This window comes from Chroicocephalus ridibundus, chromosome 9 (genome assembly GCF_963924245.1).
Source record: "Chroicocephalus ridibundus chromosome 9, bChrRid1.1, whole genome shotgun sequence".
In the NCBI taxonomy this organism is placed as follows: domain Eukaryota; kingdom Metazoa; phylum Chordata; class Aves; order Charadriiformes; family Laridae; genus Chroicocephalus; species Chroicocephalus ridibundus.
The window spans coordinates 41732270-42017574 of NC_086292.1; the positions used below are offsets into that span (position 1 = coordinate 41732270).

The 285305-nt window shown below is 49.0% G+C and overlaps 1 protein-coding gene across 3 annotated transcripts; it reads left to right on the forward strand.

Moving 5' to 3' along the window:
* The first annotated feature begins 8777 nt into the window (after window positions 1-8777).
* NTRK3 (neurotrophic receptor tyrosine kinase 3) lies at window positions 8778-227612 on the forward strand. 3 transcript variants are annotated; one of them, XM_063346504.1, is made up of 18 exons: window positions 8778-9822; window positions 43946-44020; window positions 45388-45459; window positions 64985-65053; window positions 72439-72596; window positions 75071-75213; window positions 75823-75964; window positions 78181-78477; window positions 81981-82004; window positions 82876-82946; window positions 84722-84824; window positions 129812-130000; window positions 184927-185057; window positions 189113-189285; window positions 194885-195128; window positions 206844-206918; window positions 224077-224235; window positions 227162-227612. In XM_063346504.1, exons 1-18 carry the CDS (start codon window positions 9575-9577, stop codon window positions 227345-227347), a joined length of 2559 nt encoding a protein of 852 aa, XP_063202574.1. In that variant the 5' UTR covers window positions 8778-9574; the 3' UTR covers window positions 227348-227612. The 3 variants fall into 3 exon arrangements, with proteins under 3 accessions (XP_063202574.1, XP_063202575.1, XP_063202576.1); XM_063346505.1 differs by lacking the exon at window positions 206844-206918 and having other exon boundaries at window positions 8780-9822; window positions 227162-227611; XM_063346506.1 differs by lacking the exons at window positions 184927-185057; window positions 189113-189285; window positions 194885-195128; ... (1 more) ...; window positions 224077-224235; window positions 227162-227612 and adding an exon at window positions 156172-158871 and having other exon boundaries at window positions 8794-9822.
* Window positions 227613-285305: the final 57693 nt, after the last annotated feature.

Consider the following 285305-nt stretch of genomic DNA (forward strand, 5'->3'; position numbering starts at 1 on the left):
CTGTCTCCATCCCTCCCCAGCGCCCTCCCAGAGCACCCCCAGCTCCCCGGGAGGAGCAGGGCTGGCAGGGCTCTGGTTATCGCTGCTGCGCTGTCAGCCGTTGATGCGTTTGGCTATCACAAACCACAGCCTTGCCTGGCGGGGGGAGCAGAAGCTGAGCCTGGTGAGGGGGGGAATGGGAAGATGGGCTCTGGGGACCCCATCCCGCTGAGAAGGTGGGTTGTGTTTCACATTAGCTGATGCTCCTGTGTGGTTTCCAGCACTAGCCCAAATGCAGAGGCTTGTGGCAAGCCAGCTCGGATATGCAGCAGGCATAAATCACGTCAGCCAGATCTTTCTCTGTAAGGGTGGGGAGAGCTTCTTTTCAGACTGGTGGGATGACAGGGGGAATTGCTCAACGCTGAGAGTTTCTCAGCAAAGGGCTAAAAGATGTGGGGGACTGACCCCTTTTAGCAGAACAAAGATTTAACTGCACTGCGAGATCTTGGGCTTTGGCTTTTACTGTTTTATTTGGGCTCCTTATTAAAAGTGGCAGAGCAGGGATGATACGGGCGCCGATGTGGAGAACAATATGGCACTGCTGCCTGGAGATCTTCAGCGCTTGCTGGTGTCCTCCTCTGCCTTCCTACTCTGGTGGTGTCCCCCAGATGAACATGGGGACCTGGGAGCTTGACCCACTGGCAACTGACACCAACCGAAATGACCTGAGAGATCATTTCCCATTGTAGGATGTTTTCTTGGACTGTAGGTCTGGAGTTGGTGGAGGTTTGCAAGTTATTTGGCATCTTGAGCTCTGGACAGGCAAGTGTGAGGTTGGTAGGGCTGCTTTTGGGAAGGCAGTGGTCTTTAGCAAGGGACATGGCTGGAGAAGGAGCCAGGCAGGAGTAGGCAAGCAAAACTGCTGCATGTTCAAGGAGAAGAAAACCTCCCAGCTGTTGTATGTGCAGGCATCTAGACCTTTTGTTTACCTGATGGGGTGGATTTGTGGATCATCAACAGCCACGGTTGAATGGAGCTAAGATGCACAATCTCACTTTGGTGATCCTGAGTTGGTGTGTAAGGGCTGAGGTTGAGATGAACACTTCTTGCATCTAACACTGACCCCCCAGCCAGAGGCCACTAGCCAATCCACCAGGAGCTGGAGCAGGCCCCGAGCACCACCGTTGTTGGAAGGAGCAGAAGACCTTGCAGTGGCATTTCACCCAGCACGCATGGGGAGGGCTAGGGGACTGAGGTGTTGGTGATGTGCTCTCTCCACACAGCTCATCCTTGATGGTCTCTCACAGCACTTCCCCAGTTCCCAGCTCCAGAACGTGGGTTTTGTGCCCATCACGCCTGCAGGCATGCTCATGCACATCACCTCCAGCCCCTGCAAATGCCCGCATCCCTCTTCTCCTTCGCTCCCCAAAGGTTACCTCAGCTGACTGCTTCCCAGACACGTCCCTAATGCTGCAACTTTCCTGCCTGATAAATCTCACCCTTCTCTTCCTGATCCTCCATCTTCATCCCTAACCCAGATCTCATCCTCCTGCAGCCCCTTGGCCCTCTGCAGCAGCCCCCCCAACCTTTGCTCACCCCACACGCTTTCCTTGGAATGGCTAAAATAAGCTCTACCTGGAGTGTGTTCAAAGGCTAATGTACATCCTCCCTTAATTATTGATTTGTTTATTGCAGACACTTTGGCAGGACATTTGCCACAGCTCACACACCAGGCTCCTGCCTTCGGTTCCCCTTGCAGCTCATGGGGGCTGAGGGCAGTGTTAGAGGGGTGGGCATCATCCCTCCATCCCCACCAGCCCACCCGTGTCCTCCAGGGTCTCCCAGGTTAACCCCTGTTAGCCCAGCCCTGTGGGACTGGTGAAGGGCTTTCCTGCAGAGCCAAAACCTGAGCTCCCCTCCAAGCCCCCCCTTGCTCCCCAGGTGAGCAGAGCTCGTGGTAGCTGTTTCCTACAGCAAGGCCCCCTCCTGTAAGGTGGTATCAACTCCCAGCGTGTGTCTAGGAAGTCTGGCACAAGGGATCAAAACACAATTACACCATTGAGCCCCAGCTGCTGTCATCCCTGGGCGGGGAGAGATTAGATGCTGCGCATTAGCGGGATTGTTAACGACTCTGCAAAACCCATGTCGAGAAACAAGCGTGGCAGCGCCCGGAGGGGAGGGCTCAGAGGCACAGCCCTGCTACCGGGGCCACTGTCAGCCCATCACCTTATGCTCTGGGAACTCCAGCTTTCAGGTAATGCCGGAGAGGCGTCAAAGTAGGAAAACACAGATGCCACCAGCCACCAAGGGGGAGCATCCCGCTTTTGCTTGCTTTCCTCCAGAGCCGGGTGAGGTGGCTGAGGCAGAGAGCTTCGGGGTCCTGCTTTCTCAGCCCAGGGCTCCAGGCTAAGCCAGGCTTTGTGGATTGTGGTCCCTTTGGGTTTGTCACAGTCGCTTTTCCCTGCATGGAGGGCTGAGAGTGGGACCAGCTGTCTCGCTTCCACCCACCCATCATGGGACGGGGGGATGTCTTAAGTAATACAGGGTTTCATGATTCCCCTGATGGACCAGGACACCATTTCAAGCAGATGTTGCCTCAACTCATCCTTGGGATGAGGGACGTAGCAGAGATTTTTGAAATTATGCCCTTTTGGGGCCGCAGCCATCTCCCCAGTCAGCTGTGGGGGCTGCGAGTCCCTCATTCCCCTGACACTTGGGAAGCTCATTAGATGCACGTGATGCGGAGATGGAGCTGTATGTCCTTTCTATGCCGGAGTCCCAACACCCAGGTTAAAACCTGCCTTCCCTACCCTGCTGTAGGTAATAGCAACTTCACCAGATTTATTTGGGCAAGGAGCACCCTACGAAAAGAATTTGGTAAATAATTTTACGAAGAGTTTGTTGTATTAGTTTCTTTCCTGCTTCACCCCGCTCCAGCACCTCTCCGCAAAGTCAATGGAACTCCCCTGGAAGGAAGATCAGGGAAAGATTTGGAGGCACAACAGGCTGGGGAGCTTTCTCTAAAGCAATTTGATTTCCTCGCAAGGGTGGCGGGGGTTTGCGGAGCATGTTTCTGTGCCCACGTGCAGGGAAGAGCTCGGGGCGAGGAGGAATTGATTCTCCAGTGAGCTGTGATTCAACCTGGAGGCTTGGTAGGGGCCCGAGACTAGCATTGTTAGCTCTCTGATGAGGCGTGTGTCACGGCCGCTGTTCCTTTCGCACAATTTCCTTCCCAGCATCTCAGCGGCAGCCTGAGTTTCCGTGGACCACGCGGCGGCGCGGGAGGGATGCTGCCGCTGGTGCGGGTGCCCGGCGGGAGGATGGGGACACTCCGACGATGGACCGCAATGCAAGAAAACAGGGCTTGGCGTGGATGTAGCTCTTCCTTTTGTTCTTAAAAGCATGATTGAAAATAAGCTGAAAGTTTCGGGCTTTTTTTGGTTCATTTTGATTGTTTTTAAAATCTGAAACAATTTTCCTTACCCCAAGGCCCTGCATTGTGGGATATCCCAGGCTCTCTCTGACCCCCTTGCAGTCCCACATGCCCCACTTATACATCTAAAGACCAAATTAGGAACGTGGACTTTTTGAAAGCACAGGCTCGGTTTGGGGAAAACCATTTGGGAACACGACGGAGACCTCCGCTCCTTTGTCCTGGCAAGGGTTGTGTCCGTGACTGCATGGTCTGACTGCTCACATTGGGAATTTCCTGACTTATGCCCACAGCCGAGTGGCTCTGAGCACGTAAAACGCCCCGAGAGACGTGCAGATGGCAGGGCATCAGAGGAACAATGGCAGGACTGTAATTCCCGTTATCTGCCTGCAGCAGGGCCGTCTGGAGTGTGTCCTGGGACTCCTTTGCAGCCCCCTCCCCAGCTCCTCTCCCAGCAGCCGCCCTCAGGCCCTGTTAGAGCTTCCCCACCGGCGCTTAGAATCGCTCCTCTTTCCTCTCCGTGAGAGACGGACCGGCTCCGCGCAGAGCATTGCTGGCAGATGAAAGCGCTGCCTTGAATTCTTGACTGTGGCTATAATCTGCTCTGCATTATTCTCCTTCCTATTCCTTGGGCTTTCCAAAACCTCTGTTTCAGTCTTTTTTTTTTTTTTTTTTGACCATTGCAGACATGCTCCCTGGACCATCTCTTGGACATTACAGCCATGACCAGACCTTTTCCCTGGCTAGACACATTAATTCAGGAGCTGCCTAGGTGGGAGACGGGTTCAGGTTCTAGCGATGAATGCAAGCACAGCAATATTTGTTATCTTTGTGACAGGGCTGTTTCTCTAGACCTCACTTGAATATGTTTTCTCCTGAAATTTTTGTTCCTGTTTATGGTTCCTGGTTAGGTGCTTTTCCCTAAACTTTCTTAACAGCCTCGGAGAGTTTATGAGCAGGGCATTGGCTGGAGTGGCTTCACCCTGCCCTAGTCCCCACACGCCCACAGCATCAGTGAGGACAACACAAGGTTGGAGCCTCCTACCACCGGCTGCCCTCCAGCCACCTCTCCTGGCTGAGACCTTCACCTTTCATCACACGGCTGTTGCTGCCCAAATGTGATGGCCCCGTGTGCCTCCCCCTGCGCCTCTCCCTGCAGGTTCCAGGGGCCAGGCTGACCCGTGTGCAGGATGAGACCTTCCCTGCCGTACAGGGGCTCCTGCCAAGCGCTTGAGAAGTGATACGGACATCAGATCAAAAGCTGCTTCCAAGCTCTTCCCAAGGTGGTGGGAACAAGGAGCTCTGCTTCAGGCAGCAATGCTTTTGATGCTCGTGTGCCTGCACGGCTCAGGAGAGAAGCAAACACCTCTTGGCTCTGCAGGGGCTGATGTTCTCCTCCTGCAGCCCGTGCCAGTGATGCCGCGGGGGATGCTTGTCCCCCCAAACCAGCCCTGACCCCCTCCCTGAGAACTGACAGCACCTCCCGGGCATTTACCCGGCAAACTGGACCCTCTCCAAAAATGACACTTCTAAAATTCCGGGGGGGGTTTCTGCGAAGGGGGGGCGTGAAGCTGCAGCCAAATTCCCACCGCGGGGGATGAAACCCTTCTCCCTGCCTCTCCCATCGGAGCTCGCACCCCGTGCGGCTGCCCGGCATCGCTGCGTGCTGACAAACAGCAGCTCTGCCCGCCCCGGCGCTGGCTGCGTTTCAGAGGTGTGCAAAGTGGTCCTGCTGCAGGCAGACTCGCGGATCCTTCTGGACGAGAGGGGGGCTAGAAAAATGTCAGCTCATCATTTTCAGCGAGCGGCGAGTGCTGTTCTGGTAATAGGGAGCGGGGCGGTGCATGCCGGATCGATACGGAGATCAGAGGCAGGAGTGGACGTCGGAGCTTATGATGACTGAGCAGATATTGGACCACGGATCTCTTTCTGATCATGGCCCGAAGGGCCGTGGTGTTTGCCCAGGAGGCAAGTGGTGTGTTGGGGAGCCTTTACCTGGGAAGCAAAGTGGCAGGAGGAAAGATTGTCCCCAAGGGCAGCCAGCCCGAGAGCACGATGCTAAAGGCAACCATGTAGCATGGAAAGAGCAGAAGTGCAAACAAAGCAGATGCCTCCACCGCTACCAGTAGCCCCCAGGTACCTCCCAGCCCCACTTCTTCTTCTGGGCTGGGTGTTTTGGTAGCAACTCGTGTCCCCATGCAGAGGGCAGCTGGGATGGGAGAGATGGGGATCTCTCTGCAGAGGAACTGGGGTTTAGTCTCATCCGAGTGCATCCCATGGAATTTCTGGAGGCTCTCAAAGGCCAGAGGGAACCCAGCCCCTGAGCCCCTGTGGGGCAGAGCTCTTGCAGGAGGCACTGATTTCATCCTTTGTGGAGATGCTTCTTGAAAGAGCAATTTGCCAGCATCCTTCAGAGCAATAACGGCAAGGCCTCTGCTCGAGATACCATCTCTGCACTCTGACAGCCCCATCACTCATGCCCTGCTCCTGCCTCCCTCTTCCACGGGGACAGGAGTGAGGGATAGGGGCAGGGATGGAAGCAGGGATGGAGGCAGGGATGGAAGCAGGCATAGAGGCAGGGATGGCGCGTTCCCACCACTGGCAGCTCCCAAATACTCCTGTCCCCTTTTGGGTCTGGGTGTGCAAGAGGTAGTGCTGCCCTTGCTGAGCATCACCTTCCACCTGCCCATGGACCAGTGAGGGGTGGTGGGTTCAAGGGGAGGAGGCAGGACCAGGGGCCGCCCGGCTCTGGTGCTGGGTGAAGGCTGGTGGCCTGTCAGCTCTCTGTGGCAGGGACTTTGCGGTTGCTGCAGTGTCTTCTGCCAGCAAACTCGCCAATCCGCCCCCGGCAGCCTGCAATGGGGAGGATGAACAGCCCCCCAGTTTCTTTCTTTTCCTGCCTACCTTCCGCCTGCCCTCTGGGCACCCAGCTGGATGTTCCCGCTCCTCCCATTCCCCTGCCTTGCCCGGCCACGTTTCCTCTGCGAGCGGCGGCTTTATCTATTAGCGGCAGAGGAAGCCGTGGCTTGGCACAAAACCTCCTCATCAGCTGCCGACGCGGGGCCCGCCTGGCACCGGCTGGCAGAGCGGGATGTGCGGGTCGTGGGGGCGGATGGGCTCCTGCGTCCTCCCACCTGGGACAGACGACCTGGGACCTCTCCAACTTTCTGTGGGTTAAACCCCAGCTTTGCAAGGAGAGTGCAAAGCACTCAACTGCCTTGAGTTGCAGAGGAGAACCCAAAAAGCTTCTCCCGGTGGATTTGTGCCTTGTTAGTGGTTGTGCGCTGCTCCAGGCCAGGGGGTGACCCCACACCTTGGGGGATGGGGGGACACAGGGCAGACTGCCACCCAGGTGGGCAAAGAGGGTGCAGGGTGCTCGTGCACGCAGCTAAGCAGTGCCACCATGGCACCTCCAGGTGACAGTGGCTTCCCCCAGGTCCCGGCGCTGATCTGCCCAGAGGAGAGCCTCGCCATGCTGTGGGCCTGCAGTGGGTCCCCAAGGTGGGTGCGTGCCCCCTGAATGTGTCCCCACCCTGTGACCGGCCCTGTGGTGACATGCCAGGGTAGGCTGATGGCCTCACACTGGTTTCAAATGCGATGGTGTGATTGATGTCGAGTGTCACAAGGAGCCTGTGACCTTGCACCAGCTCCAGTATAAAGGAAGCCCTGGCTTTGCCCTGGGCACTGGTTTTGTGGATAGTGTGACATTCCTGTCCCCTGTGCTGCTGAGGGATGAACCCGTGTGTTGGCTGGGCATCGCGGGGTGCCTGCTGTTCCCCACAAGCTGGAGCACATGACATGGTGCCCTCTTTCGGTGTCTCCTCCGGTCTGGTCACGGTGCTGAGACACAAGAATGGCATGTCTCTGACATGGGTGGGGAAACTGAGGCACGGAGCAAAAATTGCCCGTGTGTTTTCCCCTCTGGCGCTTTTCCAGTTACAGTTTCTCTACATAAGAGCTGCTTCTCATGGGGTTGGGGAGCCACCAGCACCCCCCTATGCTCCTCTCCCTTGCAGTGCCAGGCATCTCAGTGACCTCTCTGCATCCAGGTGTTTCACTTCAGTAATTTGCAAGCAGGTGGGGCTCAGGGAGAAACCAGCCCTCCCACCTCAGTATTTATTCACTACATGAGCACACCCACCTTTCCCAGAGAGCCCTGCCAAAGCTGCCTGGCACCCCAGAAGCTCCCGTGGGAGCAGGACTGATGCCCTGGTATGTGCAGCCCCTTGCACATCGCTGCTGCTCCCAGGGTGCGCGATGCAGCTGTGCAGCGATGGGTGAGGAATTACCCAGGGGTGAACCCTGCCCATTCCCTGCTGGGATGGGCTCCCCATGAGCACGGATGTGGGCAGCCTGCTCCTCACTGAGGTGTATGGGTGCAAGAATTGCGCTTGCAAATCCTCCCTGCAGCTGCTTTTTCTTTTTTTTTTTCCCTTTTTTTTTTTTTTTTTACTCCGTAATCCTGTTGCCTCTCCTGGACTTGGATGATTTGGGGTGCATAGTAGATCCTGGAGGTGTTGGTTCAGCCCGTGCCTCTGTCTCTCCTCCCTGTGCAAAGCCCTGTGCCTGGCAGAAGCAGACCCTTGAAATATTTGGAGTCCTACACCTGTAATTCCTCCTTACACCCGTGCTCCTTCCTGCAGCACTGTCCCTTTATCACTGTGTCTCTGTGCAAAGGAGCAGAGACACGAAACTATTGGGGGGAGGAAAAAAAAAAAAAGGGCATGCAGGAGAGCGCTGTAGAAAAGCAGAGCAAATTAAGCAGAGCTCTGATCTGCTTGGGTTTGTGCTTGCCAAAAATGCACCATGCATCTTAATTCGCTCTGCTGTTCAGCTCGCACTCACTGCTCTCCTGATGCCATTTCGGCGCTCTGAGCTCAGCCTTTTCAACACTTCAGTCTTCCTCTTTCAGGGATTTTTTTTTTTTTTTTTTTTTTTTTTTGCATGTCTGATTGCAGAATCTGCTGCAGGAGGGAAGGGGGAAGCCAGGGGAGGGAGGACGGGAGCCCCGAGCCTGGGTGCTCCTGCCTGTGCTTCCCGGCAGCCGCTGAGTCCCCGTTGCATTTTCGAGGGGGGGTGTGTGTGCGTGTGTGTCTTTTCTAGAAAGTCCTTCCTGGGTGCTCTCCAGTTGCTTTTTTTTTTTCCCACCCAGCGGTCTGATCTGCCTCTCGCTAGGATCCTCTAAAGAAAAAAAAAAAAAAAATTAAATTTCTGTAATCCACACTGGCTTTTATTCTCTTCCAGTTCAGTTTAATCTTTCTTTCCTCTCCACCCCTCTGTCCGGATTTGGGGGGGGTGTGGGGTGTGTGAACCCACCCGACAACCAAGCGAAAGGCAGCATCGTCCTCCTCCAAAAGACGAAAGAGTCTGAGAAAGCAGGAGCCGAGCCAGAGCCTCTCTGCTTTTCCCCCCACAACAAATTTAACCCCAGCTGCAACTTTTCTTCCGCTGGCGGGGCTGAGTTGGGGCTCCAGCGGTGCTGGGGTGGTTTTTTTCCCCTCTCTCCCCCCTCCCCTAGACTGCTTTTAGCGGGGGGGGGGGGGGAGGGTGGGGAATCCTTTTTATTGCAAAGCCCGGCTCGCTTTGCAAGCCTTCCTCCTCCTCCTTCTCCTCCTCCTCCTCCTCCCTTGCTTTTTGTGCCCGCCGCAGCAGGGCTGGCCAGGCCGGGGGGAGGGAAGCGATGGGAAAGGGGGGAGGTCGCCCCCTCCTCTCCCTCTGTGTGTTTTTTTTGCAGGTGTGTCAATTTTAATTCTGCCCAGTAGGTGGGACTTGGTGACTTTCGCACCGGGGTTTTTTTTTTGTTATTTATTTATTTCCCGGGGCTGCCTCCCCAGCCTCCCCGTTGCAATCCTCCGGAGCGGCTGGCGGGGAGCGGCGGGCGGCCGGGCCAGCATGCATCCCCGCCCGCTGCCGCTGCCGCTACCCTAGCGGGAATTACAGCCTCTCCGAGCCAGCTGCCAGCATGATTTCATCTGCTGGAGGATTTTTGCATCTGATCGCTTGAGGTTTTGTTGTTTTTTTGGGGTTTTTGCCTTTTTTTTTTTTTTGTGCTTTTTTTTTTTTCCTCCCTCTGTCTTTGTTTCCTTCCCCCTTTCCCCCCCTTCCCCTCCCTTTATCCCCCCCTTTCCTCCTCCTCCTCTTTTTTAGAAGCAGCAATCGGAGATGGATGTCTCTCTTTGCCCTACCAAGTGCACTTTCTGGAGGGTATTTTTGCTCTGGAGCATTTGGGGAGACTATCTGCTTTCGGTGCTGGCTTGCCCTGCTAATTGTCTTTGCAGCAAGACAGACATCAATTGCAAGAAACCGGATGATGGGAACCTCTTCCCTCTCTTGGAAGGGCAGGATTCAGGCAGCAGCAATGGCAACACGAGCATCAATATCACGGACATCTCAAGGAATATCACTTCCATGTAAGTGGGGGGCTCTCCCGGCGCAGGGTGCGGGGCTGGGCTGCCTGTGCAGGGCTCAGGTGCCCTCGGCATTGCTGCGCTGCCTGGCACAGCTCAGCCCTGCTTCCCGGGCAGAGGACGCAGATCCCGCTTTCCCCTTACCCCATCCAAAAAAAAACCCAAACCAAACCCAAACACCAACCCAGCAACAGTTTGGCCAAGGTTTAAGAGGTATAAAGTAAATAGGATTTGATTCCTTAGCAGGAGAGAGAGTAGCAGGCAAAGATGCTAAAGCTGCTGCTTACTTTAACTGTTTGCTTCTGCAAGGGGGGGGAGGGTTGCCGGGGGGGGGGGGGGCGGGGGGCAACGCCACAGCCACATATATATCCAAATTGGGCAAGAAAGGCAAGTTCTGAGCTGCTTGTTCTTTTCCGAGACTTTGGATCCGATTAGAATGTCATTTTTTTTCATCCCCACAACAGAAAATGCTCCCATCCCTGCCCTGGCTGAGTCTGTCTGGGGATCTGCGGTTTCGCCTTTTTAAGGGGAGGGGAGAAATAAAAAATAAATAGGACAGTGAGATGTCCCTTAAGTAGCTTATTTAACTCGCATTGTTATAATTTTGCAACTCGCCGTGGTGCTGCGATAGGATTTGCCTGTTTTCGTCTCGGGGTGGTGGCGGTGGGGAGAAGCATCGGAGCAGGGAGATATTTTTAGTTGAGCACTTTGCGTTTGTTTGCATGCTTGTTTATCTGGAAAATCAACTCGAAGTTGCATTATCCTTGTTTGGAGAGGCAGTTAGCAAAGCCCATGTTAATCTCATCAGCGTGGAGTCGAGAAAGGAATATATTTCCTTCTCCTGAATCCATCACGCTGTGTGTGTGTGCACGGAAAAAAAAAATAAAAAAAAAAATTCCTCATCTCTTCCAATCTCTGCTCTTTATTTTCCAGTACATTTTTGGGTGAGATGAACTCTGAGCCATTTCATTATTCTAATGCTAATTGAAATGTGAGCATTTAGGGAAATGTAGCCCCCAGAGCAAGTTGCCAGTGGGAGTTGAGCAGAGAAGAGGTGGAATCCTTTATTCTGGCAGTTAAATGCAGCAAGGTTTGAAATGAGTAATGGAGGGTTATTGATTTATTTATTTATTTTTTTCCCCACCTCGATGGCACAGTTGCATGGAAGGAGAGGGGCTTTGCTGGGTCTCTTCCCGAGGCTGTTTTATTTGGTCACTGTGCAATTGCAGCAGAGCCATGGAGTAATTGCAGCGCCTCTTTTGCAGCTCTGCTTGTCACCTTCGCTGGGTAAAGATGACGGGAGCCGCTTTCCCCGCTCGCTTACAGGTTCATGCGATGCCTAAGCAGGTTTTCAGCATGTGCCGCTGACCCTGAACCCCCAGCCCTCCCTTCCCCTTGCCAACAAACCGCTGCAAACCCCGCAGGAATGGGAAAAGTAAAGGGGGAAACTAATGCAACACTCCTCTTCCAGTTGCCCCATATTTATCCTGCGTTGCAGTGCTGGAGTGTTTTCTCGGTGATGGTGGGTGATGCTGGGCAAGTCAGAGAAACTCGTGTTGTTTTTTTTTTTTCCCTGTGCTTGCTGTTTGTTGTGGTTTGGTTTTAACCCTTGGAGGGGCGGGGAGCAGCAGGGAAGGCTGCGAAGGGGTTTGGAAGCCGCCAGCGTAAGCGGAGTGTGCGTTGTCAGACGCACACATGCATCTGAACTGCTGCGAGAGGTAGTATTACGTGGGTCCTTTGTGACCAGAAAATGTCTTTACTGCTTTGAAATTGAAAAATGCTGATAAGCAGTCCTTAACAAGGAAGGGATGGTGGTGGTGGGGGGAAGATTCGACTCCAGAAACAGAGATGTTGGGTATTTTTTATTTTTTTGGGAGAGGATCTTCTCTTAAGTTGGGGAAGGAGGAGAAGCTGCCAGTTTTTGCTGGATGTTGTGTGCTCCACACTGAGCAAAGCACGTTCCCCCGGCATCACTGCCGGCTCCACACCTCCCTCCCTGGGCTTGGGGGCCAAGGCGCAGGACTGGGGGGAACCCCAAAATGCTGTGAGGGGCTGAGACTTGAGTAGGAGTGCAAACTTTCCCCAGGGGCCTGCGCTTCCTGGGGAGGCGGCAGCGGTTCACAGAGGTTGCTTATGGGAGCAGGGGGATGTTTTGGATGGCGGGGATGATTCCTGGCAAAGGAGTCACTGCTGGGAGCCAGGGCTGAACCTGTGTTCATGCTCTTGCGTGGGAGGTGTTGGGTCCTGCGCCCTCCTGGTTCCATCTCAGGCCTCTCCTTGCCAGCACCGCCTCCCCCCCCCCCCCCATCTTGGGTGCTGGGGCGAGGGGTGCGTCGAAGCCCAGCCTGGTCATCGCTGAATCACTCCTGGCACGTGGGTCTGATTCAGCTGGGCACCGAACGGCGCTTCCCCTGCTTGCCACTCTCATCAGGGGCTTGGCTTCTTTAGGCAGCGAGTTTGTGGCAGCTTCGCTTGTGGGCAGCGCGTGGGCAAAGGCACCTTTGCCCACTGGGCTGGGGGTGAATAGGTGGGGCTTAGCCCTGTCCCCATGGCCGGGGGATGCGATGCTCCAGCCGTGTCCTCCCTGCAGGCCCTGGGGGAGGTGGTGGTCTCTGCTCCATCCTGCTGCTGGTGAAAAGGTGATGGGCTATGGGGCAGTGAAACCACCCTGCGGCCAAGCGGGGCCTTATTCCCGTCTGAAAGACAAGCTCAGCCTGGGTGGTGCAGACGAAAGGCTGCCAGGGCCCGTTGGGAGGGCTGGGGGAGGAAGGCTGTGTGAGTTGGCTCGGTGGGCTTGTCCATCTTACCCCATCCCGAGCCAGGGCAGAGGCCCTTCTATGCCAGCCCACCCCACCCAGGCAGGTCTCCACAGCATTGTGGGCCAAGCCATCAGGAACTTGGGGTTATTTCACGCCTCAGTGGCTGAAGAGACCCCCCCACGACAGAAGGAGGACAGGAGACACCCAGCCTATACACTGCCCATGGAGGCTGGCAGGGTGGGCTAGCCCTGTGGGTGCCTGCAGTGTGGTAACCCATCATCGAGCCTTCTGTTGCACCCCTCAAATGAATGGCCTTTGCTCCAATTGCTACTGCTTCTGGTTTCCCATCCATCCATCCATCCTCCTCCCTTTCATGGAGAACAGAGCAGCCACAGCCAGGGCTGGGTGGCTCCTGCCCCAGCTGCACTTGGGGGACAGTGGCACACAAACATGCATGCAAATTCAGGTGGTGCCAGGTCAATGGTGAAGCTGGGAAAGGGCAGGAGGCTCTTGCCCTGAGGTGGAGGAGGAGGTTGGGTTGGCTGTTGTCCCTCTGCCCTTCCCCAGCCCGCCCAGAAACATATCCAATTTCAGATCGCATCCCTGGGGATGTGGCTCTGCACACCGAGATCCCCACGAGAGCTGCCAAGGGTCCTGTCTAGCTGAGGGACCGGCTTGGACCCCGGCTGAGATGGCTCCAGTTTGGAGTCATGCTGCTGGACTTCCCCTCCTGATTCGGGGAGAGGATGACCATGGGGCTGGGATATGTTCATGCCACCCCTTTTACTTGTGCAGCTGGGTGGCCTTTGCTGTGTCCCCAGCCAGGTGTGACTTGTGGGGATGCTCAGGCTTCCCCTAACCCAGTCTCACCCCTGTGGTGTGGAGCTCCATCCTTTGCAAGACCTCCCAAAAAAGACCAGATGCACAGGGAGAACTTCAGTCCTGGGGGTCCTGTGGCACAAAACCTCTTCTGCCCCAAGCAGCCAGGGTGTTTGCCACGTTGGGTCACCATCCATGGCACTGTGGGGGTCTGGCTGGCACATGGGGTGGTGGGGTTCACCTGTGCCGCCGCGTGTCAGGGTAACGGCGGGCACTGTGTGCTGGGGGCGGGCCGGGGAGTTACCCTTCTGGCAGCGTGGGCAGCGCTTGCGTGCACCGGCACGGTGCGTGGGGAAGGACGGATGGAGGAGTTTGCCATCTGGGCCTCCCTACTTCTCAGCTGTTGCTATGGCACTGCAGAGATGCTGCCAGGCAGGCGGCGGTGGCCTGCGTTTGTCACCCCTGGGCTCCCTCGAGGTAGCGAGATGTCCCTGGTATATAAAGCCTCGCTCCCTTACCCGACCTCACCAGGGGAGAATGGGGTTTCTTACCATAAAATACCCCAACAGGTGGGTCTGCAGGGTTTATTTGTGCGGCGTGTAACTGTCCTCAACTAGGTGAGATGAATTCAGAGCAACCCAAGAGGAGGCGGGTCGTTGTGGAGGGCCATGGGATGCAGGATTTTGGGCTCTCGTGGGGCCAAGGGGAAGCATCTTTCCCTTGCATGGATAAGAAGAGCCCCATCCTTTCCTGCTGGGCTGTCCCACCGGCCCACGGCAGCATCCGTTCCATCCCGTGGGCCTGGCCGGGGGTGGGAGAGCCACGTCAGAGCCGGGTGCTGTGGGGGGGCAGCGCAGCCCCCACTTGCTGCGCGGGAGCTGGGAGCACGTGGCGTGGGGGAGAGTGAGGGGGTGCAGGGAGCAGCAGCACCCCTTTGCTGCCGGAGCTGGGAGAGGCAAGGCACCGGTGATGCTCATGCATGCCTGCATCCAGGAAGGAGGGAAGAAAGAAAGGGCAAAACATCTTCCTGGAAGGGCTGGGGGGAGCAGAACTTGCTTTGGTGGCCCAAACAGCCAGGAAAGGGGCTCCTGTGATGCTCAAGTTGGTGCTTGCTCTGCTTCAGACAATAGGGCACCAACTTTTCTCCCCTCTGCGAATCAGCCACAGCGTGCCCAGCGCTGCTGCTCTCCGGAGACGAAGGGCTCTGCATTCCCAAAGCCTCCCACCACGCTGTTCCTCCCATCTCCTGATCCTGGAGGCTTTGGCTGCTGCAGAGACCATTCAAAAGTTCCCTAATTCAATCCAGCTTTGTTTCGCAGGGCTCTTGTTTATGCGGAGCGACTATCCTGAAGGATTTTAGGATGGGGAAGGTGGGTGCAGCATGAGGCTGTAAGGACAGAAGAGGGTATGGAGATGTCTGGGAGAAGGAGGTGGGCTGAGGTATTGTCTTGAAGCTCTAGAGGTGCCTTAAGCTGGGAGCACTGGTCCTGACTGTGCCTGTATCATCCCCCTTGCATCAGGGGATCAGGTCCATGGTGGGTGCTGCCCAGTGCCCCAGAGTAGCTAAACTTGCACTAGGGGCACCCAGGGCTCCTGCTGGCTCCATGCTCTCCTCTTAACAGCCTTTCTCCCCGCTTGCTGACCAGCCCTGGAGGGAGGAACTTTACTGGCATGAGTGATGTCTGACACCTCCAGTACTTTTGCAGACCTCCAGACGATGTGTGGGGGCAAAGTGGAAGGATCTGAGGTAGATGCACTATAGAAGGTGGTTTTTGGAGAGTTGCCTGTCAGGGCCAGGTCTCAGCTCTGTTTTCCCAGCAGTGGCTTAGCTAACATGGAGCAGGCACCTGAGGGTTACAGCCCTGGTTTGTCTGGGACACTGGATTCCTCTGGGTTGAGTCACCTGCCTTTTCATGTGATAGTCTGCTGGTGCCTGCCCGCACGACTGCTGCCTGATCCCACTGGGGTCCCCAGGTGTTCCCCAGCCATGTCTGCATTGCCTGGCTCTGCTGATGGCCCGTATCAGGTATTTCTCCGGGGAGGAGACAATTCTGGTGCCTGCCAGGGTGTCCCAGGGTTTTTCTGAGCTGAACAGGGCCTGAGCTGCTGCCTGGACAGGAGGAGCTGGTGACCCATGTGGTTTCAGGGTCTATGCGACATCTCCCCAGCCCTCATCTCCTGCAGGGTTTGGGCAGGTCTAGGTCAGCTCTGCCAGCTGACTTATCTCCCTGGGTTTGGGGAGGTGAGATGGGGATGCTTCAGGTCTAGGACACGGTGGGGAGAAGAAGAGATGGGGTGGGTCATGCTCAGTGATGCTGCCCAGTGGCACACAGGCTTGTCCTGCTCAATGCAGTGCCCATGCTAAATGTTGCCCAAGAATTTATGGCTGGATTTGTTGCATCCCATTCAAGGGGGTCTGCAGTCAAACAGGGAGTGAACCAACCCCTGAGCCTGCCAGGTTTTCAAAAGTGAGTATTAAAAATGCTTGTAACTCTGTGTATTATTTACCAGGCACTGTGCAATAGCAGTAAATTCGAGCTTTGGGTTTCCTGCAGTAGGGTTTTTTTTGTGGTTTGTGTGGGTGCTTTCTAAGCAGGTGGCTTCGACAGCAGCCTGTGGGCTCTAGTCTCCTCCAAATTCTCTTGCTCTCCCCTCTGCACCGAGGGGTGCACAGCAAAACCCCCACCAAGGCGATGCTGTGGGGTGAGTTTCTCGTTCAGAGGCTGTGGTTTGTGTATGGCGCTTGGATACTGCAGGCACCTTGTGCCCCACATGAAGCGATGGGGAGCAGCAGACCCGGTTGCTCCACGCGATGCTCCAGGTCCCTCAGGACCCCGCACAGGGCACCGGGACGGCGGCTGCAACCGCCTAGTCCCCATTTTCATCTCCCAGCATCGTGAGGCTGCTCCGGACAGAGGCCGCTTGTGCATGAGCAGCTCCGTGGATGTGCCATAAGCCCCAGCCCCTGCCCTGTGCCCCCGCCCCAGAGCAGCCGGAGCCCGGCTCAGCCCCGGGTACCCTCTGCCCGCCCCAGCCGCCGTTCATCCATCCTCTCCTCTCCTCGGCTCCCCGCGTTTGAGGGTGGCTGTGCCGCTAGAGGGCAAGCGGCAGCGTGAGACAGCCCGGCTCCGGGCTGCGCGGGCGAGTACGAGGACGGAGCCATAAGCCAGCGCGGGGTGCGGGAGCAGCCGGGGGCTACTGGGGCTGGGGGGGGGGGTGTGGGGTGTCAAGTCGCCGCTTGCTTTCTGTCGCGCTGATGGAGGAGTGCGGGAGAGGAGGCTTTGCGCTGGGGTGCCCGTGCTGCCGTACACCCCTTGGGCTCCCAGCTGGGCATAGTGGTCCCCAGGTGGGCACCCCGCGGTGTCACACGGTCCCCTGGGATCTGGCTGGGTGCTGGGTCACGGCTTTCTCCCCTGTGCCGCTGTGGGAGGATGCAGTCAGTGCGCCGAAATGTACCGGGAGCTCTTACACTAGTGCCGCAAGTGATGCAGCCCCCGCCCATCTGTGAATTGAGGTGATTTGTGGCTTTTTGGGAGGTGTTGACCAAACCAGAGCGGGTGCTGTGGGAAGGTGTTTCTGGGCTGTTTGAAGTGCTGGGAAGAGGTGCCCGATCTTGGTCATGTGCTGCTGTGTGCGATCAGCAAGGAAGCCCCTAACAGCTCTGCCCATTTTACCGATGGGGAAACTGAGGCACAGAGCAGCAGCGCAACTGGCCCACAAGCAGCAGGGTGGGGATGGAGACCCTTCGGTCCAGCACTGAACAGGGTTTAAGCAGAGGCCAGGCATGGAGGGTGGATAAACAAGGCTGTTATATCGGTTCTGTTGTAGTCAACATCCATGGGAAGTGCCCCCGGAGAAATCCTGGATGTAGAGGCAAGAGGGAACAGGCTGAGAGCTGTCTCTGGATGCCTCCAGGGTGCCTTCGATGCTCTTTGCTTCTCTAATTAACCCTTTGCTGCAGGCGTTGGATGGAGGTTGGAGGGCTAAAGAGGCCACATGCTCTTCCCCAAGGGGGAAAGGCTGAGAAGAGCCTGGTGCGAGATGGGAAAGTGCTGCTGATGGTAGGAAGCTGGTTTTGACCCTGCAGCATCCTCTGTGTGCAGCTCCTGAGGGATATTTCATTCTCCCTGGCAGCTGGGCCCAAGACGGGCTGGTTATTTCCCTGCTGGCTGTTGCCATGCACTGCCAGCGTGGTGAAAGGGCTGTGACACCCAGTGGTCCCGCAACGCAACAGTAAATGGGTCCCCAGCATCATGGTAGGGGTGACGATTGGGTGGGATGTGTGTTGGGGTGTCAGTGATGGACATGGGTTAGAGCTATGATATTGCTCAGAGCCCGGGCTTCACTTCATTTGAAGAAAAGGAGATTAAACTCCCTCTGGATTCCCCTTGGAAGGCTGCACTGGTCAGTGCCCAGCTAGCAGGGCTCCTCCACCAGCCCTTCTGCATGTGGCCTTGTTTATCTCCATCATCTATGTACCACCCTGTTTCCAGACCCCATGGGGCTGGGGGTCCTGCCCTGTCCCCCCACCGTGTGAGACCTGTCCCCTTCTTGCCTGGAAGAGGAGCACGAGGAAAACACGTGCTGTATTTTTAGCTTGTTTTCACACGATGTAGCAGTTGAAGAGTCAAAGGAGAAGCCAGAACCGTGTGCGCAGCCAGCTTTCCTCCAGCTGACACCCAACGCTCCGGTGTAGGAAATAATGGAGCCTGTTAGTGACTGTCCCTGTCCTGTACTCCCCGCCAGCCTGTGCCATCTCCCACACCTTTCCCTTCTCCCAGCTTTGCTCTGCCTAAACGGGAAGGAAAACTGCTTTTTTAATGAAAGTCCCAGCAGTGGAGCAGAGAGGCCAGGAAGGATTCCCAAGGGAGTGTGATGGTGTGACAGCACAGATGGGTTGCTTCTCCTTGACCTTGGTGCTCGTGGCAGTACAAATAAATGGCTTTGGGATCCCAGGGCTCGAGGGAAGGATGCAGGGAGATGCTGGGACCAGCTGCCATCCCCCATGCAGCCCCTTCCGTGCAGCCCTCCTATGGCTCTGTGCTGGGGAGAGCAGCGGTGTCTTTGCTGGCTACTCCATACTGTCCCTGGGGGACTGAGAAGTGGGTGGCAGCAGATGTTAGCATGGTGAAGTCCCCACGCTCCTGGGTTGTGCAAGGCTGTCCCTTAACTAGCTGTCCCCGAGCTCTCCCCAGGCAGTTCCCACTAGGAAATATTAACGTGGAAATGCTCAAACAGATGCTGGGAATCTGAGTGCTGCTGAGGACCCTGCATGCTCAGGGTTTTGCCAGGATAAATTAGGAACGTGAGTGCTCAGCTGAGCTGCAGTGATGCCAGGATCTAACTCCTGACCCTGCCAGGATGTGAAGCCACATGGGGGAGAGCCCGGGTGCCTCCAGCTGCTGACCTTCCTCTGCTTCTGGAGCAGCTCTGGCCTCATCCCGCATCCCATGCTCTCCATGGAAAGGCTGTGCAGTGACCTGGGCTGGGAACCAGGAGTCCTGGCTCTGGTCTGTGATCCAGCTGCGCAAATGCTCTTGTCCTGGGCTGCCTGCCCTTGTCCTAGACCACAGCTGCCCTCCTGCCTGCTTCTAACCCAGATAAGCAAGACCAGCTTGGGCATCCCTTGTGTCCATCCCAGCACAGATGGGATTGTCCCTGGGGAAATCCATGACTTGTGTGGCTGGAAAGATATCTCTTGTTCCCCAGACTTTTGCCACCAGGATGTGGCTGGGTGCTCCTGGGATGATGATGTGGGTCCTGGTTTTGGCTGTCTCCTGCTTTGCCTGTGCTCTCCCAGCCAAAATAGATCCCAGGAGAAGTGAGCTGCAAACCATCGAGTCATTTGGTGGGTGCTACTGAGCAGCCTGGGGAGCAAGCAAAGTTCAGTAGGACACAGGGTGAGGGATGCTGTGTATTCCTGGCTCCCCAGTCTGCGGAGAGCATCCTTGTCCTCCTGGGGCTCTTGTGCCAGTTCAGAGAAGCTGTGTCTTACTGGGGTCTCTTTCCTAGCTTGAACCTCACATGGGCTCTGTACATACCTGTACTGTCCCAGGCTGTGCAGTGGGGAGGGCAGAGTAGCACAGAGCTGGGTCGCCATCAGGGCAGCAGCCTGGTGCTCCCTCGGCAAGTCTTGTGCCCCTCGCTTCAGGTCGGGGAAGATGCTGGATGGTGTCCTTGGGAGCAAATCCGAGCTCGGGAGTGCATGCAGGGCTCCGACGTGGCGCAGGGATGCTGGTTGGGCAGGGAGGGAGTCTGCACAACAGGGAGCTCTGTGGGGCCTGGCACCCGAGGGGTTAACGGCAAGGTGCATGGTACAGCTGGAGTGGATCTGGGAGAGGCAGAGCCTAATGAGGCTGAAGAGGTGTCAGGTGGGAGAGCTGAGGTGTGGGCATTGAGGGACGTTAGGGTTGGTGGGTGAGGAAGGCATGCAGTTGCAGTGCTCCTTGCAAGATGCTGCAGCAGCGGTTTTGGGAAGAGGAGCTGAAGCTGGGATGCTCTCAGGTAGGAAGCTGTGTGGGTTGCCTGCCCTGGCTCCGGGCAGGGGGGCAGCTGGGAGGGAGGGGGGAGTCTGTGCCTGTAGCTGGTCCCCAGAGCAGCCCTGGCTGCCTGCTGGGAGTTCGGTTGCGGTGATGTGTGTTGGTGCCTGTCTTTGTGTCCCCCCAGCACTTTGTGGGTTGGTACGCGGGCCCTCGGGAGCACAAGCCCCTGAGAGGCTCCTTGGTTGTATCTGAGATCCCCTCTCGGAGCCAAGAGGCACCGCTTTGGGCAACCCTGCCTGGAAATCCTCCTCTCCCTGCCTTGCCCTGCCTGCGTTCTCCCCTGGCTCTTAATGGCCAAAGTCCCCGACGTCCCCAGTCTGAGCTGTGCCTCCTGTTTTGTTGTGTTGCAGGTAAGCTCTCCCTTCCAGGAGGATGGTGGTGGGATCCCTAGGCTTGTCCCCAGCCCTGGGCAGGCTGCCCAGCACCAGGAGTGCTCCGGGCTGCCCTGGCCCTGGGGGAAGGATCCCTGCCTTCCAAAAGGCATGGGTAACATAGATTTATTTATTCAGAGGCTTAATTAGCATCTTTAAATATTAAATAGTAAACAAACTGCGTCTAGCGGGATCAACATTTACAAACAGGGATTTAATCTTTCTTTCCCCCCCCACCCCCGGGACATGCACTTGTTTTTTAAATGTTTGGGGAGGAGCGGCTGTGTGTTGGCTCTGGTGGATGGGCGAGCGATGCACCCACAGCGCTGTTGGTGAGGGAGGGGGAGAAGACATGGGCGAAGGGGCATGAACGGGCAGGAGGACTGGGGAAAAAGGAGGCGGAGAAGCAGGGCTGTGTGCTCAGAGCATGGGTGTTGGGGCACTGCAGAGCCAAGTGCTGGATTTAGGGTAATTCTCTGCAGGATGTGCCATCGCCCTCCTGCCCAGGCAGGTGGAAGGGGACAGGCGGGAGATGGAGGTTCCTGCCATGGCACAGCTAATTGCAATCAAAAGGTGGTGGTCCCTGCAAGGGGAGGTGGTTTGCAACCGATCTGCATCCTATTATCTCTGCAAATGGAGGCCTGCCTCATAGCGGATTACACTGGGGGTTATTTATTGGCAAAGCACTGTACAGTTTTAATTTTTCCTTTTTGCTTATTCAGGCTTTAGCTCCAGAGGAAAATAGCCTGGGGTGGCTTTGAAATGGATTCTCTCTGCCCCATTAACTTATTCAGTGAGTTTAATGGGCCTTTTTTTCTCTGAGCCTTGAAGCCATCATTAAAAGGCAGAGATTTATAAAAGCAAAGATACTCCTGAGCTTTAGTCAAACTTTGGGTTAGAGGGGTGGGGGCAAATGGTGTTGCTGCTGCCTGTGGTTTGGGTGAGGATGCACGGGGTTTTGTTCAGGGACGTTTTGAGGGCTGGATGGTGCTGTCATGCCTCTCTGGAAGTTTTACGCGGAGAAGAGAACCAGGTCGCTTGGGATGCTGCCCTTGTGCTGGTGTGTGCCTGTGTTTCTCTGCTGGGGAGATGCTCCCGAGGAGCTGTGGGATCAGCCGGGCTGTGCTGGGAGAGAGCCCTCGCCTGCGAGCGATGGGACGTTACCTGGGCTCTTACGCGTTGGGATATTGCTCAGTGTGACTCGTAACCCATCTGCCCTGCAAAGCTGGTGTCTCTCCAGGCTGAAAGAGAGAAACTTCTTCTCTTGCCTTGTGCAGGCTGCTCACAACTTTGTTTTCATCATGTTTGTGCCATGTGTTGGGGCTGGGCAGTGTTTGGTGCTTTTGTGGGTGTCTGTGGTCAATGCTTGGAGCCCTTCCCCTCCATCCCTCTGCTGGCGGCACCTGGTCCTATTGCTCCCCTGTGCTGAGCAACCCAACGCTGCGAGAAATTGGGTGTCCCCGGCAGGGATCGCACTTGTTAAGCATGTGGTCTCCTGTAACTGGTGCAAAATAGGGTGTCTGGGGAGTGTCTGGAGAATGAGGCTCAGATGAAATGTCCGTGTGAATTCCTTCTTGGGCTCTTCCAGGACCAACCTCTCCATTTTTTGTGTTGCAAAACAGACCTAGCGCCTTTTTGGGGCGTAACTGTAGAGGCATGTAACGCATGGGTTGGCATGTCATCTAGGGGTACCCTCCTGTTGTCACGGTTTAATTGTTGGTCCCCAGGTTGTGATATGTTGTGAACATCAGTTCTGCATAGGCAGCCCTTGGCTTGTCCCACCGATGGGGAGCAGCGGCAGGGAAGGGCTGGGAGCGGCAGGGCTTCCCGGCTCGCTCCCGAACACTAAGTGGAGCAGGTCCTGGCACCTCCTGGGGTGGCAGAGGCCAGTGTGGTGCCTGTCACGCTTCCCTGAGTGCCCCGCACAGCGTAGTGTGAGACGATGGGAGGATGTCTCAATGTGGTGGAGTGGCAACCAGAGTCTCAGTGCTGGGGCAACTTCTCCTATATATTTCTTTACTTCTTTTTACTCCATATGCAACCCCTGAGGTTAACCCCTGGCAGCATGAGCAAGGTCAGGTGTCACCTGCATGTCTCCGTGCTCAGCCTGGCACTTGCCAGCTCAGGGATGCTGCTAGTCTGAGCCTGGGCTGGGAGGTTTGTGACAGCTGGGGACCCAAACATGCCGCCACCCCTCGTGTTTGCACCCTGTGCTCGAGGTGTGCATCCCCTGCCAGCCCTGCTGCAGTTTAGGAGTGGGAGGAAAGTGTGGTGGGAGAGGGGAAGGACCTGCTCTCCCAAACCAAAGTGCCCAGGGTTGCATGCATGGGGTTGATCCCAGCCCCCGGCTCCTTCTGTGTGCCAGAAGAGGCAGGAAAATGGGACTGGAGACTGGGTGATGTGACTCGTGTGTGTCTGTGCTGGTGGCCCTGGGGCTGGCTCGCCTGCCCCACTGCAGGATGGAGGGATGGCAGACAGTGACCCCTGCCCGTCGCCAGCCTGGCAGCCCCATCCCGGCGGCGGCGAGGAGCCTTGGCAGCGGGAGAAACGCTGCCTCATTGCCAGCAGATGGGCTGGATCAGACCCTGGCAGGGAGGGGCTGTGGCGCTTGCCAGGAAGAAGGGCCTCCAGCCCAAGGAGATGTCCGAGGATTTGCTATTTGTAGCCTCTCTGAAGGGACTGAGCCCCAAGCCTGGCCTTGGAGTGCTGCCTCGGGGTGGTGGCAGGACAGGGACGTACTGAAATGACCCTGAGAGTGCCGTGGCCAAGCAGAATCCACGTGCAGCCACACTGGGACAGGGAGGGTCCCCGATGCTGGCCTGTCCATGACCTCCAGAGCGAGGGGGTGGCTTGTTGTGAATCCATCTGCTCCCGCGCCCCTCCCTGGGTCACAGCGGTCAGGGGAAGGAGACACTCATTTCCTAATAAACACCCATAAAAAGTACTTCTCCCTGCCCCCTGTAAATCCTTGCCTCCTCGGTGCTACCTGCTGTGTAAATTGCTGCTGACCCCATAAATCACCCCCTGCTTCGCTCCACCTCCCCTGGAACTGGCCCTTCCCTCTAAATCCTCTGTCCCCATCAGTTTTCTGCTGCCAACCCCCTTCCTCTGCCTGCGCTGTAAATCTTGAGCCCCAGTGAGACTGGGGGGGGACGCAGGGAGGGAGGGTGCAGTGGTGGGTGACGGAGGGCAGCTGCTCTGGGGCGGGTTAATCCCTCCCGACAGCTCCCCTGGGATTCGTTTGCCACCAGGAGCTGGTGGAGGACGTTCTGCCCGGCTGCCTGCGGGGAAGGTCATCCTTGTGCTGGAAGCAGGACAGGGCTGGGCTGTCATCTTCAGCCCCTGGGCTGCAGCCAGCTGGGTGCAAACTGGAGGGAGTTGCTGGACTGCAGGCATCTCAGCCCTTGGGAGGGCTCCTGGAGAGGGCTGCTCCCCCAGCACACGTTTCTGAGATGTAAAATATAGCTAGAGCAAAGAGAAAATCTCCATTTATCCTTCGAGTGCTTGGGGTCATGCCATAGCCCCCCCATAGCTTCTCTGTGTCCCTCTCTGAGTTGCCTTCAGCGAGCACTGAAGGAGCTGTGGGAAGCAGAGGTCCCTTGTGGTAATGGAGAACCATCACCTGAGCTTCTGTTGGATGCTGGTGCCTGGTTTCTGAGCCCTGAGCTGCTGGGATGACCATGCTGTGTTTTTCCCCTTATGACTATGCTGGGACAGCATGTAGGAGCTGACGAAGGGGGTCTGGCAGAGACCTGGCCCAAGGGAGGGGTAGGAAGCCAAGCTTGGGGGCATCAGCTCAGTGCTGTGAGCTGTGTTGTCCGTAATCCTGGCCTCATTGCTCAGCCCGGGCATGGTGGGCAGGAGGGGTTTGTGTCTTCATGGGAAAGGCTGTGGTTAGAGCTAATGACTTGGCCTGTGTGGATGACTCGGTTCGATCCAGGGCTGGTATTGCTGCTGCTTTGCAGTGGATGGGGTCTCCCAAGGATGCACACGCACCGGGCACCAGGCCAGAGGCTTGGATGCTGGGTGGTGTTCGGTGTGCAAAATACTAAACCTTGTTATATCCGTGGACTTGGTGAGCAGAAACCAATTATACTCAGAGTTGCCTTCTTCCTCCTCGTGAGCAGGAGCAAGCTTTACCCTGAGATCTGTGACCATCTCTACCCCGCTCCCGCAGAGGTCAGTGGAGCACACAGCAGAAGACACACAGTCAGAGCCAGGATGGGGTCACCAGAGAGCTTTGGGATGGTGCTGTCTGCAAAGCTGCTGCGTGCACATAGGGTTTAGAGATTTCTGCTTTGCTCCCCATGGAGGAAGACGCTGCAGGAGATCTGAACTCCTTGTGATGTGACTTTCTGGGTGTCCCGAATCCCCAGGGTGTGAGTGGGAAGCTGGGGTGCCAGGTACCAGCCTAAGGCAGGGGAGAACAGCCCTTCCTGACGTCTCTCTTCAAGCTTGGAGGAGATCCTCTACGGCCACAGTGGTTTGGGGTTTGTGAGTGCTGGCCCTGACCCGCCACCTCCTCTGCAAAGGCACCGATGGGTGTCGTCTGTGGCTTAAATCCGTGTGGCTGCCTGGAAGGCGTTTGTCAGAAGACTTGCAAGAAAAGTGAGTTGACGCTCCGGGATGGCTGATTTGGGCGTTAATATTAACTGCTCACTCTGCTGGCGGTGCTCGGCGGCGCACCTGGGCTTCACCCAGCTGGGCGTTTCCTTTACACCCTTCTCCTGCTGCCAAACACCCTTTTTTTCTTTTTTTTTGGATTAGTTTTTCTTCTGTATCTTGTGTCGGAGGCCAGTTGTGTATTTGCACTGGGTTTAAGATACCGCTGTGCTCAGACTTTGGGAGGAGGATGGAGGAGGAGATGTGTACGGTGGCAGCACCGGGATGCTAAGGGCAGTGGGGAAGGCAGGGGGCAGCGGAGGAGAGCAGAGGCAGATTTTTTTGAAATCCATATAAATAGCAAAAATAAATTTCCAGCAAACGCTTCCAGTCCTGCAGTATTAAGAAAGTGAAGCACTAGAGGATAAGGAAAGCATGAGCAATAACAGCAGGGATTTAGAAAGAATAAATCTTGCCAGACAAACCTGATTGCTTTTTCTTTTTGATGGAATCGCAAAATTAGTGGCTGAGCAGAACGTGGAAATCCTAATATATTTGGATTTAGCAAAGCATTTGATATAGTGTCTCGCCAAATCTTACTCTTAAAATTAGTTCAGTTTGCCTTGGATATGACGCTGCCAAATGGACTGAAAACTGGCTTAGGGCCCTAAGCAAACAGCGATGGTCTGTGTTTGGGGAGAGGGGGAGCTGCGGGAGCAGAGCTACGAACTGGCTTTTCTTATTTAAAAAAACCACCCCAAAATGACAGAAATCCCCCCAAATAATCATAATAATTAAAAAAACCCCAGGACCATGGTCTCACTTTAAGGCACCTTGTTACAGGAATATTGACAAACTGGAGAGAGTTCGGAGGCAAACAAGGCGGGGGAAAGAAAGCCCTCGGAGGGGTCAGATTACCCTTGGAGGGAGGTGGGGGCTGAGGAAGTCCCAGGGCTTTTCAGAGGCGTTTCGGGGAGGAGCAGGTGGTGGCCCGTGGGGACCAGGATGAATATTTGGGCTGTTGTTGGGACCTGGCAGCGAGCACCTCAGCGCCTTCGCCCTGACGCAGCGGAGAATCGCTAAGCCGCCTGTTTCACGGCCCTTTCCAGATATTATCGAATAAGCAGGGGAAAATATTCACCGTGACTGTCAGAAGGAACATCCCTGACTGGGGGAGCTGGGCACGTTTCCTCGGGGAAAATCTTTGAGTCTTGGAGCAAGCACAAGGAGATGGCCCTGGGCAATTTGGGTCAGTGGATGGGGATTTTCCTGGGTCGTGGGCTTGGGTGGGAAGTCAAGAAGTGGTTGTGTCTGCCTTGAGGTGCTGCCTCCTGCAATATCTCTCTGCATCCCACAGGTATTTATTTATCATCAGGGAAAAGGCTGCGAAACGGGTGGTGGCAGCTGGCGTGCGGATGTGTCCCCAAGGAAGGATGGCTGAGTCCTTCACATCTAGAGGGGTTGTGAAGAGGTGGTGGCACCCTGGTCACCTTGCAGAGGTAGGACAGGATAGCTTGATGCCCCTCACAGGATTTTATATGAGGGGTTGGTCCCTGTCCGTAGAGGTCAGGAAGGATGAGGTCTTCCAGCAAGTTCAGTCACGAAGGTGTCTGTCTGTCTGGCATGCTGAGCTCTTGGAGTCCCTTAGCACTTGTTTGGGGCCTGGAAGAGATGCTGAGTGCGTGGATGCTCTTTGCATAACTGTAATGTTCCCACGTGGTGAGGAAACGCGTGTGTTCGTCAGCAATCTTTTGGATCAGTTGGGTGCTACCACTGCCATCGCCCCCCCGCTGCGAGTGGGATGGCTTGGATGAGCCAGGCCTTTCCGTTTGCCTTTTAAAGCTATTCTGCGCCTTTTGATACAATGCAAGAAACTTTCACTACAGGAAAGGCAGGGGATGATGCTTTGTGGCCTTGTGAGCCAGTGTGGCGGGGCAGGAATGAGTTGGGCTGAACCAGAGTTAGGGAGAAAGCCGTGGGGCAGAGCTGAGAAGGGCTTCTGCAAGATGGGGTGGCCTTGTGTTGGCGTCCTGGTTTCCCTGGGGGAGCACAGGGTTTCTTCACCCCCTCCATGATCCTTCAAGTGCCCCCTCCCTTTGCATCGCTCCCTGCCCAAGGCTGAGCCTGCCGGGGGTCGGCGGGACGGGGCTGAACCAGGCAAGGCTCAGGAAGTATTTTTAGCTGTTCTAATTGTGGCAAATAAATGCCATTCTTACTTATTGGGATTGAGCTACGGCTAAATCACAACTAGTTCTAATGATGATAATTACCGGATTTCAATATTTATAGAAACGGGCGCTTCCTTCGTATCGGCGGCTGCCGCTGCGCTCTCACCTTCACAGATCGAAACCTTGGCTCATTATCCCTGCAGCTATTTATTTACTTGCACATTTTTAACCCACAGATGGCAACGTATGAGAGATCTCAAATGATACGGGCCCGCCGGGGATGTTGTAGTCTTTGGGCAGAAGCTGTGGGATGAATAGGGAAGCATCTCCCAAGGACCTGCCGGTTGGATTCTTGCTTTTTGGGCACCTTTTGAGAGATGTTCTCAGGTCTGCGGGCTTGCCCGTGCCTGCCAGGGCTTAGCCCCCAAAGGGTGGAGGTGGCTGCGCCTATTTTTGGATGTGTTAGCACGGTGGATCGCTGCCTCTGATCGCTGTGTGGGCCGAAACACGCACACGCTGTAACTGGGACGGAGCTTAAAGGTGAGACAACACGAAACGGCTCGAGTCCTGTGACGTTGGACTCGGAGGAGCTTGCGGAAAGCGGTCTGGGAAGGTCCTGCCTACAGCAGCTTCTGGATATCTTGATTTAGCAGCATCCCCCTCTCCAGCCGGGTACTGCAGAAGGATGGAGCTTTTGGAGCATGTGGGTGCAGAGCCATGCATGTGGGTGGCACGTGTGCCCGTCCCCAAGACCTGCGATGGGGATGCAGACCCCCCTGGGCTGTATCAAACCAGCTCCATTGGGTTGATCCCAGCCTGTGGATCCTCACTGGCATCCAGACCTGTGCACCCATCAGGTCTGAGATTCCCTCCTTGTGCAAGGTGTAGAAAAGATTCACTTATTCAATTTGCTATCTCTCCAGTGCCACATAAGCTGTATTGATAAATTAATCCTATATTGTTGTGACTAAACAGCCCTGCAATTTTTTACACTGTGCAGTCTAATCTGTCTTGACAGCTGTATCATTAGTTTATATTCGTTGTAATCTTATTCGCTGTGTTGGCTGTGGGGAGTTCTTATTTGAGGCGCTGTGCTGCGAGGCAGGCGTTGGGCACAGCTGGTGGTTCTCTGCTGGGCATCTCGGGGTGCTGAGGGGTGCAGCCCGGGTGTACCAGGCAGCCACTTGGGTGCCCTCCCCAGGATCCACCCCCAAAACGCTGCTCTCTTGCCTGGTAGCAACACCTGCATCGTAGCGGCATCCCCAGGGTTGACCCAGCCTCACCAAAGCATCCTTGCTGCTGGGGTTTTGATGGGGACCGCCGCGGTTGAGGTTAAAAACAGTGAAAAGATGGATGTTGGGACATTTGCATCTTAAGGCACCCTGAAAGGTGTGCTGTTGATGAGGGATAAGCTGTTTTCTCAGTCTGTGCTTTGTTTTTTTGCGGTATGGGATGGTCCTGCTCTGTAGCTGAGGTTGCCTTTTGGTAAGGGGAGAGGTAAAAGGGACTGCAGAAGTGTGGACTGCACAGCCTTCACCCAGGCCTTTGGGGATGTTGCATGAGGGATGGTGATTGCTCACTGGCATAGCGTTGTGAGATGGAGGTGGCAGTGTCACAGGTGGCTGGAGGCACCCCTGGCTCAAGCTTGGGTTTGCTGTCTCTGGTCTGAGCAGGACCAATTCAGGCATCTCTGCTGCTTTTGTGGAGAGACCCTTCGCTTTGCAGGCAGCTTTGCACGCAGGTTCTTTCAAAAGCAGCTCCCCAAAACGGTGGAGCGAAACGTTGTGGGCTGGCGCAATGAGATTTCTGCCAGCAGGGAGCAAAAGAGACTGTGCGTTCCCTGGGTATGAGAGAAAACGATGGGAGTGGGAAGTGTTTTGGTTGCTACTTTGTGCTTTAGGTCTTGAATTTGTTAAATCTGAATGGGAAAGGACAGTCGCTGGAGCGTGGGCTCCTGTTTGCAGCATCTCTGGCCAAGCCTGGATGGCTCGGTAACAGTTCAAGCCCATCTTTTTGGGAAAGCATACAGGTTCTGGCCAGACTGAACATGTGGATGGCTCCCAAGGTAGATGTGCCCCTTGCAGTTTGATGATGCAAACTGTTATTTAGGCCTTTACTTAGGCTTGTGCACCTGTAAGGACTGGCGGGGTCCAGCAATGTTTTGTGCTGTGCTTAGATCCATACTGGCACCAGTAATGGGTCAGCCCAATGGATCATAGAATCCTAGAACAGTTTGGGTTGGAAGGGACCTTTAAAGGTCAGCTAGTCCAAGCACCTGCAGTGAGCAGGGACATCTTCAACTAGATCAGGTTGCTCAGAGCCCCATCCAACCTGACCTTGAATTTTCCAGGGGTGGGGCAGCTACCACTTCTCTGGGCAACCTGTGCCAGTGTTTCATCACCCTTATTGTAAAAAATGTCTTCCTTATATCTTGTCTAAATCTTCCCTTTTGCCGTTTAAAAGCATTACCCCTTGTCCTATCGCAATATCCATATTGGATATGCCATGGTGTTTCACAGTGCTGTGGTGGTGCTGCCCATGTGCTTCCCCCTTTGCAGGCAGGACAGAGAGCAGAGGGTGGGATGTGCTGTGTGACAGCCCCAGTGGCTTTGTGTAGGGCTGGTGGGGGAGGATGGCAAAGCTTGGTGGCATCAGCATTGAATGTAGGAAAAACCCTGCTCCAGGAGACAGATCCCTGGGGCAACATCTGTAGCCTGTTCACTGCCAAGCATGCAATGATGCTGTGAAAGGAGTTTCACACGTGGTGGTCCGCGATGAGCGGTGATGCAACTGTCCACCACGCAGCTCAGAAGCTCATTGCTGCGGCACCAGGATGCATCAGGGTTAAACCTGCCGTTTGCGAAGTGATCTCACGTTGGGGATGGCTGGGGACAGCCCTTGGTAGCGGTGGAGACCTGTGTTTGCATCCTGCAGCTGGGAGAGCCTCCTGCTGCCATTGCTAGGGGAGCTGCTGTTTGTCATGGGCTGCAGCTGGTGACGAGGTGATGGACACTAGCAGCTTGAATACAGCTACTCAGCATGGCAGGAGGCATCCATACTGTCGGCAGGGCATCACACCCTCCCTCTCTCCCAGCCAGGTGGGGTGATTGAGATGGGAATCCCTAGCACTTAACCTAAATCCAGGGTTAATGACAGAGGTGCTCCCTCTGCCAGCATGGCAGCAGCACCTCCGTGCACACTGAGTTCTGCTGGCCTGCTGTCCTCTCCAATGGAGAAATTGTATTTCCAACCCGGCTGGTCTCAGGTGCCTGGGGACCTCGCTCCAAGCTCTAGGGAGATAGCCTTCAGCTGCAAAGACCCTGCCAGTGTTTTCAGCAAGGAATCAGCTCATGGTGTAGAATCTGAATGGTCTGCAGCCACGGCTCTTGGATGGGAGAGGGTGACTCAGTGGGGGAGATGGGGTCTGTTGGGGCACATAGCAATAGTGCAACATGCTGGTTTCTTTGCTGGATGGGAAAGACTCTTATTCTGCTCTCTAACCTTTTTCACAGCAGTTGACGGTTGTCGTTTGCACCTTGCTTGCTTATTAGCTTCCTATCGGAGGTGGGTGTACAGAGGGGAGGCAGAAGCCTCCCTGGAGGGGTACATCGAACCGATGGCAGGGCCAGTGACAAAGCTCAGCTCTGCTCCTGCTACCCTTGTCTGTGGCTACCTCCTGCTCAGGGTGAAGGTGTCTCTGGGGGATACCGTGTCTTTTTGCTGTTTATAACCCTTTCGTCCCTTAGCCAGTGTGACGATGACTCAATTATTATTTTTTTTTTCTTGGTTTATCCCTGGGTGAATTGCAGGTCCCTGCTCTTGAATCCCAGATGGGTCTGTCTCACCCGTGTGCGCCAAGTGCTGCTTTAAGCTCGGGGTATTCCCTGTGCAGCTCGCGATAACCTCCAGCGCTGCCAGTTCCTAGGCACTGGTGTCAACTGGGAGCCACGGGGAGTTTTGGCTGGCATTGCTACGCTCCACCCATACTGATGAGACTATTTCCATAGCAACTACAGGCATTTTCAAAGGGGAGATATGGGAAAAATGTGAAAAACTGAAAACAACCCAGCTGAAAACAGTCTTGGCCGCAAGCTGTTGGTCAGTGTGTGGGGGCTCCGGGAGACAGTGTATTGCCTCTCACCCAGGAGAGGTTCCCTGGTTTGGTGTATTTGTGTGGGACCTCATGGCCGGGTAGCGTACAGGCAGCCCTGATGCTCTCACCATCCAAAATATGGAAAGCAGAGCTGGTGCTTGCATCGTGCTGCCCAGGAGGGCAGGGATGCCCTTGTGGGGCAGCCATGCTGGGGCTTTGGGATGTTCCCCATCCTGCCTCCGTGGGGCAGGAGCATGTGGGGCTGTGCTGCCTGGAGGCAGCGTGTGCTGTGGCTCTCAGGGGAGACGTGGAGGGTGCTGCAGCTGCCGATGCACAGGATGATTTCCCAAGCTGGTGGCATTACTGTGCTCATTGCTGGCAAGGTGAATCCAGTGGTGCTAGGCGCTGTGTCAGCTCAGGTGGGAGTCAGGGATGCCATTCACCTTTCCCTGCTTTCCCCAGGGGCCCGGAGCCCCAGGGGTGGGAGCTGCAGTTTCTGCTCTTGAGCATCCTGGTGCTGCTTTGGCTCTGAGCTCTGCCCCCCCCTCTGGCTTCAACCTGCTTCCTTCTCTGCCTCCTGCCCTTGCTGGGAGCCAGGGAAACAGCTAGAAGGGCTATAAATTATGCTTCTGGGGCAGAAAGCTTTGGGAATGACAGACACAAGCCTGGCACAGTGACCCTGTATGTGCTGTCCCAGAGGCTGAATCCAAGCCTTGGCATTGCAGCAGGAGAGACTGGGGAGTGGCTTGACCCAGTGCTGTTGGGGGATATCTGTGATCTGATGGTGGCTTGGGGTTGGAGGCTGACAGTGGGGCTCTGGACAGGTCTGCTGGCTGTCCGGAGAGCCCAAAGGTGGCTCAGGGGCTCGTGGGCACCCTGCAAGCTCAGTGCAAGGCTGGTGCGAGGAGGCTGTGGGTGAGGGCATATTGGTGGTTTGATACCAACCTTGTAGGTTGGTGGCACCTGGTCCCAGCCCTCCTGCTGCAGAGGAGGAGGGAGCACTACGGCAGCTCTTTTCCATCCCATTGCAATATGCACAGAAGGGAAAGGAGCTGGCGTGCAGGAGGCCTGTTCCCCCCAGCTGCTGTCCCCAGTAAGCCCCAGCCTGGCACATGGCACGAGGTCTTGGGTCCCAGCTGCTGCAGGCTGCAAGCGAGCCAGCCCGCTCCCCGGACGGCTGCCCAGGGCCGGCAGTAGACAATGTGTGTATTCTTTGTGCAGAACGAGTTCCTCTTCGCTGATAACCCTCTGGGCTCACGTAGTTTGCTCTGAGGTTGGGCTGGTGCTGGGAGCCTCCTGGCTCTCCAGCTGCCCAGAAGCAGAAACAAAGTTTGAGTGATTCTTTGGAAAAAAAAAAAAAAATAAAAAAAAATCAAACAACAAAATCTCCCTGGAAGGACTTTGTCTGGTGATCTGCTTTCTGGGTTTGAAATTGCTCTGTGACCCTAAGCAGTGCCAAAAAGACTGTGTCCTGTTAAATACATCTTCAGCCCAAGTTGTGAAAGAGTAGGTGCCATCAGGAGGTGCAGCCTGGCTTCCTCACTCGCTGCCTCTCTGCAGCTACAGCTGAGCAGGACCTTTGGATTCCTCAAATGCTCCAGTGAGATTTTATACCTGTCAGTTTAATGGCAACCTCCTGGGACTGTTTCAGAAATAGGAGGCTCGTTTTCAGGAGCACCAAGCTATCAGGCTCATCATGTCTGGTACAAGGGGATGTGGCCTTGGGCTGCGGAGACGGGCACGCATGGGTTGCCATGGACCATCTGGGACCGGATGCCATTCCTTCTCACTGCTGTGGCCTTAAACCTCTGTGCAAACACACAAACCCGGTGATGAAGAACATCTTCAAACATTGTGAAGGAGAACGAAGGGTGGGGGGATGTCAGTGCTTGGGTTAAGGAGTTGCCATGTGTTGGCCAAGCTGCAGTAACTCGGGTTGTGTGCTCCTGCCTTGCTCTTGGTGTAAAGCAAAACGTATTTGCTTAACAGCCAGCACAGCCCAACAGCAATGTGCTTGGATAGAGTGAGCTCAAGGGTTTCACCCCACCTTTGGTCCTGGTGAAGGAGGTGCCCATGCGGAGCGAAGGGCAGGGGCTTGGCTGGGGTGGCAAATTCCGGAGCGCTGGCAAGCCCTGGCTGTGAGCGCCACAATCTGTCGAGGTGCTGGGGGGGCAGAGGCTTCTCCATAACTCACTTATGCCTTTATCTGGAGGAATGGCAGACTGAGCTGCGATATGAGATAGAAACTGTCCCCAGATTTGCTGTTTGCATAGCTGGAGCAGCTCAAACACAACAGCCCGGTTAGCTGCGTCTCTGGCTGTCAATGTCTTGTCCCACAACATTTTTTGCAAGGTGCTTTTTTTCACATTCAGATGAACAAAGTAGAGCGCTGGGAGAGGAGCTTTTAAAGTGTCTCTTCCCTCCCTGCTCTCCTTTCTTCCCTTCCGTGCCTCCTCCTGCCTGTGACATGTTTATAGGCGTGCTGGTTAGCTTTTCCTTTTCAGACCCACAAAATATCTGCTATCCAGGGAAGCCTGGAGCTCCGAGTCACCACGTCTTAATGTTTGCATCCCCTGCTCCTGAGTGGTGCTTCTGTTCTTCCACCTTTGCAATACGAGCAAGGCAGCGTGTAGGAAAAGCTTGGGGCGGGGGGGGGAAAGGGGATTTTTTTTTCCTGGCTGGGGAGAAGGGGTATGAGCCCTTCTTGTGAGGGATGGAGGAGCCCCTCCATCGCTGCTGGGAGGGTTGGCAGAGCTGGCTGTGATTTCTTCCCAGTGCAGATACGAGCCGGGGGGAGGCCGTGGCAGTTGGAGGAAAATAAATTCTGTGGAGAGCTTGCCCCAGGTCCTTTGGCTTTCTGGGGAACGGCTGGAGGGGCTGGGGAAGGCAGATCGGAGGGGCTGTGAAGGTAATGGGGACCCTGGCAAGTCTCCTTGCAGGTCAGAGCCTCTCTGCCTGTGGCTGTCCCGAGCGGAGCGGCTGGGAGCCTGGCCCGTGGCCAGCCCAGCTGGGCATTGCTGCCCGCTTGTTTGAGCTTCATAAACATCTGAGGAGCCAAAATGCTGGAGGATCAAAGTTCAGGCTCCTTGGGAGCCGTTTGGGAAAACAAATGCTTCGTGGGAGCGGGGTCTGAGTCCAAGAAAGATTGGCTCTCCCCTCGCTCGGGCAGCGGCTTTCCTGGTGTTCAGGGTGTGTGGGAAAGATGGAAAAGGGATGAGCTGTGCTGTGGGGGTGGTGGAGCTGCGGGGGAGAAGAGGAGGATAAAGTGGGATGGGGGACCGAGGGAGGGCGCTGGATTCGGCCACTATATAGCCATAACCACGCAGAAGGACCCTTTGACACCCGCAGTTTGCAGCTCTGAGCTCTGGGTTTTGTGCCCCTTTTTGGGATCCAGGCGCGGGAGCAGCGGGAAGGATCTGCCCGAAAATTTGCAGCTACGTTGAAACAGGGTTTGGGATAAAGCTGATGTGGATTTAAAAAGCTTCTGAATTTAGACTCCCGTGGAGGCTGTGGTTTTAGAAAGTCTGCTTGTGGGTTTGTGTGGGTGCGTGGCAGCGCGTCTGGATTAAGGACCACAGTCCCCTCCCACCGCGGCGCTTGTGCTGCCTCATCCCCAGCTCTTGCTGGACTCTTGCTCCTGCCTCCTCATTCCCGGCGCCGTATATCACAGTAACAGCCAGCTTGTGGGAGATTTTATTTTCTGCTTTTCCTCCTCCATCCATTTTCCTGTCTTCAAGCACAGCATGAAGTGCAATGCATGCATGTGGCTGGCAGCGTTCCCCTTTGGGTCCTAGCTGAGCTAATACGGTCTATCAGGACATTGTCTTGCCCATCTTCAAAGCCCTGTGCCTTTTTTGGGGGGGCTCCTTTCCATCGCACGCGCTTTGGCACTACTCTCTACCGAGAGTTATTCCTGCCAAGCTGAACTTTAGTGATCCCGTACCTTTAGTACGTCTCCTTGTCTTGCTAATGTGTGCGCGCACCGTGCTCTCCAGGAGAGAAGCACAGCTGCCTTTGGAGCAGAACTTGGCAGCTTTGTCTGCCTGCATGAATTTATATTATATTTATATTTTAATTTCTGAAAAGCCCTGGACCTGTTTGCAGATGGGAGTGTGAGGGAATCTGACCTCCAGTTTGAAGTTGCAGGGAGGGTTTAATAAGGCAGAATATGATTACTGAAGCTGATTTTGACCAGGGTGCTGCTTCCTCTATAAAATGCCGTTTGATCTTTAAAGACCACAAAACGCTGCACATTGCTGGCTCTCGCTGTGTATAAAATCCTGTGGATAAAAGCATCTTTTCCTTTGGCATGGCAGGTGCCTGGGGAGCTTCCTAAAAAGGGGAGCTCTTTGGGTCTCCCACGGCCCGTAAAGCAAAGGGTGCTGCCTCGCCTTGAGGTTCGCGTTTGGTGTAAAACTCCCAGGGGAATTGTTTTTTCTGCCCTTGGATTGCCCAGTGGGCTGCACAGCTGCCTCAGAGATGCAGTGTGATTAGACAATTAGACATGCGCAGGTTCGTGTTAGTGGCCCCGAGCAGGACCCTCTGCTCCACGTACCCCAGATCCACCTTTAACCGTGGGAAGCACCTCTCTGGGCACAGAGGACTGGCCTTGCAGGCTCTGCTGCTGAAAAGTAAAGAAAGAAATGCCCTTTTGGGGAAATACCATCATTTTTGAGTCTGCCACCCAGAGGAAAAGGGGAGCGAGCTATGGCTGATGCTGTAGATGGGGTGTGAGCTCTTGCTCTTGCTGATGCTTCACCCCAAGGTGGTCGCGCTTGTGTATTTATGTCCACATCTGTGGGACTAAAAATGCTCATCCCATCTCGTGCTCTCTGACTTCTGGTGGTGTCCGAGAGACAGTGCAGGGCCCAGGTAGTGATAGGCAATAAATAACAAAGCGGTGTGAGAGAGCCTGCAGCAGCTGGGAGGTGCCAAGGTGGTGGGCAGGGAGCTGGGGCTGAGCCAGTAGCCCAGCCCATACGCAGCGGGGTTCAGGGGCACCGTCCCTCCAACCCTGCTCCCCGTGCAGGAGATGCTGCAGCCCTTTAGAGTTTCCTCCTGAAACTTTTGCACCTTTGCTTGTCTCTGATAAATGAGGTTTCTTCAGCACTGGGATGATTTTGGACACCTAGTTCTTGCCTGGGACCCCAGAGCTGCTTTCTCCCACCACTAGCTGAGTAATAGTGATGGGATGTTGAGGAGGGTATTTGTTATGATGGCAGTTGCACAGCTGCCCACAGCACTTCTTCAGCTCTGCCGCCCCACTTGTGCCTATTTCTTCATTTCTGAAAGCGGGTGACTGGGCATAACTTTTCCTGCACTGAAAAACCTTGGATGTAGTGTGTGATAACGGGAACATACTGCTTTCCGTGTGCTGCAGCAATCTGTCCAGGCTGGGTCCAGGCAGCCCGCTGTCCTCTAGTAATCCTGACACATTGTCCCTGGAAGGGAAGCTCTCTGCTCTGTAAGTCACCAGCCAAAGCGGGTGTGGGATGTGGCGGCTGCCCTGGGGTGAGCTGGAGGCTTGTGGAGATCGTAAAAGGAAAATGAGTGAATCCACAACCAGTGGGCACAATGGGAACCGTGGCACCCTGTGCCTGAGAGGGCCTCGTGTCCCTGGGGACAAAAGCAAAGGGTGAGATCCTGGTCATGTTGGCACTGCTGTCTGTTTTTCCAAATGCAGGCACTTTCCCTCGCTCCTTTAGGTGCAGCTCCTGTGCTCCTGGCATCCTTATGGGTGCCAGGCAGCATCGCTTCCTTGCAGTGCCTGGAAAAACCATGTCTTTCAGCAGAGCTTAAAGCTGTTTCTCAGGGTATCGTCCACCGTAGGGCGTCTTTATGTGGCAATCTTGTTAGTGCCACTGTAGCAGCTCTTCTGCACCTAGCAGTTGCTCCTAGCCAGCCTGGTTTCAGGCAGATGATGTTGGGGTGACCGGGAAGCTTGTCCAGGCTCATCCGAAAGATGTCCTGCAGTGGAGTCCTCTCCTCTGGATGCCTTATGCTCCATGAGTTGCTCGTGTGCAGCAGTTGGGTTCCTCCAGGAAGACCATTGAGATATCACACTGTGGTGGCTGTATCGTTCCAACACCCTCCCCAGACAGCAAGGGATTGGGACTTTTTCCTGTGCCCGGCCTTTCTGGAAGGGCCTGGTTTGGATCGTTGGGTTGGATGTGGCTGGGCCCATGGGATGGGGACTGGGTACGTCCCCCTTGCACCCTCCACAGCACCCACATATCCCTACGTGGTCTCAGCGAGAGGAGCATATCTGCTTTTGCAGAGGGAGCTGTGTCACAGTGGTGTGTTTTATGATCGTTACCTTGACGAATCACAATTACACTGTGGGGTTATGCTCATAATTGTTTCTACAAAGCTGGATTTACTTGCGCCCCCCACCTCCCCCCCTGCCCGGCTTTCTGTTACTGACCTCAAATTATCCTTAACGATGCAAAGTTATCTGCTGCTGGGGTGACTTTTCCATGCGCTTTTGAGAAGGGGAAGCCCACGCTTTAAGTGGGGAAAATATTGCCCTCATAAGTCTTTATTCAGCTTCACTTGCCTTTAATGTTTAGTTACCAATTCACTTTTACAGCTTCCATATTGAGGGAATCAAGTCCTTTGTGCCTCTGGTTATTAAATGTATGCGATAAGTGCCTTATAATACTGTGAAAGATGGCTGGTTCCTTTATGGCTTCCTCAGCCCTGCGTGGGGTGCGAGGGATGGATAAAAGGAGCCGTCGGTCCCCACCGTGGCTGTGCTTTGCCCTGGGGTGTGGGACCTGCCCCCAGTGCCATGGGTTTCCCAGCATCCAGGGCTTCCCATCGACATCTGCAGCACCTCTGCTTGGAGGAGGCAGGTCTTACTGGTCAAGGGTTTTAAGAGACATCTTATTTTCCCTCTATTTTCCCCCCTGCAATCAAATTCATATTTGCATGGTCTGGAGCTGGCATGCCAGCAGATTTGTTTATAATGCTAAACGTATCAGGTAATTGTAAGCTAATTCTTCTGTCTGGATCGCGAGGTATTATATGCCTGGATGACAAATCAATTTTCCTGTTGCCCTACAAGAGAGAGGATTCAAATGCTCTGTTTGCCTTTCCTGTATATATACAAAAATGTGTGTGTCGGGGTGCTGCCCGCTTGCTGGAGCGCAATTTATTTGCTGCCCAGCATCCAAACACCAGTGGTGGCACTTGCGTGGCATGACTCTAACGGAGACATGTCATCTGCTCTGGTGCTGAATGGAGCTGATGGCATCCTGATGAAAAATCATTCCCCTCCGATCTGGGCTAGATATAAATTTGGGTAGCACGTGTGTACACATGCTATGTAATACTTGGCTCTTATCAAGTGCCTTTTTTAGTTATTGACCACAGCGCTTGAAAAGCTTAGAGAGATTAGATAAATATTATCCTTGTTGTATGAGGAGGGTGAAGGAAGGCCAGACACATTAAGTAGCCTCAATGTAAATTGGCATAAGAGGCTGTTTTTCACCTCTGCCTCAGGCATGTGGGACAAAACGCACCTGTCTGTGGTTAAATCCCAGTGGATATTCTCATCTCCCTTGCCACATTGGCCCTGGACTGGGAAGGGAACATGTGGACCTGTGCAGACTTGCTGCAAGATCTCAAGGAGGTGACACTGGCCTGTGTTGTCAAACACCTCCTTGCATGGTGTCTTGGGAATGAAAGGAAATGCCCGTTCCCACTGGGTTGGTGGCTACCGGTCCCCTTCCAGCAAGTGAGTCAAGATCCTGGCACTTCTGGAGACCAGCTGAAACATACACCCTGTGACTTGGTGACCATACAGTCAAGATTGCCGATCTACCTCTGTATGATGTGGGAGCAAAGACATCTGCCCCCTTACTTCACTCGATGATCTGGGGGTGAGACATGATGCCTGTGAGCTCCAGAGCTGACAAACAGGACTCCATGCTTCGTAAGTTCACTGTTAACTGGGACACAACGCCCGTGCTGTGGATTGACCATTGGTCTGACTTCAGTAGTCTACAAGGCTTTCAACAAGTTTTAAAAGCATGGCTGCAGGTACAGCCTCCATGGCTGAGGTACGATGCAGGGTTGTCCTAAAGTTGGCTTGCCCCATGTCTTCCTCTGGAAAGGTAACTGATTTCCTCGGCAAAGAGATGACTTCACGGTGAGAGGTTAATATAATGCTGCATTAAATCATAAGTGGTTTGTTTTTCTGGAAAAGACACAGTGTAGTCCAGCCATTGTAGGTGAAGAGGTGGGTAAAGGAATAGTGGTGGTGGGAGGTGTTGAAAGAGGAGATAACCGCTGAGATTCTTTGGAGGTGATGTTGGCTCCTGCTTTCGTTGAGGACGCTGGCACAAAAGGCAGGAGCATGTTTGTGGGTTTCACTGCTGGCCCAGTGCTGGGGCTGTGGGAGCATAGACCGGGATGAAGATGGCCAAGGGGAGGAGCTGCAGTAGCAAAACCAAAATGTAAAGTGGGATGAATGTGAATGTGGGTGTAAAAGGGACATTTGCTGCCAGCTAGGAAATTATGTCAGTTGGAAATGACCTGGTTGATAGAAGTGCCAGCTGCAGTGCTCGATTATGGGGTTAAAACAAGCCACCAGGCTGACGGGGCTGTGAGAAAGGCCGGTGTGATCTCAGGCTGCAAGTCAAGGTGTTTCCAGTGTAACTGGGGAGTTGCTTGTGCTGTGATACAAGTGAAACCTCCTGGAGACTGTTCTATGTTTTTGGTAGCTCTTATTCAAGAAAAAGAGGCTTAAATAGGCTGATGAATAAAACAGAGAGCACTTTTCTATTCCAGTGTCTATCGCAGTGGTCCTTGCATAGGTCACCAAGCGCGAGTGCCAGTTGTGCTGGGTCTGAAACCAGAAGCAAAATAACCTCTCCACCAGGTCTCTGCCTGAGCGATACATCTGCATCACTTCTGGGACTTGAGTTAGTATCTCTTCAAGGCACTTGAGACAATTTGCCTTGCACTTCACTGCTTGGTACAGACGCGCTGCCTTAGAAGAGCTGGCCTTGTGTAACAAATGATAGTTGGGTGGGTTTGGCTCTTGCTTGTAAAGGAGGGAGGAGGAAATGCCAGGAAAGGAAAAGAGCTGCTTAAGCAAAGACGGTTTTGACACAAGAGAAAATGGATGTAAAATACTTGTGGGTAAAGAAATGAGAAGAGCGGGGGAGTTCAGTACAAGTTGGGAAGGTAAAGCCACAGCTACTCCTAAGGTGGACTTTGACCGGTCTGCAAAAGGCATGATATAAAGGCAACTCTGCCATGCAAGGAGACCTGGACCAGCAGGACCCTCCAAACAGACAAGAAGCATGAGAAAGAAGTGAGTGTTTAAGCAAACACCCCCTTCCCTCCAACTCACCCTCCAAAAAAAGCCCAAAAGTGAGTAATCTCATCTGTGTTAGCGATGCATCTCATATGGTCTTGATTAGAAGTTGGAAATGAGTCTAGGTGGATGATGGTGAGCACTTCAGGGTTTGTGAAGTATGGTATTGCTCTTGAAGCTATTGCGTCTTGCAGAAGAGCGGCTTACCTTAGTAATAACTGAGGAATGCCACAGTTGTATATATTCAGAGATGTTTGCAGGGAGGAGGGAGTAACCCACTGACTGTAATTCATACTTCACAGCCTGATCGCAGAGACCAGGGCAGGGCTGGGAGTTGTCACATCTGTGTTTGGCTGAACCCAGCACCCGTGTTCCTGCCAGGTTAATGAACCGAGGCAAAGGAGAAGGGAAGGTCTCGGTCTTTGGCAGCAATTGGGAGGATATAAGATTTCTAAAGCAAGCAAAACCCTGGAAGGAAAAGAGGGGGATGTAGTTGAGATACTGAAGGATGTGAAGAGGGACTGAAGTTTTAGGGGTGGAATTTCTTTGCTTGGTTGGTTTGCTTTCCTGTGCAGCCGCTGCCAATTTTGCAATCACAGCTTGACTCCTTGAGTTTTCAGAATAAGATGTGTTTCTGTTTTGTTTTTAAAGTGGGTTCAGGTGAATCCATCCAGCACAAAGTTACGCTATTCTTTCCAAAGCAACAGAGAACCAAAGAAAATTATTTTCCTGGTGTATCTTCAGGGTGAACCAAGACTGATTTGCCACTTCTAGGAGCATGGGTGCAACTCCTGCTAAGCTGAAAAATCAGATGCGGAGCTGAAAAATTAGGGGGAGAAAAGGGGAAGAGCCATTTCTGGGAGTCCCTGAGAAGGGAAGCATCTGTGTAGCTTAAAGGACTCAAAGTCCCTTGCTGATCTGTGCACCTAATTCAAGATGATGCTATTTCCCTGTGTTGCACTCTATGTAAAGCAGCTGCTGGGTTGGAGGATTACCCTGTACGTAGCGGGGTGTGTGTATGTATGTATTTATTTCCACTGTTGCTTGTCTTGTCTCTCCCTTTATGGGTGTGGTGTGTCCACCTTAAATAACATACCAAAGCATATCTGGCTCAGGAAGATCATGGGCTTTGTTTGGGAGGCTGGAACACAGGTTGTGGAGTTTTATTTACGGTCTAGTGTAATGTCACTTCTGGGGAACTTGGCCATGATGGGGCCCCCCCCGTATCCCATTGCTGAGTTGACAGAAAGTGATGTCTGTGCGTGTTACTGGAAACAAGATTGGGTCTTTTTCTGCCTCTTCTACAATGCTGCCCACATGGCTTTGAGTGTCAGGTCAAAAATAACCTTGACTTTTTTTAGCAAACACAATCAATAAAACAAGAGCCAATCTGGCCGCCGCCTCCTTCCCAGCTGTGGTTGCTCCATAGCTCCTGGCTCGGGGCTGCTCCATCCCTCCCTGAAGGTCATTGCTTGGATGCTGTAGCTTCAGCATGCCCTGGTGGTAAATTCATATCAATCCCATTCCGGTTTCTTCCCATGTTCGTTCTTTCTCTTGGAGGACCCTCTCATATGGGTTGTAGAAGCTGCAGTTGGGAAATGTCTTCAACTTGTATTTCTAGCCTTGCTCAGTCCTGGAATCTTGTGGCCTAGGACCTCATCTCACAGTCCTTCCCTGTCTCGGAAGGGTTTCAAGCGAGCCGTCGGATCTCTTGACTGACGCCTCCCAGTCTGTGTTTTGTTCTGCAAGTGTTCACAGGGAATACGAAATGGCTGTAATAATGTCCTGTTTCTCATTCTGTCTGGGACACAGGCGATCCAAGCTGACGAGCAGGTCATTGAGGATGAACCGTAACTTACGCTGTCATGCAGCAGCCGGTTGGGAGCTTATGCTGTGTCCTTACGCTAACCCCTCGGGGTATGCAGACAATTATGGAACATGTGGAAAGCAGAGGTGACTCTTGCGGGTCTCTGCTTTTCTTGGATCTGCATGGCGAGAGCAGAGAAATACGTTTAGGTTTAGTCCAGGCTTTGTATTTTTCTTTCTTGAGCTGGATGTTATTTGGGATATAGCTCAAATAGGTCTGTATATTTTTGTCATTCTAATTCATCTGTTCTTATGCAAGTACAAGGCCTAGCGAGTGCTGGAGGAGAAACTCGTGGCCCCTGTGACTGCTCTGGAAGTGGTCAAAGGTCCCTCTTTGGCTTACTCACCCTCTGGACCACCATGTGGGGTCCTGCAACCTTCTCGCCTAGAATCAGGGGGTGGTTCTCAGTGTTGGCTTATCACCCCAACCCTGCATCACTTGGAAATGTTTCCCCTCTCCAGGGCCAAGTCCAAAGCCAACTATTGCATCAAGGCAGATGTGAGCTTGGGTGCACGCGTTCATAAACTTTGAGGTTGGGCTTCTTTCACATATTGTCTAAGGGGGCCAGCCAGATGTTTTTCCCCTCTCTCAGCTCACTTTGAGAGAGGACCGCCTCCACCTGCTCTGCCGCAAAGTCCCTCTTGAAAACGTACATGCTTTCTGGTGGAAGGGTGTCTGGGTTTAATGTGGGAGAAAGCCTGAACTAACCAAGGGCTGCCTGGAGGATGAGGACCGAACTCCTTCCCCACCATGCAGCGTTGCATCTTGTTAGAGGCCCATGGATGCAGCCAGCTGGCCATGCTGCTGCCAGCATCGCTCCTGGCTGCCGATAACAGGGGACCCCGTTCTCTGGGGCTGTCGATCTGTCACCTTCACCCAGCTCTAATATTTACTGAATAACGATCCCGTAGTGACAGATCTATTTCTGGTTTTGTTCTCTATAACATACCTGCCAGAGCGCCCCGGGCGACTGAGGAATTTATAATAAAGGCACAGTTTCCAAACTAAGTTTGATGCGCTGCTCCCAGCAGCACTTCCAGCCAGCAAAGGCTAGGACCCTGTTTGTCCACCCCAGTGAGAGACTGGATAAATATATGACTTTTTTTTTTTTTTTTCTATTTAGGCCCCAAGTTTTTATTGAGAGGTTATATTTGCATTCACTCCTTTTGCTGAGCTGTCTCGATCACGTCTTGGTTTTACTGATGCGCGCTGCAAGGTGCAGAGAGGGGCAATGACTTGGGCGAGGATGTTCAATGGATCAGTTGCACATTCCGCACTTGAAACTGTTGTTAAAACCATGTTATTTGGCTTTCCCAAAGCACTGGGAAGACAGAATAAAAAGCAGCATGAGAAACCTCTTGTTTTGGCTACGGGATGCCTTGCCGTATGTGTCTGAGGATGTGGATGCTGAAGCCTGAGCAGGTCCAATCCCCAGACGTGTTGCAAGAAGGTTTTGGCTGAAAGGAAGGTGGGAAGAGGCGTGGGGCTGGGTGGGCATGATATGCTCTTGCTGTGTGCGGTCCCTGGGCAGAGCGACCATCTGGTTGTGCCACAGCTGAGCCTTTCCTTCTTCTCCACAGACACATAGAGAACTGGAAGAACTTGCAGACGCTGAATGCCGTTGACATGGAGCTGTACACGGGACTCCAGAGGCTGTGAGTATGTCCCGCGTGTCGGGGAGGAGAAGAGCACTGGGCACCCCCTTCCTTCCAGCAAAGAGCTGTGGCTTCCCTCCGTCTGCAGTCCCCACGCTGCCGTGTTCAGAGCCTGTTTAAGCTACTGGTTCTGCCGTATTTTGCCATGAGACTCGGCAAAATGGGGATGAAGTGCTTTTTGGTCCTTGCTGGGTCTGCGAGAAGGAAGATTGCTAGCTCATGACAGCTCTGTCAACACACATCAGCCCTGACCTCTCTTCTCCCACGCTCTTCCGGTTCTGGGTTTGTGCATTGTTCTGACTCATTTCAGCCCCACAATGCAAAATTCCAGCTGTCTCCACTGATCCTTCATTGCCGGGCTGTTGGTCCTCATTTAGTGCAGTTGCCATCACGGTGGTACTGCGTGATAAGGGAATGGCATCTTCCCTGCACAAGCCTCTATGCACCGGGAGACATCAACTATGTGTGTCATGGAGGAGAAACTGAGGTCCATGAGATTGAAGGGACTTGCCAGGTGCTTGGGAAGCCTGGCCAAGTAAGGATACCACCTAATCTTTTAATTCCCTCTCCTGCATCCTCCTGGAGCTGGGAGAGCCCTGAGCGCTGCTTCTGTGAGATGCACAGTGTTGCTCGGGGTTAAGTGGAGACTCCGCTAATGTGTTTCACTGGGAGCTTTACATTAGGTACAGCTTGCCTGTTGGCTGGAGGACAGGTCTCCAGTGCTGAGCACTTGATAACCAAACCCCAGCAAGCTGTACTTTTAACACATGCCCCCTTTGTAAGCAGGCTGGCTGTTGTTCTCATCTCACCTAAGAAAGTGAGAATGGAAGTCAGGCATACTTTTGTCTGCAGCAGATATTGATAAACCCTGGTCATACTGCTGATAACAGCTTCTCTAAGACAGGATGGGAAGAGGATTTCCCCCTTCAATGTCTGTAACTCCCTACACAAAATACTCACCCCTCCTTATCAGAGCTGCATGCAGAAGGGTTTTCTCTTGGGTTTGAGGGAGGGGGAGATGGTGGTGCTGGGGGTTAGGTTTGCTGTGGCAGCAGGCAGTGCCGCTTGTGGAGATGGAGGGAGAGGAGTCCGAGATGCTCCAGGCCACCCCAGCAAGCCTTGGCGGATGTTGGGGGAGAGTTTTGCCCAGCAGCTGCTCTGTGCTGAGCCTGTGCTGTCACCGTATCAGATGAAGCTGAAAAGCCCAATTTCCTCTTTGCTTGTAACTCATAGAGGCTGTCTGGGAAGAGATGTGCCTCCTGGGGTTGGGAATCCAGGGCTCCCAGTGCGCCTCGAGTGCTGAGCGCAGGGGGTTAGAGCAGTTGTCCGCCTTGACTCCATCGCTGCCCTTCTGCATCTCTTTGCAGGACAATCAGGAACTCAGGACTACGAAACATCCAGCCACGCGCCTTTGCCAAGAACCCTCACCTGCGCTACATGTGAGTGCCGGCGGCTCCTGCCGTCTTTTCCCTCTGCTCCCTGTGGAAAGGCAACGCCCAAAGCAGATCCCCAAAGTATCTGTTGGGGAGAGCAGCAGGAGGGAAGGGGGATGGATGATGATGGGGGATGGATGATGATGGGGAAAGGGAGGGAAAGGTGGTAAAGGGGAGGAGAAGGAAAAGTGAAGGTGCAATGAAGTGCAGTGGGTCCTGATGCAGGATGGGGTGAGCTCCTGCTGGGCAGCTGGTGGGTTTCGATGTCTAATAACTGGCCCAGCTTTGATCGCTGCTCTAACGAGCGCTTGCTTCATTAGCAGCCTTGCAGTGGCTGGTACACACTTCCCTTTCCGCAGAGTTTGCGGGCAGCGGCGTGACCCAGCACGCGGCTGGAGCCTGGCCCGCCCCTTAGCTGTTAGCCAAAGGGCACTTTTCTGGCACAAATCCTGGGGTGTGGGGCTGCCAGCTGTGCTCCTAATTATTGACTTCTTAAACCGGCGTTTGCAGCGGGCCTGGGGTAGGGACGTTTTGTGCTGGAGAGGCTGGAGTCCCGTTATCATGGGACATTACACAGTTGTCCAGCTGCTGGGGCATCATTAGCCAGAAGTTATGGCGTCCCAGGGAATTTCTGCATCCTTGAGGCCGAGGGCACTGATTTCTTTTATGGATACATATTTACTTTTCCCAAGGTGATAAAGGAAAGCCTGAATTTCAGGCCATTGTGCAAGGTGCTCCATGGGCTTGAATTATCTCGTCAAAGTGACTGTGTCCGAGATCAACCCCCTCTCATCTCTGGTATAGATATAAAAGGTGAGAGGTCCCTGGCCTTGGGCACGAGCTGATGGGCTGGATGGAGAGTGTGTGTCTCCCTGCTTTTTAGAAACCAGTGCTAGTGGCTTCTTCCATGAAAAACGACAGGAGCACGCATCCGTTTGAGCCTGTGGATGCGTGCGGCCATCGATATGGACATGTTCCTGGAGGAGGGAGATAGATGTGACCTGCAGAGCAGGATAGATTTGTCTTTTGATGTCTGCTTGGAGATGATGTGAACTGAAAAACCCCAAAAGCTTCCTTTATGGAAAACCAGTTACAGTTGCTAAGTGACAGTAAAGTACTTGCTAAATAGGAGATCTGCAGTACCAAAGGGCATGAATAGTTAAGGGCATTATGAACAGGCACAGCGCCTTTTTGAGTTTGAAGAAGTACTTATTTTGTCAACATAAACCCTCCTTAATGCTGACCACTGGGATTTTCCTGATTTCTGCGCTTTGTTATTTTGATTTGTAGTGTTTGTTTTGTTTTGTGTAGTTGTTTGTTCCTGGGAACTGTTGTCTCTGAATACCTCTCCCAATTGATTTGGGGGGGGAGGGGGTCGTTAGTCAATTGTGCAGTTGCTGTTTATGTATCTAGCAGATAAAATGAACAACACTTGATTCCTGGTGAAATTAGTTTGGATGTCGCAGGAGTTTAGAAGGCCACGTGCGCTCGGTTTGAGGCTGAATGTGTCGTTAATGTGTACACATGCGATTGTTGCTGCTTTTTCCAAAAGTGTTTGGTTTTGTCTTTTGAGATTACTTTTGCGATTGGAAAAAAACCCCACATCCATCTTGTGTCAAGAGTTAAGGTTGGTATGTGGTGATGAAATATGTGTTTGTTTACTGCTCGGGCCGTGTAAGATTGATCATGTTCTTAACATCTTTCTTTCCTTGCCTTTTGAAGCTCGAGGCAAGTTAAGTATATTATTTGTTTAGTGTTTGCCGTTGGGTTTTGATGCTGTTCCTGGGACCCGGCAGCGTGGATGTTTGCAAGGTGGATGTCCTCCATGGCAGATGCCGGGCACCTGGGGATGGAGACCTGGTGCTTGCCGGGATGGTGGCTCCTTCCTGCTCCCCAGAGGCTCTCGGGCCATGGTGCTGCTGCTCCCTTGCAGCCAGGCTGCTTTTTCTGGGGCTCTTTCTCCCTGACGTGTGGAGCGAGGTGGCTCCTGAGTCTTTTCGCAGCCTGGCAGGCACCTGGTTCCAGCCAGGATCCCCTCCATGGCCATGGCACCACACAAGCGTGTTGCGGTGTCTCCTTGGCCTCCGCAGCTGCTGCCTCCTGGGGAGCTCAGCTCGCCAAAGGCCTGACATTTTCAGCAGCCGCTGCACGTAGGAGCCAGGGATAAAAGGATTAATGGAAATGTCACTCTGCTGTAAGTCTTGGGCTGCTGTAACCAGGTACAGTAGCTGACAGGAGCGAGGGATACTGTCCCAATCCCCTTTTGGCGGGGCTGGCTGCAGCTGGACGGGTGCAGGGCTGGGGACCATGGGATGGTGTGCTTAAGGCTTGTTGAGTTACTGCTACGTGTTATCACCGCCGCCCTGGTTTTCCTTCTCCTTTGCTGGCTGTTTGGATGGTTGCAGGTGGAGCTGAGTCAATAAGGTGGCAAATGTGACTAATAAATGACAGAGAGGTTTCACAGCCAGAGAGGGCTGGCACAGGGTAGTGGGCACCCTGGGCTGGACCTTTGCGGGGTGCTACAAGCTGGGTCTGAGCAGCAGCAGGCATTTTTCCACATGAAAGCTCATGTACAAATTGTGAGGACTCAAATGCTGGGGTTTTTTGCCCCCACCCCCCCCATCCTGGGTTAAACCCCAGTTTCCTGCTGAAGTAAGTTTTTTCCCCAGTGCGTCTCATCAAGGTTTCCTCTTCTCAGATGGGCCAGATAGATAGCTCTGCCTTCTCCCAGCAACTTCTATTTCTGGCCTGTCCTCTGTGCATGCACTTGTCTTCAGACCCCAGCTGTGCAATCACAAGCAGATCACTTATCCCAGCTCTAATTGCAGGAGATCAGGTTTGTGGGGGTTTGTTGAAAGATAATGGTTCTGGATAAGGTTTGGCTTGGTGTTTGCCCCCCGCTTTCCCAGCATAGAGTCAGGGAGGAAAAGCGAGAAAGCCATGAAGGGGATTTTCAGCATTCAGCTGCCGGAGCGGTAGACCCCAAAATGCTCCCAAGTGCAGCCTGGTGGAGTCATGCTTGTCCTTTAAAGTCTGAAATTAGCTGTACAAGTGGAAGGGGCTTGAGCCCAGCCTAATCAGCGGAGGAGCAGTGGGTGACTGGGAGCCAGAGGTGCGGACCTAGAAATAGCTTTGGATCCCTCTCCTTGAATGAGGAGAGTTAAGGCTCCATGGCTTGTTTGGTTGTTGGTGCTGCGAAAGCCCATCACTGCTACAGAGGCAATTAATCCAAAATGTAACAGTGGGTTTTGCAATGTGGATCTACCATTTCTGCTGGCAGCTCCTTCCAGAACAAGTACTGGCTGGATGTTGAAGGTGGAAGGATGTGGGTCTGATCTAAACTGGATATCAACCAGTGTCCTTCTGTGACCAGACCTCGCTGGAGGTCTGCTCACTGCGAAAAGTTGCACCCGTGTGTTTCTTGTCCCATTCCCATGCAGCTAAAACGGGGATGGTCCTGGAGAACACCACTCGCTGGATGCGAGGTGTTCTAGCCTAGCAGGTCTAGGCTGTGGAAAACTGAGCCCTTGTAGCCAAGATTTGTGGAAGTCCGTGTTAGCAGGTGATGCTGGTGAATGTAGGAAATGTTTGGTGTTGACAGAAAACCTCAGTCTTTGGCTTGAGGCTGTACAAGAAAACTTTAGGATGATACAGTTCCCAGATTCGAGATATATAAACCACCTGAATGCATATTTACTATGTCACTGTCTTTAGCACGGCTTATTAAGGAAAAAGTCTTGCTCTCACTCTCTCTGTCCTTCTCCTAATAACACTGGAATGCTTTGGCCAATTTATTTGAACTGGAAAGAGGATTACAAGTCATGAGGCTATCAAGTTCCTACATGTATCATGAAAACAGGCAGAGGAATACTAAAGAGAGGTGGTTGTATTCTTCCCCACAAGGCACTACAACATTATCACATTCCTCATTAGGCACTGGGAAGTCCACAGGGGAGCTCAGCTTAACAGTGCTCCAGGAATCAGTGCGCAGGAGAGGACAGGACCTGTTTGCTACTGGCCAAAGCGTCCGGCCTTCTCTGGCTGTGGGACAGTCGAGCTGTGCATGTAGGAGAGAAGGCTCCCAGCAGGTTGTGCCTAGAGCTAGATAAATTGATGTTCGCGGTGCCTGAATCCTCATTTACTGGGAAGCAGGTACTTAAGAGACTGTGATTCCTTCTAAATGCTTTCCTGGGCGGCTGCGTACTCAGCCAGCCAGTCAGGAGGCGATGCCTTGTATTTGCAGAGGGTAATTGTGCACACCTTATTTATTGTGTTGTAAAGAAAACAAATTAAGACTGTGTAATTATAGAGACAGGCACACTTTTAAATAAGGCTTAAGTAGTCAGATTTCTATTTAGAAAATTAATAATTGCCATTTCTGTCTGCATTCAGAGGCTCTTCTTAAACTGTCTTCTGAAAGTTTATACATGCTCTAAATTGGCTTGTGGGCTAGCCAAGACGCAGCTCCTGTCAAAGAGCTCACTCTCAGAGCTGCCTGCCAGAGGAAGGATGGGGTTGAGGATCAAGCTTTCTCTTCCAGTCTTCACCCAAGGGTCTTAACGATGGAGACCCTGGAGTGCTTTGTGCTCAGTGTAACTGTTTTTTGAGCATGGTATGGACAGATCACCACCTTCTCCACAGGCATTTTTATCTGTGTGATCCTGTCAGGTGCCTTCTCCCAAAAATGAGGATTGGGTAAGATCTGGAAGGTGGTGGCAGGAATGCACAGGGACCTGCTTTGCCTGGTGAAAGACGGAGCTGGCTGGTCTATGAGCTTGTTTTCACATACAAACCCAAGCTGTGATTAATCCAGAGCCTCCCAGAACCTCCTCTGTAGGTTGTGTTGTTTTCTGAGGACGGGGTTGAATTTGGTGTCCTGGTTGGGTTCATGGCAGTTGTGCAGTGTCAGTTGATACCCTGGTATTGGATGTAGTTTGTAGCTTTAACGTGGGAATTTCCAGAGTTGGTTTTAGGCTTTGATAGGAAAGAAATTGGGCTGCATCCCTTGAAAATTGCGGTGACTGAGGCAGGACAAGGTTGGCGAGTTGCTCTCTGCCCTCTTCAGTGCTGTTTGAGGACAGCGCTTGAAGCCCTCCAGCACTGAGGCCTGCATTCTTTCAAAGGGCTGCTGGCAAGGTTCACTTTAGCTCTGTGTGTCTGGGAGCTTGATTGAGATCTTACACTACATAAAGAAATAAAATATTAGACTCTGAATTATTGCAAGTGTAGCACTGTTCCCTCTCGGTCATGGCTTGAGGGTCATTTTCCCCTGCTTTGTGGTTAATAGTTTATTGTCTTGTTCTAAAAGAGCCATTCTTACATATGAAGCAGGGTTAAACTCTTTTGTTCTCTTTCTGTAACCCGCTCCAGGCCCTGTGACTGCCTGCAACACTCTGCTTGATTCTGGATGTCCTGTTACCCTTCCTCCTCCTCCTTCCTGATTATTTCTCCCTGCTTTGTCCTTTCATCACTGCATTGCTGTCATACCCATCCTGGCTGTCTCCTCCTAACCCAAACTGTCATGTGTTAATTGCTTTTGATTTCCCGTCCATACTCTCAAGTCAGTGCAGCCTAACAGGTCCGTGTGTATCAGCCGGGGCACGGGAAATGACTATATGTAATCTCTTCGCTCACTGGGAGGGTGAAGTAATATGCTTTTACCTAACCCCCCTCCTTGATAGTTTAATGTGTTTTATTTTGGATTTGCAAAGGACCAAATAGGAACTGAATTGCTCTATGAACATAGGCAAAATAAGAAGTGTAAAAAAAGATTTAAACAGCCTTTAATTTCTCTTAAGTGAATGCTTCTTTACTATCCCTAATCAGGCAGGCAGCTTCAGTACTCTTTGATTCCCATTTGTACTCTATGATGCTCCTATTCCAGCCCCTTCTAGGAGCAAACCTCTGTGCTGCTATTTATTCAGGGAAGCGTTTTACCCCACATGCCTCTAGTTCTTCTATAAAATGCTGGGCATGCTTATAGTGCAATCACTAAAATAAACAGTAGTAACATCTCTTCTGCTTCCATAAACTTTGCTGTTCTACCCCCCATCTGCTTTGTCCCCTGGATGCCAATGTAGCGCAGGTCCTTGCTGATATGCTAATCAGCAGCAGTGATTTGATGGCATGTTTATTCCCAGTTTCCGCAGGTGACTGATAAGCAGTTAACTGCAGCTATTCCTTTTTCTGCAGCAGCAGAGGTAGGTCCTGTGTTTTACCAGCCATTGTGCACGAGGCCAGAGGAGAGACCAATTCCCTGCAGGACCGTGGCTTTCCTTCAGGCTGAGTCGAAATCATTTGACCTGCATTCAAAGGCCTGGGTAACTAATTCCTGACTGCAGGCTGCTTCGCTCAGCTGTGAAGATGGTTTATTGTATTGTAATAGGAGGTAGAGCAGCGAGTTTGTGACTGATGTGCTCTAGTGGGACCTGAGAAAGTTTCCGACTTAAGCACTGTGCACCTTGCAGCAAGACTTGTTTTGCTTTGGTTCCCCATCTAAAAACCTGGAATAATAACATTTGTTTTCTCTGCTTTTATTTGATCTATTTGCAGCATAACACCTTGTATTGTTTCTAGTGAAATCTGGCCTTGAACTGTGGGATGGTGTTGCAATGTAAGATGAGTTATAATAATGCTATCACAAATATTTTTTGGTTGCTCAGATTCTTACGTTATGCCTATCACGCTGGCACCTGGGCTTTCAGGATTTTACTGTGGCTTTGTCTCTGCTTCCTTCCTTTGAAATGTTGAGATGTTCTTTCCAGCTGCTTTGTGTGCCTATGAGGCTTATTTCCCTTTCTGACGTTTGATCAATTGTCTTTTGGCAGACATGTGAAATGGACAACTGTGGTTTCGCAAAGGTTCTGGTTTTCCCCATCCCCTCTTTAAAAAAGGCTGTAGACAATCTTGGGGATATTTTGAATGAGGCTGTTCCTACGTGAATGTGCGTTTTTGTCTTTCTACAAGCCTTTTTTCAGGATTGGAGTAAAATGTGAACTTTAGACAAGTTGAGGTTTTTGGGGGATCATCCTCTGTGATACATTCCCTGCGATAGTGACCTGGGGGATGTCTTGTTGTGAGCTTCCCTCCAAAGAGAAGCCAAACATTCCTCTCAGGTGTGATGCTGAAGATGAGGTGTACTTGTGTCTTGGTTAAACCTCACCACATCTCCGAGATCACCAGCAGCACAGAATGAGCCGATTTCTGGAGGTATGGGCATGACAAGGACCAGATCTTTTTCCTAGGCTTCTGTGGTCACTGTGTCATGGAGGTACTCCAGAAACAGCCTCTGGCTGTCCCTTTTGCTTCCTCCCCAAACCCTGTGGCTCAGTTAATTAGATGTGGTGTAAGGCATGTCTTACCTGCCTGTGCCAGTGTGAGAGCTGCTGCACAGGGAGGAGGACCAAGAGGGACCTGAGGATACGGAAACCTCCTTGAAAGCTGGTGGGAGAAAGGGTGAACAATCATGGCAGGATGAGTGCAAGTTAGCAAGTTAAGTGACAGCACAAGTTATCTCACCCGGGATTTTTCTTTTCATAATACTGGTTTACTAACAGAATGATTTCAGGGCTGATTTTCACCTTTTGATGTACAGGCAATAAGCACCAGGGCAGAAAAATAGAAACATTAAAATCATATGTTATTTGAGCAATAAGATACGACAGGGCATGAATGATGGGACATTAATTCATGATGGTGTGTGACTAGGCAATAATTTAAATATCGTAAATTAGGCAGTCATGGGTTTTATTGGAATTATAAAATTTTATTAGAAAACTGGGCGGGGGGATGGAGTTTCCCACCAACCCCTTCCCCTCATTTGTATTTGTGAAGGGATGAACTGTGAATCATGTTGGATGCAAGAGACCGTGGGATATTTACAAGGCTGCCATAAGAGCTCAAGGTTTGTCTTCCCCAGGAGGTGTGGGTAAATGTGTCTGTAGACTTGCTAGTGACTGAGGATGAGTGTGTTTCACATCTGCTGCCCTCCAGCACGCTGTGAAGTCATGCGTGGCCTTTCCCGGGATTGCTCCCCGGCCAGCTCTGCTGGTGCCCACGGGTGTCCCGTGGGGTGGGGCCGTGGCCAGCGGTGTGCTCGCCGCGGGGCCGCGCTTCAGCACCACGGACAGGGCCGGCAGCCTCTGCTCCTCCCTGCCTGCATCCCCGGCCTCTGCTCCTGGCCTCCCTGCCTGCATCCTTGGCCTCCCTGCCTGCATCCCTGCCCTCTGCTCCTGGCCTCCCTGCTTGCATCCCCAGCCTCTGCTCCTCCCTGCCTGCATCCCCGGCCTCTGCTCCTGGCCTCCCTGCCTGCATCCCCACCCTCCCTGCCTGCATCCCTGGCCTCCCTGCCTGCATCCCTGGCCTCCCTGCCTGCATCCCCGGCCTCTGCTCCTGGCCTCCCTGCCTGCATCCCTGGCCTCCCTGCCTGCATCCCTGGCCTCCCTGCCTGCATCCCCGGCCTCCCTGCCTGCATCCCCGGCCTCTGGTCCTCCCTGCCTGCATCCCCGGCCTCTGGTCCTCCCTGCCTGCATCCCTGGCCTCCCTGCCTGCATCCCCGCCCTCTGGTCCCGGCCTCCCTTCCTGCATCCCCGGCCTCTCTTCCCGCATCCCCAACCTCTGGGCCTCCAACACAGATGCCGATCTTCCTGCCTGCAGCTGAGCTTCCCAGCTTCCAACCCAGGCCTGGCTTTCCTGCCTGTGACTGGGCCTCTTTGCCTCCCACCCTCCGGCTTTCCAGGCATCCCCAATTCTCCAGCCTCCTGTCTTCTCTGCCTGTGGCATCTCTTCCTGCTGCCAAATTAGCTCTGACCTCTCTGCGTGAAGCCTAAGATCAGCCCCAGCTACCCGGCTTGCAGCGTGGACCCTGGTCTCTAGCCTCTTAGCCCTCCCTGTCTCTCTGCTTGCAGCCTGGCTTCCGATGCAGCCTCCCTGCCTGCGCTGAAGCCTCCCAGTTTCCCTGCCTCTAGTTCAGCCCAAACCTGCTGCTTGGCCTCCCTGCCCACCCCTGCTGCCTCCGTTGCCCTTCTCTTGGAACAATCTTCTTCCCCTTCCAGTCACAGCCACGCACCCCAGGGCAGTGAGTGGAGCAGTGGCTGTGCGCACCTGGCTGCAGGTGCAAGATGGATCAAGCCATCAGGTGTGAGCCCACCTGAGGGGTGACCAGCCTGGTTTCACTACCACCTGCACCTTTATTCTTCCATCTCTCCTGCTATGAAGCCAGTCTGCTGAGAAGCCTGTTTGACAGATGCAATATAAACTTTCTGAACTGCAGTGGCTCCTGGCACTGGCTTTGTTCTGCAGCATGAATGGAGTTATCTTGCAGCACTGCTGCCCGGCTGCTGTCTGTGGGTTTCTCACATGAGTGGTTCTCTAGGAGAGCTGCCATCCAACCGCACTGCAACCACAACCCGTGGGCTTTGGCTAAATGTTTGTTGTATCCAGTTGTGCGTGTTGATAATTGTGGGTAATTTGCTGTCACAGAATAATGAAGGAATGCCTGCTGCAGTCTGAAACACTTGGTGCTTCATGGTGATTAGTCTTTTCATTTGAAAATACTCCTCAGAGTGACCAATATTTGAAGATAAAGGGTGGGTGAAAGACACTTCTGTAAGTACATCATGTATTGAGAACGGGAAAAATGTAATTGCCGTGTCCAGACATTCTTGTGGTTTTTGACAGAGCTAATTGTCAAAGACAAAATGTGTTTCTGCTTTTGGGGTGGTTATAAGCGAGGACTGTAGAAAGCAGGCTTTGCTGGACTCTGACTGTATTAAGACACTAACAGTTCCCTGTCCCACTCAGCCAAGTGTGCCTGGGGCTGTGACGAGGCACATCACACCACAGCTCCGGTGTAGCTGTAGGCAGGTCTCTGCTTGGAGTGTTACTCCTCCCTGCGTGCTCAGCTGCTGAAAACAGGAGCATTTCTGCCCAAAAGGCTTTGCCCATGCTCAGGTGCGCTCCAGGCATCTGCTGCCTCCCTGCTCCCCATCCCATGGGCCCCTGGAGGGAAGCAGCAGCCTGGTGTGAGGCAGCTCCTTCCTTGATGCTGTCTGTCTCCTGGGCTGAGTGTTTTTCTTGCCGTTTGATGAGACATAGCTGGAGCACATCAGCCTTGCCTCCCGCTGCGGGCAGGAGCCTCCACGCAGCATGGGAGGTGGCAGCTGCCATCTCCGCTGGCTGACGGCGTGGTCCCTTTGGTCCCCTGTTCCCCATGCGTGTTCCTGCCCCAAGCCAGCCCGCTTGCCCTGCGTGCTCTCCAGCTCTGGTCCCTCGTGGTGTCCAGCTGCCGCTTCCGGGCCCCCTGTGCTGTGGGTGCAGGTAGCTCTGCTCCCCGCCGAGGTGAGGTGAGTGCTGTAGGCTAATGGCAGGCTTTCTTTTCATTAGCTGGTGTAAACACAGTTCTTTGGCAGCAGCCTGCTTTTCTGAGCCCAGGAAGACCATTTTTCCTTTTATCTATAATTTAGTGAAGTGTCAAGCCATAGGAGTTTTAATGATAATAAGCAGCAGAGGAAACTTACTTATTCGCTGCAAAGGTGGGTTTCAATCCAGGGATGTGGTGTTTTTTTTTTTTTTTTTTTTTTTTTTTTTTTTACATGCTTCCCTCACGAGAAACATTGGCTGCTCATGCAACCTTCCGGTGCGTTCAAGCGACCTTCCCTGCGAAGCTCACCACTGCAGGTCCTGCTTGGCTCAGTGGCTTTCCAGCCCCTCTCCCACGCAGGACCTGTGGGCCAAGTGAGCTGGCGAAGGAGAAGCATGGAAAATACAGCGAGGTGTGAGTATCCATGTGCTTGGTGAGGTGTAGTGGGAGAAAAGGGAGTCACGAGTTCCCCATCTTTCACTTTCTCCTGCTGCTGTGCATCTCTTACATCTGCTTCCCAGACCAGCCTCTGTGATGGATTTGACTGCTGAGGAAAAGCAGGGAGGGGCTTTTTTGGGGATTACATGCAGTGCTTGCCTTCTGGCAGCCTATGAAGCTGCCGGTGGTAACTGGAGATAAAAAGTGGACCCTGAAGTGCAGGAAGGCAGAGAGTGGAGCTCGGGGCTGGCCAAATATGAGCAGGGGATGGGATGTAGCCGTGGGAGTGATAGAGACCAGTCTGCAGAGAGAGGGTTGCAAGAAAAGATTGGAGCAAGAAATCATTTAGGAAAGAAGGTTGAAATGGAGCAGAAAGGGGATGGGGTGTAGAAAAGGTGATGAGGAAATGGAGAGGAGAGGGAGGGTTGACTGGGGTAGGGAAGAAGCACGTGTGTGTGTGTGAGCTCTGCCGGGGGGAGCAAGTGTAAGGGAGAAATATTGCTAGCAAATACTTGGGAACTGTGCCTCTGAATTAACCAGAACCTTCCTCTGCCCCTTCGATGTGGCTTTGGAGGCAATATTAGAGTCTTCCTAATTATTTTTCTTGGACGAGTTTTGCGATCCTGATGATATTAATTATTCTTAAAGGTCAACAGCACTCACTCGAATCCCCTTCTGTTCTATCATGTAATCAGTTAATTAATTGGAAACCATTTAGCAGTGTCTGCCGAGAGCTTAGCCTGCCTTATGCCCTGTTGTTTTGCTATTGCTGGGAGATATATATGTGTGTGTGTGTGTATATATATATATATATATATATATATATATGTATTTTTTCGTATTTGTACCCCTTCCTCTCTTCAGAGGCTCTGCGAAGCGCTCGGTACCTTCCCAGCCCATCCCAGCCTCTGGCACCCCTCCGCAAGGCAGGCAAGTCGGAGCTCAGGCCCACCTCTTTCTTTTCCCTTTATTAACTCCCTCCAAGAGCAGTGTTTGAGGTTATTCAGGGCTCACTGATTTCTGGACATCCAAGTAGGTGGGATTTTTTTTTTTTTTTTTTTTCCCCCTCAATATAAATTTGATGCAAGAGCCTTCTATCAGCTTGAGAGCACAGCCCTAGTTCAGGAGGGAGCGAGAGGACCGGACTCTGTCCCAGCACATCTGTACTCAATGGTTTGAAGTTGAAGCTCTTGTGTGGACCTTGTCCATCTCTCCCAGTGCCTCCCTGTGCCTTTGGGGTGACCTCCCAGCTGGGGTTTTACCTCCCAAACACCTGTCCTTGCTGCTTCAATGTATTCAAAGGGCAGTTGGTGAGAAACCTGTGGGAGCCTGGGAAGGCATGTGTTGGGGGTCTAGTGTCACCGTGTCCTCGGAGATGCTGGGGAATACCCCTTGGACACGGCTCTCCTTCCTACGCTGTCTCCTTGAGCCGTGCCTTGCCGCAGCACGGATCTCTCCTCTCTCTCAGAGCGATCAGGTTTGCTCTGCATCCACTGGAAACCTGTGAGTAGGAGGCATTCCCCAGTCGTTCTCTGTTCCTAGCTTGAAGAAACATGCAATTTGAGGCAAACAGGCAGGATAAACCCAACCCCTCGCTGGAGTTGTCAGGTGGCAACCCTTGTTCTCAGTCAGCGCACATCTCCAGTATTATTTCTGCGTGCCGAAGCAGGAGAGAAGCCCAGTGTACAGTTACATTTTGGGCCTAATGGATCTAAAATTACTACAGTTTGTGAGACAAGAAATGGTGTGGGGGAAGAGCAGCCCTGAGGAAGTCTCAGCTGCAGGAGGACAGCAGCGGGGAAGGGCTCTTGCCCATTGCATGTTGATTTTTTCCTTTCCTTGAGCAGAAGACTGGCATGTTCTGTGGATGCTGCTGGACTCTGCCCTGCGGGGAAGCTGGCAGGCAAAGGGAAAGCAACTGCAGGGCTGACCCAGCTTTTAACCTTTCCTCGAGTCCACTGAGAGCCCAGATGTCATTGGAGAAGAGGGATGGAAACTGCGCACAGCAATGGAGAGATGAGTGTAGTCCACAGGGCCAGATCCCTGTATTTGATCTACCTCAAAGCGTAGGGGACAATGTTACCCACATCTGGTGACGGCTTCCCATCTGTACTGTGTGCTGAACCAAAACTCTGAGCAACAATAAACTCTGAGGGGTGATTCGTCTCCAAACAAAGCTTCGTGCAGCTGGGAGATGCCTGAGAAGAGATGACTTTGGAGGGTGTGGAAGCATCATGGGGTTGGAGATGGCCTTTAAAACAACCTTTAAAGTGTTTCAGGATGGGCTGGGATGAAGGCAGCAGCGGGAAATGGCTTGCTGTGTTGGCAAAGGCAGTGGGAGGAGAGGCGTGGGGCAGATGTGCTGCTGGCGCTGGCTGTGGGAGCCCTGTGACAGAGGCGTGGTGTCTCACGCCTTCCCACTTGCTCTGCAACTCCTGTTTTGTAATGCTATTGTTTAAAGAACAATGCAGGAGACCGGCCCCTTCCACCTCCTTCAGCTCTGTTTCAGTGACAGTTGGGATTTTACGAACCAAGGTTGCGCAACCGGGAAATACAGAGGGGTTGGTGGTTCTTCGTCTGGGATCACACCTAGCGGGTGGGCACTGGAGTGGCAGGGTCTCTTCTTGTGTGTCACCAATGGTGGTTTCATGCTCTCCTCTAATACAGAATGCTGTGATTTTAGGAAATTATTGTAAATTATGGCTCTAGCCCTAGAACAAGAAGTAATTTGGGGAAAATGAAATGATAACGTGATGGGACACGCTGTGCAACAGATGCCTGACAAGCCATGAGGCCGTACTCGTGGACATGAGAAAGGAGTTAGTTACAGTGTCCAAACTCACAAAGGATGATTGAACCTCAGAGGCTTTTTGATTCTGCTGTGTTTGGGGTCAGTAAAGACTGGGGTGTTGCGAAGGGCGTTGCTTGATGAGCAGAACTGGACAGTAGGTAATGCCAGACCATGGCTGGAGGACCTCTGTAATCTGTCCTACTCCTCTATAGCACCAATACACGTGTCCTGGTGCTGAGCCTGGACAGGGAGCACAAACAGGAGAACTGCTGGCAGCTGGGAAATCTCAGGGTGATCAATTTAACACCGTGTCCCGTTCTGCTAACTCTGCTTTCCGACTTGCCTGCGCTTGACATCGCCCGGTGCTTTTGGAGGCTCTATCTCAAGCGCGTCCTGCTGGGGCTTTGTGCTGAGCTATCGGAGATTTCAATTGAGTCTAATATTTGCAGAGCCTGATTTGTGGGGAGACCTGCACTGCCACAGCTTCTGGGACTTGCTGGGGTAATTTTAGCACATTCATTAAGGGAGGACAGTACATTTTTTCCCTTAATGAGCAAAGCTGCTTACTAAACAGGAAAAGGAGGGAGGGGGAAAGGGAGGGCAGGACGGGCAATGGGGAGTGTAACACTGCTTTTAGAGGTCACTGGAGTTATCTGGCAGGGACGAGCAAGCCCCAGAGTGACCTTCCAGTGTTTCTCTGGTTCAAACCCAAAGCTTGAGCAGCTTACGCGCTGCAGAAATGAAGCCTGGATGAAGCTACCCCTACAGCAGCGTGTGAGGCTGCTGACATTTTCCTCTCCTGTGGCCACCAGCACCCGGCCAAGGCTGCAGTGAGATGATGGGAAGCATCTGTTGTGCCCAGAGCACAGGAGCTATCGAGGGAATCCCACACAGTGCCACCGGCATATCCAACGCTGGGGACCGCAGCCGAGGATGTGCATCTCGCCCCTCATTTCTGTTAAGCAGTTGCTTGTGCTCCCTCAGCCCCAGCTGCTCTGCGCAGTTAATCCCCGTCCCCCCCCACCCCGATCAGGATTTTCAGGGTGGCACCATGTTATTAAAACGTGTGAAAAACTTCTCCCATGCAGAAGTAAATGTGTCAGGTTGGAAAGAGGGGCGAGCGGAGAACGGAGATGCGTGGAGAGGAGGGCCAGGCGCGCAGGGTCCCTCCCCAGCAGCAGCACTTCTGCCACTGCATTGGGCTGAACTGCGCAATATAGCTTACGGTTTAATTACAGGGGCTCCTGCTTGTTGGTGTCATTAATGAGGCATCTGGCTTAATTTAGCTGAATAAAAATGGCTTTAATAGTGGAAACACTTTTGGCTGCTGGGTAACGGAGGGAAGAGAAAACACGCTGTCTCCTCTTGCACTGAAGTCCACTTGTTCTGGGCTGCACGGATCCAGACCCCTCTCTTGTCCCACATTCACCCACCTCTTTCCACGTGCAGGAGGAGGATGGATGGAGGGAGAGAGCAAGAACTGGGACTTTGCTGTCGCTCAGAGATAATGCCCCACCTTTGAGGTGTGGATGGGGTTGCTGGTGGAGAAAGGCCGCTGGGGTTATGGTGTGATGAGCCACCTGCAAAGCAGGAGGCTAGGAGCAGGGCTGCTGTGGCAGGAGGCGAGTGGACTGGTGTTGAGCCTGAGTCACGAGTCAATTGGGTGTCTGCTGCCCTGGACCTGGTCCAGGTGAGCTTCATCCAACCCCTTTTCTCTACCCAACTCCTTTGAAACCTGCCCCAGAGGCAAAAAGGAGCCTGGCGCCTGTTTCTAAAGACTGTTTCCATGGAAAATAGCATCTTGTGAGTGATGGAGAAAATGTCCCGTGGCAAAGAAGCAGTTGGAATGTGCTCCAGGAGCTCTGATGGCAGGTCTGTCCTGAGAGAGACAGGCTCCTGTTTGCTGCTGAGAAATATGCAGGGAAGGCGTTTTTCTTCCCTCCCCCTGTGTTTCCTCGATGCGTGATGTGCCGTATTTTATTACAGGTGGAGCTGATGCACAGGCTGTTATAAAGGTTGTCTGGCACGCTCCGCTAGAGGACTGCTTCCACTTTCCTATAACTCTGCCAAATTTTAATTGCTCAGGCTGAAGTTTTCTGTGTTGGATGTCTGCTCCTGGCTGATTTTTTTTTTATTATTATTTATTATTTCTTTCTAGTTTCAAATAAAAACCTGCTCAGATGTTTGAGGCGGTGGAAGGGGGTGGGGGGGAAATGGGCTGTTTTGCTTAAGCTAAAAAGTAGCCGCGATGCTCCTGTTATAGAGCACCCGTACCCCCCTTTAGTAGAGGGGAAGAAACTTTGTCAAAGGCCGGATTTTGCTTGGAAGACTTAATTTTGCTCTGGGATGTTTCCTTACGTGGGCAGAATGGTTCTTGATCCAGCTGGAGGGGACAAGTTTTGCAAAGGATGTTCGGGAGGGGACAGGGGAGGTGAGGAGCAGCAGGTCTTGTTGGGACATTGGAGTTGGATGGGAGGATGTAAAGGCAGGGAAGATCATAGGAAATTTGGGCATGGAGAAGGAAATTGGGGCTGAGAAGTATTTGTGAGTGGCTGGAGAACGATGGGTCGTGTGATTCAGCCTGCTAAGAAGTGTCTGGGTGCGGGAAAGGCAAATGGATTGGGAAGGAGAGACTGGGCGCTGCCCGGCGACTTGGTATTCAGGTCGCTGCAAACGGTGGGGATCTGGAGGTGACAATGGACTTTCAGCCTTGGAAACGGTGTTGGGAAGGCAGAATGGGCAGCTGGAGGTGGGACAGGGCTAGTCCTGGCTGGGGAGGGCCTTGATTTTCCCCAATCCTCCCCATTGATTGTCTACAAAATGCTGGGAAATTTGGCGTGCGCAGCCAAGGCTCGAGCACGGGGGGAACCTGGCGAGGGCTGACCAGGAGTTACAAAGTGCCAGAGCTTGGTTCACCCGCGGAGCTGTAATTTTATCTCCGCGTGTGCATTACTGCAGTAGCGTCTCTAATTACACAATCACATGCTATCTTCCCCAGGAAACCTGCCCCATCCGGCACGCAGGATGGATCTATTCTGAGGAGAAATCAGTGCTGTGCAGTGAGGTTTCTCCATAGGAGCTCTCTATGTCTTGCGGCAGAAGTCAGCAGATGTACCCTTTGCACATGGAAACCCAATCCTGGCATCTCTGACCTTTGGAGTTTTTGTGACCGAAATGGTGTATTTTTAATGTGTGTTTATGTGTGCAGCCCCTTTCTGTCTCTGTGCTGAGATCAAGGACCTTTGCAAGGGCCCATTGCAAGGACATTTCTGATGTTTTAAAGTGTCCGAGGTGCCTGTTTCCAACATCAAACATGTTCCTCCCCGTGTGTGTCCCGGTTGATCTGAAATGGAGCCGTTGGTGCATGTCCCCCTGACCAGCCCTGCGGAACCTGATGGTCAGGTCGGATCAAACACCAGCTTTGCCCTTTGAGAGCGGAGTCTCCTGCCAGATGCATGCGAGTGAAGACCCATCTCCTCTTTGCCTTATATTCGCTGTGGTTTGTTGTCGGGGGGAGGGAGGAGGTGGTAGGAGTTGATTTTCTGGGAGTGCAGGAGATGAGAAGAGGAGCACATCTGCCTGGCAAAGCTCCTTGCATTAGTGAGGATGTTTCCTTTCCCCATCTCTCTGTGTCCTAAATTGTAATAACACGATCATGCTATTTTTGATTCCCTTATTTGCGTGGAAAGCCTGTTGTTTTTTCTCTTCTCTTTCAGAATCCAATTTTCTCTTGACATTTCTGCCTAATGTAGCAAAACATGACCTTTGAGAAAGGACATTCCAGCAAGATTCACTCCCTCCTCTGCATCTCTGCCTCTCTCCCACATCTTGCTGTCTCTCATGCATCCCCCTTTACGCTTCCTTCTTTTCCCTGGTTGGGGGAGGGAATTTACTGTCTCGCTTTTCAGTAGCAGCGAGCTGCTTCTTCCCCTCCTACTTTTCATCTGTCTTTGCAAAGTTTCCAGGTGCTCAGTGCTCCGGGGTGGATTAAAAAAAAAAAAAAAAAAAAAAAAAAAAAAAAAAGGAGTTTTGCAATATTCCCCCCCCCGACACACACACCTCCCTCCCCGGCTTAGCTTCACCTGCTATTTTTGCTGCTTTTCTAAACTTTATCGGAGGCTGGAAGCAGTTTGTCTGCAGCCGTAGGAATGGTGGGATCTTAGTCATGTGAAATGAGGTACCTGTGGTTTGCCATGGTTTCCGCAGCGGGATAGTCTGATACGAAGCAAAGCCAGAATTTAATGATGCGGCGCTGTGCCGTTGGAGGTGTTTGGGCTTATTCTTCTGCCAGGCTCACGGAGAGCCTTTGGGATGCTGTGTGAGCTGCAGTGGCTTCCCCGCTCTTAGTTGCAGGGTTTTGGGCTTCGCAGCATCGCTTGGTGGCAGGTGGGACAGGACCAGAGTTGCTTTTCCCTCTTCGGTCCCTGGGACGTGCCCTTTCTGCGTTGGCCCAGCACATGCCTGCCCTTGCTGCAACCCGCTGTAAGGTGACAAATGAACCTCTCCTCCCGAAGCCTCGTGGATCACACCTGCACCGGCAAGAGCCATTCTGGGATTTGCTGTCTTAGTTTTAGCTCGTTTCTGCAAATCAGGCAGGGATCATGGGTTGAGCTGGGCATGGCTGGGCTGCCCGTTGTCACCTCTGTGCCACCTTGTCCCCAACCTCCTCTCTGGCCAGCTGAGGGCCTAATGAACCTCTAAGCGGTTCATGCCTCTGGCCCTTCATCGCCCTTTCCAGCGAGCAGGGTCATGGCAGGAGGGTGCCTGCAGGCTCGCGCCGAGCTGCCCTGTCTGCCCACAGCCTGCCCCGGCGGCTCGCAACGGGCAGGGAGCTGGTGGGGACGGGGCTGGATTCAGCAAAAGATGCCAGGCAGCACCTCCTTTGTTTTCTGGAGGCCAACATAGATGTGGGAGGATTTGGGTTTCGGCCAGAGCTTGTGACCACGCATCCCTCTGCTCACCCCGTGGGCTGGTCCCTCAGTTGGTGGCGCTTAGGCTGGATGGATGTCCCCAGGAAGGCTGCCCGCGGCAGAAAGCATTTCACTACCATCTTCTCACACCGTTAGAAACGCAGGACTTTTCCCTTTCCGCTTACTCCGCCTCAGACATGTTTTTTCCTCTTGTTTTAATACTTCAGGGCCAGGTTGGATGGGGCTTGGAGCAGCCTGGTCTAGTGGGAGGTGTCCCTGCCCAGGGCAGGGGGTTGGAACTGGCTGATCTTTAAGGTCCTTTCCAACTCTAACCATTCTATGATTCTACTTTGGTGGCTTTTACACTCTTTTATCCTCTCTAGCTTTCAGCTGAAGAGGTAACGTCTGCTGGGTTGCAAAGCTCTCCCAGGTAGATGAGGTTTTATGTTTTTGCAAGTTTGGGCAGATGGAGAAGAGGGATGGGGAGCTGTTGGCTGCTGTAGCGATGGTACCCCTGGGTGCAAACAACACACAGCCATACAGGGACACTTTGAGCGCACAGCTACTGCGGATCATATGGTAACACCTTGGGTAATCATCGTGCTGTCATTTGAACCTAGCCGTTACTATTTTTAACATGTCGTTTGTACTTAAATTTTTTTGTTCAAGGTATGAAATTAGACTTGTTCTTTCTGCTTATGGTTGGTGAAGCTCCAGATTCATGGGCAAGAACTCGATATATCTTGCTCTGTGTGTTTTTTTTACTGAACGTGGCAGCAGGATAGAAACCATTTTCCCCTTGGAAAAAAAATAAGTAAAATGAGAAACTTCCATTTGGGTTTGTCCTCATTAAAATCTCTCATTATAAAATCTAAACTTGGGTACTAAACTGCTTGACAGCCTCCCCGTAGAGGAGGACGATGAGCTCTGCGGAGGCGGTAGGGCCACGTGCAGGAAGAATTATTTACCGTGACTACTTTTTTTTTCTTTTTTTTTTTTCTTTTCTTTTCTTTTCTTCTTGTTAATTTTCAGAGACCTCTCTGGGAACCGGCTCACCACTCTGTCATGGCAACTCTTCCAGACCCTGCGACTCTTTGAACTGTAAGTCCCACCCTGGAGGTATCTCCTGGGAGAAGAGGGGAGGCTGAGTGGAGGAATGATTTCCAAATAGAGCTATTTTGAAGCCTGTGAATAATTACCTAAAACTCCAGTGGGCAGCACCATCCTTGGGAGGGTTTCCTGGGCACGGGAGCACCAGAGCAGAACTGCCTCTCTTTTAACTTCGCAGCAGCTGGCTAATTAATGTCGGGATGATGAACAAGTCATGCTTGGGGTAGTAAATGGTTGACTAAGTCTGGGAACACATTAGAAATACTTACTAGGCCAGATTTTGAGTGAATCTGCTCAAATGCTTGATGCTCATCTGTTGCAGGGTAGGGCTAACTGTATTTCTTTAGCTCATGGACGTGCTTTATAAGACACCCCCGCTTTTTAGGCAAATGACTCCCTTGGTCTCCAGCAATCGAGGCACCTCCCAGCTCTGGTGTGGGATATGAGATAGTGTCTCTCCTGGGGCACTGGTGGCCTTCAGCCTGCTGAATTATTGATAGAGCATTCAGCGCTGTGCTTGAAGAATAAGTGGACACGAAATCAATGGAGTGTTGCCCCGATGACCTGTTTTGTTGAATTTTAGAAATAGTTGTTTGGTGGGTATAAAAAAATATATATATGTAGGATTTGTCCCAGAGGATCCTGGGAAGCTCCATTCATCCTCACTGATGATCAATAGAGCTGTAAGCTGGAAGTGACTTATGAAAGAATAAAGACAGTCTTTCAAGTGGGAGTAAGTGTGTTATCACCGGTGTTACTGCAGTGTATTTTATTTCTGTCAAATTGTTAAATGAAAAATACTAATAGTGATATTAGAAAATAGAGAAACGCCCTTCTGATGGGGAATCTGGCTTGCAGAGTTAAAATGCTGAATTTGGAATTTGTCTCCTCGCTGATTACAGCTCTAAATATTTTTCAAGCCTGGCTCAGGTTTCAAGTTTAATAGCATGAGTCATTTGTATTCTTAGACCTTTACTTATTGTCATTGCACCGTCTGGCAAAACTCAGATTGATGGTTGTTACCCAAGAGAGACCCAAGAGTCGAGGAGAAAATGGGGCTGCAGTGCTGAGCTAGAGGCACTGGCAGGGCCTGGGGTAACGGCGAGCCTGCAGATTAATGGGGATAATTCCAATGGGGATTGTTTTTATAGAGCTTTGTTTCATTTGGTCATATTTTGGTTCTTCAGGCAGGTCCCAGGGTCTGCCAGTCCAAAGGCTCAAAAGACCAATACCGGGCACAAAGGGAATTGAGGTGCTGCTGTTTGGGCAGCAAAGTGTACTTATCCCCACCCGATGAAGAACACATCTGTGTTGTCGGGCTATGGTGACCCTGACAGGGAAGCTGGTGGGCTTGGGGTGGCTTTGGTCAGTGTCAGCAGAGTCACTTGGGGCCAGCGCTCTGCAGCCTGGTGAATGGGAAGGATCGGAATTACTTGGCTGCAGTTGGAGCTGTGCTTAGAGTGGTTTTCTAGGAGATGATAAGCCCTGACTGGTGAAAGAAATAATGCAGATAGAAATGTGGGAGATCATGAGGCTGGTTGGTGGGAAAAGGTGATGGGGTGGGAATGTAGCATTGATGTGATGTGTGGTGTCCATGGTGTCCTGCGGGGAGGCTTGGCACCACGTGCCACATGGAGCCTTGGACAGACCTCTCCTGCCACTGCCCTGTGAAAGGAGTTTTGGCAAACCACCCCCTGGCACCAGTTCCAGTGGTCAATTTAGACCCACAAGTGTGAATGCCCACAGGGTCTGGCTTGCTGTTGGCTGGGCTGGAGCAAGAGGCTGGTTCAAGTCTGTTTTTTTTTTTTCTGAGGAGTTGCTTTGTCACTGGTGCTTCCTGACAAATTTCTCCTCATCACTAAGGACCCTCCATCCATGTGAGCACAGGTAGGATGGTCAGTACCAAGATAACATGGCGATGCTGTTCCCCAAAATGTGAGGGATATTTTAGGGAGAGGGATATTTTAGGTGATACCCACTGGGATGCTGGTGTTAATGTGGCAGGGGGATGTGCCTGAAGTATCCTTCTGGGGCCATGAAACTGTCCTGCTGAGCTTTGGATTTGTTTGAGAGAAGACAGCGTGCAAGTGTAGCCTGAGCTCTGAATAAATCATTCATATAAAGATGCTGGGAATTAAGGTAAAGACATATGTTATCTACTGTGGGGTGATCATGACCGTGAGTGCTAGAAGGATGGCACCCGTTGATGAGGAAAAGCAAATCTCAAGGCGGGGAGAAATTAGTAATGGATGTGCAGAAGTGGGAAATATTGTATTTTTTTTTTTAGAAATGCAGAGGATGGGTGCGTAGAAGACAGTTTTTTGGCACACTGAGTTCCAAGGAGGCTTCCAGAATCTGGGAGGGAGACAGAATACATGGCCCACATAAAGTGAGCGTGAAGCACTGGTGAAAGCTAGAAAGGGAGTTGCAGACTGACATCAGCCAAGGACTTGAAGCTGAGCCAAAATTCTCTGGAAAGGAAGAAGGCGGTGAGCAGCAGAGACCGATGCAGAGGCAGCAAGCCTGAGGAAGGCAGGCTGAGCAGCAGCACTTGTGCATGGCTGTGGAGAGGCCAGAAGACCCCAGGGACACATAGACGCTGGCAAGAGTCTGCTCTTCTTGAGAGAGACAGGTCTATGGGGAGGGTTGATGGGACAAGTGGGTGCAGGTCTGCAGTGGTTCACCAGAGGCATCCTATTGAGTCCCAGTGCCCCAGTGCTAGCAGGCAATCATGGATCTGGAGGGAGGATAGTCATCGAAGACAAAACTGTGACGTGCAGCGAGGCAGCTCAGAGCAGCGGAGCATGTGGGAAGGGAAGCGATGAGAGCTGTTGGGAGGAGAGGAACTACAACTGATGTGACATGGAGATTGCCAGGGAACATGAGACCTGACAAAGCCACTCACAGGGAACATGGAGGAGGAAAGAGCAGAAGACTAATGGGAAGATCATGCCACGCTATGAAAGCAGGCAGGTGGATGGGAACTTGGCGCTTGAAACGGCTGCCTGGCTGCATTCAAGGTATCTCAAGCTCAGGAAGGTGGTGTTGCTTTAAAGCAGAGTTTCTTGTCAAACAGGGTTGAGCTTTTCCCCTGCTGACTCACAGAAGAAAGGATGGCAAAAATGAGGCACACTTCCAAAGAATATTATCTCTTTTTCCCCCTGGCCAGAAGCGAGGCTTGGAATGGTTTCCAGTAACTCCAGCCCTAATTCCCACAGCGCAGGCTGACCTTGACCGACAGGGCTTGAGCTAATGTGTGCACAGCTCTCCTAAGTCTGAAGCGGAGCGCGCACAGGGAATCATCTGACACATGCAACAGCTCATAAACATTGGACTTAGAGCCTTTCTTATCCAGAAGTCACAGCTGGTTTCCTCTGTCATGTCCTTGGCTTCCTTTGTCATGTCCTCAGAGAGCTTAGGGCTGACATTTCAAGAAATTCCTTCCCGGAAAAGACTTAAGACTCTGGATCCAATTACATCTTTGGTTGTATAAAACCTTGTAGTCCTGAACATCTTGCCGCTCTGCCCGGCCCATCAGCATTTCTAAGACCAGCAGTCCCTGCCGGCTTACCCTGCAGTAGATTTCTGCAAAGCTACAGCAAGAGGCTTTGGCGGGGATGGGGCACAGCAGCATCTCAGTTAATGTTATGAGTCCAACTTAACATCTGCGGCTCTAGCTTAAAAACTTATTGCCGCCAACAGTCGCACTAATAGAGTTGTAGCTAGACGGTGGGTACTTGCCTGCTCTCTGCATTAGCTAATCCAGCCGTCAGACGCCACGCGTCGCTCCCTGTCTGAGTTCTTCCCTTTCTATCCCATCCTTTTCTGGCAGGGGTTTGGAAATTACAGCTCTGGCTGGACCGCCAAGAGAAGCCCTGGTTCTGGGAAATAAATAGAAATGAAAAACAAAAATAGGTTTTGTTCTCTCTCTGCTGGGCGCTCTTTGGTTCTCAGGCTTAGGTCTGAGTCCCGAGGTAGGAGAGTGCTTTAATTGCAAGTGTACAAAGCCTCGGCAGCAGTTTTATGTGAATCAAAACAGACAGGAGAAGTGAGGCAAGGATCTCCGCTGCCCTCTGAGAGGCTTTAGCTGCAGACAGCTTTGTTTTAGCTGATGAGTGGGGAGGCGTGGGACAGGGCACGTGTCTCATCTAGCTGCCTAGCCTGAAAAAAACCTGCTCTGTGGGTATGCGAAGTCTTGGCTGCCCAGTACATCCTGGGATGCTGATGGCATCCCTTTCCTGCCCTGGTCCATCCTTGTGTAGGCTGGCCGGGCAGTTTGGGGAGGTGATGGGTATGGCTTTCTGTGGGGAGCAAAGCTGGGCTCAGCCAGGCACTTGCAGCATCGCTGTATCTGGAGAGTTGAGTTAGTGCCTGGATGGCTCTGGGCTTTCGGCTCTGTCATCGTCCCCTCAAATGAGAGCGCAGGGAATGATTATCCCAGTTTTCCCTCTGTCCCAAACATGAGTGCCCACTGTGTGAGGGGATGTGCCCGGAGTATGCCCTGCTGCAAGCTGGTGCTTTGCCCGGGGGCTTGTGGATGGCTCTGGATCATGGGTGGGTTTGGTGCTTTTTTCAGGCAGAGGGAGCCCAGCTCGCTTGTGGCTGTGATACTTGCTGTTTCTCACGGGTGTTTTCAGTTTTAATGAGGCCTTCAGAAGGTGTGGGAGTGTGCACAGCTCCTGAGCGCCTGTAACCAAGCGATGCTTTGGCAACATTTCCAGGCTAAGGTTACGTGCAAAAAAATGCCCTTTGGGATTACTTGTCCTCTCTGGGAGTAAGCTGTGCTGGATACATCTCGTGAGGAGGAGCCCCTTGCCTTAATTTTCGCTGTGGTTTCACCCATTAAACACAGGACAGCAATGAAGACCTCTTGGCTGTCATCACCATGCCTTTCAGCACCAGTTTTCTTCCTTCCCTCTGTGACGGGAGATGTCCCGCAGCGCATGGCGATGCCTTCTGGCGTGACAGTAGGTTTTGGCCAAAGGGCACTTTGTGGTCCCTGAGATGCTTCTCCTACTTGAAGAAAACGGAAGCAGAGGGTCGTAGGTAGTGGGGACGTTACAGAAGTCATGGGAGGAAGGGTTGGAAGGAGCTGCAGCTCCTAATGATCCCTGCAAGCCATGAGGCTGGGGCACTGATAGGGTCTGAGGAGAGTTGGAGGTTCAGGTTTTTGGGGAGGTGCAAGACAGTATGAGCGTGGAAATCTGTGCTTTTCTCTGGAGAACTGGCTGGCATGGCAGGACAGGCACCAAGTGAGGAGGGAGGGCACTTCCCGAGTGTCAGGAGTGCTTTTGCAGTGCATATTCTGGAAAATGGGTGCACGCATCCCTGCCCCTTCTACCTGCGGTGTCATGCCAGCTGCCGGTGGCACTCGGCACATCCAGATGGTGATGGGAGTTAATTTGTGCAAAAGCCCCCGTGGGGGTCTCGATTAGAGCAAGTTACGTCACTGATGTTGGGGCAGGACGTGGGTAAGTTCTGCCCTGAAGCCCGCTGCTCCTGTATTATTCATGGGCCTTCATGAATTAGCAATGGGCTGGGAAGGCGGCTGTCTATTACTTACAGAGCTGCCCTTAAGTGCTAGGACAGCGGCTCTCCCCGGCAGCCTCATTTTGTGAGGATATTTGCAACGGAGCAGAATTTCTCCCCGTTGCCTCTGAGCTGCCGCAGCTCCCTGCTGGGTCCCAGGGTACAACTCCAGTTACCTGATCTGCCGTTAGCTGAGCCCATGGCTCTTACCCACGTGCCATCCCGTGTCCTGCTGGTAGCAGTGACCTTGGGAGAATCCCGAGGAGAAGGTGGATTTGTGGCTGTGCTGAATAGGATGTCAAGCCTGTGCGAGGCACTGGCAGAACCTGTCGTAGCGTGCAGGGGATGCCTCCTCATTTGAATCCCACCAAATCCCCGTGCTAATCTGCTCTGGTCTGTTATCTTTGGTGTTTTGGCCTTTGAGTTGCTTGTCTGAGCCTTGTACCTGTCTTGCAAAGGTTTAGGTGCTTTTGACGGGAAAGGAATGAACTAATGAAAAGCCACAGAGTGAAGTTTAACTCAGTGTTTGTTCTACAAAAAGGTCAGATGGCATCTTCTTCTTTAGGAAGATTCAAAGTGGCATCATTAGTGGTTCAGGTTTAACACCCCTGGGTGCTACCAGGAGATCGCTGCTTCTCCTCCTCCTTTCGCAGCACTGTATTGACGGAACAGCAGCTGCACGTTTGGAAAGTGCTTCCAAATCCTCAAATCCTGTTACATGGTGGAATTAATTTTGTAAAAGCAAGCATGAATTTTGCAGTAACACATGGAACAGACCAGAAAAACACCTCCCCCCTGTATGATGGGGAATCCAGATATAGCGTGAAGCAAGTTTGACCTTTGGAAATGCCCTTCTGCTTTGGGGTGACCGAGCTCACTTTTTGCAGTACTGGCTCTTCTGCCCCTTTATTTCTTTTACTTCACAGTTATGTGGGGAGAAGTTTTGTTTGTTCAGGCCATGTCTCCTGTTTTGCTCAAGTTATCATTGCAGCCAATGTTGATAACTCAGTCTGTCCTGGCTGAGCACTGGGCTCCCCTCCCTGCTGGGACCTGCCCTCCTCACATCTCCACAGAGAGCTGCAGGGCTTTAAAAATGTAAATGAAATGGTTAATAGGTTGGAAAATCAATTCTAACAAACATTCCTGGTATATAAACTATGTGTAAGTGTGTCTTAAATGGACTATGTTAAAGGCAGTGCCTCTTTCCATTTCTCCCGGCTAGGTCAGCAAGGTCTCGGTGCAGTGCTGTTTGATTTGATTAAAATGCACGATAGCCTGCACATTAGCTCATGTCCTGGGTCACCAGGAGGCTGTGTTCGTACAAGGTACTAAGAAGAAGAGCTGCCAGCTTCACTGAACACTTGTGGGGGCTGGAGGTGTGCTTTGCCCGGCAGGGTCTTGGACCTCCACTGAAGTGGGATTTGAAGACATGCATCAATACTTTAGGGCAGTGGGGAGCTGCGGGCTCCTTTGCTGAGGGATGAGTGTTTTGGGTGTCTGGATGGCTGTGGGAACGAGCTGCAGATGTGCAGATCTTGCAGTGAAAGACGTTGTGCGTATCTATCCGCATGTTGCCCTGGGAGATGTAAAACCTTGTGTACGTGCGTGAAGGAGACTGTGTGCATGCACGGATGTGTAACCTTGGTCTCTCTGGGGGTGGAAGAGACACGTGAACGATATGTGCCAGAAGACACAGGCAAATAACATGGAGAAGATTCTCTCTTAGCTCTAAAGGGCCCCTTGCACTCATATGGTGACTGTCCTCCTCGAGGAGCCCAGAGCCAGGCAATGGCCCTGGTTGTCCTTCCCCACCCCACCGTCCTTTCTCACGCTCTCTCTGCCCGCAGGAGACTAGAGAGGAACCTTTTTAACTGCAGCTGTGACATCCGCTGGATCCAGCTCTGGCAGGAGAAGGGTGAGGCGAACCTGCAGTACCAGGAGCTCTACTGCATGAACATGGACGCAGCCATCATCCCTTTGCAGGAGATGAACATCACCCAGTGTGGTAAGGACTCCAGGGGCTGGGCATGAGGGAGGCCAGGAGGGTCCTGGGAGGGACCCCTGCCCTATCCGGCACCTCTGGTTCAACCGTTTGCTTGTAGAACTTGGTGCTGCTGAATCCCATCCCATGGTCAAGAGCAAGACGATTGAAGCTGATTGGGGGTAGTTTGTAGATTGAAAATAGAGTATCTGGGTAAATGTGGGGCTGCTGTTTCTGTACGTGTGAAGGTGTCGGGTGGTTTGGGGCATTTCCTTCACTGTAATGCTGTTGCTTGACAAAGGGTCTGTGATGAGTCTATGTGAGCTCTTGAAAAGGGACATGTTTCACGTTGCTCTTCCTCTGGCTACCAAATCCTAGAAACAGTATATTGTTACAAGTCACTACCACCGTATCTTTCATAATTACTCTTAGGAAATACACGTCTCTATTCATTTTCTTTTGTTTTATTTTTTCAGTTGAAAGCCCATATCTGTAGGGAAGAGCCAGAAGTGACTCTATATCTCTCTCTGTTTCCTGCTGAAATTTAAAAGAGTCCAATGGCCCCAGGAGCAACATGATGCGTGTTCAACAGTTATCCTTTTTTCCTTCACTTTGTTCACGCATCAGCTGCCTGTTCGGTGTCAGTTTTTGCTCTGCTATTGCCGTTACTGGAAAGCATCCCTTGCAGAGTAAGGGGAAGGATGCGTACCTCCAACAGAACAATTAACTGTCTATACACAAGCAGCTGTCAAACTCACGGGCTGAAAAAAGGAGGAAACCCAGAGGTTTTCTTTTTCTGATGATCGTCCTCTGTTCTAGGAATTTGGGTTTGTTTCTTGTAGAGGTAGTATACAAATGACATGCACATTTGGATTTGCATGATTTTTTTATTTTATTTTTTTTTCCCAAGTTCATGACGTTCCTTTATTAAGCTCTGGAAATCGGCCAAAGTGTGTCTGCATGTGGATGAACTAAAAAGATTTGAGAGACCTGTGTAATTTTCTTCCCCAATTGGATGAATAATCTGCAAGGATTAGAGGGGGGGGCGGAAATCCTTAGGGATCAGGGACGGGAGGAGAAGGTGACTCCATCAGTGGCGGTATTAGACTTGATGGGTGCTAATTTGGGAACACAAATGTGCTGGTGTGCAGGGTGAGCACCTCCCTCTGACGTTGCAGTCTCCTAGAAGGGAAAGGATCTGCCACACTGATCTGCTTTCTTCCAGAGGACAGCCTGTCTGTTCAAGCATTAAAGACCACAGAATCACAGAATGGTTCAGGTTGGAAGGGACCATAAAGATCATCTAGTTCCAACCCCCCTGCCTTGAGCAGGGACACCTCCCACTAGACCAGGCTGCTCAAAGCCCCATCCAGCCTGGCCTTGAACACCTCCAGGTATAGGGTAGGCATCCCGGATGTCTCAAGGGATGTTGTAACAACACCCCATTTGTCTTTGTCCTTTAGTGCTGAGGGCTAGTGTGGCCACATTTGACAGTAGCTCAACCTGGTGAAACCATACATGTGTTTCTCGTCTCCCTCTCCGGTGATTCCTGATGCCCCAGCAGGGCCACCTATGCAACTTTCCCAGGCCTTAACTGCTGCCTCCATTCTTCTGGCATCCCCCCAAAACAGTGCAATGTTTCTTCCCTCCTGGTGACACTCCCTGATGGTAATGAAAGGATGTGTATCCCCGTCCTTGGCTTTGGGTCAGCGTGATGGATGCTGCTGCCCTACAGTGGGAGGTGACCACGGATCATTTCCCCCCTGCCCTGCCTACCCAATTTGCCTCTATGATGAGCCGAGAAAGCCTTCCTCTTGCAAGAAGGCTGTTTGCCCTTCTTCTTGCAACCAGCACTTTCTTGTTTCATGTTGCAAGGATATTTGGCGCCTGTGGCAGCAAATAAAGAAGTGGTGTAAATCAGGGCCACCATAAATCAGTGAGTCTCTCTGCCACCACTGAGGAAGAGCAAGGGCACCTTTTATTAGGAGAGCTGCAGTTAATATGAGGACATATTCTTGGTCATCGTCTCTTGATTGTTATAAATTAGAGGGACGCTCTCCTTGCCGGGAGTGCTGGGCGATCTGTGCCTTGTCCCTGGATGTAGGAACGCTTTGGATCCTCTCCTGGCACACGCAGCTTTCCCATCTCAGATGACTGCCCTTGAGAGCGGCTTCTGTGGCAGTAGAAGAGATGGGGAAGGGTTTTTTTTGAAGGCAAGGGCAGCCAGAACAGGACACCAACTTCTGGATTTGAATGTGATGGTAGGGTCTGTTCAGCTGGCAGATCTCCAGTGTCCATACTTTCCCCCATATCCATGCTCCATCCTTCCCTCAGCAGGGCAACGCCATGCTGTTGCCTCCTGCTACTTATCCCAGGGTGCTGGAGGTGGGTTTTTGGGAAATAGCTTGGCAGGATCTGGGTCCACATGTGTGCACCCTGTAGTCAGCTGTAGCAAACGCTGTTCTGTGCCTGAGCGCCTTGGTGTCTGGCTCTCCTAGACCTCCCTGAGATCAGCGTGAGCCATGTGAACCTGACGGTGCGGGAAGGAGAGAACGCTGTCATCACCTGCAACGGCTCAGGCTCGCCACTGCCTGATGTTGACTGGACGGTGGCCGATCTCCACTCCATCAACACACACCAGGTAGGAGCTGCGGGACCTCAGCGCTGCCCATGCATGACGTGGCAAGGGCAAAGTAGCTTCCATGGGTTCCCCTGGTCTGTGCGTGCAGGGCAGAGCGTTGGGTAAGATGGTGGAGACTGCTGTGAGAAATGTGAAAGGGCTACATCCAAAGGAAAAAAGGAAGCCACGCTGTAACCACATGAGAACCTTGGAACTACCTGAAAGCAGCAAAACCTTCCCTCTGTATGGCTGGAAAGTAAAGATGAGATAGCTTCATATTTCAGTGCTCTCTAATTGAATTAACTCATGTCTCTAATGAAACGACCTGTTTATAGAGGTGTCTGCAATAGCTGTAGCTGAATTAGGCAGCTAAGCGACCTTTTCTAGAGGCAAGCCATGTTTATCAGTGCTGCAATGCTATGGCTCTCCCCCTCCTAGTAGTTTGTCTTATAGGATGCGGTGTACTTAATCAGATGAGGAAACACCTCACCCAGATCCTAGTTGTCCTTGGATTTTGGGGACCTTCTTACATCTTATAAGGAAATTGGGATCCCCATCTTCTGTGGGCAGGAGTGGGGAGGAGAGAAGCCACCAGACGCTGATTTCTGTCTGTCTTTCTGCGCTTTTTAGACCAACCTCAACTGGACCAATGTTCATGCCATCAATTTGACCTTGGTGAATGTCACCAGTGAGGACAACGGGTTCCTGCTTACCTGCATTGCCGAGAACGTGGTGGGGATGAGCAATGCCAGTGTGCTGCTCACCGTCTACTGTAAGTAGCAGTGGAGAGACCTTGGCCGTATAGAGTCTGGAGGGCTGCCCTGGGAACCGTGTGAAGGCATGGCCACTTGCTACCTGTGACATACTGGTTTTGTGGATGAGAATTAGGAGCTGAGCACAGTGAGGAGGAGGTGAATCCTCGCACAGCTCTCTTAAGTGTCAGTATTTTTGCTTTTCTGCTGCTTCCTTTAATACAGAAATGGGCACGCGAGCAGGGGAGGAGCAGCACTGCCACCCTGGTGGTGGACACCTCTCCACCCATCTCTTGGAAGACCCAGCAGAATAAGGAAAAGCCGTAGAGGGGCTAAAACTCTGTTTACAAACACGGAGTTGCTCGCCCTGATGCTATGTGAGAGGTTAAATGTCATGCTTGCTAAAGCCAGCGTAAATCTTGCCTCTGAATTCAGGGATGCTAGTGCTTCCTCCCAGATCTGTTCCTACAAAGTTAAACTGCAAATGCCATGTAAACATGCACATGTCAAATTTCAACTGTTCACTTTTAGCTGTGAGTAGCTAAACTTTCTTTGTGCTTCCTAATATAATTTAACACAAACCTGACCTTAAGAGGAAGTTTACACAGCTTTGTGCTCTCAAGCAGCTGAGATTTACTATATGTTGCTGCGTCTGTAATATTTGCCTTTACTCTGTAGTTTGAAAATCCATCCCCCACCCGCGACCCTGCCAGGCAGAGCACAGACTCGTGCGGGATTCTGTCTAGTCTCGATGAACCCACGTGTGTCGCATGTCCAGTGCTGTGCAGGAGTCACTGTAAAGACAAGGGGTCACAAGGGATTGGAAAGAGGAGAGCAGCTGCTGTACTACTTTCATCTTCCTCCCAATAAGTACTATTGATGGATGGAAGAATGGAGGTAACTAAAGTACAGATCAGCTCAGAGGTGGTTGGTCAGCAGGCGGGGGTTTTTTTGCACTGCGTTTTTAGCATCTTTTCCTCCACACCTTAAACAGCACCACGCCAATGCCTGTTTTCACCCGTGTAATCCTCTAAGCTGCTGACAGTTCCTGCTACCCCTGCTCTTGTTGCCCAGACCCATCGCCGAGGCTGTAATTTCACACCGAAGAGATCTGGGTTTGTGCATGTAGGTGGCTGCCTGTTTTGAATCCTTCCTTGCCAGGAAGATGTGAAGAAGCCACATGCAGATCTAGGCTTGCAAGTGAAACAAGGTGGCTGGGGCACGGCTGTGTGGTTCAGGGTAGCTGGGTGCTGGTGGGAGAATTTTGCTCAGCTCTGAGCAGCTCTGTACCTTCCTTCTCTTCTACCACCTTCACTGCCTGAAAAATTCACTGTCTTTTTTTCCAAAAGCTTGGTCAAAAGTTGGTTTGTTCCTTGTGGATGCCCCATGGATTGTCTTTGCAGCTGGATGGTACCAGGAAAAAGGGAGTTTTAGGGAAGACCTACATCTTTTTGTGTCCTTTGCATTTGCACAAAACTCTGTTCTTCTAGTTCAGACCTTGCCAGCCTCGAGGTTTGGGACCTTACACGTAGGCGTTGTAAATGGGGTTTCAGAAGCGATGGCAGAGCAACATTTGAATTCTTGGGGTGTCCCGAGGGGGAAGGCAATGCATATGCAATAAATTTCAGGTGGAGCCTCTGCTTTTCCTTTTCCCTCTCCCACTCTACTCCCTTTAATTAAAACACCCCTGGCGGGTGTTCGGCGGGTAAGAACTCCTTTGGGACATCCAGGCAGTCAAAACCCCCAAGGACAGCCAGTCGCTGAGGGATGTTTGCTTCCTCAGCTATGCAATCCAAAATTGCTCAGTGCGACTGGAGATCCCCCAAGGGATGCCTTGCACACGTGTAATGTAACAGTGCTATGTCTCGGTGTCCTCCTTAACGGGGACAGGCGGCGTCCCTGTGACCCCTTGAGGGAAGGAGAGCAGCAGTATGTGTGTAGACAGGGCAACTTCAAGCTTAATTGTTTCTGGGTTGGTGAAAGGACCATCCCTGTTGTTAGTTTGTACCCCTTGTTCACAAGGCCAAGAGAACTGTCTATGGTTCAGATCCACCTTCTGGGGAGTGTGGAATCATTCTTGTTACTTAGCGCTGCTTCTTTGCAGACATCCATGGTAAGAGTAGAAGGAACAAGGGATTTTGGAGGTTGTGTTTTCAATAATCCTAATTTCCATGGTGCACAGAGACATGATGTGGGTGGAGGTGTGCTGTGAGCCTGCCATGTTTCTCTCTGCTAGATCCCCCTCGCATCCTAACCCTGGAGGAGCCGGTGCTACACCTGGAGCACTGCATTGCATTTGCAGTGCATGGGAACCCAGCTCCCACCCTTCACTGGCTGCACAACGGCCAGGTTCTCCAGGAGACAGAGATCATCCACATGGAGTTTTACCAACAAGGGGAAGTGTCTGAGGGTTGCCTGCTCTTCAACAAACCCACTCACTACAACAATGGCAACTACACAATTGTGGCCACCAACCAGCTGGGCTCAGCCAACCAAACCATCAAAGGACATTTCCTTGAAAAACCTTTTCCAGGTAGGATATTCAGTTTATCTCATTAGGGTTGCTGGCAATCCAAAGGTCTTACTCGGGTCCCACTAGTCATCCTTGCACCTAGGCAAGGCCTTGACAACCCAAGTTGGTTTTTGTCTGAGCAGCGGGTTGGAAGAGGTGACTTCCGGAGGTGTCTTCTGACCAGAATGATTATCCTACTCAAGTGTGCTTTGGTGTCACAACCACTCTCTAATGCAGAGAGAGAGTAACTGGTTTAGATATTTTTGTTGTGTAATATATTCTGCAGTGCTTTTTGTTGGTGGGTTGGTTTGTTTTCCTGTGGTTTTTTTTTTTTTGTGTGTGTGGTTGTTTTTTTTTTTTTTTAATATCTTTAGGGATTTCAGTGGGAATAGGATGCAAGTTTGGTCAATTATTTTGGAACTCCCGCGGGGTGCCCCAAAGAAGCCAGTTTTTTGAAAGTATTCTTCAATGTGATTGCTAGGTATAAACTAAAGAAAGGAAAGCCCTTTAAGAGGCTGCAGCTCTTCCTTTTTTTTTTTTTCTTCTAGCTTGCATTTGTGAAATGATTATAGCTGTATGCAACAATGTCAGGATTGTTTTCTTTCTAAATATGACATGTGCAATTCCGGGATGACAGGTCTACAAAAGATGCGATGGCTCAATTAGTCACTTTGCATCAGTTTCCTGGGATTTCTTAACTGATTGTTTGGAATTCCCCGTTGTACTCCCTAGTGATTCAGGGCTTAACTGCAAAAAAAAAAAAAAAAAAAAAAAGCATTTGAGGACATGAAGATGCGGCTCTGGGCAGTGCAATAGAGACTTTTGTGGTGTCTTGTCTGCTCTGTAGGAGCATGGAGGGTCTTGGTCTGCTCTCCGCATTGTGATACCACGCTGGCCATCATAGAGTTAAGATCTGTGCGTGCTGCTGCCTTCAGGAATGATGCCATGAGAAAGTGTCGGCTCTAAATTGGCCCCTGCAGCCCAAGAAAATCCAGCAAAATAGGGCGTTTGCTAAATATAGAAAAATACCATGGCACTCTCATTTATTATTTATATCACACCATATATGTACACAGAGTTTTCCTGCAGGTCAAATATCGTAAATGCAACCCCAGATCTCTGCCTTGAAGATCTGACAATTGAACAAATGAGCTGATATGGATGGGAGTGGAAAATTTATATTCAGGCTTCGAGGATGATGCCCTGTTTGGCTATCTGACCTATTTATGGTTCTTGCTGTCTGGGCAGAAGAGCAGCTTATCAAATGTAGGTGGGTGCAGAGAGGCACAGGTTTGCAGTCTCAGCTCTGTCGGGTCCCACCTTTGTGACTCAATTTCCCCATCTGTGAAATGGGGGCAGCTCTTAAGTAGGTGCTGGACCTCCAGAAAAGGGGGCAGATCTGCTGTTGCGGAGAGCTGATTTTGGAAACGGATCTGAGCTGTGCTGCGGGAAGGCACCTTGATGTTTGAAGAGCTTCTTGTGCCAGAGACTCTGTGAGAATCTATTTGTGAAAAATATGTATAAAATATTGCCCCTGTGAGTGCATCTTCACCCACACCTTGTATGTGTTGTTGGTGTGGAATACTTAAAGACCCTGAACCATCTCTCAGCAGGAATTGACCCATTTCTTTTATTTCCTCTGATCCGAAATCCCAAGCCGTTCCTCACCCTGGCAGACCTTGTCAGCCCAATGCAGGATGTAATTTACTTTCCTTGAAGTTTGTTGCTCCGTCCACTGCCACAGCTGACATTAACGCTCAATGTAGCTGACACTTATAATTTTCCATTTGAAGGTAGATTCCTCCAAAAAATGCCACAAATGGAAGGTTCCCCAGTGTGGTTCATTCAAGAAGTTTATTGCCTATAGCTATGGACGTGTGCAAGGGTTTTGGCTGTCACTACCCAGGATGAGATTATGAGTCTTCAGTAATTAACGGAAGTGTAATACCTGGAAAACTTCCTATCGGCATAGAAAAGGATCCATGACCATGTTTTTTTAGAAACATCTGGTCTGCAATCTCTTGTTGGTCCTGCGCCAGATTGTGCTTCCCAGGTTGAGAGGAGAAAGGTGCTGTTAGACGCCGGATGGGAGCTGGAGATACTCCCCATGCCATATCCTGCTTCTCTGCGATGGTGTGGATCTAGGAGCCAGGGCAGTGGCTCCCAGGACGGATTTGTGTCATCACCTGATAAAAATCTCATTGCATGTTGTCACTGGCATCTCTGCCATAGGCTACCACCTCCTTATTTAATCCACAAAGGTTAATTTTCCTACCCCTTCCCCTTGACGAGTGTTCAGTTCTTTGGGAACTTCTCGCAGAACTCAAGTCGGCTGAAATTTCTTGGCTATATTTTATGCTTTGAAAAATAGGGTTTAGTGGGAAAAACTTTTTGTGGGTTTCTGTTGAATTTGCTTAGTCCAGCAGAGAAAAATGGAAAGGGGAAAATGTAGAAGTGGCAAGAGTTTTACGACTAGACTCTGTCTGCTTTAATAGGAAAAAAAAAAAAAGTCTCCCGATGAAATATTTCTTCCTTCTCTTTTTTTTTCTTTCACCCCTCTTGCTAGAAAAAGCCAAGGAAAGTTACTCTTCTGCTTGACTTGAAACAAAAATATTTTTTCAGGTTTTTTCCCCTGGTTTGGGAAGCCGTGTTTGTCACTCGGGGGTTGTTTTACGCTTCCCTTCCAAACCTCGCCCGTACTTCAGCGTGAATGTTTCAGTGTCCTTCCAGGAGCCCTCTGCCAGCAAAGCTGTGTAAACTCCAGTTAATATCGGGCTCAATTTCTTACATGGGCGAGTGAATGGAAAGCTGACGTTGTTCTCATGCTATGTAAACTGAGTGTCACCGAGAGCTTTAGACCTCACTGTCTGGGGCCTCGGCCGCCTTCGGAGCTGAAGGAGCTTTACTTGAATAGAGCGGAGCAGTCAAGTGGCTGACAGCAGGGACTGGTGCAGCTGTCCTGGGCAAGAGGTGGCTCTAGGACAGCTACAGCCTCCACGTCCAGTTCAGGTGCTATTAGCTTCTCATGAGTGGCTCAGTAGGCTACAGAGGGAGCCCAGAGGAGGTCTCTAACCCCCTGCCCCAAGGCGGACTGTCCTTCCTGGGAGATAGTCCTCATCGCTGTAGGATTTTCTCCCTGGGCAAGATCTGCTTCTCTCCCCTCCACCTCCATCCTGCTGAACCCGTGTGTCTGCTGAGCTTTGCTTGCCTTCTGAAAGCAGGGTCATTTAATGACGATTCAAAAGCCTCTGTACAGGGTGCTGCTAATTGTTCTCTGTTTTGGCAGTAGCATCCCTCCCCTCCTGTTTCAGCCCTGTACTCTCCATCCTGACCTCCAGTATGTCCTGCTGGCACATGTGTAGCAATTCCCAGTTACAATTGTCCGTATGGGACAAAATATGAAATGCTTTGGTTTCCTGGGCTCTTTGGGGTGGTAGAGTGTGTCTGAGGTGGGTTGGGAATGAGACCACCCTCCCTTTGCTGTGCCGCTAACCGTGTTGCTTCTCTCTTTGTCCTTTCCACAGAGAGTACGGACAACTTTGTCTCAAGTAAGTGTTTCCTTGCCCTTTGCGTACTGTGGGTGTTTTGTTTTTTGCGGTTCCCTCTGCTCTGTGACTTACACGCTCCCGGAGGAAATATTGGGAAGCAAGTTGGCAGAGGCTGCACAAAGCCCTGGTGTCCCCATGCATAAGCAAGATGGCTGAGGAGCTTTTGATCAGCTGGGCAATCTCTAGAGCCCAGGAGTTGCTCATTTCCTCTAGCGACATCCTGATAAAGGTCCTACAGTGAAAATTACAGTCTTCAAGGTCTTAAATGGCAGGGCTGGAGAAAAATACCACCAGAACTCTAACTGGTTGGTTGTGGTGTAGCGGAGGCGGTCTTAACTAGGTGTAGGCTGGCCAATCCCCAAAGCACTTGTGTGTCATGGCTCATTTACAACATGCTATCTAGTGTGGACTGGGAAGAAACACAGGACTCTACTTCTGTAGTGTTTCCTGAACGGATTCCTTCTTCTCCCCTCTCCCATCCCCCCAAAAAAATAAAATCCAAGTAACAGTTTCTTTGGATCAAGTTCTGTTGGAGTCAGTCTCATGTTTTAACCCTACTTGGCCCAGTAGTTTTCCGAAAAGTCTAGGAGATGGCCCAGGGATGGAGGCCACCTACCCTAGGACACCAGGCACCCAAATGTTTTTCACTTGTGAGGTAGGAGTCACATCAGCATTGTCATCATCTGTGTTTTCTCCGCTGGTGCGTGCAGGGAACTCTCTAATGGTTGATTTTGGTGCCTTCTGAAATAGAAAGTTGCAGCCTCTGGATCTTGTTAGTTCAGGCACCGCCATTGGGATGTGCTGGTGCCTTGGGAGTCCCATGGGAGCCGGAGCCGCGTTGAATCTTCTGTCTTTGGTGTTTTGGTTTCAGTTGGTGATTATGAAGTGAGTCCCACCCCACCAATCACTGTGACCCACAAGCCGGAGGAGGACACTTTTGGGGTGAGTCCTGGTCTATTTGGCATGCATTTCTTGTTATTGATGACTCGATATTTACATTCCTGTGCTGTTTTGAGAGGTTTGCAAGGAAAATCTCTTCCTTTGTGACTCAAGACAACGATCAGAAAGATTTTGTGGCTTGTGTCAGGCAAGTGAAATACTGACACGAACTATCTGATCCTCTTGGGTCTGCAGTGTGGAACTAGGGAGCCCTTTGAAAATAAGGCATCCTGTGAAGCCGCTGCTGGCAGGGTCAGAAATTCTCTATCTAAAAAAGTAGCACCCAGAGAACAAACAATCAGGCAATTGAGTGTTTCAGACTATTATTGAGCTGTTAAGTTTAGCCCTGTGAGGGACTCAGATTTAGCTTGGTTCAATTCTGTCAGTGCCAGTTTGCCCTCTCTCCTGCTCTGCAGGGCATGCCAGAAATGAAAAAGGAAAGAAAGCCTATGGCTTATCACATCTCAACATTGTCTTTCTTCTGCAGAATTCATGTAGAAAAAGAAAAAAACCAACTGTGTATGAGTGCTGGGGGTGGTGGGGGAATTAGCATGTTACACAATTGCTCTAATTCTGTGAAAGTTTTAAGATCTTGAAACCCACCAGGTGTTAACAGAATGAACAAAACTCAATCTACCTTGGTTTCAGTTCTCGTCCAGCTGAAAAGTTAAAACTGAAGCGAAAGCTTTGAATAGTGAGACAGGAGTAATAATGTGCACTCATCATTAAATATAAAGCACAGAAAACAAACCAGGGGATGAAACTAAAGCATGGCAAAATAAAAAATTTAAAAATATCGTAGCTAATATATCAAGGGCAGGGAAAAGGGTTGCAAAATGAAATTACATTTTCTTGGTTAAATGATGTATTTTCTATTGTAGCAGAATACAGTTTTGTAAAAGGAAGTGAAGTCTAAATGCATCACAAGACTCAGCACAGGAGAACAATTGGACAAATGCCAAAGAAATTGTTGTTTACATCAATGCAATAAAAGTATCTCGAGCAAAGGCTTGAAGGAATAAATATTCATAAATATTAAAATAAGCCTGGGATTGTAAAACCTTTAGGGCAAGGAGGTTTTCTTTCCTCTGCTTGTACACTGACACAGTGGAACGACAGTTCCAGTGAAGGATTTTGGACACTTGTAGTATAAATATTTACTACTAAAAATTACAATAAATAGGGAACCATTAGAGGTTGTAGGAAAACCAAATGTTTTTGGGGGAAAAAAAAAACCCCAAACAAACCAGTTCTACTTAATTTCTTATGTTTTCTTTTTGTGGTGTGTTATCTTCCCTCATTCATTGTCCTGAGGGATGTTTGGATGGAGACAGAGTTGTTCTTTCTGAGGAATTTTCTGCTGTTCCTGTGTGTTCCCAGCTCAGGTTAGTATAGCTTTAGTGTTGTGACGTCATGGCAGCGTGGTGATGTCACAAATGGAAGGTCATGACATGGCGCAGTGAAGGGAGAGCCCACACACTGGAGCAGAGGTCCTCCTTCCCTGAAGATGTATGGAGTGAGAGGCTGGGGAGAAGTGGTGCCAGAATGGTATCGCTGATAGGGAGATCCCAAACCTCCCAGTCCTGCAAACAGCCTGTGATGCTTCCAAGCTGTGTCAGAGACCTTTGCTTTAGCTTGTGTTTCCCTCCACAGCTGATATCCACGGGGCTGCAGCAGATCGTATGAGCCTACAGAAAGGTTAACTGGGCAAGGAGCTGCTGTATTTCCAATCTAGACTCCTAAATTCCCCTGTGTTAACTCAGTTTTTTTCCTTTCAGGTTTCCATAGCGGTTGGGCTGGCAGCTTTTGCTTGTGTCCTCTTGGTCGTCCTCTTTATTATGATCAACAAGTATGGTCGGCGGTCCAAGTTTGGGATGAAAGGTACGTGCAGTCACTTTCCTCTAGCAGGAGGCACCTTCCAGGATTGCCCGGCTCTTATAGCACACGTGGAAAGGTGTTGTGGTTTTATTCCTACATTGTCAGTATTGGTGCAAGGCTTTCTTACGAGAATGTTGTCCAACCTTCTTCTGCTTGTTGAGAAAGTAACAGAGATATAGGGGCTGGTGGTTCTCACCTGTATGTCTTTCTGCTGGGCAGAAGTATGCATGTGCTCTTATCAGCACATAACTGCATCATCAGGTTTCCCAGAAGAGCTCTGAGGCATGCGTTGAGGGAGTTGCGCTCCGGAGAGCACATACTTGGATGAGATCTTTTTTGCAGGCCTGATGATGCACGGGTTTCCCCTCGCGTCGCTCTGGGTGCAGAGCACAGGATGGGAAGGGGGAACAGAAGGATGTGAATTCGGTTTGGGTTCTGTTGGAAAGGCAGGTGCACCCATTCTGTGCCTGTCTGTGAATAGAGACTGAGACATTGATATAAATTTGTAAGGTCCATGCTGGGAAAGCGACTGCTGACCTGTCTTTCAGTGATGTGGAAGGTCTATTTCTGCTGCCTCTCTGTTGGAAGGTTTCCTCCTCTGCATCGTGAATAACCACTTCAGGAGATGTTTCAAGTGTCCTTGGTAGTGATTGGAAAGCGAGAAGGCGTCTGATGTTTGCTAGGCAGAACTGGTCTCTCTGTCCTACCAACACCAGCGCTGTGATGTGATAGAGCTAATGCCAGGAGAAACTAGATGACTCTGTGCCATCTGCTTTTTGTGACTCTGCTGGTATCTCCGGTTGGGCAGCGTTGGTGGTGCCCAGTGAAGGCTGGAGGAAGAGCCTTCACATGACAAAGTGGTTTCCAGCCTAATTGGTGGCTCATATATCATTTGAAGCCAGACTTTGACAAACATAAGCTTCTTCCAAAGCTCCCGAGTTGCAGCCCGATTTCCTGGCCTTGCTGGGGTCTGCGTTGCAGAGCAGGTTGATAGGTTTGTGAATGTTTCTTGTGCCTCCCTAGGGCTTGTTTTGCTCTACAGAGACGTTTTCTAAGTGCGTCCAGATGGGATTCTGGCTGGAGTTTCCCCTATGCATCCTATGGAGATGGAAGACAGGACACTTAATTAAATAGCAAATCTTCTACACCAACTTAGCAATATTTAGTCCATATGTCCAATGATAAGAACCATCTGGTAGGGTGTACTGACTGGTGGGTGGAGTAGAGGAATGGAAGACATGGTTCCTGGGATCATTTCCCAGCTTTTCTACTGACTCACTTAGTGTCCGTAGGCAATTAGCTGTCTTAACCTCTGTCTCTGCTTTAATTTCCCCATCTGTAAAATTGGGATGATGTTACGTGCCTTCTGGAGGGATGTGTCAGAACACTTTGGAAGTGCTTGGGCATTTGCCACTGATGGGGTTTAGAGACAGAAATATAAAAAGGAAAAGTAACTTCTGACCCTAATGGAAGAATCAAAGAGGAATGAACCTTGTGTGAGTAACCAGTCTTGGTGAACAGATGTGTGTACGCGTTCAGAGGCATTTGGGAAAGTGTGTGAGTGGATATTCTGCATTCCCAGAAATCAGAGGGATGCTGTGGTGGGCCCTTGTGTGTGCAGTTTTCATAAGGCAAAAATGTTTAGCCAGAAAAGCCTGCTTTCCTCCTCATCATGCTGTATTTCTTCCAACTCTGATATGAAACCACAGCCCCGTAGAGTTTCTGAAAGTTTTATTGATGACATTGCTTAGAGAGATGGAGCTCACAAAAATTTAATACATCTTTAAAACCAGGGAGATAGCTCTTTAATGAGTCACAAGCGTCGTAGCTATCACCATGGGCAGCTTACTCATACTGCCTAAGCTCCCCTCCCCGTTGGAGGCTACAGATCCTCCTGCCCTGTGGACAGTCTCCCTAGCACATGGCGTTACCTGCTTTAGCCCTCCTGCTTTTCCCCAGCGTCTCTTCTGCCTACGCTTTTTTCTTTAGCCATAGCACCATTGTCAACTGCCTTGCCGTCAGGCTTTGCATCTTTAGCCTCCGTCTCCCTTCTTTGCATCAGCCTTGCTACCAAACCTCACCGCTTTCACCCACAGCACAAAGGCAACTCTTCATTCACCTGCAGTGGCTGGGGTGCTTGGTGGTACCCTGGCTATGGCCTGCCCTGGCAGCTCTAGCTGATGTATTTCTCACCCCTCAAGAAATGTCCCAGTCCCCTGCACGCTTTACAAAATGCAGTTTCTAAAATCTTCTTCCATGGTGCTCTGCAGGTCCATGAGTCCAGAGCCTTACTCTCTCCTTTGGTTGCTTTAGTGTCTCAGCTGAGCAGTTGCACTTGGTCCCAATCTGGCAATGGTACTTTGAAGCTTGTGTTTGTGCTTGATGTCTCTTTCCCCGGTGTCTCCTCTTTCACTCCACTAATGGGCTGCTGTTCCTTTCCTCCTCCCTTGAGGTTTTCTGCTCATGAGGTGATGCCCTTGTCCAAATCATCAGATCACTTTACTGAGTGGTCCTGAGCTGCTTTTCCAGGGGCTCACAAAACAGGTCCTACCTTATTCTGACGTCCTATATGGGACAGTGCAGCTGTCGACCACCTTCAAATCTCCTTTAGCTGGCACTCTCCTCTGGGTCCCTCATTATCAGTTAATTCTTGGGCAGGAGCCATCCTGTGCAGCACCCATCATGTTATTATTTACTAAGAAAAAAAAAAAAATCCAAGCCCTGAGTCTTTTTGGGAAAGTGCATCATTCTGTGAATCAGGAGAGCTCTTTGTCGCCAGCTGATATGTTGCCACTTGTTGTTGAGATCCCAGCTTGGCAGGCCTGCAGGAGCAGGTTTTTCCTGTTGTGTTTGTCACGGACACAGAACACTGTGTGCTCGTGTTGGACACGTTACCCAAAGCACCTCATGAATCTCTCTGAGCACATCTTTTTCCTTCTGCGTCTCCTGGTGTGAAGCAGATGGTTTATGTCCTAGAAAGAGAGAGGTGGACTTGGACTGACAAGGTTGGATGTCACGTTGGGCTGGGAAGTCCCCCTGGGCCAGCCTGCTGGGTTGCCCACCGGTCTTAAAAGTGAACTAATGGGCCACAAAGTTTCCAACATCGAAGCTACCTTTGCTGATAAGAAAGTCACTGTGACTGAAGCTACCTTTGCTGATAAGAAAGTCACTGTGACGCGGGGGCACGTGGCTGGGGGGGGACTGCGAGAGGATGGTGTGCCACATTTGTCCTCTTCTGGCTGGTAGCACACCCTCGGAGCATTGCACAAGAGTCCTGGCAGTGCCACTGCTCTGGCTATGACCCGGCTACTGATACAGCCAACAGCCCAGCGGTGGAAAAGCCTGCGCTGCCAAGCACGCCGTCAACGGGCTGGAGCGGGGGCATCAACAAAAGCTCCTTGTGAAGGGGGCTCTGACGCGCTCTGCTCCCGGCTCCTGGGCATCCCGCCGAGTTCACGGGGGCTGACTCCATGCCATGCCCCTCGCCTTTCCCTGCTCCCCTCCGGAGAGGGCCTTCATTAATGCGGGATGGCGGAGGTCAGATCCCCTTTCTGGCTGGCTGTCGACCGCGGCTCCCGTTGCTGGGGGTGGGGGGATGGGGATAGGGGTGGGCTGAAGCAACTGAGGGGGGCTGCTGGGGGATCACCAGAGCTGCGGAGGCGGCAGGAAAATGGCAAACAAAGCGCCTTTTTGTGAAACGTGGCGTTACATGGACAACGTGGACGGTGGGGAAACCGCCGGGAAAAGTGAAGTGTAAGAACTGAAAAGCATTGAAGTCGCAGACATGGGCTGCAACTGTTTGCTGCAGGGCAGTGTATCCAGAGGGGGAGCTGAGATGCTTTTTTTAAAGCCTTGCATTAGCGTGGGAAGAATAGAATCTTACAAAGCAAGAAAATGGGAGTCAGGGCCTTTTGGTTTACTGCCGTGTCCCAGGGGAGTGGGTTTTACAGGTGGAATAGACAGCATGGGAGTAAGGAGCTCAGCATCCCGCACTCAGTCGTCGCTTGCTCCATCTCTGGGGTCGGTGTCCCGCGTTCCCTGACCGCCCGCTGGAGGTGGAGGGTTTTACACCTCACCTTCTGGGGTCAGGCTTGTCACCGCAAGCCTCGTAAACCCGCCTCTTCCCATCAAAGTTTAATCCCAGCAGATGACAGGAAACGAAATTTCATAATATAATAATAAAAAAAAAAGCCACACGCAAGTCCCGGGACTAACAAAAATGACGTTTCATAAAACAATAATAACGGCACAGAAAAGTCCTGGGACTAACAAAATGTTCGGATGGCACAGCAACGGAGGCCGTGTAAATGCTCAGGTTGATGGACTAAAATATATGCTCCTTTTGCTTGTTTGCTGTTACATTTACAAGTGCCTAAGGATGAAGAACGTGTGCTCATGCATATTTGTGTGATGTATTCCCGGTGCTGCACAGCTTAAAAAAAAAACCAAAACCAACATAAATATAAAAAACTTTTTAAAAAATTGAGTTTGCAGAAATACAGGGAGGAAGATGCTGGAGAAAATTCAGAGACAAGAGCACTTGTTGTTTTGCTGAGATGAACTATATTCCAGGCTCTGAGATTAAAAACTACTTGCATTCACCAAATGAGGTTTTCTTCCTCGGGTGGAGACAGTGCCAGCTAAATGGTTCAGACTTGGTTACAGTTTGCAAAGAGTTGATTGCTTTTTAATCTGATTTCCTAAAGAAATAAGGTGTGTGATCGTGCTGCCTCTCTCTCTGCATGCGTGCAAGCGTGCGTGTACAGCTCTGCCTGCCTGGATTTTCCCTCTCTGCAGCAGCTTCTCTATCTGCCGGCCGGTTCCACCCAGAGGAGAAGGGGGGAAGGACTTAGAGATACCTTCACAGGCATGATGCAAATAGGGGGGCCAAATAGAGGATGACAATTCGGGTGATGCCCCGCTGATGGGAATGCCTCGAGCCTTTCTGGGCATCGGAGAATCCCTACGGAAGGTCAGCCTCGGACAGAAAAACAAAACACAGAGGACCAGGCTTTCACGGGGTCTGCTGCGGTGGGTGGTGCGTACGTCCATACACAGGCGTATACATATTTTCTTTCTGAATAGGCAGAAACAACAAGGAAGTGGGGGAGAAATGAAAGAACGGTAAATAAATACGGCCCACGCTTTCTGTAATGTTTGAGGAATCACATCGCTATCAGTTCATTTCGTGTTTGTTCTAATAGCCCTGATCAAAGTGCTGGCACTGCTGATGTGCATGTGGATGTCAGAAGTACTTGCAGAGCTGTTCCATTGTAATTTAGCATTAGTTAATAGGTACTTAAAGTAAAGTGGTTCCCTATTTGATTATGATTGGGGGTTATTAACATTTTTTTCCATAAACAGATGGTAACTGTCCGCTGAGTCGATTGCAGAACAATTCCAGGGTTCTGATTCAAGAGGGCCAGCTCCTGCAAAGATATCTTGGGTGCCTGGCTTTTTGCTTTTGTTGATTTGGTTTTTTTTGTTTGTTGGTTGGTGGGTTTTTTTGTGGATGATTTTTTTTTTTTTTTGCTTTCCTCCTCCATCATGCAATTATCGCTGCAGCTTTAAAAAGGAAAAAAAAATAAAATATACAAGGGCCGTGACCTACCTTTCAGATGAGGCTTAATTCTGACCCACGTTGCCTTGGCCAAGTCTGGCTATAATCATGCACTGGTGGTTTTTCCCTGATGGTTTTTTTGGAGGAATAGGAATGAATAGGAATTTCATTCCTGAATAGGAATGAAACACCGCTCTGCAGCGCGGAGAAGCCTGCACCTTAAGGGTTAGTTGCTCGGGAGAAATCTGTGATCAGGCCCCTTTCATTTCATCCTCCTGGGAGCCTGCCATGTAGCAGGAGCAGGAAGAAAGAGAGAGCAAAGTAATATCAGCCAGCCTGGCACGGCGACGGGAGAGAAACAGCCATACATTAAAAGCCACGGCTACCCACGGTGGCTCGGGGATGTATGGTCAGTCATACTAACGAACTAGAAACGGGAAGCGATTGCTGCTGCTTTCTTTGAGGCCGGGCGTGCGACGCTCGGAGCCCAGCGGTGCCGAGGGGCTGAGTCCCCTAAAACACTCAGGCAGAGTGACTTTGTGGGTCTTTTGAAGGTCGGAGCTTTTCCTTGGCGGTATCCTTCTGTTTGTTTGAAAAGCCCCTTGATATACTTCTTGCGCTCAATATTACTGGGTTTTATTTGCCTGGGAAGTGGATTGAAAGGGCGCATGGTTTCACTGGGGGCTTCTTTCTATAAATGCCTGTTTATACGCGGGTGAAGTGCAAGCTGTGCTATTTATTTATTTATTATTTAGTGCCTCCAAGGTGATAAAGCTTTTCGAACTGATAAGTAAGTGCCTCACCCTCTGCTGAGCATGCAGTCTGTAACTGGTGCGGTGGCAGCAAGGGGAAAGCTGCTGTGCCGCCCTGGGCTCCTTGGCAAACCTTCGAGAGGTCCCACCTCTCCCCTGGGGTGCTGGGACAAGGCTCCTGTGTCTCCTCTCCATGAAGGCAAATCAGGTCTCTCGCCAGCAGTCGGTGCTCACACCGTTGTCCTTCAGTCCCAAGGTGTGATAGTCTGGTGAAGGCTCTGAAAGATGGGGTGATGCTGTTGCTTATTGCTGCCTGAAGGAGCAAGGAGACACCCTGGGATGGGAAGATGCTTCCAAGGGGGCTGGAGAGATGCATCAAATGACCCTGCAGGAGAAATGGTTAGCAGAAGATCAGGATTTATTTAGATCAAGAAATAAAAACATTCTCCTACTCCCAGAAGTATTAATAGGCTATTTATAAAGGGAATGTAAAGTGCACTGACCAGCCATCATCTATTCCAGTCGCTTTTACAGAACCAAGATGTCTATTTTAGGCAACTACTAAAAGCAGCTAAAAAAAATCCAGGCAGATCAGTAGTTTTCAGGTGACCGGAGAAGCCCTGGGGCTCCTTCACACCACCTTCCTGCAGGATCTTCCTCCCCGTGCGTGACCTCCCTGGCTCGCGGGCGCACGCTTTTGCTCCTCTCGCCAGCTGGCTGCTGGAGTCCAGGCACAGCGTTTGCTCCAAAGGAGCCCCTCGGGACGGGCTGGCATTTGCCCGGGACAGCTCTGCCTTAGCAGGTGTCTCACTGCCGGCCTTCACAAGCCGTTCTCACCTTGTGGTGTCAAAAGCTGCATGAGTGACCCTTATCTTACCTGTGATTTGGTGTGAGGTGAACTCCCAGGCAAGGTGGTGGAAAGATGCTGGGATTTTTTTTTTTTCCAATTTTTTTTTTTTTTTTTTTTAAGCCATCCCCATTCTAGGCTCAGTGTTTTGGCTGTTCCACCAGCAAAGCAGTAACAAGTGGCAGCACTGGGGACTCTGCTGCTTGTGGCATCGCGCTGGCTTCTGCCTTTGCATATGTGGTGGGCACAGCTTTGAGGAGGGAGAGCGCGAGAGTGAGCCGCAGTTGCTTCCCCTGCAGTGCAGGGTCTGGGAAGATGTCCTTCATCCGCTTGCCATTCGGGAGCCACTGAGTTGCCCCAATTCCTTATCCAGCCGCTTGCATACATCTCTTCCACAGCTGTGAAATCGCCCAGGCTCAGTCACCTGAGCAGCCTTCCCCAGGGACTACGCAGAAGGTACCAATCCTCAGGGGGGTTCTCTCCGTGGCCGTGATGCTCCCGCCTGCCTGCTCCTTGCCTCCGTGGCTCCAGCCTGTGTCTGCTGCTTGGTCTGTTGGTGTCTGTCCGTCTGTCTTCACATGGCTTTGCTTTAGTGAAAGATGCTGGGCTGGCAGCACAGAGCCAGGATAATTCTGTTTATGTCCATAACAAGTACCACATAGAGCAGCAGGACAGGCTATTTTATTTTTTTTTAAACCAGTATAACTAACTAATCCGATGAAGAGATATCATCTCCATAAGCCTCGTGCCCTGTGTGCTCTCCTGCACCTCTCTGAAGGCAGCCAACAGCCAGACAACTAAGTGTCAACTTTGATGGGGCTTTAATAAGGTGCAGGGCAGTGTGGGAAGAAGCAAAGGGCCTTAATTAATATTTTAATTGTAGCTTGTCTCTACCACAGTTGTCCAATTATTCTTTGAAAAAGATTTTGCTACTGTTAATGCCGATAAATGGTCCTTAGGGAGGATGTCCCTAGTGAGTTCATCACCTCTTTCTCCTCTTGACTTGCTGTAGGATTGTTGTTTGTTTGTGCGGTGTTTAGCCAGGGATGCTGAGATCTGGCACTCTGTCCTTAAACCCTGGAGCAGGAGAGCATCGGTCTTGGTCAAGGGAATGGGGTAACTGTGATTTGAACAGCAGGACTGACAAGAGAAGTGTTTGGGAACTGTGACGGCAAATGTAGAAAAGGAAGAGAACGGTGCTGCTTGGTTTTGAACCTGGTTGAACATGCTTGAAGGAGTGTATAGAAATTTGGAGAAACCTGAATAAGGGAATGGATAGGGACTGTCGCTTGGGCTGTTCAGGCTTCAACTAGTGAAAGCACTGAGGAAGCAAATTGTAGAGAGCACTGGAGCATCTGATGATCTAATGGGCTTGTTCCATCTCCAATTTCTATTTCTTGTGGTGCAATAACAAGCCTGCCTGGCTCCTGGACAGCCTCAAGAAACTCCATCATCAGCACCACTGTTTAGTGTCTGTTGATGAAGGTGTGAGTGGTGCAGAACCCCATGTGATGCTCAGGCATCTCATTTCGATCTACAACTGTGCTATTAAAAATCAATGGACCAGAAGATAATGCCTGTACACAAGGCAGCTGGGTAGTATTTTGTGCACTGTAGGAATAAATCACATTTGGGTTCTCATATTTTGTGTCTGAGGGGCAGGGTTATGATTCAGTTTCTATTTGGGACAGTGGTCTTCAGTTCGTAAAATCATAGGGTTGGAGGGGACCTCTGGAGATCATCTAGTTCAACCCCCTGCCAGAGCAGGGTCACCCAGAGCAGGTCACACAGGAACGCGTCCAGGGGGGTTCTGAATGTCTCCAGAGACGGAGACTCCACCACCTCTCTGGGCAGCCTGGGCCAGGGCTCTGACACCCTCAAAGGAAAGAAGTTCCTCCTCATGTTTAGGTGGAACTTCCTATGGTCAAGTTTGTGCTCGTTACCTCTTGTCCTGTCGCTGGGCACCACTGAAAAGAGCCTGGTCCCATCCTGCTGACACCCACCCTTTAAGTACTTATAAGCATTGATTAAGATCCCCCCACAGCCGTCTCTTTTCGAGACTGAAGAGACCCAAATCCCTCAGCCTTTCTTCATAAGAGAGGTGTTCCAGTCCCCTAATCATCTCGGTAGCCCTTTGCTGTCCCCTCTCCAGCAGTTCCCTGTCCTTCTTGAACCGGGGAGCCCAGAACTGGACACAGTGCTCCAGGTGCGGCCTCACCAAGGCAGAGCAGAGGGGGAGGATGACCTCCCTCGACCTGTTGGTTCCATGGCCCTGGCTGGTGATGGAGGATGGGATGCTCAGTTACCCTGAACGTGGCCTGTGGTTCAGGAAGGGGACCCAGGAGATCTTATTGCCTCTGGCCACGTAAAATGCACACAGGTCTCCCTTTGGGCTCTGTGCATGACATACTGCTGCCATCAGGGTGCATTGAGGGGCACCAATGAACTGGGGACACGCTGGAAATGATGCTCAGTGCACCCATGAAAACTCATCCCAGCCCAGCCATCAGCCTTCAACGTGCTCTGCTCCACGGTCAAGGCCATATTTCAGGCTCTCCCCTCTGCTCTCCGAGATGTGAGAAGACTGTGTGTGTCTGAAAGCCTCTTTGCTCTCTGTATCTGCCAGAACGTGCTAGCTGCAGAAAAGTTAGCACCCGCGGGAGTTACCAGCCTGTTCTGGAAGGGACAGTTTCACGTCAGGACACTTACGCTGCAGCCCGGCATCCCATGCATCCTGGTGCTGGGGAGGTTTTGTGGCTCTGCTGGATAGCCTCTGAAAGATAGCCTTGCTGAAAGACCTCACTTTGTGACCGGCGAGGGGTTTTCCCTGCAAAAAAAGGAAAAAAACATTTTCAATCAGAGCCCCATTGAGAAGCATTGCCTCTGGCAAGGTGGTTTTGCCACATCTGCTTTTGATGACACCCAAGTCAAAGCAGTGCAGCAGCTTCAAAAACCGCAGAGGGTGACAAAACATACAATTACGGCAGAGAAAATGGATGGGTCTGCTTGGATTTTGGATTAAAACCTCTTTGACTTGCTTCTCATTTCACCTGAACCACCTATGGTTGGTGCCAAGGAACCTGCATCTCCATCTTCTCTCTGTCCCAGGGCGTGCTCCAACCTCCCCAGCAAACTGCGAGTTCTTCCCAGCTTAACGCAGTCAAGAGTCAGTCAAGAGGCTGTGAATTAGCGTGAAGGGGAAAAATACTATTTTCCTTCACCCTGGTTTTCCTTTAGAGTAAGATCCACGGGCTGAGACGCCGGTGCCGCAGTATCTCCAGGGCGGGCAGTGTGCTGGTGAGGCTCCCCGGCGCCGGCAGCATCGGTGTCCTGATGCAACACCGGCAGCTCGCGTGGAAGCCTGCGGCACCGAGACAGCTGCCGGGATCGGGGCAGGGGAAAACTGGCCCTTTTGTTGCTGACAAGACGATTTCATCTTGATGCTCTAAAAGCTTTTGTGACATCCGCAATTTTCCAGATGGATAATGAAAACCTGTGAGCAGGGGGGCGTCTCGGCGGCTTTCGAAGCGCTCGCCTGTGGAGCTGCGTGCATTGGTTTCATATCTGCTGACAGGGCTTAATAATCATTACGCTAAGTGGAGCCGGCACGCGGGGAGGCAGGTAAAGCTGCTGCCGCCCTTGGGCTGAGACGTGTTTCTCACTCTGCATCCCCATCCTGATGGGCTGATTTCTGCCTCTCCTCCTCCCAGGCTGTGGGGCTTTGCGGGAGCTGCTGGCCGGGTCTGTTCACCTCTTGCTCGGGAGCCCCTTGGCATCCTCTAATGGCATCCGGGGATGCTCCAGGGTCCGGACCAGGGGCTGCAGTGCTTCCACTGGGCTCCAGCTTCAGTCCTGCTTTGGTAAGAGGAAAACAGAGACGGAGTTTCCCACGATCAGCAGGCGCACGGACCATGCGAATAAGCAAAGCGTGTCTTCATCCAAAGTGCTTGTAGTAACTATGTGCTCTTTTTCTGATTAATGTTAGGGGTAATTATTAGCACGGTCTTACCTATTAAGCAATGATGTATTTTTTTATGAAGAGGGAGGTATCTGATATTCTTAAAAGGAAAGAAAAAAGCCCCATAATTTTGAGGTAGCAGTGGTCTAGGATCAATGTTTATTCTTATTGATTCCTTAATTGATTTCTCTGACCTTTTTTTTCGTTTGGGTTTTGGGTAAGTTCCCACGCACACAGGTAAGTTCCCTGTGCACACAGCAGTGGGGTGCTGCAGCAGGCCTGAGTAGCCAGTGAGGGGCTTTGGTGCAGCGGGGCAGGACAGTCACCCCTTCCACCGGTGGGGTGTAACGCTGGGGAACCGGCTGCTGAGAGCCGTAAGGAGGACGTGTGACACGCAGGGTCCCCGTGCTGCTTTGTGCTGGTCACCAAAGGTGCTCTGGGGACAAACCCAAGGGCAGGGCAGTTTGCTGCCGGAGAACTATTTGGTCTCTGTTTATTTAAGTTAATTTCTTACAGGCTTTTACACCCCATCCCCCTGACTTCTGCACCGCTGGTTGTCCCCAGGGTTGTTGCAGCTTACTCTTCCCGCAGGGCTAAGCAAGGACACGGATGCAAACCCCTTCTTCATCCCAGCTCAGTCCTTCCAGCGTCATCGTCATCATATCATTTTGTTGTTGCCCTTTGCTGAGTTTCCTTGGCGTGCGGGAGGCTCCTGGCCCCGTGCCCGGTAGGGTTGGGGATTACCCCAGGTTAGGTCCCCTTGCACTCGCTGGGGACATCTCCTCCTCCCTGGGCAGGGTCCTGCTCCCTTGCAGGCTCATAACCCGTTTGCAGCCTGCTGTCCCCACCAGCCCGTTTGGACAATAACTGTTTCCCGGGTAAATTGGTGATTTGTCTCCAAAACTTGTTTTTCTTTGATGTTTTTGAAGTTTGCATCCTGTTTTTCTTAGTTCTGCCAGCGTTTGCTGGCTAAGGGAAGCGCTGCCCATGTGAATTTGTGTCTTCGGTGCTGCTTGACTTACCAGAAGGTAGCAGAGCTGGTGAGAAAGAGCCAGCTCTGCTCAGTCATTGACCCACCATATCAGTGGTGGCTTTCAGAAATTATGATTATCCCACCTGGCTCCCTAAACAGATACATATCAATGGTTTAATTCAGTGGGTTTCTTTCATTTCCAAAGATGGAATAACCCAGCCTCAACACCAGTCCCTGTGGCGAGCCTCTCCGGCTTAAAGCTTTGCCATATTCGTGCCACCCAGACTGGCACTGGCAGGGAAGAGCCACGTAAATCAAATTTACTGTTATTATTAATACTGTCGTATGACAGTGCTCATATCCAAGCCAGTTTGAATTAATTTTTCAGGGAAGTTTTTTCTGAGACAGTATTAAATATTTTACTAAGCTGAAATATATTACAGCCTTCATTGACTAATTTTGTAATTCAATCAGGGGAAAATAAGGCATTGAAGGTAGTTCAGCGTGATTTGTTTTTACAGACCAACTGCTTCATCCTCTCCATCCCACTATCATTTAGTCTCCTAAATATTTTTTTTCTTAATATTTCCTTTGATTTTTTTTTTACTATAGATTTAAAGTTAAGCTTATTAATTTCTTCTGCACATCAGCCAGGAGAACAAATGCAAGTTGTGTGCACGCGTGTGTGTATATATATGTGTATATAAAGGAAAATGTCTTTACAGATTTACAGTATGTCTGTCGTCTTGACAAGTTTCTCTGCTCAGAATTAAATTGGTAGCAGCATCTGGTAATGAGACTTCGTGCCTTTTGGGCTGCTGGGTGCTTTTGCTGAGTACCTTGCTATAGACCGCTGCAGGTCTGTCCCCTTGGTGTGTGGGACCGACTGAGGAAATACTGCTGGATTTTCCAGTAAGACTTTGCTTAGCTGTTTTGACCGCTATTTCGTTGTCTTTCTCTCTGTTGTTTTTTTTTTTTCTTTTATATTATTATTTTATTTAAAGACTATTAATTCTTCTATTTTCTGTTTGCTCTCAATCTCCCTTGATCTAAAGTGTCGTGATAGAAATTGAAATTAGATACAGCCTGACGTCTGCAGAAATCCCCTTCCACTCTGCTGCTGCAGAGCAGCTGGATTTTAGATTTTTCTCCCCTTCTTTATGTTGTTATTTAGTTCTTCATAACAAAACATATGGTCTTCACTATGTTTCTCTTCTGTCGAAGTTTATTTTGCTGCTGGTGTATTTAGGAGTGATTTGGGCTTATTCTCTCTGCTTAAAGATTTCAAGTAATGCTTCTTGGCTGCTGCTGTCTCTTAACGTGATATCGGAGTTAATGGGACGTCAGCACGTGCCAAAACCCCTCATCAGCAAAGCACACGTATTCCACCCTGGCATATTAAAACTGAAGCTGTAAGGGCAAAGCAGGGCACCTTCCTACCTTTCGACAGGTATCGGAAAAGGCGTTGATTTCGGTTCTGCTGAACTCACTGTGATCAGGTCACACCAAAAACAAGTCGCTTCCTCCGGAGCGCACCCCAGCAGAGAAGCTGAAATCTGGACTGGGTTTAGGGATGCTTCAGCAAAGGGCGTCTCTCTTGGATTCGCTCCAGCCAGAGCTTTGCCGGGGTTTCAGCTGGTGGTTTTGGGGCCAGTCGTACGGGCAGGCTTTTTGTCAATCTGTCAGAAAGGACTAAGTTTCTGCTTTGTTGTTAAAAAAGGAGAGGTGCTACTAAATTTTGTCGATTGAGCCTGTTACTAACACGTGCTACTGGGCTTTTAAATGCCTGCCAGATGCCTCTTTTTTTTTTTTTCTTTTTTTTTTTTTTTCCCCATTTTATTATTTGGATGGGACAAACACTGGCATTTCTTTCCCTGTCACTACATCGTTTTCAGAAGGCTGTGTAAGTTCTCTTTTAGCAAAAAGTACCTTAGCTCATATTCCTGGTTGCTCTGCTGACCCGTGGGGCAGCAACCCGCTCTGATACCGGCCTTTCGAAAGCCGCCTGGGTGCAGGCAGGGAGGCGGCGTGCTGCCTGAAATGAAACTCTGCCCCGAGGATAAATCCTGATTTCCAACCAGTGGCAAAAAATCTATACGTTTTCCCTGGATCAGGCTTTACCTTTAGATTTTTTTCACCCGTATGTGGTTCTCAAAGCCATCAGGCTTTTGTGCAAATTCATGATAACTTACAGATCCTTCAGCATCCTTCATTCTTAGCGGAGAACCTTCAATCTTGAACCCAGCACTTGAAAGCTTTTCCCAGGAGCCATTTACAAGTGTTTTTTACTTTTAGATGTCAGTGCTAAGCTGGCGTGTACGTACAAAGCCCTGTGTGCTTCGGGACCTCCGAGCTCTTGTGTCTTCTGAAAACTTTATAGCCCTTGCGCCATCACTATCGACAGCGCGTTTTGGACAGCGTGGTGCTTTACAACATACCAAGACGTCGTGAAGTTTGCAGTTGGAAGATGGGTAGAAATGAAGAAGTGGAAGGGTGAGGGAGAGGCAATGCCGGAACCCAGGCGCTTATTTGACAGCCTGGTGCTTCACGTCGCCCTTAGAAGCAGGTAGAGAAGGAGGAAACTCCTCTCTCCGAGTGCTTTGTGCCTGGGGAGCACAAACGTGTGGGTGCACGAGCTTATGTGCAGGGGAATAAAGGTAGGGAGATGCTTTATGAAGTTGTTAGTGGCTGTTGGTAAGTGCCTATTTATCTGCACTGAGCTGCGGAGCCCGGGAGCGGCTGGAGGGAGATTTGCTGTCGGGCAGGCTCTTTAAGGATAAATAATCTTGGCTGGAATTTGTGCTAATGATTTCCTAAGTGTGCCGGTGTGGCTTGAGCGGTGGAGAAGGAGGGAAGGCAGTGCTTGCGTCTCTTTTTTGGGGTGTGAATGGGGAAGGCAGGAGGAGGCTGGAGGGAGGAGGGAGCAGCTGGCGTTTCTCGTTTTGGTTAGCGGTGTGGCAGATGGAAAGTTAGTGGTTGAAACTTGATTTCTTTTATTGGTCTAGTAAGCACAGTAGCTCCAGGAGGTGTGTGACCCATGGATGTAGATCCACTGAACGTGTTGCAGTGCTTGAGACTTTCTACTGAAGGATTTTGCCTTGTCAAAGAGATTTGGTTGATACATAATACAGTACAACTCTGTCAGTGTAAATTATTGAGAAGGTACATACAACTGTGTCGATCAGGTAGCAATAAAACCAAAGCCGAACACACAAACCCATCTCTCCTGAGCCAAATGTCCTATGCTAGTGCAGAGAAGTGGGCACCGCATGGCAGCCTGCAATTACTAACCTCTTGTCTCCATCGTGCTCAGATCAGGTTCGACAACGTTATCTCAGCACCTTCCCGACTTACTACAGGACTGAAGGTTTGAGTTTTAACTCATCGGTCCGGAGCCTGGAAATAGGTGTGCACGCTCCTGCCTGCGTTTTGAGTGAGCGGGAGCACCGCAGGCGGCGTTGCCTGTGTTTGTGCCTTGTGCCGCAGCTCTTGAGGCACAGGGGGACAAACGCAAGGCGGTACCAGAGAAAGTCTTCAGGATATCGAGACCTAATCTCCTACAAGTCGTAGGCTGAGGGAAATGTTTCTGGTAAATATTGGCTCCTAGAGGATAGAGAAATGAGTGGTCCTCATCTGTTTGAGGTAGTTTATCCCTGTTTCTGGGGTGTATCACGAATGCCCAGATTAGGCTTTTGCTGTGGTTGTGCCTTTCCTTGTGCTGCGGATGTGGGAAATGCGGGCTGGGAGGGGGGGATACGCTGTACATGTGCTTCTGGAGGAGCAAGGACCCGGTGGTCCACCTCTGCTCCAGCCTTCGCCAGCTGTGGCAGCAGCTCCAAGCCCCACCATCTTGGCAGTACATTTTTAGGGGGGCTTCTCCTACCAGATCAGCTGAGCTTTACTGAAAAAGCAGCTGGTGGATAATGTTATTAGTGGATACCTGTTGAGAAGGACAGGTATTTTTGTGTGCCAGCATTTTTCTACGCATGGGAGTTTAAAAAGTAGCGAAGGGAATTAATAGACAAATCCTACTGAAATTCCTCTAACATCCTTCGCCAATCCTGGGTTTAATGTTTAACAAGTGCTGAGGAATGTATGATGGGAGCAGGGGATGGTACTTAATAAAATGTTTCATTAACTAGAGAAAAAGGGCTTTGCTCACAGTAACTCAGAGCAGGTAAGTTTGTAAGGTCTTGATGAGAAGACCAGGACAGAGATGAGCTCCCTGCTGTGACCGGCAGCCGAATGAGCCACCCAGAGCGTGCAAGGGTTAAGGGCCATCCGAACAGCAAATGACGCCTCGTAGACTGTTAAAATACCAAGGCTGGATTTTCATTTATTCTCTGCTAACAAGTCTGTCTTGGGTAGTTCATCAGTTTGATGTTGGAGTAGCTTTCGTAGAGGTGTAATAAGACTGATCACTGCAGGCTCCCTCCACAGCCGTCCAGGAGGGGTGGGTTCCTCATTAGGCAGATGAAGAAGCATTTGGAGCTGTGTCTCTCTCACCACTATCTGCAGAGTGAGCCTTGGAGACGTCCACCAGACTTGATTAAAGGCTGGGAGACCCAAAGATGAAACCGTGCTTAGGGTAAAAGCATCCTGAAATGTCCCGAGCATCTTCCTCGGAGAGCGGGTGGGCGTGTTGACCACCCTCGTGGCCTTCACTCAGCACGGGCTTGCCACAAAGTGGCACGTGTGGGTTTTGGGAGAAGTCTAAGCCTAAGCTCAGTGTCTTTTGAGATGCATGTTCCTGGCAGATCTCTCTGGCATCTGCCGATGAGAAGTGCTTCCCGCACCCTTTCGCTGTGCTCTTTGTTGGAGATTGTTATTATTAAACTTTTTTGTTATCGTGTCAGCTAGAAGAGGTGAGGTGTGAAGGAGGATATATTATTACAGCCTTCTGCAGGCAGCAAAAGGAAAAAAGGCGAGATTAGAGATGCTTTCAGAAAGGGATCATACAAAAAGCAATGACTTGAACTTCAGGAAGACTTGTAGAGGGGTTAGGAAAGTTTTGGGAGAGCAGAGGAGGACGGTGTCCAGCATGGGGGATATTTAGGGCTTGGACCAGAGAATTGGAGCCAGATTTCCAGGAGGTTTTGTGTCCTGTGACTGTGGGGGCCCGACTCTCTCAAAATTTGTCTGCTCTGAAGGACAAATTCCCTCGAAAATCTGGCAGAGGGCTTGTGTGGACCAGTGTTTCTGGCCATGGGACAGAGTGGCCGTGGTGGCCCCTGCCCGCGCTATCCTCCATCCTCTTTCTCTTGGGAGCTTGCTTTGCCGACTGCTTCGCCCTCCCTCCTTCCTTCCCCTCGGTGTTAAGCACTCGGTGCAGCTTTCCTCTTAATGACCCTGTCCCTCACCTGGGAAATTAGCAAATACCCATTAGCACAAGCACTGAGCTGGATCCCCGGCCCCGGGGAGGCTTGCGTGGTGTGTTGTTGGCAGCCGAGTTCTGTGCCACTTGGATATTTTTCTCCCGACGAGCATCATGTACGGATTTTCCGCTTACCGCCCTGCCTGCTCCGGTTGTTCCCCGAGCCCGAGTTAGTTACAGCAGCTTTGAGCACACCCTGCGTCAATCATTGCGCTGGCGGACGTGTGTATTTCATGTGGGAAAAAGCTTTTTTTTTTTTTTTTTTCTTTTTTCTGGAGAATGAGTGAATTAAGATATGTGTTTACTGCCACTTGCGCAAAGCGGTCCCGGGCTGGGCCACAAGACACATGGCTGGTGTTTAAAATTAAGAGAGCGAACATCAACATAGAAACCAGGAGCGGGAGAAGGAGTCTGGGTAATGGGATTACATTACTTCCACGCTAATATGACCTTGGAGATGGTCTGCTGCTCTGCGGGGATTTGGGGAGTAATGCATTTGATAGCATCATCTGAGAGGGTGTGCGTTTATCTGCGCATATTTATATCCAAGCTTACATGTTTGTGTGGATGTGCACGGTGTTTATTCTTTCAGTTTAGCCTGGTGTGTTTTATCTATTCATCTCCAGCTCTGCGTGACCCAGGGATGTGTTGCAGGCGACGCTGTGGGATCCTCCAGCAGTGGCTTCAGATGTTGTACAAGGGGTTAATGCCTTCTCCTTTGAACTGCCACCTGAAAAGCCTAAATCAAAAGCATTGCACCTCTAAAAGTCAGTACACAGTGGCAACCTCCCCCAGGGACTAGATCTTCTCTGTTGGAGCCAGGAGGGGAGGGAGATTTCAAAGAAAGGAGCTGCTGTCTACTAATGTGCCCTCTTTGTGGCATTATTACTGTGGAGAAGAGCAGCAGCATCTCTTTTATCTCGGCTCTTGGGGTACCACATGGAAATGCATCGATTGCTGAGATATCCGAGGGCCCAGGTCTGAATGGAGAGATTTCCAGATCAGAACCAGTATTTTGGATACCTGTTGGTGGTCAGAGTGCTGTGGTGCTGGGCAGGCTGTAAATTATTAAAATCAATTGTTTATATTTAGCAGTCACAGTAGAAGTTTTATATATATAAAAAATTATAATTATAATGAAATGGATACAGCAGGTTACAGACAGGGAGTGTAGGGGGAGTGGGAGAAGAGCAGGGTTTTCCCTGTACAAGAGCATCCATGGGGGAGCTGCTTCTCGGCATCAGGATATCCAAAAAAGTGTGTGTGTCGGGGGGGGCTCACTGTACTCTCTGGACTCTGCAGAGCTTAGGTTAGTTTTAGGCAACAGCAGTAGATTTTTGCCTTCCCCGCTCCACCCCTCCTTTTTTTTTTTTTTTTCTTTTTTTTGAGGGCACTTCTTTTTCTAGAGGATGTGTGAAAATAGTCTTTATGTATCAAAAAGAAAAAGAGATGAGTTCATGGTTTAGGGAGAGGGACAGCCTTGGGCCATGTGGGAGCTTTCTGTGTGAGGGTGACATTTGCTCAAGGGGAGAAGGCAGCGCTTCCCAGTCTTCCTTGGAAATAAAACTGGTGTGAAGGGAATGGGATGACAAGAATGGATGCTTTAATGGCTTGCACGTCTGTTGGAGATGTGGAGTGGATGTGGTTTCCTTTGAGGCTGCTGTAGCTGCTTTGTAGGGCCTTCTCCTGATGGAGAACGTTGCTTGTTGAGCGGCCAGCTACCCCCCACCCAGCATCCTCTCTGTAGCTGCTTTGTAGGGCCTTCTCCTGATGGAGAACGTTGCTTGTTGAGTGGCCAGCTACCCCCCACCCAGCATCCTCGCTGCAGCTGGTTTCTCTCCAGTGGTTCGTCGCCTCCGCACACCACAACTGCCCTGGCCAGCTCTCAGCCCCACAGGTCCTTTCCTGTGAAATGCAGCTTTTTTCCTTTTACTTTGATGTAGTTTGGATGGGAGAAAGTTGTGTATCTCATATGACGTTTAATGCTGGTGGTCTATTGCGATGTATGCTTCTGTCATGTCCTGAATCCTCTGGCAATGGTACCACCTGCACCAGGCAGGTCATTTTGCCTGGGCTGCCCAGACATGGCAGCTGGAGATGTCTTCCTACCCCTTAACCAGGGAGGTGGCCCTGGTTCAGCGAGATGAGCCTTGGTTTGTCTGCTGTTTCCCTAATCACCGTGTCACCTGCCTGGGCTGCTGATGCTGGGGGAGGACACTGTTGTTCTGTGGGATAACGCGACCTGCCCGAGCTGAGCTGCCTTGGATTGGAGCTATCATCTCACAGAAGGCAGCAGCCCCACTAAGCACCTCTCAGTGACCACGGGGTGGCCATGTGGAGGGATGGGCCCTGCTGCCCTTTGAAGAAGTGGCTTTGAAGGAGCTGGTTTGGGGCTGCTGGATAAGCCCTCACACCCTGGGCTTGGCTTGGCTCCGGACCAGCTGCACCTCCATGGAGGCAGACTGAAGGCAACACTTAGAAAAGAATCTTTGCTTGCAGTCTATAAAACACAGAATAGAAGCTTCTCTCCGCATCCAGGCAATTAAAATGCCTACCCTGTGCATAAAAAGAGTCTAATAATAACAATGGTGAAGTTAATGAGATTTCACGTGTCTCTGCAAACTGGACTAGGTTTTGTAAGCTCAAAGATGTGTGGTGTTGGAGCCCCTCTGAATTGGGGAATTTTCTTTCCCCAAGTGCTTCAGGCTGTGCTGAAGGTTGAGCATCCCCCACCCAAGCGAAAGAGGCATTAGTGGAAATGTGGTCTGGAAAGGACGAGAGCAAATTTGCAAAACATTCTGCCTGACACTTTTTGGAAGGAATTCAGAGAAGAGCAACTAAAATGATTAAGGTTCTGCAGGGAATGTATTGTAAGAAAAGATTAAGAAAAAGGAAAGCTAAATATATAAAATGCAGCTAGACCAGAGTGAAGGGGAAGTGGTCCCCAGTGGTACATATTTAGAAGAGTTGAACAATGGAAAAGTAAAAAGACTATTTAGGATGCTGGAAGGAGAACATGGGGTGTATAGAATCAATTAAGCAATCAAAAACCTGTGGGCTGCATATCTAGATCCTTTTTCCAAAGAAAAGAGGCGAGAAGAGCGTGGAAGAGTCTTTGAAATGGATGCCTTGGCCTTTGGAAACTTTTAAGCCGGGCTGAGGGGGGCAGATGACGACTGCTCGCCCTGTGGCACCTGGGTGGAGAGATCCTTGCTGAGGTCCACGTGTGGTGGGATGGGGGTATGAAAACCTCCTGGCCTTGTTGGGCTGCTTTTTTTTTCCTTAGAAAGTGTGGAGCCTTCTCCCTTCCCTGCTGCCGTGCCGGTGCATGAAATAGCAACCTGGAAAGCGTGATAGAGACGACTGGCTGCAGTCTCCCTGCCTTGGCTGATTAATTAACTCTTCAGATTAATTTCCTTTCTGATTACCGCTTGATTAATTCCTCCTAACTCTGCGAAACCTCCTCACCACTTAATCCTCTTTATAAGCCCTCAGAGTGCGATGCTTGAAGTAAACATCAGGCAAAAAAAAAAAAGCAAACACTCTGAAATGCAAACACACCACCACCACCGGCGGGACCCCCCCACTCCTGCGCTGGGACCTGGCCCCCGTGGGGCTGCCCCACGGCACCCTGCCCCACGGGCTCTCCTTGCGCTGAGCCCCGCTTTTTCGCATGGGTTATCCGGCGTGTCTGTAGCAAATTGCACGATTTCACTTGTTGAGCCTGATAATTAGCGACAATATCCCGGTGATTTGCGAAGGGGGCAGGAGGGAGGGAGCTGTGCTCAGCAGCCTGAGAGGAGTTGTGGTGGTGTGTTGTTTTTTTTTTGTTTTGTTTTGTTTTTTTTTCTCATCGCTTTGTTAAAGGGAGTGCCTGAACTCATAAAGCAGTTTTTGATGTATGTAAGAACACAAGATGCTGCTGCCATGATGGGATGAGCCAGGTGTCAGGGCTGGTGCCGTCTCACCGCTTGGACCAGTGCCATGGGGCAGGTCCAAGAGGCTTGGGGAGGGCAAGAAGCCACCAGCTTGGAGGAGAGGGGCAAGGGGTGCGTGGGGACACCGCTTTGCAGATGGCCAGCGGCGCAGGCGATGGGGTCAGAGTGAGCGGGGTGATCAGGATGAGCCTTGTCATGAGCCTGGACAAAATCCGCATGCGGAAGGCAGCAATCCCGATCGTCCTGGGGATTTTTAATTTAATTTTTTTATTTTTTTTTAATTCCTGGGCATCCATTCCCAAAGGCCTCTGGATGCTTTAATGAAATATAAGTAAAAACATAACTTATGGTGAGAAGAGAAATGCAGCCAAATGAATCCCCGAACAGGAATGAAAGCTTTCCCCCTATCTTCCCCTACACTCAATAACCCAGTGCGTACCCCTGGGAAACGTAATGTTTAAAGAGCAACAGCACTTTCTTGGCCATTGTTTTTGAGGAATGTTTTGTGGTTGGAAACAAAGCTGTAGTATGCACCAGCTAAGTCCTAGTGAATTTGTTTTTCTCGTGACCCTCAGCTGCAGTGGACGCAGCAAGAATATTTTGCACCCAAGAGCCAAGCTTGCTTTTTGTTTCGTGGCTGTACAGCGTGTGTCATCCATAAATGTGACCTAAACTAATGAATTTGGCTGAGTTTGAACAAGCAAGTGGAAGAAAATAAGAAAGATGGTGTGTGGATAGAGGCACAGGCAATGATTTATTTCTGTGTTGACGGACAACACAAGCAGATCTTGCAGGTTTTTGGAGTCGATGCTGTTCCCAGCCTGCAGCCTTTGCCGTGATAGCCTTGTGCTGCCCTACCCTCCGCCCCCCTCGTGTAATGCTACGGTCGCGATATTTGAATCGGTCTTTAGATCTGCTGGAACCAAATGACTCTGATAAAGGAGATTGAACTGCACGCAGAGAATATGCTGTTCTCTTATACACGGTATTAAGCGCAACCCTCCAAGGTTACCACGGTGCAGTGCACAGACTGGGGCAGGCTACAGCTGGTGATCTTTGGCCATGAAGTCACTTGGGCCTGAGCTTATTTTCCTCCGTGTCACTGCCTCAAAAAAATACTCATTTTGGCAGCGCAAGCTGCGTTCTAGGTGGTGTATGACAAATTACAGCCGAGCTCTGCCGCGTTAGCTTGGGCACGCGGAAGCCTGCAAACCAGCCTGGAGTTCCCTTTGGTCCAACATTCCAGCTCCTGAATTGCAGGAACAGATTAACGGTCCATTTCGACTGTTTCTGAACTTGCGTGATGATGGTTCTGCCCTGCTGGGGTGGGGTGAGGAAGGGATGAAGTCCTCCTGGTAGCACACGTCTGTGTGAATTGTCAGCGCTGGAGCCATGCATGGCCGAGGTTTCTGGCCAAGGAAGTCCCGTGTTTTAGCACACGCAGGCGGTGGGCCATTAGAGGGCCGGAGTTGGACCCCTGGCTCTGCAGCTGACCCAGGCTTCAAGCCTTCCTGTCCTCCTTGTCACCCATTTGTAGTGAAGGCAAAGGGCACCTGCAGCCCCTTCAAAGCTCCCTGATTTCTGGGTACCAGAGGCGCTACCGTGGCATGGGAAGTGATTTGGTCTTGCACCTGAGATCTGTAGAAATCTCCTTTTAGGTGTCAGCAAGGCAGGGTTCTGCATGTGTGGCTTTTGTAGAGTAATCACGCCATTCAATAGAAAAAAAAATTCCCTTTATTTGCCTTTTAATTTCTACTATTAAAGCTTTAATGCCCACAGCTCTTCAATTCCTACAAGGAACGGGGGAGAGTAAATTGGGATCTTTGACCTCCTTTGCTTTACCTCCCCTGTCCTTGCATTGTCTTTAGGGCTATATTTCCTTGGCCACAAAAAAAGTCAATATGAAAGTAAGAGGGCAAAGGAGGAAAAAACCCAGGATTTATTTTTTGTAGTGGTGAAAGGAGCATGCATACCTGCAGCAGCTAACAGCATTGCATCAAAAAGGCAGGCACCATGTCTGCGGATGAAAGATGTTTCCGATTGCATGAGGAGCGGGGACTGTTTTCTCGCGATGCCTGTGATGTCCGCTGCATGTCAAACTGGGAGGGGAGAGATATTGTGGGGCAGCTGTGTGGGTACAGGTCGCTATGGGACTGCAGGTTGTACCTCTGGACGTGCCACTGTTGAAAATGTGGGGAGCTTCTTCCGAACCTGTTTGGCACCTTGGCATCACCCTGGTAGATGTGATGGGTCACATCCTGAGTCCAGAGCGGGTTGTTGAGCCCTTTGGGGAGATGCAGCACCTCTGTCATGGTCAGTGTCTCCCAGAACGGGGCCAGTTCCCCCGGGCTGGCAGGGAACTGATGCTGTCTCCGTCTGTCATTCCTGGAGGGTGAAGGAGTAGCTCTGGGGTCACGCTTTAGACCTTGTCCCGTGGCTCATTCTGGGCTTGGCGCACGTGTGCAGGCGTTACTGTGTGAGGAGTTTAGCTGGGTTTCGGGCTGCTCTAGAGGGAGTCTGTCCTAAATCACAACAAACGTAAAGCCTGGAGGAGGGCAGCTAATGGTGGGAAGTTCCCCAGCAGTTTGTCTGCATTGAGACTGTTGTCTGGATGAGAGGAAATTAACTTCTGAAAAGGGGAAAAAAGGAAAAACTCAGATATTCTGACTATATCCTGAAAATCTAGCCAGAAGCAGCCAGAATAGGGCTTGGTAGAGCAGCACTGGCACACTTTTTTGGTTTCCTACGCAACTTGGAAATAGGAGCATGAGAAAGAGATGAAAGGCAGATTTGCAAGGAAGGTGGTAAGTCTGGGGGAGAGGGGGGAAATAACAAACCGAAAAGGATGGATGGTTTTCCATCTCACGCAGAGGATCCAAATATGCACATAAATTATTTTGGAGGGATGAAACTGTAGTGTTAAAAAGACATTGCTGCCAAAATCCCCAGAAAAGGTGCTTCAGTGCCCAAAGAAATTTCTCATTTTGTAAGGTGACCAGAGGGTGAATGCACAATCCTTTCGGCACCGCATTGTACCACAGCCTCCCGTGCGCCCCCCTCCCTCCATCCCTCGCCCTCAGGCGACTGCAACTCTGTAAAGATGACTTAGCGCATGAAGGATGCGGTAGGATTGGATCCTAATCAGATCATTACTCCAGCAGTGAAGGGATATAATTTCCCATCCACGAGCCACCACCTCTTTCAGCATCTTCTTCATTTATTTCTAAATAATATATATGTTCTTTTTTTTTTTTTTTTTTTTTTGCTGTGTGGTCAGAAATGAAACCACTTGGCGTAAGAGGCAGGAGGAGAAGTGGGCCAGGTTTAGACAGCGTGGAAAATGCTCTTTTCTTCAGAATTAAACCCAAGCAAAGACCCCAGACAATTTGAAATCCAATGCTGAGATAGAGACATGCACAAACATCTTAACTGCCAACGAAATAATATTCCCCTACATCCAGAATCCAGCTACTGGACTAGTTTGTCTCTTTAGTACAGTGGGCTCTTGTGGCCAAAGGCTACAGAACAGAAGGGCTGGGAAGAAGTGAATGTAGCTAAAAAAAACCCAAAACGCATCAGAAAACAACACCGTTGCTGTTGTAACAGTATGTGGCGGCCGGCTTAAGGCACAGATAACAGCTTTGGTTTCTGCATTGCACGTTTAACACCTGGCCTAGCGCTGGGTTTCAGCCCGTCGTCTGCAGCGTGCTGGGTGTCGGTGAGATACCCAAGAGAAAGGTGGTGGTTTATGAGCAGAAGGTACAACGGGAACCTCGAGCTCTTGTAGGGCTCCTTTAGCTGATATCAGAGAGTAAAGCCTTTGGTAGGTGTGTGGGCCTCCTGTTCTTCGCCCCCTTTAAATCATTGCTTCCAGACAAGGTTAACTTTTCCTTAAGTCTTCCCCAATAGAGACATGCTGGCACTGGGGACTCTCAGTCCCCAGACATCAGCTCTTTGAGGGGTGTGGGGTGGTTTGTGTTGCTCTCCACTGCTTCTGACCTTGGAGGTAATCCCTGGGTGGTTTCATCAGCTACCTTGGAAAGTGTTTTAGCTGCAGTACTAATTCCTCCAATTCCATAAACAGAAGCTAAAAGCTGCATGTATGGCTAAGGAACATTGTATGGTGTCACTTGTAGTCTCGATGGAACAGTTGGACTATGACACGTGCAGCCTTTTAGCAGACAGTGGGGTGCTCCTATCACTCATTTTTTGGGAAAGACTGTAATTTCCCACATAGACTCAGAGAATAAAGTTTGCATGTGATGCTGGAGAAGCTCTAGAGCTGTGAACACTTGGCAGAACTTTTTCTTTTAGGAGTCCACAGATGGAAAAGAGCTCCAAACTATCTGCTAGTACACAGCTAAGGATGAACAGGAGGACTGCAGTTGCATGAACCATCATCAGCGGCAAGTCGTTAATGCAGACTGATTTAGCAGACCTGCTCTTAATAGCCTTGCCTAGCTTGTGATGCAGCTTTTGGGGTGAAATTGTAGTCTTTTATGCAGAAGTCTTGCTCTGCTGGAGGTAAACTCCCAGGCTGTGGGTCTGTCCTGGTCCATCACACCACGGGTTCTTCTCATTGGAAACCTGTGTGCATGGAGCTGTGTTTGTGTGTGTCCTATCAGATAACTGTGTTGGAAGGGGACAGTCCCGCTAATGGAAATACGGGTTTCTGTGTTTTAAGGCAGCTGCTAGAAAAGGTTATGGTTTTGCTTGTGTGTTTTCAAAGGGCAGGAGGAAGAGTCTGGAGTGGGGAGGTCCTGCTGGGTGGCTCAGGAGTGCTCTGCCTACATAAAGCTGTCTCAGCAGCATCACCGTTCCCCACTTGAAATGCTAAATTATTCTTCTCCTCTGTTTTGCGATTGTTTTATGTGCTCTTCTCAGCAAAATCAATCAAGAATTGATAATTTATAAGCTCTTGTTTGCCTATTTCACTCTTCAAGGGGGAAAAAAGAGAAGGATTAAAGCAGAAAGCAGTGCCACAAGTAAAGGAGCATGGGGGATGCAGAGCTGAGCACCACCCCCCTTGTCTGTGGGGTCGGGGGATGCTCATTGCTCATGCTGGTGAGCAGAGAGCAATCTCTGCTGTGACTCCTTAAGGTTCTGCCCTTGCTGCCCACTCGAGGAGTGATGGCATGAGCCGCGAGCATGCCTGTAGGCAAAAACAGGGGCTCAAACTTGAGAGGTACCAGGCACGGTCACCCCCAGCAAAGTTATCTGAGTGTGAGCGAGAGCAGAGCATTGCCAAGTTTGCGTATTTCTGCGTGTACAGAGTGCCGTGGAAAGAGGGAGATTCGACCAGGCAGGTAGAAGGAGAAAGCTGGGTCAGCTGCCATCCCGGCTTACAGTGAAAAAGAAATACCCTGTGGCAGCATATTCCGCGCTTCGGAGCTTGAACCCTGCCTGCCTGCTGTCACGCGCACCCCCACGAACGCAGGGATGCGTCCTCCTGCCTCCCTGTCCACCTTCCCCCAGCCACTGCTGCCCTGTGGGCATATGTCCCGTCTCCATCCCACCCCACCACCTCCCCTCAGTCCTCCCCGAATTGCAGTGAGGGCATGGGAGGAAGGAGCCATGTCCCCTGGGAGCCGCCCTACTTTGGGAAATTTGGGGAAAAATGAAGCACTATTGTCTTAAAATAGAGGCAAATGTTATAGCTGTATAGAAAGACAAGTAGAATAAGGAGACATTCCTTAGATAAATAAGTGGATAAATAGATACTGTAAATAATTATGTAGACAGATGGGTGCACAACCAGTCCATAGACATGGGTGATATCAGGATGCTCTTGTAGAAATTGGAGAGATGCACGCTAGTTATATTGTCCTGATCCTGCTCCCAACTGTTTGTCCCCTTCACTGATGTTCCTGCCAGAGCAGTCATTTGCGTGGGGAGCTCCTACTTTTTCTTGGGAAGGCTTGATTTCCCATCTCCAATTCTGTAGCTTTCCAAGCATTGCATCTCCAATTTGGAGAGCAGCCTTGGAAGAGAGATCTTAATAAAGCCAGGAAAATGCATTTATGAAAACAGCCCAACTTGGACCTGCCTCCAGTTCTGCTCCTGTGGGTTCCTGATCCAGCAGGATGAGGGGAGCTGAGCTGTGGGTGGCTGCCTGCACCCCTCCAGTGCTTGGGTACCTGCTGGAAGCTGTGGCATCTGTTGTGCTGCCTCCTCTGCCTAGAGGGGTTTCATCCTTTAGCAGATGGTCTAGAAATGCAAAACAAAGTCTCAGAGTGGACTGTTGACATCCTTCCTTTGTAGGCTGTTCAGAGTTTGATTCAAGTCGTCTATATTTGTCCTGTGTGTTTCAAACCATGCTTCGGAGAATTTGGCTGGGAAGGTCTGGAGAACTGGCTGCCTCCCAAAGCTTTCCTGTTACAGAGATATTCCTGCCTCAGTTTTCAGCTCTTATGCTTCTACTCATGACCTGCAACAGAAGCACAGTAGTTGCTTGAACAAAGGGATGTGAGATTTTTGTGGTTTCCTTGAAAGACTTGGGCTTTCAGCTTGGCTCTAGAAATGGCAAAAGTTGGCGCGGGCAGTGTTTTTTCAGAGCAGTTCTGTCTTCTCCTTTCTAGCAGGTAACTTTTTTCTTTATCTGCCCTGGCTTCCTGGTATAACCAACATTGGTCTATCCCACTGGACTCAATCTCTTGGAAAATAGATGTTACTAGATCGGGTCAATAGCTGATGTGGTTTAAAGTGTAGCCCATGGTGGGTCAAGTGATTCTGAAAGCTTCTCTTAACCTTTTTAATATTTTTCTGGTTGCAATTTAGCCAAGGATGTAGCTCAGGAAATGACTTTACTATGTACCAGTCTCTTCCTGTGCAAGAAACTTTCCATTCTCACCCACCGATACAAACTTTAAAGGAAAGCCAGCAAGATTTCATTACCGCTTTACCAACCACCTGCTTGTCAGCAGAGAAGGGCCAAGACTTGTCCGTGCTACTGAGAACAGACTCTACTCCCACCTTCAAAGTTGTGACCGGTTGTGAGTAAAGGGTGAAAAATACCCCAGATCTCCCCCTTTCCAAGCCTTCCTATGACAGGCTACTGGCAAAGACATCTTGGTTCGTAGCACTACCAAAGACTGTGCTGAAAGCTCTGTTAAACATAGAAGAGCTGCGCAATGCCCTCGCGTGCTGGACGTTCAGTCTGTTCCTTGCTGCCTGCCGAACAAGGAACATGGTAAAACTGTTTGTTCTTGCTTCTGTTAGGTGGAAGGTGCTCGTTGTCTTCCTGTGTTGTCCTTGTGAGAAGTACGTTTGGGCCAGACAGCATGCATGTATCCCCTGGTGAAGATTCATCTTGGCCACAGAAGAAAATTCTGGGCTAATTTATTGGGGAATTATCAGAAGATGGGTTTTATATATAGTGCCCTCGGATGGTTGCTGGCCAGCAGAAGTCCCTCTGGATCCATGTATTGGTTTATGCCTGTTCTTTGGTGATTCTCATTAGAAAATACGCTTTAGAAGAACTTGGTGTTTCCAGCAATATGTCTTGAGGGTCTTCTGGTCCCATCTTGCCATGACTTGCCTCTCCCTGCCTCCCACCCTTCTCTCACCTCTCATTGTGCCACAGCTGCAAACAAAGCGAGCAGCTGCCCGCACCGTGCCGCTAATGGGGCTGCAGATTGATAGCTCCTGGTTGCACAAACACTTGTCAGGGACTTGACAGGCCGCTCAAGGTTGCCTGATGTTGCAGGGTGGAGGTGGAGGGAGGGAGCCGGCGAACTGCGTGCTTACGGTTTACGACCCTCCTGGTGGGACTGGTAGGCAGCCTGGCATAGCAACCGCTCAGGGCATTTACTGAGAGATTTATGAGTTTGTAATTTTCAGAAGCCCTGAAGCAAAAGTGTCTTTAATTAAATTTTGATTCTCTCTCCTCTTCCCCCCGACTTCGCCTGCCTTCTGCCTCCCCACTCTCATCCCTGCCTGTGGTTTGTTTACTGAGACCCGGCAAAGCTTTCGGAGAACAGGTAGGAGTCTTTGAGCGTAGCCAGGAGGAGCAGAGGATTGCAAAGCAAACAAGCAGATGGCAGATATGATAAAGCAGCCCCCAGTTGGCTCTGCCAAGCTCAGAGAGGGCTCTGAGATGCAGTTCAAGGGTCCCACAGTAAGAGCTTCCTGCATCCCTCTGCTCCGGACATGTATTTGGCGAGGTATCCAAGAGACTGATGGCCAAGCCGTGTTCCTGTGCTCTCATTTGCCTGGTGCTCGGTTCCTGGCATTGCTTAGGGTTACCTGGAGAGTTGGAGGTGTTGGGGACGAGACTGTCTTATGTTGCTTTGCGTTGCCCTGCTGTGGGTGACGTGCACGTGCAGCCGTCCATCTCTGAGTGGTGGTCCCCTCTAGAGGGGGAGCACAAAACCAAAGGAAATCAGGCAGCCCCCATATATTATTATTTTGTTTCTCTTTAAAAGGAAGTTCTAGAAGAATAGGATGGGAAATTGGCCTGGCTTTTGTGGTATGTTGTCAAGGGAGTAGGGGCAGATCCCCCAGGAGATGCTGCCTTGGCATTGCCTAGGACTTCCCCCATCGGCAGTCTTATTTTGTGATCCCTCCCCAGCCAATGACTCAGTGGCAGTGTCCCTACCAAGCCAAGCGATGTCAACCCTGTGAATAGGTTTCTATCAACCCACTCAGCCCTAAAGAGCTGCAGTTAAAAGGCTCTGGAGACACAATTGTGTGTGTATAGCAGCAGTGATGATTTCCTTGAGAGGTAGGATGAAAAGTGGCTCCGTTCCACTACTTCTGCAGAGACTTGATAGCTGCTTCTAGAAAGGGGCTTGGTCGTGGTCCAGGTGCCTCCGCCACCACAGCAATTCCTGCCTCGTGGTGCTTTTTGGTCGCACGTTTGTGCTGCCTGCACGCTGGAGCCATGGTCCCGTAGGGTGCTGCCAACCTGATGGGTGCCTCTGGGCAGGTGAATTTGGCAGGGTCTGCTGCAGGATGCTCTGGCAGCCTGAAGTGGGCTTTGTGCAAGGGGGACTTGGCCTGATGCTCAGCAGACACATGCCTCTCCCGACTAGAAAACCACTAGCGTTGTGCAAGCTCTCTTTTTCTTTTTTCTTTTTTTCCTTCTTTCTTTTCCCCTCGTCACCACGCTGTGGGTGAGGATGCTGTTTATCCCACTCGCTCCTTCCTGCTCCCTCGACGGTGCAGATGGAGAAATCACTCGACCTCCGCGCGTCTTCAGGTCTGGCTTCCCAGCGTGGATGTGTTGTCGTGTCTCTTGTCGTGAGCTACAAAGCCATCAAGCAAGGGATGTGTTTTGGGGGCATGGGGTGCCGAACAGGGAGACAGCACTTAGTCATGGAGGTAAATGCCAAATGCTCCATTTTTCTCTGCCCTCGTGGCTTGCAGGCTAACGCGAGGCAGCTTCCCTCCCACCTGCCTTCAGGATGTCGATGAAGTAGCTTGGGGGTAGGATGTGGAATATGTGTAGGGAGACAGGGATTTGGCTGGTGATGGCTCTTACACTCTCATGATATAAATGCTGGCAACCGAGGCTGGAAGAATCAGCAGAATCAAAAAGAGATTCTGAAGATCCTGCCTTAATGTCCCTTCATGTTGTCAGGCCCTGCTTGTGCCAGCCATGCCCAGGGTGGCTGTTGTGATACCCAGTCTCTTGTGTCCTTTCAAGAGTCCTTTTTAGTAGGGTTTTCCCCTTCTTCATGCCTTTCTCCTGGCTATAGGAAGATGTGTGTTTTGATTCTGCTGCCTCCAGGGCTGGGACCACGTTCAGGTGCTTCTGGTCTCACGTGGTGCTTCACATGATTTCTCCCTATTCCCCAACCACCCACTGCAGCGTGTCCATCTGGTTCACTCCCACCCTTCACTTCTTTTCTGAAGCCGGTCTGTTTCACTGGTGTCTTCCAGCCAGAGGCCAGTGTTCCAGTTAGCTCCTGACGTTGTAAAGGATAGAGGTGGATCTGGGGGTGATTTCTCTTCGAGGGAGCTGGGAGATGAAATGTGCCCTGCCCCAACATTCAGGCTTGTGTTGGGCACCCGCTGTCTGTTTCTCAGCTGGAATCGGTAGATGCTGCATTTCTGCAGACCAGCCTGCTTGCTTTAATTGACGATTTACACTCTTGCCGCTTAAAAACTCTCGTCTTGAAAAAGCATTGGTGTCGGGCTGACAGGGTGGCAAGAGGCTGAGCGTTTCTAGCTGGGCGCTGGAGGACTCGCAGAGCGGGAAGGTGCTGGGTGGCGCGAGGCAAGCTCCTTGCAAGGGCTGTGGCAGAGCCCCCACCCTGGGACTGCCAACACAGCGATGCGGTGGCAAGGCGATGCATTTGCTAGTGCCCGCATTGAAATGCAAGCCGTGTTCCTCGCTGACCTCCGATGGGAACCGCGTCCATGCCCGTAGCTCACCGGTGAGGAGGGGAACGTGCTGCGCTGTTTAGAAAAGGAAATTTCCCCAGGCCTTGGAGGAATTAATCATTTTATATGCTGGACTCTTGCCTTCTGACTGATCTATCTGAATTACAGATTAACTGGCAGCGTGGGGACAGAGGAAGCCATTTCAATGAATAGCTCTCTAATTTATTAAAAGGGTTGTTTGAGCTGGTGGATCGGCAATGCAGCGAGTTCTCCGAGTGGGGAGTTGTTTTCTGTCCCCCTCAGCATCTCCCAACCTTTTTTCCCATGCTTGTTTTGTCTCCCTGTTCACAGGACCCCTCTCAAACTTGATGAGGGTTCCAGCAAGGCGGGCGGAACCCCCAAACCAGCGATATTCATCGCAAATGAGCTGTCAGCTCCCAGAAAGTTGTAATTTTGGAGCCTTTCTCTAGAGCCCACTTCTGTGGCTTTTAAACAAAACCACCTCCTTTATGACCAAGGACTATAAATTTTGGAGTAAGGCATGATGCTAGTGTATTGATGCTGCAATTGGTATTAGTCGACCCAAAAAGCATCAGTCCCTTTCCAATCAGTTCTGCCTTAAGAATGTCAAGGGCTTCCCCCTACCCTGTAAGTCTACAACAGGCTCTTGAAAACCTGCAAAAACCTCATTTCTTCAATGATTTTCCCTTTAGCAAATGTTGATCTCTGGACTTGCAGCAAAGCTTGACACCTCCAGTGCCATTATTGATGTGAGCATCATGGGCTGGGGAGTACCAGGGCTGCCCAAACCCCGGCTCCGCTTCCTCTCCCAGTTGCTCAGCATGAAGGAAAAAAGGATTTGTTTGTTTGTTTGTGCATATTTCAGACATGGACTTCATATTCCACAAGAGTCTCATAATACTGTGGGAGCAGGTTCAGGATTTAAACCATTATGCAAGTTAAATACGTTTTGATTCCGTAAGCGCCGCACTATTTATCTTGGGATAGAATAAATCTGAGAGACTGATATCACTGCGGCAGATCACCTCAAGGAAGGCTGTGGAGGGGAAAAGAAAAAAAAAAAAAAAAGAGTTGACTTTCTGAGAGGCAGAAGTTTTAAATTTTCATTGCCCTCATGCATGAACTAAGCCAAACTATGGTTGAAAGGATTATTTTAGCATTTGTTGACCATGTAAGGATTTATCCGTTGGCCTGAAAATAAACATCATGGGTCTGATTTTAAGTTTGAGTCTGCAAATTCACACCCTGAGCGAAGGCAGTCGCTCGCTTGCTGGCAGGGACTGGGCATGTGGGCTGTCTCCTGGAAGTGAACCCAGTCCACTGGCATCCGCAGCCTCAATGGCTGCTTGGTGTTTTCATAAAAATCCCATTTAAAAACATAAAGGTCAAAAGTTGACCGAAAAAGCACCAGCTTAAAACTATTTTTGTTTGAAAAATTACAAGCGCTGTTAATTACCGCATGAGAACCAGATGGTGGTACTGACCAGTTTAGTTTCGTGGTCCAAGAAGGATTTTGGAAAAAAAAATCCAAGAAAAAAAAGCATAGCGCAAAGACAAACCATGTGTTGTGCCAGGTACTTTATATTTTGAGTGCTCTTTCCATTTGAAACCTCTGATCAAGGCAAAGCGGGGCATTTATTTCTTTTTTTTAACGTGTGATTTTTTTTTTTTTTTATCTTGACAGAATATTAAACCAAAATAAGGAGGCTTGAAAATTAATGTCCTGTAATGACAGAAAAATCCCTCGGTGTCTCGGGAGTCTCATAAATTGGATATTTGGAGAGGGGACGCACAGCTCCTGGGGCTCTGGTTATTGCTGGAGAAAATAAACCTTCTCGGTGCAGGGGCGGCCGGGCTCTGGGGAGAAGGCGCTGGTGTCAGCATGAAGTGATGTGGCTGGAAGATAGCCTCATCAGGCTAATTGATCTGGAGCCTTTGCCTTTCCTGCCAGGGCTGCCTGTCTCCTTACCCATAATCCCCACCCCTTTGATGGCCCGTCAGGAATATGGGACTTGGCCCAGTTTTACGTCCATCCAATAACATTATGAAATTGATAGTGACACTTCCATTGGCACTAATTTCAGTAAGAGATTGGAGCCAGAGGACAAGCGGTTTGTTTTCATGGTGGCTAAGCTTTCCAAGTAGATCGAGATGACCCCAGACTGATCTTGCAGCGGCCAAGGCGTGGGAAGTGGAGTGGTGGGAAGGGGACAGAGGTGGCTGGTGGACCCGAGCAAGGAGCTAATGAGAAACATGCCCAACGCTTGCCCTCGGCATGTGATGGTCCTGGCTGGTGGGAAGCATGTGTTGCTGCCCTGGCTTATGCTGCAGAGCTGCTGCTGGCAGGGCTTTCTCTCCATGAATGGTGTTTATTAAGCAGCGTTGGGCACCAGTCTCGGCAAAGGTCAGGAAAACCCTTGGGCAGGAAGGTAGTAGTGGTTCCAGCTGTCGCCTCTGAGACCTTCAGTGGTTCTTGGTGTTTTGGGTATTTCCTGGCACAGGCACAGACTCCTGCATCATTGTGCTCTTGGCTCAGGTCAGCAATCCAGCAGTGGGCTGGACATGCTGGTGGTGGAGCTGTCAATAGAGCCTCTCACTGAGACATCACTGGTGGCCCCCTTGTGTTAAGGGAGCGCCAAGCTGAGCGGGGTAGGTACCACGTCCCAAAGCTTTCACCCAATGCTGGCCACAGTGTTGAAGCTGATGAAGTTGCCACAGCCTTAACGTGCATGTTCTTTGCTGGCTAAACTGCAGGATAAGACTGAGGCATAACTTAAACCATCCCTGCTTTCCTCTCTGTGCTGCAGCTGTTCAGCCAAGGTCTGGTTTGAGGTGGGGGGAGAGCATCGCCTCAGTGCTGAGCTGGATTTGCAGAAGATGGCCCCTTGACACCTCGCCAGCAGCCCTTTCTCCAGTCTCATGCTGTGTTCGCACGTTCACCCTAGCAAGGGGTCGGGGAAAATGTTTATCAGTTTGTCACAGTCTCACTCTGCAGTGGCTGGGGGCCAGGAGAGAGGATGAAAGCCTTGGGCTGATGATAAATTGGAAATGCAGAAAGGAAATGTGTCCGCTCAGCGCTGAGCATGCAGCCCTGCACCGGGTGTTTGCGTGGGGTCACCCGGCCCCTGGGTGCTGGATGCTCATGAGGAAGTAAAATGCCATCAGGGCATCGGGGGACAAATGTTTTAGCAGGGTGTGTTGTGATAGAACAAGGGGTAATGGTTTTAGACTAAAAGAGGGAAGATTTAGACTAGATATAAGGAAGAATTTTTTTATGCTGAGGGTGGTGAAACACTGGCCCAGGTTGCCCAGGGCAGTGGTAGATGCCTCATCACTGGAAACATTCAAGGTCAGGTCGGACGGGGCTCTGAGCAACCTGGGCTGGTGGAAGATGTCCCTGGTCATTGCGGGGAGGATTGGACTAAGTGACCTTTAAAGATCCCTTCCAACCCAAACTGTTCTATGATTCAAGGGCCATACGCGAGCCCCTGTGAATGCAGCCATGGGGCCCTGAGGGTGTGGGGAAAGCAGATGCTGCTGCTGCCTCGCCTATGTCCCTGTGTCAGGGGGACTGTTCCCCTGGGTGTGCTCAGCAGCAGATCTGAGTGCACCTTGGACGCCCATCAACGCTGAGCAAGCCGCCATCCTCTCGGGAAGAGGTGTGAGTGAGCAAGCATCTCCCTTCTAGCAAGCGCTAACCTGACCCAGGGCTCAGCAGGTGCACGTTAGCGCTGCTCTTGTGTGGATGAGGCACGTTGCTTTGGGAAACATCTCCACATCTCCCGTACGGAGCAGGGGAAGAGCTGTGGATTTGATCTGGATATCTCAAAGCTTTCCACTGGAGTGGCCGGGAGTGATGAAGTGCCTGTACATGAGATGGTTGGGGGATGCCAAGGTGCCGGGGCCTCCTGTAGACAAGCTGTAGGAAATGCCGCAGTATATAAAGCGTGTCTTGCGAACAGAAGAGATTAGAAAGCTGATATGATGTTATTCCGATTGATTTTGCTGTTGTATTTATATCTGGAGGTAAAGAGCAGACATACTGGGAATCAATTGGCCCCGTGCTCTTCCCCACTCCCTCTGCAGCACCGTTTGAATGAAACGCTTATATCATTTTTATGGTGTGTCTGTGATAGGGATGAGTGAGCCAAGAGATTAATAGGTGCTGCTGCGGCCTTTACCCAGCTGCTGCCCGGCTCTTGCCTCGTAAAGCCTGCGCCGCTCTGGGGTTCAAGGTGCCCCCGAGGTGACAGCTTGGTGACTTTGTTTGGAAAAAAACCAAGAGGCAAATCTCTAGTCAAGAGGAAGAACAGACTAAAAAAAGGTAAATGGCAATAAGTGGAGACTTTGGGCCAGGCAGGATGGTGCCCAGCTCTGGAGCTGGGGGCTGGGTGCAGTGGGATGATGGAGACCTGGGGGAAGAAAATGAGGTTTTGGTTTCAAATGGAGCTGATCCCATGAAGAGGGATGCAAATGACAGTCTTGTGCATGGGAGATAAGGCAACAGGGACCTTGTTTTGATGTCTCATTGCACATCTGGTACCCAACAGCCACCCAAACGTCCCACCAGCCCTTTCTGAGCCTTGACCCTGGGGCTGGGGCAGGAGGGGCTGCAGTGTGGCCATGGAGGGCGTTTGGCTGTGCACAGTCCCCGGACAGCGAGTCCTTCTGCCTCATCCAGGTGCGTGTTTCTCTGCTCTGGAAGCTGCTGGTGCTGGCTCTGCCGTGCCAAGATGCCATCTCAGGGGGAGTTTCTCTGCAAGGATGGATGTGTTGGACCCCAGCTGGTTCCTCACATCCCGCAGGGAGCATGCACACCCAGCGGTGGGAAAAATTGGCTCCTGACCAGCAGATAGGGAAGGCAGTGTCAGGGGGGAATGCTGGAACGTGAGTGAGGATGGTCTGAATTCCAGCACTGGCATCGCCAGGCGAAATACTGTCTTCCTCCCCACAGCAACAATTGAATAAAACACACTTTTCTTCCTCTCCTGTTGTCTGCATTACTAGCTAGATGGTTCACCTGACCTCAGCAGTGAAAAACCTTTTCCTGTTGGCAATTAAAGTGGCTTCCCACTAACCATCCCCTATTATGTGTGAAAAAGTGTTGGCTTGTTGCTACTTAAAGATCGGGATCTAAACTATTCTCCCGGTTACCCCCGTGCCCTGTTTGCAGCCCCTTTCGTGCTTATGCGCTTCCTGAGCTGAAGAGGTTTGGTACCGCTGGGCCAGGAGCTTTAAGCCTAGATATAAAAAAAAATCCTGCTTTGCCTTCCTGGGGCTGCTGGCTGGCTTTGCTGTCACGCATGGCCCTGGTTTGTCGGCTCCCTCCCTTTTCAATTATCAGATTGTCTCGTCGTTTTTACTGTAAGCGTTTTCTGTTGCTTGTTCTGCGGGCTTTACGCATTTGCGCCGTCGTACGCATTGACTTTATATTTTATATGATTTGACCTTAATGTTTCCGTTCCTGAGTGTGAGCGCTTATAGGATTTGTGTCAAAGCTCAATAAATAAACCTGAGAAAGGTGTGCGGGGGGGACGGATATGGGAGGATTGGGAGAGGTTTGGGGATCCTCTACCCCTGGATGAGGCTTGGAGGGATGCTCCATACTGTGACTACCTGAGTGGCTGGAGGCCGGCCATGGGCAAGGAGGGGAATGTGCAGGGCTGCTGTGTCCTCCTTTGCAGCAAGAGCCGCCTTGTCCTCCTGCAAACGCCTGAAAAAAGCAGAGGGAGAAGGAAATGTCAATATCTTGTAAACGGCAGCATTTTGGCAGACTGCTTTTGTCAAGGAAGATCCTGAAGTGCTGTGGGGATTGCTTGTGCAGGGATCACCCCTTGACAACATATCTGACAGCCCTTTTTTTTTTTTTTTTTGGTATGATAACACATCTGTAAAAGAGGGTGGAAGGTGGCAGCAGGGTGGGGGCAGAGCCACGGGTCCAACCCGAGCGGTTGGTGGGTGCAGGGCACCCAGGCCTGCCCCTCATTCCCTTTCACCCTGAAGTGCCAGTGGGATTTTCAACTCCTTGAGATGGTCAGGGCCGCAAATGTATCCTCTCATTCAGGAGCAGGGAAAATGGATTGCTGCTTGTCCATTTTCTCCTGCCTTTGCTGCTGGAAGGGCTGGAAGCTGAGGATTTGGAGTAGACGCCTTCAAGGGCTCAAATTTACGTTCTCGGAGTCTTCATCTGCCTGCAAAGCTCAAGGATGTGAGCTTTTGTATGTGCTGTTTCCCAAAAAAGCTGATGGGAGAGTCTGTGCCCCGTGGGCCGTGGCAGAGGAGGGGTTGGCACCTTTGCAGACTCCGCAGCTGGTCATGGGGTGGTTCCAGCCAGAGCTGTGCTGTACGGGCCAGCCTCTCCAGCCATGCCCTCCAGCTCCTGTGGCATGTGGCAGGGGTTGTGCAAGGACGCGAGGACATCCCAGGGTGAATTGGGGGCAGGGGGACACAAAGGAGCTGTGCAGGTGTGGGAAAAGCTTCTTGGACCTGCTTGAGGTGGTGGCAAGAAAGCAAGCGCAGAGGGAGCTAGAATTAGAGGGATCTCTGGTTAAAGCCCAGTGTTTTGTACAAGTTTAGGGATCTGCTGTGGCTTAGGGGAAGAGGCACCACATGATGGACCATCCCACGATGGATGGTTGGGATCGGTGACCCTGGGAATGAGAAGCGGCTGCTTCCCATCGCAGGAGGGCAGGGGACGGGCTGGAGCCCATGACAGTCTGGCTCCAAGCAGGTTCCACACAGGCACCAAGGGCTGACTTGGCCCCGTGCCCACATCTGCCAATAAAAATTAAGAAATTGATTTCCTTTTGTTTGCCTGACAGGACGAGGCTCTCTTTATGAGACAGTAAATGCAATCTTGCTCTGAGCACAGCTAGATTTTTAATTGTATTTGTTGTGCTTTCACTTATTGTTTTATGAGTTTCAGTTCCTTTCCGTGCTGGTGCAGAGATCAGCCCTGGGGGATGGTTGGATTTCAGCTCCAACAAAAGGTTGGAATTTTTTAAATTTTTTTTTAATTATTTTTTTTTTTTCCTGATGAGCTGAAGTTTGGGGTTAGTTTTTTTATCTGCGTTAAAATAAACGTGTATCTCCATATGTACAGCTCTGAGTTGTAAAGATAGGCTGAGAGATCCTGTCTTGGAACTATCTACTTGCCAGCTGGTGATATGGCCCTTTGAAGAACAGCATTTACGATTAAGATCAGGGAAATATGGAAGTGCCAACAGAGTTTTGAAGTCAGAGGAGTGGGGGATTTTATATGTAATATATATTGGAGTTTAATGAGGTCTGCTTCAGTGCTTGCTATACAATGCACGGTGACCCACTTTACTGGGAGAGCGCTTTTTTTTTCTAGTTATGGGTCATATACAGTTCCTAATTAAGTAGGTTAATTATATGGCTCCTTTATATTACACAGGCAAATGTAGATGGCACAATTAGCTCTTGCAGTGATCGTTTTTGATCAAAAATGATGTTCTGAGCGATGGCTCCCTGAGGCATGGGTGCTGAGAGAGGGATTGCCCTGTAGCCCCGAGCACTTGCCTCTTCACTCTTGCTGCTTCAGCAAACTTCGCTTCTGTCCTGAGCGCGTGGCCCGGGATGTGGATGGAGTTGTCCTCTCTGAAACCACGTGGAGAAATCACGGTCCCCACGGCCCTGTGCCAGTCCAGTGCTGCACCCGTGGTGCCTCGGAGGCTGCCCAAACCTGGGCTGCGGCGCCAGCGATGAGGTCCCAGCTTGGAGTTTCTTTGGAAGCATCAATAAGGGAAAAGCACTCCCCGCTGAGGGCCTTTTGGGTGCAGGTGAAAATTGCTGCAGCCTGGGAGGGTTCTGAGCAGTGCCAGGCCCTGTAGTTAAAAAGTCCTTGAAAGAAATTTCTTTAACCTTTCCCTTCCCAGCCCGGCAGCGGCTGAGCCCCTGCAGCATCCCTGGGTTATCTGTTCCAGTGCTCAACCATCCGTACTGCTAGGCATTAGGGAAAACATTCAAACCCTAATCTCCCTCTGTGCAATTTAAACCTATTATTTCTTGTTTTATCCCCAGTGGACACGGAGAACAGCTATTATATTTCTCTTTGCTGCAACCTTTTACATATTTGAAGGCTGTTATCACGTGTCCCTTCGGTCTTCTCCTCTCAACACAAAGCATAATTCTTTCAGTTTTCCCTTGGAGGTCATGTTTTCTACGCCTTCGATCATTTTTGTTGCTTTGGAGAGGTTACTGTGATAGCAAGCTGGAGTTTTTGTTGTTCTTCACCTGTCTGCCTTGGAGCATTCATTATGTTATGGATGTGTATGAAGTGACCATTATCTTATCTTTTCCAATCTGTGGTTATTTATAAAGTACCCTATATTCCTGAGCCCGTGTTTTATCAGAAAGTATAGCTCTTAGCCTTGATAAATAATTTACCATTATGATATGATCATGCAAATAGAGGCTCCCTAAGCTATTTATTATTATTTGCTTTATTTTTCTTAAGTAACGAGTTGTCCATATAACACTGTGAATGAACTAGGCGATTCGCAGACATGGGCTAAAAGGTATATCCTATTTTACAGAGCTTACAGATAAACAAGGAGATGAAGGAACACACCAAGCAGAACTCCAGTTTAGCCACAGGGAGGAGGGCTGAATAGAGAACAATCGGAGATTTTCTGCAAAGCAGAAACTGGGGCGCAATCTGGAAGGGTGTTTGCTCGGTATTTACAGAGATGATAATATTAGGATGGATATGAAGCAAGAAGAGGTGGAACATTGCTGGGATGAATGGAGCATACCTGCCCAGGAGGCTGGGGGAGAAAAGAGGGTGGAGATGAGACCGGGAGCAAAGGTGTTTCAAAGAGGCGTCATTCCTGGGAAAGAGGAGTTGGCTGCAGAGGTGTGGGAGGGGTGGGAGAACAGCACTATTCCTTGGGACATTTCCAAAAGAAACGTTTTCAAGCTGGCGCGCTGCTCTTTGGTTAACATCAGATTCATTTGGATCCCAATTTTCTGGTTGTTGTTGTTGACTCTCCCACTGACGCCGCAAAGAGACGGGTTGGCAGTGTCCGTAATTCTGGGCTGGAGCATGGGTTGACCACCTCTTCACCCAGGGGTAGCCCTGGGAAGCCCGAATATCTCCCCAGCCTTTCCCTGCAGCTCTGTGGCTCCATTGCTGCTGCTGGCATAGCTTCCCTGGCAGGAAAACTGCACGGGGTTAGCATGGAGAGCAGCTAAATGCTGTCCTTGCAGACAGCGTGGATGCTGCTGGCTGGGGAGACTGCTGCTTGGATGGAAGGAGAGCCATTGAAAACCTCTCAGAGTATAGATGTAACACATTTGATCCTCAGAACATATGAAGGCTTCTTAAAGTATTAACAAATAGGCTCTTTTTATAGTCAATATCCATGGTATGTTTGTCCATGACACAGGCTGAGTTATTCCCAGAAACAGCTACTGAATCACTCTTTAGATTTCAAGTTTCGGAGGAGCTCCAAAGTACTTCATATTGTGTTTTAAGAGCATAGGATGGTACATCAGGAGCTACCCCAGGCTATCCTTGACTATTATTCTGCATTTTTACAGTACAAAACTGGCTCCTTTTCTGTGTTCTTCTGCCCATTTCTTTGTCAAGTGGAAGGGAAACCTAAATCTTAAAATCTGTAGTCTCTTTCTCTTTTTACTCCATTTTTCCTTTAAACCTTACCTGGAAAATGCACTGCTGAAGCTGGTGAGAATTCTTCCAAATAAAGCCGTTCATCATCATTATACATCAGAAAATCAGCCTCTTTACCTATTTAATGGCAAAAAATATAGGCTATTGCCAAGATAGATTAAAAAAAGCTGGAGTCTAGGTAGCTGCTTTATTTCCAAGAGTTACTAATGGCAGTATATATTTTGAGTGTCAGAGCAATCGTCAAACCCATAAAAGTGATCAGTGACAGCTTTATATCAATGATGTTTTTAAAGTTTGTCTCAGGCTCATGCAGTGAGTCCAGCATTTGTCTGAGTCTCAGAGGGGCAACAGAATGACCACGTCCTTAGAGGGAACTGGACCTCAGCTCTGACCAGCCAGAAGAGATGGGAACGTAAGAATGAAAGTGATAGAACCATGTCTGCGTTGTAGGAGTTGACGTTGTCCAGATTTCAACACCCCCGCCACCCACCCCAAAAGTTAATAGCAGAAACTTGGAGAAGTCCTCAACTGTAAATTATTATCTTTAATCCAATTATATCCTGTGGAAGATATTGGGATGAACTGGTTGAATGATATGTTATAGTCCATGCCAGCTCAGTGCCTACCGTCATCATAAACGTTTCTGAAAGCTTGAAAGGTAGTGCATGCATCCATCGAGTGTGTTCCTTAGGTGTCTTGAGAACGTGATTTATTTTGGGGTGGTTTTTTTTTTTTTCCAAGACCTGGAAATACAGTCAGAGGCAATAAACTATCCTTGGATTATTGCAAGGATAGAATATACTTTATGTGGTGTACTATCCCTGTGATGTCAGGACTGCGACTGCCTTGGCAGTTCTTGGGGTTTCCCACTTTTGCAGAAATAGGAACGGGTTGAGATGGTCGTGGAGCATCAGAGTTCAGCTCCGAGGCTTTTGAAGGTTGGTAGATCTTATAAATGTCCGAGCTTGGCAGCATGACCTTGAGCTGGATGACTAAGAGGCTGAGTCTATTCACAGGACCCAGTGTTTGCTGGGGAATGGCAGTGCAACATGGCTACCTCTTGCCCCGTAGATCTTGGGCAGGTTTTGGGGCATGAAACAAGGGATAACAGATGTACAAAGACCTCCTAAGAAGTGAGCTGCAGAAAAAAAACCTGTGGAGCGTAAAGAAGGTCAGGCTCTGGATCTGTTTATTGGAAAGAAAATTGCTGTCGGAACATTGAGTAATAGATGCTGGCTGTGCTTCGTTTCACAAGCACCTGACCTCCTTGATCGTGCCATGTCCTTTTAACCTGCTTGTGCCAGAGGGACACTGCTGTGATCTGTGTTCCTTCAAAATGAGGAGGCGCTGTGCAAGCAATGACAGCAAGGGTTACACGCTGGCAGGGCTTTGTGAGCCTCCGAGAACTACGTCCCCAGCAGGGACTGTGCCAGCCTGGCGTCCGTCCTGTGGTTGTTTATGAAACCAACCATGTCCCTCCAGTATCAACGCTGTAGGAGATGTCTTCTTTGCTCCCTGTCACAAAGGTGTGATTTCTGCTCCCGAAGCAGAGGACAACGAAGACTTCGTATCTTTCACTAGAAAAGCCTTTCACATCCTACTGCGTGATTAGGTATCTTCCTTTGAAGCCGCATCTTGGCTCCTTAGGGAAAGCAATAAGCCCTCCATAGCCTCTCCCACTGCTCCACTGCAAGGGAGATCTTTATGGTCTTTCCTCAAATAATTGACACACGTCTATGCCAGCTGATATTTTTTTGACTTGTTTTGTAAACTGCACCTTGGAATGCAGAGGTCTCCCCTTCCCACCGCTGCCAGGACGGCCAGCGGCACAGGGTATGGCCAAAGGGACACACGCACCGTGCAAAAACCCAATCCGTCTGGTTTGCATGCAAAGACTTTACGACGTGAAAGAACAAAAGTCATTCAAACTGAAATTGCCTGTTTGCTTTTTGCGTTTGGAGAAATACAGCGTGCATAGTCCCAACAGAGGCATCTTGAGGCAAGAGCTGAATTTCGCCTTTGACTCTCAAAGGCTGGAAGTCACGCTGGCCCAGGGAGCAATGTGAAAAAAAAAAGCCAGAACCTGCCAGAAGGGATTCACAATAAAGGGAGAGCCTTTTTTTTTCCTTGTGACTAAAACACCTGTCAAGGCTGCTAGGACTCTGCTAATTACACAATAACTTTGTTATATCCCACTTGGAAGAACAAACAATACTTGAAGCTCTGAAAACGAGCAGCCTTTAGACTAGATTAATGCAGGCAGAATGACTACACGGAGCCGGTGTTCGCCCTGCCCTCCCAGAGGCTCTGGAGAGTAAAATGGCTTGAAGACTCTCTTCTTTGTTGCTAGTGCTACATAATAAAGTAATTGTGCAATTAGACGTAGATTACTGATGGGAGAGAGGTATTTTCTATGCAACTTAGGTTAAAGACTGGCCTCTCTGAATAGGTTTGAAGCCTCAGCACAGCATCTCTGCTTGTTTTCGATTGAGCCTCTGGTAGCCCCTAGTAGCACCCAGGCAGGAGAAAAGGAGCATCTCTGATTAAGTGTGGTTTTTCTTCCCATGTGAACATATAAAGGAGGTCCTCATGGAAGGTTGCAGTGCAATCCCCGCGTTGTGCAGCTCCTTGGGATGCCATGTTTAAGCAGCATGGATTAAAGGGTTTCACCTCATGATGCAGGTGTCTGAGGCATGGGCTGGTAGGTCAGGCCCCGGGAGGGGTGAGAATAGATGGAACTGGGGAATAATGTTTTAAGGCCTGATGTCCCCTAAGCTTTCCAGCCTTGGCAGCTGATGGCAAAGACTCAAGTTAGGAGGTTTAAAAATACAATAAAGCATAAGCCTAGAATCATATAACATAGCTCTGCATGTGAAGCAGGCCTTGGCTCTCAGGTATGGATGTCCTTTCCTTCATAACTTTATTTCCTTGCCTATCTGATGGCGCTGTGAGCTTTTTAGGGTCAGGAGGTTAAGGGGCAGATGTTGCTATTCGTGACAGTGGGGTGGGAGGCAGCATGAGCTGAGCAGGATCCGCTCCAGTACATCTTGGGTCTCTGCAGATATTAGCCTGATGGAAAGGTTCGGTCTGTGTGCCCGGGTGAAACTGGAGGAGGGGAAACAAGATGGGCGACGCATATTGGACAAGAGAAATGGTGTGAATATGGGTCTGGGGTGACAGACCTTCTTTGGGCATGATGTTTCTCCAGTCTAAGCTTGGTTATGTATTCTGCCAAGCTCGTGATGCCAGGCACCGCAACCAGGCAACTGGTCTATCTCGTGACAGCCCCCAGGAGAGGGCTTTGTGTGGGATTCACCTCTGCTGTGGTGCCACCTGTAGCTACTTGAACCCCTGCAAGGTTGTCAGCCTGCTACCCCAAAACCAGGAAAGAAAACTTGAGGTGTCTTCCCTGCCCTGTGAGCTGCCTGGGGATGGGCCAGCTGCCAGGGGTGCTAGGACAGGCATCCTGTCCAGGGGCTGGTGGTGATCCACTGCTGATCTACAGTGATCCCTACCTTGCGCGGTCAGCAGGGCTCGTGGGTCCCCTTTCCCCTGTTGTGCCTAACAGATGTGGTGGTGTTTGCAGGTCCCGTGGCAGTGATCAGCGGAGAGGAGGATTCAGCCAGTCCCCTCCACCACATCAATCACGGCATCACGACGCCCTCATCCCTGGATGCTGGCCCGGACACGGTGGTGATCGGCATGACCCGCATTCCTGTCATCGAGAACCCCCAGTACTTCCGACAAGGTCACAACTGCCACAAGCCAGACACGTGTGAGTGCCCGATCCGGCCGGAGTCCCCTGCGAGGACCAGGGGTCAGGTTGGGGAGAGGGGGGAAGGAGGGTGAGGAGGGAGAGGTTAAGAGGATGAGGAAGAAGAGAAGGAGATTTTTGAGGAGAGTGGGTCTTGGTATGGTCCAGAAACCAAGCGAATCTCAGGTTTCAGAAATCACAACATACATGTAGGTGCTTCCAGAGAAGACTTTCCACCCTCACCTTCACCTCCTTTCACCCTCCCTCCGCCACCCACCAGTCACCTTCCCCCCTTGCCTGAAAGTGCCATTTGAAGCTGGGCTCTGCCTTGTTGGCTCCACGCGTGAGGTCCCAGAAGTGAGCAAGAGCCGCCTGGGAGCACGGGGATGGATGTCACCCCTGCCTGGCTGGGGAAAGGACCTGCCTCCTCTTCCTCCTCCAGCAGTTTCCCAGCCATGGGGCTGCCTTGTTGGCTCCCCACCGGGCCAAGGGAGAAGCTCAGGACATATGGCCATAGATGGGGCAGATAAGTGGAGATAAAGAACAGGAGGCTTAGATGCTGGATGTCTTGTTTTCATGGGCTTCCGTAAAGCTTTTGCATCTTCCTGGTATAAATCTGGGTTGTGAACTGGGCTCGTTAGACTAGCAGGTGGTGATCAAGTGGTCCTCTCCGTTTTGTGTTCCTAAATTCGGAGCAGAAAAGAGAAGCGCTGGGTAAAAGGATGCTTTTCTGGGAATCCCACACTGCTGCTTATGTGAGTGGTGAGATGCAGCCCTCCCTGACACGTGGCTCGCAGCTGATAGACAAGTTCTCCAAGGCCTTTACCAGCTCCGAGATGCAAGCCGAGCAGTGCAGGAGGTTTGGATAAAGTTTCTGTCCTGCTATTGCTCATCCTTTTGGCTCGTCTCGGTTCCAGGCAGACCTGGAAAAATAAAAAGCTTGCAGAAAAAAGGGGAAAAAACCACAACTTGTGCTATCTCTGTGGCCCAGCCAGAGGTAGAGAGTGCTGCATTGAAGTCGCCTCTGCTCTGCCCTTGCCTGCTGCTGACTCATGAGTGCAGGAGACATAACTCAGCCCCCTGGAAAGAGGGAGGAGGCTGATCTTCCAACCTGTGGAAACTTATTCAGCATTAAGAGCTCAGCAGGAGCGCGCTGCTCCTCGGCCACCGCTCCTCCCATCAGGGGAAGGGGAGCTGCAGCCGCTGCTCCCGTGGAGGTGTCCCTGGGCAGCCCCTCCCGGGTGCTGCGAGTTGGCACCTGAGCTGTTATCACCGTGCTTTGCTTGCCGGAGTGATGGGGTGTACCCAATGAACGTGCTTGGCTTTCCTCTGATTTTCATTTTAATGTGCTAAATTTGGTCTGTTTGTAGAGAGGGGGAGGAAGAGGGTGGTGATTAGGCAGGAGAGGAGAAGCTGAAGGTAGCATGTTTTTTTCTGTGCCGTTAATTATATATTTTACATTTCTTATAGCACCTCATCTCAAAATGATTTACAAACTCTGATGGCTTGGGAAGGGAGGGGGTCCCCCGCTTTATTTTTTTTTCCCTTCCCCTCCTGTGGTCTCTCGAATCTCTTTAATCTACACGCCGACCATTGCAAGACGCAGGCGCTGTTGCCGCTGTGCAGTAGCAGAGCTTGAACCTCAAAAGACTGAGTTCTGCTCTGAGCGTTTGCCCTGTGGGGCTTGTCAGAGCTGGGCAGGTTGCAGGGGAAGCCGCTCGCAGCAGGATTTGGCCTCGGAGTTTCAAGGGGCTGTTTGATTAGGATCTGAAGAGTTCACAGAGTGGCTTGGGGGTGGCATCTGGGGCTGCTTCTCCTGTGGAAGGTGCCACAGGGATGAAATACAGCATTAGTGACAACTGCCATGCTTGGAAATCCACAGCAAATTGCTACCTCCGAGCTCCAGGTATCCCAGTGCTGCGAGGCAGCGGGACTGAAACCAAACCCCCGCCCTGGCACTCAATTTGGGTGCTAACAAGAGACAAACCACAGCTGGATGCTGGCAGGCTGAAAGCCCATCTATTTTTTTCAATTTGTCATTCATGGGGCAAAACCCAGGCTTCAGGACCTCAGGCAGGGTTGGATTTGGTGTGTGTCTTGTATTTTAGTCCCCAGGATTTGACTTGGACACAACTTCTGACTTCACTGGTGGCTTTGCTTGAGGCTGGAAAGTTTTATAATTCACCTTTTAAATTAACCATGCTTGGGAGAACTTTCGCTGTAAGGGGTTTGTTTGATCCGATGTGCTCTGCTCAACTTCAACCTGAGCTGGAGAATATTTGCTCCCGTTCTCCCCATGGTTTTCACGCCGGAGGGTTTTTCTTTTCCCCCCTGTGCGGAGCTCAGACACAAACACTTCTTCATGTGCTGTCACTTGTAGAGAGGAGGACTCCTCTGGACTGGGGAGTGCCTCGATGCCCAGCTGAGCCTGTACTGATGTGAGCTGTCACCTCCTTCCTGCCACGCCACCCACCTCCCACAGAAGCTCTGCCCGGCTGGGGAGCAAAGGTGCTCCGTGGCACCCAGCGTCTCTTCTTTGCACTGAGGTGTTGCTAGAGCAACATCTTCAGCGAGCAATTCCTCTCCCCATCGTGAGGCTTTTCTCCTTCCGTCCTTCCTCCTGCAAGCATCCCTGTGCTCTTGGATGTTGTCTGCGTTGAGGACATGCCGATACCCATTACAGCGCTGCAATGAGGAGAGCAAACTCTATATGCTTAATGCAGTATTAATAGTACATTGATGTGATATAGATTTCTGTCACCCTCTATACTAGCAAACATCGCTTATCACGCAGGGATGACGGATGTTTATTCCCAGCCACTTAGCTCTGCATAATGGAATTGCAGCTGAAATATGGAGAGCAGCTCCCTGCCCGCGGAGCCGCAGCCCCTCTCGTTCCCACTGTGCAACACTGGCCCGTGGGCTCTTCTCGTTAACGTGTCCTCAAGGAGATAGAGGCGTGTTCCTCACTGGGGATGTGCTGTTCTCCCGTCGATAGGATGAAGGGTACAGGAGCCAGCTCTCACCTCTGACTTCCTGGGATTTGTGCAGGTCTCTTGCCACTTTCTGCTACTGCTTAATTTAGAGGAGCAGGAGGGCTGAGCTTGGCTCAGGGTCCTCCTTCCCTTCCTGGTGAGGGCTTCTCAAAAAGCCATGGGAGAAACTGCGCCACCCCGTTTTCTCGTGATGAAGCATTGAGTCTTTGAGAAGATGCTCCCCATCTCTTTACATTCTAAGTCCATGGCACACTGGGCAGGACTAGGGTTTGCAACCAGTCCTCATTTCAGGCATCCTCAGCCCTACCTGGGCGGTTAAGCAAAGAGCTTGGCAATGGGGACAGTCCAATCACAAATCAATTTCAGGAGAATAAACTAAAATAGTCTTTTTCTCATGATCTTCTGCATATGGAAGAGAAACCAAGTGGCGTATCTGCTTGGCAGATGTCAGCAGGAGGAGCGACAGGTTGTGATGAGTTTGCACCTTTCTATATTTGGAAATAAACACATGAGAGGAGAGAAACGGGACTTATTGTGGCAAGCACTGTGGACAGAATAGGTGATGAGGAGATATGACGTAGGACCACATGACTCCATCCTATAGTCAGAGGTTTTGGTAATGCAAAACATGATCCAGTCTACCCTCATTTGTGTCCAGAAAATGGCTATCTGTCCTTCTGGGCAGGAAAAGTCAGCTCATTTCATTGGGTATCTCCTGATCAGCGGAAAAAAGGGGAGCATCAGCTTGAAATGAGTTCATGAGGCTGTTGGTAGGACATGATTTCATACATATGCTTCTTGGCAGTAACAGCAACTTATAGCCTGAGCTCCATCTCCTGATGTTCAGGGTTCGAATTTGCAAAATGGGTAATTATGATTAGCTGGAGAATTTTGTAGTGGAAGACTGGTAATGTTTCAGAATAAACGTTTTGGAAGGTTGTTTTACTTTAATAGTAGTAATTAATTATTAGGACAATGCATCAGATGTAGATAAGTTCTTGGATCTGATCTCTCAAGCTTTACTCAAACGCCACAGCACAGTTTTGCAGTTCTATTTGCGTTCTGTTCTCTCCTCTCATATTTCTTGTCCAACCAAAGAGGTCTTCTTGAGAATGACAAAAATCAGAGGGGAAAAAAAAAAATAAATCCAAACCTTAACGGAGAAAATTAATCTGGGGGGCAGATGCTTTGCAGATCCCTGTCTGTCTCCCAGCAGTGGATGCTCAGTTCCCACCAAGGCTTTTGAGGCAAATGGTTTGATTTTGGTGGAGGTCGTTGCTAGACACGACCGGAGCTGCCTGTGTTCTCCTCTTCCAGGACTGGCGCAGTCTGGGGACTGGGATGCATTCTCCACACGGGTGGAGACAGACGTCCTTCCATAGAGTCCTAATGAGGGTTTTTTTTCAACCTCATTTATTACAGGCTGCCCTGACATAATTACATATTCGAAGTTAGTAATTACACGTATTCATGCTAATTAAGTAATTAGATATAATTACACTAACTGTAAATACATGGTAATCGGCTAAAAAGAAGTACTTCAGAAAAAAAACAAGGCAAATCACACAATAAAAGCGCCATCAGCACTCTTTCACTCGGTACCCTGTCTTTATTTTGTATTTCAGTGCAGTTTAAAAGGAACACTGTGGTCACTTCAAAAATCATAATTTTTAAACAAAGAGATTTCCTTCCCTCTGCTTCTAATAGGTCTTGAAAACAAAAATGGGAAGGATTTTTACCCTTACCACTGTAAAATCTTTTTGTTTGCCTGGTGTGTTTTGTTCATCCTGGACATGGGAAGCTAAAAAGTATGCAGCATTTCTATTTTTGGTCAGTTCATGTTCCCATTTTTGCCAAAACCAACAACAACGTAAAAAAAAAAAAAAGCCATAAATGCTTGCAGTTCCATTTGGCTAAAAAAAGAAGACTGAACCTGTAGGTAGTGGAAAAGAGAAACTTTTCTTCACGCACGCAGGCATAATAGGATTTGCCAAATATTATTTTCATGCAATATAAATGGGGAGCCCAGTGTGAGGTGACAGCAGGACTCTGCTGCCCAGTGCCAAGCCTGGAGCCAGGCTGGAAAGGTCTCAGTCTCTCCCACAGGTCTCTGCTGTTTCTTCAATTTCTCCAAACTTCTCTTTTCCTCTTCTGTCCTCTAACATGAAAACCCCAGGGTCTTCTCCAGCAGGACCTGACGCCCATTACTTCTCTGAAGTAGGCACTTGTGAGTTGAGACTCTTCTGCCTGGTGGCTCCTCACTGTCTTATTATGGTCCTGTGCTCCTCAGTCAACCCATATGAGATACTTTTAGGGGATTTAATAAGGAGCTATGAGTAGCTGTATACGTATTTATGGGTGGTTTGCCACTCTATTCTGTGTCTCCTCATTTGTCCTAGCAAAGCCTGGGTTTGTGGCTTGGGCCTCTGGAAAAGCCCTGACCTCAACACTCAGCTGTTAGCAGGTGGAAGGCATTGGAGGTCCCTGCAATCACCTTCTGCCTCCAAATTTCCTTCCTTCTGGTTTGCGGTTGCCTCTCATAGAAACTGCTCTGAGGTCCCAGTGCTGACGTCCTGCTTAGAAATTTGGAAGTTGGAGAAACCCAAAGGCTCTATCTCACTGCTTCCAGAGCAGATGTTGCAGGTACCTGAAAAAAAGTGTGAGCAACTAAAATTACTGCTTTTGTCCTTCGCCAGAGCAGAACTGAACTGACCTTGTGCCCAGCACCACCTTCTCCTCCTGTTGCCCAGGCTGCAACATCTGACTAACAGGAGACCCCACGGCCAGTGGGACTTGATCCAACCTGCTCAGCCCTCCCCAGCCCTCTCAGATGGTTTTTCTTACCTGTGGCTATGTTATGCTCTGCATTATGTCATCTAGCTCTGAAAGAGCAAGTGGAAGAAATATCCACATTTTCTAGAACTCAGAAGTCCAACCTGTGTTTCTAGAGGCAGAGTGCCCATCCCACCTATTGCACCTGTACTTTGAGTTGCGACCTCATGCTCAGAGAGTCAATCTTCAGTATTCCTACTGTGATGGGCTACAGCAATGAGAGTTTTTTTAGGCTGTTTTGGGACGGCTGGCAAAATGCCTTGCCCCTCCGCCAGCTCTGCAGGTGTTGTCTGTGTGGCTGTAAGGAGAGAAAGAAAATCAGTGTGGGAGGATGAGAAACGTGGCTCTGCTGGGCTCCTGCCTGCTTTGGAAGGAGCTGCTGTAGCCAGCAGGGCAGCCCTGCCTTGCTCTGGGTGCAAGGTGCACCCGCCTTGGTTTGCACACAAGCTGGCTACCTCCTGCAGCTGCTTGGGTTTTAGATCCTCTCTCTATTACTTTAACGTGTGTTTGCTGAAGATATTTGTAGCAACACCTGAGACCAAAAGGAGTTGAGGAAGCTCCAGCCCCAGCATGAGGAAGCCATGCTGGCAGCACAGCTGTGGTGGATGACAGCATGTTGGTTCCTGGTGATGGGGATCCATTAGGAAAAGAAACCCTTAAATCAAGCAGAACATGGCTTTGGGCTGATAATGTTGACCTGCCTCCAGAGGGGCTGCGTTGGTGATGGAAATACTCCTGGATACAGACATCAAGGAGTGAACAGGGAAGTGTTTCTCATACAAAACTCTGTCTGCTGCTCTGGCCTGAAAGCATCTCCTCTGGACTGTTAAATCCTGGTGTCTGTGGGGCCAGCAAGTAGGGCTGACTTGCTTGGGGCGACTTCGGAAAGGGAACACCATGATATGTGAATTGTCAAGCATTTAACAAGCCAGGTGAGGGGAGGTCATGAGCTGGTTTCCTCTCCTGGGCATTCGGAGCGGCTCTAACACAGCAGGCTGCCTGCGCTGCCTGGCAACATCGTCCCTGCATCGAATGGGTTGGACCAGACTGCCAAGGCATGAACCAACTCATGGAGGATGTGTACGTGCACTCTATCTTGCATCCAGACCCCTGCTCATCTCATAGAAGGGATCACACACCCTCCCACCGCTCTTACAGCGTCCCCTGGCGCTCACGCACACACCACCATCCCTGCGGGCGTGGGCATGTGTTCCCTACCTGCTCACACGTCCACCGTGGGATGGGCATGGTATAAAACACTTGCTGAATCAGCTCTTCTTCATTGTCCATGGCTCAGCTTCCTGCACGGTGACACCTACGCGCCAGCCACCTCCGCCTCTCAACTGACGCTGCCAAAGCGCACGCGGATTTCTGCTGAGCGCCCTCGCAGCTCTGCCTTTCCTCGACAAAACCAGGGATGCCACGATGCTCCTGACTAGGCAGTTCCCCTACCAGGGATTGCCCGAAGCCATCAAAGACGGTTACATCTCCAATTTCTAGTGGGTGTTCAGAGCTTGACAGCATAGGCGTGCTTTTCACCTGTGGTCTGGCATGAGTCAAGACTCATCGTAGCAGGGTCAGAGAAGAGGATTGGGACGAAATGAGGATAAAGCAGGTTTTCATTCTCTACATTATTGGCTGTATGCCCAGGTATTGGTGCTTCTCCCTGCCTAGTTGCGCTTGTAGCGCTCTTGACTCCATGGTGCTCTTAAACCTGAAGGAGGTCTCCCTGCCAGCGGAAGGAGGGCTCTGCTCATCAGCCAATGCTCCTCATGCCCAGGACTTCATCCCTGCGAGACAAGAGGTAGCAGTGCATGACCCGAGGCTATTGCAAACTCAGGCAGTCCTGGTGTCAGGGGTAAAGAAAGGGGGTTCAAGAGTGTTCTCCTAATGGTTCATTGATTGTGTGAATTTTGCTGTGGGTTGCTTTAAAAATAGCTGGTGTGTGTATGTGCGTGTGGGTAGAGTTGTGGTCCTGATTTCTTTTGGCCATCAGTTAAACCTTTGTCTTGCTTTTTAATTAGTTTACTGCGGTTTATAATGCTTGGCTGTTGGGAAAGTATCTGGAGGCTGGGGTACCTCTGCGTTCCAGGCATGAGGGTGATGTGCCTGTGGGATCTGGCTGTGGGGTGTCCCTATAGGCACCGGCAGCTCCCAGAGTTTGTAAGGACACTGTGTTGTGACTTTTTAGTCTAACCAGGCTGGTTTTCAGGTTTAAAATCTAGCTCTTGGAAGTGCGTGGGGACTCTCTAGTTAGAAGAGCTGTCTCTGTGGTTAGAAGAACATTGTTTGTTCATTGGCTGGTTAAATTATGATTCCTAATTAAAAATAGCTGCTATTGTTTAGAAGTTGGAGCAATTTTTCATGACCACACACACAGCAGGAACATTATTAGTGCTGCCCTGTGGGACAAGAAGTACAGCCCAGGATCTAGCAGAGAAGCTGTATGTTAGTAGAGGTTAAAAAAAACCCAAGCCAACCTTCCTTGAGTGCTGCTTTTGGGCTAGACAGCCCAAAATACCTCATTCAGTCCTGAAAACTGGGGAAAGACCCACATAAAAAGATATTCTGCCTAAAGAGCTTCTCATGTCAAAGGGGACTTTTGTTTCCCGGCCTATTGTGGTGGCTGGCTCTGGGGAGATGGTGTACGCAGGCAGGGATGGAGCAGGCAGTGACGGGGCAGGCGGAGCAGCACTGCTCTCTGCTTAATGTATAATATAACAAAACCACAGAAATTGTCATTCTCAGTTGTCGAACATATCCAGTCTGCCTCAGGATCCTTCTGGCTGTCTTGCTGTCGTTGGTCGTGGGTGCAGACAGGGAGTGGGTTCACTGCCAGTGGGGCCGATGGGATGGAGGGAGATGCTGCTGCTAATGGAAGCACCACTTCTGGTGGTGCTCCTGAAGCCCTGACCTGCAGCAGTTACGCGTAAAGCACTAGCCTCGTTGAACTCGGTGTGATTTGCTGAAGTGAACAGACCTGGCTAGAGAACTCAGCAAACCCATTTCCACGCGTAGCTGATGTAAGATTTGTATGTAAGTGTCTCGAGGTGAAAAGTACATTGAATTCACAGCATGTAAGAATTGCTCTCGATGCCCGGGCTTGTCTCCCATTAAGGCAGGGTTTACTGCATAATCCATTTTTAGATTCCTGCATGCACATTCCTAAACAGACTGCAAGTTACCTAACGCTGAACCCTGCTTGAATCTGTTTTTCAGGCCCCTTCTCCCTGCCCCTACCTGGATAGGTCTGTTTAAGAGACAGGAACAAACTGAGTCTCAGTGAAAGCATGAAAATTTCTCTATGTACACCAGTGATGGGGCTGTCCGGTCGTCTGCAAAGTGTGGTCAATACGGGATGCAGTACTCAAACTAAGCGATGACTTGCGGCTTCGTGTAGACTCAGCTTTTCCTGATGTTAGTTCCAAGTTCCTACTTGCTGCTGATGTTGCAGCAATGCCTGTGGTTCTCTGCCACAGTTGTGAGTCTGCAAAAACGTCGTACCTTTCTTTCCGCCCTACTAACCTATTTTTCCTCAATGAATTGGAGCACTGAGTCTGAAGTTTACTATACCTACCTATTTTTATATATATATATAAAATATATATGTTTGATCTATTTGAAATGTACTGTTTTATAATGGTTGGACACCTGTTTTTACCTTGGTAATACATTTTAACAGGCTTTACATCATCCTTCCTTGTCCCACCACCATGCCTCCTTTTTTTCCCTTTGCGAGGGAAATGGGATCTATTTATATTTTTCTTCCCTATGAGCATCTCTTAAATTCAGGACAAGCAGTTTCTGTGGCTCCCATAAGTGTGACTAGGAGACAAAGCAGCTGAGTCTCCTAAGTATACATGGCAAATTTGCAATTAGAAGAAAACACTGAAGCAAAATGACTTCAGCCCTTGTCTCCCTTCCCCCAGCCCTTCCCACCCCTCCACCTCCCTCTTGCAGGATTAAGCTAAACTAATCCTCAGATGAGCAAGATCGTTGGGAAAGCAAAGCAGCAAAGTAAAACCAAGGGAGGAGAAAGAAAAATCCTTCACACTCAACACTAATAAGGAAATTACGGGCGTCCTACATTATGAATTGGATGAATTTTTAATGCTTAGGAATGTAGTTGATTTATAATGCATCCATCCTGGACTGCAGAGCCTGTCACCAGCTAATAAATAAATGACAGGCCCTTTGTATTAAAAGTATCAGTCATTTTACATCTCTGCACTGTAATTGATGTGGAGCATTGAGCAAGGGGAGATGGTGGCCATTAGGTGTATACCAACGCAAAGGACCTCATGCTTCAAGCCATACCTGAGGTCTTGATATACCAGAAAGTTGCAGCCCAGTCTTCAAGTCTTCTCTCAGATTATCCCATTGCTCACAATCCAAAACCAAAAAGAAATAAAGAGCTTGGCAAAGGGCTCCATGATTTTGAAAGGTCATTTTAAGCCCAGTTTAGGGCCCTGTTTCTTGTGGCTTATGTTATAGGATAAGTTAGTTACCTTCGGACAGCAAGCGAAGCTTCACCTAAGGTGGTTGCCCAAACCTTCATTCCTACATGTGGAAGGAGATGTGATGCTTGGGGTCTGCCCCATGTTAGACAGACACCTTGTTCAAGATGGGAAATATTGTGCCGTCTGTTCTCTCGATGATCCTGGCTATTGGAGCAGGCAGGGTGAGGTTAGCTCAGAGTCAGAGATCAGCATGAATTCATATGAATCCCACCACAAATGTTGAGATGGAGGGCTGTGTTAAAAATAAATTCTGGGCAAATTCCAGAGATGGGGTGGGACTGTCCTGTTCCCATGCCAGATCCCAGCAGAGCCCAAATGTCAGGGGAACCTTACTGAAAGCACAGCAGGCAGCTGAGTATTTGAGGGATGGGGGTATATTTTATCCTCTTCTTAATGAGGACAGGTAACCTGGCATCTTGTACTTCCACCATTTCCTGGAAAGAGGCATTTCTCCTTCCAGCCCATCATAGGGCTGCCAAGCATCTTCATCTCCATTTTATGGATGAGGAGAGGCAGCTGGAAAGGCATCAATTTGCTCAAGGTCACACCAGGTTGCTGACAGCTAGCAGTCTGGCCCACGTTCAGCCCGCTAGACCTTGTTGCTTGTTTAGGAGTTGCCACCTGAAGTCCTTTCACAGCCAGTCTTTTGGACTCAGGAGTTTAGATGTTCAAACAAGTTCTGGGAGCTGTCAGCTGTATGTTGTGATCCCAAAAAATGGCAACTCTGAGCTTTTCCTGCTCCTTTCCAGATAGGTTAGATCAAATTATTCCTTTCCACCTTCATGGGGGCTATGCTACAGTCTAACATGTTTCTGCTTTGCTCTCTTGACTAATGCTGAAGAGACCTTTCCTTGCTGACCTCCTAGGAGCTTTGCTGACCTCGTTCCACCTAGGCGTTGCCTCCTGGCCCACTTGGTTGGAGTAGGAGTTGGTTGGAGCCTGAGTGCTGGGCTCGGAGGAAGAGCAATTATTTTTCACCTTGGCTTTACTTCCTGGCCAAAGGAATTGAGTGGGGAGCCTGGGATATGAGCCCTGCTGCCCAAGGAAAGCTCCGCTCTCCAAGATCCAGACTTTCATGTTGACCTGGAGGAGGGAAGTGCTTATTGCCTTGTTTATTACACTTCCCCATAGCAGCGTAAATACTATATCCGTGATAGATATGGATCTTATGAATAATATAGAGATTTGAACTAAGTAGTTGCAGTGCTTTTTTAATACAAGAGATCCTCAGCGTCAAGTAGTATTAATGATCTGTCTTGACGCGGTCTCTGCAGAGGGCAATTGCAAACCCAAGTTCCGTGAGAATTTGAGAAATTGGGGGAGAAATCCTAATGTGCTGTTCATCCCTTCTCTTCCCTTTGGGACACTCCAGAAAGAGTATCCTGTCTGCTGATTTTTTCTCAGCTTTCCCTAGACCCTCCAAGGATAGGAAGGCTAAGAGAGTTTTGGGAAAACAAATCCCTTTTGTAGGCAGGCTGGGCTGGGCTGTCAGAGGAGGCAACTTTGGGAGGAAATGTAATACAAAGATCCTAGCAGCTCCCTGCGGTCACTAACGGTTCTCTGGACATTTCTGGAAGAGTAAAATGATTAGTTACAGTGGAATAGCTAAATTCAGGCAGAGGTAATGATGTTCTATGTCTCTGCTGATGTGAGTCTTGACTCTTCTCTGTAGTTTTAATTTGCAGCTCTCCTTTCCACTTGCTCTCTGAAATCCTTGCAGCCTTTCTATTAAGCAGGTGGCTACATTATTATGAGAAATTCTCTATAAAGTCCAGTCTTTAATGCCTTAGAATCTTTAGGGATGAATTTAAGGTCAAGCTTTAACACCTAGCTCTTCTTTGCAGTGACTTCGCTGTGGGGGAAGGGATAACGGGACAGGAGTTGCAGGATGTGCTGTGGGTCATTTTGTGCCTCGCATCACTGTTGGCAGAGAGCGGGTAGCCCGGCTGGCAGGTCCTTCTCGCTCCCTGTTGTAGGTATGCTACGTGCTGGTGTTACAGCTGCAGAGCTGGGAGGCCTCTTTAATGGAGCTGTACGAGAAGGTTATGAATACCTTTTCAGTTCAATTTTTTCCCCCAAAACGGAGGAACTCTTTGAAGGTTTGGGAAAAACTTAAAACTCTTTGAACTTTGGGGAAAGTGTGGAGGTTTAGATTGGATGTTAGGAAAAATTTCTTCACCAAAAGGGTTATCAAGCATTGGAACAGGCGGCCCAGGGAAGTGGTGGAATAGCCATCCCTGAAGGTATTTAAAAGCTGGATAGACATGGTGCTGAGGGACATGGGTTAGTGGTGGTTTTGGCAGTGTTAGATTGATGGTTGGACTTCATGATCTTAAAGGCCCCTTCCAACCTACACAATTTTATGATTCTATCTCAAGCCTTGAGTCAGGCTGTTAACCTTTCTCATTCCTCTCTTTCTAGCCACGTTTCTCTTTGAGGTTATTTCTTTTCCTTCTTCTACCATCGCCCTTTTAACAGGAATGAGAGCAGGGGAGACCTGTGGACTCGGTGGCCTGTGTTCTCGCATCGTCATTCCTGGAGGAGCAGGTCTCGCTGACCTCTGTGGGCTGTGTTGAGCCGGGTTCGTGGGCTCAGGTGTTTCTTTGCTACAGAAATGGTAGCTCATTAACACTCTCTGCCCTGCAGATAACTTTTATTGATCATCAGCTGCTTAATCAAAAACTCTATCACAGTTTGCTTCGATTATTCTTTTCCATCTCTTCATCTCTAGAGAATCAGCTTAGCTAAAGTTAATGTACTCATTATGCAGTTGGGAAACCACTGCCGCAGACTGCTGTGTAAATCATAGGTTTTAGGAAGGTTTGTGTCTTCCTTCCTGCACGTAGCAGGATATTGGGTGCATATTCCTCTACTTGATGGGGTGAAACAGGTGCTGGGGCAGTTGTGCTGAGCTGGGTTTTGACCTGCCTGCGGCATTAGTACTCACCTCCCAGCTTGCACAGAGCTCAGGCCCCACATCTAGATCCTCGCAGTCCTGGTATAGTGATGAACAGCACTGCTGCTACACCTAGTGCTAACCCACCCTCACCTTTCTAGAGACACGTGGTGGCCTCCACATCACCATAAATACCTACCAAGGTGTGCACCTTGACCACTGGAGACCCCTCTCCCCTCTCGTAGAAGGATGTTTGGGTTGAAGCAACTTTATGGCTTTGTCTCTGCTGGTGGTCACTTGGCAGTTGGGTGATGAGGGCTTTCCTATGGGAAACCAATCGCTCAGGAGAGGGTAGGAGAGAGCTGGGATGGGGGATGACCTGTGTAGGGGTACACCGAAGACGAGAGCATGGACAGGGGATGTTTGAGAGCTGTGACCTGGGGGAGGGAGACGGGAGGAGAGCTAAGTGCCAAACCATGATGGTGAAAGTCTGAACAGCTGGATCATGCATTTGGTTTTTATTTTCTGATGATCTGTGTGCAGTGTATATATAGACACAGAAGTGGTGACTTACAGCAAAAGTAGGACGTTAAGTCCCCTACCTAAACAGATCTCAGCACTCCTGAAATCAGCACCTTGAGTGGGTATTTTGCTGACACAGTAAGGGCCACGGCTGGAAACCTGCTCTGTGAATAGTGGCTTTACTCTTTTGGAAACCATCAGAGCTCCGGCGATGGGGAAGTGAGGAAGCTGTGCAGGAAGTGGCAAAGATATTTCCCAGCACTTGCCGTGTGTTTAATGGCCAGCCCTGAGAAGTGGCAGGCCAGTTTGAGTGGGGATACAGGAAGGGCTTGGGAGGGAAGCCCTGAGACAGGAGTGCTGCTTGTTCCTGGCCGCTCCAAACTTATCTCACACTCGGGTTTTGCTTGATGTCCTGATATGATTCATTTTTCTTTTGTCTTTTAATGTTTGCTGCATAAAATCATTCTTCTTGATCCTATACGCTATCAGGGCTACATATTCCATGCTGGTTATGGTGTTGCAGTGACCTAATTTGATTGTGGAGGGTCGTGTCCTGTATAATGTTGTCTCATTTTCTCAGTAGTCGATACAAACTTGATTTTATTTTCTTTGAAAAGAAAGGAAGGGGGGCAGGAGCCCAGCATCCATGGCCAAGCTTATACCTGCAGCTCCTACCTTGTTGCCTGGCCGCGAGGCTGCGATGGCACACATAGTTCAGCCTGGATGGGACCCGCAGGCTCTTTTTATTTATATTGTTTTTCCTGCCGGTACTGAAGGGGAGAAAGGATGGAAGCTCCGGCAGAGAAAAGCCTTCATTTGTAGCTGCTGGCACCTCCGATTTGCCTCAAGGAGTCATTATTCCAGCAGGCTGGACGCCCTCTTGATGGAGCTTATCTCTGGAGGGGGAGGGTTAGCTGTGTCTCCCCGTGGGACCTGGGTGAGTGTTTAGCTTTCTCCTTTTGTCTCCAATTAGATGCTCGGTCCTCTCTACCTCTGGCTTTCACCTGCCTCAGAGACCCTTAACCTGCCTTACGCCTCTGTTATTTATGAGTAGCTCCGAGGGGAAAAGGAGGGTCTCGTCTCAATCTGTGTGGCTCGTTTGCATGTGAAATAAGCGTGTGGTTTCAGCAGTGGTGGCAGCAGCCCGGGTCTCCTGGCCCCGCTGGTGACTGGTCTTGTTCAGGGCGGCTTTGACAGCTCCAAGACTGTGGCTGGGTGAGCGGTGGCAGGGCTTGCTCATAAACTGGAAGTGTCACTGTGCTTTTGTAGAGCTCGGTCAGAAGAGGGTGGGGTTTTTTTGAGCAGCTCATAAAGGAGGTGTCAGCCCAGTGTTTGGTCTGTGGGAAAAAGAACCTGCTTTTGCAAACTGAAGATTGTGGCAAGCGCTTAGCTCTGGCTCTTGGGCCATCTCTGACAGCTGGGATTGCTGGTGTGGCAAATTATTCAGCTCATGCTTTCATTGCTGTTTTCCTTATGGGTCCTGGACTTTCTTCCTTTTTTCTCAGGGTATTGCTCATTCTCAGCCCTGCCTCCTCCTGTCCCACTGGGTGTTGAATGAAAAATGGATTTGTTGTGGTGACAGAGCAGGAGTCAGAGGGTCATTGGCAGGCAAACCAGACCATGATTTTGCAGCCTTAGCTGCAGGTAGGAGTTGAACAAATGCATCGACGGCTTTGTGTTCCTGGTGTGGCACCGAGCAGGCTCCCTTGGCTTGGGTCAAGGATTTAGCGGTGGCAGGAAGAGGCCAGGCAGCAGAGTGGCAGTGATCTGTGCGGCTGGGCAAGGACCAAGGGAACCGGTATCATGAGCCTTGAGGGCAGGAAGAAAGGGAGCGGGCTGGACATTGGCCACTCGTGTGATCCTCCTTGGCAGGGTACCACGTCTTCATGGGCCAAGAGCCTGGCACAGGCAAGCCAATGTCCCTGATTTGTTCTCGGTTTCGAAATATTTAATCAGAGAATCAAATATGAAGTCTCTTTAAGAAGAGACTGGCACACAGCAGCTGGCTGAGTGTCGCAATCAATGTATCCGCTGTGGAATGTTTCCTGCAGAAATATTACATCCTCTCTCATTTACTTGATGATCTTTAGGGTGAATCAATCAAAAGATGCCGCACACAAATAGTTCAGCCTGTGATCCTGTGGGTGTCCATTAGAGAGGCATTTGCTCCGTGTTAATGGACCTGTTGATTAACAAACAAACCATTGCTTTTTAAATAGAAAGCTGTTACTTGATAGCAATTGTTAGCATTTGGTTTTCTGCTGCCCCACCTCCCCTACGCACAGCTCTCACTCGGTGCCAGTGCAGGCGACTGCTGCAACAAAGCCCAGGTCTGCACTGCTGGGGAGAAAAGCACTCACATCTTACCCAAGCGGTTATCAGAGGTGGACCTTCTCCTAGAGGCTGGAAAGGACGGAGAGAGACTTCTTTGTACCCAGCGTGTGATTTCATCACAGTGTGTCTTGTTCCGTTAATCGTGTTTTCTGCACCCGTCTGCCTTGGCATGGGATGCCCTGTTGGGCTCCAACAATGTCTGAGGAAGATCTTCCGCTGACGTCCTCAACAGGTCGAGGCTCAGCAGCTCCTTGAGGAGGCTGTCTTGGGTTTCACACCAGGCTGCGTGCATGGGAGTCTTTATTTGGGTCTGTAAAGTCTCTGGTCTGTCGGAGCAATGTTATGTTCATTTCTTTTCCCTACAACAGGGACATTTTCCCAGGATCCACTTTTCTGGGTGAAAATTTGCCCATGTTGCAGTGTTAGTTCTTGCTTTTCTGGTGCTAGCATGGCATGAACCCCAGCTGGCATTTTAAGCAGTAGAAGATCAGGATGATGGCCACTGCATAGAAGATGTCCTACCTTTGAAAGCCCCTGCACCAACCTGAGTGGACCCAACCCAGTGATGACCAAAGCTGTGTAGACAAGGAAGCAGCATGTTCAGTGCTGTCAGAGCTCTGGTGTGGCACTGGAAAGACAATCCCCAGACACGGTCCAGGACAGACCACCGTACTGAGCAGATAAGTGCAGAGAGGCAGTCACACAGCAGGGCTGACCAGCCCAAAAGGTCCAGGGGTGCGGTTGTGGGTTGTGTTTAGCTTTGCGCTGATAGTTGCCAGGAGCTGCTCTGCTTTCTGGGAAGCATGTTTGGAGCCCTGCTGCTCAGCCAGAGGCTGTGGGGCGCATTTGTTCCACCCCAACCTGCTGGTGCGAAGCAGCCACCGTTCAGTCTGGCAGGCCAAGCATCGCTCCAGCCCGCTGCAGAGGGGACCAACACCCCCGTGTTACTTGTTTAGCTCCATCCTTTATCGCTACAAACCAACTCACCCAGAGCCGTCCTTCCCACAGCTGGTGGGAGTCAAAGTGATGAGGCAGTTAGTGGATTAGGGCAGCAGAGTGAAAACCATTTGGCATTTCTATCCTGATTCTTCTGGGTGCCTTTAATTAGCATGATTGCTCAGCACGCGATTTTGCCATGTTCTTTAGCTCCCCTGGTTAGAATAATTATTCCCCCAGCTCCTTTTGTTCCAATTCCTGATCGCTTACAAAGTCTCCTGTTAAAAGCCATTAAATCCGTAATGTAAAGTGAGAGTAAATGTGCTCAGCAGCGTTCCGCTCTCAGCCCCACACGTGTGCGCCCGCGCGCTCTCCGGCCCCTCTCCCGCTCCCCGCCACGTGCTCTTGCGCTGCGGCATCGCTCTCCGCTCGTCTCTCACACGCTTCCCCACCGGCCATCCCACGTGTCCCACACGGCAGCAGGTTGTGTGCACGCTCTCCCTGCTTTCTGCTGGCACCGCTGCTATCGCTCAGCTCGGTTTCCTCTCTGCACAGGCTGGTTTTGACACCGAGGTTGGACTCAGGGCTGTGGACTGTGATCTCTCACATTTAGTTGCATGTGAAAATACGGATGTCCCCTTAGAAGTGTATGTTCTTGCATGCTTTTGCCCTGGTGCGGGCAGCTCTCGCTTCAAGGAGAAACATCCATAGAGAAGGACATGTCCTGGCTGTAGTGGCAGGCAGGACTTCTGATGACAGATGACGGCAAAGAGGAAAGAACTTATTTTTTAAGTAAAACTGTTTCCCTTTTTCTCAAGCGTGAAATCCTCTGGTTGATGGGGGTGGGGGGAACGGGTTTTGGATAGTCACAATCCTGGGAGTTTCCATGTTGCAGTGCCTCGCCATCCAGAGGCCTGGGAGCTCAGCCCTTTCCCTGTCCCTCATCTCTGCTGATATTTGATGGGCACATGCCAACGACACAAGCGGGGCAGACACACAAAGGCTTGCATGGAATTATGTGGTGTGAAATAAGATTGGGCTGAAGCGCTTTAAACGCCTTGTGCATTTAGGTGACTTGATGTGAGAAGGAGAGAGAGGGAGACTTATTTTCAGACCCAAAATAAAACTGGGTCAGCAGAGGGTCTGGCAGTCATGTAGTTTGTTAAGCTTGGAGCTGACTGCTGGAGCAAAAATTCATGGCTAGACCACTTGCTGGAAAAAGCTTGTAGGAAAGAAACCCTGGCCCTTCCTCCCTTCTTTGAATGAAGACTCCTAATTCACAGCCACCACACGTTTTGGGCTTAGGTCTTCATTTGCTGCCCTGCTGTGATGTGCCAGATCTTCCCCGCTCTGCAAAGCTCACCCTCTGCTGCAGGGTGGAGTAAGGGTCTCCTCGCACAGCAGCATCCCTGGGTGCACTGCTCGGGGGCCTCCCCACTCACCTCATCTCTGCTGGCTGCGAGGGTCTTTCCAGGCATTTCATACCTTCTCTTGCAAAAACATACAGTGTTTCATGTGCGTTTTGTGGGAGCAAAGCCCTTTCTCCCCTCCTACTAATTGAAGGCCACCACAAATACCCACCACTCGCTGGGTGGGCAGTACCCAAATTATTCCCTAGGAACAGCATCATCCCAGCACAAACTTAGGGTCCTCTGCTGGCTGTCCCCTCATCCCCTGGGGAAAGCACTCCCTGAGCCCTGGGAGGTGTGTTTTCGAGCTTGCCACACACTGGCAGGTAACAAAACATGGTATTGAAACAAAATCTGGAGGCAGGATCTCTCCCCTGGGAGAATTAATGACATTCTTCTGATATATTTTGGTGCAGAAGGCAACTTATTTTAAGAACCATCTAGTGGGGCAGTTATCAAGAGAAGAAGAGCCATGGTGGCAACCTTCATTTCCAAAACAATCAGCAGAATAGGAGCACTGGAGAAACACAGACGAAGGACGATTCCAGAGAACGCAGCATCCAAACAGCCGAAAAATCAACAAAACCTTGTTCCTCGAGGCTCCCTGCTGCTCTCACTGTGTTTTTGCCCTCAGCTCTTCCTGTTCCCATTTACAACTCCTCTGTAGTGCTTGGTGCCTCCTTGCCTGCCGAGATCTACGCTCTTCAGTTTCCATCCTCAGCTTGTAAACTCCACAAAATCACGTTTCCCCACAGGATGCTCCTCCCGACACATCAGGCTTTGGGGCTTGTACCGCTCCTGGGCTTCCTGGAGGGCAGCTCTGGCCTTTCAAGGTATTGCTGGAGCAGATGGCAGAGTAAAGAGACCTGAGCAAGCAAGGATTTATCCTGCGCCTCGATCAGCTCCTCCACCAGCCTTCTGAAGAGCAGGAGAGCATTGTGCCAGGGCAGGGAAGGTCCCAGCTGCAGGCTGCAGCCATCTTGTGGTTTCCTGTCCACCATGTGTGTCTCCTTTGGTATCTACTCTCATATCCCGGCCATCTGGCTTTACCAAGTGCTTCTGTCCCCTTTAAGACCCCAGGTCTCCTGAAGAGGATGGGAGCCTGGGAGCTGGAGCTATTCCCTGTTGAGCGCCCACGACTGGCATCAGTTCCTACGAAGACCTTGGAGAAACCGTGGTCCTGCTCCGTGCCGCCGTTTTGCCGTCTGCGTAACGAATATAACAGCTCCCGCCTCCCCAGGGAATGAGCGAGGCGTAACAAATTAATGTTTATGAAGCGCTCTCCGGTTGAAAAGAAGTTTGCAACGGGGCTGTTGCGGTTCTAACTTAGGGGCTTCCTTTGCTTGTTGGCTCTTTGATGTGGCGATCTGTGGTACTGGTGGATCAGCTGTACCATAATTGGAATTAATCAGCAATTAAGGAACAGGAGCCCAACTAGGTTCTTTCCCAGTGGATATTCATTTCTGGGCAGATTAGTCAGTGGTTTCAATAACTCTGTGTAAAATGCTCAGGGTAACTATTGCGATCTGAAGCGGCTGGGGAACAGAGGCGGTGTCAGAGGGACACGGATACCTGTCAGGCAAAGTGGAAATGAGAAGCTCTTGTAACACTGTGCACAGCGCTTAAATTGGCAGCACTCTGAGGGCTGACTTGGGAAAAAAAAAAAAAAAGGAAAAAAAAAAAGAAAAATTATAAATTGACAAAAGAATATATTTGAAAACCAAAGTGATGAAAACGATGTATTACTTGTTGGGATGAGATCTTTCATACGCGGGTCCCGCGGGCTTTGCGGAGTACAGAGGCAGAGAGAGTGCGGTGAGAAATGGGGACTCGCGGAGGCAGGGAGACGCGGTCGTTCCTCCAGGCGGTGAGAATTGCGGAGGAGAAGGCTCTTGGACGTAGCGGTGCAAGCACACAGAGGAACAGAAACAGGGCAACAGCCTGATAACACCCAGGATGTCGGCTACCACCGAACTCTCAGGCATTTTGTACTTTCCTGCGGCTCGTTCTCATGGCCGACCTGTAAATCCCAAGAGTTTTGCCACACACATTTGCACGGCCGCGGGTGTCATGAGGGACAAAACAGCCATCCCCTTTGCTCAGGTACCTTCTTTCTGTCCCAGTACGATTTAAATAAGGCAGAGACTAAGCTCTGCATGTTATGGGTGAAACTGCTGAGTGCCCAGTCCTTCCCCCTTCCCTGGTCCTCTTACAAGTCATTCCACATACTCTGGCTTCAATCTAACGAAAACAAAACCGATGAGGCCCAACTGATCTGGCTGCTTTCCATCATGCAGTGGGCCTCTGAGTGGCTTTAAATAGCTGCACCTCTGTGCAGCCTGGAGAAAAGCATTGGCTGTGCCTCTGGATAGGGAGGGTAGCTTTGAGTCAAATCACAGGGCATCTCAGACCTGAAAATAGCCTTTTTAGCTTGACCTTGGTCTTAAATAGATATTTTTTTTTTTATTTTTTTTTTCTTCTTATTTTTAATTTTATACCCTGGTAAGTGTTTTCCTACTCCGGGGCTTTTCCTAAGGGGGATCGGTGGGGAATCTTGGAGCTCTGCCTCCTGAGCTATCAGGCTACATCATTTAGTATCTTGGAACTACTCCATCCATGAAAGAGTTCCAGAGAAAACAAACTTGTGATCCTGGCTAATATGGACACAGCCCACATTAACGGCGGCAACAGTAGAAACGCAGCGGATACTAGAATTCCTCCGACCAAAGGTTTAATGAATCTTACATAGTCTTAAAAGAGTTCACTGCGCGGAAAGCTGTGAAGCTGCCCTTTTCTCAAGGAACGTTGTTCAGCTGTTGAGTGCCTGCAGTATTCTCCTACCCCTTCCTCTGCTGTAGTTAAGCATTGGAGAAATTTGTGTGGAAATGGAATCTTCTGGACCCATTTGCTCCTGCTGGGTCTCTTGCTCTCAGCCCAGCTCTTCCCTTTCCTGCCCTCAAACACGCATGCAGTGCTGCGAAATCCTCCTCGTGGTTTTGGGCTGTGGAGAAGATGAAGATGCCACAAACTGTAGCTAGAGCTCCATCTAGCACATTCCCATGAGGTTTCCAGTGACGTCAAGCCTCATTGACTAAAGTGGGAGACTCTTATGCCTGAGATTAAACCATGGAAAATGAACAAAGATACAAGGTGAGCTGCTGTGGAGGGGAATAAGGACCCTGTTTCCGTGAAAATGAACAATCATAAGCATTTCAGTAGCTCTCAGAGCCTTTCTGTGAATCTTAAAAGAGCTGTTATCTACTTGAAGATCTGTTCGAGGTCTGTGTATCAGCATGAAATTCATCTGTGGGCTGAATTTTCTTGCAGTTCTCCATTGTGGTCAACAGTGTTGGGCTGGTGTAAGTTAGGGAAGGTCTAGGCTCTTTGACTTTACCTTGGATGGTAGACGAGATGATGTGCTTATCTGCAGCTGAGAGCATCAGGGAGAACCTTGTGGTGTGCTTCTGCTGAGCTTCTATGACCTACTTTGTTGTGGCAACCAAGGCCTCAGGCTGGGTTGCATCTCGCCTTGCTGTATGTTGGGGGAGTGAGAAAAAAAAAAAAAGAGGGTTTTGTATCATAGTCCTGTAGATGAACCCATCCATGACAGGAAACCTGGATTGCTGTGTTGCTTCCCCCTCAGATATAGACATATCAGTCCTGGTTTGACTAGACGGATGGCTATTTCCTTCACTCTGGATGCGGGCCAGGCTTGATGGTTTTCATGCCTTCTTTGATGCTATTCATACTTCATATCTGTGCATAGAGAAAGATAAAATGTACAGTGTTGTTGGAATCTCCTGTTGCTTTTCCTTTATATCATAAATTCTGCTGTAGCACAGAAGAGAGATCAAAGCTCTGTTGCCTAACGTGGGCTGTGTGGATAGCCATGTTATGTTTGGCCAGCTTGTTGCCCCCAGTTTGCTATTTTTGTTTAACCCATTTTTGCCGGGTGTTACATGGCATCCCGTTGCTTTTCTCCTCTATTCCCACAGCAATTTATGCTGCTGTTTTAGAAGCAGTTTCCATCTCTGGGTTTCAAAACTGGGCTGCACCAGTCCTGCTGTGGCGGATGGGGCTGCCGTGAGGAGTTGTGCATCATTTTCCACGTTGTTCCCTCTGCGTGTCATGTTCCCTGCTGCTCTTCTCAGGCACCTGGAGCAGCCTCAGATCTCAAAAGCCCTAGAAGCGTGGTTTATTTGAATGGTTGCAATTTTACCAGAAGGCAAACAGTGAAGGTGAGGTGAAATTATCTGGTTTGTTTCCTTGGTCTTGTTCTCAGTCAGTGGAGGAAGGATGTTCCTTGCAGGGCACTGTCTGTAGGCTGGATTGGGTGTGTGCATGGGGCAGAGTGGCTGAGATCCACTAGCCAGGATGTTGGGAAATGCGAGAGAGCTCTGGAGGACTAAGTGGATGGCCAAGGTTGAGGGCAAAAACTGATTGCATGGTTCGGTTGCCTTCAATTTTCTTGTCCTTTCATTGCTACATCCGTCCAGCCTGCTTAGAGAAATGCCCCATCTGCTCCCTCCATCTCAAGCCCTTAGTGGTGCACAGCAAATCTGAGCTCATTCCTCCTTCCCTATTCTCCAACACTCTCCATACATTTATTCCCCTACCATACCATGGCTATTAGTAGAGACAGTATCATGTTTTATTTGAAAAAGTACCTCACTAGAGCAGGGAGATGCACAGTTTAATGTCAGACCTTTCTCAATTTTGTAGGTCTTTGGAGATGCTTTTACTTTGAATCTACAGGGTGGTTGTTTTATTTTTTTAATCTCCTTACTATTTTCAGCCTTCTATATTGGAGTTTAGCTCCAAACCTACAACCAATATAAAAAATAGTATTTTTCCTCCCATTTTCCAGCTAGCACTGAAAAAATGTGAAACTTCACAAAGGGATTGTTTTTAAGATTTCCCCAACTCCTTCTAAGAAGGTGAACACTTTTCTTTAAGACATTTCCAAGCTGGTTTTTCAGGCGCTAATAGCTTTGATGGTAGAAAGATGACATTTGTCGTAGCAGCATCCAAACTCTGAGCCTGTTGAGATTCACCCATTTTAACCCTGGACATCTCAGTGAACATCATCCATCTCACATCTGACAGAGAAGACATAAACCTAGCAAGAGCCTTGTTGGTTTCTGCTCCATACAAGAGAATGGGGTTGAAGGTAGCAGTACAATATGGGAGACAGTAGCGAGGAAAGATAGAAAACCAGTTAGGAGGGAAACATGGGTTTTTTCAGATTCTTTGGGGACTTTAATAAATCAGAAGGAGAGGATGCCAAAATGACCAATGCTGTATTGCTTCCCCAAGTCAGTGTCCCCAGGTATGTGTTGCCCCTAAGCTTCCGAAACGTAGGCTGTTCTCCTGCCACGTTCCTCATTGTCCTTCAGCAGCGGCTGCATATCAGTTATGGGGTAACCCCCACTGCAGTCCCATTCTGCAAAGACCCTGGAGATCCCTGCAGTTGGGATTCACAGCATAGAGCTGATGACAAAAAGCAAAGCCCTCAGCGTCCCCAGACTTAAGTCTTGCTGATCTTTCACATGTCCCTTTGCTGAGGCTGTGTGTCCCCAATGGGTTTTTAGGTCTGTTGGATGTGGTCCGGCAGAAGTGGAATTGCCTTTATTTAGCAGAGCTAAGAAATGCAAAGAAAATAAAGCAGACAGGAGTGTTCCTTGGAGATACTTAGTGTTGTTGAGTATAGACTTTCCCAGCTATCCTTTGGTGGCCATAAAACATATTTGTATTAGGAAAACCAAAACACGATAAATAGGGACGTTCAGGGATGCCATGTTTATTTGTCTCCCAGTGACTCTGATAAGAAATGGACTTAGTTTACTTACACATTTCCGAGCATCAGCACTTTAAACTCTGCTCTGGCTCTGAGAGTTGAGCTAGGCTCTTTCTCACTACTAATGATATTTCAACACTTGGAATTTGCCTATGAATTTTGTTTATGACACATGAACCGAAGCTGAGCCTGGCTTACTCTCCCATGTGGATCAGTCCTTCAGGGCCACTGAGAATAACAGATTGTTTTCCCCAAACAAGTTTAAACAGTTCCAAACCAAACAGCTTTTGTCTGCACCCTCAGGTTTATCAGAAGAGGCATGCATTTGATAAGCAGATGAAATAAGATAGTGCAGGGAAGAAATATAAATAGATACAAAGAAAAAAATAGGAAGAAGAAATAGGAAAAAAAATATCTTCTGGCTGGTATAGATTTGGTGTGAGAAACTTTCTGTTCCTAGCCTAGTGGTAGGCATGTTTCCTATTGAGATCAGTTCTCAAGAGCATCCAAGCTGCTCCATGCTGCTCTAGTGATGCCAGACTTGGGATAACTTACCTGATTTGTTGAGGATTCTGTGACTACGAGGAGCAGGAGCATTTTCCAGACCTTAGAACAACTGTATAGCTAAGACATCCCAGTAATTTTCTTGGAAAAACCCTTTGGGCCCATGAGAAGCTGGGACAAATTAGAGCAATCCCCAGGATTCTGCCATGCATGTCTTGGTCTTGGCTATTCGGTGGATCTGTAGTGGGGATACACTCAGTGACCTATGCCTGTTCCTGCCATGTCTCTTTCCAGTCCATTGGGATGGCCTCAGTTGTAAAAATACTGGTACAAATGGATGTCTGAGAAAGTAATATAAAAAACTATGAGCTGATTCCTGAGACAAATGCATGGGTCTTTTCTGCAAGAGCTTGCATGACTTAGCACGAAAGATGATAGAAAACAGGGGTCCAAGTCAGGAAGAAGGGAAATGTAGGCTAAATTGTGAACCAGAATGTGCCCTCCTTCAGTCAGACCTTGACGAGAGGGCTGTGGGACTGGATGTCTCAGCAGCAGGTTTGCTCCCTCCACTCCAGAGAACTATTCTCCGACAAGTCCTGAAAATTTGCATTTATTTAGCTTCGGAGAATAATGTTCGTCTTTAATAGTAATTAACATCTAATCACTTCTATATTAGAAACATGCTAGTCGTGGGTTTCTGTGGCTGGAGCACCGTAGAGAGATGGTTAATACAGCCCTTGAAAATGTTATATTTACCCAGTAAGTTCATTGGAACCGAAGGAAGGAGCATGCCTATGTTCTCTGCTCCGCTTATTTTTCCTTTTCATCTGGCCAGTATTTCTGGCAAATCCTAAACTTTAAAAGTACTTTTAAAGAGGTGGGGTTATGTTAAGGAGAAGATGCCTCCAGTGTGCAGGTTTCGGTGCAGATGGGACAGCTGGGGCTAAGGAAATCTATGGGGTTATAAGAGGTCTCCCCAGCCTTGCAGTGGTGCTCTTTGGCTTCAGAAATATTAAGCCAGACTAAATAAATCATGAGAGAAAACCAGACAGAGGAAGGATTCTCTGTTTTCCTCACTCCCTGCCTAGGGGAAAGATGGACGAGGTAGGACTTAGGGCTTTTAGTGGGAACCTCTGGGAAAGAGTTGTTCCCAGTTTTCTGTCCAGGCTGCTTGCATGCCCTTTGCCCTCAGAGCACTTGTGTCTGCACGCACCACGTTAAATAATTGCCTGTTCTTTATGGAAAGACAGAGTGAGGTAGCCCTGCCCAGAGAGGGCGTTTTGGCTTTAATTTAATGGCAGCCGTTTGCTGGTTATTCATTTGGTTCTTTTTTAATAATTACATGTGTGTCGATATCTCTCTCTTTTTTTCTAGTTTTGCTCTTTTTTGTTTTTTCGTTTACTTTATTTTGCTTTTTTCTTTTTTCTGTTTTTTTTTCCCCTTTAGGTTTCAGAGAAATTATGTTGAATCCAATAAGCCTCCCTGGACATTCCAAACCTCTTAACCAAGGCATTTATGTTGAGGATGTCAGTGTTTATTTCAGCAAAGGACGTCATGGCTTTTAAAAACTCCTTAAAAGTCCCTGTTCTGATGTCAAGTTTATAGGCTGTGCCCTCAAAATGGTGGGAAGCAGTAAGCGTGGTCTGTATGGATTGAGGTCTCCTCCTAATAGGACTCTACAGCCCTGCCTGTACACACGTTAAAGCCAACTGAAACTGTGGTTTTCTGTCACCAGATAAACAGGGTTGTTCTTTTCCTCCAATGGTCGCTGTGTTCGTTAAATATTCCTGCAAGGCACAACAGCAGCAATGAGAGCAAATAAAGAGAATTAAAACCCAATTGAAAGGAGTCATCCTAATAACACAGTAAATAATTGTACTTTTGCTTTAAAATAAAACACACAACAAAACCAACCAAGCCAACCAAACTGACATCTTTAGTCATGTCCTCCCTGCTTGGAGTTTTCCTTGTAAGCTTGTGTCTTCGCAACACCCAGTGAATGCCGCCATCACCTCTTACGTGGCACCGCCATGGGAGGTCTCCCAGAGTGAGCCGAGGCGGGGGGAGCCTGGAAGAAACTAAAGCAGAACGAAGACTTTTGGTAAGAACAAAGGCAGCCCCGCTCCCAGTTCTTGCACAGAAAATAATGTTGGAAGGAATAATAATGGAAAGAAAAAAAAAAAAATCTTACTTCTCTGACAGGAAGAGAATGTGGTTATCTTTGAAGTGCACATATTCTAGGAGGCTTTTTTTGTTTGTCTGTCTGTGTGTGTTGGAGCGGCTTGTTGGATCTGACTATATCGTTGTCGTACTCTGGTCTCTCCCTGCTGCTTGAATGATGAGCTTTATCTGAGGAGTTGCCTGGGCTTCCTGCATGGATGGAGAATCCATAGCGCAGGACGGTCCGTGTCCTTGCCAGGACTAGGGCAGTAAGCAAAGTGGAAAAGCATATCAGGCGCACCCAGGTCCCAGTTGCCGGGCCTTTTCCAGCCCCCTTTAGCTCTGCCCTGTATTCCCACTCAGCTAGAGATTGATTGTAACCCAGTCACGTACCCAGAACCATCAGCTCAAGGCAGACTGACTGAAGGGGAGGAAAAATAAGTAATCTGTTGCTTCTTCTCTGGCATAAACAAGAATATCGATCCTATTCTCTGGCCGATATTCGTATTCTCTCCCCCTCTCCCATCCCACTTTTGTCTTACTTCATCCAAAGCCTCTCAGATGGAAAAGTAAACCCTTTGATACTGTCCTCAAGAGAAGGCAGCTGCCCTTGCGGCAACTTTGCAGGGCTTTCCTTGGACTCTCTGAATGTCACGTGTACGGGAAACACAGATTTGCTCGCACATATCAGTGATAACCTATAAGCAAGGCAGATTTTCTCTAGAGAAAAAAGAAAAACCTTCCAAAAGCTTCAGGTGGGGCCAGATCCTTTTCTGAGAGGAGCATTGAACCAGGAGCTTGCTCACCAGCCACTCAGCTTGTCTTGCCTTCTCAGTGGCCTGAGACGACCTTATCACATCAGGGAGGTCTCTCAATCACCAGCCCTGAAGGGTTGCTGCCACTGGAAAGAGTCATGGTGCCCCTTCGCCAGAACTGGGCAGAAGCCTCAGAATGGGATGTTCTGCTTCATCCTGCCTTTACGGGTGACCTGCATGAATCGCCCTGGAGATTGACAGGAGGTTTTATTATCGGCTTTCCCATAAGGATGTCCCTGGGACTATTCCATTCTCTTGCTTCTTCTCCTGGTTTGCTGGCATTAAAAGGTAAAGTGCAATAGAAGAGTACAGGAGAAACAGTAGCAGATTGCTTTAAGTTAATGGACATGCCTTAGGGGGGCATCTGCGTTAGGACGAGGAGGCCTGGCTCAGGTTGGATGGCTTCAGAAACCATGACCAAAACTCTCAACAATGTTTCCTGCCCGCATCGGAGCTGGAAATGCAAGAGGTGCACCGCCAGAGAGGACCTGCGGCCATGTGTTATTGACACCTCAATTCTGCAGATTCACAGAGTGAGGAGGAGCTTCGCCAAGCGTGTGAATCACTGGGTGCTTGTCTGAACTGAATTCCCCCATCTCCTGGAAGTCACCCACCTGACCTGGGGATGTCTTGTCCGTCTGAACTGTCTCCTCTCCCTAGCACTGTTCAGGGGACTCTGCTCTCAACCGTGTGTATCAGTCGTAGAGATACATCCGTGGGCCTGGACCAGAAGCCTATATCCAAACACCCTAGCAGAGGAAGGGTTGAATTTTACAGCTCAGGTCCATCTCTGCTTAGAAGAAATCCTCTGGACCGTACAGCATAATTTAAAGCAGTTCTCCCCACTGTGATCGATGTCTCAATTTGTTTAACGCCAATTAAAGTCTCTGGTTCCTCACTGCTGAAAACGAAAGCCAGTCATGGCCGTTTGCGATTGGTGGCTTTAAGTAGCAAGTCTAAGGATGTTTTTTTTTTTAAATTTTATTTTATTTTTAATTATTGTAAATCATTACCTCATTTTCTGTCAATGAGACTCTTCCATCTTTGAGCATTCTTATCTTGCCATAACTATCATCCTGTGCTAATGGGAAATGGGATGGTCCCTTTTCACAGAGACTATAGGGGTGTTCAATGTCTAGTTTCTTAATAAACACTTTATTTTCTAACGAAACAGCTGCATCAGGTCTCTTCTTTGAAGACAAAATAAATAAACGTTCAGAATGACACATCCTATAGTCTACTTCTTCATGAGATGGTCCATGTGTGGGGAGTCTGGTTTGTTTGCTTCTTTGGGGGGTGCGGAGGGTGGGATTTACAGTTGTGATGTGAACATTGCTCTGGTGTAGCTCTTGCTTCTGTCATTGTCATCAGGCACAAAGATGTTTTCTTGCCTGAGAGCTTAGCCGCTGATGATCTCAGTTGATAACCTGTTGTTTTTTGTAGCTCAAAATGGTCATATTCTCAGGGACAAGGCAGTACTGCTGGGAGATGGTGTCAGGATTTGCCAAGACAAGTTTCTACAGTTAGTAGAAGGAATTTTATTAGGAGCCTTATCTCTCAGGGAGCTTGACACTAAAAGATTGTTCTGGCTGCAGTGTTCTTGTTTCAGAACATGCTGTTGTTGCAGGTCTCCCTGCTTGGCTGTGCAAATTGCTCTCCTGTTGGGTGTTGGACTGTTGTCCCTTCATCAGGAACAATTAGCCTCCTATTAAGGTAGTGAAGATGTGTGTGATGTAGAGGCAGTGGGGTACGAGCAAGTGCCGCACTCAGGTTACTCGTCAGGAGGTCGTGTAAGGACGGTTGGTTGCTCCAGGAAGTGCAGGACTTGGCATGAGGATGCGTCTTAGTGGTTGTGTCTTAGTATTGTTAATGGGACATGTCATTTATGTGACTGAAAGCTGCCATGCCAACCTGCAGGTGGCTGTGGGCATGAGGCTGGGGGTGTGTTTGAGCTGATATCGGTGGATGATGCTTGGAACCCTTTTAGAAAACCTGGCGAGAGTTTTGATGAGCAAAATAGAAACATGTTTTCCAGCATCATTCTGTTCCTACAACTTCCTGGCATGACTTTCAAGCAAAATGTCTCAAAATGATGCTATGAGTGAATTTCTGCATGCTATTCTCTTCTAATGAGTATGCTTCTAGAAGTGATTGGGTGCTGTGGTTCACAGGATTAGGTGGTGGCTGAGATCCTTACCTTTCCAGGAATGTCTGCGATGCCTGAGACAAATGGTTGTCTCCTGACATATAAGCTTACTCACGGGACGGGCAGCTGAGCTGCATCAGGTTTCATCCCTATTTCCCTCTCCTTTTTGAGGATTGGGAAACAAACACGGGTGTGGAAGCTCTGCCTTTTCCTCCCCACTACTCCAGGGTCTGTTACCAAGTTTCACAGCGCAGAAGCATTGCAAACAGGGGGTCGATTAGCCAATTACTTAGCCTGCTGGTATGGTCAGCCTTAGTCCACCTTGCTTTGCGCTTCAGGGCAACTGGTTCCTTACCCGTGAGTTCCCACAATGTTTTTGCTGCTGCCAGTTCCTAAGAAGGTAGCTTAACTGTGCTGGTGGGCTCTGACATGTATTGCAGAGGGGTTGGGCACTTGTTTCTCCTTGTGCTTGCTTCTTGGTTGCCTCTGTGCCTTCACCTGTGTGAAGGCTTCATGCTTTTCAAGACAGCTGTACCCTGAGTTGATACTGCCGTCCTGCTCTCCCTTCTTACACTGGTTTCAAATGTCTCTTTACATAGCTCATTACTGAAGGAGCTTGGGGTACTGGTTTGGTAGGGTGCAGGCAGTGGTACGTATCATCTCCTCCTCAAAATCACAATCCTGCCTTCTCAGTTCTTGTAGAATGTGGAGCCTGCATGTGAACAAGCAGAGAAATTTTGTTTCCTTGTGTTTTGACTCTAAAAAGGTGGAGTTCTATTTCTTTTAGTTCATGCCTGGAATGAGTGTGATGGGCACGTTATGATTCTGGCAAGGTACCTCTCTGCATGATGGAAACAAAGCATGGTGTGGTGGGACCTTGGGCTTGGACTTGCTGCGGGCGAGTGATGTGTGTGGTGCTGTAGGTCACGGCTGAGTCTCTGTAGCTGCTTATCCAAGTTGCACAGGATGAGTCTTGATGGTTTTGCTGTTCTTTTGTTTATTTAGATGTGCTTCTAAGCAGTCAGCCCTTCTTTCTCAAGAGGCTGGAGCTTCTCCGAAGGTGGCAGCTTTCTCTACCACCAGGTCTTTGGCCTTTCCGGTATGCGTCTGCGACCAGGGTGGTGGGCCAGAAGTCCCAGGAGCTGTGGAAAGTCAGAGGGAGGTGTTTCTGCTGTTTCAGCAAACTGCAGCAGTGCATCACTGCTCTGCTCTGATTTGTACTCAGAACAAACTGCGGATCCTCGGGGTTAAGCCCTGGCATTAGCAGAGGATAAAGAGGCCCAGACACAGTAGTAAAGCTAAAAACCGCAGGTTTGGAGGAGCAGCAGGAAGAGAGCATGCAAGAAATCAATGCTGGGTGACTTCATTTTTGCTTAATGTTTTGAAGTGCTTCTGGTGCGGTTTATTCAATGAGCCAAAGAGTCCTTATTAACTGTGTATTTACCAGTGCCTGCAGACCCTGATCAATCGGCAGAAAAGTTTAACAAGCCGTGGGAACGTGCATACAGCCACTTTGAAGGGGAAAGAGTGTGATGGATGACTGGCACACACGCAGCTGGAAAAGGTGCTTTACCTGGTGAAGCAATGACATGTCTTCCTCTGCTGTTGTGGCGCATTTTGCTTTGCTTGTATCTTTTGGATTTCCCCAGTGTCCCCCACCCCCTTCCCCCTCATGACAGAAAGGCTCCTTGGTGATGCCAGCGAGTGGTCTGATGCCACAGAGCATTAGCCGCTGGCTCCACATCTCCGGTGGCCTGAGCTTGTTGTGCCACAGGGGTGCACTGCAGGCTGTAGGACATCCTACCCTGCGTCCACACCATAGGGGATCACATCAATACTGCTTTGCCTTGGCCCCTATAAAACAATGTAGGAAACCCAATGGTAAGAATAAGTTAATTGGCCTGATGGGGCTTCCGTTGTGTTTCTTATAAACTGACATGTGGGGAAGACACAGTGGGTTTAGGTGTGCAGATACGATGCCTTTCTGCTTCTGCTGGGAGCTCAGTTTGCTTGTGTCAGTTCCTGACATCATTCTTTAGTTCCGAATTTCATGTCCTTGGATGCACCGTTGGAGTTTTGGGGGTTGTTTCTCCATCTTCCTTATTGGGATTTGGTAACTGGTTTCCAGAGAAGTGGTAAGTGCCTGTTCTTCCTGAAATCGGTACAGAAATTCAAAAGAGAGTTAACTGAGCCTTTGCCAGGCAGCGCTTTGAGGCAGAATTCAGGCTTTGAGTTTGTCAAGTTAAGAGCTGGAATTAAACCCCAACCCACACTTCCAGCCCCAGTAAATAAATGCGAGATGATTCCTTCGCTAAGTGAAGATGATGGTCTCTCCAGCAGTAAAGCAGGGTGCAAGTACAAGACAATTACATTTGAGCTTTGATATTAACTTTGAACTTGTGAGTGTAACTGCTGACTAATCAGCAGGAATAGATTTTGGTTGTTCTCTACAAAGCAGGGGGATTCATTCCAAGTGCTGGTTACATGATTTGCTCTGCTGTTAGTGAGTCATTTGTGACCTGTGCCTGATTCCTGCAGATGAGTTGACTTTTTGTAAGGGTTTGCCTGTGATTTCAGACTACTTGGCCTTTTTCCTCCAAGGTTTTACTTCAAATATTCCTGTTTTGTGACTGGCTGACTGGTGCTGCTTTTGCTCTCAGGTTGGGTGAGTGAATGTTCCAGACAGGCAGCCAGAAATGTAATATGCAGAGATGCTCTTTGGTAATCTGGTATTTGGGGTTGTCCTTAACACCATGTTTCTGCTTCATATCTTGGAGCTGGTACCACCCCACCAGGTCTGTCTGCAGGCAAGACAAACTGCTGTTCCCCAGGCCTTTGGAGTAGTTACGAGCTTGTTTTCAGAGCCTTCATGGCTCCAGCCTGAGTTTTGGGAGCAGCCTGTGTCTGATCTGTATGTGGGTCTCCATCCGCTGATCGTGGTGCAGCTGCTGCTGGAGGTCAGCCTTTTTCGTGAGAAGTCAGAAAGAGCCAGACTGGAGTCGCATTAGGCTCGGTAAACTGCCAGGATGTCTGAATAAGCTAATCACGGCCAGGTCATCATTATCTTAAGTGAGTCAGAGATGTGTCCAGGCTGTTTATTAAGATAATTGGGAGAGGGAGGGAGGGATGTTTGCAGTCTGTGGACTAGACCGGTGAGGCGGCGGAGAGTATTGCGATATCTGATACAGGAGAGAAGGAGCTTGTGGTCTTGCGAGTTGATGTTCTGCGTGTGTCCGGGGCCTGGTCCTGCCGGGATTCAGTCCCTGGTGCCAATAACAGGGTTGTAAGGTGGCATCATGATAATGCAGTATGCACATTTCAAACACCACCAATGTGAGTTCGTCTTGCTGGGCTAAAGAGTTGTACCTCTGCTCAGATTTTCTCATGAGGCCTTGGTGCCTGGTAATTTTTGAGATATTCTGGATCAATAGAACATTTTAGTTTTGCTGCATCAGTGCCAAGCAATATTTAGGGACAATAGGAGCAGTTGCGCACAGTTACTCCTTCCTTGGTAGTGCCTGGTCCAGTCCCCCATAGACTGCTGAAGGTGGCTGCAGATTTGCTTTGTGTTCCCCGAGACACATTTGTTCGTGGAATGGTGCCAGAGGGGGTTGCATGGTTAGGAGTGTTCAAGCTCCAGTCATACGCTCAGTGCTGCTAGAACAACTCCAGACGTCCTCCAAAGCCATCACATCTCACGGTGCACAGACGTTGTAGGCGACTGAGAAGGGACTCGCTTAAAGACAGGTAAGTGCCGTTTTTCTCCTTCCAGGGAGCTACTGTGTGTAATACGCTGAAGTCAGACCTCTAGCAGGTATTATTTTGATGGATCTGCTCTAAATGCATACAGGATAACTGACTGCATTAGACAGTATCAGCGAGAAACTGTCAGTCCCTGCTCAGGAACTAGCAGGGGCTCTTCTGGCTGGAAATGCTGCAGATCTGGCACTGTGTGACAGCCGAACATCAGAAGAGCCAAGTCCTGCTGGAGAATGGGGTTAACCCCCTCCTGTCGCTCCTGTTTGACCACCCGGGTCAGGGCTGGCGGCTGGGGGTTGCAGCAGGGTGCCGGCAGGTATGGCAGAGCTGTGGGAGGTGTTCGGCATGGCTGTTCACTCCTTAGAAAGCTCGGGAGCGCAGAGCTGCAAGGGTGGCTACTTGATGATAGTGCTAGTTTCTCGTTGCATCGACAATAAGCAAAAAAAGGCTCTGGTGCGCCTTAACCCTTCTGCCTGTTGCCAGCAGAGCGTGCGTTACAGATGAATCACCTCTTTTGCAGCCGTATGAAATGCTTGCCGCTCAATCCCAACAGAAGACCTCTAATAGCCACAGCTTCAGAAGAAGGCGGCAAAGTCCCTGACAATGCATCTTGGATGAAAAAACTGTCCTGTGACTAGACTGAAAGTTCAGTTTAATCCTGTTAACCTCAGAGGGGACTCCTGGGAGTTGGGTACTGTTCTGTGTAGGTCCTTAAGCTCCTCTGCATGACTGTAATGTGTGAAGCATCTAATCCTGTGCCAAATTTCCTTCCCTGGATTCATCGTGCTGGGCAGACCCTCAAAGAAAATGGGCAGATTGATCCAATAGCAGTCTTACAAGGGAAGAAGCATATCTCTCGCCAAAAAACAGAGTCACCCTTAGGAAATAAAGAAGAGTCCTCAGCATAAAAGATATCGTCAGGTACACCCAAATGGGTAAGGATCAACAATGTCCCTTCTAAAGAAGAAGATCTCTAAGACTCCAAAGAGCAAGGAAATGTAATCATGAGCTGTAGATACAGCATAGACCAAAACCTGGCTCTTTAATCCTGAAAGGACCACTGAAACCAAATGTGCTGCACAGGAATATTTTGGGGTGATCCCTTGAATGGGATGATTCAACCTTTTGGGGCATGTCTGTGCCATTAGTTTGTGAATGTGAAGCTTGGGTTTGCCAGCTACCTGGGCTGTTGGCCTGCCAGCACAAGTAGGGACACATCCCATAGCTTGGTGGACATGAGCCTCAGCTCTTTGCTGCCAGTCCTGCCCTGTCTGAGACCTCTCCATCTCCTGCCTGGTCTTTTGCCTGTACAACCTCATGGGCTTGGAGCTTTCACCAGATCTTACCCAGGCCCATGCTTAGGTTCCCCAACAAGAAATCAGAGGAAGGCCATGTCTTCAGTTGGAAAGGAGTTACTTTGACATAACATCCTTGGAATTGCCTGAAGTGATGTTCTTGTCTGGAGAAGTAAGTAGATGTTTGCTGATCATGGTGCCAGGGACGTGTGTATGTTTGTGTTTGTATGCATAGTAGGAATCAAATATTGATGGCGGAAAGGTGGTGTTGGATTTCCAAGGAGAGAGGCGCAATCATTAAATGTGATCTACTGCCCAAAGCAGAAAACTGGAAGTCGGGATGGTAAAGTCCTCGGTGGATTAGGCTGTGACATGGAGGTAAGTTTTTGCTGCAGCTTCCCCATCTGTAATCATGCATAAATGATTTAAATCCCCCCACAGTGCACTGGCAGTATTTGTATGCTCTGGCTGCCAGGGGTGGATGACAAGGGCCTGGCTCTGAGCTGGTCCTGGGCGGGATTCAAGAAAGCAGTTCTTGAGACGCTCAGCAGCAAGCACGTCTCTGTGTCGTAGAGATTGAGCTGGGGTCTCCCGCAGAGCTCAGCTTCACTCTCAGAACAGCTTCTGGATTTGGAAAGAAGCAGGGAGCCACAAGGGTCCTTTCCCAAGGGACATCCCAGCCCAAGTGCAGGCATCGCACACGCTGCTCCCTGCTCCCTCACAACACCCTGAATAAAGACTCTTTGTTCTAGGAGATACAGATTATATATATTTTAAGGCTCCATGAATCTTTCATAGCCCAAAGATGAAACCGAACATTGGAGCTAAGGAAAGGCTGGGGGTGTGAGGTGAGGAACCTTCCATTATTTATTGTACTAAGTCTTGACCCGGTAACACCTTCTCCTTGCAATCCTGCCTTTGCTTTGGGAAGCCCTCTTTTCTCCAAAAAATCTGAAGTACTTTCCTACTTTCAGGACATAATTGTAGCAAGAACATCATCAGCCGCTTCCCTTGTTGTGCAGCTTGATGGTTGTCCTTTAAAGGATTAACGGGTAGGTCCTAGTGAGAGTATGAGAGCACTGTGGGGCTGCTGGGAACAGCACAGGTACGTTGGCTTGGATGGAGAACAAAGAGTCCTAGGTATGTTCTGGGGCCAAGCAGGGTTGAAGGGTTGACGCTGGGTCTGGCAAACAGCGGCAGGGAAAAGTGTAACTGAATGGTTTGGAAAGAGAGGCCGTCTGCTTTCTGGCTGACCCCAGGCACTTCCAGGCTCAGTGTGGCACAAGTCATCTGGGAATAAGGGCTCCTGCTCAGCTGTGGTCACTTGGTGGTCAGCATGGAATGGGTTTGTGGGTGTCATTCTTGTTCCTGGCAGCAAGATGTCCATAGCACAGAAAATGTCTATGGTTTCTTGGATGGAGGCAAATGCCAATGACTGAATCCAGAGCGTTGTTGTATGGTGCTGTTTTGTGGTGTCCTGACCTCTTGGCAAAAAGAAATAGTCAACACAACCTATCTGAATAGCACCAGAACTCATAGCCAAAAAGTGAAAAGAGTGAAAGAGAGACTGGTTAGTTGGTTGGCTGCTCTTTCTTTGTTTGGTTTTTGTTTTTTTTTTTGGTTTGATTCTGTAATCTAAGAGAAGGGCTGGAAGTTCAGCTTTCATTTTGTAAGATCATAGCTTGCTTTCTTGTTTCAGTTGTATTGCAGTAAAAAATCAGGTTCTGCTTCTCCTGATTAAGTGGCAGAATGTTGTACCACAACAGCAGGAAACTATCATGTTGCTTTGTTACTGCCATTTTAATTACTGTGACCAATTCATTCGCAAGAGTAATATTATTACTGCTGAGGGCTGGAGACACCTTCCCGTTCCATTGCCTCAGGGCTTGTAAGATGCAGCTTTGGCAGTAAGGTGAGATAAAGAGAACTTCATTTATTTTCTGCTCTTCATTTGTGCCAGCACAAGAGCTTATGAGGCTACCGTGTAACCTGGGTGTCCGGTATGAGCCAAGTTAAAAATAGCCACACTTTCCACCCCTGCTCCCTCAAAGGTGATTTTTCACCCAGAACATTTCGGATGCACGGCTTTGCCAGACAGCAGCGACAGCACGAGGGAGGAGAGGGCCAGCGGCGGGGTGGGGATGGCAGGCACCTGTGGGGACGGGAGGAATCTGAACACCCAAGCGGGTTTCACCATCGGAGCTGGCAGCTGACGGTTTGCAGCAAGCAAGCGCCGTGACACCCAGGAAGGCTGCTGCAAAAACTGGGAGAGAAATGATTTCGAAACATGTGCTCTTTCTAAGGATTTTATTTTTTTAAATAGAGAAACCTTTCAGGCCACTTTTTAATTCATCATAAAGAGCAGGTTGAAAAGAAGGAGAGGGCAAGTGAAGACAGTGAGGCATGCTAACTTCCTTTAAAGTTGGAAGGTCACCTTTAAAAATGGATGAATGCAGCATTTGGAGGAAGCTCCAAGGCAGCAGGCCTGGGGTTCAGCGCTAGAACAGGAGGCAGAACAAAGATGAAAAGAAGAATCCAGTTGGGATCTAGGAATAGCTGCAGAGCTGCAAGTGCCCGCGGTGGACTTGGGTGGAGGCAGTGTTTAAGGGAGCTTCTCTGCTCAGTCTCTCAAAGCTACTCTTGTGCTTGGTGACATGCTGGGGAAAGTTGAGTTGGCTGCTAGAGAGCCAGCTGGACTGCACAGGAACGCGTGGATTGGTAGTGCTGCTGTGAGTGTAAACTGGAATTTTGGGATTCAAACTAAGGCACTGCCTGCCTGTTTCGTGTTCAGGGATGCTGAGTAACCCTAGAGACGTCTCACCTGCTCTGGTTGTGTTCGTGCTGAGTTTTCCCCTTCCCTGGGACCTCTCAGGGAGTGAGAAAAGGGTGATCACAGCATGAGTCCTGGTAATGACTTGCTGAACTGAAAGCTTTCGGGCTCCGTTTTGGATGATTTCCTGTCTCTCACTACTTTGGCCCACTCTGCGAGCTGGCGAAAGTGGAGGTAGCGCCGCTGTGTCATATGGAGTTATGTGAGTATATTCCCCTCTCCATACCCCAGCCAAATGAACATGCTGGAGGCTCGCCTACTGCCAAATGCTTGGCATTCCTCAGTTACCTGGTTCAGAAAAGGTTTTTAGGTATTTCATTCCCAGAATACCCAAAAAGACGAGACGTCACAAGGAAAGAAGGCCAACATTTGAAAAGGTAACGCTCCCTCCGTGTCCAGCGTGGTGCTTTCTTCCCTGTGCTCCCAGTGCCTGCCCTTCCCACCTTTCCTTAGAAATCACTGGACGCAGCCTGGGAGCTGCCTGGTGGTGGAGTGAGTATGTGGCAGCTCTTTCCTCTTCTCTGAGTGTATCAGGCGTATCCTTAGGCACCTTCACACAGTCTCTAGTCCAACAGGTTCCAGGTTTGGTCCCCAAATAAAGGGCCTGGGTAAGCATTTCCCCCCAGCCCCTTCCAGTCAAGGCTGAGGGGTGAGATTGCTCCTGTGAAATCGTGTAGTGAGTTGAGAGGAAAGGATTGGAGAGGAGAAAGGACTCCTGTGAATCTACAGTTAGTCTCTAAAGCTTTGGGATCTGCCGAGAAGTGCTGTCTACACGGTGTTTTGTCTTGCTGTGTTGCTTCCCTTTTTCTGTATCTGTCCTATTTGAAGGTTTTCAGAGCACTTTTGCAAGCAATAGTCAATAAGACTTGCTAAAGGTATAGTTTGGAGGCCATTTGCAGGGAGGGAAACTGAGGCAAGCGTGTTGCCTTCCCCAGGCTATTGCAGTTCCTACAGAAGCACGCGGGAGCGCATGGCCAGACAGGGAGCAGGACCCCAGGGGAAGGACGGGGACTGTGACCAGAGAAACCTGTGACCCTGGCACTGGTCTCAGCTGTGTCTGCCCTGGGCAGAAGTTCCCTGTGACAGGGAATGAAATGATATTTCTTAAGAGTTCACCTAAGAACTGAACTCATTTCGTATTTAAGCACTTGCCTGTCTTCCTCACTGAGCCAAGGCGCGGGGGGCATCAGACACATGCTATCTATTCCTTATTAAGTGGTTTAACAAGCCCAGCTAATTACAATGTACTCAAGGATTTTGTAGCTTATGAAAGCGGTCCCTGTTTGTTTGTGTCAGTGCTTTAATACATTAATACACCAATTAAACCTCAGAGTGTGTGCGTGCTCACACAGCTTAACATACGGGAAGGCATGTTGATGTCTTTCCTATCAACTGGGGCTTCTCCAGCTGTTTCAGCTCTGGCTCTGAAGAGATGCTTGTGGTTTTACGCTCAACCTTGCTGCTGAAAGGACACGCATCCCCTACATAAAAACATAATTCAACCCCCCCGAGAAGTACGTTATTTTACAAGACTGTGGCAGACACGGGCACTATCTGTCATTAAGGTTTCCTTCTCTCAGACAGGCCTGGGAGAGTTTCTCGGTCTTTATTTCCATCTCGGTGCTGACGATACAGGCAATTTGTGCATGAAAGTGTTGTCTTCTCTCCCTCAATTAGTCCCGAGGGGTCACCAGTGGGAGCGTGCTGTCTGCGACATTTGCACTTGTTTGCTAAGGGCCCGGCGCATTCGTTAAGCCAGACGGTAACGAGCGATAATCAGTGCACAAGGCACCCAGCGTGAGTCAGTGCAGGGATGGGGCTGGAGCGGGCAGCGAGGGTCAGAGGTAAAAGCCTCCTTCAGTGCACTTATAGTTCAGTGAAAAGAAAGCAATCGTGGGGGGAGGAGAAGGAGAAATGACAGATTAAAGGAAATTGAGCAGCTGTAATAAATACACTTGAAATTGAAGAGCATCTAGGATGCAGTGATTATATTCCCTGCAGAGCTGAAGTGCTGAGGAGGGTCTGCAGAAAGGGCAGCCGTACAAAGCCACCGGCCTCTCGGCGAGCAGGCTTACGGGGAATGCAAAATGAGCTGGAGAAAGCTGGCTGGGCTTTAATGCAGGTCTTTTAAGTTACGGTTGGGAAGGCTGCCCTAATCATTCAAGTCTACTGAAAAAAAAAGACAAGAAAAGAAGGGGTGAAAGGACTGACGTACGCCAGGCTGGCTAAGCAAGAGACAGAGACTGTGATAGGGCACTGCTGAAGTATCGCAGTGAAAGGAGAGGGAAGGAAGAAGAAAGCCAGAGAGAAAAAAGGGATGGAAAGCAGCAGCCATATGGGATGCTGAGGATGTATTTCAGACGGCAAGGTCCTTTTACACCTAAGTATCTCTGAGAGACAACAAAACTGGCCTCACAGCAAGGAGGGGTTTGGAATTTCGAGAACAGTGAGCTGGTACAGAGGATACAGAGGAGAAAGTGCTTATCTTGAAAGTGATATATGGAGAACTTAGACTCGCGACAGAGAACAAAAGCCAGCTTATATCAGTGATAAGAGGAGAGAAGGATTATTAAATATTTTTCGTCTGCCAAAATTGCATCCAACTTTATAGAGGATGAAGAGAAAGACATCCCCATATCGGTGGCCAGCTCTTCAAGGGCACGGGACAAGGTGAGCATCCTCTACAGATGGAGAGCACATCCCGTAACGTTACACAACTGCGGGCACGCACACGGCTCTTCACTGACATTTTAAATTACGTGTCTGAAATGGGGCAGGTGGAAGAGAGTTGGAAGGTGGTGGACATAACGGGGACAAGAGACAGACCAGTAAGTTTAATGTTTGCTCTGGGAAGTTTCTTGGAAATCTTAAACTTTAAGGGATGTTGTGGGAGAACACCTGGAAAAGCAACGCTCTGTGAAGGCCAAACTTATGCGGCTTGAAGTAGTGGGAGGTCACACTCAACTAATCTGCTGGCGTTCCCCAAGGAGCTAACTGCCACTATATATAAGGGAAATTCAGTGGATATAGTGCACTGAGATTTTCAGCAAGTATTTGACAAGGACCAGCACCAGGGATTAATGACTGGGGGTAGAAGAACTGGCGTAGGATTTAAAATAAAAGCCTGCATGGAAATCTGCCCCAAGAGCATGAGACAGAAAGGAGCTATTGCTAAAAGTGTTTCCAATTGGAAAGAGGTTGAAAGTGATGTGTCCTGGAGGTCAGCCTTAATCATCTGCGTTTTTCATAACGTCTGCTAACGATCCACAAGGAAACACTGAAAGCAGGAGCCAAAGTCATCCCTGCTGTAACACCACGGACGTGGGTGATTTTTCACCAGCGCTGACAATACCGAAGTCCCAAACGTGCCCCGTGCCTCTCATGATTTGGGAGGTGTTTGAGAGAGGAAACCCAAGTGAGAGGAGAGAACCAGAGGGAGAAGGAGGTCGTCTTTGACCCTCCTGCAATACCATGGGCAGCCCTGGGAATATACCCACACTGGAGGAGACATGGCACGGGGAGACTGCAATTTATGCAACGGAGATACAGTGCCATCTATGAAGAAAGGATAAATGAAGCAAGCTGGACAGCATAGGAATCTTTTCCTTCATTGAACTCCTTCCAGAAATGAAGATGTGATTTTGAACAGCTCGGTAATTATTCTTTCCTTCATTATTTTTTAATTTTGTCTGCTTTTTCTTCAATTCCAGTTTCGAGTCTGGAGACCTTGGATGACTTGATGGGAGCTCTGTTTGCAGGAGAATCGAAGCCTGGCTGGGTAAATGCAAGAAGTCTGAGGGAAGTTTTGAATTTTGGGTGCTCATCTGCACTCAGATGTTGTTCTGGGTAGGTTTGCCTGTTACCTGCTTGAAAAATCTCTGCCCTGAGAAAAGGTTAAGGGACTTGATTTAAACTCTGATTGATAAAGAGAAGACATCAAGGTGACCTTTCTAATACAAGCTGAATTTGGGGTCACTTTCCAAGCTCAGATTGCTATAATGAAACAGGGTTTGCAGGCAGACTGATGGATTAGATTAGTGGAAGCCGGGCTCTGATTTTTCCATGTTACCATCCCAGTATCTGATGCTGGCCCTCCAATTAAGACAATTCAGGAAAGCAACGTATATACCCTTTTTCAAAATATTCTCTGATGAAATGAGACCTGTCCTAGGCTAGCGAAGAGAAACAGCTAATGGCATATCGCAGATCTTTCCACCATTATACCCTACTCTGCGCTCTGCAGCATGACCCGCTTATATTAATCTACAAAATGCTATTGCCAGCTTTGGGAGGTCCTTTTTATTCCTCTGCATCCTCAGCGAACTGCAAAACGTTATTTCCCTTTCCCTCTTTTCTCAGCAGTCTTGCGCATTTTGGTCCTTTCCACTGGCCGTATGTTCTTGCTGTAAAACTCCAGTATACGCATTTAAATTTAAGCTGTTAAGCCATGTATGATATATATATAAGAGTGTATATATATATATATATATATGATCTTGTAGATGAAGATCCTGGTAGGTTGCCTTCCCCATGTGTCTTGAATACCAACTTTGCAATCATCCAGTCCTCACACATAGTTCAGTTAAAGCTGAACATGCACCTTTTCACCATCTGCAATTAATCATGTCTTCTGAGGCTACCAGCACTGCAGAATGTTTTCTCGAGTCTCACCAGGGCCCTTAAGAAGAATTAACTGGGTATTTTTCCCCTGGTGCAGACACTGATGTTTTGCCACAGGAGAAAACTGTAGGATTTTTTATTTTTTTTTTTCCCCTCTTGCTCGCAGTGAAGTTTGTGATGTTTTTCTGCGAAGATTCACCCCGACCATCTGGCTCATAATGGCATGGGGCATCGCTGAAAGATGACAGACAAACAAATGGACAAACACACAGTGTTTTATTACCCCAAGTTCTCCCTAAGCTGTGAGTGTCAGAGACAATAAACCAAGATGGATTCTCATTTATAATCATAATAAAGGCAGGACACGGCGAGGATACGATAAAATAGTACCATCAGGGAAGGAAGGGTAGTGTCCTAACAAGAGCATGTGGTTCCTTAAATAGTCCTGAACTCCTGGTGATGAGGGATTTCCAAAGCCTTGTCCAAGGAGGACTTTTTCGCGTTCACTTCTCACTCCTCAAAGCACTCTGGTTCTGCCAAGGAGAAGAAAGGTGTGTGTGAAATGAGTTGGATCCCACCATGGAGCAGCTCTGCAGTCGACACATGGCCAAGCCATGTGACCTTTCTGAGGTCCCCTTCTACATGATGGACCCTGGGTACTGGTGGACTCCTGTCGCTCATCTAGAGCTACCCTGCTCATTTTCAGCAGCTAGGGGGACCTGAGATGAAAGGTGGATTTCTCTTTGTGTGAAGAATCACAGGAGCACCAGACCAATATTCGTTGCATCCTACTTGTGACTCAGACATAGATGAAAGGAGTTACAGGAAGGCCCAACTATGCACAGACCTGGAGAGCTAAACGAGGACCAGCTGCTATCCCCATCAGATTAGCTAATTCCTTTGTATGATCCATCCTTCTCTTTATTCCTCTCTGCATAATTTGCTGCCTCATAACAATTGCCGAAATCACCCAAACCACAGTAATTTTAGAGCTCAGCAGGCAGAGCTGTCTCACGTTACTCCTCCTTCAGGGGTTTCCTTCTGCAGGAGAAGTTGGCAAGATGAAAAAAGGGATGGGGTTATGCAGACAGAACAAGTAGGGAGAAAGCCAAGGAAACCTCAGGCAGAAACAAAGACGGAGCAGGGTCCGTTTGGGGTGTTAGGAAAACATGAGTCCAAGGGAACACCTCATCAAGCCATAGACGTAAGCGCACCTCCTGTGTCGGTCCTGAGAGAAAGGGAGTCGGAGGAGGTGGGAAGGAAGGGGAGAGATGGAAATTGGGCAAATTGGAGAGAGGCTTTCTAATGAAATCATAACTTGAGCCTGAGATCTGTCTTTCAACACCTCATGTTTTCACTCCATATGGCCTCGCTTCTGGAATTTTCTTGTTCCATGAGTTAGGCTGCTAGGAAGTTGGTGGGAGAATGACTGCTCATGGGGCAAGAAAAGACATAGGTACCCAGAGATCCCAGAAGCAAAAGGAAAAGAAAAAAAAAGCAGAAGAGGCTATGTTTTTTCCAAAATTGTCCTTTTCCTTTGTGATGATGGTGAGGCTGGCAACAATCGGAAGCATTTCCAACTTGCCTGGAGCTCTAGCTGGAAAATGCAGAAGACCAGGCCCTCTCACCAGATTTCCTGCTTTGAGACGGTCCAGAAATTCTGTTGCTACAGATTTTTCTGAAAGTTTTTTCACACTTCCACATCTGGAGGGAACTGCGCTTCTTCTAAAAATACTACTTCATCCTGCACCCAACTCTGGGACCACTTCTTACTCTGTTCAGATTGGGTTCCTCACCAGGGACCACAGCTGTGGTTCAGTGCTCAAACTACTTCTAAACCATACCTCTTTCTTCAACACCACCCTTCTAACAGTCACATAGTCCCCAGAACATACTCAATATATCTGGAATTTTTTAGCATTTATGGCGGGGGCACATTAAGATAAGAAGGCATTAGGAAGGCAATGACAGCAGAGTCTGACTATTCAGAAGCAGCATATGCCTGTGGCTGGATCCCTCAACTGAACAACATTGAAACAGTAGCATCAAACCCCTCCTAAGTCCTCAAAATTGCAAGGAAAAGCTTAACGCTGTGACCTGGACCCAGTGCTGCAGTATCTACCCAGGTGTGAAAGCAAACTGCAGCATGGCTCTGAGGTTGACTGCTGGGACCTGGGTGGCACCAGCAGGATCTGGCTGGTGAGGCCAGAAAGGGCAATAGATTGACTATGGGACGTCTGTCGGTCAGAGACGTATCCCGCTGTGGGGGTAAGTACTAGCTGGGCTGAGCTCTCCTGTTACCCATTGGAGGGAGCACCAGGTGCCAGCAGCGGGGATGCCCGGCACACTTTCATGTCTGCCCATCACTCCGGGAGGGGATTGCAGTCTAATCAAGGCTGCTGCAAAGATGACAGAGGGGTTTTGTTTTTTTTTTGGTGCTGCTCCCAAATTAAGGAGTGGGAGGAAGACCCAGTGTAGGGAGGAGGGCTGGGAGAAAGGCTCATGGCATGGCATGAGCCAATTAACCCAGCTCTGAGTGACATCCTCCTGCTGGGACGTTGCAGGGCTGCCAAAACCCAGAGGACAGCAAAGGAAAAAGCTCAGGCTGAGTTTACGGCGAGCAAACTCCTTCCTACAAAGGACCCGGCAGCTCTTTTTTGGCCTTGCAGCAGCTCAGCATGGTTCACACGCAGCCAAGGAGGGGCTGCCTGTGCCGGGTACTGGAGTCCATCCCCATCTCTCTGCAGTGAAGCTTTGACTGGGGAAATATGAGGCTCGACACTGCCTGGAAACAGGGGCCGACGGGCTTCTGGCAGAGCCATGGCAATGAACTCGCAGGCTGGGGGAGCTGATAGCCAAGAGCCTCTGAGACCTCGGGGGCAGAAGGTAAGCCTCTGCGTTCCTGCTGGGAGACAGTCTCAAAGCTGTGAGGCTGCTGCTGAGACCCGGTTGCTTCCAGCTTTCTTGTGATTATCCATCTCGGCAATAGGATGCCGTTAAGTGTCTGATTACTGCGTTGTTAAAGCCTTAAGCCTGAAATCTGACTACTGCGTGGTCCCTCGAGGGGCGGCCAATCCTCCTCCATCCCTCCACCAGTAATCCCTCCCTTCCCTCGGAAAAATAATAAAAAAGAAAGACAAGTGATAGCTGTCTGCAGCAGCGCTTTCCAATCAAGTGAAAACTAGCTGGAAAATCAAATCAGCCGGTAAGTTCCTGTAAAACACAGCTCTATCTCTTTAAAATCTCCCCTTTTGAAGGGATAAACTGAACAGCAATAGCTGCTGATGTAAAACAAACCATTATTCCTCCTATCTCCTCTCCAAGCCCCCTCCCTGCAGACACATGAGTCTGAGGGAGGCAGATGCTCTCTGAAGACTATTTTCCTCCGTTAAATAAATTCACTTTCAAATAATGTGTAATTAAATGTGTGGTATTGAATTAATGTTTTATTCTGAGTGCTTTGGCAGCAGGGGACCTCGGGGCCTGGCTGGTGGAAAGAAAACATGTTCACCCGAAAGACTCCCTTCCCCTCTCCCTCTCCCTTTTCCTCCCACCCTGCCAAGAATCCCAATCCCTGTTTCCAAGAGCTGCTGGAGCGTACCAATGAGTCGGTGAGGACGATGCTTTGTGTAAGGTCCCTTTTATGATACTTTGCCATGGGGTTCTTGGGCATTTCACCCAGTGGAAGGACCTCTGCAGCCCTCTCCACTTCCTCCTCTACCTGTCTCTCGTTGGGCTTAGTTTTCCTCCTCAGAAGAGCCCAGTTCTGGGGTTAACCCTTGTATACAAAAAGTCAGAGCCTGAGTATTTCCTTGGGATGTGAAATTGATGCTGGATGTCTAAGGAGAGAGACTGCTGAAGCTGGAAGAGGCAGTTTGGCTTTGCAGCCTAGTGTCAGCCAGGAATTATTTGAGAGAGTGTGGGAGATGATGGGAATCTTTGGTCTGTTTTTAAGTCTTTTGTCTGGAATGTTAATAAGGTTTTGGTTAGCTGTGTTTCGTGCCCCCTCGGGAGCCAGCTGGGGTTTAGTAGCTGAGGAGGAATTGGTGAATAGAGAGGCATGAGCAGGCACGGGGCAGACGCGTACCCAGGCTTTGCAGAGGTGGCAGCAGTGAGGGGGACTGTGGTGTCCGTCCTGACCTGATGGGACCTTGACATGCGTCTCAGACACAAGCAGGTTGGGCAGAGGTGGAGACCCTCTGCACTGATGTTGCCACAGCACATGGGTCGGGGCACAGCTGGAACCCGCTTACAGGGCATGCCTGTTCCTGAACCCCAACCCCAGCGGCTGCAGGGAGCCGCGCAAACATTAGATTTCCTTTGGGAAGCCTTCCAGGCCTCCATACTAAAGGACATTTTAACTATTGACAACTGCGTAGGTGAGGGGATTTACCTTCTTGGATCAAGGAAGGGTCCTATTGATATGACAAGGTCTTGCTTTAGTCATTTCAGTAAGTCCCAAACCTGCAAGAAGAGGAGGAGGAGATGGATTCTATCTTAAAGGCAAGAGCGGCTGCTGTGCAAGGCCCAGATGTGCTGGAGGCTTCTTTCTTTGCTGCTCTAGTCATTGGCAAACATTTGCTGGGGGTGTTGTGCGGGAGCCTTTCTCTTGCTGTAGCTCCTCTTCTTTGGGATCTCCCCAGGATGGCTGTGCTTCTGCAGGACTCCGCGGTGTTGTGCCTCCCAGCTGAGACTGCTCAGCACCCAGTAGCCATGGGACACGTTATATTGCTCTCTTCATGAAATAATTACCAGGTGGTTTGTACTCAGCTTTATGGGACTGAAATGGATGAAATCGTGTTTTGTTTTTATAGGAGATTTAAGCTGTGACGGAAGTTTTTCCTTTAAAAGTGTTTTTGCAGTGGCGCCAAGCACCTTCTAACATTATTATCTTTCAGATTTTTTGCATGGGGAAAATGAGAGTTTGCTTTGGTTTGGGTTTAAACTTTGCAGGTATGTCACACCAGGTGATGTCACCTGCTTCCAAATGGTTTTCAGTGTGATGTTGTGAGGGAGTCCGGCAGGCTCCGGGCTCGCATCTACAGAGTTGTTGGTCTAAGGGGTGACCGTGCTTTGCCTTTCGCCTCCTTTACACACGCACCCAGACACGCTCCCTTTACGCTTACCTTTAGCATTGTACGTGTTGGCTGTCGTTGCCAGTGGTTGCTGTGTGGCTGATACCGGAGCTGGTGCTGCAGCGGAGAAGAGGCAGCTCAAGTTACGGCAGCTCAGCGGGTGCTAATCCAGGCGCTCCGTGCCACTAATCAAATCACTCTGTGGAGCTGGAGGGCTGTTTTGCAGAAACGCAGCTCTCCCTCGATCAAGGCTGGCTGGAGTTTGCTGGCGAGTGAAAGGCAGCTCTTTGGGTGAGGGCTTCCCCTCCACCTGCTGTTGCAACAACAAAAGCCAGAGGAGCTGATGATGTCCTGATCGCTGGAGGTGTGTTTGGAAGTGGTGGATGTAAAGTATTTTCAGAGCATCAGAGTTCTGGCTTCCTGAGGTTGTTCTTCTGTTCTCCTGTTTTCTTGACCCCGATCACACTGAACGACAGCTCCTGCTGCAGATTAGTATTCTTGGATAATTTTTTTTTAGCCCAGAATATCCAGCTAGGTGTGCTATTTTTTACCAAGGTCCATTTAGCAGCATGTAGTGCATTAGCTTCAGGTCTGCTGGGTCAGCTGGGCAATAATGTCTCCTTCACATCTGGGACCTGCACTCGTGCCTTGCATCTGCTCACAAGGAATGAAAGGGATGGCAAGAAAATGCGCACAATTGCAGAAACACAAAGTCATTGTCTTTTAAGGTCTTTATGAAGGAGTGTGATCGAGTGTTTGATAACATAGTGTATAGTCAAGCACCAGGGGCTGTGCCTGGATGGAAGCGGACAGCATCTTGGCAAGGTACGAAAGATAAAAAACAATTTGAAGAGAGGCTGTAAAACCAATGATGTGTATTGGTTTGCTGGAAATCAAAAAGCCTTAGAAGGGATGCAAAGAGAAGGGTAACACTGTAGAAGGGAGGGCACCCTTTGAATTTCAGGTTGTTTCCATCAAGGCCAAAGGAGAGATGGATGGATGGAAGATGTGAGAAAATCTCTCATTATATTTTTCTGTGCGGACACACAAATGGCTATGAATGAGAGCTGTCATGCAGAATTAGTAACATTGAAATACTTCCCCCAAAGTGAAGAGAAAGGTCTGAGCAAGGTGGTCTTGTCCACAGGGCCTGCAAAGAAGGGGATGGGAGAAGGACCTTGGTGCACACATTTGTTGGAGCCCAGGTGGCTCAGCCAAGGACTGTGCCCACTCCACGAAGTTCCCAGAGATTCAGTTATGCTTTACGCAAACCTCTGTGATTTGGGGTCTTTTTGAAAGGGCCATCAGAACTGCCTTGGTGCTTATAATCATGACTTTTGAAGCTGAGTCCTTGAAGGGTGCCGTAACGGAGGAACTTGGCGAAGAATCAGCATCTGAGCACTGCATCGAGCTGTCAAAACCTGTATCTGGGCCTTTTCGCAGAGGTAGCTCATGTTGGAGCTGGGACAGAAGCCACCAGAAATGGAGGGCCTACCTACTCAGAGTCCATATGGAGATAAGCAACAGCCTGTTTATGTCTCCATTTTTTAAAATGATGTGGGAGTGATTCTCCCTTTGTTTACGTGTACTTCACAGCAGTCCACAATTGAAATCAATATCCTTCGTTGACTTTGATGGATTTGCACCATGCCAGGAAGGAGACTCAGACTCTGTGCAGCTAGCCTATGCATTATCTTGTCTCACTACGAGACAAGTCTGTGAGAGAATGACTTATCAGCCCTCCGGTGGCAAGGCTTTTTGATCTGGTCCTACCTGATCTGCACACTTTGCTCTGATCAGGTACATCGGGTAACTCATCAACACGTTTGGTTGACATCCAGGTTGCAATTGACTGCCTGACATGAAAGGCGCTCTGTTTGGTAGTAACATGACTTAATGACAAGATTTCCAGTGTAAATTATGAGCTTTGTTTATTGGATTTTAATTGTCACGGAGCAGGGAGGCTATGCAGGGTTTATTCATAAGAATTATTTTAGCAATGAGTCAAGAAAGAAGTGAATGAATCATATCGACTAACTGAGAACTTTGCTACCTTTTTGTGGACAACTTATGTATAAAGAAAAAAGAGACAATTCTTTGGCATAAATTAGTCGTTACAGCAATTGACTCAGCCACTACTGAAAAAATGTCATTGTTGTTATCATTTATAAAGTGTTGTTGATGCAAATGAGTCTTTAGAAGCTTATGAAAATCAAGGCCATTACCACAAAGAGCTCAAGATCAAACTCGAATCAGGGTACCCTAGAAACACATCTAAAAGAAGGCAGTTTTAAAACAGGGATTGAACAGCAAGAGGGACAAGAAATAAAGAAGAAAAGGAGAGCAGAAATGCTGTGACATGACAAAGCGAAGGGAGGGAGGAGCAGGTGATGGAGAGGTGCAGGAAAGGACATACCTCTAGGGAAAACAGGGCCACATGTGCGGAGGAGAAGAAACTGATAGAAAATTGATATTGGTCTTTTCTAGGCTAGAAGAGAAAGCTGCTATAGCAGCAGGGTGGCAAAAGTAAAAGGAGAAATTTCTGTAATTTTGCTGTTTCCCTAGTGAGCTATATGTTGTTTGTGAATTAAGAGTCCAAGGACAGGAAACCCACGAGAAATACAGCAGCCAGACAGACCGCTGTATGTGGGAGGGAGATGTGAGGAATTAATTTCCTGGTGTAAATGATCCACCTTAAGAAGTAGCTTTGCGTTTTGTTGTAACTTAAGTGCTGACACTGCTCGTGGTTTACTCTGGAGTTTGATTTGTCCATTTACCTCCCACTGTAGTCGTTTGTGTCCAAACACAATCATGTGCATCCAGGTTTCAAAAGTATTGTAAAATCATGGTTTTAAGGATGCTGGCTGTGACGGGAATCTGAAATGCAGAATTTGCAGTGTCACTGAACCCGTCTCTTCCTCACTCGACCCCCAGGACTGCTTTAGAAATGAGACAATAATTGGAAAATTAGATTCATGAAAGGTAACCATGCAACTTCCCCGTTTCTGCTTCTGTGATTGCAATCTGGTGGTTATTAGGAAAAGGGCGTTTTCATTGTATACAGTCTGTTATCAGCTCGATATGCTCTACCTGGGATTTCGAAGTTGAGTCAGGGTCTTTTTGCCTTGACGTTCTCACAAGCAAGAGAGATTCTGCAATATGAGCGTAAAAGATGGGTGAAGACTCACTGAATCGGTGATTTAAGCGAAAAAGTTCTGGCTTTTCCAGGCTTTGTCCCAGGGGCCAGTGCAGAAGTGACCCATCAGGACATGGTAGATTGATGTATGAGAAAAGCAGAATTAATTTTCTTCCCTCTTCTTCCCCTATATCCCATGGCTGTGCTGCGTTCGCAAGGTTAGCAAGCTAGAATACGTTTGTGTCGAGGAGAGGAGCAGACATGACTCAGGGGCACATGGGAGCAAACACAGGGAGGAAGAAGTTGCTGTTTTTAGACAGCCACTTTTCTGACTGAGTGCACTTGAAGCACAGATCAAGTCAGCCATCCTGCAAAAGGTTCAGAGGAGGTTAGGTAAGATCCCATCGCAGATCCAAAGCAGCAACCCTTCTGCCTTGGCTCTTCCAGAGAAAAGGAAAGCTTTCAGCCCTGGAAGCAACCTGTAAAGGTGAGTGCAGCGTACCAGACTTACCCTCTTGCTGATGCTGCAGGTTATCCACCTGCTACTATCACTGAACTGAAGTCACGGGGCATTTCCAACCAGCTGCGGGTCGGGTGTTTTCCGATGTGGTTCATGTGTTATTCAGAGCAACAGTGAAGGCAAGAGCTCCTTCTCCATGCGTTAAATCTTGATGGACAAGAAGGAAGGTAGGGAATCTGCCCAACTCTCCTACGTCGTGCAGCAACGTAGCAATCCCAAAACAAGGGCTGCAAGATGTTTCATTTAAAACTGGAATTACTTCAGTGTTGTGCGCTCACATCCTTCCTGCAGATACAGCACAGCCTTGAATGAGTTCCCATCACGCTGTCAAGTCTGGTTATTTTCCCATCAGGTCTTGCTGTGGCTCCTGCATAGATTCTTCTTTTGAATTGTCTTGTTGGCTTGTTTTTGTAAGTTAATGGTACAGGGGGGGAGGGAAAAAAAAAAAAGAAAAAAAAAAAGAGAGTGGTACTTATGGGAAGACAGTTTGCGTACACCTTGTCGGCAAGGCTGACTGCAACACAGCCGAGACAGATTAGCACACCGCTGCCTGCCTAAAACAAATAAACACCAGCTGTTTATCAGACAGGGCCCAGCTTTCTCCGGGAGGAGGTAAACAGATTTATGCAGATGAACCTCCCGGGTGCCCTTGCAGCACAGCATCTTTCGTGGCTACTCGGCCTTCCTTATGAGTTACAGCCAGGACAGACAAGCAACGAGATGCAAGGTTAGCACAATAACACGCAGTGCCAGGGCGGTCTGTCATTGCTTTCTGTTTCAAGCCCATATTTAATAGTAATGTAGAATTAATCATAGCGCTGATCTCACCGTGAATGGAAGAATTTGAGGTAAACTTCAGCATTTTAAGCCGATAGCGTGTGAAAAAGCAATTTATTATAACTCACTTTATTATAACTCACTCATTATTCCATTTGTGCCTAAAATACTATGAAGCAAAATTTATAGCCATTCGACGCCGAAATTGTGATCAGCAAAAGTACTTTTCTGACTGTACGTTAAGATTGTCCGGTTGCTGTCAAACTGCTTAACTTCATCAACCTTTTCTTTTAACCATCCGAGTTTACTTGGAATCCAGCAGTACTACGTGAGCCCGCTACCTCAAAAGGATCGCTCCTCCCTCAGTTCAACTCCGTCTGCCACAATATCTTCTTTAATTCTTCATATAAATTTTCCCTGAAGCTTCTCAGGTGACCTTAACAACTTGCTGCGAAATCTGGTCTTGAAGACAGATGGGATATTATTTTAATAATGTAGACATAATTACACAGTCTGGATGCCAGTTCTCAGAAACGTCTGATCATTTATTAAGATGTTGTTGGGAGGAAGAATTGGGAGCTGAAAATTTTGGGCAAGACCCTGGGGAGTGCAGAGAGAAAGGTTTGCTTCAGTTCTCATGGTGTCACCGCTTACTCATCAGAAGCGTAAATAATCTCAAATAGTATTGCTGCTTATTCTGAGACAGTTTCCTTTTTAACTTCATCTCACACAAAATGGGACAATGGGATTGCAAATGCGATGTTTCTGTTGGGATTCCGAGTTTTTTAAAGTGTCCTTGGGCTCTTCTTAATACAAGATTATTTCCCTGCAGCTTTCTTGACTGCTGCTATTCAGGAGACCGAGAATGCAAATATGCGGTTTGTCAATACGGTAAATCCTAGGTACTGTAGTGATGAGTGTTATAGAAATGCTTGCCAAGAAAAAGAGGAAAAAAACCTCTTTCTCTACTCTATTAAGTAAATAGGTGTCATTTGAGCTTTTCTTAGATTAGAACTTTCCTCACCTAAGTGCATCACTTAACATTTCAACACATAGTATTTCAGATTTCTCAAGGTACTCCTTAAACACTCAACTAAACCAGGTGGCGAAGGCAAAGTCCACATGTGATTTGTTCTCCCTGGCTGTCACTGCAAATTTAAAACCAAAGTCATTTTGGATGTGCCTACCATCCTGTGCCTTAATGTTACTAATATTATTAATATTGGTAACTAAAAGTTTTCAGTCTATTGAACAATTAATGAAAAGGTCAACGGGAATTCTCTATAGTGGCCTCGTTCATTACAAGGCCCATTGCTTATGCGATCTCGCAGCATCCATCTTCCCAAACAAGCAAAAGGGCCAGAGATGGCAGCTCTTTAAACCTGCCTGTGAGCTCCTAATTAAAAAGCTTAATTGTATGAAAGCCATTAGGATATTAGTCTTCCAATCCATTGGCTTTTTGATGCGTTAAGTGGTACCTGTGTAGTTTTGGGTCATATGCTCCCTTGGGTGGATGCGGGTGCCTACTTGGGTGGTAGGAGCTGGTGGCAGATGGTGATCGCTGTTGGTGATGCTTCCCTGCAGCCAGTTTGAAACCCGGTATTGGTCACCTCCACCTGTTGCATCGGCGGTGCCTCAAGGGAAACGCATCTGAGCAAAGGGGTGCATACTTGTGCATCTCCTGTGGCACGTGGAAAAGATGGAAAAGACACAAAAGCTGTCCAGCTTGTGAGCAAACAGATGCAGGGCCAAGTTATGAATGCCCCGGGGTAGGACTGGAAAGAAGGTACTGTCCCATCTAACGCCTCTGCTTGAGGAGACCTCTAACGCATCAGCTTTTGCTCACCAAGCACTGGAGAAAAGTGTGTAGCTCTCAGGGCCCTGCCATGACCATCAGGCTGAAGCTGGGGGTGTTCTGTGCTACCACAGTTCTCAAGGAAGGCAGTAAGCTCCAGTGACGGGCAGTTTAGAGAGGTGAAGTTTTGGGTACTGTGCCTCCAGACAATGCTCCTCTTTGTGTTGCCAGAGGAGCTGTATGGGCACAGTGATGCCAGAAAGGTACTTAGAGCTTTGGCAGAAAGTATCTGTGTCCTAGTGTTGTCCCCCAAAGAGAGTATGGAGACCCCCCAAGTACTCTCAGCAACCAGTGACGTTTAATCAGGAGCCAGCATTTGTGGAGGTCCTGCTAGTCACTTACCTACCCTTCTAGGTGACTAGTCCCTGGGTAGATCTAGCCCTTATGAGTGACCCTGTTAGCTGAGCAGACCAATCTTCATAGTCCTTTGTACCTTTATTAAACTAATAGCTGTTGCTCTTTGGATTCTTCCTGAAACCTCGGGTGCTATTCTCTGTCAGTCCTCACTGTCCTAAATGTCAGTGGAAAGGATCATTGAAACTAATGGCTTGCATTTGTCTGTTGTGCCAGTGACTTTATCCTGGGATGACTTTGTTTCTGAGGGAACAGTCATGCAGGAGATGGCTGCAGGGTCAGAGTCCTGCTGCGGGGCAGCGCTCGGCACTTCCAACCAGCTCCTGCTGGTGCCCTAAGGTGCATGGGGGTCAGTGGTCGTCCTCCTCTTGGGAATGCTTTGACTTGCCAAGGCTTAGCATCAAAAATCTGCCCGAGTTTGGGTTTAAACTGGTCCTGACTGAAATGCAAAACTCAACAGGACCTTCTAATCTCGCCTGGCCTGGCAGGTATGTGACCTTTGCTACGCCTCGCAGGAGATGAATTATTTCCAGGATCATTCCAAAGAGATTCAGGTCTTTGTAGCAGATTCTGCCCCAAAGGTTCCTCTCCCTGAGGACAAGCTTGCTGCGAGCTTGTAGTGAAAAGGTGATAAACCTCAAGTACTTTCCTCGCAGATGTTTTGCATGAGACTAACTCCGTCCCAGAGATGGCTGCGTTCCGTGGGTGGGTAAAAAGATCCCTGTAGATATTTTTGCAAAGCAATTTCAGATCCTTCGCAGCTTGCTAGAAAATTGAATTAGTTGTTTTCCATTCCCTGAATTAACCCTGATTCATTCTTCCCTCAACCCTCTCCCTCTTCCTCCCCTCCCTCCAACAGATGTCCAGCATATTAAGAGGAGAGACATCGTTTTGAAGAGGGAGCTGGGAGAAGGCGCCTTTGGGAAGGTGTTCTTGGCCGAGTGTTACAACCTCAGCCCCACCAACGACAAAATGCTGGTGGCAGTGAAGGTAAATCCCAAGGGCGAGTGGCAGAGAGGAGGGCAGGGGCTGGCCGGCGGAGCGAGACTGGATGAGCCTGCGTGGGAAAGGGAAGCAAGGGAGGGCTGGGGGCCAGGGACGGAGATTTATCTGATGCCGGAGATTGTGGTAAATCCACTTAGTCACACAAAGTTTCAGTGTTTCGCCTCAAGGTCGTCTGTTCTCACCAATGCCAAAGCCTCTCTTCCTGCCGACGCAGCCAGGAGACAGAGGAGGAGGAGAAGCTGGTCTGGAAGCTCTGAGCTCCCGTGCGGCTGCAGCAGCGCAGTGTGGAGCCCACCTTCCCTCTGCAAGGGCCAGGGGCTCTTCTCTTTATGGATTTTATCTCTTTGTGGAACATGCAGAAGCTGAAACAACAACACGAAAAAAAAAGGCATCAGCAAAAATGAACACTTTAAGCACAGCTAACCAATTTGATGCAAGATGGGCGAAGCAACCCAGCTCGACTCCACCTGGCTCCGGCTTGCCCAGCCACACGTCGCTCCTATTTTGGTGGTTTTGAGCCATCACAAGTTCAGCTTGGCTTGTGCTGTGCTGTTTGCATCCTTGTGAGGGTCCTCGTGTGAGCTGTGCCCCATCAGCCTGGCTCTGGGCAGAAGAGAACCACTCGGTGCAGAAAAGCGCCCTCCTCTCAAGTGGCACCAGTTGGCAGACACCCAAGGTCTAATCCCTGGGAGTTAAATGATGCCTCCTAACCCTTTGGAAGAAGATCTGCATTTGAACCGATGCTCTACAGGAAAAAAGGTTCCAGCACTCTCTCCAGGACACTGGAGGCATCCAGTTACTCGAGAATTGTTTTAATCATTGGCAGCTCAAGCCTTTTTTTTGTTCCCCTTACGCTCTGAGTGTGAACCGCAAGATTGCACCTTTCACCTCTGGTTAAAGCTGAGGTAGCACAGCTACCCATATGATTAATTACCTGATTATCTGGCTGGTACCTGCCTGTCAGTGTCAGCCGTCCCTTATGCAATCCTGTCTCTCAAGTCTCCACTGAGTTTCATTTGCATGTAGGCAGAAACAGCATCCGAACTTGTTTCTGTTAATTGCTACTATGAGCTTACATCTCCAGGGTGCCTTTCATTCTGCGAGATCATACAGATCCAGCTTTGGAGCAAGGCCTTCAAATCTGGCTTCTTTCCAGCTCCGGCAGGGGAGTGAGGAGAAATCCCTCTAATTTGGGCCACATTATAAGTCTTAAGGGGGGGGGGGGGAAAAGGAAAAGGAAAAAAGGCATTACATCTTAAATTGAGATTTGGCTGCGTTTCCTGAAGGTCTCATGCTCCTGACAGAGGCTGAGAATTACCTCCCTGGTCACTGCAGCTCAAGGCAGCAGCAGGACACGCTGCTTAGGGCAGCTGAGCCCACAGCCCAGAGGCCGCCTCTGCTCTGCTCTCAGGGACTCTCTCCCTGAGAGAACGTGGCTGTGTTACTCACTCAGTTAAATGACTCAGATTTTCAGCGGATCTAAAGGTTGCAGCCCCGCAGATAAGCTGAGTTTTGATGTGATGGCATGGACAAGCTTCCTGTTTTATTCAGCTTGCTTCTAAAAACATCCTGAGAAATACACAAAAACTGTTTTCGGCAAAGTGTGTTGAGGTTACAAAGTCAAGTACTTGAAACGCTGGAAGGGCTGGTATTCGGGGCATGTCCTCCGAACACGTATTTTTCATTTCTCGGTGGACTGCTTCGTTGTGATGATCACTCCTGTGTCTGAGAGCTCCCTACGTGTGAGCGTGCTCGTCTTCACAGCCTCCCAGCGACATACTGGGGGAGTATCACCCCCATTTCTTGCAGAGGGCAGATGGAAAAGCAGGGAAGCTGAGGTGAAAGGATCCACCTAAGTGGAGGATGGAGTTACTGACCTGCCTTTCCAGCCCCGCGGACAGCAGGTACCAGACCCATGTTGAGCCCTGCCGCAGCAATGAACACGTGGAGCTTCTGCAGACCTGGCCCTGCTGCCACATCAGCGAGGATTTCTCAGGTAATATTGGGACAACGGGCACTTCATGAAAACGGCTGCAACCTGCAGATGCTGAGTGACTTGCCAAATGTCACGCGGGAATCGTGTGACGGAGGCACAAATACAATCCACCCCAAACCTTCCTAGGAGAGGCATTTCAGTGGTTTTGCTGAGACTTCTCTTCCTCCGCTCCTGGTCTTCTTTCCGTCTTCTACCACTTCCAGCTCCTGTTTCCCATATTTCTAAATGCTTGGCTGCGCAACCTTAGTAATGTGTTATTGTAATATCTTTTTTTTTTTTCCCTCTTTTTTGGTGTGTGAAATTTACAAACTTACAGTCCTAACACCTAGTAGAAATGATTGTGTGTGAAGGAGAGGAAACTTAAGCTCACTGCAGCTTGAAATATTACATGCAAACGCAGGAAAAAGGGAGAGAAAAGAGCGATGGGGAAGGGGACTGTTTTCCTGGGGAGAAATAGGGTAGCATCAACATTATAAAGATATTAAATGACTAAAAGTAATTGGGTGCCTGAGATAAGGATGGATGCTTTGCCATCTGCACCGTGTAACTAACATCCATCTAAATATCTCTAGTCAAGCTATCCCAGAGGACGTAGAATTAAAATAAAATTGTGCCATGTGACTAGCAGTTTGGGGGCAGAAGCGAGGAGATGAGGCAGTGTCCCGAGGCTTGGGTAAAAACCTCGCAGCCGATCCGCTCCCAGGGGAAAAGCAGCTACTCTGGAGGACTCGGTGCCTCGCTGTGCATGGCGTCGCACCCAGCAGTGCCACGGACCAGCTGGAGGTGCATTAGTACTGTGCTCAGCCCCTTTATGCACCGCTTTCTGATGCTTAACATCCCTTTTCGCACATAAATTGGAGCCTGCACCTGCTGATGCCACCTCTCCTGCCTCCACGGGGAGATGGGAGGTGTGGGGAAAAGGGGACATGTGTATTTGTGTGTAGGTGTGGGGAGAGCTACCTAGTGTCCCCCACCGCTCAGGGGGAACGGGTGCGCATCAGGCTGAATCTGGGGATAACTGAATCAAGTTGCCTTGAATCCTTTTCGGCTCCTGTTAGGCTGCACCGTTAAAGCCAGAACTGGTACTAAACAGTCCTGGCATGTGGGAGGTGGGGAGAATATAACTGACACCCAGCAACTCAAAACCAGAATTGCCTCTTCGTTTCCTTAAATGTGTGCAAAGACCATGCTGATTCTCATGGCCGTCCCATCTTGTTAAACGTTCTGGACTTCAACTTTTTCACTAAGGTGCCCTCCCTTGACACCCTGGGATGACAATGCGCTGCTTTCAGACTAGCTTTCCAATGCAACTGCAGCACAATGCGCGGACAATCCAGACTCCAACCCTGCGGAACCCTCCCTGATCCCCAGCTGCACCCATGGCAACATCTTCACAGCAACCCTGCGACGTCGGGCTGGTCCACGCGGCCTGGAGCCTGCAAGCTCCCCTGCAATGGCAACATGGAAGATGAGATATTCTCAACAAGGATACCGATTTCAGCATCAGTCTGCCAGGGGAGCTGTTATAAACAGCAGGGAATAAAAACACGATTTTAAAAATTATGTGAAAAGACTTGACAGTGTCCTTCTTCAGAGGCAGTTTGAAAAATCCACACAATAACTGCACAGCCAGGCAAATCCATCTTCTGGATAAAGGCAGTGTAGTCAGCTATTTCAAAATAAAAGACAGATAGCAAGGACTGGCTGGCTCAGGAATTTAATAATAATGAGATATGAAGCCATTCACCCCTAGGTCACCAGTACAAATCCTGGCCCAAGCTGGGAATAATTGGAAGCTATTACCCTCTGAGCCATGTTTGCTCCTGCCTGGGAAAAGAGTTGGGGAACTCGCTGGGCCGGTAACTACATGAACAAAATGGTGCCACCAGCACCTACCACCAGCCCTCCGAGTGCAACCGGGCCAGTGGCAGTGGTTCCTCTCCAGTCCCTTCCTCATCAGCTCTTCTGTGATGTTGCAACCCCTTTGTTCTGGTTTTTCCCGCACCTGAGCCCACCCTGTGTGTATCTGTGCCCCTTCTTTCAGGCGCTGAAAGACCCCACCTTGGCAGCCCGCAAGGATTTCCAGAGGGAAGCAGAGCTGCTCACCAACCTGCAGCATGAGCACATTGTCAAGTTTTATGGCGTGTGTGGTGACGGTGATCCGCTCATCATGGTCTTCGAGTACATGAAGCATGGGGACCTGAACAAGTTCCTGAGGTACGTGTGAAGGAGATACCGTACAGGTGCTCCACAGCCTTGGTGGGGCTTGTTATAGATCTGTGGTGCGCCAGTGACACTGCTGCCATGCGGATGCTGGTGGGTTGGGTAATGAGAACCAGTTGTTCCAAGGACAACTTGTAAGAGATAATGGTCCTCACTAGATTTGGTACTTTATTAGCTCTACCCCAATATTTCCTCTTGGGTAGTCCCAGGGGTGGTCCCTGTGAGCTATGGAAACCAAACTTTTCTTCTCCCGCCCCAACAAGATTGAAGCTGCAGGAAGGGTGGCTGCAATCCCTCTCTGCCCAGCAGGGGTAGAAGGATGCGAAGCCATGGCTGTCAGCAGCTCCAAGTCCCATCCACCCGGCAAAGTCATGCTCTGCTGAAGCAGGAAGGCCCCTAGCCATCACTCCCCATGTCACCCAGCTCCTGCTTCGATAGCACTAGAACCAAAATATTCCTTTCAGAAACTTGCTGGAATCCTTGGTCTGATGGGTATCCTGGGAATTTACTGATCTCTAGTTCTCATTCCTATGTTCACAAAAGAGCTGAGAAATGTTGGAGGCGTCTCAGGCAGTGCCTGTGGAGTCCATCCCTGGTCCTTGTTCCCTAAGCCGCATCAGACAGATGTTGACTGAGATACACAATATCCTAACCTGTGGCACCACGCTACTCAAGAAGCCAGGCAAGGCCTGACGAAGTGCCGTAATTGGCTTCCCTGCCTCTAGAGAGATGCAAATTGCTGGAGGCCCCCCACAGTCATCATTCAACCGTTTCATCAGCGTGAGGCAGATCATTTGTGTGCCCAGAATCCGCTAGTGCTGAGGGGCAGGGAGCAACGTGGGAGGATGTTTGTGGTGCTGTTCTCCCACGATACAGAAATTACGCTCTAAAACTTGCGTGCAAGTGGAGTGGTACTTACCTCTTGAAATAATTAGTAGTTTTATTTCCCAGTATTTAGAAAATTGGACCCTTGATATTTTCCTGTTTTGACTGCTAAGTGTGAACATGATTGCAGGAGGAACAAGAAGCCTGAGCACAGCAGGTGTAGGTATGTGGTCGGGATACACTCCGTGATTATTTTTCCACCATCACAGTCAGTTTCTGACCAGGAAACACAGGTCCTTCCCTGAGGTTTTCATTTCTAAGCAATCCCCGACACCAGAAGAGCTATGGGCAAGGACCCGGGAGGTTTCTTTCCTCTACCAAGCAGTGCCAACCTGTCTGCAGCTCCCTTTGGATGTTCCCAGGGCACTGGTGAGCTGGGAACATCCCTGCATTGGTTCCCTTCCTCATTTTAGCATAGTTGTGGGTAGATTGAATATGATTTTATAGCTCAGTCCCTGTCTTGGGTTCTGGGTAGATGGCATCCTTGGCAAGGCAGGATGAGTGAAGGCTGATGCTGCTCTAGCTTTGCAGAGGTCCTTAGGCTCATGTTCAAGGGGGACCGGCTTTGATTACCCTGGGACCCTCTTGTGGTACCCTGTCTTGCTGGGCCCCAGTAACCTCCCAGCAGCAGCAGATTGAACTCTGCCTACCGGAATGGAACCGTGCATTGGGCTGAACCGACGTTTAGCGCAGATTGGAGATGCAGTGTTAAGGACAGTGCCTTAGCTTCGTGACTGGAGGAAGGCAGTCTAAAAATAAAGCGTGAGAGACCATGCTTTTGAAGTATTTCACAAGATCAGAAAATTGACCCATCTTTTTTTCCTGGCAGAACCAGCAACATTATTCTTAGAGGAAGTAGATGTTACAGCTGAGGCATAGCCTCCCTCTCTGCTCTAATTGACCTCCCAAACTGTATGGTCCAAACCAAGCTCTCCTGCTGTCTAAGAGGGATGTCTCGTGCACGCTGCCAATGCCTTGTGGAATTGCTTCATACAACGGTGTGGTCCTAAGGTTGATATCATGCCGAAGCCATGTGCCCCCTCATCCCCATGTCGCAGCTTTCCCCTGGCACATGTCTGAGAAACACTCCTGGGAGGCCACGTCCTGTCCCGGTGTCACTGGAGAAGAAAGTGTGTTGTTATATTATCTTTGGCCTTTGTGAAGGAAAAGAAACTTTCCAGATGTGTGATCCCTGGGATTGCAGCCTTACATCTTCCAGCTGCATTTAGCTGCCAGCTTTTCCTTCTCATGCAGCTATGAAGCAAGCAGCTACGAGCTCCCTTCTCTGCATGTTATAGGCAGCAAAATCCCTTTTTGTCCCAAAGAAAGCTGGCTTTTGGGACAAAGGAGCTTATACCTAACAAACAGGTACTCAAGATGCCTAAGGGGGCATATGGAAAGAGAAACTTTGGGTTTCTTTATCAGGTCAGCTATCTACTGCTTGGAAACTCTGGGGAATGGGGCTACAAGGGGATCAGAGAGGGTCAGTGGTGCAGGAGTGCCTGGCATCCCTCAGCAAGTACCAGTTTTTACTGTGGCATGGTTCACCCAGCCCAAAGCAGGAGGTGGTTGCTCCTGCACTGGAGGCCAGGGATGCTGGGAGTCTTTAAGAGACACTCAGACGGACTTTTCCCAGTTTAACTGCAGAAATTGGAAAAGCAGTAAAATGGAAGAGGCTCACTTTAGACACAGTTTCCTAGAGAAAAGCACAATAAATAAATTCCCTCAAGCATTGTTAGACCTTTGTGGGCTTCCCAGAAAAGAGAGAGAATTTTACTGGACTATAATTAACTGGTGTGGCAAGGGGAACACTGGGATCAACGCCTACCACCTGGACTAGGGGTGGCATGTGTTGTGATGGCTGCACACGCCTCCTGGAGCCCCCGCATTGCTGGTGGTGCAACAACTTGCCCTGCTGCCCGCTCCAGGGGAGACAGCAGTCGTGGCGTCCTGGCTGAAAGAAAAGGGAGTCTGAAAAGATCCTGCCATGGAGAAATACAGGCATTGCTCTCCAGGGAGCACGGCATCCCTAGGGCTGGTGTATGCAGGGGCTGGAGGTTGCGTGCGTGGCAAGGCTGGGTGCTCCCCAGCACACAGACCTGCTGCTCAGGGGTCTGCAGCAACCGCCTTCCCTCTCCGATCACCAAATATCTTCCCTTTCCTCCCGTCACCGGTTTTCTAGCTTTTGTTTTGTGTCTGTGGCAGAACAAATTTGAAGTAGGGATATTTGCGTTTTGCCATTACAGACCCTCTTGGCAGTCTATAGCAAGTTGTTGCCGTTTGCTGTTAACTCAGAAAGGCAACAGATTTTGTTAGAGAAGTTGCATAGCTCTGATGTTTTTGTGTCAGTCCTTCCAGTGGAGCAGTGCCACAGCCAGGCGGTCTTGGGACAGAAGGAGGCATTTCAGCAGAGGAAGCCAAAGAGGTGATTTTCTTCCCCCTGTTGGCAAAAGCTTCCATGACTCCATAATAGAAAAAAACCAATCCAACAGTCTTCTGACAGGGGATCCATCCAATTTTATGGCCTTTCTATAAAGCTGTATTAAACCCAGTTCTCCAAGAAAAGGTGGGCAGACCCCTCTCGTATTCCCTGGAGGTTTCTTGACACAACTAAATGTACTAATACCCCTCTTGTTAGTCTCAAGTGTGTTGATAGTTCTTTCTTCTGGACTATAACCATGTGGGATGGGGAAAGGAAGGGAGGGAGGTGTACATATTATATAGGACATACCGAGACGTGTCCTATATAGTAGGATGGACAAAGAGCCAGTGAAATAAAGATGTTGGCTGTCCATTTTTTAAGCATCACCTTCACAGAGATTTCTTTGGAGGCCATTATTGTATTTGAAAAAAGTGGCAGTAATGAGATAGTAATATATCCTTCACTTCTCACATAGGATTGTTTACCTTTGATGACAACAGGTATCAGCTGTGGCTAAATATGGTGTAACTGAGAGGCATGACTGGTACAAACTGTCCAGCACAGTTTTAGAAGCTATTGTTTGTCCTGCTTTGCTGTTTTTAGCTAACCTTCTCAGTCCTGGCTCAGCTTCACCTGCTGTCGACATCTGTTGTCACCACCAGGTAATTTCCTGGGGTAAACCCGTCTGTGGGCTCTTTAAATAAGACATCAAGCTGTCCTTTCTGCATATACTCTTCTGCAGCTCCTCCTTGCCCTCAGCAGTTCTTCCAGTGTGCTGCTGCTCCCACCATGCCCACAAGCCTCTGAGATGCCTCTGGCAGCCCCAGCCCTGCCACCCGCTGTGCTGCTCCCGGACGGCTCATCCCACATTCACTGCAGCATCACCCACTCGTGGCTCCCAAAAAATACTCGTGGCTCCTCAGCACTCATTTCTGGAGTTCCTCTCCTCTTCTAGCTGTCCTTTTATAGCAGGAGGGGACTTTCAAAGCCATGTTCCCAGTGGTAGGGCAGCAGGAGGTAGCTGAAGAGAGGGGCATTTGAAAAACTATCGGTTCAACCCCAAACGCCTGGTTGCTAATCCTTTGGTGCACCCTCCAGCCCAACAGAGCAATTAGGGAACAAAGACAAAGGAGGCAAACAGTTTGGATCTTGTTGTGGGTTGTTCAGTCCCATGTCAAGAAGGAGGGAAAGCTCTGTACGTGCAATTTCAATTTGCTGTCTCTCTGTGGGGTTGCTGCTGATGACAGGGGTAAAACGCCTCATTTCAAAGAGAACAGTATGAAAGCCTTGGAGGAAATGCTGTACTGTATCTTAGTCACAAGGAGGAAGGTCACAGCAAAATCTCTTGCTTTTCCCTAAATATGAGGGCTTTTGTAATTCCACCGTCACACAGGCTACCACAGGGTGAGCTCTACCAGGGGAAGAGACATCACAGAGGGAGCACGGCAAAGACAGGCCTGGTACGCAGTGAGGAAGGGGACTAAAAAGAGGACAGGACAGGAACGAGACTGACCTTAAGTCCTGCATTTACGATGCACTTGGTTCAGCAAAATATTTCCTTTTGTTGCCCAGGATGTTCTCTGCATCTGCTGACATCCGGGTCTAACCTTTGCACCTCTGCTCGTGCCTTCACGGTTCACAGTACCTGTGTTACCTCTGGGATGGCTTAGGGTATAAAAGGTATTTTCTAGGGATGAAGCTGCTGGTGTTCCTCTGAAATCTCTTCTGTGATCTCTGGCTGTATTGATATCTATGAGGGGCGGTTGTTTGGTGATATGGTGTTTGGATGAAATAGAGGAGGCTGAGATTAAGAAAGAGACTAGGTAGCAAGAATATGATGGCTGCGGAAGAAAAGCAGGTGATATCTCTACCTCTGGGAAGGATTCCAAGGTGTAAGAATTAACTGGAGCAAACATAAGTAAGTATCTGGAAGCTCATTATTTCTGCCTAGGTCTTGCTAGAGAAGAATGTCCATGTTGCATCAAGCCAACAGTCCCTCTGTCCTGGCAGTCTGTCTCCATCTGTGGCCATAAGAAGTTGCTCGCAGTAGAGTAAGGACAGCAGAAGGATCTATGGCACCCACTCACCCAGCAAATGTTCCCCAAACCCCCTGTTCTCTTAAGCTTTTCTTTTTTTCTTTCCACTGGAGCTGTGTGTACACCTTCATGTTGCAGAGTTGGGAGCTAGTGCCCCCCCCCACAGCAGGAACAGCGACCGTGTGGGATTCCTGTCTCCTGGTCACTTTTGAGACCCAACTCTATGCTTTTTGCTTCTTCCTCCCTATAGGGCACATGGCCCAGATGCTATGATCCTCGTGGATGGGCAGCCTCGACAAGCCAAAGGGGAGCTAGGGCTATCCCAGATGCTCCACATCGCTAGCCAGATCGCCTCTGGAATGGTGTACCTTGCCTCCCAGCACTTTGTCCATAGAGACCTGGCCACCAGGAACTGCTTGGTCGGAGCCAACCTGCTGGTGAAGATTGGAGACTTTGGGATGTCGAGAGATGTCTACAGCACTGATTACTACAGGGTAAGGCAGCTCCAGTGACAATCTGATGCTCGGAGCAAAGGGAGACTAGGAAATGTTATAGTAAATCAGATGTTGGAGCTCTTGGTCTCACTCACTTGGTTATTCCTTCATTGAAACATGCACATAGATGTCGATCAGGCATCCCTGAACCACTGTCTTTTTCAGTCCTGGGCACGCTTGTAGTTCAGACATTCATGCAGATGTCTACACTCAGAGCTCTCTGTGATACCCCAGCACACAGTCACATACTTTGGGATGGCTCTGAAGTCATCCCATTCTTACTTTCTTCCTATTTTTTCTCCCTCTTTTTTGAAGACATTGATAAATTAAAGGTAATCCAAAAGAGATGGCAAAGACTACAGGCTGTGACCTCTGGTGTTAGATTAAAGGTACTTAATACAGGGACCTACAGAAAAGGCAACTGAAAGACTGACTGATAAGTGCATAAAATACGGAAGAGGAAATAATAGGCAATTTAGGTTCGACCTCAAAATACTTTTTTCCAGCAGGGTCATCATTTAGACAATGGAATAATTTGCCAGAGGTAGGTTGCTGAGGGCCTGTCATTAAAGAAGTTCAGGAAGCAACTAGATAAAAATGCCTGGGTTTAGTGCAGAGGCTAATCCTGCACTTGTCTCTGGGGACGGACTCAATGAGTCAGGGATGCCTTTCCAGCGTTTTCTTCTGTGATTTGTGCTCGCAACTGTCCCCTTGTCTCGCACACTCCCTTTGTACCTGTCTGCACTGCCCTATCTGCCTGTGATGGCAGCCTCCCTGGGGGGACGGCGGGTTTCTCACCCTTCCTCAGCTGCAGGAGAAGCCGTGATGTGCAAAGCGTTTGAAGCACGCTGGAGCAGGCGTTTGTAGATGGGCCATCCACCAGCAAGGAAAGGCTTTGCAGGCTGAGGAGCGGTGGTTTCTAGCCTGATGCTTGGGCTAAGGCTGGTTCATTTCTGGTTACAACGTGGATGTTTGGCTTTGAGGGTGATTTCTATCAGCTACACAAGAAAGGGTTGACCTATGGGCTTGATTTGATTCAGAAGGTTTTCTTTATGTGACAGGCAGTTGGCAAGCGGAGTTACTGTGCTGGGGAGGAGGAAAAATGTGGTCAGGTTTCTGCTGAGACATATCGCCTCTCCCAGCCCAGAACATTGGCTTAGCGCGAAGTTTAATCGCCGATGACGGAACCAATCTTCAGTGTGCAGCACAAAAGCCCGTGTTGGGAAAAGGTCTCGGTGCAGTTACCGGGCAGTGATGAGGGAAGAGAGGTGGCTACAGTCCCATCACTGCTGAAACTTCAGGAAGGAGTGGGTAGGAAAGGGAGGAGCCACGGGGAGGATGAGGAGCAGTCCATGTGATTACCCACATTCTTGCCTGCCTCCTTCCCTTCAGCCGAGTTACATCTACCCCAACCACAGTCAGTGTCACACTGCTTGAGACAATCCCAGCCGAGCTTGCCTTCCTGCAGCACTGAGAGCTCTCTATGCAATGAGAGAATTTGCTGCTATTGACATGTGAAGGCTAGGAGGGCCCCCAAAAAGTGAGAATTCAGATGATCTCCACAGGCCGGTTCGTTGTTGTGGACTTTTTGTCTTCTCTGTGGTGGTGTCCTGTAGACTTCATCTTGTCTGTGCGAAATGCTTTGCTGAGGATTGCTTCATGCTATCTCGTGCAGTGTCGTAAGGCTTTTTAGCGGACTTTTCTCTGCTAACACAAATTGCCATGCATGACCAAAGTAATAGCTAGTTATCACCTGTTTACCAGAGCAAGAGCTGAGCTTCAGACCAACACAGCTTTTTGTTCTTAGTTTTTTTAGATTTTCCTTTTTCTGTTTTCACTGGCTTTTTGGTACTTTTGAAACTCTTGATCAGTAAGTCCATGCTCTGCATGTATGGAGATCTTTTCTCTGATACATTCCAAAGAAGGGTCCTAGCAAAGCAAGGTTCTGATTGCCCGCATTTACACTGGTGGTGTGAGGGGCAGAGGGTTTATGGGACTTGTCCAAGGCCAAGGCAGGATTCGGTGGCAGAGATGGGGAGTCCATCCCGGCCATATATTCCCTCCAGCAAAGAGCAGAAATCCAGGGGACAAATGTTCTTCGTCCCTCCTCCATCCACAGCCCAACCGCATTCCTCCCAGCATATGAGAGGAACCCAGACAGGTTCATTTCTCAGTCTCCTTCTCTAATCACTACCGTGTGGGACATGTTTACCAGGAGAGCACATGGAGCTGATCTCATTATTCACCCTTGTGGTGCACTCACGGTCATGCGACAGTCTCTGTCCTTCCCCATCCACAGCTATCTCGTACCCGTGCTCTCCTTTCCCTCTGCCTTTGCACGTTCTCTGCCAGAACTGCTGTGAGCCTTGCTGTCTCTGGACTGGGAAATACATTTGGTTTCTATGTGTCAACCTGCACTTTTAAGTTCCCTACGAACAGGAATAGTCAACCCTTTGAACAGAAACCTGCTTGTGACACTAATGAAGCCACATGGGGCTCATGAATTGACTGTGTTAGACTGGACTTTAACTCTGGTAAGAAGCGGCATTCGCTTTCTCCTGCAAACGTAGGTGAGAAAAACAATTTGGCTTCACAACAGTTGTGCATTTGTGCACAACTTCTTCATAATTTTAATTCCTAACATCCCTTGCATGAAAACTGGCTCTTCAAGGCTACTGAGACCATCCTTTCAGACCCATCACAAAATCCACCACGATACACCAGTGAGGGCTTTTGAATAGATACAGATAGAGAGCGAATGAGCTCAAGTGTGAGAACCAAACTGCTCCTGGGTCTTACCTGTGGAAGGTGGAGATGTGGCTGAAGAGTTGTACTTTGAAACTCTTTGGTGCTGTCCCTGATCACATCTGCAACCTGCCTGGTAAAATTCCGGAGTCTGATTGTCAGTGTTTGTGCTCTGCCCTGTTGACAGTCTGCCGTTCCCAGTGGCAGGACCCGGAGCAAAGGTCCACTTCAGGTGGTTTCTAGAAAACATTGCTTGGTGTGTCCAAGCTGCAGCCCAGGAAGAATACTGTAGTTTGTCATTTTCTGGGAACACAGTGAAGGAATCCACCTCGAAGCTGACACAAAGTGGCAGGGCTGGAGCTCTCTGCAAGCAGACTCACCTCAATCCGCTGGGCGCCCGTGTTTGCTCTGTCCCAGGCCTCACAAGCACAGATAACTGGGCATGTGGATACGGGAGTGTGTTCCAGGCTGAGGATTAGCTCCTAGCCATTTCCTTTCTTTCCCATTTTTAATCTTTTAAAACAAAGAAAGAACACCATCTGGCTCCTGCATTTGTGGGATGCAAAAGTGCTTTAACAAAGGTGAACTGCTTAATTTCCTGTTACACATTTGGATACAGAAAACAAACATTTGCGTAACAAAAACAGCAGAGAGGCTTATTTCCCCTCTCCTCAAGGCTCTCCATGTTCTGCCTGAAGACAGATGTGTCCTTTTCCTTGTGCATCACAGAGGGATCCCGTCAGCTGGTGCCTTTAAACCTGCTCTCAACAAGACAGGATGGAGAGAAGACGGTTGTGGAGGTGGAGGTGGTGGGGAGAGGTGGAACAGCATCTGATTAGAAAGCAGAGGGACTGAGGAGACAAGAAGTAGCCCAGCATCTATGCGAAGAGTGAAGGCAGGGATGCTGAAGAAGCATTTCCGTGACGTGTTGTGTAACGTGCTGTGCAATCTTTGGTGTGGGCCTCTGTGGGAAGGCAGGATGGAATATATCCACACTGGAGAGAAAAGATTTGGGCGGATTTCATTTTCCTTGTTGTTTTCTTAAAAAAAAAAAAAAAAAAAAGTGCGAGTAGGCGATTTTTTTTTTTAGGTATGACTCAGGACTGTGACAGCAGGTGGTGGGACGCTGCAGGTCAGGGACGTTGTGCCTCAGCCAAGCTGAGTGTGGCATGGAGACTGCAGCAAGTCAGGCAGGTGGCGCCTGCCCAGCGCTGCCTGGGGAGACGGAGGCTTTCACGATGGCTGCGGGATGTTGTCCGGAGCTGGGGGCATCACTAACGCTGGGCTTAAGACCCCCAGCTGCTCTTTCACCCAGCAGACTGGGGTTTGGTTTCTCCCAGAGCCCTTCCGTGGCTCCGTACTCCCCTGTGCTCCAGTAAAGTCTGGACCATTTTCCTTTTGTCCCCCCAAGTGCATAATTCAATTCCAAAACAAAATCATGTAGCAGCTGCCAGGGAAAGGGCAGTATTTCTTCATCTTCAGAAGAGAACACAGTCTTAAATTGTAGTCATCTGTCCTTAATAACTTCCAAGGTAACATCCTGACATGGGTGGGACATCAGCAGTGAAGACACACGCGGAGTGGAGGAAGGATTTATGTAGATATTAAACCTCATTAAGACATCCCCCTGTCCAGATCTCCTCTGTCTTACCCTTCTGGCATCCCGCCCCAAATCCTGGGCTGGGCTTGAAACCTCTTGGGGATTTAGCTCCATCCTTTCCCAGAGGTCTGTCCTGCGTTTTCTCCTGGTCACAGTTCATCACGCAGAGGACACCTGCTTGTCAAAAAAAAAGACACATGCAGGATTTGCAAAGGGCTCTGAAAATATGTTTCTATTTCTAGCAACACGGAGCTAAACATAATAACAAAAAACGCTCCCTGCTTCTGTGTCCTCACCACTCTGGAGCATTGTTTGGATTTGGGAGAGACAAGGTTTGCAGGAAGAAGTAATATCTTTTATTAGAACATAGGATATTGTTGGAGGGGAAAAAAAGAGTGAATTTTAGACACACAAACCCTCACTGAGCTCTTTTTTTTTTTTTCAGTAGTATCAGTTGGCTTAATAAAAGATTAATATATCTTCCTATGAACCTTGTCTCTCACATCCTGAGACCATCGGAACCAAAACAACGTTTCTGCTGTGACTTTGGCCTTAGGTTAGCGTTCTTTAAAAAGTCTAGCATCCCTCTGGCAGATGCCTCCTCCTCTGAAGCATGAAGCTTTACTGTGTAAACATTTTCTTTCTTCTCTTTCTTTAAAATGGCGAGAGAAAACCCCATATTCTTTATAATTTCCAGTACCCATTGTCAGTTTGCTTCCTGATGACCATCTCCCATTTAGAACGTTTCTTACTTTAGTTCTTCTCCTCTAGAGTTCAAAATTGTTTTCTTTCTCCTGGGTACAGTCAGTTATTTTTTTCCAGTAAAGTTTCCACGCGAGTAATAGATCGCCGAGCTTTAGCAGCTGCCTGGCTCGTGCTCCGTGAGATAAGACTGATAGACAAGCCTTACGTTGAGAGCAGATTTAGTCTGACCCACACTGTCCTAGATAGAGGGTCCCTAAACGATCACACCGTCCTGTAATGGTGCTCTGTTCCCACCAGCTTTGAACTCACTGCAGGGGTTTAGCTGTACTCTCCCACAGGCACTTTTTGTACATCCTTGCTGGGGCTCCTTAACACCCGTGTGTACCGTTCAGCTGTACAACACCCGCGTTCGTGTCCCCTGACGCTCTCTTTGTTGCTTTGCTGGCCGTCTCATGCAGCGCGTTTGCGGCATGGGACGTTGAGCCTCGCAGAGGGAAATTCCTGCCCATCCCTGTTGGCACCAGGAAGGAGCCCTGCGATGAGCATGCTAGGGCTCTGCAGCATCGCCTACGAAGGCAGAGGGGAGGAAAACTCCCTCTGAATTTCCATCTGGGACGCGATACTGACTCACTTTGGGGGGGGCGGGAAAAAGCTGCCACTTCCAGGTTTTACGGCAGACCCGGTGTACGCTGGCAGGATTAGTCAGCTCTGGCCAGAGAGTGAGCCAGGCTCCGTGCACCCGGACAAGCTCAGGCTCCGCTTCAGTGTTGGTGGGTGGGGGACAGCAAGCTCAGGCCCTGGCCGTGCTGACTGTTGTGTGCAACCCTGTGTAGATGGTACGATGTGTGTGCCACGTTCAGCTTCCAGCGTCAGTACCGTTTCCAGGACCTAAGTGCTGTGTGTGTGGATGCTAAGCAGTTGATCCTCACCTTTTGGCTCTTCTACCCCTTCTCTGAGGTGAAAAATATCATGTACTATTTTGTCTTAACCCTTTCTGCTAGGGCTTTGGGAAGGTTTCCTACCTGTAAATATGTGTTACACTAAGGAAAGGACTTAGAAGTGAAAGGTACTTTAATTTTCTCCTGTACTAAGTGGGATCCTGGTGAACACATCTTGCTTTGTCATACCTAAGTAAGGGCAGGAAAGTCTCATAGTGACCTGGAGATGTGACCTGGAGCCCCCTAGTACTGAAAAAGAGAGGATCAGCCAGGCAGAGCCATATGTGCAGGAGCCCATGTCTGCTCTTGAAAGCATTACGTGCCCTTCTCAGCATCTCTTTACCCACGTGTCCCATCGCCCCAACCCCTGATTTGTTATTTCTTTCCTTGTTTTCACTGCCATCATTCCACCTAGATGACACCTCTATGGCCCATGAGGTGTGCGCGGCTCATGCCATGGTGCCTCACAACTGGTGTTTTGGGGGCAAAAGAACCAATTTCCCCCTAACTTGCAGTAGGACTGGAAACAGGGGAGGTGAGGGAACCGCTCAATGTGGGTGCGTGGGTTAAGTGTCTCTGTTCCTGTCTTGGTGTGTTCTGCGTGCAGGAAAAGTCAGTGTGATATTGAACGTGCTGGTCTTTGATATCTCTGTGGCTCCTTTAAAGAAACTCTGCAAATTGAATTCGCGGCACAGTTCCTTATCTCCTGAAAGGAAGATGTAACAGCATCATCTTGTGTTTTAGCCAGACGTTTTTCCTCAACGCTTCCCCATTTCTACACTGAGAGAAAAACAAGCGTTGAGTCTTTTTTTGTTCCCTTCTGTTTGAAACGTTAAGAGCCCTTCACACAAAGCAGCTCAAGTGCAGAGGAATTAATTGGGGAAATTAGGTTGTGTTGTATTTCTGGCATTTTCTCAGAAATGGTAATTGCCCTAATTCTCCACCCTGCCAAGACCTCCACCCGCACCCTGTTTTCCCCCTCCCCTTTTCCTCACTGTCTACCTGTCTTTCTCCTGCTTGAGTTGCTGTTTTCATGCTGTTGCCATTTATTTCATTTCAGTAATGAGAGGGATGTGGCAGGTGAAGAGCTCTCACAATCTGGTGACATCTTCTCTGAAGCACAGGCACAAAAGAGCAGTTTGTTTTTGGGAAATAAAAATTCCCTGCTATGATACTTGACCCCCACGCTCACCTCTTCTCCTGCTTGGGATATATTGCTGCTGCACTGCGAGCCATTTGGCTTGGATTTTTGTTTAATGTAGTCTCAATATTCACCCAAACACTGACCCCCATGTTTAACCTCTCTATGTTCCCCCCAAACCACCCAAACCCTCACACACTTACTGAGAGCTAATCAAACTTCCGACCTTTCAATCAAAGCTCAGCCCCGTTCCCAGACATTTGAGTTGAGGCTTTTGCTTTCTCCCAAACATTGGGCTGAGCTCCAGAGAGCTGGGAGTTCAAAGCCTGTCGGTTTGTCTTCCTGACGGTTTTTGACTCCTGACCTTCCATTTGCAGAGGTCATAGATGTAGCCAAATAAGGAGGAATTGTTGGTTGCTCAGTATTTCCTGACCTGAAATGCCTGGTGATGGTCACGGCAGGTTCAGATCCAATGGAGACGCTACACTGGGTGATAAAGTCATTAGGTCTCCTTGTCTCAGGAGATGGTAGGTGCCAACAGCTGAGATGGGTTGAAAAAGTGATTGAACAGAATCATGGAAGAAAAGTAATCTATGAGGGGCTAGCAAATGCAAAATACTTCCCTTATTTCAGGAAATCTCTGTGCCAGGGGGTTTATTGAGACATGAAAGACTATTGTGGGACATATGCTGTGGGCTCTTCTGTTTCCATACTCTCCCCTGTGCATCTCTGACTGAGGTCAGGGTCCCAGCTGACTGGACTTTGGCTCTTCTTAAAAGTTGTCGAGGCTGAGCTCTGCTTTCTTGGAAGCTGGGAAGAATACTGGGAGTAACCAGTCAAATGCTGGACCCAGCCGGAGGGATAACGACACCATCTCCACAAAGTCAGAGATTCAGTTCAGTTCAGAAAGCTGGGATTGTTTCTTAGCATAGACAAACCACCCAAGCCTGTTCACATCCGCTGTGAAAACTTGAGACAGCAAGTTTCCGGCAGGGATTTCAGAAGCCCCTTCCTTCAAAGCAATTCCCTTCCCATAAAACTTAACTAGGGAGGGCAGGACTCTTCCATTTTCAGTGTACCCTGGGTGCAGCCAACAGATCCAGAGAGGCAAGAGAAGCTACTTGTGATCCCCACCCATCCTCGAGTAGTTCCCCCCTTCCCTGTCCTTGACTGTGAAACTGTTTTCACCCCTGTTCTAATTTGTATTGTCCAAGTGTGGTCCCCAAGTGACCTGCTGGAAGCTGCCTGCATGCAATGTGCTCCCTTCTTCCCGCTGTCGCCACTCTGAACATCCCATTAGCCTGAAAGCTGTGACATATGTGCAAAAGAGCACAGTACCTAGTTTTGAGTAAGAGAGACTCTCCCATGGTGCAGATCCACCCGAAACATGTTCCTCTGTGGTGTCACCAGAAACAAGGAAGGATTTTGTACCGGGCAGGCCAGAGAAGCCGATGGTTCCTGGGCTTTACCAATGTGACCTGATTTAAACTGTAGCTAGAGCAGAAGAAGGTGGAGAACCATATGGCATCCAGCTTCATTATTTTAGGCCCAGGTGGACCAGAAACAGTGTGTGTACTCCTGAGCATATGGAAACGAACTATTCACACTTTCGAGGGGCACTGCCACTTACAGTCGAGGGAAACTTGGATGTTTAAAACCCTCCCCTCTCACCTTATCTAGGTTGTTGGACCCATTTCCCCACCACATCCCAGCTGGCCAGCGGCCTCCTCCTGCCTTCCCACCTGCAGGACCACGATCTCAGCTCTCCTTTACCACGTGGACAGCCATGAGATCATACATTTCATGTCTGGGGAAGGTGGGGAGCATCCCCAAACCTCAGTATGACCAGCAAAAGAACTGGAGGCAGAGAAGCCATAAGCCAGTTCAGTGGGAGCATGGATAAAATTATGCCCCGCTTCAAGACAAACTGAAGACCTCCCTAGAAATATTAAGATGCAAATATCTTCATCGTCCTCCTTAATTAAAATGTTTGCATGGAAAGAAAGCATTGCCTTTCTTTTTTCCTCCTGATTCCTGCACGGTCAGAGTTTCCGCAGGCTTTCCCCTCCTGATCCCCTCCTGTTTCATAGTCCTGCCTCTCACAGCCACAGCAAGCTCCTTCTCCACGCCAGCTGGATGGAGAAAGCCCCTATTTGCAAGCAGCTGTCTTTAATAAACAGGCTGTTTAGGGCTAGGCTGTCAAAGAGAGCATGTTCAATGTACAATCAAGGGGCAACGATGCACAAAATTGCACACACACACAAAATAGGAATCTTTTCTCGGTGTGTGTTGAGCTTTGAACGCTTAAGTGATTCCACCTCTCTCTTCCCCATCCAATTATGCGGGCAACACATGATAAGATTGCTAAAGGAATTAGTGAGGGAAATCTTTACACTGCCTAATCAATATTGTTCCGCTCAGTACAAGGCATCTCCCCTCCTCTGGCCCCAGTCGTGTTCTCATTTGCCGTTTGAAAGCACAAGTTCACCTTCTCGCTATTTGGGCTGTGGTGACCAAGAGGAAAACCAGCAGCATGCCTGCTGAAAGTGTTTGTAGTTACAGAATTTCTTCCTTGCATTTAAAATACATATAAAATAATAATACGGCCCTGCCAAAAACACCTTTCAGGGTTTTAAAGGGGCTTGCTGTGCAGGCCAGAAAGACCTTTCCTCTTTCAATTGTATGGCCTTACAGAAATGGCCACCAACCTTATAAGCAAAGACACTGGATGATAATTTTTCTGAGCACCACTGAGGCAAGACGCCAGATTTTATGGGCCACTAGACTGATCCAATATAGCAAATCCTGTGTTCCACTGTGGATTCTGAGACCAAATTATCAATTAATGTGAAGCATTAAAAAAATCCAAATCCCTTTTAGTTCCCTGCAGTCATTAGTGACAAGATACAATATCTATAGCTCAAATGCTTTGCCAGCATCCCCTGGCAGCAAGGCAGAAACTCCACTCCTATTTTTTTTTTTCCAATACATACAAGGAAAACATATGAGATCAGTGTTTTTTACAGTCAGATTCGGCTGCCTCTTCATATTTGCTTAGATGGAAGAATAAATCAGGTTTGGGTTACTCTCTGGGTTAGTTATTTGTTATTGGAATAAATGCATGGTAATAGATCTGACAGAGGAAGATGTTTCTCTTTCAGCTCTGTGATTGAGGTAGAATTTGCTTTGTTCTGCACTATATTATATTGATGGTTTTTTCCACTGCTGGATGACTTCATTTGCTCTGCTTTTTTCCAATGTCCGTACCTCTGCCACATCTGGCTTTAGGATGTGGCTTTATGCGCTAGATCTCTCTTTTCTTTTTCCCTAACTGTAACATCGTAATGCAGAGGCAATTTAAACAACCAGCATGAAACAATTTTCTAAGTCTTTCCCCCACCCATTTCCTACCTCAGTTTTTTTGGGAAGGGAGGCGAGTCAGCCATTCACGGGGCAATTCCCCAAGCAGAATGAGCTGTCAGCTACATTTAGCAGCTCAATTTTCACCTCTGGTGCGGGGTGGGAAGGCGCCCGGGGTGATGACGAGCTGGACACACCCTGAGGCTGTATTTTTGGTATTCCCCGGGCAGCTGCCAGCCTCAGCTCCTAAGTAGCCCAGCCAGAAGTCTCCCCCCAAACCACCGTGCTCACCTTTCGCCTTGGGTTTTTGTCTCCTTGTTGTCCTGGTGGGGCCACGAACACCTGACTAGAAAGTCAGCAGACCTTATTATGCTTGTCATTCCCTTTTAATTTGCACACTGAGATCCCTACCCCTTCTTCTCCCTCCCGTTCCCCAAAACTTTCCTACTTTGATACATGGGAAAATGTAGTGCTTTATTTTCTGCTCCATCATTTTGCTTCCCTTGTCCCCTCCTAAAGCTCAGTTTTGCAAGCGCTGTCAGGTTTGCGGCTGATCGGAAGCTGGGGGATGAGGTTTTTTCTTCCTCCCCCAAACTGCAACAGTACCGATGGGACAAAAACTTTTGGGGAAGCGTAGGGTGATGTACCAGCTGCTTCGCTGGGACATTTGGCCAATGATGCCCTTAACTCTGGCTAACCTAAGCCTGCTTGAGTAAAGACATCAGGCCTGGGTCTTGTTCTGCTGGTAGAGGCAGATGCGTCCCTGCACCGTGCCCAGAAGGGCTGGCAATGGGCAAGGAGCAGGATGCTTGAGTATCGGATACAGAGGAACTGCTCAAGCCTCCTAAAACTTCTCTTGTCTGGAGAGGGACTCTGGGTCCCCCAAGGGATGTGGCTTCACAGTCCAAGGAGAAGTTTCAGGAGGCCGAGCCCCCTTTGGCTCTCACCGAGCTCACCCTCCCTCCGCGCTGGTGCAGGTGACGGTGTGGGGTGCAAGGTGGTGGTGGTGACCAGGGCCAGAAGGTTTCACCTGCCCCTTGCCCTCGCAGCAAGGGTTGTGCAGTGTTGGGATGTTGTAGCCAGCGAAAGACGTACGGTTCGGTTAAAGACGTACCCTTTCCCTTCTTGTCCCCTTGCTTTCATCCCCCCCATCCCTCCCTCCCTCTCTCACCCTTCCCTTCTCTTTTGTTTGTCTCCTTCCCTTGTTTTCACCCATTCACTGTCAGGAAGGGCCGCGTCCGAAGGGCCAGTTCAGCGCAGCGTGGCAGCGACAGAGACTGGCACCGCCGGCAGCTGCAACAGTGAGTGGATCTCGACCCCTGGGGCAGCTGGAAGCGGGGAACTGGTGCCGCTTGAGCATGAAACGACACGTGGGGTTGAGCGGCTTCGGGACTAGGTCGGGTTTAGTGCGTCTGGCAGCGAAGGGGCTCTCGTGCGTGATGTTTCTGCACATGTTTCTGCCATGGCAACTCGGCTGGGGCTCGTCTGTGTGGTGTGATAATATGGGGTGAACGGGAAAGTCCTCAGTGCAATCTTCCTCCGTGGTGTTCAAGCTGTGTCTACACTAGTGGGCAGCGTGGGTCGTCCTCCGGTGCTGATGGCAGCGAACACAGCATTGTTTGTCTCCGTGCAGCTAACCCACTCCAAGCAGGGTGGCGTTTGCACTGCTCAGCAGGGACTGTCCCTGACTTGTGTTGTCGTCTTAACAGTTGTTTGGATGCTGGCAAATTGGCATGGACTAAAACCAGCCCATTTGAACAGTTGGACTGTCACGTGCCAGCCCTGATGCCTTTTGTCTGCTAGTCTAGACACAGCCTCGGTGTTTGACCGGTTGGGTGCTTGCAGCTGCGATTGAGTGGATGTCAACCATGACTGCTCCACTGCTGCTCCCATCCCTTGCCCGGAGGAGCGGCAGTGAAGGAATGGTATGGGTCTGATGCTCTGCAGTGCAAAGGAGTTTGGATTTGCCAAGGTGGTGGCTGATGGGAGCCGTGTGAGCAGCTGAGCGCTGGTAACACCTCTGTTCACCCTGCCCTCCCTCCCACAAGCCATCATCCCGTTGTGCTCGCTGCATGCTGGAGCCTCTGAGTAGGGATGCTCAGCCCGCTGGGTCCCCAGCTGTCACAGCATCACAGAAGCCACTGCCAGCAAGCTGCAAGGCTGCTGGAGGTGAGCTACAGAAGCCTGTGAGAGGGGCAAACATTGAACTTCATTGTCCTGTGGGGTTTTGCTGCTGGCATATAAGGAAGTGCTCTGTTGATCCAGAAAGTTGGGGAGCCTTTGCTTGAGTCTGTTTTGGAAGTGGATTGAGCTAATCCACCCAAAGACACTGTCTTTGCAGAGCGGTTATGACCCCCCATAAATTAAGGTGGGAAAGTGATAGCTTCCACGCTTCTCAACAGCTTCCCTGTGCCAGCAAGCCCAGAGAGATGGATGTAAATATTTGCAAAGTAGCCATGACCGGGACAAATTACCGGGGTGCAATTAGCCAAACCTCCCTGTGCCGTTGCTAGGTGAGGTGTATGCTCCTGGCCAGGTGATGAAGGATTAGCTGTCCCACTCCAGCCTCCTCCCAGCGTCACCACCACTCCTCCTGCCCTGGCGGCGGCGGGGATTAAGGGAATGCCCACGTGGTGGATCTGTTGAGTGGATCTCACAAAGGTCTCCCGGGATCTGTGACGGAGCAGGGCCCTGGCAGTTCCTGACTGTTGTCAGAATCCCACGGGAGTGAGAGTTTAGATATCGCTGATTTTACAGGGGATATGTCAGCGGATAAGAAGACGTGCCACTGAAAGGTGATTTTGTTATGTTTATGCCTTTCTGAGCCAAAATTGAATTGTGGGGTGTGGATAAGAATTTAGTTCTAAGCACTGATGTAATTCTGTATCCTCAGCCCTGAAGGCAGTTTTAAAAAAATTATTTTCCCCTGTGCCCTGACACTATTTTTTTGCCTTTCAGTCACGTCCTTATGACAGAACAAATACTGGGCTTGACCTTTGCAATGTGACATAATAATATGTGACTTCTTTATAGCTCTTTTCATCCAAAATTCTTGGCACGCTATGAATCTGATCCTGCAACCGCTTACCACTGGGGTTAGCGCTCGCTGCTCCATGCAATCCCTGGGGAAGCCAGAGGGGCACTCACACTCAAAGTGCTATACCTGGTATTATTTGCAGGATCAGGCCCTGGAGAAATGTAGCGCATGTCTGTGAATAGCCACATTTTGGAAAGCAAAAGTCTTGCCCTCTCATTTATGATTTTTTTATTCAGTATCAGCGTGCCATGCCCAGAACTACCATGACAGCCTCCCCTTTGCTAAAATGTTATGGCAGGTAATGCTTGAGTCGTATTTATAGCTAACATCTACAACCCTAGTTCTTCTTTTTATTATTTTTTTTCCCAGCCCTGAAAGCACACTAATTAATAAACTCCCTTAGCTTGTCCTGCACTATTTGATCCTGCAGAAATCACGGCGTTTTATCTTATTAGCAAGTAGGAATTAAAGAATTAAAACTACTCAGGGGGAAAAAGGAACATAACTGTTTTCCCTGTGCGTGCCTTCTGAAAGAACCTTGCGCTGTGCCCTCACAAACCCCAACCTCAGCCCCCTTGGCTTGACAGAGGATGGGAATCCCAGACCAGGGAATGCTTGCGCTGAAAAATGCTTTCTGCTCTGCTATTCCTGTTCTGAAAGGGAGAGCCCGGTTAGGTGCGTGGAGAAGAGCCCAACCGTGAGATCCCAGCCTTGGACTGGGGCTTCAGGTCCCTTCCATACTATCGGTGTCCTGTGCCACCATAGGAAATTCAGTTAGTCCTTCTGCGCCTCAGTTTCCTGTTGTTGAAAGGTGACCCCCCCCACTCTTCTTCACTGAGGAGACTCACATGAAAAAAGATTGCAAGGGACACAGTCATTGTGGTGTTGGGAGACAGGTAAGTGCGTTAGGGACACTTAGGGAACCTGTGAGCTGAGATATTTGTGGTACTGGTGCAAGGAGAGTGAATTTTGGAAGTTGTCAGTAGTTGGAAAACGCAAAGAGAGAAGCAGGTGGGATCCTTGCGCCCACCTCTGTTTGGTGCGTTCAGGATGGGCAGAACAAGGAGAGAGACCTCCTCCACCTTCTTGGTGATGAGAAGCGGTTAAATCTGGGGATGGAGACCCCCTAACCATCGGCAGGTATCTACACGCTTCACTGTTGTTTGGCGTCAGTAGCGCACTGCATCTCCCCTCCCCGCCCTTAAAAAATAAATTCATTAAGAGTAGAGAGGGCTGGAAGGGATTCCCTGGATCATCAAATCCAATCCCCTGTTGCATCAATCACATCAGTTTTATCCTTTTCATAATCAAGCACCACTATTAAATGTGCTCCTAAGGGAAGACAGTCCCAGAATCTCATTGCTTTAACTCGTAGATGCTTCTAATTTCCAGTCGATGCTTAGTCATGGCCCGTTTGTTAAACAGCGGGTACCTGGCACAGAAGCAAGAAATTTAACACAGTTTTCTTAAAATAACCACCCAGAAATCCTATCCACAAAAAAAAAATTTAAAAAAAAAAAATGCTGAGGTTGCAAAAGGGAACGTGCAAGGTCAGGTAATGATAATGGGGGGGCCCCAGCTCACACTCGCCTCTGCCTTGTAGTACAGACTTTACATAATCACCTGCCGTTAATCTTGTGTGATCCAGTCGAGGTACAAGGCGAAAGTACTCCCAGAACAAAGGAACTTCTTGGCTAATTCTTCTCCGTAATATTCATCATGTAACCCTCCGTCTCTCTCGCCAGGTAGAACTAACCCTGAGCTAAACATTTCGCTGTTTTTCCCTTTCTTGGCAGGCTTTTCCGTGCCATCGTACTGCTTCACTGTACAAGCCATTATCTTTGAGAAGTCAGCGAGTTGCATTGCCCCGTTTTCCAGGTTAGGAAAGGAGGCAGAGAGCTATCAGCCGTATCAACTGCAAGGGCAACTTTCCTCCTCCAGAATGCCCCTGTGAGGTCTTATTCACTCCAAAACCATGCAATATCTACCCGGCCAGAGGAAGGGGCGGTGCAGCAGTCTGCACAATGTGTGTTACACGCCATGGAAATGATGGGATTCTCTAGACCCGTGACTTGCTTGCTATACAGCCTTGTCCTGTTAGTTAATCCGAGTGCACAATGGATGGGCAGGGGGGAGAAATAGGTGAGCGTCGGCAGAGGTGCAAAAGCTCTGTGTTACCCCTCGCAGCACCCATTAGTTGTGCCCCGGCCCGCAGAGGGCGATGGCACACGGAGTCGTACGTGCTTAGATGGGGTCGGAGCCGCGCAGCGGGACCAGAGCGGCTGAGGAGGAGGGCTCACTTGACAAAAACAGGTTTGCAACTAGGACGCCGAAAGCCCGTGTTTGCTTATTTAACTTGGCAGGTATTCAAGTGAAACAGGCACGGAGGGGAGGTGTCAGAGCCCATCTCGGTACCAGCATGTGGGATTTTGACTTTCTATTTCAGTGCTCCTGTTTGGAAAATAAATGTACTCAGAAACGTGCCCCCCTCCTTTTTTTTTTTAAGCACTGTTTAAATGTCATAAGAATCGTACAGTGCCCACCTTAATGTTCCTAACAAATTAAAATATTTTATTAGTCTATAATCTGAGAATCATTACCGTGCTTACTATAAAAACCTGAAGCTCTCCGGAGGGAATGATGTCAGTGGGTCTAAAATTTATGCAAATATATTTCCTTACCATAGAGGTACCATGGGTCAGACAGACAGCCCCCAGCCCTGGGGCAAGAGGCTGTTAGCGTGGGAGGGAACGAAGTGCATCTCACAGTGGTGAGGGAGAAAGCGGATCTCTCTGCTGGTTTTCCTGGAGTTTTGCGGGGTGAATGCCTGGGGCCGTGCCTGGCTGGTTTGGATGGTTTCAGAGGAAGGCGTTGGTGCCGTTCCCACGCACCTCCCTCGCAGTGGGGATACGGAAGCGCTCCCGACGGCTCACCCCCAGCACGAATGAGCCGCTCTGAACCTCTGGCCCCATCCTGCTAACACAGGCAGGGCGGGTGCCTGCTCCCCTCGGGCATCCACATGCCCCTGGTTTCCCTTTCCTCCTGCAGATGACTCTGGATGTGTCCCTCAGAATAAGCGATGCCTAACGCAGGGCAGGCAGGAGACAGCCGCATCCAGCTCTGCTGAGAAAGCAGCCCACAGCCACTGCCCCAGGCTGCCAGCACCCAGAGAGACTGGGTGACAAAGTGGCCCCTGCTTTGGCCAGGTGACACCAGACACTCCCAGAGCGGTGGCTCCTGAGCCAGTCCCTTGCCCCGCACAGAGCCAGTGGGCTTCTGCTGGTTACTCCTCACTGGCCTGGGCAGGTGTTAAATGGTTCAAAGATTAATTACCGTTTAACCGGCTGTATTTCCATCTCTGCAGAAGGCTACAGTGGAAAAGACAGAAGTAGTGGGATAATTTACCCTGGTATGACACAGCAGATTACCCTGTACTTACGAGGTCACAGGTTACCATGTAATTAGACCTCCGACGCAGAGAAGTCCGCGATAGGTTTCCAAACCACTTTTCTTCCCGGTGTCAGAAAAGCAGAGGGATGGCAGCAAAGTGCAGACTGAAACATCATTAGGTGCATTTAAAGCTGTTAAATAGTTTAAAATTCAAGCTGGGGGAGGTGCAATGAGAGGGCAGCAAAGCCACCTGTACCTGTCAGTGAGAGGAAGGGGAAAAAAAAAACCCCACAGAGCAGTTTGTCTAGGAAATGCGGGAAAACCAAACCAGAAAGGGAGAGCTTTGAGGGAGCTACGTGTGCCAGGCGGCTGGGGAACGGCAGCAACGGCTGCTGCTCTTCAAGCTTCATCAGGGAGAGCTTTGCCAGTGGTGGAGGAGTCTGCTGAGCCACAGGACCTGCCCTGTGAGATGGTGTCCACGGGGCGGTGTGGGATGCCGCAGCAGGGATGTCCTGTGGGTCAGGACGAGGGGTGGGCAGCAGGACACCCTACCCGTGCCTGCTGCCTCCCTCCCTCTTGCTCCGGCTTGCTCTCCTCCCTTTTTCACGCACACCCAAATCGAACACCTACTCAAGGAGCATTTTGAAGAATGACGAATGCCTTTGATTGATTATCAAGCACAAATTCCACCAGCAGCTCATCGCACCTCTCGGGTGGCTAATAAAGCACCAAGCCGGTTCTGATCAATATACAGCCAGTATCGCTGTAAAGTGCGATTGCGCCCGCCCCAGGCCACGTTGCATTTTGTCTTTATAAATCTTGTCCTCTTCGAATGAAGCACAGTCCCTTGTGGGGTGGCAGCTCCCGAGCAAGCGTGTGGCTTTCGGTGTACCAGTGAAACAAATGCTCTTCTGAAGCCACCCATGTAAAGAACCCAAGTCAAAGAGCAAAGCATGTGCCTCTACAGCAATCGTTATTTTAAATACTCTTTTATTACACCGCCACGTGGCCTTGACTCTGCCCCACAAAGAGCATCCATAAGGTCAACAGCTTCTGGAGAGGTGCAGCAGAAACAAAGACGATGTGAAGCAATTGATTGCTGAGGACAGAAAGAGCCATATGTAAATAGTTTGTCTAAAGAATGACCAGAGTGGGGAGATGTGCTACCTGATTGCAAATATTTACAAAGTTGTGAGCTTGAAGGTTAGAAAATGTTGAGGGAAGTATATAGAAGTTAGCACGGGGATAATGTGGTGAGGATGAGGAAAATCAGTGTGGCAAGCAGGAAATTTCCATCGTGTAGGCAAGATTTGCTTGTGATTTCCTGAGGGAGGCTGTGCGTTGCCCACTGGGATGTATGGATTGGCGCCCACCGATACCTTAGCAAATCCTTTAGGATTCCTCTCACAAAGGAAAGAGGGCAGAATGAAATAAGGGGGTTTTTTTCAGCTCTACTTTTTGGGCTGTAAAGCCGTTTCATACGCAGACATGCGTGTCATTGCCTGTGCACGCTGCATACTCGTACCTAACGCTCTTGGACTAGAGCGGCTTATCCAGAGGCAGTGAAACCAGCCAAGGCTTTAACCCCAGCATTTGTAGTCATGTTTCCCCTTGAAGTAAATGCTCCAGCAATGACATAATTGAGGACTGTCCTGTCTGCTCAGCATATGTCTGCAGGGGTCATTCATCCTCTCAGACACTGCAGAACGTTAGTGGTTTCTTTAGACTCACTTTCTCCTTCTGTCCTTCCTCTTGTGGCTAACCCTAATGGAGAGCCGGTGGCTAGAGACTCCTCTAGGAAAACTCTCCTGGTTCGGAGAGCTGACCATCTAGAAGCGGTCCTATATTACAGCAAAACCAGTCAGATGCGTCCTACCGGGCGCTGCGTTTGTGAAACGGTCCCAGCGGGACTCACTGGGGTGGAGCGTCTGGCTGGCTGCAGGAAGGGGAGCAGAAGGCAACTAGCGATATCTGCGATGGCCACTTAGTGCTCGAGTTTTGCTTATTTATTTACGCTCCTGGGTAAATAAATAGGGAGGAAGAATTTTAACACAGTGGTTAAAATGCATGGGACGCCAGCAACTCTGTCCTACTCAAGGGCATCTGGCAAACTTGATAAAGAATGGAGGAAACTTCAATGCGCAGAAAGTCTCAGGTGGGAAAATGGAGTAGAAGACGATGCAATTTTCAAATTTAGCTTGTTTTCCAGCAGAATCCTGCAGCCAAACCCCAGCCTCACCTTCTGCACGTGCCACCATTTTGGCTATCGCTGGTTTTAGTTCTGCCCCTTCCCAGTGCTGCCGCTCGCCCATTGCAGCCGTGCTCAGATGGGTGCAGTCACTCTCTTTTCCTGTGCTTGTCCCTCTTCGGCTGTTGTCACCACCTGCAGCCTCTCCCATGCGTGCCACACCACCTTGTGACAGGGATGCTTCAGGCAGGTATGGGAAGGGCACGTCCAGGGCAACCTCCCCTATGTTAGGTCTCAGGAAGTTTAGCCGTTAGTGTTACGTATTCAGTGTGTCTCTGCAGTGGCCTAGCTCACGGGTGGGAGGGGGTTGGGGTTTGCCTCTGCCGGGAAATGCAGCTCTCTCTCCATTCAGCAGTGCCAGAGCTGGCACAGCTTTCCCACCGGCACTGATGAGTTTAATCACATCATTAGTAGGTGTGACACTGCAGCCTCCGATGATGAGCTCTTTATTTTAACACGGCTTGCAACGCGTTTGTCTGAGATGCCATCTGTGCCTGAACTGCCTTCATTAGGACAGAAAGCGTATGCATCTTCTGAAGCTTTTCTATATTTCTGTGATGTCTCCCTGCTGAGAAACCACGGTTCGACTACAGGGTGAGAACTTGTACCTGAAGGAAAGCACCATCACCCAAAATGCTTAAACAGGCCAAATAAACCATTAGGAAGCGCACCATTGGGAACCGTCCTCAATTGGCCTCCAGGAAACTGGCTAGAAGGAACGATCCAGCTATTTTATTGCTGAAAGTTTTTCACCTTGGTAAAGCACTAAGGCCCCATTCTCTAATCTAGCGTACTGTAAGTTTTCAGGAAAGCAAGGAATAGATTTCTGTTTTTAAAAAGACTTTCAGTTTTTGTGCCTCCATACCATGACTGAGCACAAAAGTCTCTGGGTTGGCTGCCCAGTGTTTAGATACAAAAGATACTACTAAGATTCGTGGGCGCAGATCTGAGCGTCTAGCCTTCCCCCCCCCCCCAAAAACTCCATCCTCAGCTATTTATTTCTATAGGTGCCCCTTGATCAACCCACAGCAGCATGCTCACCGTGTTTCGCCGCTACTTAACAGAGATACGCAAATGACAAACCAGGCAGGAGCTGCCAGATCATGGTCCAGCTGCACGGAAAGAAAGGGACTGCTTCTGTCGGGAGTTCCCATACCCCGCGTGGTATTGAATTGCTGTCTGTACGCTGCCGGGCCTATGCTCAGTGAATCTGACGCTAACAAGAAATAGATTTCCAAACAATCTAGCCTAATGAATTTTGAATATTATTATGATTAATGCCAAGGCAGTTGAACTGATTACCCAGCATCCAGAAGTTAAGTAATGGAGCCTTATCTAAATCATGTATAGTCGTCAGTCAGGAATGGCTCTGGCTGCAGACAAAGACGGAGCGTTATTGGTCACCCAGAGGGGAGTCACTGTCAGGACAGAGAGAGAGGGACGATGGAAGCGGGGATTAGGAGATACCGATCTGAAAGCATATTAGCATAGAGTGATCGCACATGCGAGTGCTTTATTAGTCCTGTTTCCTAAGCTGTATTTCTCAGGCCATTTTGAGACTTTGCTTTTATATTGCTAGGTTAAGATTTATTGGTCAAATCTTCTTACTTTCTGAAGCCAGAAACTGAGCTGATTTTCATTCTCTGCGTCACCAAAAGAGCAGAATCCTGACGGACGCGTTTCTTGCATCACGATGGTTTAACTTAGCCCCTATCTGATTAGCTTTTGAGCTATTAAACACTTCATGTAGTATTACCAGCTCACTGCAAAATGATAATGCAGATCAGTCATGGACAATTTCTGTTGGCACATGCAGTCTTTGCTGACTACAGATCCCCTTTGAAGTCGGAACCAGCCGACAGCTGTGCTGTTTCACAGGCGTTGCGTGTCTCTGAGCAGGCCTGTCCTAAAAAAGCGTGGTGTGGTGCAAGGGTCTCCAGCCTGGTGGAGGCAAATAGCTAAATCAGACGGTGCCCGACAAACTGTCTGATGGCTGTAGTATGAATAGATTCAGTGTCCTTCCCAGCCTCTGCGGGTATCTGGGCAGCGACCAGGACAAAGGTGGTTTAGTTGGTAGCTTTTGAACGGCCAGATGTGGTGCCCGTGTCGTGGCTGTGGTGCAAAAGACCACAGAGGCCACCATCTGCATGCACCCCTCTGCACAACTGCCCGGTGCCAACCCGCAGCCAAGCAGTGGGACTCCTGGGAAGGCACTGGCTTTCCCACCAGTGAATCCTTCCCCAGTGCTACCACCTTCCTCTGCTGTCTGAGATCCTAGTGTGGGCTCTCTTCGTTCTGGGTCACAAGAAACTTTCAGTAGGTGGCCCAGGGAATCAGGAGGCCTCTCCTTCACCTGGGAAGACTCTAGCAGCAACTGGTAGGACAGGAGTTTAGGACCTGCTAGCACCTAGTGGTGGCCTTGCTGACCTCTTAACTAGCTGCTTTGCAAACTACAGCTGCTCTGCTCCCACGTCTCACCAGCTGAATGGCATGGCTGGGATTCCTCATGGTTTATGTCCCGGTGACGGAGATCACGGCTTTTGAAGCACTTGCTTATATGAAAATGAGAAATTGGCCTTGGTTCCTCTGCAGGCTGGTCGCGCAGCCCTTTCCTAGCAGTGGGTGCTGCTGCTTTGAGTTCTGGGAAGAAAAGGGGAGGAGTGAATTGTGGTAAGGAGCACACCAAATAGATTATTGGCAAACATAATTAAAAATATATGTGCGATTACTCCTCTGTTTCCCTTTTCTTAACCATCCTCTGCATTACCTCTGGCATTTTTAGATGGCAGATAATATAACTGAGAGGACTCTTGGGTACAGGCAGCTCTTAGAACAGCAGTGATTTATCTCAGGCCGTTTTGAGGTAGCAGAATTTACCTCTAGCTACAGCCACCCCTCCATGTCTGCCCCCCCTCATTTGCATAAGTAATTGGCAGCTTGTTAATGGCTCATTAGGAATGCTGAAAACCGTGGGATTAAAACACACTCAGTGGAGCAGAGATGAGGGGAAAGGGGGGGAAAAGGCCACTGTCCCTGCTTGCAAATTACACTGCTTGGTTCAATGTGATTCAGAATTACAGGTCATAAAGCAACTAGATTGTTAAATGAAGTAAGGAAAAACAATGTCAATGGCAGGCTTTATTTTTAGACTCATGTTTAAACACAGTATGTGCATCTGGGGGGAACAAACAGTCCCTTGCCAAACAGCCCTACTGACAGCAGGAAGGTCTCACCCCCTTCTCAGTTGCGCATTAACCCTGCCTGGTCAGTCTTTCCTGCTCCTGAGCAAGTCCATCTGGGCCCTTACATCACCTCACGACAGGGACATTTGGTTCCTTTCCCCATGCTCTCCAACCCTCTCCCCTCTGGCAGCAGGAGACCTGCATCTCCCCCGCTTTGGGAAAGGCTGGGACATCCAGCACGGCTCCATGCAAGTAAGAGAAACAGCTACAGGTTGTTTTGTGTGTTCTGTAAATCTCCAAAAATCCTCTGTGATCCCTTGCAAACTGCTGTGAGATGTCTTCAGTCACTGGCGTGCAGGGCAGCAGCAAGCCCCACGCTGCGGCACTGCCAGAGCCTGCAACGGAGGAGATGGTTAGATGAGAGAGTGAGGATTAGGAGGGGATCAGCTCTGCCATTCCCAGAAAGTGGAGCAGACACATGCGGAGTGCTGCACGGTGAAGACACAATGAGTCAAGTGAGTCGAAGTGTTTGGCGGAAGCTTTTTGGTTTTTGTTGACTGGTTTTAAGCTCACGTTCAGCACTGGCTGTGACAGCAGGGACGGCAAAGGCGCACGACCTCAAGGCAAGGACAAGCTATGCTGAGATTTTTTGCAGTGACCGCTTTTGAATCACTTAGAAGGGGCTCAGCCTGGGAGTGGTATGGCCATAACACATGGTGCCTTTCAGTCAGGAGAACACCTTGGGGATGTTTTGAGGCCAGAGTAGCTCCGGCAATGGTGCAATCTCAGATATTGCTAGCACCCTACTTTCTGGTTAAGCTGAAAGGAAATTACCGATAAAATACTTGGAAATCGCATCCAGTCACAACTTGCCCTTAAATTCAGCTACTTCTGATGTAAACTACTTGGGTACTTAAGAGCTTGGTAAGGTGACAGTTAGAACTATGAAGTGCGGGACAGTTAATGTTCAGCAAAGCTCAGCTCTGCCTGGCATGTCAGAGCTAATCCCTCCGCTTCGCAAAAGGCGCCCAGGAATCTGTCAGGACTCACACAGGCTAAATACTGGCACATCCAATAGAGAAATATCTCTCAGTGCTGCTGGATCCAGCGCTGATGGCAGGGAAGGTGTGTCTCCACCTGGAGACCCAGCCATGAGCACGTACTGCCCTTTGCCTCGCCCCTGAGAAGCCACCTTCGCATGCCCCAACCTGATCGCACAAACTTCGACTCACAAAGGCGTGATCTGTGGCAGTTTTGTGCGATGTTTGTTTTTCTCCAGAAGCTCAACTTAGCCAAACAGAGAAGCTTTTCCTGCTTCTTGCTTGCCTTGCTTTTTTTTTTGTCCTCGTGTCCTCTCGGGTGACCCAACCACCTGTGGCTCTTATTCATACAAAGCTGTCCAGAACTGCTGAATAACACATCCTGCCCGCAGCAAGAATTAATGTGTCCTGATGGGGACATACATCTGGCTGCTGGGGGAAGGTTTGGAGCTAAGTATCTTCCAGGAATCACCCAGCGCCTAGAGCTGAGGTCTAAAGGACATATGTTCCAGTGCAGCCCAGCCTGGGATGACAGCCAGATCTGCAATTAAAGAAGATCCTAGGTCATCCCTACCTACAGCAGCAGGAACAGAGACAGCAATCAGAGAATGCGTGTCTTATCACTCGGTCGAGTGGATTGAGTGTTGAGTAGATTTTCCTGGAGAGAAATGGTGCCAAGGTCTCCACTACTGCTACGTGATTCTGTACAAACTCCAGCATCTTGCACACAAAAGGGAACTTCAAATAATGCTGCACCGTACGAAGACACCTATGGTTGTTCTCGTGACTTTCCCAAGGCAGGAGCGGGAGCAGAGCCTGCCTGAAGTAGGCCAGGAAGAGGAAGAAAGCTGTCAGATGGCTTTGGAAAGCAAATGTCGAACGACCAAGGAAAACAAAAGCACTGATTTATTTTTTTATTTTATTTCAAAGTTGGGAAGGAAGCTGCACAAAAAGGAAAATAAAACACAGCCTTAGAGTATGCCAGAGATCAAATTCTGTTCTTAGCTCAAATCCATGGAACAACCTTCACCTGTGAGCACGGAGCTAGTACATGAGCCAGGAGGGGGAAAACAGGGCTGCTCACCAAGAGCTGCCTTTAACATGTTAGGATCTGTATTCCCACCAGTCCAAAGTTCTCAGGAGGGTTTTTCAGCCCTACTCTGCTTTTGATTTTCATAGTATCACTGTTAGCGGCCCAAACTCTGGATATATTGCCCAGACTTCACCGAACACTGCTGCTGCACTACCTGCTGCTGTACTGTCGAAGTCATTGGGGACAACATGTCATCTTTTCCCTTCCTAATCAGCTGGATGTCATTCAGAAAGCTGGGACAAGGAGAATTTTTTCCCCAGACACCAGCTTTCCTTGCTAGCAGACAAACCTCGAACCTTATAATACTACCGGTACGTAGCACTTATATAGCGTTACATCGTCAAAGTGCTGTACTAGCATTAAGTAATTATCTCTCTCCCTAATGGCCATTAACGCTGGCCTTTCACGAACCTCCCCCAGCTCCCCGAGGTTCATATCTAATACAGCAATAAGCTGCTCAAAGGGAGTGGCTGGTTATCTTGCAAGTCTACAGGCTTGGCTGTGTAATGAGGCTTCAGAGCAGAGGCCAGGTGCCCTGGACTATCAGAAACATGTGGCTGTAGACCTGGTCACGCACTTGGGAGTATCCATTAGAAAGTGATGGAAACGATGCTGTGATCTTGAAATGGAGACAGAAGAAGGAAACTTTGCCCACTCAGAGGTTATGCACTGATTGCTCTATTTATTACCAGGATAGCACTGCAAACTGAAAGAGCAAAGCAGTGGGAATAACATGTCAACGTGGGCACGGGGAGTTGATCTAGGGAGAGAAAGTTAGAGAACTAAAAATGTCAAGCAAAGTTAGACAGCCATGGCAGTGGGATAAAGAGGCCAGTCTGCAGGTCTATGAAGCATTAAAATAACAAGGAGAAAGGGCAAGCTTGGCAGAATCACAGGATTTAAAGGGAGGAACAGAAGAGGATTTATTTGCCTTATTTGCTTGAAAGCAAATCCCTCTTCCAGGTTCTGGAGTGTCTCCAGGGGAGACGTTGCAATGCCACTGTTTGAGGACATGTCACCCTTAGGGGCCTTTAGAAGATGAACCTGCCTGATGGCTGGGCTCCCCCATCCCTGGCTCCCAAGGGGAATGGAGGAAGGTGGAGTGGGAAGATGACATGACTGTCTTAGAAAAGACTCAGAAGCAGCATGCTCCTGACAAGCATCAGTCCTGCATGGTCACTTATTTCTGAAACCTGCCAGGCCCAGCTCTGAGCAAAAAGGAGCTTGACTGAAGCAAACGTTCGGCTTCTGACTGAAGACCTGATAACAATTCTTTCCAGAGCTAAGGACATGCCATGTAAACAGGCTTTGCAAAAAAAAAAAAAAAAAAACCACCATCCTTTTTTTAAAGCCTGATTTAATAGCATCATTTTGCTTTTAAGCTTTTGGCAACAGCTGGTCCTGTAAAAGAAGTATGTAGCCATGGGAATCACGTGGAAGTCTGCACTGGTGTAACACAGATCACAGCCACTACATGTTATGCAAAGGATTTCTGTCGCCCTGGACACACTCTGTTTCCTATGGCATCGGTAGCACAATCCCTCTGTGCTCAGCTCTAAATCATTTTGCTACATCAGCACATAGCAGGGTACAGCTGACTGCAGACCAGGAAGACTCGACTCGGTGTTCGCTTGCTGAACAGCTTCAGAGCAGGGCCTCTCCCCGCCTTCCCGCATTCGTTTTCTCATCTGTGAAATGGGAATTTTAATCCTAATCAGTCTGTGAGGGGAGCAGTAAGGGATAGTTAAAGGCGATGCTTTAAAAGGTAATAGTCAGCCTTATGTGCTACTCTAGACACTGGATCGTTTTATGGACCAGTTTAATAGATGACTGTTCTGCTTAGAGTTAGCTAGTAGGTGCCAGACAACATTTGCTCTTAAAAATGTTGCATCTTGTTCGAGATGCAAACAATACCTCTGCAAAGTATACCTCCTTATCTTTGAGCATTGCTGAGCCGTATTTTGGAATCCATACATTTCTGGGCATTGCTTGGATGGTTTTTTTTTTAACCCCCAAATTAATTTGATTACTAATTATTACTAGATTAATTTTTAGTAAAAGGTATGTCTCACATGGCATACAGGGCTGAGAGGAATGCTTTTGCGGACCCTGCACTCCACCATATGAACCAAGTCAAGACTGTGTCGTCACATCCTTGGGACAACCGTTGGCCGTGTATGTCCCTTTACTGGCAGTTCTTCACCAGGATGTGTCTAGAGGAGACCAAAGACCTCAACTTTATTTTAGCTTATTAGAACTGAAATGGGACTACTGGCTTCTCTGCTCTGCTTTCAGGGCCAGATCCTCAAGCGGCAGAAACCAGGGCCTTCCCATTCGAGCAATACTGCTGTAACGCTGTTTGTGTAAGCTGAGGACCTGGGCCGTGGATGCTGAACTGACATAAGACCTGTTCAAAAGGGAGTGAAGTGTGCTCAGTACGTTGTACTACCTCTAATCTCACATGAGTCTGCAAGATTCGGGATACTGCAAACGTAGAGGGCGTTGCAATAAGTAATCATTTGGAGATTGCTGGAAAACCGAAGAGTTAGTGCTGCTTAAAGGAGAACAAAATACGCATTAGCACAGAACAGTTTTTGCAACAATCAAGTCTGATGTATGTCCTGTTCTGTTGATAACATTTCCTCAGAGCCCGTCAGAAGAAGGGAAAGCAACTTGTAAAAGCTGGGAAGGAGGAAAGAGCTAAAATTGCAGTCAGGGTTTCAAAGGAACAAACAGAGAGAAGCATATTTCCATTTCCATGGGAGAACATTCTTGGGAGTTCAGAGCAGCAAGCTGAGAACACACCAGCCAAGCCATTTCTAAGTAGTAGGTGCAGAGCTGCAATCAGCTTTTTTCCTTCAAGCATTGCAGTTCTGAGCACCTCTCCATTTAGGAAAGAAAGATGTCCCCGAGACCTTTAAAATCCCATCCCTTTTTTTTGCAGGAAGAGGCTGTTTCAGGGTTAGAAAAAGGGCTGCTTTGCAGCCCTCTGAGTACAACTCTTCAGGTCCAGATTCTGTCAAACCCCAGAGACGTCTGACTCGCACCCTCCGTGCAGAAAGCCCGCTAAGCATCCTTCCCATTGCACACCCTATTCCAACACGCCTCCCTCGCGCTGTCCCTCTTGCGTCCAAGCACCGCAGTGCGTCTCTGTGCTGACCCTTCCCCACGCTCGTTCTGCTTTAATCAGGCAAAGAAACCTGTGGGAGCTTGGGAAAACTGGCAACTCAGAGGAGAGCTTTTGTTTGTAGAAGGAATGTTTTCATCCAAGCGAGCGCAACAATCTCATTATTTTGAATAGCCACACATATGCTGGAAACCGAGATATCAGATACCTTCTCCCCTGATCCGTCATAGGACCGGAGAGATTTCTGCCTGTTTGATTCAGTTGCAGTTCTGCAAAGTTAATAGCACTTGCTTTTTTGGTGTCCATAATGAGACAAGCGGTTTTCCAAGCAGCACCACAAAAGCATTCTTTCTCATCATCACCGAAACCTCGGACACTTTACCCTCAGCAGATGCAAGTGCTGGAGACTTGCAGCCATACTGCTTCCGGCACCGGCTGCTCTTATCAATTAGCTATTTCCCCACAGATGGTCCTTCTTATGTAGAAGGACAGAACAGAGAAAAACTTGTCCTGCTCAGAAACACTTGGTTAGAAATCTCTAGTGACTCTGAAGGTAAATCCATCTGCTTTCAAACTGTTGGGAGGTATCTACCTTCTGGATTCCTGTGCCTTAGAGAAGGGTAGACCCCGACTGAGAAAACGCCTTTCCCTGGCTTGGCATATCCCAGTGGGACTTTGCCCATGGGCTCTTCCATCTCCAAAGGGGCTGGCTTTCCTGCCTCCATTAAATGCTGGGCATATCCCTGCCTGTAAGAGCCTGTTCTTGACAAACAGACCGCCTTTTTGCAGTGCGGTCCTGCAGTCATTTACATATTCAAAGCACTCTTTGAAAAGGCCTGTAGCACAGTTTTATGAGCACAAAATCTTTCATGCAATTAGGTGATGTGCAGATGCCTGCGCATCACTTTTAGAAAACCTTTACCAAAGTGAGGGATAAACCTCACGCTGTATCTCTGGTGGGCGCCTCGGAGCACTGAGGCCCTGCAAAACTCAGCACAGCGCTTTGCTGAACACTGGTTTTTGCCTTGCCTCCTGGTTCGTCAGGCTGTAGGGCTGGAGCATGCTCTTGGCGTTTTGTCGTTTGATTTCTTTACAAACCCATTTTGGGAGGAGAGGACATCGTTTATCTTGGTACGTTTCGCTCCCGATCTATCACGTTAACCAGGTGGGATTGGCGGGTAAGCCCACGGGCGGTCGGGGAGGCAGTAGCCGGCCCAGCTTTTTTGAACAGTTCCGTGTTGACGTAGCTCACAGGGAGGCCCTGAGTGTGTCCACGTCAGGGCTGACCCCGTCTTCGGGGCTCTCCTCACTCAGATTTCCTTGTGCCTTTGCCCTCACCCAGGTTGGAGGACACACCATGCTGCCTATCCGTTGGATGCCTCCGGAGAGCATCATGTACAGGAAGTTCACGACAGAGAGTGACGTCTGGAGCTTCGGGGTGATCCTCTGGGAGATCTTCACGTATGGGAAGCAGCCCTGGTTTCAGCTCTCAAACACAGAGGTACAACAGTACTGAGGCACCTCAGCTGGAAACGCCGCTTTTTACCTTCTCTCCTTTCCAGACACTTGTAAAAGAGTTCATACATAGGTGGTCCCCTCCTTGGCACCTGCAATAGTTCCTCCCTATGTCCCTTTTCCGGCACAGAGATAAAACGCTTCACCATGGGAGAAGTGTCATTATCTCCGTTTAAGACCTGGGGAGACTGAGGCACACAGGAATCAAAGGGCTCTGCCAAAGCCATGTACTGGCTCATCCTCAGTCTCTCCTGTCTAAGTTCCTGACATACCACATCTCATAAACTCTCGGAGTGTTGCCAGAACTGGGGATACCCAAGTTGCTGCTGGGATCTAAGTTATTGTCATGCCCTGCATTTCCTCTGCTCTCTACCTCCTCACTTTATAACTGAGGCTCTTACTGCAGTCCCCAGTTTTTGAGAAAGCATTTGAAGCCTGTTCTATAGCACGTGGCGCATTTCTGCGGGGCTTTTTCCCATACAGATATCTATTATACGGTTTGCCCCAGTTCATTAAGGGTGGGACCCAAGGAGCTGGTTCGTCTGTGTTATTTCTTTGAATAGCAAAAGTCACAGCCCATCAGTATGGGGCTGTACTGTAAAAATGTTGAGGGAAGGCTGGCTGGGATTAGCAGAGTGTCGGAGCTGAGGTTTGAGGCACATCAGCAAAAACGCATTGGAAGATTTTTGCTCAGAATAGCAGGGGGTATTATAGAAGAGGAACAAGATGCCTCGACATAGCAGTGTGTGGGAATCTTGCACATTTTTATCCTACTGTGCATCTAATGGATTTCAGAAATTTCACCTTTTGTAATGAGAAATGTGCATTTTCTGCTTTCTGGATACAGATCCCTTAATTAAGTGAGTTGCAGAGATGGCAAATCCAAGGTGTTGCTTTACAGCTCTAATACTTGCCCATTCGTGTGCTCAATGGGGCCTGACTGTATATCCCAAAGTAGCACACGCAAACATTTTAGAGACACAAACAATGGAATAGACAGCGACAGAAGTTATTTGTCACGCTATTTAATGAGCTGCTCTTGCATTCCCTGGGAGGGTAAATACAAACACACGCAAATGAGCACATGTAGCTTGTACGTGGGTGACAGGCACGCTGGAACACGACAGCTCAGCTGCCCCTGTGCTTTCTGCCTCAGTTTCTTTTGCGGGGCAGTAGGACTGGGAACAGTCACCCCTAGCCCGGAGGGAGGGGGGCTGGTTAAAATCTGCACAGATACATCTTGGCTTTGCTACCATCCCTGGAAAAATCTTGTCCTTCCCTTTCCTATCATTGTATTCACTTTGTTCTGAGAGACTCCCCCCTGCCCCAGACCACACTGTCCTGGTGGGGAAGGAGCTGCATTAGCTCTCATCTGCCTCCTTTTTCACCGTGAGCAGAACCTGGGTGGTTGCAGGGGACTGACGCCTCCAGCAGCTCCTGGATGGTGAGGTGTCAGAGAGAGTCTCGGCAGCCGCCTGGCCGCAGCTGCAGAGCCCCGTGGAGAGGCAAGTTAAATGAGCTCCAGGCTGCCAGGACAGGACCATGAGCAATCCCCAGGCTGACTGAGCACCGCCACTGCTGGGTGTGGGCACTATCGAGGCTGGGATACCTGCTCCCTCCTACGGCCTCGCATTCCAGGGCGTTTTTAGCCGATTTGTTCAAGGCTGAATAAGACCTTGCCTGAGCGGAGAGATGGGACGGGGCGCCACCTCATCTGAAAGGCAGTCCATTAACTTCTGTCTATGCCCTTCCTTGCCCTGGAAAGAAAGGGCCCACCACAGGGCTCCTGTGCATGTCCAGGATGTCCCGTCAGAAACCATAACTCACCTCCTCCCACAGGCCACGGCTGCCAGCAGCGTTATGCTGATGCAGGCTTCTCCGCACGCTGCGTCTTCCTCTCCCCGCTTTCAGCAGGTCCTAATCTCTCCCCTCTGTATTTATATGCAGACAGCAAAGCGATAAGTATCAGTTGAGCTGTGTGGCAGGCCCATTACTATTCATAAATGATAAATTCCAAACAGCCCTTGCTGGGTGGCTTCCCTCAACACACTGCTTGGGATCCGTGTTTATCTGCAGAGCGTGGCAGGTCACTCGCACGCTGCAATGCTGGGACTCATCAACTCCAACCAAGGAGGCCAGACGGTAATAGCAGCTCTCTGACAAATCACACCCCGCCTCCCTTTGCATCCATTCCTCCGGTGAACAAAATATAAACAGACACTCTAGGGGAGGCCTTTCCAACGGCGTCCCTCTGAAGAGTCTTTAATGCTGTCCAAGAGCTCACATTTCTCTCATTAGCAGCACCGACCTGACCCAGAACAGAGTGTTAGCACCTGCAAATTTTGTTTCCCCATCACAGATGTGATTTGAGATGAAATTTCATTCTTTCAGCTGCTTTTCTATGTCAAAATGAGGCAAAGGCGCCCTTGGAGATGGAGGTAGGAAAAGATGCCCTGAACTCTCCCTTGTAGAACTCTCCTGGGCTTTGCAATGGAAAGGAATCTTGATTTTCAGGGCAAAAAAAAAATCATTTCAGCTGTGCAAAATATTACTTTGGTTTGGGGCTATAAAGGCTTTTTCTTCCTTCTTTAGCTAGCAGGAAAAACTGTCATCCTAAATTAAAATGTCATTTCGTTGGGTAGCGACCTGCTATTTGGAGAGAGCGCTGGGGTAGGTAGATGTCAAATGGGGAGCTTTTTGGCACCTGCGGGACTGCAGCTGAAGACAAGCTTTTCACTGTAAAATTATCGTTAACAACACACAAACAGGTGAGCGCCAAGGATCTGCAGACCTCTTGGCTTCTCAGCGCTCCCATTCACTAAACGGTACCACATCACCCAAGACGCAGCTGGGACAGGACATCCTCCAGGAACTGCCCGACTGGTGTTCAATGTCTCCTTTCTTTCTTTCAGGTCATTGAGTGCATTACCCAAGGCCGAGTTTTGGAAAGGCCTCGAGTCTGCCCCAAGGAAGTTTACGACATCATGTTGGGCTGCTGGCAGAGAGAACCTCAGCAAAGGCTCAACATCAAGGAGATCTACAAGATCCTTCATGCTCTGGGCAAGGCCACACCAATCTACCTGGACATCCTTGGCTAGCAGTGGCCACTTGTCGAAAGTCCCTGCTCCTTCCTTCCGTCCTTCCTTCCCTCTCCCCCTCCCAAGCCCTTTGCCCCTCAGCTCCCAAGCAAACATCTTCATATAAACTCAAGTGCCTGCTACACATACAACACTGAAAAAAGGAAACAAAACAAAACGAAAAGCAAACCAACAAAAATCCCACAAAACAACAACCTGTAAGGCAGTTTGGCTTATATATATTTATAGATATCTCTCTATATATAACTTCCACACCAATACAGAAAGAAGCTGCTGTTACAGAAAATTATAAGACTTTAAAAAAAAAAAAAAGAAAAAAAAAAGGGAGAAAAAAGTACTTAAAAAGAGATATATATAATTAAAAAAAAAAAAAAAAGAAAGAAAGGAGAAGGTATCTTTCCCCCGAGCAATGAAGCAGTGACTTGCAACCCTGCTGTGAGTATGGTTCGGGCTGTTGGGCAGGGCTCTAGACTGGCTACGGCAGCGATGCCATTCCGGGTAGGAGCCCTGGGAGGAAAGCCTTGCCCTGGTTGTATGATATGCACTGAATGTGTGAAATCAGTCCTCCCTTTTCCTCCTTGCCTCCCTCCCTCCTTCCCAGCCCGCAGGTGATGGGCGCAAAGCCAGGGCAGTGCCCCTGGATGAACTCTCTTGTACCAACCCCTTACTTCCCTCCCTCTCGGTCCTTCCCTGTCCCCCTCTGCCTTCCTGCCTTTTTCCTCCCTCCAACATTTCAGGAGACAATTTTTCTAATTTGCTGATTCTTAAATGTATAGACTCAAGGCTTTTGAACACACAGTCAAAGGATTGTGGCACCTACGGGTAAAACACACACCGGGACCCAGCCGCCCTCCCGCAGACGGCGAGCCGGCCGGACCCAGACCTCCCTCCTGCCCCGCTCCAGGGCCGGGAGAGCAGCGGGATGGAAGCGGCTGCACAAGGGAGTCGAGGGGGGTGGTCCTGGAGACCCGGTCCTGAATCATCCCCAACCCATTGCAGTGTGCGAGACAGGAGTGCCGTTCGCCCAGGGCACCCAGCGCAGGTGGTGACTTTGGGAGGAACAACCCCCCCTATCCCCACCTCTCCTTTTTCTCCCACCCTTCACTTTTGCTAGTGGCCATGGGGTTGTTCCCCCTCTCTCAGATGTCTGCACCGGTGTCAAATTGGTCTCTGGTGTAAACCTTCAGCAGACGGGGTTGCATCCCTGCTCCCCGCATGGGGGAAAGGCTGCGGCGTGCAGACAGATGGGAGTTTGCCTGCATCCCGGCTGGGCATGCCTGTGGGGTCAGCATATCCCAGTGCTCTTCCTTTTCCCTCCCCATCCCTGCCCCATGCCTCAGTCCAAGCCTCAGGCACAAGCCAGCGTGGGACAGAGAGGGGGACAAAGCTTGTGAGATGGCTGGGAACCTACCAACACCTGCCTGCGGCCCCCTTGCCATTCTCCTCACGTCCCCATCCCCTGAAAGGATTGATGCATCTGCCTTTGAGCTGTTGTGAAATGCAGAGGCTGAAGAATAGCTCCACAGGCAGCCCCGGGAGGAGCGGGGGAAGGAGGGGAAGGTGCCTTCAGGAGCAGACGGCTCAGCGGATGGCCGCAGTGGCCAGCCTTGCATCTCAATGAGGATAAAGGCCTGACAGGCAGCGACAGGGGGTGGTGGGGACAGCGAGGAGAGACGGAAGCATCCTCCCTACAGCCCACCTCCCTCGAGCAGGAAATAATCCCAACCTGGGGAAAGGCTGAGTCAGATGCTGAATCCCGTCTGTCCGGACTGGGCTGAGAATACAAAAACGTTTCTGGGTCTTTTTTTTCGTGTGGCTCATGGAGGATGAGGGGGACCTCAGATTGGCAGCTGCTCTCAGGAGGCAGGGAGCGGGCGGCACAGGCATTGTCAAGGCAATTTTGAGAAGGCAACAACCGCCAGCACAAAAATAGCCTCCGTGGATGTGGTGCTTGCCTGGAAGGGAATGCAGACCGAGGAAGAGGAGACAGAGAAGGGATCTTGGCTCCTTCCCCAAGGCCAGAGTAGAGTTCATGACTAGGATGCAAGGGGACATAGGTGACTCTGGTTGTGGCTGGCTACTGAAAGGGAAGATTTTGTGTCCTCTCCTCACTTCCCTTGTCTCTTGCCAATCTCTACCTCCCACCCATGGCTCTGGCATGACCCAGCTTACATTTTTAGGCAGGGGCAGGGGACACCGCTACAAGGAGGTTTGTGGTGGCAGCAGTGGCTGTGGGTTTATTCTGTGCTTATGTAAGGAGCAGTGTAAGCTTTGGGTGGGAGATGATGGGTGTAACCATGTGGGAGTAAGGATGTAACCTTCCTCTGCATGCTAGAGCGAACTGGGCTAGTAGGACAGACTTGTGCCAATGGAGGCCGGGCAGACTGCCACTGAACAGGCACCAGCAGCTTACAGCATGGACACCAAAGATGGCATGGTCAGGGACAAGGGTGTGGACCGACTCCATAGTCCGCACACAGTAACAGCATACCATGCCACCTCTCAATAGCAGGATGCAGGATCTTGCTCCTTTGGGAGACGGCAACCAATTTTCCTCATCTGCCTACTTATGTCCACCTTTGAAAGGGAAAAAGACAGGTTGAGGGGTTACAAGCCTTGGCCTGGCTCCCTTTTTATGCAGGCTGCTTTGGCTAAAAGGACTGGAGACTCTGCACAAGGGGAGAACAAGGGATGGCTGTTAATTGCCCAATGTCTCCAAAAGAAAACCCTTCCTTGGGGCTCTTACTCCAAATGGCTTCTTGCTCTTGTGGCTCCCAGGCACTGTGCCAGTTTGTGCAAGGCCACCATTTTTTCCACCCTTCTCTCGCTCTCATTTCTTTTTTGGCCAATATCACGGGCCTTTACGCTATCAAATCACAAACAGACACTGTGTTCCCCTGTTGATGAGATTCCCCTGCTGCCATTGTGCACAGCAGCTACATCCTCCTTCCCTTCCTTCTTTCCTCCTTCCCCTCATGCCCAGCACCACCACCCTGTCCCTTTTGCCACCTCTTTGTATGGTGACGACGGCGAGGTGAGCTCAGGAGCCGAGCGTGACGCCGAGCCTTGGTGCTGCATGGTTAGGAATAAATAGTCTATGAGAGGCCAGGAGATGGGTCCCCAGAAGACGTGAAGTGGCTGAGACCAAGGTTCAGGCTGTCTGACCGCTTTACTGTTAGCCCCGCCAAGTGCAGTGACTGCCTCGGAAAAAGGTCCTTTTGTCAAAGTTAATTGTGAACAATTGCTCAGAAGAGCAGGATAAGCTGCAGTTCTGCGGTGTGACGTCTTCCCGGCTGCTGCTGCTGCTGCTTTATGCCCTTGGCCTGTTGATGCTGGCTGGAGGTTTGTTGGGGGCAAGGAGGAGGTTGTTTTGTGTTTGAAGACATGATGGAAACTGCTGCATCCCTTTTTGGCATGACAGTTTTGGAGGGGAAGAGGGAAAGCAGCTGTGCTGAGTTCCTGGTGAACACCCTGAGACCTCATTTCCAGAAGCACCTTCCCTGGACCAGAAGCGGACCATCCCTGCCCATCAGCACGGGTGATGGTGCTCTTCCCTGTAGGAAGATGGGGTGGCCTCTGGGGTGGCCCTGCTGTGTATGAGGGGAGGAAAAAGAGAAGATTTGGGGGGGGAAACTCTCACAGAGTGCCATAAATCCGAGTGTGGGGACTGTTTGGAGGCAAAGAGAAATGAGTTCATGCTCCTCCATTTCCGGGAGAGATACTTCCCATTGTCCTGCCTCTACTAAGAGCAGAGAGCTATCCCTGCTGCCTGGGAACACCAACAGGTCTCACCCAGCTCTGGGGCAAGCCAGACCTCTAATTCCCAGCAAGCCCAGGCAGACATTCCCAGCACCCAGCCTCCTCCATCAGCAGTCTTCTCAAGGGGCTTGTGAAAGGGAGCTGGGAGGAACACTGGTCTGGGCATTGCTGAGAAGGGGTCATCGGGTCTTCCCTGTCCCAGCTGCATCCTGCTCCCTAAGAATTAAAATTGTTAGCACTAACTCAGTCACCCAAGGGTGTCAGTGAAATGATGCTTTCTTGCAGGTGAAGGTGCTATTTTGGCGCATGGTACAGATGGCAATCGCATGCCAGGGCTGCAAACTGTGGGCAGTAATTATGGCTCCAGCCTTAGGGGTTCATCAATGACCTGTCTTGTCCTCTCCAGCCATTACTAGTCCTTCCACCCCAGTCTGTCAGGTTGCGAGACGAAAGCTGAAATGTAGCTAAGGGAAGACACACAATGATCTGCCAGAATGAAAGTCTATCCTGTCCTCCCACAAAGCTTGCCCGTCTGGTCCTTTTAAATGTCCCTCAATGCATGTATTTTAGGGGTGAAAAAGGGCCTGGGCTGCCTCATTTCAGGCCTGTCCTTGGGTCCACAGGGTGTTGAATCACAGACAGGTGACTCTGGGAACATGTGCTGCACAGACAAATGTGAAAAATCTGGAATGCCTTTAGAGAAGCTGCTTGCTTGAGAGACATTGTTTTTGAGCTGTCTGCTTCTCCCTAAGAGTGGGTGGAACAAGGTGAGAAAATATGTGGGGAAATAAAAAAGCCAAGGAAAGGGAAAGACTGGTTTCAGAAGGCAAGTGTATTGGGTTGGGAAATTGAGACTGGTTTCGGGAGTGTGGCATAGAATTTTAAGTTGCACTGTGGATACAAGCAAAAAACAAAAGAAAATAGCAACGTACTAGAGCTCTAGGAAAAGTTAGCTGGGCAAATACTGGTTTAAAAAGGAGACAGAAATCAGTAAAAGTAAGGGACCATTTATGCAGACAGAAAACAAAATCTCTAGGGTCTGTGCTTTTTGGTGATTTTTTTTTTCTATAAGAAAACACAACTAAAAGAAGGCCTGAAAAAAACTGTTTTTTCAGGGCCATAGGTAGAAGTATAATACTATGTAAGTTATTTCCTTTCATAGGAAAGGCTTTTATTTCCCAGAACTCAAATGCATGAGTTTCCTTGAGTTCAGGATATGGGCTGAAGAATGCAGACCTGGGTCACCACAAGCCCACAAAACCAGAAGTAGATCTGCACACTTGGTCAGCAGGCATTCACGTACCAGCCTGCGTGGAGACAGTATTTTTTTCAGCATGTCATCTTAAGAAGTTTTTTTAAAACCTTCCCATTTGCCTGCCCCCCAGGGTGTATCTACATTCTTTTCCCAACTATGACTCCCAGTGGTTAACGAAAAGGCAGTGCAAGTAGCTGAATTTTTGGTGCACCACATGTCCATTTTTGCTTCCTGATCTGTTCAGGAATCAGCCGAACTACTACAGCCATGGCTCGCATCCCGTGTTTTCGTAACAGTCGTAGGTGTGTTTTCTGGTCATAAGGCAATGGTGAAAATAAGCAAGCTGAATAAATGGGATCCTGGCTGTGACACCATGCTGTAGTGGCTCCTCTGACAGCTGGAAGGCTATGGGCATCAACAGGGTCCCTCTGCTATGAAGCTCAGCAGGCACAGGCATGCTTTGGCACAACCCAGAAGGCTTATTTGCTATTCAGTTGTAGTGGTTTTCTGATGGATGGTAGGGTCGTGGAGACATAACAGTGCTGCTAGTCTCCAAATGAGTACCAAAAATAGGAAAAGAGAAAATTCCCCTCTCAGCACTGCTTTCCAGGAGTGGACAGACTTGCTTAATTCTAGGGTGACTTCTCTATTCCTGCCCCAATGCGTCTGTTAAATCAGTATGCATTTAATTTTTCTTTAAGTAGCTGTAAAGTCCTGAAAAATCTTTTCCCTTTGCCGCTCTTTCTGCAAGCAGGGATATTGAGTTTCAAGCCTGGAGAAAGTAGGTGTTTTCAAAACATGGCTGGCAGTGTCATAACTGACACAGGCAGAGACATCAGTTGCTGCTCCAAGAGGAATGCAGGAGCATTCCGTCTCTCCTGTGCCTCTCATTCCTTTCCAGTACACTACTGAGCCATGAAAGAGTGAGAGAAGTGCTAGGAGTCCCACTGCTTGCAATTTTGAAAAACCCAACTGAGGAAAGAGATAAGAGACCCAGGAGAAAGGACACAATTTTACAGCTTTCTTACAGGGCTGAGCTAAGTAACATGATAGGTTGGTTTCATCTTGACGGCTTGAGTTTCTCACAGACCCTATCTGACAAATCTTTCCAGACTAAAGGAATGACCATTGGTTCTTCTTCCCTTCTGCTAGTCCCACAATTTTAGCATCTCTCCAAGGGGAAAGGAGGCACAACAAATCTAACCATCACTTCCTCACACCGACAGGAGTCCTCTATGGGAACTGATCTCCTGCCCAGCACAAGCGACTGATCCTACAGCTGAAAACTTGAGCAGTTGTTCTGAGGAGGTGTTTAAATGCTGAACTACTGGCTGCTTAGGACAAGGTCCCAGCAGGGAAGGACTGAAATACCTCTAAGGACGATCATAGCTCTGGGAGGTCCAAATGTCTTCTTGCATGCTTTTTCTTGCTCTCTGCTGGCTTCCAACCTCCCCAGTCTTTGCTGCTTGATACTTAGCTGAATTTCTGCATTCATTCCATTTTCAGAGCACAGAGAGCTGGTGAAGCTGTTTGATTTCGATGTGGTAGGTGAGATAAGATTTTTCCTCCCTGCCCTCTTCTTTTTCTCCCTGTGCAGCTTCTGTCCTTGCAGTTCTCAGGACTTGACTAGCAGAGTTTTTAAATGAAGTGAAGGTCTTAATGTAAGGTGAATCCCAAGACCACAAACAGTTTGGACTTCAAACAGTGAGAAAATTGGCGCCGAATGATTCCGCACACAAAGCAGAAAACTTTCATTTCCTGCAGGCAGGATGGAATTGACTGTTATATTAAGACTTCAGAAGGAGCACTGCCCCGGAGTAATTTCACTGCTGTCAGGCAGTGTTGACATCTAGATTAACCTCTGTGCAGTGAATTTTACAGCAAAGCTCATTGTAATGCATGTGGGGTATCTCCTGTAAATCCCAGCTGAAGCCCATAGTGTCCCACCCTTCTGCACAGGAGAAAGGGTCGGGGAGCAGCTGCTATCATTTTTGACCCCAGCAGAGCGTGACTCTAACCTCATCCAGGCCAGTTCTGCTGAAACTGATTTTCTACCTTGCTAAAGTGACAGTAGCTCTAGCCTGTTTTGTTGGTTTTTTTAATTCCCCAAAGAGGTTTACATCACAAGGCTGACATTTTTTGCCAGCGACAAACAGCTCCCTTCACATATCCACCCAGCAACACAGCCCTAATTAAAAGGCACTAGTTAACCAGTGGCAATTAGCTGCTTGCACTGATTAACTCCAACACATACAATCCCCATACACAATGCTCTGATCAGACGTGATCCAGGGCTAAATGGCAGACAAAATCCCAGCTGATGTGAGACAACGGCATCCAATCCTACCCACCAGCCCACAGGCACACTATTAACTCTGTCTACCAAACCAAAACTGCATGAATTAAAGAAGTTCACACAGTTCGCTCAGTGCGAGTCAGAGGACACTGCAAAAGAAGTCTCTTGACTCCTGAACTCAGTGCTCCTGCTGTAAAGTTGGAAGTGTAGGCCAGGCCCCCAAGCCCTTTAGTCTTTTGCTGTAAGAGTAGGTCAAGCAGCAAGAGTTCCCAGACAGGAGCACAACTTCTTCACTTTTGTATGGGCAGAGACAATCCTGCCTGGGGTTCTCAAGATGCATCTCTAAGATGCACTGCTTTGTAAAAAGACCGCTGGCACCTAAAAAAAATATGGAAGAGGAAGGGAAGGGTTTTTTTGTTTGTGTGTTTTTGCCACAACTTCTTATTCATACACTTATTTTCATACTCAGACGTTGCTCTGCAGTCATCTGCAGGAGGTTCTAGGCAAGAGACAAAGTATCAGGTGCTGAACAGATTAGCCACTAGCCCTAAGGGCAAAATCTCAATAGTACTTCTAGAAATCTCTTTCAGAGCCCATTCATCCTTTCACTCAAAGCTCTTCATAGTAGGCTTACTGTTATTGTCAAAGGCTTTGGATAGCCTATGAAGAGGGGACATGCCCGTAGTTTCCCCTCATCTGCAGATAGAGTTATGTGTCTCTGTCATTTCTGTAATCGGGCCCATCAGGAAGATTTCTTCAAACTAACGTTTATTACCCCCAATCAGAATACAGCTGAAAAGGCTACCCAAGGTTATAGAGAAGGTCAAGCTGTTGCTCTGCACTGGAATTTGCTTTGGAAGGAATTTGATGGACCAATTTAACCACCACAGCACATCAAAACCTGGTGGCTTCATTTAAAAAGTAATCAGTATTGTATTTCGCTTTAGACATCCGTGCATTAGTGTTCTGCAAATATGATTTCCTCTTTGTTTGCATTATTGATGCCATAAAATGTCAGACACATTAAAGAAAAAAAAAAAAAAGAGGCCAACCTTTGGGGTTTGGAATGATTCTGGCTGAATTGCAGTTGGGTTACTTTTCTTTTTATTTCCCATGGTAGCGATGCACTGTTACTCATTCTGCTATTGCTTTACAAAGAGTTCTCTGTAAGTGTATTTATTCAGCCAACCATATTTCAGGAAACACATAACCTTGATATTTTTTGCTGTATGTGTTAGTGTGTGTGTATGTGTATTGGGGGGTGAAAGGGAGGTGGAGCTTTTTACAAGAGCCCTCCCATGTCCAGTAGTATGTTGGCTTTCTGCAATGCTGTGTGACTCCTCTCTGCTCAGATGGCTGGTTTGATTTAATCTCAAGAACTGAATTTGTGATCAGGATTTGAGGTCTTCTGCTTTTGCACTGCCCAGAATCTGTCATCTGCTTTCACCATTCAGCAGCCATCTGTTATCCATAATGGTTCCTAGATGTCTATGCCACAGAGATTACACAGCACTTCAGTCCCAGTCATGTGATACAGGGATACAGTGGAGCAGTCTAAGGAAAGGACTCAACTAGGACCGAGACTGCAAGGTCATCTGTTCACATACGAGGCCCTTGCCAGCTTCATACAGCAAGAAACCCCCAGCATTTCATAAGCAACTTCCTGCCCAGCTCTCTTGTTCCTACTCCAGTTGTGAGGAATGACCTTCAGATGACCTTCAGACCTCCTTATCTTCACAAATCCATCTCAGAGGTATCCAAACAGCCCAAAGAAGAGATGACAGGGGCCGAATGGGTGTGTAATGCAGTGTTTTTCTCTCCCTTTTTCATCAGGGGCAAAGATAGTGAAAGTGACAGAACTGAAAAATTATTTTCCCCAACATGAGTGATCCAGTTTCTTTTTAAACTCAGATATTTAAGATGCCATGCAGCAGTACCTATAAATATGCCTTGAAATGTTGAATGAGCACAAAGAGTCTATTTGATTTTGTTTTTATGCCTGTAATTTCTCTCACCAAGAATTCAGCTGTTACTCAGCTCCCAGCAGATTGTTCTGATTGCTGGAGAGATGGTCGGGATTGATTCTGGCTGTGACCTGTTCTAGTCCAGCCTCATTCTTATGTAGCTAGTTTGAGACAATAGAAATAATCAGCAAGGGACTGAATTGTTGTTCCTGTGTAACTAAACCTTCTCATGCAACACCAGGCTAAACCTTGAAAGGGTTGAAAACCCACAACTTTGTCTGAAGTTTTAAAGGCTGTGGATACTGAGAGGCACTGCACATCACTATGATGTTAGGAACAGAATGGCAAGAGTGAGGAAGAGAAGTGCTACAAGAAAAAACCCAAACGTTATACCAGAGAAGACATTGGTTGGTTTACAATACAAGAAAATCCACTGCTGTACATGAGAAAAGACTCAGAATATTCACCCTGGCAACAAAGAACATTGGCCATCGGAACAGGAGTAGCTCTCTGTCCTACAAACCTCCCCTCACTTTTAATTTCCTTTTTCTCCTTCTTCTGCTAATACAGAACAAATCTTGTCTTACGGCTTTCTTGAAAACTGAAATTAAGGTAAGAGGCAGATTTGGGAGAGGAAGAGAGAGACCTGATCCTGCTGGATGATATAAGCGCTTTGTAGCCCAGCACCTTTTCAGTCGCAAGTGTCTGGTGTGATCCTTCCTTTTTTTAAAAACAAAACAAAACAAAACCTCTATTTGGTGCAGGTAGTGTTCACAATGAGGATAAAGCAGTTCGGTCCCCAAGAACAATAACAAAAAACCTGCCAGTGAGCTGCGGGTTTTAGCGGACCGAGAGAGGTCGGAAGCCGCGCCCCTGTGGATCAGCACCGCGGACAGCGGCGGCGCCCGCCCGCTTCCCCCTGTGCTCCGGCCGCTCCTCCAGGAGCTCCGCCTCTGGAGGAGGAACTAATTTGCTGTGTCTGCTCATTTTATTAGCAGCCTGATGTGATTCAGCTTTGGCCATCCACTAAATTTACTGTTAGCAAAGGGTGAACAGGCAAATCTCTTGGAAAAGTCAAAGTAAGGGGCATATAAATGACAGTGTTGCCCCTGAAAGTTACTTTGACATCAATCCATAAAAAAGACCCATTACCGTGTAATGGAGAGTTGTCAAAAAAGGTCAAAGATGAAGAGCCGTGCAGGGAAAAGCAGGTGTAAACAGGCAAGGCTCCAAATGGAGAAGTACTCGCATCTCTTATACAAAAAAAAAAAGAGCAGGTACTTCAATATCCAGCTTGCTCAGCCTGCATACTTGTGATTTCATCCCACTTGTTTTTCTGGATCACACTGAGGTGGATATACCCTCAAATTAGAGCAGAACATCTCCTGAACCTCATAATTGTGGTAAGAAGCTACGGGGGAGGAGGACACAGGCCCATTCCATCCCTGAAAAACTTTATAGTGACAAAGAAAAGCCAGAAAAGTAGGCCAGCAAGTCGAACTATCTCCTCCCTCCCCCCCTCCTGTGCCACTTCACAGAAGCAGTTTCCTCTGTATCCCAACTCCCCAGATGTCATTGGCAGTTATTACTATGGGACATTTGTACTGCCACTTAGAGACAGCGGGGACTGGGAAACACCTCAGACACAGGACCTCAAAACTTGCAAGTAACAACACTGAACATGAGGAATAGAGGCCAGATTTGTGATGCTTAGGGCCATCTGGAAGTCAGAAAGGATGAGCTTGCAGGGGATGGCAAAGATCATTCAATAAGGAGTTCAGAGAGCAAATTGTGCTACGGGAAGGGAGTAAGGAAGCCTACTGGGACCCAGGGAGAGGAAGGGAATAGGCAAGGACTTAATGCCCAGTGAGGGGTCAGTGATTGTGAGAGTAGTGAAAGTCAGATGTGAGCTGTGGTGAGGCAGAAGAGAGCCCTGGTCAGGAAATATGGTGAGGCAGAAGAGAGCCCTGGTCAGGAAATAACTATGAATGCGAGGAAGCAGTCACTACGAAATGATGTGTGCTCATCTGAATGAGTCCTGAAGGCTTCTCCAAGCCTTCAGCCTTGCTGGGCTTCTCCCAGGCCCACCTGGTTTGCTTCAAACCCTTACCAATACCATAATTTTAATTGCATTTATTCTGCTGTCTGATGGCTCTGGTTTCAGTACAAGCAGGCTATTTTAGTTCTCCTCACTCCCTCTCCTTAGCCCCCACACCCAGCCAATTCCCTGTGTGAAAGAGAATTGCTTTTTTTTTTTTTTTTTCCCAGCAGTGTCCTTTAAAATTTCAGCTAAACTGGGAGGCAATTTCTTGCATGAGAGCTCCGTATAGATAGGCTTAAAGCAGAACAAAAAAAAAATAAATAAATAGACTAAATTACTTCCCCCTCCCCCACCTTGTCTTAACAAAGTGCTATTTTACATAAGTTATTTCAATAGAAATGAAGAATTTTTGTGCAGGCAAATGATTGACAGTCCTTCTGGGTCAGGCAAGGAGGCAAGGTTTCCCCAGGGAAAGGTTGAGGATACAGATTCTTGTTGGGTGAAGGCTGTCTTGGGGCGTTCAGGCTGCATTTTGAGATGCTGTTTAGGGGCTGCATTGTGCACTTGCCTCTGGTGATTTCTGCAAGACCTCTGTGTTGAAGCAGTATTGTCCATCAGTGGCTTGTGTGGCAGTGTGATGGCTTAGGCAGAGAAAGTACTGTGGTTTCCTATGCTGATAGTCCTACCACAAGGAGAAACACCCACACTCCAGAAAACTGCAAGGGTAGACTTAACTTCCAGGAAACTACTCCTACTCCCAGCTGAACTGCCCTTCAGTGATGCAGGCAGGCTTAGCCCCCGGAAGGTGCTGGTCCACAGCTCACTCTGGCAGGCGAGCTGGTACTGAGAGGAGGAAGGGGCTACATCTCAGAGGAAAGACATTTTGATGGCATTTTTGTTGTTACTATTATTTAAACCAGCTTATTTTAATCTCAGTTAATGTCACTGAAAGTCTGCATGAGCAGAAACCAAATCCTCTGGTGATATTTGCTGAATTGGGTTTTTTTTGGCAGACTTGTTTTCACTCCATGCATCAATCCACATTTGCTTAACTGAGGGTTTCTTTTGCATCTTTTGAAACCTATTTGCCATTTTGCAACTGAATTGCCGGTTCTCAACCTTTTCCATCTTACAGTCTCCCCTTCTCCAAATCAAAACTCATCATTTCCCCCTGCTGGGAACAACCCAGGTTACCCTCAAGGGACAACCTGGTGAGAGCAAGGTGATCGTGATCTCTGCCTGCCCATCCCACCTCCACAGCTCCAACTCAGAGGATGAGGAACCCTGATCTGAGTACTGGCCAAGGTAGGGTCCCTGCTTTTCCCCTACCTGCCACATCATGTGCATTGAGCATGCTGCTACCCTGGAAGGGGACGACTGATACAGCGTTAATCAGACTTACAAGAAGACTTTTTTAGATTAAGGATTTGCAATGAGGTCAAGGGACCCTTTAAAGTGCTGAGGTATTTATCCTCCCCAGCCCTTCCGTTCCTTCCTGCCCTGCTTTGTCCCTTCCTCTCTCCCCAGCCTTGAAATGAAACAGAAAATTATTTTTTTAAAACTGTGTTGATAATTTATGTTTAGTATAAAGGATGATTTAATGGCATCACCAAAGGTCATTTTTTTCATCTACGTGTTACTGCCCCAGCCCCAGAGGCTGTGCATTCCCTCTTCCCCATAATTCCACTGCCCTCCCTTTCATTCACCTCACACATCCCTCTGTCACCACCCCACCACAGCGTACCACAAACCAGAAACCTGCTTCAGGTTCAGCCAACGACCGTTGGAGAACAGAGATTTCAAACTGAAACCTCCACTCCAGACCACCACAAACCGGAAACATTTCCACCTTGAAAATAGTCAGTTGCTGCAAATGAAAGGCAGACTTATTTCTTGAATTATGTAAGGTTTTTTTTTAAAGCCTTTTATACCTATTTACGTGTGCGCGTGCGTGCACCACGTGTACACAGTGGTATCTGTGTGCACAGATGCACACAAATCTCTCTCTCTCAAATATAAATATATTGTATGTTAAAGCTGTAAATATTCCTTGGTCATGTGTCTATGTCTTCTTCAAAGTATCATATCCTCAGTGTTATGTTAACAACTCCATTTATTGATTGATGAAACTGTGTGTAGACCTGTACCCTCCTGACATAGTTTATGTAGCTCTCTCTTCTCAAATAAAGTACAAAACTACCACTAGCAGGTCCTCCTCTCCTTTTTGTTCCATGCTGAACATTCAGCTTTAGTTCATAAAAGTCTATGCTGAAAATTAATGCAGTTTCCATCTATCCCAACCGTGCAGGAGCCTCCAGATGATGCTTTAAAACTTGTGCATTGCTGGTCTGGCAAGCAAGTATAACGGTTGTTAATGTAATGTAATAATCCGTCAGTGAAATGTTGTCCCAACTGCAGTAAATGAATTGACCCGATTCGTTCTTCCCACCTACCCCCAGGTACAGCCTACGCCAACCATAGTTCACTTCATCCTGGTACAAATGACACAAGTCCATGCTGCTCCTCCCCTCTGTCAGGGACTCTCCACATCATCACATCAAGCATCCCTCCCACAGTGCAGAAAGCTCTCTTTGACTTAAAAGGACCCAGTCTCTTCCTTGTCGCGTTGTTGGTTTGTTGTTGCCTGGGTTGCTCAGCACCTAAACTCAACTCGCCTGAGTAAATCTTGGGGCTGAGAACAAGACTCAGGATTATGGCAAAATCCACTGCTGTCACTCGATTCCCCTTGACCCCTGACGCTGGCTTTATGCTGAAATCATAGGGACCAAAGGATATTTACCATTGCAAGTTGAAAAAAAAAGCCTTTGCACAGATACATTTACTGGGCAAAACCATAAAGGTGATTTGTGAAGTAACACTTAATTTACTGCAACTGACACCAGACTCTAGCTGCCAGGAATTTGACTGACAATTTCTATTTATTTATATCCTGCTATACAATATCTGCTTTAATGTTGTAAATTTTTCTGATTGAAATTTCACACTGTCTGCCTGGATATTTATTGATCATAAAATAATCTGCACAACCTGTTACAGTCAATGCAGGGAGACCGGCCGCCAGAGAAATCACTCGACAGGATCCGGGTACCAGTGCCCAGGTAACAGAAGATGCTCAGATGCTATTTTTACAACATTATGTATTACTGAGAGCCAACCTTTTGAACTGCTTTTCTGCTGTTTCCCAAAAGCCTCTTCTGAAATGCTTCCAAGAGCCTGGTGTTGAGTTCCTACCAGCAACTCCATAGGGACCCTGCAACGTGCCTCATTTGCAGCTCCTCACCATTGAGAAATCCCACCTTTACAATGAAATCTGGTGTTTTCACAACTGTTCACTAAGGCAGCCCACCAGGGAAATGTTTGGCTTTTTCTGCAGCAGCAAGAAAGACCACTTTTTAAAAAAAAAAAAAAAAAATCATTATTTTTGGCAGGCAAAGACAGAAGCATAAAATTTCTGCCCACAGGGGAAAAAAGTTGTGAAACTTGGTCCCAGCTGGGAGTTCCCGTTCCCATATTGCCCAGTGAACAGAGCCTCTTAGTTCATTCACAGCTTCAACTATGCAGCTTTCCAATATCCAATATCTCCAATAGGTTTTGCCTCCTGACTTTGGGCTGGTTTTTGTGGGTTTTTTTGGTTGGTTGGTTTGGCTTTTTGGTGGTTTTGTTTTGTTTTTTTTTTATGTTAAGGGCAACCTTTTCTCCCCTGTGGAAATTAGAGGCATGCGCTCTCCTCCAGTGGGTGCACGCACAAGCTTACCTTGGTCCTAGCCAAACCCACCTTTTCCCCCAGAAGTCTACCCATCCCACCCCCAATCCAGCACACACCCACATTCTCACCAACAGCCTCCCAGTACGACACCCCTCCCAACCCAGTGCACACATATATACCACAGCACTCCAACCCAGCACTCTTCTGCTTACTCCTGCTCTTCCCTGCAGAAATGCTGCACTAGCTGTTCGATCCTGCTACTTTCTGAGCCCCGGTACCAGGTTGGACCCTCACTCCTCATCAAATGCAGCTCCCTTTCCTTTCTCTACATCTGAACAGTAAACCAGAAGGTGACGATTTGCATTTTAACCAAATTATCTCTGGCCAGGCAGCCTGATGGACAGGCTTCCCTTTTATTGCTGATTTAAGGCATTTATGTGATAGGGACCTTTGGAAATTCATTAAAAATACAATAAAGCAGAAAAAAAAAACACTCATAATTTGAGCAAGTTCCCTAGGAGTCACTTTTTTCTCCCCCCTGCCCAGTACCTGTTGCACTTTGTCTTTGCCTATCTGAGACGAGGTGATTACATGAGCGTGCAGTGGCTGGTGGAGCATCTAATGGGTTGGGAATAAAACCACACCAAAATAAACAGCATCTGAGGTTGCCTACAACTGGGCTGTCAGTCTATGGGCGCATGCCCCGGACAGGACAGCATCCCTTGTGGGAAGGTGGGTGAAGGAAGGACTGGATCTGCTCAGGGCTCCCTGTACTTCATCCCTGCGACAGCCACCCTGTCTCGTCTCAGGACACACAGTAACCTTTTCAAGCTCCATAAAACCATTCACAAATTACCCTTTAGAAAGCAGGCAAGGCAAGCAGACCCCTGCATCCCCTCTGGGTGGAGGGAAAGGAGAGGTCCTGGCCTTCCCCCAGGTTGCGGGGAGAGCCAGACGAAAGGTTAACAGCACAATGTAATCACAAGGTAAAAGCGCGGGGTGGGAGCAGGCGAAATTATTTCCTGTTGAATTGTGGCTGCTGTTATTCCCAGAGAAAAGCAGCAGGTATTCAGGAGCTTCTCATTAGACAGCATGATTTCCATAAGGCTGTCTATTAACATTTTGTGGCCGTAATAAACACCTACATAATTAACACAAAAAACGAGCCCTCTCTAGGCTAACTGAAGTAGCCAGAACAAGCTGGGAACAGCACAGGCAGGCCCGTTCCTGCCTGGAAATTTCTGCCTGCAAAGGAATTGCTCCTTCCATCCTCCTGGGACAAATTCCCTTGCAAAGAGTTAAGTTTTAACGTTTCTGCCTTCCTGGCTCAGTCTAGGAAGATGCCTACCTCTACTTTGCAGCTGGAGAAAAACTGTTGCAGAGAAGGTAGATACTGTCCCTGCAAGTCCCCCAGGGAAGATTCAGGACACCCCAGTATTCCCTAGCCCTCTGCCATAGCTCTGAGGAGATTTTTCCTGCTAAAAACTGACAGGGAAAGAAATCCCTTAGGAACACATGCATGATCCCAGCTAGCAGACAAGCCCCAGGAGCTCATACAAAGTCCCCATGGAAAGAAGATGGGGTTTATTAGAACTTGGGCTTTTTTATAACCATGAAGTACTCTAGCACTTCAGGTCCACAGAGAACTGATGAATGATGGAGAAGATGGATATAGAGGTAAAACACAACCTTCCCAAAGCCTCAGCCACTGGCCTTCCATGCCTTCATCCTGCTAAGGGCATTAACAGCAATTCCGAGTATGGTACTCACAGGGAAAGCTTACAGGTGGCTGTGGCTCCTCCACAGCCCTTGCCCTCCTCCCCACCAATTGCCAAAGGTGCCGCTGTGCACAGGGGATTGAGGACATGTCATTTTGACAGGGCTGCCTGTGCTCCCCCCTACTCTCATTTCAGACTCCTGCTGCTAAGAATATGTGTGCCCTTTATCATAGCTTTGAAATAGAGAGAGACACTTTGGAATTCAATTAGTCAAACAGTTGCCACAGCAACAAAAACATATAAACTTAAATGATTTATACTCGCAGACACCACTTCAAATAGGAATAAATTTAATACAGCAGCTGGGAATGAAATGCATTGTACAATAAGAAAATTGTATTTTTTCTCTCCCCGATGATGGGCCTCAAGGTCTTAATGCAATATAGATTAAAAAGATATTTGGGCAGAAGGAAGCGGAATACATTGTGCTGTATGTACAATGCCTGCTTGGAGAGTACAACACCTAATGAGCATGTACATCTAATCACAGAGCTGCGATTCTGTTTGCAGGCAGCCACAGATCAAAGATTGCAGCTGGCAAATTGACTGCTTGGTTTCACTTTCTTTCTACGATTCCCCTCCATCTCATGAAACCTTTCCTGTCGGCCCCCACCCAGGAGAAAAACAAATCTACCCTTATTCCAGCAGCTTCTCCATCCACTACAGAGCCAGGTCCCAGCCTCGCAAAGTGAGATTTGTGGGTTTTTTCTAGTAGAAATGTTTTGTCTCAAACACAGTTCTAAGACTCAAAGTAGAAATTAATTCCAAGAAACGTGCAGAATTTTTTTTCCTCTGCAGTAAAATTGCAAAAGCCTGCAAGGACATATAGAATAGTCATTCAAAGTGACAGTCACCTACAGTAATTTTGCCCTTGAAAGGCTGAACATGTGGTGAACGACACCCTCCCTACAGCCGTCCTTTGACTCGGAGATTCCCTCGACAGAATTACAGGCACATGGGCTGTGAGACTGCACAAAAAAGAATGCGTGTACAGACCACTGGCATTAACACATCTTTGGTGCATCCGCAATCCAGTACACGTGAACACACTTCTCCCAAACGGAAAAGATTTTCCTGGATGAAAAAGGGATGCGGGGACATACAGGAGTCTTACGGTTAGTTCCCAGTAAACAGGAATTGTCCAAGCTACACCCTGCCTTTCCGAAGGCACAGAAGCTGGTTTAACTCAGAGTTGTGGCGGGTTGTGTGCTTGCATCTCATCTGCCTCTTTGCTGAAGTGCCAAAGCCAGCTGCTGTCAGACCTTGGCAGCGCCTGGCCCAGAAACAGCTAAGCAGCATCTGAAGTGCAAAAGAAAGCGGAGGTCCAACCTCTGGCTCCTCATTTACCCCTCAGTGGAAGTTACCCCATCTTCCTAAAAGGCATTTTGGAAGTCATCACCTGCACCCACAAAGCCTGGGCGCCCTCTGCTATCAATGGGAGCTGAGACTGCTGAAACCCTGGAAGGACAATACAATGTTGCGAGCAATTGTATGAGATCTTTCATCTGACCAAATAAACAGCATTTATTGTGGAAATAAGATCTTTATTTCCTGTCCAGATCATGCTCATAGCACCTTCCCCTGTACTTCACAAGAACTTAAATAAGATGAATCCCACGTACTTTGGGTCCCTTTGTGCAAAGGCAACTTCTCTGGCTTAGATTATATATTGAGTAAACATTACAGGTCTGAGTACAAGAGGGAAAAGACAGAAAAGTACCTTTGAGAGAAACAGAGTACTTTTTTTTTCCTAAGTACAAACAAACAAAAACACAGGCCATAGCTCCAACAGACGTTACGGGTTCCTCAATGTAAAAAATTATCAGGGTGAGTTTTTATGGTTTGTTTTAGGTAGGAGGTCAAGAGTGCGGCTTATTATTAGAGTTGGCAGGTGGGGTAGGGAGTTCAGGATGCTTTGGGTGCAAATCAAGATCGACACCTGCAATTCTCTTTGGCAGCTATGGAAAGGAAAGCACGCAGATGCAGAACAACAACTAAACAAAGCTAATAATGAAATCATATTTATGTAGGCAGGAAGGAAGCTCAATTGCCAGGAGAGTACTAAAGTCTACAAGTGTAAATACATACCAAATAAGTCAGCTTGACGAGATGCCAAGTTTGTTCAGCAGAGTATGGCACTTTACTGCTGAAGTGCTCCTGCAGGAGGGAAACCAGGAAAATGTCAAAAAGGTCAATGGGTGAAATGTGTGGCTCCATCAGGAAACTATGCAAACAAGCTCGTGTCAGTAGGACTCAGCACTGTCTTGCAAAGTGCCTCTTGGTCCTGCCACATTAAAGCACAAGCATTTTGCTCCAGAGCTCTGTGTATTACTGATCTGGAGCTCACTGCTCTCTTCACATGACAAACTAAAAAGCACCACAATTTATAAACAAAGGAGCTGATGTACTAAGTTTACCCACTTAGAAGTTCTGTATTTCAACCACAAACTCAGAGAAACAAACTTCTTTCATTTGGCAATTTTGACACAATGAAGGATGTGGTGGGGCAAGCGTGTGAGTATTTGTAGGACTTGTATGGCCAATATTTGACTATGAAGGATCCAAGGCAATAAAGGAAATGAATAGCTTTACGATATCTATGAGCCTCACTCTCAGACCAGACTATTCACAAACTCCGAGCTAAGGGGAAAAAATCCTACAAAACAAGAACAAACAGTACAAAGTATCTCTGGAGATGTTTAGAGTAGAAATCAGAGCCATCACGGTATTTAGGCCCCGGATCAATCTTCCACAGGGGTTGAAAAAGGCAAGATCCTAAACAGTTGAAAGGTGGAGCTGAGCCAAAAGTATTCAGCCTGTGACAGCAAAAGTCTTGACTCAGCTGGGAAGTCCCCTTCATCTCCCTGTTCCTATGATGGTAACATCTGTTCTAGCCTTTCCCTGCTCCATCTCTCTTTGGTCCAATGACATAGAGAACAGCAGGCTGGCGTGTCCATCCCCACTCTGCTCCTTCTGGATTAGGGGATGGAGCAGTTCAGCAGCCGGCTCCCCAAGCCACAAACTACATTTATCATCATCTTTACACGCCTTTACACAGCTGGCTCTCCTGATGATAATGTGTTCTACAGTTTCCCTTGCTGGCGTGGCTTATGTTAATACTCCATTAACATTGCTAATCAGAGACAGACTTCTGGCAGCATCTCCAGGGGATGAGCAAATGTTGTCCTATGCCTTTTAGTTTAGGAGATCAGACTTTCAGATGAAATCCATTCCCAACATCTCTGATTTCAGCAATTAAATGAAGCTGCAACATCTGGGAGCTGTTCAATGCTGGATGCATGTGGTTCCTACTGCTCCAAAATAAGTCCTTTTAAACCCTCTTTTATGCCAATCCTCAGATATATGACATTTGGAACTTTAATTCACTTGGGAAATCAAAGGCTGCTAGAAAGACGAGATGGAATCAAATCAAAGATAAAAGGTACAGAAGGTCCTGAAGGTCTAAAAGTGCAGGCAGCTTCATCCCAAGAGATGAAAAACTCAGTATGGCAAACCTGAGCCATAAGAGATGAAAACCGAGACACGTGATGCATGTTATCCATTAGAGCCTCGAGCAAGTTCACAGGGTTCCTTCTAATTGCAGTGTGGCTACTGTATTCCTTATTCCCCTGAAGTCCTGCCTTCTGGAGAAGCCTCTGGAAGGAGACCAACTGCCAGTTTTTGAGCTGACCCCACTGCCTTTTGGCACTGCTTGTTTGCCCTCCGCTTCTTCAGCATGTTCCCATTTCAGCTTACCCTATCCAGAAATCTAGGTTTTAGCTTGATCTATTCCTTCTTACATTTCAGGAATACTTCCAAACTCCCTTTAGCTTTGCAAAAGAAGTCTACTTTTATTTGAAGCAAGTGGAATCAGGCACCGTTACACATTTGGTCTCAAGAAATCGTCTGAAAGTTCTAGCTGCATAGGTAGAAGGAAGGCAACTGCTCATTAACGCAATTTTCAAGTCACCTCGGATTTCAGGTGGACTGTCATTCTCCACAGGATTCAGAGAAAGTGTAAAAATTAATGTTTGTTAAACAGAGAAGGGAAAAGCAAAAACCCATGGAGTGAAAATAACTTTATTTCCAAGGAAAATATCATAAATGTGGCAGAATGAAACACAAATATTGAAAGCAGATATAATGCCTGTAAACCTCCCCAACTCCCTCAGCAACACGCAACAGCTGAGCAGGAGGATGATGCAGTTAAACTAGTGAGATAGTGAGTCTGATCAGCAAATTTATGCTCTCAAACAGATGCATAAATCCATTTACCAGCCAAAATTAGGACATGCTTCCTCTCTACTTTTCCCTTTCCTCTCTCCTCGCAGTCTCCCTATACCTCATGACTTCTTGTCTTAAATGGAAGGCACTTCCATTGCAGAAAGCCATGCTTACCGGTGATTCTCAATGGTACAGATACAAGAAGAACAGCTTGGTTTTAACAAGCCGCTGCAGACCAGTTACATCTCACAGCAAAGCCAACACTTGAGTTTCCCAAAAAAGCCAACTCAATTTACAGAGAAAGGAGAAGAACTCGCAAACAATCTTCATCAGTATCTAAATGATTAAGTGGTATATGACTCATATCCATTTGGAAAGGCTTCTCCAAAGCCCTAGAGGCCTCACCAGAACCTATTTAGATGCACAGCTCAGACACGCAGTAGCTGCAGGGTTTATTTCAAACACTTGAGGAGTGTGGTTTCTATGCCCACTCATTTTAAAGGTCTGAATTCCAATTTCAGCTACGGATGTACCATGTTTGCTGAAGACAGGGAAAACCGTGTGCATATATACAAGGTCTGTGGCACACGGATACGACCTTCAGTCACTGGTTGCAAGTGATTTCTAATACATCGTCTCATTGCTATAGTAATGTGTTTTGGAACCATTAATTAACTCGCTGCCCTCTGAGGAAATGCTCAGTCCCTCCATCATTCATGTCTACTTGGAACTGCAGACCCACAAAAGCTATGTGTGAAAGCGAGATTTCTGTGGGATGTAGCCAAGCAGACTGTGGGCAGGTGCGATGAAAACTTCCTCACACAGCGTTTTGGTGCAGCTCCATCACATCCTACGGCACCAGAACAATGCTGCCAGAGAAACACCCTCTTTCTCTGCTGGACTTAGTTCAACTGCCTGCCCCCAAAACCACTGCTACCAGGACATCCCAAATCTCAGGTCCATGGTCATTGGCTCGCTATCCTCAAATCCTACCTTAGCGGAAAATGCCAATTAAGGGAAGAAGACTATGCGTGTAGTGAAAAAATTTGCTTGCTCCTCCTTGACATAAATTTTCATCTCCTATTTATTCATTATTCGAATTTTTCCACCAGCCTGTTTATGAATTTTTTACCTTCTTGGACCGGAGCTTGTTTGCACGTAGTTTATTACATGTCCTCCATATTCAGCGCCAGAGCATGAGCAAAGAGCTAGTTCACGGATACTGCAGCTCTTCCCTGGCTGGATGAGGGTTAAGTGCCTTGAGCAAGGACTGAGACCCAAGAAGTAAAGATGATGTGTGCCTCCTATGCTGTTCTGCAATATTAACTATTCTGCAATTCACTTCTGTTTTGTTTCAGCAGCTTCCTTCACTGAATCATCAGAGAGCAAAATTGCTTCAAAATAATAACTAGCTATGTGGAGGGTTATTTGGAGAGGGAAAGAGCAGAGTTTTACTCTAGATTTACGTAACTCTCAACTCACACATTTCACCTGCAGAGTAAAGTGTGCCTACACCTCTTTCTTCAGAGCCAGCACCTCGGGAGCCCACCCTCTCAGCCTGACCTCTGCTTCCTCTCTTTACGGATGAAACACCCTCCCTTATGTAACACAGATATCACTTCTGCAAAGACTTTCCGCCCAGGAAGGGATTTTTCCCATGTTAGGGACAGTAAAGAATAGATTTTAGGCAAACGCAGGCCCCACACGCCCCATCTGATATTGCAGGGTTGCTGCAGGTTAGTACTTCTGAAACCAGTAATAGACTAGTCCTGTCAAAGCACATAACATCTCTGGCTTTGACTAACATCACTGCACGCTCTGAAGCGGCTCTATCCAACAGATAGAAAGTACTTTTGTAAGATTTCCATTGCGCTTGTCTCTCTCTTTCACGCACACAAACGAATCTTAAAGTACAGGTTAATATTTAAACAATCAGGGCTACAAATATCTTCCAACCTTCCTGGACAAGAAAGTTCTTGTACGGAAAAACAGAGTAGGGAAAATGCACGGGTGGGGGGAAAAAAAAAACAAAACTCTTTTCAAATGGGAATTTACTTTTCATTTCCGCTCCCTTTGATATAACCAGGATTAACTGCATTTCATCCCCTTTTAAAGGACACGTTGGGTCCCCAGCTGTTTTTCCGCTATCAATCCCTGGAGAACAAAGCTTAGGAAGTTAAATGAGTTTGGGAATCTCATCTTCGCTTTTAATTAATTTGAAACGACTGTATGCTAATGACGGCACTACAGCAAGATTGCCAAAACTTTCCCAGTCTGCATAAGGAAGTGGTGAACATCGAAGAGCTTGGGATCTCACCAACAGCTTTAACCCTTACTGGCTGCAGCTATAGCCAAAACCTTGGGGTGGAATAGGGTCTGAAGGGTTCAGCAGTTGTCATCTCCATACACCCCATGGAGACATCCTGATCACCTCTGCTCTGAGCAGAGTAGGGAGCCAGCCCTGTAAGCCTCGTCCCGCTGACTCCCAGAGTCCCCGCAAGAAGAACAACAATCAGAAATGCATCTTGCTGGGTTCAGACTGTGAGAAGCCAAACTGCTGTTTCCCTGTTTAGGGCCAGAGCTCCTCTTCTTTGTTTTACATGAATTATAAAACTGCAAATGCACTTCAAATCCTTCAGGTGGAAAAAAAAATGACAGAAAACAGCCTGGTGATCTTATTTTCCTTCCGTTAACCTCACTCATGGTTGGCAGCACCGGTGGCATCTTAGAAGGTTACTGCGTTGCTGTTTTTTAAAGGCAGAGAGCGGGGTCAGATTGAGACAATGAGTGTTAGGTTGCTCCTGGTGCTGACAAGGTGAGCTATAGCAGGAATGAGTGTTGGGCCAAGGATACTGAAAATCTGTGTCTGGAACCGGAGGCTGTTAAATCCGAGAACAGCTAACTCTAATTTTGGCAGAGAGCTTACAGGGGTTGGGGAAGCCATTCTGCAGAGACCACAACCCTAGCTGTCAGAAGTAATAAGAGCTCAGCTCAAACCATGATACAGAAATGGTTGAGGGAAAGGACAAGCAGGAAAGGGGACTGGATTTGCTGATCTTACAAGGAGATTCACTTATAGTTGCTCCTGGTAAATGGAAAATAGAATGGGGAGGCAGACCTGTACTGGAAATTAAGCCAAATGAGAAAAGAGGGTTATGTAAGAGATAGGGTTTGTACCCATCAATCTATGTTAAGGTTCTTCATAAGAGACCTTAAGGGCACTGTGGCGGGGAAGGAATGAGTCTAAACAGAGCAGTTCTCACCACCCTAATTCACTGGGAACCAATCATCCATCACAGCTCTGGCTGGCCTCTCTTGTTCTGATCGTACAGCTTTGCAGGAATTAGGCTCAGGGCATCTGTCCCAGCAGTGTCTCCTGGCTTCCCTGCAGAGCTTCTACCTCCAGTCTCCTCCAGGTGCCCAGTTTGTGCATCCTCTGAGTGTCAGTGTAAACATAGAGCATGCCATGCTGCCAAAATGATAAGGTTCAGCAAAGAAACATGGGGTACAGGGGTAAAGATGACCACAGATAGGAAGGAGGAGAACTAATTCGTCAAACATGCTTTGATACCCACCTACTCAGGACCCTGTGTCTGGTTATGCAGTTGAGGAGCCAGATACTTGCAGATATATATAAGCACATGTTGTACCCATAAACATTCAAAAAGACCGTGCCCAGGGGAGGCTTTTGTTCAGTTAAGACCTAAGGCACTAGCACCAGCCTGGCTAGCATCTGAATTTGTTTGTGCAGGTAACCAGCCTGCAGTCTGAGGTTAATATTAGAGTGCCTTTACAGATGCGGAAAGCGATTACCTCATTTAAATTAAACAAAGATCCCTATAGCTGCTGTTGTGCAATCGCTTCCCCTCTGTAATTGAGCACTGGCGTATTTACATGGGGGCTTTTGTGGTTGGGCGTAAGTCTTTTGCAAGATATTTTTACTGCTTGCGAGGGAATCTATGAAAAAGGATGAGGCAGAGCGTCTCGGAATGCAAAGCACTGAGCTGGATTTTAACCACTGCACAACAGCAAATGGGTTATGCTTGCCTTTTTACTATTCAGCTGGTAGCAATAAAACAGTGCTTGGCTTACTCCTTTACAGAGCCAAGTTCTTTATCTTGAAAGAACAATAGTGAAAAAAGGCCTGTAAAGGAAGGAGGCAGCCTTCTGAAAAGTGCCCTTAAGACTGCCTCAGAGCTGAACACAGGAGACTTAACTCCTACGCCTCCAGCGCCCGCGGTGGCAGCTTTCTCCCCGGTTCCTCAACGCACCTAGGGTTAGAAAAGCTACAGTTCAGCCTTGTCTCTGGTTAGGGAGGTAAGCAGGAACATGCCATTAACAGCCACCCATCTCAAGGGGCAGGGAGACAACTTCAGCTGCTTCTCAAGGCAGTGCTCACCAATAAGACACAGAGGAAAAGCCCTTCCAGGAGGTAACGGTGCACAGCTTTGCCTCTGCATTCTGGGAGCTTTCTGCGAATGTCTGCAGAAGTACCTGACTGCATCGTTGGCAGCACCGGTATCTGGAAGGATGATGTTCACCCAGAGGCTCCTAATCTTAGCATCCACTTAAGGCAGAGAAGAGACAGGCCTCAACAGCAATGAATAGAAAAGGCTTCTTAAGTAAGACTGATGGGCCCAGACAGATCCTCTGGTGCTCTGCTTCGCCAGCTCCAAGATCTGTATCAGCATCACATACATTATATGGTCGTCTTACTCCTCAGCTAGGGACACAGTCATGGTTCAGTGTTTTAATTAGCCTACTCCAGGCTATCTCGGCCATAAAGGCTCACAGAGAGAAAGATAAACACTGTGCAGAAATCATGTTAATTTATAAAATATTCAATTAAAGAAAACAAACAGTATAAACTAAGATCATCAGAGCTAGATGACAGGGAAACCATCCTGCTGGGAGTCGGCTGCCTCTGGCCTTGGGCAGGCTAACATATTACTCCTCTGCACTTCTTGCACCAGAAGGGGTCGGGGAGAACAGGACCACCAGGGAGGTGAAGTTACAGAATAGGTCCTACAGCAAGTGGCTTTGGCGGCTCAGTCCAGGGCCCCTTCGCCCCCTCAGGGATCAAAACACTTGCCTTCATCTCAAGTTTTCTTCAAAGCAAGGAGAGACACAGTCCATCCCAAGTTCATTAACGTGAAGTAAAGTTCTGTTTCTTTAAAGCCTAGTCCCACCATTTACAGCTCAGATACCTGTAAAATGCTGAAGTATAGAGCCGATTTGCAGAGGCTTCTCTTGCACCCACAAACTGGGACCCTTGAGCTCCATTGAGGAAGGATGATTTTCTAATATAGGATGTGTGAAATGGGAGAGAGGATGCCGGGAACGAGAGCAGCAGCATGTTCTGCCCCCAAGGTTGGGCACACAGCTGCGGGAGCGGCAACTACATTCAGGGCTGGATCTCATAAAGGAAATGAGGAGTGAAGAAAATCACAGCTTTTAGGGATGGAAAGGTCCATTTGTTCTCTCTCCTAGCCCACCAGTGACAGATCGCTCCCCTGCGCTTTGTCCCGTGTTTAATGACCCAAACAACCAGGGCTTCTATTTACTCTCTCAGGGAAAGACTCTACAGCTTCGGGAATCTCCATGGGAGGAAACCTTAGGAGGCACAGCCTGCGTTTGTCCCAGTTAGCTAAATGGAGTGGAAAGTAGGGATGCGGGTAAATATTGCCTTTAGCCTGTGCTGTGTCCCTGGAGTACTTGGGGCAGGCTTGTATCAGACCTCCCACCATCAGAGCTTCAGCAAAGTCTTTCTTGCCAGTGTGAGCCCCAGCCGAGAGCTCGGCATCTGGGCTACAGGGGCTTGCCTCCTTCCCTGCCAGCCTGTGAAAAGAGAGTCCCTCTGCGTGCGCCCCAGGCAGCGACAAAGCAGCGAGTGGAGAGCTGCCTGTGCCGCTGGCCCTTGGCATTTCTTCTGCACCTTTTTTCCCAGCCTTTTTCCTGCAGGGCCAGTGTTGCTTTCAGAGAGGGAAAGGAAGCAGTGACCCTGCGAGTATTACAAACCGCTAAGCTTCTCTCTGGGGAAGAGAGAGACAGGACCGCTCTGGCCTCAGTAAGTTGCACGTTGCGTTGCTATCTGAGATTCTCATTATCTCCAATGGAAGCTGTGATTTGTTTCTCAGTTCTCATTTCTCTTTGTACACGGTTGCCTTTCCTTTTAAAGGCAGCTTTTCCTAGGAGCTCTGGCCTCAAAGGTTCCTTTTTCTTCATGTGTGAATTACAGATGTCACAAACACCTCCAACATGGTGCATGATTCCTCATTCAAATGCAGACTAGCTGAGGGGGAAAACAACTCTTTAGATCTATAGCATCCCCTGGGGATATCGGCATAGGACACACGCATGCCAGTGATAAGCCAAACTAGACACTGGATGTCACCAGCACTCCACTGGAAACACAGAGGAGGGAGCAGGTATCTGGCAGTAAAAACCTCCACTCTTAAAGCAAGCAGTCTGGTTAGCTAGAAGTGTTGGCTGGTCATGAATTAACAAGGATCATCTAATGTACCCTAGAACAAGAATAAATCCAGCAAAGTAGACCCAGGAGAGGAGGTGAAGGAAAGGGTGAAAAGAGATTGCTATCCTAGCTTGGAGGGACAAGCAAGACCAAGGATGGTGTAAGAATCTCCCAGATATCCAACAGTCCACAAGCCTTAACAACTGGCAAAGGAAAGGGATGGTGGGATGGAGGAGGCCACCCCTCCCTCTGCAAATCCAAAGTACCAACATGCCTTAAGGGCTCTCCAGAAGACTCCTACTTGTCAGTACAAACGAGAAATACCTGACACCATAATCTGACATCTCCCAGTGAAGACAGTCTACTGATGCTCATCAGCACCTTGATTTGCATGCTCACAGGAGTGTTTCACTTCACCTCACCAAGCACTCTTCCACCCCAAAGCCCTAGGCCAGTATAAGAGAAGAGCAACCTTGACAAGATCTCAACCTGGCTGCTGCTCAGATCCCAGCATGGGAGAAGATGAGAAGACGACTTTGGGCAAAGCCCCAGCTCACTCAAAACGAGATCCATGCACTGAGGGACACAGAAAGGCAAGGGGCTTGAGGAGGAGAGGGGTTGCTACAGACATAGCCTGTGTACACCAGACCAGCTGTTCAGTCCATGGTAGCACATTCACACTATGTCTGATGCTTTCTGGAGGGGTTCCCACCTCACAAACACACGTTGCATGGTTGATGTGCTTGCTTACTGCAGAAATGGGATTACAGTGTGTGCAGCAGCTCGGGTAGACATGATCCACACTGGGCTACCAGATGTGTGGAGCTCCTGGACAGATACAAAAACATGGATCCCCTCAAAGCCCTGTTAGATTGCAGGCAGATTTCTCTGACTGGAGATTCTGGAGAGCTTAATGTCCCAAAATGCTGTGTAAAAACAGAGGTTAACACCTTTGTGTGTGCATTGACAACATTTTCTTCTGGATGGAGAGCAGCAGCTCAACTGGATGGAGAGCAGCAGCTCAACTGGATGGAGAGCAGCAGCTCAACTGGATGGAGAGCAGCAGCTCAACTGGATGGAGAGCAGCAGCTCAACTGGATGGAGAGCAGCAGCTCAACTGCCTGTCATAGACTCAGCCTGCCAACAACCAGAAAGGAGTCCCTTGTGAGTGGGCTGTGTTTTGGCAGCAAAAGGCGAGATTTTGATCCACACCTCCCGCCCAGCTCTACAGCAAATATTTGGGTGGGGGCTAGGAAATACAACATGAATCTCAGGACAGCCATGGCTTTATTCCAGTTTGGAAGGCAAAGGTTCCCACCATACTTTTCCTAGCATGAAGGGCCTCCTACCTGACTGTATAATTATGTTTCTGTGTCCAGCTGCTTTGTTTGGTTGCTTGTTTTAAGTGCTCCTCTGTTTAATACCTGGCTTTGCTGGAGCTCTGAGGGATACGGGCACTTGAACTGCCTGCCACCTTGCTTTCTCTCTCCATAAACGAAAGCATGTGAGTGCTTCACTGACCTTCTAAATACAGAGGCTTCAAATTAAATTATAACATTGCTGATAATCAGCAGAGCAGGGATTAAACTGATTGGGGCCCTGCCAGACCAGATTTAGCTTTCATTAAGTTCTGCCCACAAATCAGGCCTGCCCATACCCTTACTCTCAAAGTTATAATGCGCACAAATGCACAGAGGGAGAGCAAAAACCAAAGTACTTTACTGTTTAAAATTCTAATCCTTTCAAGGTCTGGAAATACCTGGGGTCTAGCTACCATGCCGTCTAGCCGACATCTGCCATTAGAAGTAAAAACCTGAAAGCAAGTCATTTACATGAGGGTTTAAGAGGGATGCAGAGAAACTACAAGAGCAGGGATGTAATCAGTAGCGCAGAGAACGTCTGAAAGGAGCTTGTCGATCCCTATGAAACAGAACGAGAGGCTTATTTAATTTTTTTTTTCTTGTGTGTGTAAATTTCCTAAACAGCTGACCTAAATGAGTTCTTACCACAATCAGATAGCCTAGGACAACAGAGTAATCCTTCTAATAGGATTACAGGCTGTGCTAAAGGAGACTTCAGGCTTTTCTGCTCTGCATTGTAATACGTACACATACGCGCACACAGATATTGTGCCTGGTACCTACAAACCCGGCATTTCCCCCATTCCCCATTTATCCCCATCATTACCCAGCCCCTCTCACCCCACTTCTTCTTTTCTGCGCAATTGCTATAAAGTAGTCACTGATCTTGGATTGAAAGAGGAGGAGGAAATAAATCAAAGAGCTGAAATCATAAAACTGGACAGATGGAAGGGTGGGGAAATTAGCATCCGAAAAGGCCAGTTTCAGTAGGGTTCCAGGGAGACTGGTATTACCCAATGCCAGTCAGCCTTTCCAGTGCTGTTCAGGAAGGCAGCATAAAACCCCTGCTACTAAGATTTGCAAGCAACACAAAAGCTGGCGAAGCAGCATACAGCAATGCAGCAGGAGGTCCCACAGAGCTTTGCAGACCTCCTGGTATGCTGGACCCGCGTAAACCAAACACCTTAATAGAGGCAAACACAGAGGTATGCATCAGGGAACAAACAAAGCAGGACAGACCCACCTATCAGCTGTGGGTGGAAAGCTGCAGGGAAATGTGAGGGAGTTTCTGTGCAGTGAGAACAAGAAAAGAAAGCAATGCATACACACACACTAGAGGAGTTATTTCATAATACAGTAGTAACTGACTGAGCTCCCAGAGAAGGATATAGTCAGTAGTGTCTAATACAGTCTTTAGTCACATGCAAAGGGATGGAGAAGGTGGCTTGTAACTTCAGACTGCGCGAGTGAGACTGATGCTGGTGTGCTGATAACAGCTTTCACAAATACGTTTTTCAAAGGTTGCTAAGAAGCGCTTAGAGATGGTGCTGGAGAGAATTACAGAAACCACCAGATGCAGTGGGGAAAACGCCTTGCTGCGAGGGACTAAGAGGAGCTCAATTCACTTTATCAAAAAAAGATAGTTGTGGGGGATAGCAACTTAGCAACTTCCAGCAGCAAAGATCTCAAATATTAGAGAGGTTTCTGCTCACACGCAGGAAGGCATAGCCAGAACCAACAGCAGCCGAAAGATAAAGCCAGATGAAGTCAAATGGGAAATTAAGCATACATTTGCAATAAGGAAGAATAGGAAGAAAGGACAGGTTCTCTTTTTTTTTTTTTGACATCTTCAAATTAAAACTTGGAAGACACTTGGAATTATCGTTGGGAGGCATCCTTCAGCCAAGCACACTCCCACATTCAATGCAAAAGAAAGCAATTAAAATGCCCTGCCCTGCAGTATTTCAGTGTGCAGCCTAGATCAGATGGTGGTCTGCAGACAGGTCTCTGCTGCAGGCTGACTCCGTCCTTCCTGCCTTTTCCTGGGGATACTGGGAACAGCTGATCTACCAGTCAAAACTCCCCAAAAAAGCCACTCTGCTAAAACAAATGGATCCTCTCGTGTTCGTGCATGGACAGAGCGAGCAGTCCAGCCTCTTTTGAGGAGGCCATCTCTTTTGAACACGTGCAGATCTGCATCTGAGCACATGCCCCTCGACACACACTAGCTCTCATGTTTATGGCTTTGAGCAAGTGCCCCAGGTCTACTACTAGCCCTGAAGGAGCACAGAAGCGACAATGCTTCACAGTGCTGAAGACTCACTTGAAGACCTGGGTCAGTTCACAATACAGTGCACTCCTTGTTTTGGATTCTCTCTGGGAGGACACATGCCGGTTCTCCAAGAACATGTACTCATCAACCATACCGTCTCCAAAGGACCCTCTGCCCAGCTCCCAGACGTCACCACCTCACCCAAGGACAGAGGACCTGAGCTCATCCACCTGTTACCTACCTACCAAAACTACAGAGAGGTTGATTTTTATTTTATTTTATTTATTTTTAGAAAAGTAATTGATGAAAAACACCAGAACAGACACCACTTTTCTTTCAGCATCATGGACTTCACTTACCAGGAACCAAAATGAAATCTCACAGCACAGCAAAAGGCTGTTAGATGCGAAGTTAATCGCTAAACCAACAGGAAAGGGAAAGAGGTTTGAAAGATTTAGAAGTGGCTTGTTGCTTGCTCTGGAAAGAAGATGCTGGAACCCTGGGTCAGCAGCTTTCCTGTGCCTGTGATTGAGTAGGTGACATAATATAGATGACTGTGGCTTCAAATTAATTGATGTTACATCCTTTATAAATACGGACTACCTGGCCAAAGCATAATGCTCTCGGAGTGACTGAGAACTGCTGAAATATTTATAAGAGTGAGATATTACTTTGGACTAGCTGAAACAGAGGATTGACTCCGTCGCTCCCTTCCGTGTCCTCCAAAAATTTGAAGGCTGCCTCAAAAGAAGGAAAGAAAACTTTTGTGTTTCCACTTTAACAAAATGTTATTTTGAAATCAGAATTCATTTGACTTTTTGGAAGTATGTAGTCGCTGAAAGCTGCATAGCCTCATAGGTGTGCCTGAAACGTACAATACAACTAACACACAGGCTAACACCCCTCAGCTCCCCTGCAGAACCATACACATCCCCAGCAGCAGGACCGTACTAGCAGAACCACTTTTGAAGGGGAAGACAAGACGAGGGCATGTGATTCCTTTTCAGATGCTGCAATAAGCCATTAAATACACTCACGTGGCTGAGGTTTGCTCTAAAAACTATCACATACACAGCAGTGGAAACTTGGCCCGGAAGCTGATCCGTGCTTCGGGAAGGGCATATGGAGCAAGAGGAGATTCATCGCTGCCAAGAGAAGAAAGCACTGCTGGAGACCTGTCCTTTCTGCAGCCCATCTCCTAGGTGAATGTGTCTAACAGAGATAAAAACGGCACAGAAATCGCTGCAGGGCTCTAGGCCTTTCTTGTACAGATCATGATGGGAGGGGAGAGGCTAGGGGAGCTGCAGTGATAACTAATCTGAGGAGGAGGAAATGAGAAGGAGAGAGGAAATGAAGAGAGAAGAAAACGAGTGAGGCGCTGAATGAAAGAAATCCAGGTGGGAGCAGGAGCCTTCGCTTGTGCACTTGGCGTGGTCCAGCATCTTAACCCACATGTCCACAAGCTGGTCCCCACCTAACGTGCCTCCTTTGCGCATCACACACAAAGTCTCCAGCCACCCATCCCCTGTCCATCCAGCCAGGCATCCCCATGCTTAACAGCACCTTCTTGCTCACACAATCCATGTTTCTCTGAGGTCTCAGCACTAGTTATGAAAACGCCTACACATGATATTATTTGTAAGATATTTTTTGATTATATTAATAATGAGACAGAAATCTTATCCATCTTCTTCCTGCTACCCTGCTCTCCCCAGCACAACCACGGGCTGCCTTGCATTGTGCATGCAGGGAGCATCACGCAGGCTGGCCAAAGGCTGCCAGCTCCCTCTTCACTGGTGTGTTTGAACCCTGGCAAGATAGCTTGTCTCACCTTAGAGCTTGCTCGCTTCTCAAGAGCTGTTTTTCACCCTTTAGACATTCAGAACTACAGCCAGTTTCTTCACCAGTTGCCTAATAGCTATGGCAGGGTAGGGAAAAGTGGGATATTTTTGCTTGTGGGCCAGGGACACAGCAACAAGAGTAATTGCCTGGGGTCCAACACGCAGCTGGGTCCCCACACCAGGCTGCATGAAGTGCCTGTGTCCATCACCTACGTGGTGGTGACAGCTGTGGCAAGTGCACTTGGGAATAACTAACACCCTACTTTTAGCTCTGACTTATCCCACCAGATCTTGGCATCATGAGATGCTACCCTGAGCTAAATGAAGATTTTAGCCTATACCTGTTAACAGGCCCAAGGTTTGGGAATGATCCCACCACCCCCTCATCAATAGCAAGGGCTAAAGTCAACACAAGGAAAGGCCCGATCTCATTTCTTTGCTGGCCCATTTGGGTAACTGGGGAAGAAGTCTGATACCCTCTCACCCGCATGTTCAATATTAATTTAGTCCAAGCCCAGATCTGACCCTCTTCCTCATTCCCCAGCTTCTTCCATCCCCAGTCAAGCATCATTTCCAACGAGCAGCACTTGCCGTGCAACCAAGATCCAGGACAAACCTGGTCCTTTTCCAGCACTAAGCCCCAGTGCCCTTCCTGGTAGTTCCCATCAGCAGCAGATTGATCGCGGAAAGGGTTATTATTAAAACATCCCTTTCTTCATTGTCTGGGGCTCTACCACAGCTCTGAGCCACACAAAAGCTGCTGGCTGCAAGAATGACAGCGCTAGGTGAAAAGCTCTCCCTACTCTGCTGTTTGACGGGTCACACGTCCGGCAGGACCGGCACTTCAATAGCAACGCAGAGAATTCTTAAAGGCATTTGTTTATCGCAGCCACATGCCATCATTTGATCGCCTGAAAAGCCCAGGAGGGCACCTAAACACAATATCTCCCAGAGAGTGACAGTCAGGGCAGTCATCGCTTGGTATTAAACAGACGCCTTCAATACAGATGGAAAAGACTACAAAAGAAGCATTAAAACAGAGCAGTTACATCCCTCTCTTACCCCTGGTGCCTGTTTCAACTTCTCAGACTGTCATTAGGGGCTGCCATAGGGGACCGTATCACAAACGAGCAGCACGAACAAACTCAGCCAGAGAGCATCTCCCTCTCCCCCAGCACGCTGCCGGCGAGAAATCCTCCCCAGCAGCACGGGGCAATGGGGTACAGCTACTGGTAGCCCTGCATCACCCAGGGACCTCCCTTTTCCCCTGAAGGTGATGACAAAACATGGGGAAGGCGGTTTCTCAGTACAACAGAGGAAGCCCATTATTGTAAGTTTGCTTTTGGATTTGTCATCCAGTTCTGCAAACGCATCAGTTCCCAGCTGTTCATGCTGGGAAAGGCATCATGATGGTCTCACTTCCAATCACGGCTTTTAAAGCCAGTAGAAAGTTTTTAAACCCCATCCTGCCTCTCTAGAGAGTTGTCCACCCATCCCACGCCAACTTGGTCTTGTTTTCCAAGAGAAACCAAACACAGAAAAATGATTTTACACTAAGTTTGAGGTTTTTCCTTCCTCCTCTACAGCTTGGATGGAGAGGCAAACTCCAGAAAATTCTGAAGCCTCCAAATAAAAACAATATTCTTCACATGAACACTCTGGGATGGTTTAAAGCAATGAAAAATTCTTCCTGTTCAAAACCTGCAGACTGTCAAAACTCCTCACAGAGCCATTTTGACAAACTCAAACTGTAAACCCTGTAAGGTTCGCTGCCCATTAGTATTCTCGGATGATTCCTTCCTCTATTTGATTGTCACCAAATGCAAACATCAGTTCTTCCAGACATTCTCATGTCTTGTAATGAACAAAATAGTAAGGAAGTCAGAAAAATAATCTGAATATCCAAGATCTTGCAAACGAGCACTCAGTCTACCTATAACTAGATTGCTCGAGTTCATCATCCTCCCTGACAACTCCGTATAGGTAAACAAAATATATTTTTACTGTTTTGCACAACCAATTTTGCACACAGTGAAACAGAGCTTGTGAGAGCATCTCCCCCACCCAGCTTTCAGCATTACACACTTCGGCTTGTCCAACCAAAATGGACAGGGAACTAATATCCGTTGCAGCATAGTCGCAAGGATTCTCCCGTAGGGATCTCCACACCCAGGCTGGCTGGGTAAGGAAATACCAGCAACATCCAGCAAGTCCTACCAGCTAATCTGATCCCACGAGTGCTCCTGGAGGGAGCCCATGGGCCCCACTTTGTGCGCAGCCCTGTTATATCACCTGGAAATATTTATGGAGAAGAATAGCACTTTTTCCATATGCTGTGAGGCACTGTGAAGATCTATGCTTTGCGCTCGTAAGTATTTTTAGTCAGTGTGGATGTCTGCAAGATGGACCAGAAGCGCCACATGTCCCTCCTTACCCAATGGCCTGTGCTTCACAGTGAGATTTGGTTGACAGCGGTAGACAATGACATAGATCAGCAAGGCTCTGCACTCCAGTGAAACTACATCAATAAACGTAAAGCCAAGACAAGGGAGTGCGGGGACATAAATATATATGATTAGATTCTCATTGGCTTGAAAGTTTCCCTGCACAGTCTGCCTCTGGGCTGCATCTTCCCAGCTAAGTTGCAGCAACAGATATACATTCTGTCAGGGCTTTGATATATTAAAAAAAGGGAGGTGTCCGAGTCCACTCTAATCCTCTTTATGTGGCTCATTTTTAACCAGGCTTTCTCATAGGAGCCATCCCAAGGACACCTCCTCCAGCTGAGTAGGGATATTGGCACGTCTGCAATGCACCAACGACTGAAAAGTGAGGGAATTGTGCAGAAAAAGGCCTTTTTCTCTTTCTCATCTTCCAAACATCAAGCATGACTGACTGCTTCTGCCGTGGCTCCAGTCCCACTGTGCAAACACCAGTCCCTGTGCTAGCTGGGGAGGGCCACTGCCTGGATGCTGTGGGAACAAATGGAAATTTCACCTGGAAGAGAAGTGCATAAATAAAACCGATAAAAAGTTTTAGGACTCATGGAACGTGCATAATATGCTTTATCAGAGATATCGGCTCCTATTCTTAAACACTGCCAGTGGCTGCCAGGGAAAGAAAAATAAAAGGTCTCTTATAAAATTATTACCCTGTCACTTAAGTCAACAGTAGTGATACCATGATAGAAGCCAGCAGTTATGTCACATTGTTTTATCACTATAATTACATCAAGAACACAGTAACTGCCTGTGCGAGATAAGATGCGGGAAGCAGCTCTGCTGAAGCTTCCTGTTCACGGCACTGGGATTTGCAGACTGGTTTGGGGTTTGGACATTACATTCAATTACTGTCCTTGAGCTCTGAAGAGCCACATCACTGAAGAAATAGAACCAGAGGGCTCCCCCGACTCCTCCTGCTGCAGGTGGGTTTGTCAGAGCTATCAAGGTCATTCCTTCGGATCACAAAGGACCAAGTTAATGGAAATTGGCCTCTGGAGGCTCCCCGGGCTTCACAGACAGCCCAGGCTCCTAGATGTCCACAGCGGGATGGCACGAACACTCCCACAAGGTGGTGGAGGAGAGCATGTCCCCACGTTTGCTGAGCAGGAATCGACCTCTCCCCAGGCAGAAGAGATCTATAGCTGGGACTACATCCATTTTGGTCGGCCAAGAAAGCATTTGGCACGAAAGAGAAAAGCAATTCTGTGCAGCTTGTAGAGTCACAGGGAAAGGCACTGAAAACTCTGCTCCTGACTCCAAAACGACCTGCAGTCCTACATCTCACACACGTGCACCCAAACCTCCCTTACACCACGCCATGCAGATGCAAAGTGGAATAAACCCTGCAGACCCCACTAACTCCCCAAACAACCCGACGTCCTCCAAATGCGTCCTTCAAGTGGGTAAATCCCTAATGCATCATGAGGTTGTCACTCTTTGCTGTTTTCTCATCCCATCGTTCCTCTTTGTTTGGGAATTCACTGCAATGAGGTTCCTTCAGAAACCTAGCAATCTCCCTGCTCCTATATCATGCTGACAACTCATCTGTTTTTATCCCTTTTTCCCATGGATCCCTGTATTTATTGTAAATTGCTCTGAGGCACCGTGGCACGCAGCACGCAGCACAATGGAGCCTGGAAAGCTGCAGTTGCTACAGCTTTTAGTTGTCAAGTGAGACTGTGAAAACAAATAGTAAAAATGAGTTTCAGAGAGTAAGTCGTTGTTTGGGGGTTTTTTAAATAGCAAAAGACAAGACAGGTCACAGAGTATTGTAGGAAGAGAGAATCTGCCAGACTGGTGCCAAAGTTGTTTTTCTACCCCTGCCTTTACTCAGAAATTCATTGAATCATGCAGTTATTAGGCCTTTCCACGCTTGGACAAACAGGATTCAGGTAACAGGTACATACAAGACCCTCCTCCTCCATTCTGATCACCAAGTGTGTTTTGGTTGCAATTTGCCATCTTCCACCTATAGCAGGAAAAAAACCCCTCGTAACGGTTATTACCCCTTTCGTCCCAGAGTCACTGCTTTCCAGGGTTGGGCAGAGGTTGCCCTGCAGGGTCCAACACACAGACACCCTCAGTGAGAGCACTGATGGAAGGGACCGTGGGCATGTGCCTGAGAGGACTGGGGTGACAACTAACTCCTAGAATAGAATATTTTCAGTTGGAAGGGACCTACAATGACCATCTAGTCCAATATCCTACAGAAGATGCTGTCCACCTTTCAGTACTTCATCAGCATTATTCTAAGCTCCAAAGAAGTCCCAAGGGAACCTCAGTGCTGCGGAAGACGGACGCATGGACCATCTTCTCTGCCAAACATAATGCAGAGGAAGATGGTGCTGGGGAAAACAAACCTGTTTACTGTTTACCACCCTTTCCACGAGAGTTTGAAATAAAATATCCTCTTGTCTGAAGTCAAGAGCAACAGTGCTACTAAGGATGATCCGTCATGCCACAGAACTTTATCACAGTAATTACATCAGGAACGAGTTTACCGCTTCAAAAAAGAAGAAAGATTACAAGAAGCAATCCACCAAAACAGCAGCAATGTCACAGCTGAGAGATATGCAGAGAAGAGAAATGCGTTATATGGGAGCAGCTGAGAATGAGTTCAGCGTGGAAAGGGCTACATGTTGCTAGATTGCGTTTAGAGCACTGGTAAGCATGTCGGCTTACAAGAATACAACCAATAGCTCTGCAAGCACAAGATTTCCATTTCCATCCACATGTGCACTTCTGCTAATTATGCAAATGGATTTCCAGAGGGCCTTTAGAAAAACAGAGAAGCACCCAGAGATTTTTCCAGGTTCCCAAAGAAATTAGCCTAAGCAAAATCCTTGACAGCTACACAGGGTGGAACTGTCATGCATCGAGAGAGGGTTGTGCTTGCATGCCCCTTGACACCTCAAATGAACAGCACAGCCACCAGACTGAATGCTTGACCTGTCAGCAGCTTGGGGAAGGGACCTCTGTGGTTTTAAAGCCTTGTGCAAGGACATGAGGGATGCTGAACTGGGATCTTGTATTGAGCCCGTTTCCAGCATGACAGGAGCAGACACCAACGAGACAATATGCTTTTGGGCTACAGAGCAAGAGTCATGCATCATTGAAACAAAAGTCTGGGGTTTTTGGTTTTTTTTGTTGGTTTTTTTTTGTTTGTTTTTTTTTTGTTTTGTTTTGTTTTGTTTTTTTTCCCCTCTTGGACTCAGCAAATTCTTGAGGGGCAGCATCCCACAGCCCTTCTGCGATAAAAATGAAGGTCATTACAACCAGCCCAGTGGCAAGTTCCCAGCAGCAATATCACTAAAGGCTTTTTCCTCTGCCCTGGATCCACCCTGGTGCCTTGCTCATCATGGAAACCTCCCCTGCTCACCTTGTGTGACCCGCCACCAGGCATGTGCTGAAGGAGGCATACGTGGGAGAGAGATTTGGAGAGAACAGCTAGTAGGAAAACCACATGGATCACGATGATCCAAAGGAGACGTAGAGCAGGGAACGCAGAAGGAACATTCGAGGCAGCACAGCTTGCCACAGGCTGATGCAGGCACTAAGGTTTTCTGCTTGGCGAAGTCAGGCTCTGCAAAACCACCGCACCCAGCAAAGTGCTTGGTAAACCTAGGCATTTCCACACCACTTTCCCTGAGACCTAGCCCTGGTGCATCTGAGGAGGTCTCCAAGCACAACTGAGCAAGAGCAGGACCAGAGAGCATGAATCAGTGTCCTCACAAGGAACTACCCGTTCACACAGGTCATGAGTTTGGCAGTCATTGGCAGCTGCGCCCTCAACTTCCTTGGACGGGAAAGCACAGAATGAAGACCTGAGTGAAATGGGCTGTTGGCTTTTCTCAGGCTTGGATAAAATTGCTATACAGCCTGGTAATAAATAATCCCCTCTCTTCCCTATGGCAGACGCTGATCTTACTCTTCTAAACCAACTCTAAACTGCACACATCATTTAGCAGACTCCAGTCTCACTTTCTGGCTGCTATGATCCTGGATCCTTTCCAGACCAGCTCCAGGCCACAGCACAATACAGAGAAAACAGCCATTGCTGGGGAAATTGTCTTATTATTGTGACAGACGGATCCACTCATAGCCCTCCGGCTTGATATTTCCATGGTATCTCCAAACGCTGGTCAACCAAGGATTCCCAGCCCCTCCATATTCAATGCCAGGAAGGCTCCCTGCCATGGGGTACATCCTCATCAGAGCTACAAAGGCCCAGCCCCTCTGATCTTCACGGCATTTTATCTCAGTGCCTAAACTGAGCTCAGGGCGTGCAGATGCAGACTTTCGCTTTTGCAAGCTGCAGATGGATGAAGGTGCAGAAGCACGGAGTTTGTGCATGAGCAGAAGTGTCATCAAACTGAAAGCAGAGCCAGGGCCCAGTTTTCCCCACAAAAAGAGCTCACTTTCATCCTCTCACTGGGAAGTTTTTGTTCATGGTGTCCCAGGCAACACTTTAAAGGTTATGAAGAAACCCTTCAAAGGTGCTATAATTAGTGGCAATGAATTTTAAGTGCCCAAAGAAGCTGGTAGAGAAACAGGCAGATGAGGTGGTAGGTAGTCAGAACAGGTGGGGGGAAAGTTTTAGGAACAATTTGCAAAGGATAAACACTTTGGTTCCATCGTTGTCCAATCTCCTGTTTTAAAAATCATCAACAGAGCAGGTGGAAAAAGCATTTTGTGTGTGTGTTTGCAGAAGGCAGGAAGTGTAGGAAGTCAGCTTTCTAGCAGGGTAGCTGCATTATTTATTTATTAAATAACGTGGCAGTTTGGATTTATGATACAAGATGTCAAGTAAGTTGGGAGTGTAAACAACTAGCCAGCTTTCAAAGTGTTTTTTTAGAAAAAACCTTCCCTCGTAACAATAAAATGCAGATGAGAGACCAATTCCCTAGCGAGCAAGCTTCAGTTAGGAGACCCTGCTCCAAAAGTGTCTTGAGATGTGGTGTGGGTACTTCCCCCCACCTCTATCAGCAGGCCACCGCTGCAGTCGTGCCTGGGGTTCAGGTTAGCTCTTACAAAACCCCACTGCACCCTGAGAGCCAGAACAAGGGCTGGTGTCAGGATGAAGCTTTATTTCTGTGCCTGTATTACACAGCCAAATGTACGCCAGCGTCGCTAAGGTCCCATCGCCTCCAGAACAAGGTTGTTAGAGTGCTGGGCAGGCTCTGCTTGCCAGGGGCAAAGGGGAGAGCAAGTTCTCCACAGATTTTTTTTTTTTTTTTGAAAGGCAAGAGGGAAGCTGGCTGACCCAGCCGCCACTTGTATTTTTAAAGGCAGCAGTGCGTTCACCCTAGCATTCAGATGGGTGAACACTAAAGGGACAGACGCACTAGGGGTGCACCAGCCACAAAAACAGTTTCTGCTTCCCCTTCCCGCCCCCCAAATCAGATCCTCTCTAACACAGCAGAGACCAGGTTGCAGCCTACGTTACAGCCAGCTCCAGGACAGCAGGGCCCCCGCGCTCTCTGCTTCTGGCTGTGAAGGACAGAGTCAAAGCCTATGAAGTCTTTCTGGTCTTCAGTGCTTTACAGCTCCAGCACTTAGCTTCTATAGTCCATTGAGCTTGTGAAAACAACGTCACATTCCCCCATAACAGCACCACTTGGACTAACCAACATCATCCTGACAGCCTCTGGTCAGGGCCCAGACAGGCTGACAATATGCTTCCCGTGCACATCCTCCGACAAAAACAGAAGCTCTCAGTACCCAGGGCTTTCAAGCCAATACTTTCGCTCAGGCTTTAATCTCCAAAATCAATTAAAAGCAAAGCAAATAAACCCAAGGGATCCTCTCCCCTGGGTTTCTTTCAGCTTCACAGGCAGGAGAAAAATTATCCTTCATAATATCACATTGAAAGCACGTACTGCAGATGGCTGTCACTCAGTCATTAAGCGCAGTTTTGCAATTCCACCTATCGCTCTACGAACCAGGATGATTTGTGCATACTCGATGCACGAGTAACATACTGGAGCATTCTGCATCCCTTATGAAAAGCCATTATAGATAAAACAGCCAGATCCCCGATAAGGCTTCAAAAGGCCTGGGAGTGTATTGCCTTCAGAAACATTGCCAGTCCCTTCCCGAGATAAGTCCCACTCGAACTTGACTCACACCCAAGCTCAGCCAAGCTCGCTTTCACACTCCAGAGCTCTGCTTCTCATTGCTGTGACTAAACACGTCATCTCGCCTGCAAAGTGAGGATGTATGAACAGCGAAGAGGTAGAACCCAGCTTTTACAGCAAAATGCCTCTTTAATCCCAAACCAAGCAGACTCCTATGATCACCAAATGCAAGGCAGGAGTTGTCAGACCCAGTGGGTTTTTACATGACACTAAGCTGAGTCATAATGGAAATTTTAACTGAAGTCTTCACCTTTTGATACTGCCAGGTGTCACCTCCTGGGTAGTTTGCATGCAACGCTGCAAGACGGCAGCGTTGAGTCATCCTATTCATTGTATATCACGCTGTGACCAGTCTGCTGAAATTACTCGTGTGGATGTACGTCCAATTAGTTTGTGACTCACCATTCACAGACAGCCCCTAGCCTCAACTACCAGGGAATATCGGTCCAATTCTCATCTGAAAAGTTAGTGCCTGTTTCTTGCCACAAGTGAACAGTCAACTAAGCCCCATTGCATGCCAGGGACTGGAGGAGAGAGGAGAGTAACCCTTGAAAGTTAATAGCAAAGCCTGTATTTCTTCAGCATGTTTTATAAGGAAAGATCATTCTTCAATAACGTTTTAGATATCAGATGATTTTGTGAAAGCAGCCGCTAGGACTTCATAAACACTGCCACAGTAACGCAACTCCCATGTTCCTAAACACATCCATAACATGCTTCTGAGCATTCCCTTCAACTAGAGCTGCAGAGACACCAGCTTGTTAATTATACTAAGATAAAGGGGAAATTTGGCAATTAAGCTCCCATTTTTTGCATATGTCCCTGGTAGGCTTTTGATAACGCTGTCTGCTGCCTCAAGGCAACATTCCCCCACACAAGGTTTCCTGGAGACCTGCTGCTATGACTAAGCCTTCCATCACTGCCGTGTAATCACGGGCTCACGCCAGGAGGTAAAGCTGCTCAGACTGTGGCAGCCATTGTAACCCGAACTTTCCTCGCAGAACATCTTAGGATGAGTTTCTCTAGCTGCTGAAAGCTCAGCAAAGCAGCTTTTAATGACTCTGCCAGCAGGAGCCAGTGAAATTTTTTGCCCCTTCATCTAAGAGAGATGAATCTCTAGGACCTATATTTGTGTGTTGGCTCTGGTGATTACTAAGATTTGATCACTGGAAAAGGAGAGGAGGTGGAAAAGAGCAAAGCTGGTAATTTCAGTCTGCTCACTTGCACATCAAACCTCCCTGAGCACACACAAACATGCAGATAAGTGTACAGCGCATGCTGATTCCTCTCCTTGTCAGTCTATCCCTATTCAACTGAAGTCAGAGGCCATCAAGATGACCTGAATACAGCATTTAAGTACTGCACTTTTCCCAGGAAGGGGAAGCCAAGCACAGAGGACAATATGAGAGCAGAAGAAACACAAAGACACAGTATGGAGTATTTTGCTTCCACTTTTCCTTTTCTGGTTCAACAGTTGCTGCAGCACAGAGAGTTTCATTCTGTGTGTTAACAACCCTCGTCAACTAGCTGCTATGGGCCACCAGAAGGTACAAGAGAGAGCAAAAAAGGTAAACTCTGAACTGAGGCAACAGGGCATCAGTGAAATCTAAGCCAAAGAACAGGTTAAACCCTTCCACATCCCACGACACTAAAGACCTGTTGACTGTGTAGTCCTAACTAAAGATTTGATAGTAAAAGCATAAACAGCATGGCTTGTTCCACCAGCCCAGCTAAGCAAAAAGAGCTGTTTCTTGGTTTGTTACCTCCACCCAAGTGCCAGCCTTTACCAATGGCTCCCAGACAAGCGAAAGGTTCCTTTCATGATTGCTGCAAAGTATTCCCCCGTACTGTTCCTCCTCACTAGGGCAGCCATGGCTTTGAGGGCAGGAACTGAGACAGACTCTCCGTTGGAGCCATTAAGTAACGACACACTGAGGACACTTTGAGGCAAAGGACAGCGTTCAAAGGAAACATCATATTTCATTTAACTTCTCAAATAGAGTAGAACTTGGAGTTTAAACTGTGGGCAAACACATTGTCTTACCTCGAACATTATTTAAGTATTAAGCTAGTTTCATCCCTTGTCTGCCTGTGGAAGATTGACTTTTCTTCTACTTAGTGGAATTAAAGGGTTTTGCTCTTCCTCCTGCCCTTCAACTCCTTACCAAGCAAACAAGCTGTTTTCTGAAGAGCCAATGTCTTCTGCTGGTCTCACCTGAGTAAATTCTGCTTCTGCTTCCACCAAATCTGACCTCAAAGACAAGTGGTAAGTTGGAAGGAGGAGGGAAAACACGCTTAATTAAATGAACTTAGAAACATCAACCATCATGACCAGGAGGTGGATTTATTCTTTTCTAAAGATCAGGAGAAAGACGATGGAGGAAGTGAAAGAAGAGATAAAGGCCTTTATTATTGCACAAAGTAGCCACAAAGGTCCCACTAAGTTTTCATTATATCCTGACAGTCACAATAAAACGAGAGGGCAATTCGCCACCTCAGAATAATGAGGAAAAACACTCAATTTGAATTGTCCATAAATACCCTGCACTTCAAGGCTTTGCACTGCTCAATGCTGAAATGGCATTTTAAAAAGAAAATGAAGACATGAAGGGAAGATGTACCCTTAGGGGTAAATACAACACTCCTCAGGAAAAGCATGAAAACAAAGATCTTTGTAGCCATTCAACTTCATGCAAGCATTTGCCTTATGAAGAACTAATTATCAATGTAAAAAATAATGTTTCTTACTGTTGGGATGTCCGTAAGAGGTGGTTTGTAAGAAGCAGCATTTGCTACAGTGAAATTCGGCTACATTACAGTCTGAGAAGCACATGCCTAATCTATAACCTTCGTTAGTGCTGCACAGGCTGCTGCTTCCACCAGGGCTCAGACATCTCCGTGCTCACTCGAACACAGCGGTACTTGGAAGCTCCCTGCTGTGATCAGGGGCCTGTTGTAAAAAGCCCTGTACAAATACTCAATAAGAAATACTCCTTGTTTCACAAGCAACCAGCCAAACGGGCAAGGCAGACAAAAGCAGGAGGAAAAGTATCATGATCCCTATTTTTTTGTACAAGAAGTTGAGCCACAGAGAGGTGAGTGTGTACTTAGAGCTAATCTGCTGTGCCAGTGCTATAATCAACACGTCTGTCTTGTTTACCTGTACGTTCTAGGAGGTCCTGATGCCTTTGTGATTCCTAGTGTTAACCCCACAGGCTCCCAGCCTTTTATTTGTTCAGATTTGACAACCAGCAGCAAACCCACCATCCCGCACTCCCACACCACCGGTACCTGTTAGAAAGCCAGCTAAATGAAAACTAAAACACAGCAGTGATATTTAAACAAGTATTCAAGGCCCTTAGTCAGAGCAGAAATGAATCCTTAAATTGATCTCAAATTCTGTCCATCCTAAAGCTTTCAAAGAAAGACAGCTCTTGCATCCTGCCCTGATGGGCAACAAAATTGGGTAGTTCTGGGATGTACCGAGTAGAGATTTTCCAGCAGGGCCAGCTACCAGATCCCTGCTATGGGATCACATGATCCCATTCTAAGCATCTCCTGAGGAACACCAGAGTGGGACATGCTCCATCAGCAGGAGGTTTCAGGACATTTGCTGCCTCCCACGTCACACACACCTGCCGTTGCGTATGCATCCATTGAGATCTACCTCTTAGCTACAAAGTGGGATGCTGCCTGTGGAGACATACCCTGGTAAAAGCAGCTTAAGGACAGCTTAGAATTTTGTGCATGAGAATGTCCTGCTCAGTGTATTGCCTGCTTGAAGGAAAAGACTCTCCTGTCTCATCTAAGGACATGAGTTGTTACTTGGCACTTTTAGGATGCCCTTCTATAGATCAGGCTCTAACTGACCCGTGTGGCACAAATAGGCTCTTTGGCCATGACTTCAAATGGGGCCAAAGTCATCAGACTTAAAAGGGACGAGAAGTACACCCTCTGTAGTAGACATTATTCTTGCTAAATCCCCCCCACAACTTTTCCATTTATTAGATTTGCAGCCAGCAGTTCTCTCTCAGCCTGACCCAGTACCAGCAAACGCTGGAAAAGTCTGAGCTGCAGAATCCACATCAGAAAACAAACCAGTTACTGGAGTCACCTTAACATGTGCTTCCCACTAACTCCTTCTTCCTCTCCTACATCACACACACTATCCAAGGGAAAGTAAAATGGATCCCTCGAGATCTCAGAGGTACACTTCCCCTAGGAAAAGAAAGGGAATTGTTCAATATGGTTCAGGCCAGGATATAGGAACCAGCCCTCCTGCTCTACCTAGCCCTCCCTCCACGGTCTGTGACCACGTCAATAGCTTCATGTAACTAGGAATTCTTAGGAGAGGTGATAGGTCTAATAATCAGTCTCACCTTTCTTGCAATTACTGGAGGAGCCAGGGGCTCTTATCAAACTCAGCTCTACCTTATCACCTCCTCACTCCTTCCCTCTTCTGACATCCTCTCCTGTAGGTGTTTCACTGTCAGCTTCGCACAGCCAGATACTTTACAGACCTAACAAGAGCAGACAAACAACGCCTATGTCTGAGTGATTAGCTGATAATCACAGACATGGTCTTTGCCAAGTTTTCTGAACACAGAAGCCCAGTTCAGCCTTCCTTCTCCCCAACATCCCACTGCCAAAGCCCACAAATCACATCAGTGTAAGGAACGGGTAGAAAACAAAATCCAGCTCATATTGTCTGCCATCAAATGGCTGCTAAATAATGCAAAGAAATGAAAACAATTTGGTTTGGATGATTGATTATAGGGAAATTGCTCATACCTCCAAAGCGCGGCACTTCCAATCACATCTTTGTTTCATTTGTCAGCAAAGAAATTAAGTTCCTCTCCTGGCACAGAGCCTGTGCCGTCCTATTAGCTGCGTTTGGCACACGGTGTTGCTTTGCAGCAGTTTCTTGCCCCATTTTGACACCTCACCTCGCCCCACCAGAGCTGCCAAGTTGTGACCACCATGTAGTGTCACCGTATGACATGAGGTTCAGCTCCAGTTCAGCAGACTACAGGGGCTTGGCACTCCTCCCCAAGGCATTTCCCCCAGCTGCTTACATTAACCCCAAATGACACTCACTCCAATCAGCACAAAGTGTTTGCAGCCTTGGGAAAAATCAAGGGAAGACCCAGCACCTGAGGATTTGCAGTCCCCTTCAGGAAGGTCTTCCCAAACTTGCATTTCTTTCCTTCACCTTATTGCAATTATGCAATTTTAAACAGAGATGAGATGTGACCTTCAGATCTTAAAAGGAATATCAATAACTGCCTCACACATGAAAAAGCACGGGGATGAAAGAAGTACATTTGTGTCAATAAAGAGCTGAAAACAGTCCCACTGGCATAAAAATACTTCCCTTCCCCTCAGCTCTTATAATACAGGAACAAAAGGGATCTCCTAGTCCTACACTCTGCTATGACAGGCAGTAGTTCTCTAGAATCCTTTGAATTAATTTAGCCATCTCCATTTTAAAAACAAGTTCTGATTTTTGCCCCCAGCATTCCCATTATGAAAGGCTGTTTCAGAACATCGCTGTTCTGACAGTTCGAAACTTTCTTTCAATTTCCTGCCTAATTTATGACTGGCCAGTTTTACACTCATGTTGTTACACCAGTGCTGTTCTTTAGACTAAAGAGCTCCCTTTCCTCCTGATGTTTGCTCCACAGTGATATATTAACAGAGCTGTCACATAAGGCATGTTTAACCTGGTTTTAGCATTAAAAGATAAAGACTTTATCTAATTATAGATGGGTTTTAACTCCTCAAGGAAAAGGCCGTGCTTTTATATTGTGCTTAATTATAGATAGAAATAGCAGAAAGGCATTTCATGGGATCATTGGAACCCAGTTGTCTAGCTCATTCCTAAAATTCACTAAGAAAAGGGATGCCACATCTTTCCTAGGCAGCCTGCTTCGGTGTTTTACCTCTCTAGGGATTAAAAGGGTTTTCCTAATAAACATCTTAAATCATCTTCATTATGAATTCAAGCACTTTCTTTTTCTTACACCACTGACTATGGAAAACAGCTCATCACCAGCCTTTTTATAAGGACTCTTTATGTGTAGGAAGACTTACTGCATCCCATTTCCATCCATTCTCTCCTAAAATGAACGAATGCAGTGCCTTCAATCTCTGTTCATAAGACTTATTTTCCTAACCTCTTATCATTCACTTTTTTGTTGTTGGGTTTTGGGTTTTTTTTCCCCCCACCCTGGACTCTCTCCCCATATTTCTTAACGGGTCTAGACAAAGTTTCGCATCAGTTCTGGCCACCCACACTCGGCCGAAGCGCTGCCAGCCTGAAGCAAGTTGTAATAATTGCCTCTTATATCTGGCAAAGAGCCCTCTTGCTAACACGGTATTGGATACAATGAGTTGTTTTGCAGCAGTGTCGCAGGGTTGATTCATATTCTACTTGTGAACCAGCGCGGCCCCGGTCCTCTCCTGCCGTACTGCTGCCTCATTGCGTATTCCCTGTTTTGCGTTTGTGTATTCTGCTTTGCCTGCCAAAGAGGAGTGCTTTGCACTTGTCTTAATTTCATCTCTCTTGCTTTCAGGTAAGATTTCTCATTTGTAAAGATTGTTGTAAGTGCCGAGACTTTCTAGCAGGGTCCCATGTTTACCTGCCACAATGACAGGCAGCGTTTAAGACCTCCAGACAACAAGGCTACCACGTACCCACTGCAGAAGCACACTCTCCTCCAGCACAGCTCAGCCAGGATACGGATGCAGTCTCCACACCTAGTTACGTTGCTCTTGCAACTAACATTCAGGTAAAGTTCTCATAGTCATGATTTTCAGAGACTACTTCCTCCAAAAGGGATCACATACTTTCTCCTGAGCAATATTCTACCACACCATCATCTAATGACTTGCCACAAGATTTGCCTTTCAGACCTCTTCTCCAACCACCTAAACCTCTCCATCTACCACAGGAAACTCTGTCCCTACCCTATGGCCCTACTCATCCCTGCCAACACCCTAAATCAGCCACAACGTTGAGGTGGGACCTCCGCTTTCCTTGAAGCAGGTACATTTCACTGTCTAAAGCTGGTATACACTAAGTCAAGCTTTAGCCCAGGTTTCTTTTAAAGGCAGATTAAATAAGGGGTCAGAAAACAAACGTACCTTCTGGTCATTGTGTCCCTACAGCACAAGGTCTTCTGCTTTCTAGGGGTTATTAGGGCTGCTTTCTAGCAGCCTTCAGTAGCTCTCTGCAACTGTTTCCTCCTTCCCATCTCCACGAAAGTTGGCCAGGGCATTGCAAAGCTCTCAGGAGTCTCCCAGCCTCCTCCACTCCAGGCTGAGTATGTTCAAGAACTAGGTCTCTAAAAAATATCTCTGTAACAGAGGGTACCCCAAGAGAAAGAGCCTTGGGGCCCAGCCAGTGCTTTTTAGCAGAAAAAAAAAAAAATCCTCTGCATGATCCCAGTGGTCAGGGAACAAGCAAAGTAAATGCTTTCACCACCCACCCACTTTTGTTTGTTTTGGCATTATTCCAGTTCTCCCCTCTCTACCACCTCACAGCTCAATTTTGGCAGGAAGGGCAGGGGTCTTTAAAGATGGTGGGTTGTGATGAGCAAAGCCTTCTAAATCACATTTCCCTGAAGGACATGGCACTGTCCTGGCATGCTTTCCCCTGAGGATTTCAAAGCGCATCCCAGCACTGTTACCTCCCTTGGCACTGCAGTGAGGTGTGGGGGCATTCTAGCCTGTGTACGAAGCATGGAGAAGTTACCTCAGGTCATTACTTTTGAGGCGATGAGACCAACAGAAAGCTGATGAGTGCCCAGCTTACAAGGGGCACTGAACTCAGAACCAGAACTACCATGATATCAGGTTTAAAGTGGAACATAATACAGGTTAAGGCTTGGACTTGGCTTGTCAGTCCTCTTGGGGACGGCTGTGTCTGCTCAGGTAGTGGGGGAGTTGGAGGCTGGGTAATTGCATTCTTGTACCTTTTGGAGAGGCCTTCACCACACAATGACAGCCACGGTCCTTCCCTAGAGGCTATCAGCTCATTATCAACAAAATGATTAAAAAAAAAAAAATAATGTCTTAGGGCAGCTTGGTGCTGGTGCTCATGTGTCTGTAACAAGGGAGAGTAAGCAGTGTATCAGCAGAGGCACTGGGCTAAATGGAGCAAAATGAAATCAGGTAGCTCTGCTGTTCCTTGTAAGAGAGTGATCCTTCAGGATTTGTCTGGAAAGCTGCTCCGAACCATGACCGTGGACAGAATGCTGATTCCAAGCCCAGCTCTCTCACCCGTCAGCATTTTCCAAATGGCATTTTCTTGTGCTTGCTCAAGCACAGAGCAAAGCCTTCCTCCTTTCACCCTGGAGCTGCCTGCTCTCCTCCTCACGTCTGCTCCCCATTCACACTAACGTAGGGCAGGATCTTTCCTGCTTGCCAGAGGTGTGAAGCCAATGTAAATTACTTTTCCTTTTGCATTGAGGGAAAGTCTTATTATCAACCTGTCAGATCTAGACAGCTGCCAAGATGCTTTATAAGAAGAATTAAATCAGGCTCAATCTCAACAGATAGATTCTTGTCCCTCTTTGGGGGCCCCATGCAGGGCTCTGGCCTTTGCCAGCAGCAGCAACGTAGATCAGCATTTTTTTCCCCTCTCAGCTGAGCTTTATCAGTCAAAGCCAAGCATGTGGGGGAGACTGCGGCAGCATAAAACAGTCCGCTATCATCAAAGAGTAGGTCTTAAGAAAATTGTTTCCCAGGCTTTTAGCCAGAGACATCTCACAATGAGCTGGCAGAGGTCATACTTTGTTTCGTCCTCAAAACACAGCCCTCTCCTATATTAGAAATCGGTGGTCAGTAGAGACCAGCACACACCCCAAAGCAGTTGGCATGGCAGAAGAGAAGACGACGGTACCCCTCACAGATAAAAGAAACGAAGAGGGAATTTTACATGTGAGAAGAAGATTATCTGCTTTGCTATCCAGACAAAATGCTGAAAGGAAACACATCTTCCCCTCTCCGTCTTGGTAGGCTCCCTCCACACATCGTGGACTCCAAAGTGGAAGTGGTGGTTCGGGCACTGCCGTGGCAGTGGTCAGGTACGTTATAACTGTTGTTTCTGTGGGACTTCTCCAGCACTGAGGACCAACATATTTGCTTGTGTTATGAGGCCTGCTGAGTTCCCAAGCCACAGTTATGAGGCTGGCATTCAAACCCATGTGAAATTCAGCAACATCGATTCTGTAAGGTATGTGCATTTTGTCTTTCTCTACAGGAGTGGAAAAAAAAAATAATACTTACTGCACACAAATAAAATTAATAGCTCCTCAGATCCCTTCTCACCTTGCTCCCCCATCCTCCAAACCCTCTGCAGCCTGCATGCTACCATAAACTATCTGTGTTGTGGGTTTGATTTAATACGGTGACAAAGCACTTTGCTCTCTGAGTCTGGAGTCCCCCTGGGTATTCTCTGCAGTGCAAGATTTCACCTATTTTGCATTAGCTTTGACCTAATTCTCAATGAGGTCGTGCTGGTGGATCAGGGGCTGTGCAAGAGCAACTGTATTGCTCTTCCCTTTGAAAGGGCAGCCTAAAGTTAAGGGCTTAGAAAAGAGGGATAAAGATTGGTAGTCATGCCAACCTCTTCAAAAGAGACAGGATGGCAATGTTGGTATCACAACCAACAGCAACAGAACCTACATGATCCCAGCTCTTTGGCAGGTGGCAGCAGTCACATTCAGAGGAGCAGAGTGCAGAATTCATGGCCAAATCTTCAACAAGCTCCAGCACCAAATCCTAAAGGAAAAGGTTTCCAAATGGGACGCATGATGTTTTTCACAAACACACGGCCAGGATCTAAACCCAAAGGGACAGGAAACAGATCAGTCAGCTCTCACCAAGCATAAAAGAAAGGAAAGGAGCAACAACTGAAAGGATTGTGGATACTCCATGTAGGCAATACTGAGAAGACTGGGGGGGGGGGGGGGGGGGAGAAAAAAAGAGAAGAGTCTAAAAGGTAGAAAATTACAGTTGTCTTGAAGGCAAACTGTAGTTTTGTGCCATAGATCCCGGAAAGACACCAAGATGTCAGGAAATCCTCCTCTTCACCATCTTGAACACAGAAGATTGATTCAGTCTTGAGAACGTGGAGCAGACAGATTTCCCCAGTCATTATTGGTCTGCAGAAGTCAGATGTGACCAGCTGAGTTTCTTTACCATGGTGCTCCTGGATGACATGGAGCACAGGGAGCGCAAAACTTCAGAACTGCAATAGTTCAAACCAGCAAATCCACTTCATGTGACTGTCCCTCCTTTCCCTGCTTCTGCAGTCATCCCTGGTCACCTCAGCACCTCCTCTTCCCTAGGAAGAGCAGCCTTCTCCCTCCTCAGAGCATGTAAACCTTTGAGACAAGAGGAGTGTCAGAAACAGACCAATACAGACATAACATTTTTGCTCTCTCAAAACATTCAAATGGCGATCTATAGCCAATAGCTTTTCTGACGGGAAAGGAAAGCTGTTATTTGAATACCCTTGTACCCCGGCTGTGCTCCTCACTGCCTTTACAGCAGCAACACTGGCTGCAGCTCCGTGGCAGAAGGTTTTATGAAAGTCAAAAGTGGTGAAGGCAGTGGAAATTAGGAGGTAGAAAGAGTCCCTCCTTCTCTTATCATTTCCTTCCCACTCCTATAGTCCACAAACTGGGATATGGCTATGCAGGGTCACAGCTGCATTAGCCAGCTCTTGCGCAAATCACAGACGCACACACGCTCACAGTCCCATGGAAACATGCTCCTGGCCTACGCCGATGATTTGCCTCATGCAGAACTGACACATTTTAAGATCTAATTATTATCACAAAGCTCTAAACATCGTGGAGCAGACTCTCAGCCTTTGCTCATCAATGCCCAACTGCTCCCACTGATCTCTTCTCTTGGAGCAGCAGTTAGCTGCAGGAACCGTCTGTCAGCTTGAGCTTGGGAACTAACAAACCAGAAGAGGTTTAAGCCCAGGATCTGACATCTCCCTGCCAGAGGCTCAGATTTGATGTCCAAATCTGAGTCCGTGACATTCTGGGTATTTGCATTCTAGTCCCGTGTGAGCCATGACAGACCGTAGCTCTTGCCAGTGGTCCATGGCCTAGAATGTTAAAATTTCTGCTGAGGATCAATGGCGTTTGAAACGTGATCAGGTAGCTGCATGCAGACGAAGAAAATCCCACCTTCCTTCCTTATGTTTTGTAGGTAAATAGCCACTGTCCCATAAGCCCTGATGCCAGGATGCCCTGCTGCCTACTACTCCGCAGCAGCGCGCTCAGAAGGAAGCGTACTCGGTTTGTCACCGAGAAGGGAAGCCAAGGCATCTTGGATTCCTCCAGAGTTGCTGCTCCCTTTGAGCTGGCTGGATTAGGACTGCCCTTAAAAAGGAACAGTTCGGCTATAGTTTTTACAGCACAAGTAATAGGAAGTCTCCCGTTGCCAGTGTGCTCTCGGGAGTCTGCAGGACATCAGCCTCCATGCAAGCTGGCTGGATGCTTCTCCAAAATCAGCCTACACACCTTGGCAGCACAGCCTGTCACTAATCCCTAGAAAACAACCCCCTTTGAGAGCTAAAAATAGATGCTATTTTTTAAAAGAACAAATTAATTACTCCTAAATTCCTGCATTTTAGAACTATTCGGTCTCTACTTTACAGCTGCCCTCAAATAGGCTTTTCACCTTCATTTACCTGTTTCCACACACATCAGTGATGGCAGAGACTGGCATATCCAGACAATGCCTGCAGATTTAGTGGGCTGTGAACCTTCTTCAGCCACAGATGGAGAAGCATGAAGGTTGTGTGCAGAGACTTGTGCCATCAGTTTGTTGCTCACAGATGAGCAAGCCAGGCTGGAACAAAAGCACTCAGCATACCCAAATACTTATTCCTTGGCTTTTGGTTATTTCAGCAGATCAAATTCAGATCCCTTTCCCTTGTTATATCTGTCCCTTTCCAATGGTCATGGGCAGCACTGAGGTCTTCATAGCAGTTTTTAAACAGAACAGAATTTCATGCCCTGGAGAGGAAAGGCAAAATAAAACATAAAATTTCTCTCAGCACAACACACTGGTATTACCTAGCAATATGGCTGTTCTGTACAGAATTCTTATCCATTAAGTACCTTACGTACTTTTTAGCAAAATCATTCATATTTTCAGAAGCATGGAACTGATTTTCTTCCTCTTTAGCTTTGGTAGTATGGAAAAGGAATGAGACCTAAAAGCCAGGGGTGTTTGCATCGAAATCAGTGTGTTTGCACCAGTGAGAAACCACGTTGGATCAACTCACATTGAGTCTAATAATTACCACAAAAATAACCTTCTTGTGAGTGCCATCTCATTAGGGTCACGCCAGCTTCCACTGAACTTAAAGATATCTGTGATTTCACCAGAAGCTGGATCTGGTCTGCAAAAAAAATGTCTTCCAGCTGCAGAAATACAAGTCAAATCTCTGGGACCTTGTAATCTCATTTCACCACTTTACTTGTTACACATTTTCCCTTACCTTGTGGTTCTTAGAGCCCACCCCCCCAAAGATGTCAGCTAGAACAGCGTTATACTTGTTTGACATTTCTGAGCTTGGTTGGAGCTCAAAGGCCAGGGGAAAAAAAAAAAAAAGGGATCATAATTTCTTATTTGAACTTCAGCTCTGGTTCAATTACAGCCTGGGGCAAAAGCTCAGGTTGATTTCATTTTATCCCAATGGCCTATTTCTTCTTTAATCTGCCCCCTCTGTCCTTGCACCTGTTATATAGACATACAGAGATCAAGGAGGCCTTAAATCTGCAGACCCTCATTAAACAAGGCTCGGAGGCATTTCAGACCAAACGTAGATGTCTCTTTATTTCAATTCATCCATGTCTAGTGGAGCTTTCAGTGACTTTAATCAGCACCATGACACCACAATAAAGATTATAAATTAAAGAGCATTTTTGAAACCTGGCCTGGTTTCCCTGTCATAAAAAAGCATAAGTTTAAAAAGGTGAAGAAACACTCACTACGCTGTGTTGCTATCAACCGACAATCCCTCTAGCTCAGCAGTCTTGGGTTTTATCAGACACACACAGAGCTCACAAGATAGTAATCAATTAAGCATTTTGCTAAAGCACTCAGTCAGAATGAGAACATCTGGAGTTGAGATTCAATTGTGCAGAACTAGCTGCCTGATAATTAATATTCCTTCAAATGGCTCTTCTATCAAGGTGTCCCTCCAGTTTCACCAGCCATTCCCCTGTGGCTTGGATACACTACTGAGTGGTTGCTCATCCCCAAGCCTTGTATAGAAACGATGGAGACAGATGAGCTGGAGAACTTATGTTTCATCATTGCCTCAGGCACATCAACCAAGACTTTGTATGAAAAACATCACCTCACTTCAACAGCAACAGGAAAAAACAATTGAAGAACTGTTCTAGGAAATATATTTGTATTGCCTCCACAGGACAAGTGCAAGGGGAATGAATTCACCATCATAAGACCTCATGAAGATTCACCTCCAATTCTAATATCTGCATTTTATAACTCTAAAGAGTCACATCCTTTAATGGCCTTTGGACTGTGCTCTGGCGCAACTCAGTAATGCACCTTTTACCATCACTAGTTAGGCCAAGCCCTATATCTCTGTCTAGCTTACATGTGCAAGTTCAGGGTCTTCAAGCATAAACTGACATCCATATAATTGCTCCACACTTAGACAGTGGTTGCTACTCCTTAATGCAGCCCTAAAAGCACATCCAATTGAATTGCAAATATTTCACTCTCACCCTGAATGCTGGGCAGCAAGGGAGTCCCTTCAGCTGTCTGAAAAATGTCTTGTTTCAAAGAAACTTTGCTTGCTAGTTGCAGGGAAACAAAATAACTAGACTGGAGGGAATGCATAGAGCCTACATCAAGCAGACGTGTCCATAAATATTGATAGATCATATGCTAAGTATTGATAATGAGCTGCTGGATATCTTCACCCAAGAAACTCTTGGTACTTCTCAACTTTAATTGAGTTTTCCTACTATTTCCTTACCTTCATTTTGCCCCAAAACATCTCCCCCTGGCAGGTCTGCACACTGGTTTAGAGCGCGGTCCTATCTTCACAAGCCTGTCCCAGGGCACCTCCATTGCTGTCCTCATTGACCTCTGCCCTGGGGAAGGGCAAGAAAAATTAAAATGCTCATACAGTCTGCAAGTCCAGCTATGTCTACTTGGTTTCAAGTGCATTTCCAGTCTCTTTAAGCTTCCAACAGGGAGAAAGGGATCTGATTCTATGCAATCTCATTCACACCTCTTCTTCTATCGCTGTGGAAGCATGATGTTGACTTCTCAGCAAACATAGCCCCATTCCTCAGGGTCTCTGCATTGCTTGCTTAGCTGAGCCCCATCAAATTATGTTCAGATCACGCTAAGACAAGAGAAAAATCAGAATGTACCCCTTTTGTACCTGGCTTTTTTATTTATTTTCTTCTAATAGAATTTATCATCCAGCAGAATTTCAGTTTTTACAGAGCTGCTTCTTTCTCCCTTGGCAATTTGGGTCAAATCCTATCACTGAGCTCTGCTAAATTTGTTGCAATATTAGCATTGCTGTCCCTAGCCTGGTGGGGATGTGACAAGTAAACACTGATGAGCTGTGCCCCAAATCCAAGCTGAGAACACCGAAAGAGCTGTGGAAAAGAGCTGAAGTATCCTAGCCCAGCTCCAGGGAGCCTGATGCTGGAAGGGGATGAGACAGATACAAAGCAAGTACTGCCCAAACCTTGCGTGGGAAAGGAGGGCTGGAATAGCCCCTGCAAGCTCCACATTTCTGGACACTGACACGGAGACTCTTCTGGGTGTTCTGCTCTCTCTGTTGAGAGATCTACTGGAACCATTGCGCTCTAAATCAGAGCAGACATAAGGCAAGAAAGAAATAGAGGATGACAGTAGAAGGTCAAGTGGAAAGGGGAGGTAAAATCACAGGGAAATAAAGAGAAACGAGGCTTTTTATTGGGTCCATTCTGATGATGCACAGGAGGGAACATGACAAGGGCTGATCTGACATGTAATTCAGGCTGGCTATTGCTTAGAAATGGCTCTGCTTCTCCAAAAATAAAGCTGCTCTCCTCATTTCTGTCTGGAAAACTGGACGGTGTGGAAAAGAAAGTGGCCAGGAGGCATTACCTACACGGGCTGAGAACTTGGGGCTTTGGAACAACAGCAAAACATCTCAGGTCACCTTGGGGGACACATCTGTGGGCAACATCAAACTTCACTAGGGACTTCTACCCCCTACTTAACTCAGAGAAACTACAGTTTTAAATGAGCATCATCAGCACAGAAAAGGACTCTTTCAAGTTTAGTACCCCCAAAGGACACATCAGGCAGCACGCGGGAAGAAAACAGTTCCCTGCAGTAAGGGCACCACCCTCCCTCTCACCTCACCTCATCCCCACCTATCATTCCCTCCCTATCTCCAAACTCTAGAGGAAGAAATGAGCTAAGAAGTCTCCTCTTCCTGCTGCTACCTGCAAGGTTCATGCCTCTTCTTCCCTTATTACGCTTATTATCTTTCTCATTATTATCCCAGTGCCTCAGAGTTCGTGTGGAACCTTGAGGACAGACCCCATACGGAAAACATAAAATGACTCAATCAATACATGGAGGACATACACCTCGGAGCATATGGCACATGTGCTGACTAACGCTGTAGATAATGTCAATAATAATGCTCTACAGCACGCACGAGCTGGGCTGCTCAGCCTTCCAACTGAGGAGTACAATGCAGACCTGGCTGCCGAGTGGCATTTTTAATGTGCAACATAAAAATAGAGAAGATATAATGGGCTTATGTTTTCAAAAGGGCTTCCAACTGTGCCACCTAGAAGTCAAGGAGATGTAGGAGGACAAAACCCGAAAACATTAGGTCATAAAAGCTCCAAGAGAAAGCCAGCTAGCATTTGATAACTCAGGTTTCTGTTCTCCAAAGTGCCGGTGCTCAGAGCACCCTGCAAGCTATGGAAATGCTCAGGTTTATTCCTGCAAATTGCTACAGCCAGTGAGTTTCATGCTCTTGGAGTAGGCTCAAAAATTGCTTCTTGGTAGGGAATAACAAGTCCTGAAGACAAACCAATAACTACCTAATATCTCTGCCCTGTGGGACTGTATGTATTTTCCATATCAGTTCTAGAAACTCACTGGCTTCCTGCCCCTACAACAGTCTCACCATGGAGGCGAGTTGCATCTCTCGCACAAGGGACACCCAAGCTGTGGGTTGGTCTAGCAGCTAGGGTTTTGTAATCTGCAGCGGAGAGAGACTTGTGGTAGATACTTGGCA

Coding starts and splice junctions, on each gene's coding strand:
- NTRK3 (XM_063346504.1), top strand. CDS start 9,575: ATGGATGTCTCTCTTTGCCCTACCAAGTGCACTTTCTGGAGGGTATTT. Junction 44,021..45,387: donor TACACGGGACTCCAGAGGCT/GTGAGTATGTCC, acceptor ATCTCTTTGCAG/GACAATCAGGAACTCAGGAC. Junction 82,947..84,721: donor CGGAGGAGGACACTTTTGGG/GTGAGTCCTGGT, acceptor TTTTCCTTTCAG/GTTTCCATAGCGGTTGGGCT.